The sequence below is a fragment of the Sciurus vulgaris genome, assembly GCF_902686455.1.
Source record: "Sciurus vulgaris genome assembly, chromosome: 9".
Taxonomy (NCBI): domain Eukaryota; kingdom Metazoa; phylum Chordata; class Mammalia; order Rodentia; family Sciuridae; genus Sciurus; species Sciurus vulgaris.
The window spans coordinates 80,298,588-80,586,945 of record NC_136469.1 but is presented as its reverse complement, the minus strand read 5'-3'; the positions used below and the strand labels follow the sequence as shown (position 1 = coordinate 80,586,945).

At 35.3% G+C, this 288,358-nt stretch overlaps 1 protein-coding gene and 1 long non-coding RNA gene across 3 annotated transcripts; one reads left to right on the top strand and one right to left on the bottom strand.

Moving 5' to 3' along the window:
* Positions 1 to 109,553: 109,553 nt before the first annotated feature.
* LOC306669112 lies at positions 109,554 to 115,533 on the top strand. Its single transcript, XR_013766030.1, has 2 exons — positions 109,554 to 110,104; positions 110,244 to 115,533. It is a non-coding gene; the product is annotated as an uncharacterized lncRNA (long non-coding RNA).
* On the bottom strand, positions 114,913 to 261,647 carry LOC306669106 (anthrax toxin receptor 2). Of its 2 annotated transcripts, XM_079152942.1 has the most exons (17): positions 261,548 to 261,647; positions 259,389 to 259,460; positions 243,984 to 244,065; positions 243,424 to 243,531; positions 243,196 to 243,264; positions 242,329 to 242,409; positions 223,261 to 223,321; positions 220,171 to 220,269; positions 218,491 to 218,560; positions 208,210 to 208,288; positions 195,388 to 195,483; positions 179,931 to 179,975; positions 178,984 to 179,076; positions 174,821 to 174,985; positions 174,465 to 174,545; positions 116,782 to 116,843; positions 114,913 to 115,540 (listed from the first exon to the last, which is right to left on the bottom strand). In XM_079152942.1, exons 2-16 carry the CDS (start codon positions 259,451 to 259,453, stop codon positions 116,805 to 116,807), a joined length of 1,233 nt encoding a protein of 410 aa, XP_079009068.1. In that variant the 5' UTR covers positions 259,454 to 259,460; positions 261,548 to 261,647; the 3' UTR covers positions 114,913 to 115,540; positions 116,782 to 116,804. The 2 variants fall into 2 exon arrangements, with proteins under 2 accessions (XP_079009068.1, XP_079009067.1); XM_079152941.1 differs by having other exon boundaries at positions 114,913 to 116,843.
* Between the last annotated feature and the right edge of the window lie 26,711 nt (positions 261,648 to 288,358).

Sequence of the window (288,358 nt, the reverse complement as noted above, 5' to 3'; positions counted from 1 at the left end):
AAATTTGATTTTACTGTAAACATGCCTCTGTAATTTTTCTTTTTTTAACTTAATATATCATGGACATATATTCTGGTCAATGTAATTGAATTTATTTTATATCATGGCTTTCCTCCGTGAGAATTTAATAATTGCTTGTCTTTATCTGCATTTGCCATTCAAGAAACTCACAATTTAGAAAACATTTTCACTATTGCATTTTTGCATTCTCCTTATATATTTAATCCATAGTTTATACATATAGACTTGATACTGCTTCTTTAAATAAATGGCAACCATTCACTTGAAAGTATTCATTTGTTTAGGGGTTGTTTATCTGTCAGTCAGGCCACAAGCTACTATTTATTAAGGATCCACAGAGTTTCTTTGTGCCCTTGAACATGAAGCTTGTAGATTATTTAATTTTGAAAAATGGCATTTATAAATCCTGTTTAACTACATCTATAATGAAAATATTGTTCACCCCAATTTGGTCAGCATAAATTCTAAGGTAGCTGAATCTTTTGACCTCTTCTTTGTTAATCCTGTGAACTTGGTATGATTCCCATGAGAGTGACCCAATTATGTGGTTACATTTTTGTTAGCACTCCTAGTTTTTCAGTCTTTAACAGGATCTTTACCCTGGCTGGAGCTACATTGTGAGCTCACAAATTGTTTGCTCTGGATGCACTCAAATCCTGGATATTAGAATGAGAACGAATTGTACCCTAGAAACTGCTTTGTTGGAGCTGATTTTACAGCTGTGAGACTGGAGCGATCATTTAGCCTCTCTAGACTTTGAAGTATCTGACAGAAGTGTTAATAGTAATCAATATGTTCATATTAACAGTGAACAGATATTTGTTGAATACTTGGTACATTTTCTTTACTAAGAGTTTTAGATTCCTTTTATTCTGTAATAAACTCCAATTGGAGCAGTACCATCATCTCTGTACTTCCTCCTTTTCATGCTCTCTACTTAAAGCATTTCAATGGCTTCTCATTGCCAGGATTAAGGTTAAAATCCTTTATACAGTGTTTCTATATCTCTAATGATTGATCACTCCTTTGCTCTTTGTACATCAGCCCACTTGCTTGTCTGTTTGGCTTGCTTGTTTTCTCTCTTTTATAAATTCCCTGAACATACCATGTTTGCTCTCTTACCACCAAATAAGTATTTGCAACATATAAAATAAAACGATCATGTAATTAGATAGAAGCCACTCTTTAAATCATATAGGAAGAGACTATCAGTAGAAAAAATCACCACGAAGAGGCAATTCATTAAATAAGAAAGCTAACCTAAGTAGAAATAAACACAAAAATAATCTATTTCACTGGTTTTTAAGGAAAAGTCAATTGAAATGATGGAATTTTTGCCTGTAGATCATTCCTAGAATTGTCAGGACAGAATTCTTCATCTTTCTTGGCTACTCCTATCCATATGCATTAAGATGTCAGCAATGTGTTTTGCAGCATTTTTTATGCATTATGAGAAGGATCTATACCATTAACTTAAACACAAGAAAGAATCTGTGAGTAACACAATGTCGAGATATTGTTGTAAAGAATACTTGACGTCACAACAACTATCAGGACAAATTCAATCTTGCACATTTTCATCGTACTGGTAAAATACATAAAACCATATTTACAATAAAGGTAGAAACAAGCAAGTGTCACAACAGTGTTTCAACCAAAACACTTGAGAAATTCTACCCCCAGTGAAAAATATCAGATTGAATGCCATGTGTTCATCATTCAAAAACAAGAGTACATGATGCTTTTGATGAGTTGATATGCCACCTGCAACTGTTCGTCAAAAGCCAAAGTATGTACAGCTTGTAAATAGCATCATTCAACTGCGTATTACCAAAAAAAAAAAAAAAAAAAAATGAAGAACACTTAAATGCAAATGCTGAGGAAAGAGATAACTACAATACAAGTCAAGTTTAACTTGGCTCAGTCAGTTTTATACTTTTACTTTCAAATAATTATAGATTCCCAAGAAGTTGCAAAAATAATACATAGTGCTATTGTGTATCATTCACCCAATTCGTCCCATGTACCATGGAATAATTATCAAAACCAGAAAACTTATATCGGTGCAATGTGTGTGTATAGTTCTATGCCATTTTATTTCACCTGCAACTTCAGGCAAAGACAAACACAGTCAAGATACACAACTATTCCATCACCACAAAAATGTCCTTCATCTTATAGTCACCTATGTTTCTTTATCACTTTCATCTCTAACTCCTAACAACCACTAATCTCTTACCATCTCCACAATTTTGTCATATTGGTTTGCACAATAACTTTAGTCTCTACCTTAGTTTTATATACATAAGGAAATATGGTTTTTTAAAACTAATGTTTTCATAAGTACTTCAGAAATAAACTTGCAGTTTTAAAAACTTTTAAGATGTTCTGTCAATGTTAAATGAATATAAATGTGGACTAAATAATCCGAAAATTCTAAACTGACAAACTTACTTAATATACCAGATAAAATGCTGATAGTAGCAACTACAATAGTAACTAGTTTATGTCCTCTTATTTAGTAAGCAAATCTTTTCTTCATCAATGCATACAGCTTTTATAATAGATGGAATCTATTATACTTCATCAACTAATTTATTTCCTCCAAAACTAATTTATGATTTGAATTTGAGTTATCCCCCAAAAGCTCCTGTTAATTCAGGAATATTCAGAGGTAAAATTATTAGATTATGAGAACTGTAACATAATCAGTCCCTCCTAGTTTGAATGGACTGACTGGGTGGTGCCTGTAGGCAGGTGGGGCATGGTTGGAGGAGGTAGGTCACTAGGAGTATGTCCTGCAAGGGTTGTTCTTACTATCTTCCTTCAGCCCCTATTTCTTTCTCTCTCTCTCTCTCCTTCCTGACCTAGCCATGAGCTGCTTCTTCACTGGCCCCAACCCACATCATGTGCTGTCTCCCCTTGGGCCCAGAGCAGTGGAATTGACCATCTGTGGATTGATAACTCTGAAACCATGAGCTGCAAATAAACTTTCCTTCTCTAAGTTGTTCTTGTCAGGTGTTTTGGTCACAGTGATGCAAAAGCTGAGTAAAACACCAACCATTTATGCAAACAAGTAAAATATGTATTTATTCAACCATTACTGCATACCCAGGATTATGTTAATATTACATGAAGAAACATGCAGCCTTGAAGAACTTAAATATTTGGTATTTAAAAATATTTTATTATTAGAAAATTGTATTATAAATTCTATTATAAAATTATAAATAATATCTATTATAAAAATTGTAAATATTTTTTCTAGATTCACTTATTGAACACAAAGGAACTACAGTATAATTGTTATTATATATAACTGTTAATTTTAAATATTGCAATACCATACTTTGAATTCCTAATAAAAAGGATACCATGAATGTCAGCTGAAGTCTCTATTTGCCTCTGTTCATTAACTAAAGCTTAGAATATTTTTGTCCTGTTTTGGACTGGAGTTCTATTCCAATTATCATTGGATTTGTAGTTCAATTAAACCTTGATAGGCTGATCCAAAGATGTATTCAATCATCCAGCACAGAATGCTAAAGTCATTTTTGCACATTCAGTACCAGATAATCCAGATTTTCTCCATGTTAATAGATATTTGGGCATGGAGAGAAAACTGCATCAATCTGTATTGGCTATATTAGTGTAAACTGAGCAGTGCCAGGGCTTCATTTGCTGCATAGTAGATTTGGTATATAAAGAAGTAAATAACTATGAAACAAATAGGCAACTCACAGAAGAGACAATATGTTGCTTTTATAAGCAGAAAATTATACAATAGGGACCATAACATGTATGTGTTTGTTTTATTCTATGGGTACATTTAGAAAATGAAATAACATTCATTGCTGTGATATTATTAGCAATAGACCACTTGGTAAAGAAAGCAGTATTATAATAGTATTGAACTACTTTATTGTTATTACTATTGATTTTTTTGTGTCTGTGTGTTTCTTTGACTCTTTTTGTTCCTTTTCTTCCAAAAATAATATCTATAACCTAATGCTTGGGAATATGTAATGTAGATAGGTAGACCTGCATTTAATATTCAGTTCCAAAACTTAGAATTGGTGTCACCTTGAACAAGTAACCCCATTTGTAAAATTTAGCCTTTTATCTGTTTCAGAATGAAACAGTAAATCAAATTACCCTAGTGAACAACACAATAGCTGACCCAGAGTAAGAACTCAGCTATTGCTTGTGACTAATTATTACACTGATATTACACTTAGAACAAACAAACATTTTGGGGAAAGATTATAGGCCTATCAACCTTCAATATCCACAGTTTTCTCTTCGGAACTCCCACAGTAGTAATAATAACCATAAATGATTTAGTTTATCTGGAATTGAAGATAAGGAAAAAGGAAAATTCAGAGGCAGGGACTTCCTGATTCAATGAAAGTAGGCAGCACAGGAAATCCCTATACTATGAATGAGAGCCACAAAAACAGTGGAATTGCTATCAAATTAGACAAGGTTTTTGAGAGGACCTCAACACCTAGCAGTAGAATTTCTTGGTAAAATGGTATCTGAATTTTAAATTTTAATAATTATTGAAAACAGCAAGTTTTCAAAAATAATCAATAAATTACAATTAGAAAACAGAAAGAATGTATAAATTAATGAGGAAAAATTAAAAAGTCAAAAACATTAAATAAAATGAAACCCTAATTATAGACAACAGAAAAGACAAATAGATGTTATTCAAAATGTGATATGCAGAATATAGCTGAACAAAAAATAGTATTATGCAACACAGAGCAAGTGATTGCAAATTATTGGGGTGTGAAACAGATAGGAAAGTCATATAAAAAAAGACCAAATATTTACAAATGATACTACCAAAGAATGGAGGAAATTGAATGGAACAGCAGAACAAGAAAATACAAATATGCAATTCCTGTTCAGAAAAAAAAATTACATAGAATAATCAACACCATTATGAAACTTGGTGTAATAAATGAAGTGAAGAATAATCTATACACCTATGTGGGAAAGAATAACATGTAAGAATTAAGAGTAAATTTATACCCTTATTTTTCCTAATAAAAAAAGTGTGTATTATATATGTATATACATACATATATAAATATATACATTATATGTATATATTTCAATATGGATGTAATGGTTTCCTCTAAATATTGTATATTAATATTGTATATTAATATTATAAATAAAGTATTGATGTACTTTAATTCATTTCTAATAAAAAATCTAAATGAATGTTAAATTGTTATATGGCAAGGCATATATTTTGTGATTAAAATTCAATGAAATAAGTCAATAATAAAAATACAAAATAAACAAAAATTTTAAAAAATTGGTATAGAAATATATTTTAAATTAATATTGGGTCAAAGCACAATTGAAACCTGAATGTAAAGGTTATATAAAATGATAAAACTGTAAAAACTATAATGGGCTTGATCAACTAATAGTGAAAAGACAGAAATTACAATGTTGGGAATGAAAGAGAACATAACTACAGATCCTTTTATTAATAATGGCATGGTGAAGCTACATTAACTACCTTTATCCCAAATTTCCTGAAAGATGAATTACCTAAACTAACCCAAAAAGAAATAAACAACCTGACTAGATTCATGTCTAGTAAAGAAATTGAATATGTACATAAATCGTTCCTACAAAAAAAGAAAAAAAATCAAACCTGAAATACTTTAGAGTTGAAGTCTAACAAATGCTTTAAAAGAAATAATATCAATTCAATACAAATCTTTTCAGAATACAGAAGCAAAGCAACTTCTCCTAAACTCATTATGAGGCCCACATGACCTTCCTGATAAATGACAAAGACATTACAAGGAATAAAACTAGATCAATGCTCGTTATGAACACAGATGCAAGAATCCTCATTAAAATTATGACATAAATGCATCAATAAATTAATGGGATAATATATTACCAAGTGGAGTTTATCAAATCATGCAAAATTAAAATAATAATTGAATACCAATATATAAATATAACATTAGTAGCCATAAAACAACTGTTTCATAATCTGGATTTAGTCTCAAAAAGTCTGAAAAAAGTTCTTAGTATTGGTGATGAAATAATTAGCAAATGAAGAATAGAAGGGGTCTTCCTGAACTAAAAAGGGACATCAACAAAGAAAATTAAATCTAATATATTAAAGGTAAAAGTTTGAACGTTTCCCACTAAGATTAGAAACATATATACCCATTCATAGTAAACATCTAGCTAGAACTCTCAGCCAGTGTGATAAGGCAATAAGAATCATGTAGCTCAAGGGAGGGAAAAAGAATCAACACGCTACTTGCAGACAATATGATTATCAACATAGAAATCCCCATAATCTTAATCAATGATCAAAAAATTGAGTAGAAACTAGAATCAAGTCATAATGCATTCTTAAGAATGCATATTTTCTAGCTATATGCAAAGAGAGGCTTAGAAGTAATGAACAATTCAGAAGCAATGGGCATTCTTAGATATACTATTAAGGTCTCTAAATATAATTTCTTATTTTAAAACAAGCCAAAACTCTTTGAAAGAATGGGTAATTCTGTTTCTGGATAAGAAATGTACAAAATGAGACTATAACATGTTATTCAAAAGCAAGGAAGTTATCAAAACCTATTAGAGTAGTGTTAAAAGGACTCAGAGTTTTTAAAGAAGCACTCCCAAATGGACAACTGTTCAAAGATGAACCTCAAATGGATTACTGAGCATAAAAGGGTATCCTCTCCACAATGATAAAATACATCAATATATAGTATTTGCACTCAAAAGTTTCTATAATAGTACTTAAATGAGAAATATATTCTAGTCTGGTCCCTGGTTCAGTCCTTCTATAAATATTTTAGCCATAGACTAAGACAGGGCTACTTCTCACTCTTGAGACAGCCTGCATTCTCCATTGAATATATATCTACCTTCCTAAATAAACCTCTGTCTATGCCTTAAAAGAAATGAGAACTATATAAAACACATCATGTCCTTTGAGATCATGATACAGAATCAGCCCATTTTTCTTAAAAAAAAAAATGGCAAATAAAATGGAAAAAAAAGAATTTATCTCAAGTTTCCTAGATAAACTGTACCTTGGGTTAATCATGTAGTTGATGAGGGCAATTTCAGTGTAGAAATATTCCAGGTAATAAATTAATGGAGAATGACAATCTTATATAGTATCACCTTGTCAAAATTCTGAACAAAATAAGTCATCTAAAAAACAGGTGAATGGTAATATGTACTCCTACAACATATAAATCAGTCTGACAACGACCAAACCCACTGATGAATCTTCACATCAAAAAAGAAGACGCTATCAGATATTTAGGGCCACTGAGGGGATGTAATAGAAGTACAAAACATCACCTATTAGGTGTTCTTGTCAAAAAATAATAGCTGACACTGATTAAGCTTCTCTAACTATAAATTCATAGAAAACATACAGAAAGAGGATTATGTCAATAACCCCATAGGGAGGCAAGCAAAAAAAAAAAAAATCAAGAATGTACACTATGTGTAGGATAAATACATGGTTTATTAAAGAGAAAGTAAGGGGAAAATATGAACAAAAACTTACAGTTTAAAAAGGTTTAGAAGACAGAAAGTAGATCAGTTGTTGCCTAGATTTTCTGGAAGGAGGGAATGAAACAATGAAAAATGACCACAATGGCTACAGAATTTCTTTGGGGGATGATGAAGATATTCTCAATTTAGAGAGTGATGGCAGTTGAACATTTTCTGAATATTCTAAAAAAGCTCTGAACTGTATATTTCAAGATGGTGAATTTTATTATACATAAAGTAAATCTCAAAATATCTCAAAATGGCTCTTTGAAAAAGAAACATAAAAGATAATATAAGACAAATAGAACATATAGTCTTTGTTTAAATAGTGTTTTGAACTGGGGATGGTGGCACACATCTGTAATCCTAGTGACTTGGAAGGCTGAGGCAGGAGAATTGCAAGTTCAAGGCCAACCTCAGCAACTTAACAAGGCCCTCAGCAATATAGCAAGACCCTTTCTCAAAGTAAAAATTTAAAAAAAGGGTTGAAAATGTAGATCAGTGGTAAACTGCTACTAGGTCCAATCCCCAGTACCAAAAAATAAAATAAAATAAATATTTAAAATGCTGTTTTGATGTTTTTCAAGATGGTGGAAGAGATGAGGTCACTTTACAGGTTTCCCCATGGCATGAAACCAAAAAAGCAGACAGGCAGCTTCTCAGCAAGGAGGGTGAGGCATTGGGGTGGGGTGAACTTTACAGGAATTTAAAATTGAACATTCAAAGCAGATTTGGGACCCAGGAGGTTGGATATAATAAAATAAGAAAGAAATCCCCAGTGGCGCAGTCACTGCCTCTGTGTTTGGACTGGAAGTATGAGCCAGGGCAATTCCTATGCAAGCAAGTAGAGGGATAAGGGAACTAAAGGAACATGCATTTTTAGGAGATCTGAGGCATGTCTGCGTACAGAATATTTAGAGATCAAGAACATTGCCTGACTAAACTGAAAGGCATGATACACCATATCCTTGTATGAGAAAGAAACCACCATCTCTCTAGGAGTCATGTGGAGAACAAAGGAAGGAACCATTTTGCATGGGGGCTGGCAGTCAAGGGAGCCAATTCCTAGCAAATCCAAGTTTGGCCAAAAATACAGGCCCAATAACATGTACTACATGACATAGAGTGTGCTTAAGTAACCAGGAGAAAATCAAATGTGGAGAGAGGTTTATACTGGGGACAACTCGTCATGGAAACTCACTTGGCTCTACCCCTCCCCCCTCCAATCAGGCTGCTTGCTGGACCAGCTTGGAGAGATGAATCTGACTGGGAATTCAGAAAGGGTGGGGTGGGAGGGATTAAATTTGGAGAGTGAATCCAAGACCAGAAAATGTGGGATCCACAGATAACATAGGAGAATAAGAATTGACTCTTTCACCACATAAGTGGAACCCCTGAGAGATCCCTAGGGAACAGTCTTCCTGAATGGACTGGCAATTACTGGACCATGGAGGTGTGCTATTTAAAATCTCCAGAAAAATTGACATTCAGGGAAGAGCCTGGAGCCCACCTAAGCCTAAACCCTCCCTCCAGGAATTCAGCTTATGGGAATTCCCTCTTTCACTCCAGCAATCCAGAGGGTGAAGCATCACATTCCAGATGACCTCCTCTAAAATGGATGAGAAGATAAGCTAGGACTCTTTTGAACCCCAATAGAAATATTTTTTTAACTATTCATTCAGATGTTTTTCTCATTTTATCTGTTTAATTATGACATTAATAATACAGGGACATTTGTACACACTCATATTTCTCTTATTTTTTCTCATTTCTAGCAGTTTTGAAGTCAGTTATTTTTCATGAATCAGTTTTTTTGTGGAATGGGATGTTTGATTTGTATTTTAGTTTTACTTTGTATTCATTTCTCTATTTCTTTTTTTATTTATTTAAATTTTTAATTTATATATATTTTTTTCTCTTATGTGTTTCTCTTCATTCTATTTCTCTCTTCTCTTCTGTTAACAGTCAATCTCTTTCTCTCTTTCACTCTTCCTTTAATTTTTCAGTTCTATCATCTCTTCTCCTCCCAAATAATCATCATAGCCTATATCACTTCTGTTCTCTTACTCTCCACCATTTGAAATCATAAAACTTTTTGCAAACTTGCTGTTTTTATTGTAGACAATAAATGATTATATCATTTCTCTGTATTGTGATGATATTGTAGACATCATAGTAGGAGCTATGTGGTTTAACGCTATATATAGTTTCCATTCAATGTTATTATTTGTCTCCTCCTAAACAGTATAGTACTGGAAAACTTCAGAGACATTATAAGTGCACAGGGTAGAAATGCTACTGCCTCAGATCCACACAGTTAGATGGGTAGACAAACAAAAACATGAAAAAGCAAGGGAAAAATTGTCCCAAACAAACCAAGATACTCCAGTAACAGAATCCATTGACACCATAAGGGAAGAAATGTCAGAGAAGGAGTTTAGAATGTACATAGTTAAAGTGATCTGTGAAGTAAAGGATGGTATAAGGAGTGAAATCAGAAAGAAAATACAGGAAGTGAAATATCACTTCAATAAAGAGATAGAGGGTCTGAAAAAAGAAGTAGAAATTCTTGAAATGAAGGAACCAATAAATCAAATTAAAAATTCAATTGAAATCATCACCAACAAACTAAATCACTTAGAAGACAGTTTCAGGCAAGGAAGAAAACAATATATAATCTTGAAAACAAAGTTGACCATGGAGAAAAGATGTTAAGAGACCATGAACAGAACTTTCAAGAAATATGTGATAACCTGAAAAGACCAAATTTAAGATTTATTGGAATAGATGAAGGCTCAGAGATACATATGAAAGGAATACACAAACTTGTCAATGAATCAGAAAATTTCCCAAACCTAAATAATGAAATGGAAAATCAAATACAGGAGGCTTACAGGATTCCAAATATATAAAATTACAACAGACCCACCTGAGGCACATTATAATGAAAATGCCTAATGTAAAGAATAAAGATAGAATTTAATGGCTGCTAGAGGAAAATGACACATAACATTTAGAGGGAAACCATTCTGGATTTCAGCTGATCTCTCAACCCAGATCCTCAAATCTAAGAGGTCTTGGAATAATATATAGCAAGCTCTGAAAGAAAACAAATGCCAGCCAAGAACAATAGACAGCAGAATTAAGCTTCAGAATTTATGATGAAATAAAAACTTTCCATGATAAATAAAAGTTAAAAGAATTCACAACTAGAAAGCCTACATTACAAAACATACTGAATAAGATATTTCATAAAGAAAAAATGAAAGATAAAAGTGAAAACCAGCAAAGGAAAAAACTACACTTAAATAACAGTAAACCAAAGAAGAAACTAATTCAAATTAAAACTCAGAAATTATTCAAGATGACTGAGAATAAAACTCACATCTCAATAATAACATTGAATGTAAATGGCTTAAATTCATCCAACAAAATACATAGACTGGTAGATTGGATTAACAAACAAGGCCCAACAATATGCTGTCTCTAAGAGATTCACCTCATAGGCAAAGATATCCACAGACTGAAGTAAAAGGCTGGAAAAAAACATATCATTCACATGGATCTCATTAAAAAGCAGGGATTTCTATCCTCATGTCAGATAAAGTGAACTTCAAACCAAAATTAATCAGAAGGGTAAAGAAGGATATTCATACTGCTTTAGGGACATAGCAACAACAAGACATAGCAATCATAAATTTGTATGTCCTAAAAAAATGAAATTTCTGTGTACATCAAACAAACACTTCTCAGTTTCAAGAATCAAATAGACAACAACACAATAACACTGGGTGACTTTAACAGAAATCTCTCACCACTGGATAGATCCTCCAAACAAAAACTGAACAAAGAAGCTATAAACTAAAAAATATAACTAAAACATATAATTAATAATTTAGACTTGGCCAGGCACAGTGGCACATGCCTGTAATCCCAGTGACTGAGGAGGCTGAAGCAGGAGGATTGAAAGTTCAAAGCCAGCCTTAGCAAAAGTGAGGTGCTAAGTAACTCAGTGAGACCCTGTCTCTAAATAAAATACAGCATAGGGTTGGGGATGTGGCTCGGTGGTTGAGTGGCCCTGAATACCAAAAAAAAAAAAAAGAAAAAGAAAAAATTAGACTTAAAAGACATATATAGAATATTTCATCCACCAATGACTGAACACACTTTCTCCTTGGGAAACAGAGATACTTCTCTAAAATAGACCATGTTCAGGCTACAAAGCAACTCTTGACAAATACAAAAAAAAAACAGAGATAATAAACTGCATCCTATCAGATCCTAGTGAAATGAAATTAGAAATCAACAATAGAATACAAAATAGAAGCTACTCTAACACCTGGAGACTAAATAATATACTATTGAATGAAGAATGAATGATAGAATAAATCAGGGATGAAATATGAAAATACTTAGAGGTAAATGAGAATAGTGACATAACGTATCTAAATCTCTGGGACACTATGAAGGCAGTGCTGAGAGGAAAGTTCATTGCATTGAGCTCATTCATTAAAAGAATAGAAAGACAACTAATAAATAACCTAACATTGCATCTCAAAGCCCTAGAAAAAGAACAAATCAACACCAAAAGAAGAAGACAGGAAATAATTAAAATCAGAGATGAAATCAATGAAATTGTAACAAAGGAAATAATCCTAAAAATCAACAAAACAAAAAATGGTCTCTTGAAAAAATCAATATAATTAATAAACCTTTAGCCAAGTTAACAAGGAGAAAGAGAGAGAATTCAAACTATTAAAATTTGTGGTGAAAAAGGAAATATCACAATGACACTACTGAGATGCAGATGGTAATCAGAACCTACTTTTAAAACTTATACACCAATAAAATAAAAAATCTTGAAGACATCAACAAATTTCTAGGGACATATGATCTACACAAATTGAATTGGAGGACATAGAAAATTTAAACAGATCAATCTCAAGCAATGAAATTGAAAATGCCATCAAAAGCTCACCAAAAAAGAAAAGCCCAGGACCAGATGAATTCTAGCTGGGTTCTACCAGACCTTCAAAGAAGAACTAACCCCAATACTCCTCACATTATTCCATGAAATAGAAAAGGAGGGAACCCTTCTAAATTCATTCTATGAAACTAGTATCACCCTGATACCAAAACCAGACAAAGACACATTGAGAAATGAAAACTTCAGACCAATATCCCTGATGAACATTGATGCAAAAATTCTTAATAAAATACTGGCAAATAACATACAAAAACATATTAAAAAGATAGTGCGACATGATCAAGTAGGGTTCATTCCAGAAACACAAGGTTGGTTTGACATATAGAAATCAATAAACATAATACATCACATCAATAGACTTACAGACGAGTCACATGATTATCTCAATAGATGCAGAAAAAGCATTTGATAAACGATAGCATCCATTCATATTCAAACCACTAGAAAAACTAGTGATAGTAGGAACATACTTCAACATTGTAAAAGCTATCTATGTTAAACCCAGGGTCAACCTCATTCTAAATGGAGAAAAACAGAATGCTTTCCCTCTAAAAACTGGAATAAGACAGGGATGCCATCTTTCACCACTTTTATTCAACATAGTTCTTGAAACTCTAGCCAGAGCAATTAGAAGAAAGGAAATAAGTGAATACGAATAGGAAAAGAAGAAGTCAAACTATTCTGATTTGCTGATGACATGATCCTATATTTAGAAGACCCAAAAAACTCCACCAGAAAACTTTTAGACCTCATAAATTAGTTCAGAAAATTAGCAGGATATAAAATTAACACCCGTAAATCAATTGCTTTCCTATACATCAGTGATGAATGATCCGAAAGAGAAATTAGGAAAACCATCCCATTCACAATAGCCTCAAAAATTATATGAAAAGAACTCAAAAAACTTAACACACACACATACAAACAAACAAACAAACAAACAAAAACAAACAAACAAAAAAAAACAAATAACAAATAACCCAATCAATAAAATGGCAAAAGAACTGAACAGGCATTTCACAGAAGAAGAAATGCAAATTAAAACTACACTGAGATTTCATCTCACTCAGGCAGAATGATAAATATAAAGAAAACAAGTAACAATAAATGTTGACAAGGAGGCGGGATGAAAGGTACACTCCATATTGCTGGTGGGATTGCAAATTGGTGCAACCACCTTGGAAAGCAGTATGGAAATTCCTCAGGAAACTTGGAATGAAACCACTACTCCTTGGCATATACCCAAAGGTCTTAAAATCAGCATATTATAGTGACCTGGCTACATCAATATTCACAGCAACTCAATTCACAATAGCTAAGCTACCAAATCAACCTAGGTGCCCTTCAACAGATGAATGGATAAAGAAAATGTGATACATATACACAATGGAAAATTACTCAGCCATAAAGAAGAATGACATTATCTGGTAAATGGATGGAACTGGAGACTATCATGCTAAGTGAAATAAGCCAAATCCCAAAAAACCAAAGGCCAAATGTTCTTTCTGATATGTAGATGCTGACTCACAACAGGCAAGTGGGGAGGGATGAGTAGAAGTTCACCGGATTGCACAGGGAGAATGGGGTGAAGAGAGGAGGAATGGGAATAGGAAATACAGTAGAATGAATTGAACTTAACTTTCCTATGTTCATATATGAATACATGACCAGGTAACTCTACATCATGTATGACCACAAGAATGAGAAGTTACATCTCATGTATTCCGATATGTCAAAATACATTCTATTGTCATGTATAACTGTAAAGAACAAAAACTAAATAAAATAAAATACTCTTTTGAACAAATCAACTAAATTACATTGTAAGATAATTAGGGAAAACTCAATAAAGAATAATTGATGATATTAAGGAAAAATTAATTTTAGGAATGGTAGTAAATTATTATGGTTTCAAAAGTCCTTATTCAGAACAGATGTGGTTATTTAATATTGAAATGCTATGATCTCTGCAATTTTATTCCAATTGTGAACTGAAGGACGGTGTATAGATGAAACAAACTTTGTCACAATTAATATTTGTTGAGCTGGAGCAAGCATACATGAAAATTCATTTTATTAATCACACTATTTTTGTCTATGTTTTAAACTTTTCATTGTAAAAAAAAAGGACAGGAAAAAATATTACTGAGGACCATAGAAGAAGAGTATGATAAAATAACATGACTTGTTATTGAGGTATCAATTCTCCCTAAATTAATCTAGAGGGTTGTTTATATCCTGATAAAAAACATGAACAGAATAACTTTGGCTTGATAAACTGATTTTAAATTTCCTAATAAAAAAATAGATATACTCATTGCCAAGAAAAATATGAAAAAGCAAAGAAACAAACTAAAAATACAAGGATTTGATATGAGAAAGACAAAAAAGAATAAAACTACCAGATCAATGTTATTATTTTGGGATTGGCTAAGGTATAGTTATATCAGTAAAACAGAAGAGACCATCAGAATTAGACTCAAATATGTAGGTCTTGGTATATAATAAGCATGGCATTTCAATTCAATAGAAAAAAAAATAGATCATTCCTTAGAGATATTAGGGAAACTAGGTAGCCATTTTTAAAAAGAGAAATAAAAAAAGAAATGATGATGGATTTCTACTTTATTCAACACATTCAAATCCCTATTTTATTCAATACCTAGATATGTTTTACAAAGCAATGATTTTAATACAAAAATAATTTATGAAAATACTTAAAAGAAGTTTTAGAAATAACCCCATGGTAGAAAAATATTTGATCAGGGATTTATTCAGAAATATAAACCGAAGTCTCTGGAAAGAAAAAAAATGATAAATTTAAAGATTAAATGGAGCTCAAATTGAATTGAAAGTGAAAGGACAATTGAAATGTTCTATATGTTAATTAAGATGTCAACTTCTAAAAATGTATGCATAAGAACTATGCATTTCAATGTTCAAAACATATGAAATTGAGATGTTTTTGCAACATATATAAAAAATGCTCATTTTTTCCATATTATAAAAGCCAAAAAGGCAGATTAAAATCCCCAATAATTCAATAAAAAAATACAAATGGTATAAACAAGGAGCTTATAGAAAAAATACAAGTATATGATCAATTTGTGAAGACATACTTAATTTTACTATAAATAAAGGCAATGTGAATCACAATAGGATTCTGATCTTTAGATTGCCACAGATTAAAAGTAAAATAATACATAGGATTTGTGGGAGGTATAATAAAATAAATTCTCTAATAACATAGGTGAAACTATGAATGATGCAGTTTCTTTGGAATTAAGTCTTGCAGAAATTAATGATTTCAGGGCTAGTTTAGAAAAACTAGAAGAAAATCTAAAATACTTTATAACTCCAGGAAAAAAGATAATTATTGAAAAAACAGTGAAGGCTTGTCATGTCAAAACATACAGATGCCAAATTGAAGAAATTCCCAGTAGCCAAATTTAGAATAATGAACAACAAAATTGTTGATATTATTTAATTATAGCTTATGTAATAAAATACATATCCATAGGTGTACATTGATATGAATAAAAAATTGAATATTATAAACAAATGGAGAAGTAACAGCTCTTTTTTACGGAAGAATTCTAATTACCATAGAAGGAATGGGGTGTGCTAGCTAGCTTTTCCTTGCTGGGCTGAATACTTGAAAAAAGCAACTTACAATGAAGAAAATGTTTTTTGGCTTCTGGTTCCAGAGGTTTCTGTCCAAGGTTGGTCAGCTGTTTTGCTTCGGGTCTGAAGTGAAAGGGAACATTATGGTGAAAGGGTGTAGTATGGCAGAAATGCTTCTGTCATGGTGCCCAGGAAAGAGAGAGAGGCACCAGGGACAAGGTATACACTTCCAGGGCATGCCACCAACAACCTACTTCCTCCAATAGACCCCTACCTTCTGAAGCATTGATTGCCTCCCAATTATGCATTCAGGTATGAATCTCAGTGAATTCACCCATTGATGTGGTCAGAGCCCTGGTGATCCAATCACTTCCCCCAGATTTTCACTTCTGAGTACTGCTGTTTTGAGAACCAAGCCTTCATTATATGAGTCTTTGGGGGACACTTTCTATTCAAATCTTAACAGGAAGATATACAAAATCATTATTAGGTGTCAAGAGCAGCTAATTAATTATGGGTCTTTGAAGTGCCCAAAGACAGAGGCTGACATCTCCTTTGGGAGTCTCTGGGTGCAAAGGTGCCAAGAAAATCGCCCATTTGTATGGTGAGGCCCTCTTCAAAGGAAAATTCCCTGGTTGCCATGGAGTTTATTAGTTCATGACCAAAGTTTCAGGTGCCAGCTGCCCTGAGGTGGAGAATTGTGGGTGCAAGCTGATAACTAATTGGGTTTTTCAAACTTTTGATCTCAGTTCTGTTTTAAAGTAACTTTCTCACAATGAATCCCTTTGATGTAAAAACCTATATAACAACCATACCAAGCTTGCTCATTGTCAGCCTCTCTCCTACCAGGAGGCAGGTTGAACCACAGGGTCCCACTTTTCTCTATTTTTGTGTTTGTCATCTTTTTCCAATCCCCTCATCAGCCCAGTTCAGGGAAACTGAGTAAATGTAGTACCAGTCATGACAATCAGGCAGCTACCACAGTAATAATCTCTGCAAGTAAGATCCACCGTGAATGTAAAATTCAGTCAGTGAAAGTTTGAGGCGAAATAGAATACAGAATATTTATAGGACTTCAAAATATTCCCCCAAGATACTTATCTATAACAAATAAAAAAATTAGTAACTTTCTATTACTGAAAGCTAGCAAATACCACCTTAATGGTGTGATTGAGATTTACATCACTAGAAATCTTTTCCCCTGGATATGACACAGTAAGAAGGGCACATTGACTCTGTAGTTTCCATGTCAAAATGCATAATCTCATTAAAATCATGAGAAAACATCAAATCTAAAGATGTTGTGTAAAACAAATGATCAGTACCCATGAAGTGTCAAGATTGTAAAAGATATGGAAGGACTGAGGAACTGCCACAGATTAGAAAAGAGGAACTGTGAATCAACTCTGGTTGTTAAGGAGACAGCAACTCAGTGCCATGAGGGGTCCTAACTGGACTGTCAAATTAAAAAGAAGATGTAAGGTAAAAACTAAAATTTGAAGTTTTTGTAGTTAACTACTAGTACAGTAATAATTTAATTTCCTGCTACTGATAATTATGTCATGATTATTTAAATTACTAACTTTGTGGGAATCTGGGTGAAGGGTATATATGAACTTTCTTTACTATATTTGCAACTTTTCTATGAAGGCTAAAACTTTTGAAACTAAAACCGTATTTAAAAAACTTTCATCAAAGAATTATAAAAGTGAATGCACTGCTAAAAGTTTATCTTTGGAATTCAGTAAAAGAGAATTATCAGATACTTCCTCTACAACTAATATCTCACAAATTTACTATGAAAATATGCTGTCATCTCCAATGATAACACACATACACACACACACACACAACTATTTATATATATATACTCATATACTCATTAGCTATGTTAAAAGCCACTAGCCAGAGATAACATCTTATTTTCCTAGAATTAGAAATTTAAATCTTAATCACAACATACTTAATTCATGCTTTTTCCTATCAATGATGTAACTTACCCTGAAATTTGGGGGGGAAAAAAGTAATGTGTTATTTTAAAAAGAAATAACTAATTTTTTAAAAGAACAAGGTTCTTGCTCAGCAATAAAGAAAACTTTATCAATTATTTTTGGAAATATTGATCCTACACATATTCTTACATATGCATAAATTTTTAACAACCTGGGTTTTCCAATGCAATACCATTGTCCCTGTGTACCTGTGGGGGATTGATTCCAGGAAACCTGTGGCTACCCAAATCTGTGAATTCTCAAGTATCATGTAAAATGGTTTGGTGCCTACACATATCCTTCAATATGGTTCATATTATCTCTAGATTATTTGTGATATCTGATATAATATACCTGCAATATAAGTAGTTATTGAGTTAGTGTTTGAGAACAACAAGAAAAAATGTCCACACATGCTCAGAGCAGCTGCAGCCACTACAGGCCTAATCATGTAGTATGTAAGATGCAAGGTAAGGAGGCCAGGAGAGCTGAAAAAAGACCCAGCGCCTGAGAAGCAGTGGGAGGCTACAGCAAGGGGTGCCTACTCATCACCTCAGTCCTGTGGATTCAGTGCAGTGCTCAGCATGCAGCAAATTCATGTCTCATTTTTTGGAACTTTCTGAATTTTCAAAAAATATTTTCATCTATAATTGATTAAATCAATAGATGTGGAACCTGCAGCTATATGGAAGACCAACCATATTCTAAAACTGATAAAAGTATAAGTAGGTCTATGTATTTTCATAGGAAAATATGAATCAGTTATAATTTTTAAGAGTTTGAATGGTGTATATTTTATGTTCCAACTTTAAGATCTATATGATTTACATCTATATTAGTAGGCATACTATATTTTAGGTGATAATTTTCTTAAAGAATTTCCAAGAAAATTTTGATAGTGAGAGTAGGGCTAAGGGCATAAAAAAGTGGGAGAGAGAAATTTTTCTTTTATAGCCTTATATATCATTTGAAATTTTTATCATGAGCCTGTGCTGATTTCATAATAGAATTATTTAAAGGAAAATTATTTGGGTTATTGAAAATAAAATTGTTCAGAAGTCTATAAATAGAACTACACATCAGAAAAATATTTAACTGTTTAAAGAAAGAGGATACTTTATTTTATAATCAAAATTGCCTGAAGATAGAATTGACATATATAGAATTCTTATCATTGTGTGAACTCTGCTCATGGAGGTGTTTGGTTTAGATTCACAACACATGATAATCACTAGGAAGAAATCTTGCACATAGAATCTAATTGCTGGAAGAGATGATTTTAAGATCCCTTACATCCTCAGATTTTAGTAGTTAGTGTCCTTTCTTAATGTACACAAAGTATTGCCATGCTTTATATGCCATATATATTTATATATTTATGATACTTTTCTATCTTCTAAAGATTTTTGTAAATATCTGAATAACATAAAAATTATTATTATTAATACCCGAACCAGCATAATCAGATGCTACAGATGTTTAATATCCCAGAAGTGAGAGCAAATTATAACAATTTGGAAGAGAACAGAGAGCCACATTTATTTAACCCAGTGATGCAAACATTCTTTTTCAAGCAAATGAGAAAAATTTCTGTGCATTCTTCAAATTCATATGCAGGAGTTATTGGAAGGATACTCAGGAGATTCAGTCTTTTGAAATAAGAGAAGCTAACCTCTTCTACCTAGAAAGCAGAGCACAGATAAGTTTGGTCACTATAATTTTGGATGTTGAACTTCAGATCCAAGCTTAAAACAAAAGATATTAAAATCACACTTCAATGAGGTTTAGAAGAAAGGATCAGTTTTCCATTGCTGTGACAAAATACCTTAGAAAATCAACTTAAAAGAGGAAAGATTTGTTTTGGCTCATGGTTTCAAAGGTTTCAGTTTATGTTGCTTGTTGAAGCAGAGCATCATAGCAGAAAATCTGGTGGAACCAAGGTGCTCACCTCATGACCAGGAGTCAAATAGAGAGAGTAGTAGTGAGAGAAAGTGACCAAGGACAAAGCATACCCTTCAAAGGCACATTGTTACTTACTTCCTCCAACAGACACTACTTCCTGAAGGTTGCACCACCTCATAATAGCACCATAGGATGGTAGCCCAACCTTTAGCACATGACCTTTAGGGAACATTTAAGATCTAAACCATAACATTATGCCCCTGGTCGGCAAAGGCTCAGACCCATATAATAATTGTAAAATGCATTTAGAGTCCCTGGTCTTAACAGTTGAAGCATTGTTCAAAAGTCCACATCCAAAGTCTCCTGTAAGAGTCTTAGCTGTGAGCCACCATAAAAATCATAAAAGAAGCTATATATTTCTAACATACAATGGCACAGGATAAACATTTCCATTACAGAAGAAAGGACTAGAGGGATACCCAAGAATGATCAGACCAAAGAAGACAAAAATCCAGGAGGGCAAACATTAAATCCTCTATCTCCATGTCCAATATCTTGTGCATTTTGTGACATAATGTGGGTCTGAAAGTGTTTGGGCAGCCCTGTCCAAGGCTACCCCTATAGCCTTGCCCAGCTGCAGCCCACATGGCCAGTCCCTTGGGCTGTGCCTGCTGGCTGCTTGCAGCTTTCCTCAGCAGATGTTCCATATTCCTGGAATTTCCAATTTCCGGGGGTTTTAACTGCAGCTTCATTTTCATATTTTCACACGTCATCTACTCAGGGGCTGTGGGCATGAACCCTCTGGCTTGCCACATGCTGACTGGCCTCCCAGACCTTACTTTGAAATCTGAGTAAAAGCCTCCATGAGTCTTCAATTCTTGCATTCTGCATGCCTGCAAAACCAGCATCATACAGATGATACCAAGGTCTGCCTCCAGCTCAAGCAAAGGCATGAGTATCTTTGTCCCTTTGGACCACAGTCACTGAGGCCTCCATGTACTTGGGTGGCTGCACATGGTGAAATGGAACCTGAGGAAACAACTTCCTAGGCAGCCCTATGAAAGGAAGGTACCCAGGCACTATCTTCTCTAACCAAAATCTTTCAAAAACTTTGCAATGGGTAAGATATGCCTGATTCCTGAGATGCCCTCAGTGCTTCTTTCCTACTGTCATAGTGCAAAGTATTTGTGGGTTTTTTTTTTTTCCCCAATAGTACTAATCTCTTCTGCAACCACACCTTCCTCAGTCCCAACTTTTCTGGTGCTTATTGTCTAGCCAAACCGCAAGTTTTAAAAATCTGGTTTGTTCTTTGCTCTTGATTCTCTTAGTAAATCTGGATAAAAGCAGCCAGAAATACCTATGCCACAACCTAAATGCTGTGTTTCCTTAAAATTTCCTCTACCAGATTAATTAATCCATCACTCAGCCTCACACAAATCCTCAGAGCATGGATTAAATGAAGATAAGTTCTTTTCCAAATGTAATATGAATGACTTCTACTTTAATTCCCAATAGGGTCCTAATTCTCAACTAAAAACCTCTTGAACACAAGTCTCTACTGTCCTTGTTCCTGTTACCATTCTGCTCTTCCAAGCTCACACCAGAATCATCAATTAAGCAACAACATTCTAGGGCTTCTTTAGTCTTAACTTCCAAACCTTTACAAACTTCTGCCAACCAGTTCCAAAGGTTTTTGAAACACATGGTCAGATAGTCACAACAATTATTCCATTTCTGGTACCAATTTTCTTTGTCAGTCAGCTTTCATTTGCTGTGACAAAATGCCTGAAACATCCACTTAAAGGAGAAAAGATTTACTTTTGCACATGGTATCAGAGACCTCAGTCCATAGAAACTAGACTCCATTGTTTCTAGGCCTGTGGTGAAGCAGAGCATCATGACAGAGAGGGCACAGCAGAAAAAAGCTGTTCATCTCATGGCTACTGGGAAACAAAGTGAGGAAGGAGCTGGAGAGGATTTGTACTCTTTCAGGGAATACCCCCCTCCTCTTTGGTGGCCTACGTACTCCAATAGGCCACACCTCCTGTAGTTTCTACCACCTCCCAATAGTCCATTCAATTATAAACCCATCAATGGTTAATCCACTGATAAGACTCAAACTCTCAAGATCCAACAATTCCCCCAAAGCCCCACCTCTGAACATTGCTGTACTGAGGAACAAGACTTCAATACATTGGAGACATTGCTGATCTAAACTATAACAGCAAATATTCGTCATTCATTGACTTATCTACTAAGCTATTACTTGAACACCTACTATATTTCTGATTATTTCTACATGGGGTAATAATAATAATAGTAATAATAATAATAATAAAATCGCAAATCCCTGCTATCAAGTAAATTACATTCTAGTGGAAGAAATATTTTGCAACACAAATAAAATAGTTCCCTATAGTGTTTATGGTCTCTTGAAAATAAAACAGGGTACCTAGTTAAAGAGTAAAAGTAAAGAAAGGAAGAAAGAAAAAAAAGACCTCTTGAGGAGCAAATTTTGAATTGAGAACTTAGTCATACAAAAACAGGGAGAATGAGCATTAAGAGAGGGATCAGTTAGTGAAAATCCTAAAAATTAATGAAAAGGACCTAACTTGGCATGTTTGAAGCACAGGAAGGCCACTTTGACTAGAAGGAAGTATAGGAAAGTGGAATGAGGAAGAGGGAAAATTTAAATCCTTGTGTCCAGGTCACTGTGTATCTTGATTTCAATCATATTTGAATAAAAATATTTTGTTGCTCTTTGAAAAATGTAGACCTTAGGTACTATGAATTTTAGTGAGGGACTAAGCAATTTAGTAAGACCCTGTCTCAAAATTAAAAATAAAAGCATCTGAGGATGTAGCCAGTGGAAAAGTGTCCCTGGATTTAATCCCTGATACCAAAAGAAAATAAAAGAAAAATGTGTTCTAGGATTTGAGAAATAGGACTGATGGAATACGGTGGGTTCTGCTTTGATTATACTTCTCAAAGGGATGTTTTCTTATAAACTGAAATATCATGTATCAACAAGGCTTTGGATGCATCCATCTAAAAACTACATGTTTGAAAGATAGTCTAGGAGTAAAATCAATGCAAGTATAGCATTTGCCAACTTAAATCTCACCATTGGACAAACAGATGGAGAGAAAAATTATTGAATGGTATAAATGTCACCTTCACTTTTTCAACACAAGCAAAGAAATGTGTGTCTGCTTGCTTAGAAGATTTTTGCTGGACAGATGTATGCTCAGATCCAGCCTATTTATTAGAGAACAGTCTCGGCTCTCATTTTCAATTTTAATCACTGTGTCAATTTTAAAAGGGCAGTTCTCATTACATAAACATTTGGAAGTTATAAAGCTGAAAGGTCAGGGTGTAGACAAGACAAAAGATAACATGCCACCAGCTGGCATAAACTTCCACTGGCAAAACTCTCCACCTTATGCCCGATCTTCAGACATCAAGGTCCTAGCACGTAGGAACCATTGTTACCATTTTTGTTTCTCCAGCTAAATAATTCTATTTTTGAGGGGAGAGTCACACTTATCTTTCCACTCAAGGATGTGGAAGGGTAGAATTCTGCAATAAAACTTTATGATAATGAAAATCACAATTGACTCAAATATCTCTACTTATATTAATAATCATTATTGATACTACTTAAAAAACAATAACTATATCCCAATTATTCTCCCTCTGTTATCTCGTTTAATCCTTATCAGGTAGGTATTTTTATCACCAACATACAGAATTGAAGATTAGGATTTAGGGAATTTAAAAATACTAAGACACCCAAGGAGTAGAGGTAGTATCACAAGTCTTTGGAATCGTTTTATCTCTATCACCATTATCTAGAAGGTACAATTTAAACTGTAACCTTTATAAAGTACTAGCTGTACTCTCCCAGTTAAATATAGTAGGAAAAAGTGGATTTTTCTTAATTCTTTTTCTTCGAAACTCATGGAAATTTATATATATGATTTAAAAGACAGAAATCTGGAAACTCAAAAGCCTACTTGCATAATACTGTAAAATCTGCACCAAAACTCAGATAACAGTTGAGATTTGACCTATTTTTTCTTAGTACTTTTCTTAAGATTAAGAAGCATTGTCTTAAATGGCCTATACAAATATCCCTGACTAAGAAATTCAAGGACTAAAGGTACATTCATGTCATGCAGGAGAATAGATAGGACTCTAGTGGAGACCTCTCTTGAGAACATAGAAAGAAAGAAACTGAAGGTACAACTCTGCTGCTCAGGTATGAACATAATGCAAGCCTGGGAAGCCACCAGAGGGTAAGACAGGCTCAAGGGGAGAGGGGAGTATAACGTGATTGATAATGCCAGAGAACTGTGGCTGAAAGTTGTCTTTAATAAGATATGCAAACACCACAAACAACAATAAAAATAACAAGAACTGAAAAGTTGTCTCTAAGGCAAAGAAAATAAATTTATTGAAGGCACTTGTTTCAGCAATTCCAAGCAGTTGCAATTCCAAGAAGACTAGTTCATTTCACTATTCCTGTTCTTCCCTACATGGTTCTTCAACAAATAGCTTCACTAAAAGTAATAATAGCAATGTAGTAAGCATGAAATTCTTAAGTGGTGCACAGGATAAACAAAGAATGATTAAGACACACAAATAATGTAGAAGAAAGATACACTAAAACAGTAGACATAGACATAGAATAAGATGGGGGAAGTCATAAAAAGAGATGTTCTTTCTGTAAAATCAAAACAAAAATTTCAAAGCTTTCAAAAATGGAATCACACAAAATTAAGAGATGAGGTTAGATCAGCAAATAACAAATACATTTTTCCCTTTATTTCTTTCTTTCCTTATTTCTTTCTTCCTTTTTTATCTTTCTCTTTCTGTCCTTTCCTTCCTCCTCTTCCTCTTCCTCCTCCTGTTCCTTCTTCTTTCTCTCTCTTTCTCTCTCTTTCTTTGAGATGAAGTTTTTCTTTGTTGACCAGGCTGGTCTCAAACTCCTGGGCTCATGAGCCATTCTCTGTCTCAGTCTCTCAAGTAGCCAGAACTACAGATGCACAGAACCACAACTGGCTAAAATCAGCAAACTTTTAAAACAATTGCAAGAGGAAAAAAAATTACATTAAGAGAAGGAATCTACGTTAAAAGGAGCAGTAATAACAAAATACAATATATGCGTTTTAACATATAGGAAATAATAGATAAGTAGAGAAAATAACATAAAATGACATTCGAAGAGATTTTATACAGGTGCCCTATTGGTAATGACAAAATAGCTTGCATTGAATAAACTCTTCTCATATAAGAGCTATAAAAAATATTTTAAAAAGAACAAACAACCCCTTGGGGTATGAGATAGTGGCTGGAAACATGCAAAAGCTAGAAGAAAATGGATCCTTAATAAAAAGGGGAGGTGGACTGAATGTATTTTTTCAGACTTTTCAACTCAGAGTGCTTTCTAGTTTTTAACAATATAAAGCAAATAAACCTCACACTCAAACAAAATGCTATGTTCTTGAAAAATCAGAAGACAGTACATGACAGAATAGGAAATCTAAAAATTAGTGTATGAATTTCAATCAAATCTTTGGCAACCCCAAGTTGCCAGAAACAGATTGATTCTAAAGAGATGAGCAGGTAAAACAACTGCTCAAAAGATGATTGAACTATGTAGTTTTAGTTGCTTCCATGAAGGAAAGACAAAACTCAAAATGTGAGTCAAGTTCGCTTCCTGCTAGTACACTCTTTAGAGGAATATATCAGAATCTAGTGTTTCCACAATGTATTACCTAAAAATTCCAGTACAGAATAAAATATCATGAAACATCAAAAAAATAAACTGTTTCTATGAGAAAGCAAAAAAAAAAAATCAACCAATTGAAATCCATTCTTAGATAACCTTAATATACATGAACTCAAATTAATTATTATTAATACCCTATAAATTAAGTAAAGTGAAACAAATCACAATAAGTTAGTTGAGACACCTCAACAGGAAAACTGAGGCAAATTTTTAGAGAGCAAATTAATATTTAAAAATCTGAACAAAGTTCAGATTCACTGGATAGGCTTAACATCTGCTTAGAGATAACATTATAAAATTTATGATAGATCAATAGAAAAGAGAAGAAAGTTTGAAAAAACAAAAAAAGTAAACCTCAATGACCTGTGAGACAGTATGAAGATATCTATTATAAATAATAATGTAGACTCAGAATATGGAAGAAAATGGATTAGGAAAAAAATTTAAAATTACTGGCAATATTTTTTCAGACGCTGATGATAAACAAATTTTAAGATGTAAAAGTTTCAATGAAACTAAGCAGATTGGTAAACACCAAAGATAGTAAGAAAGCATATTGGAGTCATCAGAGAAAAACAAAAAACAGCATGTATGGTAGTAATGATAATAGTCTTTCATCAGAAATAATGGAGGCCAGAAAACAATGAAGGAGCATTTTCACTAGCATTCGATATCTAATAAAGACTTTTGTTTTTCTCAAAAATGAAAGCAAATATAGACATTCTCAGAAAAATGAAAACTCGGAGAATTTTAGCAAGACAAGCTAAAAAAGTTCTTTTGGCTGAAGATATATGACACCAAATGAAAATCAGAATTAGGGAAGAGAATGAGGAACCTGGAATGATGAATATGTGTATTTTTCTTCAATCAATTTCTCTAAAAGATGTATGATAATTTAAAGCAAAAATTAAAACATCACTTTTTGGGATTTATGATGTATATAGATGTAAGATATTTGACAACAGTGACACAAAAGATGGGGTGGTAAGTGAAATTCCACTAAAGCAAATTTTACATGTTATGCTACATGATAAAATATTAACATTGTATGACTGATTCATAGTGAATCCCTGGGTCATCTACTAAAAATATATTGCAAAATGGATACTGAAAAGCCAATAGAGAAATAATTAAAATGCAAAGCTACCAATTTCTGCTTGTCTCAACAACAACAACAAAAGCAAAGGAGGAAAAGGAACAAAATGTGAAGAAACAATTAAAAAGAAAATAGCAAAATGGCAGACTTAAATCCAACTATAGGAATTGATTAAACTATATATAAAGTGATTAAACAATTTATTAAAAAATCAGAGACTGTACCCTAAGATTTCATCTCACCCTGATTAGAATATCTATTATCAAAAATACAAGCAACAATAGGTGTTGGTGAGCATGTGGGGGAAAAGGTACACTCATACATTAATGGTGGGGTTGCAAATTGGTGCAGCCACTCTGGAAAGCAATATGAAGAGTCCTTAGAAAACCTGGAATGGAACCACCATTTGACCCAGTTATCCCACGCCTTGGCCTATACCCCAAGGACTTAAAATCAGCATTCTATAGTGACATGGCTACATCAATGTTTATAGCAGTTCAATTCACAATAACTAGATTGTGTAACCAACCTAGATGTCCTTCAATAGATGAATGGACAAAGAAACTGTGGAATATATGCACGATGGAATATTATTCAGCCATAAAAAAGAATAAAATTATGGCATTTGCAGGCAAATGAATAGAATATGCTAAGTGAAATAAGCCAATCCCAAAAAACCAAAGGTTGAATGATTTCTCTCATAAGTGGATGATGATACATAATGGGGGATGAGGGAGTGGCAAGAATGGAGGAAGGATGGATAGTATAGAGGAAAATTAGGGGTGGGGAGTAGGTGAAGGAAAGAGAAAAATAATAGATTGAGACAAACATCATTACCCTATGTACATGTATGATTACACAACTGGTGTGACTCTACTTCATGTACAACCAGATAAATGAAATTTGTACCCCATTTGTGTACAATGAATTGAAATTAAAATAAAAATCAGAGACTATTAGATTTTAAAAAGTAAGATTCAACCATAAGTTTACTAAAAATGATAAAGAGATATTCAGATATTCTTAGATGCTCAGATTAAGTAAAATATAAAAACATACTATACCACAAAGATGGTGAGCATGAGAAAATCATATACTATCTCAGTGCCAAAAAACAGATTTTAAAGAATATTATCAGAGATGAAAAGAACATTTTATGGTAGAAGAATCAACTAATCAAGAGGTTGTAAAATCACAAATGAATGTGCACCTAATAACAGAACTTGAAAATGCACAGAGAAAAAACAACTAAAGGCAGAAGAAATATCACAAGCTCAATTTCATAATTAAAAGTTCTAACACCATTCTGTCAGCAATTAATAGAACAAAAATTCAAGCATCATGGGCAATATTTGAATACTACTATAAAACACCCTACTTTACTTGACATTAATTAACATTTAATCCAATAGGGGCAGTATATTTGTATTTTCTCAGAGCATAGTGTATCTTCACCAAGACAGAACATGTGCTGGACCAAGAAAAAAAGATTTCCATAAATATTTTTAAAAACTAAAATAGGGACTGAGAATGTAGCTCAGTGATAAGAGTGGGTGCTCAACATACCCAAGGCCCAGGTTCAATCCCCAACAACAAAAATAAACAAAAATAAAAATAAACCTGAAATCTTTCAGATTTTCACAATGGAATTAAATGAGAAAAATGCTTAGAATAATATTCCCAGAAAAACTGCAAATGCTTGTAAACAACATGTACCTAAATAAATAAAAGGTTAAAAAAATAAGAAAGAAAGCTAGAAAATATTTGAATTAGAAAATACTAGAAATTGTAGGCAGCACCTAAAGTCATGAAATGCTTTTTTTAGAGAAGAAGAAAGCTCTAAGTCAATGACCTCATATTTCACCTCCTTAGAAAAGAACAAGTCAAATTTTAAAAAGTAGAAGGAAGAAAAATTAAATTAGAAATGCAGAAATCATTGAAATAGAAAAAAATACTAAAGTAGGAAAAAATCAACAGTTATGAACCAGTTCTTAGAAAGGATTAAGATGATAAGATGCTGGCAAGAATGCCCAAATAGAAAGGGAAAAATATGAACTGCATAGCTAAGCAGGGTGGTGCATGCCTGAAATCCCTGCAGCTCTTGAGGTTGAGCCAGGAGGATCACAAGTTCTAGGTCAGCCTAGGTAACTTAACAAGTCTCAAATTAAAACTGAGAAAGAAGTGGGGATGGAGCTCAGTGGTTGAACACCTCTGAGCTGAACACTAGTATTATTACAAAACACACACACACAGCTAACAAACTGTAAAACAAATGCTAGATATAATAACAACTGAGGGGCTCTCATGCAACAACTGTACATTAACAAGTTTGATATTTCCACAAAGAAACCACCAGATCCAGATGACTTATCCAGTAAATTATCCTAATTTCTTTTAAAAAATAAATGTTCTAAACTTATTTTTACCTGGTACTTTAAAGTGATTCATATTTACAGGCTACCACAGGATAGTCAAATACAATGTACACATTTGGTAATGTTCAAATCGGGGTAAGCATACCTATCTCTTCAAACAATTATCCTTTATTGTGAAAACATTCAAATTCCTTTCTTCTGTTTCTTTTTTTTTTTTTTTTAAACATTCAGTGCACTGTCATTATCTATAGACAACCTACTGTGCCACAGAACACCAGAACTCCTTTCTCTTGCCTGACTAGAACTTATTATTCTTTTATCACCCTTCCTCTCTCCGGCACCTGGTGACCACTATCTATCTCTGCTGCAACATCAACCTTTCCATTTCCCACGTGTGAGATCATGTATTCCCTCCAAACTTTTAAGAAAAAAAATTACCAAACTTATTTCAAAAATTAGAAAAAAAGACTTTTATGAATTCAGAATAACTATACACCAAAACTGACAAGGATACTGAAGAAAAAAAAATCACAGACCATTCATTTTCATCATCATAGATGTAAAAATTCTAAACAAAACATTTCTACAAATAACTTTTTGAAGATCTTATAATTGTTCTTAATTTCATGATTTATATGAAATATAAGCTATGATGTGCCAAAAAGAATAAAGCAATAAAATCAATTTTTAAAAAACAAAATAAAATTCTAATCAAAGGCACAGCTTTTTAACTCAGAATTAGACACAAGCACACACACACACACACACACACACACACACAGAATTTAATGTGATATGCAGTTAATTTGCTATTTGCTGCTTTTCTTGGTCCTGAAGATCTATAAGAAACATACAAATATATCTTAAAATTATATCATGAAATATCATAATCTGATTTATATGAAAAATGACTCATCAAAGGTTGGACTTGGTGTGCTGCCTTCTCAGAAAAGAATAAAGAAAGAAAGAATCACAAAAACTCTGGAAGTTATCATGAACTACAAATGCATCTCTCATTTCAGAAAAAAATCTTTGTCTTTGAAAGGCAGACATGACACTATGTGATTCTTTCTTGCCACATACCCTTTGAGTTCACAGAGGATTTTTAAGTTCCTCCTTAAAACAACCACAAATACAAAATGTTTAATAAAACCACAAGGAAAAGAACTTCCTTGTGACTTTTTGTGACCTTCACTTACACGCGATTTATGCATGATTTAAGGGAAGTCTAGTCCTACTGTTCTCACTTCCTCTTCTAGATCTCTTTTCTTTAAAAGAAGAGGACACATTGGAAAAAATATCCATACACAGTCAAGATTTCATTGAAATCCTCTCCTCGTCCTTGAGAATGATAATTATTAATACTTAGCCTCATCTTCTCTTTTGTAAAATAAGAGTTCAAGAGGTTTGTGTTTGTTTTCTGTATGTGTTTGTTTTCTGTATTGGTCATGTATGACCAATACCACAAAATTATGGACTTAAGAAAAACATAAATTTAATACCTCTCAGTTTCTGTAAATCACAAATGGGGCACTGCATGACTGAATTCTCCACAAAGAGTCTCACAGAGTTGAAATCCAGGTGTTTGCTGGGTCTGTGGTTCTCATCTGTGGCTCTAAGCCTCTTCAAAGTACACTGGCTGCTGGGAGAACAGCCTTAATCTTATTATAGAACTGAGGCCCCTGTTTTCCTGCTGGCTGTTGACTTAGAGCTCTCTTATCACCCACACACTGCCCAATTTTCCTTTCTATGTGGTACCTCCATCTGCAAACCAGCGCCAGGGAGTCTGTCTCACCTCAAACCCCTCTCATACTTCAAATCTCTGATTTCTGTGTCTGACCTCCAGAGTCAGATCAGAGGAGGGCTCATAAGATGAAGTCAGCCTCCCTGGACAGTTTCCCTTTCTTAAGTTAATTGTGGCAAATAATGTGACCTAATTACACAACTAGTCTAGGAGATTCACTGTCCCAGGAATAACGTACCAAAAAAAAAAAAAAAAAAAAAAAAAAAAATGTGTGAGAGGGTAGATATCTAGGAGTCCATTTTAGAATTCTGTCTATGAGGAGGTTGTTTTAAGGATTTAATAAAATGACATGAAAAAAACTCAATTGAATACCTGGCCCTTAAGAAGGGCCTAATAAATTGTGATTTATTCTGAATATGATAGTTGAAGGTAGGAAGGACAAATTACCAAATCATCATCTGTTTAGTTGTACCATAAGACAATGCTATTCCTGTAGATCTACAATAGTAAAATATTGATAATTTTATATGGTTATATTCACTACATCTGTTCAATATCGTATTTTATAAAACACTGAAGAAACTCTTCTGTGTTGATTTTTAGTCAGTAATTCATTCATTCTCTTCATTCATTCATGCATTCACTGCTTCACAAGTCTGGACTAGTGTGTAACACCTGGTATGTGCTCATCCCTGGGTAGGGACATTGAGAGCATGCAGAAAGGAACAAGACGTCATCAAGACTTTAGGATCTAATGGAATCCGCATCTAGATTTAACAGTGCAGTTGATATTAAACAAAGCTGCTTCTAACAAAGCTAAAAGATGCAACGCATATAGCAATTTCATGTGTCTAACCTCACATTGTTTATAATTCCATGACAAAAACAAATGGAGAAGATAAATTTAGAAGGAACTGTACTACACAGGCTCTGTGACAAATGGAGTTTACAGTCTTGGCAAGCAATTGCCAAGGTTTTTCAGCGTTAGCTGGCATCTTACTTTGGAAATACCTTTCTTAGTTTCTCAGCAACAGTTCAGATATGAAAAACAATTCCAGTGTCTCCTTTTTTGGTCTCAAAAATTTAAGTATACTTGAACATCTATCTTCTTCTGGTGTTGAAAATCTTTCACATGAGTACCTAATTCACAATTCTGTGAACCTTACTAGTCTCCCAGGGAGAGTTTTCCCAAGCTTTCCTGGACACTTAAAAGCTTCTTTTGTAATATGACTCAGATTTGCACCCCTTTTCCAATTTGGTGTTTATTACTTCAAGGGTCAGAATGTGGATAATTTTTGTTGTAGAAACAGCCTCCATGAGCTCTGCATAGTTAATGGCAAACTTGGTTAAATTATACTGTGATACAAAGACAGCTTCTGTATCAGTGTGAACTTCATTGTGTTGATGTAATTGCAATAATACAACAAACCATAGAGGATATCTTAGGAACTATGTGGTCTAATCTCTTCATACTTTGAATTTTCATTGCAATACATCCTTAAGCAGTTGACAGTCTCTTCTTGAAAACTGAAGTTGAAAGGAAACTCAAGAGCAAAGAAGCATTTCTCCAACTTTTTACTCTTAATTTCCAAGTTGTAAAATATTACCCTGTGACATCAGCACCACTTTCATGTTGCTTGTGGATTGGCAAGAAGCGATTCCCCTACCTTCCTCAGATACACACAGACTAGACTGGACTCCTGAGTTCATTGGCCAAGGACACAAATAATTAAAAAAGCAAGTTAGACCATGTAAGTTAGAAACAGATGCAACTTCCCCTGATGAAACTGTTTCTAGGCCTCTAGTTCCCTAAAAAAAGGCAGAAAGTAACACTTTGCACAAAGTAGGATAGTCCCTGATGTGAGAAAACAGTCAGTCTAATTTTCGTTACCACAATCTTTTATTTTCAGGGTTCACCATCTGTTATAGGCAGAATTATGACCCCACCCCCACCATGTCCATCTCCTAATCCCTAGAACCTGTGACTGCTAAATTTCTAGGCAGAAGGGAGTTAAATTTGCAGATAAAATCGATGTTGCTAATCAGCTGACCTTAAGATGAGGAGAGCATCCTGTGTTATCCAGGTAGGCTCAATGTGGGCACAAGGGTCCTTCAAAGTAGAAGAGGGAGGCAGAAGAGAAAATGAATGATGTCCTGTGAAAAGAAGTCTACCAACTTTTGCTGGCTTTGCAGATGGAGAAAGGAGTCCTGAACTAAGGAAGAGAGGGGTCTGCAGAAACTGGAAAAGGAAAAGAAGCAAATTCTCCCTGGGAATGTAGCCCTGTGACACCTTGGTTTTTGTCTGGTGATTTAACAATGACTTGCTTTTAACTTATTTTGTGCCTCTGGCAACTGTAAGATAATAAATTTGTGTTATGTTAAGCCATTAAGTTTGGGGTTATTTTTAATAATCAACCAAATAGTAGGCTAAGACATCTTAGTTTGGTTTTAGACTCTGAAGTGAGGATTCTTGCAAAAGTATCTTATTAGGAAATGTTTCCACTTCTTAATACTTCTGTTATGACTTCAAATGAAAAATATTTAGATATACACAAACAAAAATCAGAAGTAAATGGAACTTCTCTTTGATTCCAGTACATGAACAGTCACAAATCCTCTGTGAAAAGAAGTGTAGAAATAATAGGAAATTCCAACAACATGCTCATAATTTTTGAACCAGTACTTTCACAAAAAAATGAATATTGCATAAATTGAGAACTAGCTATATTTTATACCACAAAATGTAGGCAAATTTATAACACTCAAGATTGAAAAAATGTATGTTTAGTTAATGGTATTATATAATTTTATAATTAGAAGAGACACTGAAACACTTGGTTGAGAGTTTTTATCCTTTTGAAAGAAATAATTCCCTTAGAATGAAGGGAAGGGAGAGAAATGGGAACAGGAAAGACGGTGGAATGAATCGGATGTAACCCTTTCCTATGTTCATATATGAATACATGACCAGTGAGACTACACGTCATGTACAACCACAAGAACGGGATCCTAATTAGAATAAGTTACACTCCATGTTTATATAATATGTCAAAATACATCTACTGTCATGTATATCTAAAAAGGCAAAAGAAAAATTTCATGCATAAGATGAAAAAAACACATATAAAAGCTATATCTCGAGAAAGCTCAGATGAAGAAAATTCAATTAGCAATACTTCAGAAAGTCTAATGTAAACAATTTTTCTATAGATTTTTATCTATCATAAATATTGTTCATGAATATTTAAAACTTTTTACTGTAATTAAATGTCAGAGACACAAGCAAAGAACAGTTCCTGGAAACAACTTATAATGCTGTGATCATTCTTAACACTTTACCCATTTCCAGAATTCTTCATTTGTTTTCATAGGTCTATATTTCAATCTGGTATCATGTTCACATTCTACGTGAAGAAGTTCCTTTAACATTACCTATAGTGCCAATCTGCTAGCAATGAAGTCTGAAAAAATCTGGAATATCTTTTTCACTTTCATTTTCATAGATTTTCAAGGGGTATGAGAACTCTGGGTTAATGATTTTTTTCTTTCAGTACTTTCCAGATGTTACTCCTTTGACTTATGGCTCTTATAGTTTCTATGAAGAAATAAAAGAATGGAGGTAGAAAGACCATGCTTACAATAAGGATGTAGGGGTTACATTGTCATGTTAATATCAAACAGAATGGACTTAAGAACAAGGATTCCCAGAGATTTGGAATACATGGCATGAAAAAGTTTCAATCATAAAGGTGACAGAATTCTAGAGATGTAGGCAACAAATAATAAAGTTTCAAATCAATGAATGAAAAACTGATAGAAGAGCAAAGGAAAAGAAACAAATTCAGTTATGCATATTTCAATATTCCTGACTCGATGCTTGACATAAAATAAAGAAAAAATTTTAAAGCTATGAAATACATATCTGTTATAGTAAATTGACTTGGCCTAATTAAATTTATTAAAATAGCACAAAAGGGCAGCAGAATACAACCCTTTTACAAGTACACATGGAATAGTTACCAAGACAGACCATATTAGGCCATGAAGTCATTCTCAATAAATTTTAAATGATTCAAAGCACACAAAATGTATTATCTGACCACAATGGAATGTAGTTAGAAGATTCCAAAAACATGGAAATTAAATAGTATAATTTTTAATAATCCATGGTCAAAGAATACATCAATGAGGAAATTAGGAAATATTTCTATCGAATGGGAATGAAAACACAACATGTCAAATTTTAAAAGAAGTAACTTAGAGCAGTACATATGGAAAAATATACATATAACTAAACAAATATATAATAGAAAAAAGAATGATCTCTGATGACCTGTTTCTACCTTAAAATATTTTTTAAGGACAGAAAAAAAACACAAAGTAATAATAATAATAATAATAATAGGAACTGAAATTAATTAAATGGAAAATAAGAGCAATATTGAAATTAATAAAACAAAAAATGTTTCTTTGAGAAGCTGAATCAAATTGACAAAACTCTAACAAGACAAACAAAACCAAAGAGTTTACATATTACTAATAACGGGAATATCTTTAGGTGATATCACTGAAGACACTACGTACAGGTAAAGAAATAACTTTTGAAATCAATTTGACAATTTAGCCAAAACAGACAATGCCTTGAAGAAATTACAAAAACTCATTCAAAAAGAGATACTCTCAATAGCCGTATATGTATTCAAGAAATTGAATTTATCATTTAAAACCTTCCCAGAAACAAAACTCAAAACCCAGCCAAAATACAGTTATCCCATACTAGACAAATGCGCCATAAACATACGTTGGAGAAAAGATAGCCTCTTCAACAAGTGGTGCTGGGAAAACTGGAAATTATAGGTAGCAAAATAAAATTAGACCCCTATCTCTCATTCTGCACAAAACTCAATTCAAAGTGGATCAAGAACCTAGCATTAGACCAGACACCCCACACCTACTAGGCCCAACTCTCCATCAGGTCAGCTTAGGAACTGACTTCCTCAACAAGACTCCTAAAGCACAAGATGTAAAATCAAGAGTCAATAAATGGGATGGTATCAAACTAAAAAGCTTCTTGATGGCAAAGAAAACAATCAAGACCATGGAGAGAGCCTACAGAATGGGAGAAAATCTTTCCCACCTTCCCCTAAAATAAAGCATTAATATCCAGATGTTTAAAGAACTCAAAAAACGTAACCACAAATAATCCAATCAATAAATGGGCAAAGGAACTGAATAGACACTTCCCAGAGGAAGAAATACCATCGGTCAACAAATAAACAAAAAATTGTTCAACATCTCTAGCAATTAGAGAAAGGCAAATTAAAACTACACTGAGATTTCATCTCACTCCAGTCAGAATGGCAATTATCAAGAATACAAGTTACAATAAATGTTGGCAAGGATGTGAGGAAAAAGGTAAATTCATTGCTAGTGAGACTGCAAATTGGTTTAACCACTATGTCCAACAGTATGGAGAATTCTCAGAAAACTTGGAATGGAACCACCATGTGACCCAGTTATCACACTCCTCAGTTTATACCCAAAGGATTTAACAACATGTATCCCATTTGTTTACAATAAAAAAAAAAAAAATCTGAAAAAAAAAGTAAATAAATAAAATATATTTTACCAATAAAAAAAAAAAATCAGCATACTACAGTGGCACAGCCACATCAATGTTTATAGCATCTTAATTTACAATAGCAAAGTTATGGAATGAACCTAGTGTCCTTCAATAGATGAATGGATAAAGGAAATGTGGTACATATACACAACGGAATATTTCTCAGTCATGAAGAAGAATGAAATATAGCATTTACTGATTAACGGATTGAACTGGAGTCTATCATGCTAAGTGAAATAAGTCAATCCCAAAAAACAAAAGGCAGAATGTTCTTTCCAATCTGCAGATGCTATAAGTGGGGGCAGAGGGGAGTGAAAAATAGCAGTTCACTGGATTAGACAAAGGGAAATGAAGGGATAGGAGAAGGGATGGAAATAGGAAAGACAGTAGAATGAATCTGGCATAACTTTCCTACGTTCATATATGAATACAGTACCACTGTAACTCCACATCAGGTACAACCACAAGAATGGGAAGTTATACTCAGTGTATATACGACATGTCAGTATACATTCTACTGTCACATAAAACCAAAAAGAACAAATAAAAATTAAAAACCAGTCAACATCACAGTCATCAAACATTTACAGAAGAATGAATGCCAATTCTACAAAACATCTTCCACAAAATATCAGAATATTCCAGAATCATTTCTCTAAGAGGGCAGAATTGTCCTAATAAGAAAAGTGTTAGAATGTTCAGAAAAAGTGAAAATTATACAACTCATAAAGATCTAACTCAAGAATATATGAGAATTCTCAAAACTCTGTAATAAGAAAATAAGAAACTAAATAAAAATGGGTAAAAAATTTAAGCAGATACTAGTATAAATTCTCCTTTAAATATTTTATCAAATCCAATAGTGAAAAAATTTGGGCCTAGACTTTTCTTTGTAGGTTGTTTTGCTTTGTTTGTTTGTTTGTTGTTGTTGTGTTGCCTTTTTGTTGTTGCTGTTTTGCTAATTCCATCTCTTGTAAATTCCATTCAGGTTGTATATTTTTTAGACATTTCAGTAGTTTGTGTCTTTCTGACATTTTATCAGTTTCTCTGTGGTGTTATAACAAAATACCTGAGGCTGGGCACTTTATAAAGCAGATGTTTGTCTCATGATTGTGATAGCTGAAAAGTCCAAATGGCATAGCATTGGCATCCTGGCAAAAGCTCTCTGACTGTACCATGAAGTAGTGAAACAGACACGAAATTCATCAGGTGCAGAAGGAGCACATTTATGAGCTAGGAAGCAAGAGACCAGAGAGAGGCCAAGTTTGTCTTTTATAAGAATTCACTCTTGTGAGAATCAATCCATTCCTACAAGGCTTGACCACTTCCATGAAACAGCATTAATCCATCCATGAGAATTGAGTTACCATAAGTTAACTACCTTCCAGTAGGTCCCACCTCTGTAAGGGTTCTTCCACCTCCACACCACCACACTGGATGCCAAATTTCTAACACATGAACCTTTGAGGGATAAACTATATCAAAACTGTAGCATAGCTAATTTGTATAATTTATTGACATGCAAATTTTCATAGTATTTCTTCATTATGCTCTTTGTTTTCATAGAGTTGATAGGAATGTCCCCTTTCTAAAAACTGATTCTAGTAATTTGAGCCTTCTCTGTCTCTCTTTTGCACTTTGTCAATTAAGATAAATATGTCTTTTTTTTTTTTTTTTTTTGATACTTCCAAACAACCAGTTTTTGGATTCATCATTCATTTTCTATTATCTTCCTATTCTGTTTCATTAATTTCTACTCTAATTATTATTATTTTCTTCCTTCTTGATTTAGTTTTAATTTGCTCTTCTTTTACCATTATCTTAAGTTTAAAACTCAGTTTATTAATTTGGGATCTTTCTGTTCTTTGAACATAACAGTTAAAGCTATAACTTTTCATCCAAGCAACTACCTCAGTGCATCCCATAAGTTTTGGTAGGTTGTAACTTCACTTACGTTCATCTCAAAGTATCATCTATTTCTCTTATGATTTCTTTTTTAGCTATTAAGGGATATATTTTTAAATATCTGCATACATAGGAGTTTGCCCAGTTTTTCTGTGGGTAGAGAAATACTTTGAATAATTTTGAAATGGAGAAGAATCAAAGTAACGCCATTTAGTTCTGACCTGACTCCACTGTATACTTGCTCATGTTTTCTTTTCAGCCTCCTGACAGATGATCTGCATTGACAGTGCAGTAGGACCTTCCTGTGTCCCCGACTATGGCCTTGATATACAACAAAAATGACTCTGAAATGTGTAATCAAAACAATTCTCTCATGTAATCAAAATATCTGTTTCAACAGGATCTTTTCTGACCTACACTGGCTAAATTTTCCTTGCAATTTTTGTGGTTTTCTATCTTTATAAACTCTGTACCCCCCAAATGTGAGTGCTGGGAGTTTTTGAGGCTCTAGCCTGCTCCCAGTTGCTAGCCTGGCTTGCCCATTAAAAAAACCCTTTTTCTCCCTTTAAATTTGACTCAACAAGCTTTGTGGTTTTTAATTTTATGCACACCGTAACAATTTCAACCTTTCTAAATTTCTTGAGTTTTGTTTTGTGGCCAAGCATATGGTCTACCTTTGAGAATGTTCTACATCTACTTCTAAAGAATGTGTTTTCTGTTGTTGAAAGGAGTACTCTATGTCTGAGTCTTCTTAGCCTATGTTACCACCTCACTATTTTATTTCCTTCTTCATATTCTGCTTTACTTTTCTTACCAATAATGAAAGTAGTGCAATGAAATCACTCTTATTATTCAATTGTGTATTTTTCCCTTTATTTCTGTCAGTTTTTGCTTTATATATTTTGATGCTTTGTTGTCTAGTGCATATGAGCTTATAATTACTATACTCTTGAGGAATTGACACTTTTCTTATAATGAAATCTCCCTCTTTATAACTAATAACTTTTTTTGTTTAAAAATCTATTTTATCTGATAATACTGTAGTCACTGTACCTTTATTAGAGTTGCTCTTTGTATGATAAGCTTTTCTACTCTTTCACTTTCAATATATCTATCTCTTTGAATCTAAATTGTACCTCTGTAGACACATACAGTTGGTTCTAATATTTCATCTATTCCAAAAATTTCTGCTTTTTGATAAGAATGTTTAATCCAGCAGGGTTCAGTGGCAAATGCCTGTAATCCTAGGGACTCGGGAGGCTGAGACAGCAGGATAGCTGAGCCAGCCTTGTTGGGACTAATGACATGTTAACTAACTCAGGCTGACTCCTTACTCCCTGGCGAGTGAGCAAGATCAAGGCCTCAAAGGTGGTTTCAATAATTAATGATGATGAATCGGACCACCGTCAGGGATTGGTTAACAATAGTTTCGGGAACGTGATCAGCTCGTGCTTGCCATATAGTCTTATGGGACTCTTGCCTGAGTGAACACCCCTGCCTTGCTGAACTTTAAGCTGATTGGTTCCCGCCTAGCCTTCACCCTACATAAAAGCTCTGTGATTTCCTCAATAAACGAGTTCCTGCTGTGATGGGTCTCCCTGACGTGTCTGATTGTCCTCCGCACGGATGGCTGGGAGCAGGCGGTCAGTCGGCCTTACCTATCCCGGTCTGACCGTGTTGGGGAGTGTCCCCTTCCCTTGTCTCTGGTCGAGAAGAACAAGGGGGCTTAAGACCCAGACACAGCCTCAGCAATGGCAAGGCGCTAAGCAACTCAGTGAGACCCTGTCTCTAAATAAAGTACAAAATAGGACTGGGGTTGTGGCTCAATCCCCAGTACAAAAAAAAAAAAAAAAAAAAAAAAAAAAAAAAAAAAAAAAAAGGTCTTATTTCATTTACAGTTATTGTTGGAATTTTATCTTTCATTTATTTATTTTCTGTTTCATGAATTTTCTGCTCCTCTGCACCTCCTTCACTGTGTTCTTTATATTAAGTGAATATTTTAACATAGCACATTATTTTTTTACTATATTTTGACTACTTTTAATATTTGTTCTAAAGTTTACCACAATTTATTAGAATCAATTTCAGATTTACACAAGCTTGATTTCAGTGAGAAGTTAAGCCCTATTCCCTTTTCCCACTTATTTTTAATATTGTTATACATATTACATTCTATTAATGCTAACACCCAACATTTTGTCATTATAATTGTTACTTCATATAATTTTACACATTTTAAAGAAGCCAAAAAATAAAGAAAAGCATATGTATATTTACAGTTCTTATTATATTAAATTTCTAAGCATTTCTAAATCTACTCATTCCTTTCTGTGGACTTGACTTACCACCTGGAATTATTTCCTTAGCCCAGTTGAACTATGTTCTCTTCCCACCTCCTTTACCATTATTGGCAAATATATCACATTCCTATATTCATTATCTATGCATTGTTTTACCTTAAACAATTGTTTTTTAAATTAGTTAAGAGAAGTATACATTTATAGTCCTATAGTTACATAATTATCCTTATAGGTGGGCTGTGTGTATTCAAAACAATAGGGTCACATGCATTTAGTTTAAAAACCTTATTTTACTATTTCTTGAAAGGTGAGTCTGTTAATATCAAATTATGTTACTCTTGACCTTTTAATGTCTTTTCCTGTTTTCAATTTTGAAAGACAGATTTCCTAGAATCTCTTTGCATTTACAAACTCCTTGGAGTTTTTTGAGCTTCCTAAATAGATAGGTTAATGTGTTCCAATAAATTTGAAAACTTTTCAGCTATTATTTCTTCATTTTTTAGTGCTTTTCTTTTCTTCAGATTGTGTAATCTTATATGATTTATCTTCAAGTTGAATCAACATGTGTTTTTTTGGGAAAAGCAGTTTCTAGTGTCTGTTTTCTGGGGACCATATGCTCCTATTATTTCCATGTCTCCTTAATTTTTGTTAGAAATCACATTGTAGATAGTATATTATAGCAAATCTGGATACTGACCCCACTCCCAGGGCTTGTTATTGCTATTCCTCTTTACTTTTTTAGTAACTGACTGGTTTATTTTAGTAAACCACACCCCTGCCCATTCCTTTAGGAAAGCTTAAATACGGTTCTTCAGGGGACACAGCCTTGGATAGCTCACAATCAAACTGAGATGACAGTAATTTTGCAAATTTCTCTTATCCTCTTTCCCAAGTCACACCCAGTTGTTAAACTAATAATTGCCAGATGATCGTTGCATTGTCTTCAATAATGTCTTAGGGTCTGAACTACTTAGCAGACTGATCCAATCAAATGTGGGCATCTTTGAAGGGAGAGCTCCTGAGGTCACTGAAATTTGTTCTTGCCCAAAAAGGGATCCATCCAGCTGTTTCTTTTCCTGGTACTGTCTTAAAATTAGCCAATCAATAGTTTATCCTATATTCCTGATGCACCTAGTAATCCATAATCTCTAGGGTAAAAGACTCCCAACTTCCTCTTCCCACAATGCTATACTTAAAATTCTACATATTCTGCTGCAAATAAGGTCAGTTCCTTTGGTGAGAAGTTCAGAGCTCTCTATTTCATAGCCTGACTCTCCCATTGAACAAAAATCTATGTGCCATGGCTCTGGAGCTCGGATAGGACAATGGTATATTTCTTTTCTAATGAACAAATCAACTGCTTTGGAAGCATCTCAGTTTGCCTCTCTCAGCCTAGAACCTCCACTTTATCAGCCCCAGTACTCTGTGATGCTACACCAAAGAAGGTAGAGACTTGGTCCTGTGAGTGGAGGCTAGATAGAAGGAAGGAGCTCCTACTTCTGAGCTCTACTTACCTACAACTTAAAACGTCAGAGAAAGTAGCTGGGAGCAAGATGAGAAATGCTAATGTTCTTCCCATCTTGGTAAAATCACCCTCTGACTTGGAGCTAGGATGGAATGGAGGCCTTTTGTTCTTGGCTGTGCAATTTTCATCTTGCTAAAATGTGAGAGCTGAAGAGGGATGGGTCTTGGTTCACACACCACAAACTGTCAATGATATCACAAAATTCCAGTAGATTTTCTTGAATAAATATTACTTTATTTGCTATATGCCATCAGGTTCATTTCCAAAGACTAAATAGCTGTTATAAAATATTTTTTACTAGTTTTGCTGGGAAGGAGGTCCACGGAGACTCTCACATTGTCGTAGTAGATATAGAACTTAATATTATCTTTGAAAATCTGTTAATGCTTTGACAAACTCTGTATTGTGTATTATCCTTATTTTATAATAAGTAATTTGTTGTTATTACACATCAAAAATAATTGATTAAAGAGTTTGAATAGAGTTCTTAAAAGGATGTTCAGAGATTTTTCTTTTAGTATATAATAATAGTAATTTAGTAAAAAAAAAGGGAATAAAAGAGAGAAATGATTACTTCAGAAAAATACTGAAATCATTTACTTGAGATTTTGAGGTCTATTACAGAAGGTATCATAGAGATAAAATAATGTGGCTATGAGTTAAGGACATTGTGACCATTTCTGTGAAGCAACCCATCCCTTCAGAAGATGCCGGTTGTTTCAGATATGGTCAGTCTGGCTCCCCATACCTACCTGGCCCCGCTAACCCACCAGGTGCAGCCTGAAATAGATAAGCGGGAGCTGGCTGCTTGCACTCCTTGGGAAAAAAAAGGAAAAAGGCCCCTATTGTAAGCCTGCCAGGATTTTTTTTTTATTGTAAACAAATGGGATACATGTTGTTTCTCTGTTTGTACATGGCATAAAGGCATACCATTTGTGTAATTATAAATTTACATAGGGTAATGTTGTTTGATTCATTCTGTTATTTTTTCCCTTCCCCCCACCCCTCCAACCCCTCTTTTCCCTCTATACAGTCCTTCCTTCCTCCATTCTTGCCCCCCTCCCTAACCCTAACACTAACCCCTCCATCCCCCCATTATGTGTCCTCATCCACTTATTAGCTATATCATCCGACCTTTGGTTTTTTGAGATTGGCTTATCTCACTTAGCATGATATTCTCCAATTTCATCCATTTGCCTGCAAATGCCATAATTTTATCATTCTTTATGGCAGAGTAATATTCCATTGTATATACGTACCACAGTTTCTTTATCCATTCATCAATTGAAGGGCATCTAGGTTGCTTCCACAATCTGGCTATTGTGAATTGAGCAGCTATGAACATTGATGTGGCTGTATCTCTGTAGTGTGCTGATTTTAAGTCCTTTGGGTATAGGCCAAGGAATGGGACAGCTGGGTCAAATGGTGGTTCCACTCCAGGTTTTCTAAGGAATCTCCACACTGCTTTCCAGAGTGCCTGCACTAATTTGCAGCCCCACCAGCAATGTATGAGTGTACCTTTCTCCCCACATCCTGGCCAACACCTGTTGTTGCTTGTATTCTTGATAATCGCCATTCTAATTGGGGTGAGATGGAATCTTAGGGTAGTTTTGATTTGCATTTCTCTTATTACTAGAGATGTTGAACATTTTTCCATATGTTTGTTGATTGCTTGTAGATCTTCTTCTGTGAAGTGTCTATTCATTTCCTTAGCCGATTAGTCGATTGGATTATTTGCATTCTTGGTGTAGAGTTTTTTGAGTTCTTTATAGATTCTGGAGATTAGTGCTCTATCTGAAGTATGATTGGCAAAGATTTTCTCCTACTTTGTAGGCTCTTTCGTTACATTGCTGATAGTTTCCTTTGCTGAGACAAAGCTTTTTAGTTTGAATCTATCCCAGTTATTGATTCTTGCTTTTATTTCTTGTGCTATGGGAGTCCTGTTGAGGAAGTCTGGTCCTAAGCCAACATGTTGAAGATCTGGTCCTACCTTTTCTTCTATAATCTGCAGGGTCTCTGGTCTGATTCCAAGGTCCTTAATCCATTTTGAGTTTAGTTTCGTGCATAGTGAGAGATATGGGTTTAGTTTCGTTCTGTTGCATCTGGATTTCCCATTCTCCCAGCACCATTTGTTGAAGAGGCTATCTTTTGTCCATTGCATATTTTTGGCCCCTCTTTCTAGTATGAGAAAATTGTATTTATTTGGGTTTGTGTCCTTGTCCTCTATTCTCTACCACTGATCTACCTTTCTATTTTGGTACCAGTACCATGCCGTCTTTGTTACTATTGCTTTGTAGTAGAGTTGAAAATCTGGTATTGCGATATCCCCTGCTTCACTCTTCCTGCTAAGGATTGCTTTAGCTATTCTGGGTTTCTTATTCTTCCAGATGAATTTCATAATTGCTTGCTCTATTTCTGTAAGGTACGTCATTGGGATTTTAATTGGAATTGCATTGAATCTGTATAGCACTTTAGGTAGTATGGCCATTTTGACAATATTAATTCTGCCTATCCAAGAACATGGGAGATCTTTCCATCTTCTAAGGTTTTCTTTAATTTCTTTCTTTAGTGTACTGTAGTTCTCATTGTAGAGGTCTTTCACCTCTTTTGTGAGATTGATTCCCAAGTATTTTATTTTTTTTTTTTTGAGGCTATTGTGAATGGGGTAGTTTTCCTGACTATTCTTTCCGAAGATTCATCACTTATGTATAAAAATGCATTAGATTTATTTATATCCCGCTACTTTACTGAATTCACTTATGAGTTCTAAAAGTTTTCTGGTGGAATTTCCTGGTTCCTCTAAGTATATAATCATATCATCAGCAAATAGGGATAGTTTGAGTTCTTCTTTTCCTATTCATATCCCTTTAATTTCTTTGATCTGTCTAATTGCTCTGGCTAGAGTTTCAAGGGCGATATTGAATAGAAGTGGTGAAAGAGGGCATCCCTGCCTTGTTCCAGTTTTTAGGGGGAATGCTTGCAGTTTTTCACCATTTAGAAGGATATTAGCCATGGGCTTAGCATAAATGGCCTTTACAATGTTAATGAATGTTCCCACTATCCCTATTTTTTCTAGTGTTTTGAGCATGAAGGGGTGCTGTATTTTATCAAATGCTTTTTCTGCATCTATTGAAATAATCATGTGATTCTTGACTTTAAGTCTATTGATATGGTGAATAACATTTATTGATTTTCTGATGTTGAACCAACCTTGCATCCCTGGGATGAAACCCACTTGATTTTGGTGCACTATCTTTTTAATATGTTTTTGTATGCGATTTGCTAAAATTTTGTTGAGAATTTTTGCATCGATGTTCATTAAGGATATTGGTCTGAAATTTTCTTTCCTCGATGTGTCTCTGTCTGGTTTAGGTATCAGTGTGATATTGGCTTCATAGAATGAGTTTGGGAGGGTTCCTTCCTCTTCTATTTTATGGAATACTTTGAGAAGTATTGGAATGAGCTCTTCTTTAAAGGTTTTGCAGAACTCAGCTGAGAACCCATCTGGTCCTGGACTTTTCTTTGTTGGTAGGCTTTTGATGACCTCTTGTATTTCATTACTTGAAATTGGTCTATTTAAATTGTGTATATCCTCCTCGTTCAGTTTAGACAATTCATATGTCTCTAGAAACCTGTTGATGTCTTCGAAATTTTCTATTTTGTTGGAGTATAGATTTTCAAAATAGCTTCTAATTATGTTTTGTATTTCAATCGTGTCTGTTGTGATACTTCCTTGTTCATTCTGAATTTTGGTGATTGGGTTTTCTCTCGTCTTCTCTTTGTTAGTGTGGCTAAGGGTTTATCAATTTTGTTTATTTTTTCAAAGAACCAACTATTTATTTTATCAACTTTTTGTATTGTTTCTTTTGTTTCAATTTCATTGATTTCAGCTCTGAGTTTAACTATTTCCTGTCTTCTACTACTTTTGGTGCTGGTCTGTTCTTCTTTTTCTAGGGCTTTGAGCTACTGTAGTGTTAGGTCGTTTATTTGTTTAGTTTTACTTCTTTTATTAAATGTGCTCCATGAAATAAATTTTCCTCTAAGTACTGCTTTCATAGTGTCCCAGAGATTTTGATATGATGTTTCTTTGTTCTCATTTACCTCTAAGAATTTTTTTAATGTCCTTCCTAATATCTTCTGTTATCCATTCATCATATAATAGCATATTGTTTAATCTCCAGGTGTTGGCATAGTTTCTGTTTTTTACTCTTTCATTTATTTCTAACTTCAATCCATTATGATCTGATAAAATACAAGGTAGTGTCTCTATCTTCTTGTATTTGCTAACAGTAGCTTTGTGGCATAATATATGGTCTATTTTAGAGCAGGATCCATGTGCTGCTGAGAAGAAAGTGTATTCGCTCTTGGTTGGATGGTATATTCTATAAATGTCCGTTAAGTCTAAATTATTGATTGTGTATTGAGATCTATGGTTTCTTTGTTCAATTTTTTTTTGGAAGATCTGTCCAGTGGTGAGAGAGGTGTGTTAAAATCACCTAGTATTATTGTGTTATGGTCTATTTGGTTTCTGAAATTGAGAAGGATTTGTTTGACATACATGGATGAGCCACTGTGTGGGGCATAGATGTTTATGATTGTTATATCTTGCTGATTTAAGCTTCCCTTAAGCAGTATGAAATGTCCTTCTTTATCCCTTCTGACTAACTTTGGCTTGAAGTCCACATTATCTGAAATGAGGATGGATACCCCAGCTTTTTTGCTGAGTCCATGTGCATGGTATGTTTCTCCCCATCCTTTCACCTTTAGTCTATGAGTATCTTTTTCTATGAGGTGAGTCTCTTGCAGGCAACATATTGTTGGATCTTTCTTTTTAATCCAATCTGCCAGTCTATGTCTTTTGATTGATGAATTCAGGCCATTAACACTCAGGGTTATTACTGAGATATGATTTGGTTTCCCAGTCATTTGGTTCATTTTTAAAATTTTATTTATTTATGTATTTATTTTTTTGACACGACGTGGTTCCTCCTTTATTTGACAATTCCTTTAGGATAATTCCTCCCTTTGCTGATTTGCTTCTTTGTTTTTCATCTCTTCCTCATGGAATATTTCGCTGAGAATGTTCTGTAATGCTGGCTTTCTTTTTGTAAATTCTTTTAGCTTTTGTTTATCATGGAAGGATTTTATTTCATCATCAAATTTGAAGGTAAGTTTTGCTGGGTATAAGATTCTTGGTTGTCATCCATTTTCTTTCAGAGCTTGAAAAATGTTGTTCCAGGCCCTTCTAGCTTTTAGGGTGTGGATATCTGCTGATATCTGTATTGGTTTCCCCTTGAATGTAATTTGGTTCTTTTCTCTCACAGACTTTAAAATTCTGTCTTTATTTTGTATGTTAGATATTTTCATTATAATGTGCCTTGGTGTGGGTCTGTTGTAATTTTGTGTATTTGGAGTCCTATAAGCCTCTTGAACTTGATTTTCCATTTCATTCTTCAGATTTGGGAAATTTTCTGATATTTTTTCATTGAATAGATTGTTCATTCCTTTGGTTTGTTTCTTTAAGCCTTCCTCAATCCCAATAATTCTTAAATTTGGTCTTTTCATGATATCAAATAGTTCTTGTAGATTCTGTTCATGATTTCTTACCATCTTCTCTGTTTGTTCAACTTTGTTTTCAAGGTTAAATATTTTGTCTTCAATGTCTGAGGTTCTGTCTTCCAGGTGTTCTATCTTATTGGATATACTTTCTATGGAGTTCTTAATTTGGTTTATTGGTTTCCTTCATTTCAAGGATTTCTGTTTGTTTGTTATTTTTCAATATCTCTAACTCTTTATTGAAATGATCTCTTGCTTCCCATATTTGCTCTTTTAACTGTCGATTGGTGCGATCATTCAATGCCTGCATTTGCTCTTTCATCTCATCATTCAGTGCCTGCATTTGCTCTTTCATCTCATCGTTTGCTTCCCTGATCATTTTAATTATGTACATTCTGAACTCCTTTTCTGTCATTTCTTCTGCCATGCTCCATTGGGTTTTATTGATATAACATCTAGATTCGTTTGGGGCATTTTCTTCCCTTGTTTTTCATATTGTTCAGGTATCAGTGGACCACTGAGATATTGCAGATTTTCTCTAGTGACTTATAATGTCCCTGAAGATTTCTAGTATATCCCCTCTTAGCCTTCAGTAGGCTGAAGTCTTGGAGGAAGTTGATAGCGCAGTGCTCCACAAGGAAGCTGCCTCTCTAGGGGTGGTGGCCTTCAGGTGGGGTATATTCCCTGCTAGTGGGCAGAGGTGCCTCCACTTGTTGACCAATGGTCATCCAAAGGGGAACTAGGCTGCAGGCCGAGGCAAGGCCTGTTTGGGCCTGTGTCTCTGGTTTTACCGTCCTTGTGGGAAAACCTCACCCGGCAGGGAAGACTCACCTGGTGGGGAGGTCTCTCTGGTCAGTTCCCCTCCTAGAGGTTCCCCTCAATCTACAGCTACCACTTGGGCTGGGCTGCCTTCCTCTGCAACGTTCCCAGGGGCCCAGACCTACCTCCTGGGCCTGGGAGCCTCACCCTTCACAGACGAGTCTCCTTAGGCTGCCTCTCCTCAGAGAATCTGCCCACAGTCCTGGAAACTTTGTTCCGCCCCTAAGCTTGTCTCTGTGCGGCTCTTCCACCAAGAAGCCTCCTAGATCCTGGGACCCTGCTCTGCACCTAATTGCCTGGCTATGCGCCCCCTCCTCTGAGCAGCCACCTGGAGCCCCGTACAATTGCTCCGAGTCCCAGCGACCCGCCGCACGTCTCTTCCTCCAGACAGCCGCCCGGTGTTCTGGTGGGGTCACTAGGAGTCCAAGCAACTCACTGCGTGCCTCCTCCTCCTGCCAACCGCCCATAGCCCTGGGCAGTCACTTCGAGTCCAAGTGACCCACCCTGTTCCTTCTCCAGGTAGCCCCCCAGATGTTCAGGAGCAGTCAATCTGAGTCACTCTGAGTCGCTCTGAGTCCACGTGACCCTCTGTACGCCTCCTCCGGGCAGCCACCCGGAGCTCTGGTGCGGCCACTCAAGACCAAGCGACCCACCGCGCTCCTCCTCCAGGCAGGTCCCCGGTGTTTAGGAGCGGTTGCTTTGAGTCCAAACCACTCATCAATCGCCTCCTCCTCTGAGCAGCCGCCTGGAGCTCCAACGCAGTCACTGAGAGTCCAAGCGACCAGCCACGCTCCTCCTTCTCCTCCTTCTCCTCCTCCTCCTCCTCCTCCGGGCAGGTCCCGGGTTCAGGAACGGTTGGAGTCCAAACAGCTTGCCACGTAGCTCCTCCTCTGGCAACCGCCTGTAGCTCTATTATAGTCACTCCGAATCCAAGCGGCCACGCTCCTCCTCCTCCTCCTCCTCCTCCTCCTCCTCCTCCTCCTCCTCCTCCTCCTCCTCTTCCGGGCAGGCCCCGGCGTTCAGGGGTGGTCGCTCTGAGTCCAAACAGCTCTCCTCGCAGCCCCTCTCTGGGCAGCTGCCTGGAGCCCCGGTGGTTGCTCTGAGTCCCAGAGCTGTGCTGAGCGGCCTCCTCTACAATGCTCCCAGTTGTCCGAGTTCACTGCTCCAGTGGGGGGAGGGGTGTCTCGCCAGGCAGCTCTACTTCAAAAAGTTCCCTGTATTCCGGGACTACCACCCCATCCGGGATGCCTCCCCAACGGAGAGACTCACCCGGCTGCTTTGAGTTGGTCCCAAGTCTCTCAATATCTCCTCTTTTGAATCCTGAGTCCTGGAGCAACATGAAATGCAGCCACCCTCTAGTCCGCCATCTTGAAAACCCCCCATCCTGCCAGGATTTTTTTATGGCTTTCACTTTAAAAATGAGCTTGCTGAAGTCACTCACTACTACTACTGCCCCGCTTGGAGTAGTGGTCCTGACATGTCAATCTGTTTTCTTTTTCTTTTTTTTCTCTTTCCCAAAATAAACTTTTTCCTACTTTAGTTTCTGGTGGTCTCATTATGTGTTGATAACTGAACCCCACAACAGTATACAGGCAAAGATAAATCAAGTCTATGAGCAATTAAGTCAATAGGCATTCATAGGTTTTGTTTTGGCCCTTGATATTTCAAGATAATGTGAACACAGAAATGATAAAACCACTATGGGAACACTATATAACTGCTTAAACCTTGGCTAATTTTAATATTTGTAAATTTTTATGCAACTTTTTATTAATCTGTTTTGAGAAGTTAAATTAAATATTATTTTATTTAATGTATATGTATAAATGTCTGTGTAATTATAGCATATGACATAGAATGTATTTTATATAACAAATATGTAATCATATGTAAGTATGATCAATATTATAAAATCAACATTTTGTGCTAAGGTTGTTTTATATATATAAATATATATACATATATGTATGTACATATATATACATATCTTTAACTCCTGCTAACATAGCACTCTAACCAGTAATTCCAAATACTTCTAATAATCATTTTTGTATGTACCATAGTGTTTAATTTATTTTGAATAATATATTTTGAAATATAGATTTTTTTTAACTTTTAAGAAATTACATACCTTTACAAGGATGGAGTGTATACATTTAGCAATTTAAAGTAAATAATATCCAATAATCTAGGAGTGACTCAAAAAGTTACTGGAATAACACCTAGGACAGTGTTCGCCCACGTGATGCTCAGCCCATATGCCAGAGAAGCTTGGAGAAAAAGGTCCTCTCCCTAACCTCCCTGGCAGCGTGCTCCAGTTTCTATTGTGAGTTCTCCAGAGAATTCTTACACACACTAGTATCTGAGAACCAGGGATCAAAAAATCAAATCCGAATAAAGTACCCTATGTATTCAACCCATTTAGTGGATACCAAATATGACAGAAGAATGAAGCAAATTACCTCTGGAGAAGATATGAGAGCAATCAGGGAGTGACAGGATAATCAGGGATGAAGTTTCTATGCCAGTACTTAGAGTTTATATGCAAAAAACTGTATAAATCAAGCAGAATAAAAAAATGGAAAATGTTTTTTTAGTTGGTATAAATAAGTTACAAAACACATACACAATCAGAACAAATAAAAATACTTTAATCATGTGTGAACAGACATAATCATAGTCCTCCATCAGCCTTGGCATATGATGCAGTAGTTTAAACTTGGTATTTCTATTTTGACAGTAGACCTAAAAGGGTATACAAAGACAAGAAATTGATTTCTCTTTTTTTATGTTAGGTTAAATGGATAATAGCCTATTAAAAACCAGAATTTCATCAAAGGTCATTTAAAGGAAAGCAACATAATTACTCACTTTTTACAGATACTAATTATGTTTTCACTCAAGCTTTTCAATGTTTCAAAATGAAACTGCTCTTCATTTTCATGCCAAAACATCTTTACAAAAGTTGTTACAGATTATTTCCAATACCTTTTGCTCAGCAATTTGGCATCAGCACTATTCAGGCAACAACATTCATATGGTAATAGTTAAATTTGTTTTCCACTAGGGCCCTCTCAGCCAAATTTTTCATCTCCAGGCTGCAAACTCTAGGAAGTGCTTTAACTATTTTATTTAATATGGGTATTTCTCTCTTTTTTTTTTTTTTTTTTTATTGAAGCAGTCTTCTACCATAACTTCTGAAGTTTTTGTATGAATACCCTAATTCTATCAATTTCAAAACCTATAACCCTTCTTCCTTTACCTATTTTACTACATAGAACTTGATTGTAAAGTATTCAACAACATAACAAATGTTTCATTTCTTCCTTTCTTGGTAGAAAGTCTCCTAAACTATAATATAATATGGTTTCTATTCTAAGTATAATCATAGTTATTGAAATAGATGAGATGCAAATCCTACATGAATCAGATTGTGTTTGTTCCATGAATTTGAAGCCTATTGCTGATTGACACTTTGAAAAGTCCTAGTATTACCCACTTTTAAAGATAGGGTATATTGAAAAAGAAGTTCTAGAAGAACCATTTGCAACTAGAAAATAGGGAAGTTGAGAATAATAGACCTATACAAAAAACACCTCTTGGCTAGTGAAGCTCCCCTGCCCTCTGCCAAGGAGAACATAATATGGTTATTTCTAAATCAATTGATATCATATGTGTTGGCCACATTTTTTTCTATTCCAAGAGTGGGTATTACTCTACAAATTGTTTCTTTTAATCTTATCTCTTTAGGTTCCAATTAGGCAGTCTTGGGTTTAAATTTCAACTCTTTCCTTCTCAGCTACGTCATACTGGGAGAGGGTTAACCTTTTTCAAACTCACTTTATTCACTTTTTTCAAAATGAAAATAACACTTTGCAGTGCTGTCAGGAGTAAAAGAGTTGACTGAAATAATGTGTGGAGCAGAGCACTTGGCACACAGTAATTGGTTCAAATTGTTACTGCTATCTAACAAATTAACCCCAAATTACCAGAGTAAACATTTTACTTTGATCCTCATTTATTAGGTTAGAAATTTGGAAGAGGCATGGCTGTACCATCCACTCTAAGGGTCTCTGATATGATTGCTCTCAGTGGAGCTATAGTCACCTGAAAGCACAGTGTCAAAGATGACTCACTCAAATGCTGGCATTTGAAGGGATATAAAGGCTCAGCCCTCTTTTCCCTACTCAGACATTGACCCTCTACTTGAAGGAACAATAAAAAATAATCAAAGGTATTGCAACTGGATGGAATAATGGAAATGGGTAAAAAAGTATGCAAATATTAATGTCTGATATTGGTAACCATGGAAAGGCATCCATCACAGAGGAAGTTCACCCAGTTGCTGTTATTCTCTGGGTGTTGGTATTCTTATTCACTCAGCACAATGCATTATGAACAAAGTAGTCATCATGTCAAGGATAGAAGCCATAAATGAATCAAAGAGCATGGGCTTTTTCTCACCAAGAATGAACTAAATTTAAATGTCAAAGTACTGGCAGTAGTGTGGCATCATCCCTGAGACTATCCAATCATTGATTTCAATTTCATTACATTGGATTTCTTCCACCTACTATCAACCTTGGTTTTCCATTCATATCTAATCTTTTCTGAAACTCTCAGTTATCTAATGCCTGAATCATAGAGGTGGTATTACACACAATGATTCCTCATTCTAACAGACCAATTTAACACCAAAGGAACAATGAGTATATACCCTCTGAATCCACTGGATTTATTATATCACTCATTACCCAGCAACAGTGAGCCTGATGAGAGAGTAGAACTGCCTGTTAGAAGGCTTTGCAAAGGCACCAGTTCTGGGATAGCATTCTGTATGGGTAAGACACAGTTCTCTAGAACATGGTTTATCATCTGAACAAATAGCTAATTTTTGTTCTCATCCCCAACGTATAGAACACCCAGTCTGGGAACAAAAGGTAGATGTAAGGTTTGTGCTTCTCACCAGCACTCATAGTGACCATCTTTCAGAATGTATGCTTGGAAAATCTATGACTATCACGTTTCCATGGGGGTACGCTGTAAGGATTCTACTATAGTTGGAGCTACCACTACTGTCTAGTCAAATTTCTCATCATACTAGAGGATCATCAAGCAAAGAGTTAACTACACTGGGGACAACAATTGACACTAATTAGCATAGGGAGCTGGAATTGCTGTTAGACTTTAGGGTCATACAAGAATATATTTGGTAAAAAGATATACTAAGGTGACCTTTAGTGTTTTCTCTGCTTATTGACAGCAGAATCAGCAACTGCAGCAACCACAGCCCAAGAATGGCAAAGCTATTAGGGGTTCAGACCCCTTAAGGATACATTTTTGGGGTCACCTCACCAACTGGACCAGCTATTAACCAAATATAAGAGAAATTCAAAATGGATAGTAGAAGACAGAAAATATTGATTATAGCTTTAGGACAAACTACAGTAGGACCGTTTTCATTCAACTGAGCCTCTTTTATGCAAGTTTGATCACCGCCTTGAAACGGATTCTGTAGTGGATTGGAGAGAATGAGAGAAACTCAAAGGTTAGAGGGATAAACTTCAGGCAAAAGGGATGGTATATCCCTTTTGGATTCTATCTCCAATGTTCTCCATAGCCTACTCTAGAACTGCTGTGGTGATCAGTTTTTTAAAAATCTTGACCAGTTTTCCAAAATTGCAACCTCACAGCACTTGACTCAGGCCTAAGCTAAGTATTTCTCAATTTCAGCCTGCCTTGGTTTTTTGTTTTTGTTTTGTTTTGATGCATGTGTGTGAGAGTCTATAAGAACCTATGCATCATATAGAAGTGCAATGAAGTAAATATTAGTAAGATTGTCCTTGACCAATGGGAAACAGAAGCTGAAGGATAGATGCTCACTCCCTTTGCCATGGGGTTGGCCAATTCTTAAACACATACATTAAGTCTCTTCAGAGGAAACCAACAAATTGGGCACTACTGGTATGGTCAATCCAGCAAAACCCCTAACATTGGCTTTTCCTATTTCCTGTTCAAACCTTCTTGCTTTCCAGTATCACTTCATGAATAAACTGTCTATACAGAGGACATTGGCTTAGAATTTGCCTTCAGAAGTTTAAAATGAATTACTATTAGGGAATCTAAGGTCACAGTGAGCCAGAATAGAAGAACTTCTAGAACATGAAAGTGTTAACTTATTTCAAGGCATTTTATTTCTACCCAGGGAACTGGAAGACTTTCCTTGTTTGTTAGATTAGAACTTGACCCAATTAAATGATACTTGAAGCTTTTAGAAAACTAATGGGGGCATTTAATTCTCATTTCTGCTGGTTCTAAGCCTGGAAACTATCATATTAGATCTAAAGAATCCAGAACATGATGCATCCAAGTCTGGAAAGCTTTCACCCTGACACTCCCATTGATGTCATTGGGATGTGCACATGAAAATCCAAAGACAATGGCTGGCTGGCCTTTAAACAAAGGGAAGTCTCCATGCTGTGACAGATAGACACTGCGCACATCTTCTTTTCTGATTTCAACACACTTTCCACTCAACTCTGAGTGTTTTTTCAATAAAGCTCGAGAATTTGGTGCCCTTAAACAGCAAACGAGATGAGCTTTAGGTTCACTAATATTGTTTCCAGATCCCTCTGCTTTGCACAGGTGTTCTTTGAATAAACAAATTATAAAAGTTCACAGGTTTTATGTTGGCATACAAGATTTAGAGATTAGATAAAATATATGCTGCAAATATGACTATCAACAAATTTAAATCATTGAGATTCTCAAATTTGTCACAATTCAAACATTGACATGACTGAAAATTAAACCTGGACATTTTGAGATAATTTTTTTAAACTTCTCATGTATATAAGAACCCCTTACCAAGCAAATTTGAAGAGCTGAAAATTTCTGTACATTTTCAAATGACACACTAGTGATAACTATGTAACTAGTCAGAATTTATATGCTATCTTTAAACATAAAACTTATTTTAAAATTGGTATATTCTTGAATCATTAGAAGAGACCTGAACTTAAATGAATAATGATAATGGGAACAAATATTATTATAACTAGCCCTGCTTCCTATATCACAAGCATCTTGCTAAGCACTTTACATATATTATTCTATTAATTGTCAAACAACTGTATCAGGTAGGTTCTGATATTACCTCCACTTTGTAACCATAATTACTCAGGAACAGAGAGATTAAAAACTTCCACTATGATATTCAGTTTGTAAATCTTAGACCAGTAATGAAATTTATTCAAAAAACCAAAATAGAGGGAAGAATTTCATCATATTTCTCTGAGAAATGTAGTAGTAGTACTGTGTCTTTCAATTTAGGGGAATAAGACTAAAAAATAACAACAAATATTCTTTTAAAATAATTTCAGTTCATAGTATGGATCTGTCAATAACTCTAAAGACTCATTTTAGAAACTGAGATTTTTTTAATAAAAAAATGAACCAGAATGTAAGCAGTGATCCTGGACAATTGAAAGGACCCTTAAACTGTGTATTTTGATTATTAGAATACAGTCAAGTATCATTTGTTTTCTGCTGGACTTTATATCTTATTTTTTTATGAAGGGAACTTGTTCTGGGCTTTAGTAAACATTCCTATCATCATCTTACTAAATGTTAAAAAACATACAAATCCTTTAGTCTTGCTACGATTGTCTTTGACCTTACAATATGGTCATGTCACTCAAACTTGAATTTTTTTCCCTCTCTCCTCACACTGCCATTGTGTTTGGTAAAAGTGCCTTCAGGTTCCTCAAGCTGAAAAAGGAGATTTCTAGAAGCTCTGTAGTCCTAAGGGATTCTTACCAATGTCCCTTCCCTGCTGTTCCCTTCCACCTGGCTGTGTTCCGAGGAGATGATGCAAGACTGTGCAATAGGACCATGCTTAGGATCCAGCTGAGGGGAAAGCAGGCCCAAGAGGTCACAGCAACCTCCCTGTAAACAGAGCTGTTACTGGCCTGGCTCTGGACTAGCAGGATGAGAGGTTGTCCTCCACAGAGGAGGACACACAGTAAACAGATCTTGACATGCTCTGTTCCAGATGTCCTTCCCATCACTTGTGGAACATTGGGAGTTGCCTTTGGCATATTTTCCCTTTCTTGTTAATGTGATTCCGTGAGCTTCACTGTAAATTATTTCACCCAGTGATGGATCTTGTGTTATGATCAGAGCAGGCCCTGAGTATAATTATGAACCAAGATAGATTCAGCTATGGAAGCCTCCCTTTTGATTTCTTCAGTGGGCATCGCCTTTTCTTTTCCAACCAGATAATGAATATCCTTAAATGGCACCCGCCTGATGCCGAAGTGTCACATTATGTACAGTGCCTCAGCCTGCTCTCCTTCATGACAGTGTTCTCAGTCTTACACCAACAAAATTTACACATGCATTGTCTCTTCTTTCTTGTTCTGTGAACACAGAATCTGTAGTTTTTAATTGACATATCATTCTCAATAGAATAGGAATGGATTGTTAATTAGGTTTGAATTTTGGAAAGACCTTTTCGAAGCAATCTATTATGCCAAAAAGCAAACTAAGAGAGAATGTCAAGGCACATGTGACACTGGAGAGGACTGAATTTGCAAATGCTTCTAGTTTCTGCCACTTCTCAGCCACCACTGCCTTCATTGTAGCTGTGTAATAATATATTTTTGTCTAAAGAAGTCTGAAAATAATTTTTTAAATTCTTAATGCACTACTCACCTTTGATGCACAGTCATTTTGTTTATGGCTTAGAATTGTGCTGTGGAAGAATTCCCAGCACTTTATAATACAGGCCTTAGCCTTTCTAACCCTTTCCCAGTCAGTCCAGTTTGCTCAGGTCAACCCAGCCTTCCTCCAATTTTCCCTTTACCAAAATAAACCCAAAGTAAGGATAGGTAAGTCTGAAGCACACACACACACACACACACACACACACACACACACACACACACACACAAAGTCTAATTTCCTCCAAAATTTACACCCTTTAAAAAAGTATAATTTTGCCAGGCATAGTGAAGCATGCTTGTTATCCCAGAGGCTAAAGAGACAGAGGCAGGAGGGTCACAAGTTCAAAACTAGCCTCAGCACCTTAGCAAGCTCCTAAGCAACTTAGCAAGAGCCTGTCTCAAAATAAAAAATAAAAAAGATGGGCTGGGGAAGTGGGTCAGTTTTAAAATACCCCTGTGTTCAATCTCCAATACCAATAAACAAATAAATAAGTAAATAAATAAATAGTATAATTTTAATTAATAATCAGACTTACTCTAAGGGGATATTCTACATTAGCAAGAAATAATCAGTTATTCTCAGAAAAGAAATATTTGGTTCAGTAACTTATGCCCAGGGGAAAATGTATAGGCTGTGGGGACAGAAAAAATGATGTTTAGGGGCAGGGGTTATGGATCAGTAGTAGAGCACTTGCCTAGCATGCGTGAAGCGCTGTGTTCGATCCTCAGTGCCACACAAAAATAAATAAAATAAAGGTATTGTGTTCATCCACAACTAAAATACATATGTATATACAAATATACATATATGATGTTTCGCTCTCGCTCTGCTACTTTCAGCTGTGTGGGCCTGATCAAATTAATTACTTCCTAAGTTTCAGTTTTCTGAATGACCAAAAAGGATTGCTACAAAATTAATTAAATTCTATGATATAAAAAGATCTTTATTCATAGATATCTTTTTATGTACAAAGATATTTGTTTAGTAGGATGTACTTAATCTTTTTTAAAAAGAAAGCAAAAATAAAAGCATTCAAGGAGTGAAAAAATAAGCAATAATCATGCAGAAGCAAAAACATGTCCTTAAGAGTTCTGCGGTGACTGCTATCCCTGCTGTGTGTCCCCTGTAGGACTGAATGATCCCTTCTGAAAAATGAATAGTCCACTCTAGCTGAACACACAGAAGCTCCTGAGATCAGTTTTGAATCTCTTTCCAGCCTCCCATCCTAGGTTTTTTCTTCCACGCTAATGTATCCTTCGTATCAAGCTGCCTTGCCTTCCTGAATTCCCCTGCAAAATCACTTCTCGTTACTTCTGAGGAAGCTATTCTTCTCACCTAGAAAATATTTTTTCACCTTAATCTCCTGAAGAAGCTAAGACACAACTTCCTTGTGATGTCTTACCTTTCTCCCCTACATATACATACAGGCATGCATGCACACACACATACACACTCAAGTACACACACACCAGCTCACTCTTTCACTTGTACCCATGGTATTCCACAAAGATTCTAAAACTAGGGTTAAGACCTGTATAGTCTATGAATAACATACTGGAATTCAAAAGTCTTTTAAAATTATATGTAATATTTCCTTTGCCGTTGAACAATTTTTTTTCTGAAAATAGTATTTTCAGGTTTGATTGTATTCTCTATAGGGTCTGTGATCCAAAAAAATAGAGAAGAATTGTTGCAGCTCCAGGACAGAAATCATTACTGTATGGCAACTTTGTTTGCAGAGATCAAATGTTCTACATTTACTAACTACTCTAAAGATATTTTATGGATGATCAATTGCATTTGCAAGAGAGCATTGTCAAGGTACTAGAAATTATGGTCACAACTCTATGTAAGGAAAAGTGACATCCATGAAATGGAAATGTCCCTCCTTGTCCAGCTGCCACTTCATAAAGTTTGGTTGGTACAGTTCACGACTTGCTAATAATTAGTGCTTTTTCCATATACAAAATTAATTATATCCTAATAAAATTCAATAGCATTTGTTCTTAATTCTCTTCTGATCTGCATTCTGCTATTTATTCTCATTTGTTCTGATAAGGTCCATCGTCTCTAATGTTGCTTCGTAAAGGATAAGAAATAAATCAATGGCATTTAGCTTTGCTAACCATCTGGTCTGGCAAACATCCCAAAATTAATGTTTAAATCTGGATGCAGTTCATGTATTTTGTCTTGTCTTAGGAAACATCTCTGGAGGTAGGAAACAAGGGGTAGGAATTGCCCTCTAATGTCACTGAACATTTGATCTTTTTATAGATAGCACTCTATGTTGTAGATTTTCATTACATATTATATGGTTCAGCTATACAACAAGGCCATAACATCCCACTTAGGACACCTTTAAAAGAATGTTTTAGAGCTGAAGTTAGCAAACTTTTCTCATAAAGGGCCAGAGAGTAGATATTTTAGACTTTGTAGGACATACAGATTCTATTGCAATTATTCTACACTGCCATGAGAAACTAGTCATAAATAATACATAAATGAGTATGGTGGTATTACCACAGATTTATTTACAAAAATGGGCAGGAGGCTGGAGTTTGCTGACCATCACAGGAAGGACTTTTCCAAAACCATTAATGGAGTCCTTGATAATTTTGCAGTCCCCGCTGTGTGATGTAAAGGGACCTGTATAATGTTTTTGAGGTTCAGTTTCCTCATTTGTAAATCAGTTGTACAAACACCTCCCTGAAGGATTATGTTGAACGTTGGGAACATGCTTCGGCCTGTGTAGAATCCTGCTCGTACTTAGAACTTAATTAATTATGGCGATAGCATTCCATCATAGTCCCTGTGATTGAACCTATTGACTTTGCTCATAAAAATAAATAAGTACAGCTCATGTATACTGATTGCTTACTACAAGAAGAACCATGCGCTTAATGAAGACTATCTTCACAATAGCTCTATGAGGTAGGCACTACTGTATGTCCATTTTCCATAGGAAAAAAAACTGAAGCATAGATACTCTGTAACTTTTCAAAAGCCCTACAGCCAGTAATTTGCTGAGCCATGTTTTAAAGATTTTAAACTCTAAGTATTTACTGGGCACAATTATTAATTAAAAGTCACTAAGGGGAAAAAACAGCGAGATGTACAGGCATAATAAGCTATTCCTGTTTTAATGTGGGAGGAGCATTTCTTTTAAAATGGACAAAAGTTCTCTGAAAAGTCCCAGGTTAGAATGGCCTATGTCTCCACCCTTGAATCTGGAAGGTTTGCAAGTGGCTCCACGGATAGAGTGTGGAAGTGAGACTGTGTGACTTCTGGGGCCGGGAAGCTAGAACACTAGGAATCTCCCCCTGCTTGTCACCTCAGGAGGTTTTTCTCTGGGGAAGCCTTCTGCCTTGGGAAACTCCAACTATCTGAGAGACACATACTACAGTCGGCAGCCCCAGTTCAGATCCCAGCCAGCAGCCAGCAGGGAACCATCTTTTATGTCCAGCCCAACATGTCTTCAGGGGATTGCAGCCCCAGCCCTCACCCGACTGCACCTGCATGAGAGATCCCACACCACTGCCAACTGAGCCCTTCCAAAATTCCTGACCATGGATTCATGAGCAGTGTCATAATAATGGTGAATATTTTCATCTGACCCCTTCCCTGATGCCCACATTCAACTGGTTATTAAGACTTTTATCTCTACAGTATCTTCAGAGACCCTTTCTCCATTGCCACTGGTACTACTCTATTTCCACCTAGTACTATCTTATTTTGGACAAATGCAGAGGCCTTCTATTTTATTTATAGTTCTGCTCTACTCCAATATAATTTAATTTAGATATAAATTCTTCTAAAGTATATGTGTGATGCTAAGATCCACTTTATTGAAAGATAATACAGCAATAGTTTCATGTATTATCAAGAACAAATGGATAAAGAAACTGTGGTATATATATACAATGGAATATTACACAGCCATAAAGAAGAATAATATTATGGCATTTGCAAATAAATGGATGGAATTGGAGAATATCATGCTAAGTGAAATCAGTCAATCCCAAAAAACCAAAGGCTAAATGTTTTCCCTGATAAGTGGAGAATGATATATAATGGGGATAGGGGTGTGGGAAGTGGAGAATGATATATAATGGGGATAGGGGTGTGGGGAGTGAGAGAAGAATGGAGGAATTTTGGATTGTGTAGAAGGAAATGGGGGGGTATGAAAGATAGTGGAATGAGACAGACATCACTGCCCTATGTACATGTATGATTGCACGAATGGTACGAATCTACATCGTATACAACCATGTAGACAAAATGATGTACCCCATTTGTGTTCAATGAATCAAAATGCAATCTGTAAAAAATTAGCAAATAAATAAGACAAAAAATTAGATAAGCAATTTACATCTAAAAACATAATATTATCCTTTAGTACCTTATACTCCGAGTCACATGATCTCTTACCTATTCAAGGCCGGGGGTCCAGCAATTCTTCCTCTTTTCTTACATCATCAATTTTCCCTTTCTACTGAATGGTTTCTTTCTTCTTTCTTTCCTTTTTTTTTTTTTTTTTCCTGTTGGTTGTATGCATTCTTTTTTCTTTATTTATTTTTATATTATTCTTTATTTATTTTTTACAGACTGCATTTTGATTCATTGTACACAAATAGGGTACATCATATTGTTTCTATGGTTGTGCATGATGTAGATTCATACCATTCATGTAAATCATACATGTACATAGGGTAATGATGTCTGTGTCCTTTCACAATTTTTCATACCCCTCCCTCTCATTTTCTTCTACATAATCTAAAGTTTCTCCATTCTTCTCTCACTCCTTACCGCCCCCCATCCCCATTGCATATCATCATCCACTTATCAGGGAAAACATTCGGCCTTTGATTCTTTTGGGATTGGCTTATTTAGCTTAGCCTGATATTCTCTAACTCCATCCATTTACCTGCAAATGCCATAATATTAATCTTTTTTATGGCTGAATAATATTCCATTGTGTATATATACCACAGTTTCTTTATCCATTCCTCTGTTGAAGGGCATCTAGATTGGTTCCACAATCTAGTTATTGTGAATTGCACTGCTATAAACATTGATGTAGTTGTGTTACTGTAGTATGCTGATTTTAAGTCCTTTGGGTATAAACTGAGGAGTGGAATAACTGGGTCAAAAGGTGGGTCCAGTTCCAAGTTTTCTGAGGATTCTCCACACTGCTTTCTAGAGTGGCTGCACCAATTTGCAACTCCACCAGCAATGTAAAACTGTGCCTTTTTCCCCACATCCATGCCCATATCTATTATTGTTTGTGTTCTTGATAATAGCCATTCTAATTGGAGTAAGATGAAATCTTAGAGTTGTTTTAATTTGCATTTCTCTAATTACTAGAGATGTTGAACACTTTTTCATATATTTATTAATTACCTGTGTGTCTTCTTCTGTAAAGTGTCTGTCCAGTTCCTTGGCCTATTTATTGATTGGGTTCTTTGTATTTTTGGTGTAAACTTTTGTTAGTTCTTTTTAAATTTTGGAGATAAGTTCTCTATCTAAGTGCGTGTGGAAAAGTTTTTTTCCACTCTGTAGGCTCTCTTTTCACATTATTGATTGTGTCCTTTGCTGAGTAAAAGCCTTTTAGTTTGAGTCCATCCCATTTATAGATTCTTGCTTTAATATCTTGTGCTTTGGGAGTCTTGTTAAGGAAGTCTGATCCTAAACCAACATCATGAAGATTCAGACCTATTCTGTCTTCTATTTTGGTACAGGGTCTCTGGGTCTAATTCCTAAGTCCTTGATCCATTTTGAGTTGAGTTTTGTGCAGGGTGAGAGATAGATGTTTAATTTCATTTTACTGCATATATATTTCCAGTTTTCCCAGCACCATTTGTTGAACAGGATATCTTTTCTCCTTTGTATATTTTTGACTCCTTTGTCTAGTATGAATTGACTGTATTTATGTGGGTTCATCTCTGTGTCTTCTATTCTGTACCATTGATCTACCTGTCTATTTTGGTGCCAATACCATGCTGTTTTTGTTATTATTGCTCTGTAGTATAGTTTAAGGTCTGGTATTGTGATACCTTCTGCTTCACTTTTCCTGCTCAGGATTGTTTTGGCTATTCGAGGTCTCTTATTCTTCCAGATTAAGTTCTTGATTGCTTTCTCTATTTGCTGATGACATGATTCTATATTTAGAGGATCCAAAAACTCCACTAGAAAACTTTTGGAACTAATAAATGAATTCAGGAAAGTAGCAGGATATAAAAATCAATATGCATAAATCTAATGCATTTCTATTCATAAGTGATGAATCCTCTGAAAGAGAAATTAGGAAAACCACTCCATTCACAATAGCATTGAAAAAAATAAAATACTTGGGAATCAATCTCACAAAAGAGGTGAAAGATCTCTACAATGAGAACTACAGAACACTAAAGAAAGAAATTAAAGAAAACCTTAGAAGATGGAAAGATCTCCCATGTTCTTGGATAGGCAGAATTAATATTGTCAAAACGGCCATTCCACCAAAGGCGCTATACAGATTCAATGCAATTCCAATTAAAATTCCCATAACATTCCTCATTGAATGTTTTCTAATAGCTTGCCTGCATACTATCATTTCTGCCATATTAACAGAAGAGTTCTTGATGTCACAGAACCTCTCCAGCTTCTTCTCCACTCTAATCTTCCCTTTACATGTTTTTTTATTCATTGTTTTAATTTTGTTTCCCTTGCCCTTGAACTCCTTCTGATTCTTCCTCCTGAAACTTTTCTTCTGAATCACTAATGACATCCACATTGCAAAATACGATGGCTAATTTCTCAAAGCTGACCTCACTTCCTCTGGATCAATGTCTGACACTGTTGAAGTTCTTTTACTTCTGGCTGCCAAGATCTCACAACCACCCAATTTTCCCCTCTTTCAGTGTTCCCTTCCACTCTGACTCCTTTTCAAGTTTCTCTTTCGCTCCTCAATACCCACACAATAGAATGACCCAAAGCGCAGACCTCAGACACTTATCTCCTTATACGCTATTTCTTTGAGTATCAATTTTGTGACTTTAAATATCATTTATACAGTGATGACTCCCAAACTTACAACTCATTCCAGAAAATTTCCTGAATTCCAGACGCATGCACTTAGGCTACTGCCCAATATGTATTTCTACTTTGGTGCCTCATAATCATCTCAAACTCAGTATATCTCCAAACCCATCAACTGTCCAAGTGTTCCCAGTCTCAGTTAATAGCAACAACTTCTTTCCTGTTCAATTAAAACTTTGAGTTTATCCTTCACTCCTCTCTGTTATTTCACTTCTTACCTATCGACAAATCCTATTGGTTCTGTCTTCCAAGTACATCTGGAGTCTTGGTTCATCTTCCTGCATCTATTGCTTCCACTTTTTATAAAGCCGCTTATCTCTAGACTGAATTATTTCAGGAGCTTCCTAACTGGTCCACACACCTTCCAGTCCCATCTCACTACATCAGCTACATCACGTCACTCTTTGCAAGACTTTCCATTGAGTTTCCTTCTCATTAGAGTCTAAGCCATGATCTTCAGAGAGGACTGCATCCTGGCACCATCGTCTCCCTCACCAGTTCCCCATTTTTGTCTCTGGCTAGCTCTCCTCCTGCAACACTGGCTTCCCTGGGGCCCCTGAGCATTTCTGCCATGCTTCTGCCTCAGAACTTCTGCACTGGAAGACCAGCCCCTCAGAGAAGCTCCCTCTCCCACTCCCTTTGTTGCAGCACTACACAGACATCCCCCAATTACCATGTTCAACTTATAATTTTTCAACTTTACAATGGTGCAAAAGTGATAGACATGCTGCAGAAACCACACTTTGATTTTGATCTCTCTGCAGGTTCGTGATATGTGGTTAAATACTCTGTCCTGATGCTGGGTGGTGGCAGTGAGAAGTAGCTTTAAGTCACATAATCACCACAATGAATACCCATATTCTACAGAGTACCATGTTTCCATGCTACCATGTGTAGGTTAGGTGTACTCTTAAATGCACCTTCCACTTATGACATTTTCACCTTAGAATAAGTTTATCTGGATATAATCCCATGGTATATTAAAGAGCATCTGTCTTCCCTGAGAGGTCATTGACAACTTTTTGAAAGACTGCAACTCCCCACTTCTCCATATTGGTGCTTTCCCCCTTTTTCTTTGTTTTCTTTCCCAACGCACTTAGCATCAGCATATATTTCGTCACGTCCACCGCTGCATGTAGGCAAGGTTATTACTGTGCACTGAACTAGAGTCTTCTCAGTGGTGTGCAACTGCATGCCTCTGGTTCCCACAATTGCTAGAGTGAGAAGGTGACCCAAGAAGATGTGACTTAGGGCATACCCAGCTCAGATGCCAATCAGCTTAATCATACCAAAAAGCTAGCTTGGTTTTCACAACCTATCTTTTTAATATACGGTCTCTTATGCACCTCTCAGAAGTGACTGTGTAGAAACAGATTTGAAACAGATTTTCATTTTTCTGTCTGCTTAACCCTTTTACTCAGCCCATTGATCTTTTATTCATCATTTCCTTTTTAAAACATTTATTATGCTTACTTTGCTGTACTTTCAGTACACAAGTAAAAAAAGTATTTGACATTATTGATGTTTCTGCATACCCCAATGCGCCAGTTTGTTATGCCTCTGGAAAGGTGACTTTTCCTGTGAAGGAACAAGGTCATAAATAATTTTGGTAGTATGTTTAATTATGCCTTTGTTGGGGTATCTTAGCAAATGATTTTTTAAACTCCTATTTCAACAACTTAGTACAACAAACTAAATACCAAAAAATTATTTCTCAATATGTGCATTTGCATATGTACATGTTTTCAAAAATAAAGAGAAAATACATAATATTTGGGAAAAAGATATGAAAATCATTTTCGCAAATTACAGATGTCCTGGTAAGTCAGAAATAGTGAAACTATATAAGGTCATCTCTAATGAGTGAAAACATTCTTCATTTCACACTTCCCACATCTTTTACTATGTTTATAAAAATTGCTTAAGATGTTTTAACATTTTAAAAAATTTTAAGTGGTCGTTTATTTAATTATCAAAACTGAATAAATATCTCTTTACACTGTTTGGCATTGCTAAACTTAGACTTGACAAAAAGGTCTTTGGAATATTTAATTTGGTATCTAAAATTCATTTCTGGTAATTCAGAGCATGCATCATAAATTCTGATATTTTGTTTTTTAGGTACTATAAACAAGTCTACCCTATATTCTTCCATATGATGGACATCTTTTGTGGGTTTAATGATGAGATAAATCTCTGAATAAAAAAATTATTTTCATGAAAGTACTCGCTTTTTTAGGAAGCATTTCAGGGATGGAGTTCAGCAGTAGAAACATTATTTCAAAAATATGTTTATCCAACTTGCAAAATTCCAAAAATCACTGGGAAAGTTTAAATCCAAAGTTCACAGCATTCACATTAATTATGTGCTTATTGAACCACGTCACCATGACCTCCATTATCAGTGTGCTTACCTTCTTCAAAGTTTTTCTCTAATACAAACATAAAGAAAGGACAGAACCCAGATTTGTTACACAATACTATTTAACAGTACCCATTTAATCCTCACAACAGCTTCATGGTACAGGTTTTACTAGTTCACTTTGTAGTTAAAGAATTAAGTTGCAGAAAGGTTAAGACACGTTACTCATTTTAGGTAAGAATCATATTGGATAGAAAAGACAAGGAAAAGCTAGATCCCTATTTCTTAAGAACTGCAGAAACAGGCAGAAAGCCAAAGCAGCCTTCGAGGCATCTAGATAGGGACAAAAAAGGAAAAAAGGGAACGAAGAAAAGGGATAAGAATTCAGTTTTGGGAATCTGGGTATGTATCTATTCAATTCTCATCATATGTATATGTGCCCCTTATACTTCTCCAATTTTTTCATGCAGATGCTTACAGGAATTATTTCATTCCTGTGGGTCACTGAATTGGGATGATATGAACTGAAAGTTGTTAGTAACTGTATCACTTGCCACATTGAGAAAGCCTATCTGGAGCAGCAGTGCATGAAACCAACAGACAAGGACCAAGAAGAGGAAATTTTGGTTACATTGCTTAAATCTTGTTGATCTTATCCTGGAGTCCTACTTATGCAAAAAGGAACAATAATCCTTTTGTTTCTATGCCAGTTGGAATCATGTTTGTGTCACTTTCAACTAAAAGAAGCTTGACTAAGAGACAATATAAGTCAAGGGTGATTAGGAAATACCTCTCCCCCACCAGGGATGTGAAAGGAATGGGTCCTTATTTTACAATACAATGTCAGGTCTTCCCAATGAGCCATACTTTATGTTCAACAACAAAGAGGATAAGGAGGATTCACAGGAGAACATAATCTCTTTCTGCCTACTGGGAAGATGCACTCTGTCATTAGTGACTGACATAACAACTGTCCTCTCTGTGTGATTAATTCTGGACACATATGGGTAGTAACTGCTTGTAATGTAGTAATAATGCTGCTTGGCCTTTAAGTGAGAACTTTGTTCCCTGTGTTTCAGGAGTGGGGTCCCTCAGGAAGGCAAATGTACTTATAAGGTCAACTATCGTGGCTGTCAAATTCCTGAGGGTAGGGAATTGTCTCTCAAACAAGTCATTTCATGGGTTGTCATGGGGAAAAAGAATTAAAGTTATTCTGCCTAGTCTTGAATAAAGTTACAGGGAGGAAGACTCAAATTCAATATAAGAGTGATTCTTTAGCATTTATCATCACTTCCAGTTTTAGTTAAAGTTAGGAAAATTTAGAAAGAATTCTTGATTTGGACAGAAGAACAACACAAAGATGATTTTAAATGCAGTTTCATGAACTTCTACAATGGTTCCAACTCTAGATCCACATGTGACTCTGCAAAATGCAAATTATTTAACAATAACATAAAATTCTGGATAATGAGCATTTTCTCCATTGCTTTATACTTGTATAAAGCATTCATAGTAGTATGAATAACTAGAATGCATTAAAGAAATATGTTTTATTGCTTTGTCTTCAAAGAAACCGTGCTGGACATTTAAAATAGTGGATGCCATCAAGAAATAGATCTTAAGACAAAAGAAAGAAATCTCAATGACAATCTCAGGTGGGAACGTTTTTACTTGCATTAGAAATGAAAAGTAGGCACATGGAAAAGTATCTTCCAGAAACGTATATTTTCCCAAAGATTATTTTGAATATTAATAAATTAACTCTCTGACTCTGATTTCATGTAAAGAATCATAGAGAACTCATTTTAATATAAACAAATCTTGTAGTCATTTAAAAACTGATAACAGAATAACACCCAAACCAGGCTGAGCGAGGAACAGGAGCCAAGTAAGGGAGAAAGAATCCTTGTGTCACTCACAATTTAAAAGTGTCCCCCCTTCCACCAGCACCATCCTGAAGCCAAAATGGGGGAAACATTTCCTACTTTAACACACAATTCTCTATTCCATCCCTTGTGTGAATTGTGTGTCTATGAAAGTTAGTTTCTTGTTTAAGTGTCTAAAGAAGAACTTATAGAGAGAGAAATATATTTTTGTGAGCACGGATATGATGTTCAGGTTTGGGGTTCTCATTGACCTCAATTAAGAGAACAGAGGTGCTGTGTGAACAAGGAGAGAGAGGGGAGCACATAACTGCCCTGCTGCCGTTGCTCTGTTCACAGTGAGGATTGAGCCATTCTAATCCCCTTGGATTTTTTATCTACCAAAACAGCTTGGGCCCATCAGCAAATTGCAGTGGCATATGGTCCAGGTTTACGAGTAATCTGGCACATGATTAAGGCAGGGGGGATGTCATCCTTCAGCAAATACTGAAAATATTGTAAAAGACTTTGGTGGGTTTTAGAAAGTCAACCTGATAAAAAATTGTAGTGATTAAATATTTCCCCAAATCAACAATTTGCATTGTTTTTCAAATTATAATTTTCTTTAGATATAGGAAGTTATCATGGAAAGATTTAAAAAAAAAAAAAAAATTGCCCATAGTGTTAACTAGTTCTGCTTCTCAGCTTTAGAATCAGCTTGCGTGCCCAACTTCCAGATCCCATGTGGCTGCACACTCAGCACGTGTTTCAGGAAGGATCAAGTTTTCACTTCCCTACAGTTAGGTTACCATTGTACACACAGATGTTTGCAGATCCCAGGGAAGCAATCTGAACCTTTCAAAGAAAGACATGATGTGAAGACAAGTGCACTGATAGTGTCTGGAATGACCTCATCCCTGTTTCTCAAACTGAAATGAGCACAGGAGTGGAGTTCATTCTGCAGGAGCACTAAAGTCATCTGGGGAGAGTATGAGAAGTACTGCTTCTAAGAATCTGCCTCCAGAGACTCGGATACAATTGCTCTTCAGTGAGACCCAGGACTTAACATCCTTTAAAAGTCGCCCTAGCATCCTACTGTTAAGCCAGTTGCAACCCACTGAATTAGGGCAACATACTAGTATGCCAGGTGGTACCCAAAATTATAGGATAAAAGCATACATCTTCGAGAAAATCCATCTAACTCAAAACTTGGGGAGTGGGGGCTAGGAATATAGCTCAGTTGGTAGAGTGCTTGCCTTGCAAGCACAAGGCCCTGGGTTCAATCCCTAGCACCACCAAAAACAAAACAAAACAACAGAACAACTTGGGGAAGAAAATCTTTCATTATTTTTCATTCCACTAAGACTAATATAAACATGTAGGAAAATGCAAAACTCATAAGAGATTTTCAGGTAATATTGTGTCTCAGATGCTTACTGGAATATGTTTATTCATTAGTCTTTTCCTTCATTTTTCAGATGTCTTTTAACAGCTAATGTCCATAAGATTCTGTGCTTTGAGACTACTTTAGTACTTCAAATTTCTCCCGTGTGTTTACTCATACACAGGAATCTACCTACCTAAATATTCATCTACTCATCAGTTTAAGAATATGTATATGTGTATGTATGTGTGTGAGTTTGTCCTATAACCAGTAGGGAAAAAATTTAAAGATCTTTAATGTCAGTCAGCATCCATGCCCAAACAACTATAGAAGTTAGAGACATAGTCATTAGGCCTGATTAAAACTCTAATTCTCTTACAGACGACTTAATTTTTATGACTGTGAGGCCCTTGAGTAACAAGTTAAGTAGCAGGAAGAAAACAGGTAAATTGTTATCTTACTCTGCTTAATGTCATAGTGATCTTCAGAGCCACAATATAGCACCAACAAGTTTTCAGGTTTTCTGGACATTGTATTCCTACTCTACCAAGCTGTTCTCATGGAATTAAAGCTGTTTACTATGAAAGAAATTTGTGACCACATAATTCAATGTATGTGTAAAGGGATTAAATTTCTCCAAATGGCTCAGTACCTGCCATTTAATAGACAGGCCAAGTTTAACGTCATTGTCCTCTACTCTTTGAACTTGCAAGCAACACTAGTTAGATTCCAGAAGATTGCAGCAACTTCCCCTATCAGGAACTTTTCTCCCATTTTCTCTTCAGAGTTAATCTCGAAGTACATATTAATGTATCCTTACTGTAGCTTTCAGGGGAGGAACAACAGGTGGGGAGGGAGTCTCATTTTATTTTATTCTCAACAAAGTAATTTTTATAAAGTCTCAGGTAATTTTTATAAAGTCTCAGGTAAATCAACCATTGACCAACTAACCATCTGCAGAACCACCATAGCAACATAATCCCCTCAACATGTCTAGACCCTTGTACCACCTGGGCTTTTAAGAGACCTACTATATCCAGTGGCACAAACTGACACAGAGGAGCAGATATGATAGGTTCATGGTCGTGTCTGTTAGAAAAAAATGTCTGAAACCTCAATTTAAAATATTAATGTTGAATATATTTGGGAAATCCCACAACTGAGAATCAATTGTAAGTTCTTTGCATTGGAGCAAATTCTCAAGAAAGCCTAAAAGTTCACTGATAGTTGGCAGGGGGTGGGGACTGTTGGGGGGATAAGAGAACTAGAAATATCAAGGTGGTTTAAAACAGTGCAAGGATTCAATTTACCTCCTCTGTTTGGCAGGATCAGAGCAGATTCTGATGAATTACATGGAAAGTTGTTTAGGTGGGCAAGAGCTTCTTTGCAGTCTGGATGTCTGAAGCAAGAAAGCAAAAAGATCTCAGCATAAGGAAACTTTAGGCTAGGCCAGAATCAGTGTGAAAAATCTAGGGAGTGATTTCTGGACTTCCCTGTGAGTCATGTACATGCTAAGGATATTAGAGTGCGGTTTAGAGAAGGTGTGAACTACTTATCTCCAACAAAGGTGTTTCCAGGGCTGAAATTTCAAAAAAGGAATTAAAAGTTCAAGCATTGATCTAAGAAAGCCAAAAGGCCATGAAGACGCAAGATCTCACAGCAAACCTGGAGAAGAAATAAAGTATCAGATTTAGGTAAGCTAAATGGGTTTGCTAATAGAGGTCAAACCCAGATTTCATACAACTCTGAAATCTTAAAATCCTGTGACCACTCTCTGAACATGGTTTTCCGTACTTCTAGCTTTCTCTTTTGTACCATTAATAACTTTGTTTCCTAACCTCAGTGTGACTTGAAATGTATCGACTCTTCCTTTCTTAACCCACCAGCCAGCCTCCTCTCATCCCCATTTCTCAAGTGAACAATAATCCAGCACGGAATTACTCCTTTGACTCTTTCTCAATTCTTTAGCCTCCTGCTGTTGCTTCTGCCTACCATAACCTCAATCTGGCCAATACCACAATCCCTGCCACCTAAAATGGATGGGGTGGGAATAAAACATAAAACTGTATAGATATGTGTCACATCACCAGTTAATGGTGTCCAGTTGGCCCTGAATATTTCCTGAAAATTCTGTTGTGTGTTCTTAATCAGCTTTTCTCCCACTCACCAGATTAACCATTCTTATTTTAACTGCTTTTCACAAGCTCCCTTTCCCATAATCTCATCCTTTACTCCCAGCAAAATGCCTCCTTTCATGTTTTTCAGGGAAAATAGATATGATCAGGTGAAAATGTGTCCAATGTCACATTTATCCACCCACACACTTGCTATATTTCCTTTGTACTTATTATTCTCCTGTTTCTCTGGAAAAACTGATCTGTCCTTTCTGAATTGAATCCTGTCACCCCCTGCCACTCCCATCTAGAAGTCATTCAGTCATTGATTCTCTTGTGGTAAATTCTCTCACCTCTCCCTCTCTGCTGACATTTCACTTTAACATACATGGTCTCTTCAGTCTCTGTCAAAGTGTTCTCCTTTAACTGTCCATCCCTAACTTCCACTCCAAAAACATAGTAATTCCAAAAATTGTCCATATGCAAGGACGTTCATTTCATATCATTAACTTCATACCCTAACTCTTGCTGTCTACAGCCCCACCATCCCTACCAGGTCACTGAAATAATTTTTTCAAATGTAGGATGACCATATTCCTCCCAGTTTGCCCGAAACACTTTGTATTTGTTCTATCTTGATTATTAAAAACAACCCTCTTCATTCTCAAATCTATTCTATTTTAAATGATAATCAACTCTTCCACTTTCCAATCCTTAATTTGCTTTACTGGGCTAAGCAATTGCCTCTGTAACCTTTGAATTCTCTTGACTCTAGGAGGCCACCCTCAGCCTTCACCAGTAATTCTCCTTAGCTTCTTTTTAATCTCTTTAGTTTCTCTGACTACTTCTAAGATATAGTCCAGCATTGCTACTCTGGCCAGTCCTCCTGAATTACATCCATGCTAGTGAAGTCCACCTACTAATATTAGGCAGTAATTCTGAACCATACATCTCTAGCCTGCATCTCCCTCCTGTTTTCTGGGTCTCTTTTGAAGCCAACTGTGGGAACTTCAACTTAAATGCCTTGAAGGACACTGTAAATGAATTCCATCTCAAACTGGACACATTAGTTTCTCTTCCCAGGCTACCCTATCCAGGGGAATGGTAGCATCCACAAACTTTGTTGAAATTAGAGAAATCGATATCATCTTTGATGCTTCACTTTTCCTTTCTCTCCATCCCATGTCAAATTTGTCATCAATTTCAATTGATTCTGTTTTTTAAATATTTCTTAAATCTTTTGACACTTGCCTATGTCAAGTCTGACTACCTTGCTTTAGGACCTTATTAAGTTCTACTTTATTTTCTGTAATAGCCTTTTAACTGGTCTTTCTACCTCCACTTCCAGTCCCCCTTAACCTATCTGCCACATTGCCACAAGTTTGATCTTTACATATCCTGCCATGGCTTCATGATGACTTCAGACATAGCCCTTCATAGTGCTGTTATCTAAGTCAGCCTGTCCAATCCTTGCATCCATATGAAAAATCACTGGTCTGAGCCAAGTCTCTCATGCTTTTTATGTGCTTCTTCCCCTCCCTAGAAGGACTCTTTTACCACATCCTCTTCCAAATTGTTTTACTTGACCTCAAGCCACTCACTCTAGAAGTCCTTCAGGCTGGATTAGGAGGATCTTCTTTTACAGCATCTTTTACTTCTTTTCATCACAGAACTCATCATCTTGTCCAGTGACTGTAAAGTTCCTCTCCATTCCCACTGCTAGACTGTGAACTGGGGCCACAGCCAAGCTTGGGGCCTGGCACAGAATAGACACTCAGTTAAAGTTAGTTAAGTAAATAACTTAGTGGATCATCATCATTCAATCAGAAATAATTTTTAATATAACAAGCAAATTCTACCTGAAAAAAATATTTTTTAAAAGGAATAATGGTTATTTTTCTTAGAAAGAACTGAGTTCAGTGCAGAGATTTAAAAATCTTACAGAAATGCTACAACTGCTTGGCTAAGAGTTGGTCCATGGTTCAGGGTTTCCAATTTATGCTTCACCATTTAATATCTGTAACTTTGTTTGTTTCTTTGTTATTTTATCATTTGATTGTTATATCTACCCTGCTGTCTGCAATGGACATATTAAGGATGTGTTTGTGCAGTAATTGAAGCCTTTCGAAGTGCATACCAACCACGAGGTTTCTTTTCTTGTATAACTGCCTTCCTGCTTGGAAGAAATATGCTTCCGTTTCTCTCCTAACACTTGTGTTTTTGAATACTTTTAAGTTAGATACTATAGACTCTAGGCATTATAATATACTGTTCTTTTACACTCAAAGAATGAGCAATATTATCTTTTTTTTCCATTTCATTTGTGAAATAAAATACTTTAAATTTTGTTTACAAGAAAAACATTAAAAGGGAAATTCAATAAGAATCTATGATTAAGTTGGGGAAAAGAAATCTCCCTGCTTTAGACATGTCACCTCAATTTCAAGTATGCAATGGCTGGTTACTTAGAAAAGCTTTAATTAAGCATCAATAAGGTGATTTGATACAACCCTGAATACATGAGTGCCCTGTGATTATTACCTTATGATAACAACAACAAAAGAACACATTGAAACATGACATATTCAAATTGAAAAGTGGGAGAAGCTCTCACTTATTGTTATAAACTGAATGCCTACGAACCCCCAAATTCATGTGTTGAAACTCTAATCCCCAAAAAAGGGTATTTGCATGTGGGATCTTTGGGAGGCAATTAGATGTAGATAAGGTTATCAAGGTGGATAATGAGATTAGCATTTTCAAGAAGAGAAGCTAGACCAGAGCATTTGTACTCTTGCTGGCTCTTTCTATGTCTTTCCCTCTCTCTCTCTTTCCCAACACAGTGAAAAAAACAGCCATCTTTAAGTTAGGAAGGGAAACCTCATCAGAGCAAACCATGCTGATGCCCTAATCTCAGATCTCCAGCCTCCAGAACTATGAGAAACACATTTCTATTTAAGGCTCCCAGTCTATCGTGCTTTGTTACAGTAGCCTGAACTAACAAATACACGTATGGAAAACTTCACTCAGTTACCCTTGGTAAATTTTAGATGGAAGGAAAGTAATAGAACCAAATTATATTGTTATATTGTGTGCATGTATGAATATATAACAAAAAATCCCATCATTATGTACAACTATGATGTACCCCAATACAATATGTGGGAAAAAGAAAAATATTTCTCATTTTATTCAATTTCTGTTGACAAGTAGCAGAAAGCTTTCTCTTACTCTCACATAATAAGGGTTTCCAAACTCTCTCCATCAAGAGTTCTGCTGATATTTGTCCTCTTCTATAACTTCTACCTTTACCATCTGCTTCTCATAGCCTTATATAATGATGCAATTTGGGGACAATATATTATAAACTACCAAGTCCAATTTAAGACTGTGTGAAATGAAATAAACCATATTTTAAAGTGTATCCAAGGTGCCTGGAATGTGACCATTTGTTTTCATGATATCTGGATATTTCAAAATGAATTACAATTATATAAGCAGATTTTAAGAAACTCAATAAAAGCAGAACAAAACCTTTTTCCCAAATGTGACCCCTAATGTAATTCCAACATAGGGTCTTATGCTTCAAATCCACTGTTACCCCTCTGTCTTTGCAGAGTAAAATCCTAAGCCATATAGCACATTCGTCTTTAATTACAAACATCAGCTGTTGGATTATGAAGGTGTGGTTTATGTCAGTCAACACAGCTGCCACAACAAGGTCAAGGTCACAATTTGTTTTCTGAAGTCTGGTACCATCTGGTGAATTCCCAGGAATTCAGGAGCATTCCATTTCCACTTCAAGAGACTAGACACAGCAACCATTCGTGGAGGTTCAAAAAAGAAAAAAAAAAAAAAAAAAAATCGAGGCCCAAACGAGGAAAACTGAAAAGCCTCTACCTTTCAAAGCAAGCTATTCTTTTGTCTGAGGAGAGAATTCAGACTCCTCTAGTCCAAAGATTCAAACAATGTTGAGTTTATGTAAGAGAGAATCATTACCCAATTAACTGTCCTGGGGGTTGCTTTCCTTGTCAGATAAGCCCCCAGTGTGCTGATATGAATGACATTGCAACTACACTGTGGATATAAAAACACATATGCATGCTCAGAGATGAGACTCCCAGTCAGAAGTGGGACAAGGGAGAGAGAAAGAAGGAAAAAGAAGAGCCTCTCAATTTGTTCTAAAGATTCATTGCAATTTTATTCAAGATCCTAGCAAGGTATTTTGTGGATATCAGGAAACTGATTCTAAAGTTTATACAGAGAGGCAAAAGATCCATGCAGTCAAGAAGAACAAAGTTGAAGCACTAGCACTACCCAACATCAAGATTTATGATAATGCTACAGTAATCATGACTGAGTAGACAAACAGAACAAAGCAAAAGAATAGGGAGGACAGAGATACACTCACATAAATATCGTCAACTGATCTTTGACAAAGAACAAAGGCCATACAACGGAGCAAAGAGGGTTTTCAACAAATGGTGCTGCAACAATTCTACATCCTTGTGCACAAAGGTGAATTTAAATAAAGACCTTTTGTTCTCACAGAAGTTAACTTAAACAAAATAATGGTCCTAAATGTACAACACAAAACTATAAAACTCCTAGAAAAATCATAGTAGAAAACCTAGATCACCTTAGGTATGGCAATGACTTTTTAAACAAAATACCAAAGGCAAAATCTAGGAAAGAAATAATTGATAATCTGGACTTCATTTAAGCTTAAAATTGCCCTGCAAATGACAATGTCAAGAGAATGAGAAGACAAACCACAGACTGGCAGAAAATACTTGCAAAAGACACATCTGAGGAGAAAATATGGTCCCAAATAGAACACTTAAAACTCAACAAGAAAATACACAACTTTATTAAAAGAAAATGTGCCAAAGACTTTAATAGGTACCTCACCAAACATGATGGTAAATAAGCATAGGTGAATTTAAAATATGAAAATTAAAAGAAATGCAAATTTTAAAACAATGAGATAACACTATACACCTAGTAGAACGGATAAAATCCAGAACACTGGTAACAAATGCTAGTAAGGATGTGGAAAAGCAGAGCTTTCATTTCTGGTGGGAATGCAAACTGATGTATTCCTTTTGGAAGACAGTTTGATGGTTTCTTACAAATTAAATATACCTTACCATATATACCAGATATGCCTCCAGCAACCATGCTCCTTGGTATTTACCCAAAGGAACTGAAAATTTATGTCTATGCAAAAACCTGGATACAGATGTCTATAGCAGCTTTATTCATAATTGCCAAAGCTTGGAAACAACCAAGATGTTCTTCAGTTGGTAAATGGATAAATGAAACTGTGGTACATCCAAACAATGAAATTCTGTTCAGTGCTTAAAAAAAAAAAAAAAAAAAAAAAAAAAAGTCACTATGCCATGAAAAAAAAAAAAAAAGAGAGAGAAAAAAAAAAACTTAAGTGCATGTTACTAAGTGAAATAAGGCAATCTGAAGGTTACATGTTATATAATTCCAACTACATGACAATGAGGAAAAGGCGAAACTATGGAAACTGTTTAAAAAAAAAAGTAGTTGTGGGGGGGATGAAAAGGCAGAGCATGGGGGATTTTCAAGGTCATGAAAAATATTCTAGACAATACTATAATGATGGACACATATCATTGCACACTTATGGAAACCCATAGGATGCACAACACCTGGAGTGAGCTCTTGGACTTTGGAGGATTATGATGTGTCATAAAAATTTCATCAGTTGTAACAAACCTACCACTCTTGCAGGGGATGTTCCCAGTGGGGGAGGCCATTTCTGTATTTGCACAGGAGGTATATGGAAAAATCTCTGTACTTTTCTTCTTAATTTTGCTGTGAAGCTTACATGCTCTAAAACATAAAATCTTAAGACTGCTTTTTACAAGAAATTCCAAATTGATGATGTTTTACAAAAAGATTTTCATATGAATCAGTGACCAGAAGAGAATTCTCAAACTGACTATTAACTTTCCATGATTCATGGTGAAAATAAAATTTGAAAAAAATTGGATCAGCCTGGAAACTAAAATCTTTCCCATATGATATCATGAAAAACATGACTGATCATTTAACTTTTAAGAATATTTTTGTATTGATTTATACGTCTTTGAGTTAAAGAATGGCAAGGTAAATTGCTCAAAAGAAAGGAATTACTTTCAAAAAATATTCCAAAGTTAATGCCACAGCAAAACACATTTTAATGTTCGATGCCCAATCATAGCAAAATTCTCAAACTGACTATTAACTTTCTGGAGAAGATTGGACCTAAGATAAAAGGAAACTGAGAGAAGACTAACATTCTAAAATCTTTATAAAATCTAAAATCTATAAGAGATTTCTCATTCTCATTTATAAATTCACTGGCACCTGTGACTAACAGTTTGCTATAAAGCAAAATTCAGCATAAGGCAAGTCCATCTTGAACCCTATCCAAAGGGGTTTAATTACTGAATCACCAAAAAAAAAAAAAAAAAAAAAAAATCTTGTTATAAAATGGATTTACCCAAAAGGCAGCCAGATGGCCTAGTTCCAATGTATTAGAGAGGAGAAAAAGAACAAGAAACATGTTGCTCCCCTCCCAAGATGTCTGTTGTATTGCTTAGAGGAGTCCAAACCCAGGTAGCAGGAAGAGGTTGGTGCCTGGAAGGGAGATGGAATTGGTTCCATGACACCTCTTAGCAACTGAGCAGAATCCCTGAGGTATCCTCAGGTATGAAGGGAAGCAAGTTGCTCTAGACCAAGTTCATTGTCTCTAAAAACTGTGGGTGCTACTTGCCTCCATAAGCAACTGTATCTTAGGAACCGCAATTTTAATTGACTGAAACCCACTGTGTGAAACTTAGAATGGAAATTGGGTTCTCCACCTCCGCAGCACCTTTATTTTGGGCTATAAAGCTCTGGAAGGACAGCAGGGAATATAAACTGGCTACTGGTTGTCTCCTGTATTATTCATTTATGTACCAAAAAAATAAAAATAAATCATCTTGGTTCTGAGGAAGTCATACAAAAGGTAAGGGGACTGCTGGAAAGGAGATGTAGGCCTGGAAACTTCAGAGGAAAAACAGGCCTTCAGTGTCTGCTGCAATGCAGGGAATGTGACCTGTCACCACTGCAAAGTGTGTCACCTGTGAGAATTTTATTAGCCTTCTTTATAGCTTTATTCAATTCCACATATTCATCCCATTGAGGGCAGGGACCATGTCTTATTTATCCCCCAAACCAAGGTAATGCCTGGAGCTTAGCAGGTTCTTAATAATTATTTGTGGTATATATAAAAAAAAAAAACAGAAACATGAATAAATAAGATAATGAGTCTGTCCTGGTTATACATCTATACATTTTAAAAACTCAAAATATGTAGCTATAGCATATTATAGTATAAGAAAGATAAGATGATTTTCAGGAAAAGATTTTAGAGGCAAATAGTTTCAATATTTTGATTTTAAAGATAAGGAAAGTGAGACCAAGATATTTTCAGTATTATATTGATTATAAGAGGACTAAGAAGGTCTCAAGATTTTGAAAAACATATACACAATAATTGTGAATTTCATACTCCTTTAATTACATCCACAACTGTCTGCTTCTCTTAACCTCCAACTCTCTTCTAAATTTCTTTTATGTATATTTGCCCAGAGAAAGCAAATTATTCTAAAATTGTCTTAAGTAAAACCTAGTTAGGTAAATTATAAACTGGAATGGATTCCAAAGATATATTGAAAATACCTTCCCCAAAGCAATTCTGAAGACTGTCCTTATTATAGTAAACACATTATTTCCTCCTCCTCTTCCTCCTCCTCCTCTTCTCCTCCTCCTTCTTCCTTTCCTCCTTCTCCTTCTTCCTCTTCTTCCTCTCCTCCTTCTCCTTCTTCTTTTTTGATTACCCAGGTCCAAATAAAGGAAGGAGCGAATTTAAAGAAATTCCAAATGTATTGAGTAGGAATGTTACAAATTGACCAGGGAATCAAATGTAAAATGCTAAGTTTAGATAGCGATCACTGTATATCAAGTAGGGAGTGTGGTTCGTGGGCAGTGTACATAGGAGAACGCCAAGGTAGCAGTAGCTCCACATCTCCATTGCTTAGACCCCATGAGCACAGCACAGGCCTTACAAGAAGGTACAGGTGGCCACTATGTTGCATCACTAGAGCAGGCTTCACCCTAAACTATTGTCTTCCCAAATAATTTCCTCAGACGGCTGACATTTCACAATTTGGGAACTACCAATTTGTGTTAACATAAATTGACCTGAAAGAAATACTATGTGAAATGAGAGACTCATAGCTGGGGAGATAGATAGATCAGGGTTGAGATTCAGGCATCATTACCAATTTCCATCTGCACAATCCTGGGAAAAATCAGCATCTTGAACCTGAATGTTTTGAGTGTTTTAATCTTTAAAATAAAGATTTTAAGTCTTACCTCTTGAAGTCACTATAAGAATTAAATTTGATACTGTACCTAAAGGCTTATTTGATGCTTGAGGAGAAGAAAAACAAAGAACAATAGGAAATGACCATTCATTTATCTTGATGATTAAGCATCCTATCTCTATTAGAACTTTTTTAGTTCAACTCTTGACACTCATGTTAATCAACTTTCTGTCACTATAACGAATATCCCAGAAAATCAACTTATAAACAGAAAGGGTTTATTTTGGCTCACAGTTTGGGAGGTTAATTCAGTAGGCTGAGCTGCTTCTGGGACTGTGGCGAGGCAGCGTATCACAGCCAGAGCCGAAGAGCACACACGCTCAATTCACAGTCAGACAGCACAAGAGGGAGAAAGGGGCAGGAGTTCCACAATCACCTTCAAGTGCATTTCTTGAATAACTCAAAGATCTCCTGGTAGGTTCAACTTCTTAAAGATCCCACCAATCAGGCTGGGGATATGGCTCAGTTGGTAGAGTGCTTGCCTCGCAAGGACAAGACCCTGGGTTCAATCCCCAGCACTGCAAAATAATAATAATAATAATAATAATAATAATAATAAAACAAAAATAAATAAAAAGATCCCACCAATCCCAATAATGATGAATTGTGGACCAAAACTTCAACACATGGAACTTCGGGGGACATTTCAGATCAAACTCTAGCAATACTCTTAAGAAGTTGCAGAGTTTAAAGCAAGCCATCTACCTCCTCTATGCCTTTGTTTCCTCATTTGTAAACAGAAAGAAATAATAGTAGCACAAACATTATAGTTTATTGTATAAATACAACAATTTCATAGAAGTGATGTGCTAGCATTTGGACTCAGTAAATTGAACCTTGATTGCAGAAAAGCAGCAGGTCTAAATCCTTCGGGAAATGGTAGAGTGAGAGAAAGCTTGTCAGGGAATCAGGGAGAGGTGGAAGGGCCTTAAAGGGGAATGTAAAGGGGTATCAAGAAGAAAATACCTACTCTAATATTTATCCAGGTCTGTACAGGGTTAATCTTTATTTTCCTATATCTCTCCAAGAAAAGTATTGAAAACCTTCATATCTGGTCTCTTGGACTTATTTTTATTTGATTTTGAAATTGGAGCTAGTATGTAACCACTGGCCTTCTGCATGTACTTAAAACTAACAAGTAAAAGCAAAAAAAATAATTGCATCCCCACCCTTCCCAGAGAGACTACAGCTGAGCCACCCTTCCCTTCATGATGAGGCTGAACAGATGAGGCCTGCCCTGTGGCCTAGAGGTTAGCACTTCCATGCTGCAACAGAAAAACAGCAGAAATGAGTTCCAAATGGAAGATTCTCCACCCTTCTAGCGGACATCAAACTTCAGTGGATGCATTTAACTTAGAGAAGTCCTGATGCCTCATCACAGAATTTAAGCTACATGGCTCTTAATGTCAGAATCTCCTGGTACTTGTTGGGCATCTGTTTGGACTACAAAGGTAGTCAGTAAAGGAGGAAGTATGCAGCTGTTGACCTAGTTGTATGCTCCTGGTAGAGTTCCGCCCTCTGTATCTTGCTCAATCGGGATTCCCACATGAGTCAGATTAAATCCCAGACCTCACTCCTGACCTCTTTATGTTCAGCCAGACTCTGACCCATCATTACTCCCCTTTTTGCATTTTCCTCTCTGGACTCATATTTTACTAGTAAATTTACTTTTTCATTGTGCATATTTTACATATAATAAATGTTCAGAGCTTCTGTGTAGAATTGGATGAACTGACACAATTACATAATAATTCACTCAGTCTAAACCAAGAGACAGATTTCCTTTACCCGTGGAAGATAGTTTCCTAGCCAATCAATCCTCCCAGTCCTCTTCACTTCCTGGAACTTTATTGTTTTTGTTTATTTGTTTCTTTTGGTTTGGTTTTGGGTTGGGTTTCAAACCCCAGGTCTTGCACATGCTAAGTATGTACTCTACCACTGAGATACATTTCTGTCCCCCTCCCTAGAATTTTTAGGTTTTGCTCTTCTGTGGATGTCTATAAATTCGATCACACTCAATATCTTCTCTACCTGTTTTCTTCTTCTCAGAATAGTATTTTCATAACATCATCCATAATATTGAATGTATCATTAGTTTTATTACAATTTTTTTGCTATCATATGAACGCAGCCCAACTTGGTAGCTCTTCTTCTGTGTTGAGAGACATGTAGTTGCTTCCACTTATTTAGACTACTAGGAATAACATTATTATGGGCAACCAGAACAAGTTTTTAGTGGACACATATTTACACATATCTTGGGTAAATATTAGGAGTGGAATTGCTAGGTTTTGGTATTTTTTATCTTTATTAGAATCTACTAAACTGTTTTTCAAAGCTTCTATGCCATTTACAATTTCACTAGAAATGTGAGGGTTAATTTTTTCCAAACCATTTGGTTTTTGACAGTTCTTTTTAAAATTATTATTGTATTTAGAATATTTATCTTGAGATTTACCCTATTAAGTTTCTAAGTGTGCAATATAGTATCATTGACTAAAGAAACAATTTATAGATATGTACAACTTATTATAGATATGTACAACTTTATTTTGCTTAACTGAAACTTTATACTCATTCATTAACCCCTCCCCATTTCTCACTCCCTCAACCCCTGATAATTGCCATTCCATTCTCTGATTCTATGAATTTAACTCTTTTAGATACTTTACATGAGCCAATTTTTTTTTTTTTTTTTTTACAATTCTAGTGAGAGCCTAGTGTTAGATCTAATGGTTTTAAAGTTGCATTTCCCTGCCATGCACAGTGGTGCACACCTGTAATACCAGTGGCTCTGGAGGCTGCAGCAGGAGGATTGCAAGTTTGAAGCCAGCCTCAGTAACTTAGCTAGGTCCTAAGCAACTGTGCGAGACTCTGTCTCAAAATTTAAAAAAAATAAATAAAAAGAAATAGGGATGTGGCTCAGTATTAATCATTTCTGGGCTTAATCCCTGGTACTCCAAAAATAAAAATTAAAAACTAATTAATGAATAAAATTGCATTTCCCTGTTAATTAATGATATTGAGTAACTTTTCATGTGTTTATTTACCACTCATATATCTTTTTTGTGAAGTGTCTATATGGTCTTTTTATGACTTGATTATCTTTTTATTTTTCAGTGATATTTTTCATACATGCAGGATACAAATCCTTTGTCAGACATTGTGAATATCTTCTCCCAGTTTATAGTTTACTTTTTCATTTTCTGATTTTGATTTTTTATTTTTAACTGTCTTTTATTTATTTATTTATTTATTTATTTATTTATTTATTTATTTATTTATACTGGGGATTGAACCCGGGGACACTCAACCACTGAGCCACATCCCCAGCCCTTTTTATATTTTATTTAGAGACAGTGTCTCTGAGTTGCTTAGGACCTCACTAAGTTGCTGAGGCTGGCTTCAAACTCACTATCCTCTTGCCTTAGCCTCCCTAGCCACTGGGATTAGAGGCATGCACCACCAATGCCCGGCTTAACTGTGTCTTTTTTTTTTAAAAAAAAGAAAAAGTTTTTATTATTTTTTATGATGGCTAATTTTCAACTATTGTATTACATTGTATGTATTATAATTGTGCTATGTAATATCATAATCTTAAGGCATATTGAATTATATTTACATTATATTTAATCATATTTAATTAAAAATTAATGTTGAAATTCCCATGCTTAATGGTCTATGAACTTTTTATTTACCCTCGGGTCATAAAGATATTCTCCTATGTTTACTTCTATAACTTTCATAATTTTACATTGAAGACTATGATTTATTTCCAGTTCACTTTTCATATATGCTCTGAGGTAAGAGTCAAAGTTATTCCCAAGCTTTTTGTTGAAATTATCAGCCTTTCCTATGAGCTTATTTGAATCAGTGTGCTACCTGAATTGAGAGCTCCTTAGTGGGCATTTTTATGATGGATTTTTCTTTGTGTTCTTAGGGCATAAGATTATACAAGAGCTTAATAAATGAACACTGAATGAATACAATCTAACTATGATAGAAGCTGAAAAAAAACCTGAGTTACTACTTAAGATTTCCCTATTTTTATATGTTCTTCCTCTTTACTTTAAATAAAACCAAAATGCTTTTCCAGTTTCTGCCTGGCAATAGCCCACTCTTCTTCCTAACCTTATTTTATAATATACCCTCTACTATGAATGGACTTATGCCCGTAATTCCTACATTGAAATTTCAGTCCATAAAGAGTCTATATTTAGAGATTGAACTTTTAGGAGAAAAGTAAGGTTCATGAGGTCATAAGGTGAATGGGACCCAGATCCAACAGAACTGGTGACCTTATCCATAGCACAAGAGAGGGAAATCTCTCTTTTATCTTTTCCTCTCTCTACACACACTCACCAAGGGAAAGGTCATGTGAGGACACAGACAGAAACTCTCAATCTGCAACCCAGAAGAGAACTGTCATCAGAACCTGACCATGCTGGCACCCAGTCTTGGAATTCCAGCCTCCAGAACTGTGAGAAAAGAAATTTCTGTTGTTGAAGCCACCCGGTCTGTGGTATGTTGTTCTGGCAGCCTGAGCAGACTTAGCTCCTTACCCTATTTCATATGCTGCACAGGCACACAGTCTCCCATCCGACCCTTGAGCTCCCCAAATCCCTCCCAGTCTTAGAATGTGCTGTTCCCTCTGCCCAGAATTCTGGAGTTCTTCTCATTCCTTCTGTCTTATCCTTGAGATCTCAATTCACACATCACATCTCTTGAGAATTCACCTAACAGGGACCTCTCAGTTACTCTCTACCTCGCCATTCGGCTTATATTCTTCTTCTTCTTTTTTCCAGTTTATATTCTTCATACCATCTTTCACCATCTGTCACCCTTTGCTTTTTTATTTATATATTTATTGATTTACTGTCTGTTAAACACATGCACACAGCTCTGAAGTCAGCAGTTGATTACCAGTGCCTCGCATGCCTGGCTCATTACTAGGACTCAACAAATATTTGCTGAATGAATTAATAAATGATCAGTTAATTAAGATTTTGTGACATAAGATTCTTAATTGAATAATATGGTTCACTGATTTATTGTGTCACTATAACATTAAAAAAGGATAATTCCATAAGAATTAGAATAACTAAAAAATGGGAGAGGCATGTACTAATCTGCCAATGGGTTCCATGTGACATTAAGTAAGTCATTTAGCATCCTAGTTATTATATTTTAAAAATGCATATGAGAATATTTACCCAGTCTACATCAAAGAGTGATTCCTGAAATGTGAGTAGAGTTCTGTATATCATAGCACTTATGAATTAATTATAAAAAAATTATAAAACATTGTTTCCTGTTAGATATCAGACATGTTATTCATGAGTAATAATTTAATATATACAGTCTCTGGCATTGAGAACTGCACTAATATAACAAGCTCTGAACACATATAGCAGTTTACATTTAAAGTAAAATTTTCATTCCTCAATCCCTCTAGCTGCTTTCCCAGTAATCAATAGCTACATATGTCTAGTGAGTACTCTAGCACAGATATAGAATATTTTCATCATAGCAGACAGTCCTATGAGACAGCACCTTTCTAAAACTTGTAAGTTGCTTTAGGAAACAAAATAAATATCTTGCAATTACCTGAAAACAACCCAAATGGCATGCTAGCATCTGCAAAGTAATATTCTAAAAAATAAATAAAATATTAAGAAAAAACAGGAAAAGAGGAGTGATGGAGGAATCAAAGTCCAAAAGGTGAATTTAAGAAGTCTTCCTGGAGAAGGAAATGTTGAAATGTCTCCTTAAGACGGTGAATCAGGGGAAGAACAGATGATTTCAGAGGGGAGAGAGCGAAGACATGCCAGGAAGAGAAGGAGTACTGTGCCTGGCTTGTGAATATCTAAAGCTGGAGATTCATGGGCATTAGAAACCTCAGATTCTCCCCAGCCTGAAGGCAGCTGGTACACAGACCTATGGAGCACTCACTGCCTCTGTACTATAAGGAAGAGAAGTGTTGAGCAACATGGCATTTCACAAAGCCCAGGAAAATGCCTCAAAATTGTAACAGAGACTCTGAGGAGTTCAGTACTTGGGAATCAGAAAGCATTTATAAGTGGGGCACCAAAGGAGCTGGGCTTTGAAGAACAAGCAGGTTTTAGGCAAATGTGGGTGATTTCAAGGGAAAGTAGTGGAGAAAGGAAGGATGGTGAGGGCAGGTATATGTAGCTATGGATGGTCTAGCTAAATGGAGACAAAGTGAAGAGATGAAAGAACTTGAGGACATCTGGAAAATATAGGCTTTGGTTTCAGTGGCTAAAAAGATACAATTTCAACCCTTACACCTGACAGGTATCCAGGAATCTCAATGTTGCATGGCAGGTCGGCTGACGATGAAAACAGACATTTGGAAGCATAAAGGAGGGAGTAGAGTCAAGACTTGGAGACCAATGAAGGCTACACTTAGGAGGTGATCCAAGCGATGATACTGAAAAGATGAGCAGGGATTTGCCAGGCAAAGGGTGAAAGAATAATATTCAAGCAAGGGTATTGAAGCAGAGCATTTCAGTTTAGTTTAGGGCTTTGAATTTAAGGCAGCCAACTTAGAGAGATGGTTCTAGAAAGAAAAACAAGAATTAGTTTATGAGAGCAATTGTAATTCACTTTCAAAACTGCTGAGTCAGAAAACATTTAAAGATGTTTATCAAGGATGAGTCTAACACAGATTGTGCTCAGTTCCTCCACCCCATCTTCCCTTACTGAAATGCGAATTGGGGAGAAAGAAGAAAAGCAGGAGTCCAGCTGGGAGGTATATTTGGATGAGAGGTGATGGTGGTCTGAATGCCAGTAGTCATTGTGGGAGAGAAAAGAGAGAAACCAAGTCAAGAGACATTCAAACAGTAAAGTGATGGGAGTTGGTTACTGATTAGATGGAGAGTTTGGAGAATTTTTCTAGTTTTCTGGCTTGGGTAAAATGTGCTAGATTCAGTTGTCAACATGCTTAGCACAAGGGGACTGTGAATCATGCAAACGGAGGTTCAGGGGCAGTTGGATGTTCAGGAACTCTAACCGGGAGTGGGAAGAGAGACCACACTGGAGGTAAAACTTTGAAACTCTTTAGCCTGTGGGTGGTATGGTAAGAAGGTTCAGGAGTAATGTGAGTCAAATAGTTTAAAAGTTTTATCTGTGCTTTCTAGTTGGATTAGCTTTTTAAAAATTGATTGGCTCAAGTTTTTGGTATTGTGGCAATTGCCATGCTATTGCTTGAAGTAGTTTCTTTCGTTTCTTGTCATCAACTCCTGCAGAGGAGTGGGTTAGCGAGGTCAAATGATGGCTCCATTCTTAGTGTTTTGAGGAATCTCCATATTGCTTTCCAGAGTGGTTGGACTAATTTGCAGTTCCATCAACAATGTTCCAATGTACCTTTTCTCTCCTATCCTTGCCAACATTTATTCTTTTTATTCTTGACAGGCAAGTCAATATTATCAACAGCAATTAAAACTTCCAGGAATGTGAGAGAAACCAACCTGATAAATTCTATATAATTAAACTCTTATTTAAAAAGTTTTCTAAAATTATCACAAATGATAGAAGGGGGAGCTGAAGAAATAGCTCGTTTTGGAAAGCGCTGTCCTAGCATGCACAAGGGCCACGGTTCAAATCCCCGGACCCTCAGACGGGGGTGGGGGGGTAGGAAAAAAAATGATAGAAAGGATGAAAACTTTTTTGAATCTATAACATGTATTTATCATCACTAAGAATAAAAAAGAAATTCTGAGAATTCTTCCCTTTGTCTCTCCCCAATAATATGCCATAATACTTGTCATTAATAAAGAATTAAAACTTAGTGTACCTTATTTTTTTTAAATAATACACCACATGCACATGATTACAGATTACTTTGCACAGAAGCCAAGGTTACTTTCTCACAAGAGTTACCTGCAACTGTAACTGAGCATAAAATGAAAAGTCAGAATGGAAAAGAACATTTATTTTTAGTAACTCTTTTTAAGAAATATTTAGCAATGTTTTGGTTTATGGTCTAAAAGAGTGGGAAGAAATGTGATTATAGTAGATGATATGTAAAACAATCTCATTTATTTTATCTTATGCTTACTCGCCTAATTTTTTGTTTTGTTTTGTTCTCTAATGTAATATAGTGTCAAATAACATAATTTCCTGTGTATTAGTCATAACCTCCTTTTTTCCAAATAAAATGTTGGTGGTCAGATGCATAACCTGCCTGACTTGTTAATATTTTTGCCTTGGAACATTTTAGAGACAGATGCATTGGCTGATTTCCAGTTAACTTTATTATTTCCTTAAGGAGAAAATTATTCACTTAAAAATGAGTTAGAAACAGTTCATTCACAGCACAAAAATAAAACTCATTTTAGTTCAAATACATCTCCAACTCCAAGTGAATCTAGACAGGGAACAATTAAATTTTTTCACATGCAAATGTATTTAATATATTTCATCTGAAGCTTTAGAAATTGTGGCTTACAGATATGCTGTTTTTCTTAGCATATAAAATTCTCTGTGTGTCTTTCGACTCATTTTGACATTGCCTGTTAAAGAGTAAAATATAGGTTGAATTTTGAAAAACTATAGTGAGGAATGAGTCTAAAAATCCTCTGAGGGAGAGTGTATCAGCCACTATGAAGACGTCCTTTGTCACACGAATGCCAGCTAGAACACTCTTGATCCACTACTTCCTCTTGAGCAAGTGATTAATGTTGTTAGTAGAAAGACATGATCACAACATATAGCTCAGCAACTCAGTCTGCTGTACCAGATTTATGAAGCCTAGGTCAATATAAATTGTTGTAGGAGACTCACAACCTTGTAATTCATGAGGGAACAATGATGGAAATGAAAACATGGCCTTGATGTTGTCTTTGCTCACTATTTCCATTGGCAGATGTATAATTGAATAAAAAACTATCTTGGCATTTAATGATCAGGTGAAGCATGAGAAATAGCCCTCCTGGAGGACTGTCTTCAATCTTCAGTGATGACTCCTGCATTAGAAACGAAGGTGAGTTTTAAAGTGACAGAGTTGACTTGTCATTCAATTAGAGACTCCTCAACAATATCTCTGGCTGAATTAAGGTGTTTATTTTGTGTTTTTACATTTTGAGTAAGATAATTCTTTTAACTTATTGGGTAAATGGTGTGCATATGAAAACTATGGCTTTCAAACATACATGTCCAACAATAGGACATGATTCAGAAAGTTCTCTGACTTTGAAGTTTATTTTAAAGTCAAATGGAAACAAGCATGTATGCTATTATCTGCATATAATATATATCCATCTAGACAATTTAAAGGACCTTCCACGCCATTAGGCTAAAACAGCAAAATAACTCATAAGCAAGTCATAAAGTCCTGATTATCACCCACTGTCATCCAAAGGGCTCATTCCTCCTATTACATCTATTTCTTATGTTATCTTCTTTTTAAAAAGCTTTCACGCTTTAGCAAAATTGTTCTCATCAATAAAAATGTTGTCAGAATTACATGGTCCTTTGAATGTTCTGTTCAGTCTTTTTAGTTATTCTGTGGAGCCCATTCAGAAAGGGCAGGCACTCATTAGATTTTTCTGAGCAGCACATACTGGATCCTAAATGAAATGAACAGTATTTAGTTTCAGCTGCAGTTATGGAAAAGAAAGAAGTAAATAAGTCATAAAGACTTCCATGTGAAAAGCAAAGTGGAAATTTAGCAGATGACTGTGGTCATATCAGCATAGATTGGCTCACAACATTTCACATTCTCTTTCAATGCACAGTTCTGTTTACCAAATGGACTTGTAAGAGTAGGTTTAATTTTCAAAGACTTTGTACAACTTAAAAGTAAAGTTAAAAAAAATGCAAAATCACCACTTTGCATTGTTTTATGTTAGATGGAAAAACTAGATATTTGAAAACATATGACTGAGAATTTATTTTTCACTTGCCATCTGAAATGAGAAACAAGAGTATGTAAATATGTTACAATTTGAGTAACATCAAAGAGATTCCTGTTTAACTGTGTTTCCAAGCATGTATGGAATCTGTACTAGGAAGGTATGGAAGATTCTTATTAAAGTAAGAGAGTAATTCATTGAGCTAGTGATACCTCATTACAAATTACTTATAGGATTATCTAAATAGTAATATGATAGTAATGATGTCAGCTAACATCAATGATGTTACTGTATGTCAGACATGGGCAGAAGAGCTATGTATATAAATTTAAATGATCTTTCCAACACCCCTCTATGTTAAGTACACAGATGATACCCATTATTGCTATCTCCATTTTGAGGAAAACAGAGAGAGAAAGAAAGAATGTGTGTTAAGCAATTTGTGTAAACTGATACTAGTAGGAAATAGTAGACCTGGGATTTTGAAATACCCAGGGGTTTGGATCCAGAATCTACACCTTTAACAAGGAATGAATATCATCATAATTGAGGATGTAGAGTAGAGCAGTTTTAGGACACAAATAGGTGCCACACAAAGTAGAAGAGATTCTTTGATTCTTTGATTCTTCACACACATCCATGATGGTGCATTAACATAAATGTAATGACTCACAGATTTGCCCAAGGTCAGCAATATATAGATCTAGAAGAAAAATATATGTATGCATATATGAATATATATATGCACACATATATAAGTATATATGTACACACAAGAATAATGAAAGTTTATACAAATATATATGACTATAACTAAGATATTGTTGGCAATATGAACTAAAAGAGCAAAGTCCTAAAATCTAAGGGGTGAAAAAGAAGTATCAAATTCATAAAGCTAAAGTTCTAAATATGTCTTCCACAAAAATTTATTTAATTAGGTACAAATATATCTCATTTTAACTTTTTTTCAAGTTTTGACACACTTTTTAATCCTTTCATTATCAATAATTATTATTCATTGAGTACATGGATGATTATTTACTAAAGGACTGAACTAATTATTGTTTATTGAGTGCTCACAACGTGCCAGAGACCTCCAGCAGAGCCCCAAATGACATAGTCCTTGTCCTTGAAGAATTCATGAGATAAAGAGAAGGCAAATGCATTTGGTCTTAGCTTTTAAAGGAGGTTATTGGTGTTTATGTTACTCCAAGTGTGACTGTGTATGCATGTATGTGTGTGTATGTGTGTGTGCCTGTGAGGGTGTGTTTTCTCAGCCCAATAGTCTGTGACTGACTTGACTATTTCACTTGGTCCCAGGTCATAGGACTTTGCTCTCAGCTGAAATTAAAGTAATATTTTTATATTGGAAATTATTATTATTGACTTCATGTAATTAGAAAAGTGTCTCTGATGGACTTTTTAAAAAAATCTTTAAGTGTAAATGTTTTCAAAACAAGAAAATAACAAACACCTGCATTTATACCAATAAGAATAAAACTATGTGAACATGTTTTATTATTAATCAACACCTATAGTGCTTACCATGTGTCAAGCTAGTTTGACAAATTTGCTTTGAAAATCTACTGTCCCTTTCTATTGCACACCCACCAGAGATAACCAAGTTCCTGGGTGTTATTTCTATGGATGCTTTTGAACTTTTTTTTTTTTCTCTCTCTCTACCTATAATGTAAAATATGCTATTTTTAATTTTTTTTCATCAATTTTATCCGATTGCAGATAACTTTTGGCAGGTCCTTCTTTCACTCAATGTTACATTCTTAGGATTCATCCAGATTGGTACATTTATTCTTAACTACATGTATGATTCACGATTTATTCATCCAGTGGCCTATAAGAAACAGTTAGATGATTTCCAGCCTTTCTTGGGTAATGATCCCCAATAGACATTAAGGTCCATCTTAACATCTGCTTCTGAGAAGTCAGCCTGTGACTTCCTCAGCCAGTGGGAAGAACTATATTTGTGGCAGTTCAGTTTCTAATTCCTGAAACAGACATACAACTTTTTATCACTCATGAAGCTTCTTACTCATTCTCATCCCTCTCTATCTCAGAAAATAACCTCTTTCTTCTTTTTTTTGTTTCTTTTTTATTAGATCTTTATGGTTATCCATAGCAGTTGGGGTTCATCCTGACAAACTCAGACATGCATGGGAATCAATTTCAGTGCATGATCCCCCTTTCCCCTTCTGTTCTCCCCTGCCCTTCTACTTCCCCTACTCTACTAGACTTCCAATGACCTCTTTCTCTAAGGAGATCTCTTCATTTTCCTGCTGCCACAGTGAGCGACTTTTTCATGCTTTTAGGTTTTCCCCCAACAGACACATGCACGTGCCATGCACACACATGGAAGACCCATCCCCCCCTACACACTCATGGAAGACCCATGTATTCTTCATATCAAGGCATCCGTCTGCTCTCTGAGTCTTGTCCTGCTTCTTTTTGGGGTCTCATTCTGGAATTGCATGACGTCCCCCTCTACTAGCTTCCGGCCTCCCAACTTAGATTATAAATAAATTTGTCACCTTGTTTTAAAATGAAGAAGTAACAAAAACATAACTCATCTTGATCCTACACAGTCCTATTTCTGACCTTTCCAGCTAGCCTTCCATTTAATTTCTTAGTTCATTGGAATTTGGCTTCTAACTGCCACTATTTCACTGAAATGGTTTCCATCAAGGTCCCTAGAGAACACATTATTATTAAATCCTGTGGACATTTTTCAGCCCTTATCCTACTTGGCCTTCTGCAGGATTTGGCAAAGCTGATCAGTTCTTTGGATTATGTTAATATTGTAAGTATTTCCATTGCATAAATATATAAGTATTTCAAGCATACAAATACATATAACAAATAAAATACTCAATACCTACCATGCAGATTAAACAAACAGAGACATTTTGCCATATTTGCTTGAACACTTAGTGAAAAGCAAATAAGACTTAAAAAGATACCTAAACAATTCCCAAACTTCCCCAGTAGCTTCCTCCCCATGAATAACTTACAGCTTGAGGTCAATACGTATATCATATCCCCTTCTTCCTTTTTGAAACATTCTGGTTCTTGGACTTATGTGCATTGCTTTCTCTTGGTTCTCTGCACACACTTTGACTCAAAGTTTTAGAATCATTTTGGATTTCATTCTATCTGTTTCTTCCTAATGCGTGTCTTCCTTCAGTTTCTGTCTTTGACCCTTTTTTGTCTCCAATCCCCAAATTTTCTTCATGTGATATCATCCAACCCTGTGGTTTTGGTCAACTTCTCTCCCGATACATAAAACCATATTACATAGCAATCAATGGAAAATTGCCATTAATGTACTGATGACAATGGTACCTTCTAGTGAATCCTTGCTTTTTTTTATTAATTTTTTTTTATTTTTACAGACTGCATTGTGATACATTGTACACAAGGGGGGTACAACTTTTCATTTCTATGGTTGTACACAATGTAGATTCACACCATTCATGTAATCATATATATATATATATATACACACATACACAAAGGGTAATACTATCTGTTTCATTCTACTATCTTTCCATCCCTCACCCCCACCCACCCCAGTTTCCTCTACACCATCCAAAGTAAACTCATCCAAAGGAACTTTGGACAGTGAATGTTTCTAAGTCATTGCCTACAGTTAATGCCAAAAGCTGTTCCATACCTTACCTTTATCTATCAAGAGACTTTTCTTCACAAATTGAACTTGTTTTTCCCAGTATTTACTTTATAAAGAGAGAACTACCCTCTAATTATGCTGAAATCTCATTACTTTATGCAAGTTTATATTTAGGATAAAAGAATTTTGTGAAGATCAGTTCTTTTAATTGATTTGTTTTTCTCATTTCAAAGTATTTTCCCCTATGGATTGGATTTAGCATTGAGGGAAAAATTCATAGTGATATTATACAGAGAAATGGATAGAAAGTTATCAAACATTTAAAATTTTAAATAGCCCATGAGGACACAAAAGATTTTTAAATTTCCTCCTAGAATGATATACTAGCTCTTACTTAGACAACACTTTTAAATGGCTTTTTAAATGCCACAACACATTCCTTTGAGACCTGTTATAATTTTTGCTGTAAATAGGCATTTGGGGACTGATAGAAATATATATTATATGTAATGAACTCCTTAGAGTTTATATTTTGTCTATAATGGAGTACAGATGTTTGCAGGATATTGAAGAAACTTCTAATCATTGATAGCTCATGGTCTCTAAAGTGCATTAAATATTATAGATGGTTCTGCCAATTCATTAACTAAAAACTGACAACTTTTCCCTTTTATATATTAATCACATATCACATACTAATCTTGTGCTTTTCTTATAAAACTGTACTTTTTATTTTTCACATTTTGTGTTATTTTATGTTGTTTGGTGAATTTTATTTTTATGCTATTTGCATCCCAAATTGCAAACCATTGATTTTTTGTGTGTGTGGAGAGTGAGTCTTTGTATGTATTTATCTTTTTTTCCAATTAAAGTGTAATAATACAACATGGAATAACTCACTTTCTAAATATTTCATTTTATTGATAATTTTTATACTTGTGTAAATATCACCCCAAACAAGGTACCGATGCTGAAGAATTAGCACATACAAAGATCTCTGAGAAAGTTTGTTAAAATACAGCCTTCAGAACCAAGACTTCAGAATTTCTATTTCTGTTAGAGTGATTCCCAAGAATCTGTGTGTTTCACAAGTTTGTAGATAATGCTTAGGCTGTGGTCTCAGTTCATTCTTCCTTCCAGATTATAGAGAAACCATTTTTGTCACTGCAAGTCTTTTTCTCTTTTCCAGTAAATTTAACTCCCTGCACAACCCCACATTCTCCAACCATTTCCTAATTTTTGTGATCATAGTTAGTTTTGCCTGTTCTTGAGTATAAGAGGAATCATAATTTTGTTCTCTTTCACTCAGTATAAGCCATTAAATTATCCTTTTTTAAAAATTTTATATTTAGGTATGGTTAACATATTTAATGTGTACATTCTGATGCGTTTGGACGTATGCATACACCTACGATAACATCACCCACAATCATGTACAGGGTACTAAACCCACCCAAAGCCACCCTAAATACTTTTTTTTTTTTTTTTTTTGGTACCAGGAATTGAACCCAGGACACTTAGTGACTAAGCCACATCCCCAGTTCATTTTATTTTTTATTTTGCGATGGTCTTGCTAAGTTGCTGAGTCTGGCATTGAACTTGTGATCCTCCTGCCTCAGCCTCTGGATTCACTGGGATTACAGGCGTGCACCACCACACCTAGTTTCTTGTGTTCTTTTGTATATGTTCTTATGTGATAAAAAATACTTAACATGAAATCTATTCTCTGTACATATTTTAAAGTGCATACTAGTACAGCACTGTGCCCTATAGCAGATCGCAAGAACTTATTATTCTCGCATAACAGAAACTTTACACATATTTTTTTAAATTCTATATCCCCTACCTCCAGCTCCTGGCAACCACCATTCTATTTGCTGTCTCTATGAGTCTATTTCAGATTGGATCACAAAGACTGATCTGCATGCTGCCTTCTCTGACTGGTTTATTTCACCTAAATTCATCTCTAAATTCATCTGATGTTGCAAATAGCAGAATTTTCCTCTTTTTTAAGGCTGAATAATATTCCATTGTATGTTTACACCACATTTTCTTTCTCCACCCATTCATCAGTGACTTAAGTTGAGAAAGCCAAATTTGTGAAAGATATGCAAGGTAAAAAAGATCTAACTTGCCTATGCGGACTTTGAAGACAAAAGAAAGGAGCCACAGACCAAAAAATGTAGTGGCCTTTAGTAACTGGGAATGGTCTTAGGTGATAGCAAGAAATCAGAGAAAACAGGACCCTCGGTCTATAACTTCAGGAAAGCAGATTCTCCCTGAGAACTTTCATAAGGAATACAGTCAGACTTCCAACCCACAAAACCATAAGATAATAATTAGCATTGTTTTAAGACAACAGCATTATCATTGCTTATTACGTAAGCAATGGAAAACTATTTAGAGAGAAATTCCATAAAGGCAGGGATCATGTTTCTGTCTTTTTCAATGCTATGAATAAATGGTCAATAAAGTGGCTGGTACAAACCCATTAATTGATAAATGTCAATTAATTTAATTAATTAACAAGCCAATTAGTTAATTAAGCCCATACATCATACTAACTTTACTCAGTTGGGGAAGTGGTCTCACTAGATACTAGTAGAGAAATAGAGTACACTGATTAAATTCTGACTTCTAACGAGCCAAAAATGCAAACAAAGCCCTAGGAAATAAGTAATTTCCTATGTGATTAGCTAAATATAACTTTGTATGAATGAGGAGGTTGGACCTTTCCAATGTAATGTTTAATCTCATTTTATCTGATTAGGCAAATTATGGAACAACAGCATGAAATGCATTACTGCTCCACCAATGTTGCCTCCAAAATGTGAATCTCATTATAGCTGTGGCCTTGAGGACTTTAAATGTGGAATCAAATGAACAAACTAAAATAGTTCAAAAGAAGGTTTAGCACACAACATTTGCTAATTATACTCTTTTGCAGAAGAAAGCTTAGCCCTTGTGCTATATCCAGAAAAAAAAAAAAAAAAAAGAAAGAAACAAGGAAAACCTAAGTGGGCCAATTTGTAAAAATTATAAAAAAAAGTCAAGCCACTTGAATGCTGCAGTGATTTCAAACATGTTTAGTTGAGTGATTTGGATTTAGATAGTAGGTGACCATGCTTGCAGAGTGCTAAGTTCTAGATCACAAAATATATATATATATATATATATCTTATGACTCAGTAAAAACTTTGTCACGCTTTTGGTTGTGAATGTCTGTACTCCACCCATGTTCAGGAATTGCACCTTGTCATAAATCTCAGGGGAAGGCCCAGACTACAGGTTTGGCTGCAACAGTGTCTGCACCAAATTGGTCTTCTTATAGAATGTTTAGTTGTAGATCTGGCTCCAATTCTTCCTTACATATATGCCTGCTTCCTCATCCTGGTACTTAACACCCAACACCATGATGTTTTCTTCATATCTGTACCCTCTTGTCCTTTCCTGTATCTTTGCTACAAACCTCAGCTCCCAAGTCAGAAAACCAGACTCATAGAGCCTTCTTCCAAATTCAGTCCATTCATTTCTATTCTTTCCTCTAAGAACTTGATTGACACACCTGTCATGCTAAACCTTTAGAACTTCTTAAACTATGGACAAACTGGAGCCATTGAAAGGCTAAAGTTCATAAATGAACAAAAATGTTGGAAATGTAAAGTGCTACCATTCCTTTGAAGTATGACAACCTGTTAAAAGTTAAACATACACCTATCTCTAACACATTCCTAATATTTACCCAAGCAAGATGCATATGTTCATACAAGATAAACTTCCAAAGACTTGAATACAGATATGTGTAGCAGCTCTTTTCATAATTGCTAAAAACCAAAAACAACCCAAATGCCCATCCATAAGGGAATAGATAAAATAAATTCTGGCATATTAATACAATGGATACTACTCAGTAATTTAAAAATGCGCTATTTATATATGCTACAACATAAATGAGTGGAAGAATTCATTCTCAAAACATTATATACTGTACGGTTCCATTATTTTATTCTCAAAAAAGAATACTGTGATGACAGGAAGCTAGTACATGCTTGTTGGGTTTGGGTGAAGTAGTGGATGGTATGATTACAAAGACATATTTTGAAGGAGTCTTTTCAGGGTGGTGGAACTGTTCTGTATATTTTTGGAGGGAGGACCAGGGTTTGAACTCAAGGGCACTCAACCATTGAGTCACATCCCCAGCCCTATTTTGTATTTTATTTAGAGACAGGTTGTCACTGAGTTGCTTAGCACCTTGCTTTTGTTGAGGCTGGCTTTGAATTTAAGATTCTCCTGTCTCAGCCTCCTGAGCCACTGGGATTACAGACATGTGCTACTGTGGCCAGGCTTCGGTATTTTGACTGTGACAGTGATTACACAAATTTGCATATGTATTGTAATTTGCAGAACTTTGCTCATGCACACACGTGTGCACTCCCACACTTGCCAAAAATGTCAAAACTACTGTGTAGTACATTTTAAAACCAAATTTTTAAAAGTGATAGAAAGGCATAAAATTGAAAATAAATGTCATCTTGATGACGTTTATCTTTCTTTCTTGTTGTTGTTTTGGTTCTGATTTTGATAATAGGGATTAAACCCAGGGGTACTTTGCAATTGATCTATATTCATGTCCTTTTTATTTTTTATCTTGAGATAGGTTCTGTCTAAATTGCCCAGACTGGCCTCAAACTTGTTATCTTCCTGCTTCAGCCTCCAGGGTAACTGAAACTATAGCTATGATTAGCTAAAATTTAATCTTTTTAAGTAATACACCCTTAAAACTTCATAAAATGATGTATATTTAATGTAAGAAAAACAATTTTAGTTTCTTTAAAGTTTATTTGATATAATTGAAGATTCATAAGTAGGAAATAATACAGAGAGATCCTATGAATCTTATACCAGTTTACGTAAAGCAACATCTTGCAAAGCCATATTGTTCTTTAGCGCAATATCATAATTAGAACATTGACATTGATACAGTCAAAATACTGAAATTTTCCATTGCCTCAGGGATAATTATTTTTGCCATTTTTCTAGCCACCCCCACCTTTTCCCCTTCACCTGTTCCCTGACTCTTGGACACTCCTTCATTTCCACAATTTTGTCATAGAGTATTACATTTTGGAACTGACCTATAATCAATATATTTCCCTGGTTATTCATCCAAGTTAATGTGAGCGTCCCATCATTTCATATTTCTGAGAAATATTTCAAGCAATGGATATACCACAGTCTGTTTAATCATTCATCAGATGAAAGCTATCTAGGTTGCTTTCAGATTTTGGTAGTCACAAATCAAGCTGCTAACATTCATTTTGATTTCTCTAAGATAAAAGCTCAATGATGCAATTTGGGGAACTTATGGTAATACATACTTCTTTTTATGAGACTGCAAAATGTTTTCCAGAGTAGACTTTAACTATGCTATGTTTATACCACACAATTTATGAGTAATTCAGTTTTTCTATATCTTTTTTATTATTATTTTTATTTGTTTCAATTAGTTATACATGACAGTAGAATGCATTATGCATTTTGATAAATCATACATACATGGAGTATAATTTCTCATTTTTCTTAGTGTACACATGGGATGATGTCAGTCATGCATTCATTTATGTACATGAGGTAATAATGTCTGTTTCACTTTATAATCCTTCCTATCCCTATCCTCCTCCTACCTTCACTCCCCTCTACCTAATATAAAGTAACTCTATTCTTCCCTAGTGCCCCCACGTATAGTGAATTAGCATCTGCACATCAGAGAAAACATGTGGCCTTTGGATTTTTAGGATTGTCTTATTTCATTTAGCATGATATTCTCCAACTTTATCCATTTACCAGCAAGTTCCATAATTTCATTCTTCTTTAAAGATAAGTAGTATTCCATCAGATATAGATACCCCATTATCCATTTATCTGTTGAAGGACACCTAGGTTGGTTCCATAGTTTACCTATTGTGAGTTGAGCTGCTATAAACATTGATGTGACTGTGTCACCATAGTATGCTGATTTTAAATCCTTTGGGTATAAACCAAGGAGTGGGATAGCTGAGTTGAATGGTGGTACCATTCCAAGTTTTCTGAGGAATCTCCATACTGTTTAACACAGTGGTTGCACCATTTTGCATTCCTACCAGGAATGTATGAGTGTACCTTTTCCCCAACATTTTCGCCAATACCTATTGTTGCTTGTATTCTTGATAACTGCCATTCTGACTGGAGTGAGATGAAATCTTAGAGTAGTTTTGATTTGCATTTCTAATTGCTAGAGATGCTGGACATTTTTTCATATATTTGTTGATCGGTGGTAGTTCTTTTTCTGTGAAGTGTTCAGTTCCTGGATTCTCTCATCATTTTTAAAAATTCATCATTTTGTTATTTTTTATTTTTACAGACTGCATTTTGATTCATTGTAAACAAATGGGGTTCAACTTCTCATTTCTATGGTTGTGCACGATGTAGATTCACACCATTCATGTACACAGGGTAATGATATCTGTCTCTTTCCACATCTTTCATACCCCTGCCCCCTTCCCTCTCCCATTTCCCTCTCATAATCCAAAGTTCCTCCTTTCTTCTCTTATCCACCACACATCTCAACCCCCATTACATATCATCATTTATCAGGGAAAAAATTTGGCCTTTGTTTTTTGGGGATTGGCTTATTTCACTTAGCATGATATTCTCCAATTCCATCCATTTACCTGCAAATGCTGTAATTTTATTTTTCTTTATGGCTGAATAATATTCCGTTGTGTATTTATAAAACAATTTCTTTATCCATTCATCTGTTGAAGGGCATCTAGGTTGGTTCCACAATCTAGCTATTGTGAATTGAGCTGCTGTAAACATTGATGTGACTGTGTTATTGTAGTATGCTGATTTTAAGTTCTTTGGGTCTAAAGTGAGGAGTGGGATAACTTGCTCAAATGGTGGGTCCATTCTAAGCTTTCTGAGGATTCTCCATACTGCTTTTCAGAATGGATGCACCAATTTGCAACTCCACCAGCAATGTACAAGTGTGCCTTTTCCCCCACATCCATGCCAACACCTATTATTGTTTGTGTTCTTAGTATTGGATTCTTTATTCATCTTTCTTTCTGCCAAAACCACTTCGTCTTGATTATTGCTGGTAGTAGGACTTCGTATGAAATAGGATGACAGCTCTCACTTTATTCTTCTTTTTCAGTATTGTTCCAGTTATTCTACAACCTGTGTCTTTGCATATACTTTTAGAAAAGGCTTTTCTATGTCTATAAAATGTCAGGATTGTGATTAAAATTGCATTAAACCTATAGGTAAGTTTGGGGAAAACTGACATCATCACTATGTCAATTAGTCTTCCAATCCAGTAACATGATGCATCTATTTACTTAAATCTTTGATTTCTTTCAAAGTATTATATCATTTTTAGTGTACAGAATATGTGCCTATTTGGTGTTGAGTTTTATACCTCAGTATATCATTTTAATTGAAATGATCATAAATAATGTAGTAATTTTAATTCCACTTTCCACATTTTTAATGTTAATATATACACATGCAATTTTTAATTCATCTTATATTTTGTGAACTTGTTAATTTCACTTATCAGTTGTAGTTTTATAGACTCCTTAAGCTTTTCTAACTAGTAATTTATCTTCTGTGGATTGAGAAACATTTATTCCTGCCTTTCTCATTTGTATGCCTTTGATTTCTTTTTCTTGCCTCATTGCTGATCTGAAATTTCCAGGACAAAGTAATGTTGAATAAGGCATATGAGATTAGATTCTCCGCCCTGTCTCTGATTTTAGGGAGACATCTGTTTTGTATCAAAAAGTACAATGTCAGCTATAGGTTTTGGGTGGTATTCCTTTAAAATGCCAGGGTTACCAGCCCCCTAGTAGAGCAGACACTTGCTTGGAGATGTGAACTGGCAGAGAAAATAAAAAGTCTGAAAATAATCAGTAGGGAATAAAAGACAATAGACAGAAATTAGATTTTAAAAGGGTGGTGCCCGGTGGGTCTTCCAGCCCTGATAGGAACAGGAACTGAACAAGGGAAAAAGACCCCAATCCTTTATTTAAGGGGAAATACATCAGAGGGTTTCAGTGTGGCAGGCTTCTTGAGGAACTCAGGATAAAGAGAGGAAAAACAGGTTGTTTGGGGCTTGGCAGGTTATGCCCGCCCACTCATCTCCTGGTGGCTGCATTCCAAACTAGGGCTGTGGGCTAAGGCAGGGCGCCAGCATGATCTGGGCTTTCTAGAATCAGGGAATTTCACCCAGGAGTTCCGAGAAAAGTAGCCTCCCTGTCTTATGTTGGCTTAAACAAACCCATAATTTATACATGGCTTCCAACACTTTATCAAGTGGGGAAAGTTCCCTTTATTCCTAAGTTGCTGAAGTTATTTTATCAGTAATAGATACTAGATTTTGCCAAGTGTCTCATTTGCATCAACTAACATGAGCATATTATTTTTCTTCTTTGTCTTATTGATAGGGTGGATTTCACATATTTTTAAAAATATTGAGCCACCCTTTCAATCTGAAATCAATACGACTTTGCATGATGGATAATTCTTTTTATACATTGCTGGGTATCATTGGACTTATTTTCTTGGGGATTTATATCTAAGTTTATGGGAGATTATAGTTTATCACTTATTTTAATATTTGTACTTTTTGTTTGTTTGGTTTGATAGCAGAGCAATCCTAGCCTCATAAAACGAATGAATTGAGAAGGGGGCTCCATCTTTTTATATGTTTCCCTGAGAGATATATTGAAATTAATTTTCTTTTTTAATGTTTGATAGAATTCTCCATTGAAATGACCATGGTCTGAATTTCTCTGAGTGGAAGCTTTTTAAATTGAAGCCAGTTTCTTTCTGTTTTGACTTAATCAAGTTTTGATAGTTTCTGGTTTTTGAATAATTGGTTCACTTCTTTTCATTTTATAGTAGGTAGAATAGTTCATTATGTTTCCTTATTGTCTTCTCAATGACTGCAAGATCTTTAGTGACATTCCCTGGATTTTTTTTTTTTTTCTGACATTGATTATTCACTTCTTTCTTTTTCTCTTTCTTTTCTTTTTCTTTCTTTCTTTCTTTTCTTTTCTTTCTTCTTCTTTTTTGTTTGTATGTCTTGCTAGAGATTTACCAGTTTCATTGATTTTTTTGAAAACTAGCTTTGGAAATTGATTTTATTTATTATTTTGTTTTCAAGTCCATTGATTTCTGTTATCTTCATTACTTTTTTGCTGCTTGGCTTTGACTTTATTTTACTCCTCATTTCCTAGTTTCTGAAGGTGAATTTAGATCACTAATTCAAGATGATTAATTTTCCTCTTAGCATTGCTTTAACTGTATCACCTCACCTATTTTAATATGTTCTATTTGCATTTTCATTTATTTCTATGAATTTTGGATTCTACTTGAGATTCTTATTTGACCCATCATTTACTTATAATGTGCACTTGCCAAGTGTTAAAAGAACATCCTGCCAGGCACTGTGGCGCACGCATGTAATCCTAGTGGCTTAGGAGGCTGAGGTAGGAGGACTGTGAGTTCAAACCCAGCCTTAGCAAGAGTGAAGAGCTAAGCAACTCAGTGAGACCCTGTCTCTAAATAAAATACAAAAGAGAGCTGGGGATGTGACTCAGTGGCCAAGTGCAAGTGCTCCTAAGTTCAATCCCTAGTATAAAAAAAAAATCCTGTTGTATTTTTAATAGTTATTTCTACCTGAGTTCAATCCCCAGTACAAAAAAGTAAAACAGAAACAAACAAAAAAGAATATTCTCTTGTATTTTTGTTAGCTATTTCTGATTTGATCAAAGGACATACTTTGTATGATTTCAATACTTATGAATTTGTTGAGGCTTATTTAATGGTCTAGGATATGATTTAGCCCATTGAATGTTCCATGGGAATGTGAAAAAAATGTACATTTTATTTTCGTTTGGTAGTTGTTGCTCCCTATGTGTCAGTTATATCCTCTTGGTTAATTGTGCTATTCAATTCTTCTATATCCTTTATGATTTTCTCTCTTGTGATTCTACCAATTGATGAAAAAGGGTTACTTGAGTTCCTGGCTATAATTGAGGATTCATTTCTGTTTTTCTTCTATCAGTTCTAAGCTTATGCTTCATATATTTTAAGGTCCTAAGGATTTGTTTGTTTTTGACGTGCGCATGTTTATGGCATTATGACTTTTTGGAAGATTGATACTTTTCTTGTTATATAATGTCTCCATTTGCATCTAAAACGTATTTTTGCTCTGAACACACTTTATCTGATATTAATGTACCCACTCTTTTAAAAACATTTATAATCACGTTGCATATCTTTTTCCATCCTTTGATCTATGTCATTCTATTTGAGGTTTCTAATGTTGTTGGGGAATCTTTTTTTTTTTTTTTAATTCTTCCACTCTGCCAATCTCTGTTTAATTAACGTCTCAAGGAGGATACTATGTGATAAAATCCACCTAGTTGTCTTTACATATCCAATAGGCTCTGTCTCAAGGAGGATATCAGGTATTAGCACAATAAGAAAACTCAAGAGGACTCACCTCCATGTTCTTCCTCAATCTGAGGACCTTAAGCAGTCTGCAACTTTTTCCACCTTTCAGACACTTCCTGTTTTTCATTTTTGTTTTGTTGTTTTGTTTTGTTTCTGCTATGTCCAGGGCTTTTACATGTAAGGAAGAAGTTGGTGGAATGGGACTATTCAGTCTTGTAGGAACTGGAAGTCTAAATAATTATTTTTAAATCACTAGCAAATTAACTTTGAGAGCCCATTATGTGCCAGGCATTCTGCTGATGTGCTGCGAAGTGGGTAGGGTTGAAGGAGGAAGAGAAAATGTAAGAGAGGAAGGAGGAAAACATTCACTAATTCTCTCAGTTTCAATCAACATTTCACTGTCTTCTCTAATGACTTAGAATAGGTTAGCCTCTTCCCATTACATACTCTTGTCACACTTTAAATGTCCCCTTTATAGGCTTGTAACACTTGCATCTTCTTGTTTACTGTCCTTACTTGCTCAGATTTCTGAAACCTGTTTGTCTCTTCCATTGCAGTATTCCATGGTCAGTGCACAGACTGGCACAAGATATGGGCATCTGCCCATATTCACTAATGGAGCTCACGAGTGCTCAGATTCAGGGCAGTCTCTTAGCTCTCTGGCTCTCTTCCAGTGTTGCCCAGTACATTTGCTGCATGGCTTTGACCTTCTTGAGCAGTTTTTGACTGTTCTCTCTTTTCAGTGGAACCAAATTCCCTGAACTTTCATCCTTTTTTCACTTGGAGGGGTCTTTTCACTTTGGGATAAAAAGCTCAACTGAATTCCCACCTTCCCAGGACTACCTCCATACATCATCCCTGCCAGCCTCTAGAGGCTGTTAAATAATCGGAGTGCTGTAGATGGCTGAAAGGTTGCAGTGCCTGGCTTTACTGAGACATCATTGTTCTTCAATTGTTCTGTGTGGGTCAGTTAGTAAAACTGAGGGAAATGATAATGTCAGAATAGAATAAATATCGGGAACAGGTTATTATTACAAGAGCAAAATATAAATCCAGTTGTTCAGTTTTCCACTATACATTCCATTTCCATTGTACCATTTAATCCTTGATAATTAAAACTAAAACTGAATTAAATGTCCTTTCTTTTTATTATTTATTTATTTTAATTAAAAATCATAGATTTACATAGGGCAATATTGTTTGATTCATTCTGTTATTTTTTCCCTTCCCCCCCACCCTTCCCACCCCTTTACCCTCTATACAGTCCTTCCTTCCTCCATTCTTGCCACCCTCCTTATCCCTAACCTAAACCTAACCCTAACCCTAACGCTAACCCCTCATACCCCCCCTTATATGTCCTCATCCGTTTATCAGCGAGATCTTTCGTCCTTTAGTTTTTTGAGATTGGCTTATCTCACTTAGCATGATATCCTCCAATTTCATCCATTTTTTTCATCCATTTGCCTGCAAATACCATACTTTTATCATTCTTCATGGCAGAGTAATATTCCATTGTATATATATGCCACAGTTTCTTTATCCATTCATCAATTGAAGGGCATCTAGGTTGGTTCCACAATCTGGCTATAGTGAATTGAGCAGCTGTGAACATTGATGTGGCTGTATCTCTGTAGTATGCTGATTTTAAGTACTTTGGGTATAGGCCAAGGAGTGGGATAGCTGGGTCAAATGGTGGTTCCATTCCAAGCTTTCTGAGGAATCTCCATACTGCTTTCCAGAGTGGCTGCACTAATTTGCAACCCCACCAGCAATGTATGAGTGTACCTTTTTCCCCACATCCTCGCCAACACCTATTGTTGCTTGTGTTCTTGATAATCGCCATTCTAGTTGGGGTGAGATGAAATCTTAGGGTAGTTTTGATTTGCATTTCTCTTATTACTAGAGATGTTGAACATTTTTTCATATATCTGTTGATTGCTTGTAGATCTTCTTCTGTGAAGTGTCTGTTCATTTCCTTAGCCCATTTGTTGATTGGATTATTTGTATTCTTGGTGTAGAGTTTTTTGAGTTCTTTATAGATTCTGGAAATTAGCGCTCTATCTGAAGTATGATTGGCAAAGATATTCTCCCACTCTGCAGGCTCTCTCTTCACATTACTGATAGTTTCCTTTGCTGAGAGAAAGCTTTTTAGTTTGAATCTATCCCAGTGGTTGATTCTAGCTTTTATTTCTTGTGCTATGGGAGTCCTGTTAAGGAAGTCTGATCCTAAGCCAACAAGTTGAAGGTTTGGACCCACTTTTTCTTCTATAAGATGCAGGGTCTCTGGTCTGATTCCGAGGTCCTTGATCCATTTTGAGTTGAGTTTTGTGCAGGGTGAGAGATACGGATTTAGTTTCATTCTGTTGCATATGGATTTCCGGTTTTCCCAGCACCATTTGTTGAAGAGGTTATCTTTTCTCCATTGCATATTTTTGGCACCTTTGTCTAGTATGAGAAAATTGTATTTATTTGGGTTTGTGTCCACGTCCTCTGTTCTGTACCATTGATCTACCTGTCTATTTTGGTACCAATACCATGCCGTTTTTGTTACGATTGCTTTGTAATAGAGTTGAAGATCTGGTATTGCGATACCCCCTGCTTTGCTCTTTCTACTGAGGATTGCTTTAGCTATTCTGGGTTTCTTATTCTTCCAGATGAATTTCATAATTGCTTGCTCTATTTCTGTAAGGTACATCATTGGCGGGGGGCGGGCAGGTCCGCCTGGGGAGGTCTCTGGCTGCCTTGCCCTGGTCCCAGAGGCTGCTTGTGGGCTGGAGGTCTCCGCTGGCTTGGGGACTTGTGGCTGGCTCTGTGTGGAAAGGCTCTCACTGGGGGGCCTGCTCCGAGAAGCTAGCCTGGAAAGGCGCTTCCCGCTGGAGGGGGCCGGGCTGCCGGCTGCTTGGGAAGTCCCTGGCTGCCCTGTCCTGGTCCCTAAGCAACCTGCGGGCAGGAACTCGCTGTCCTGGCTCAGGGACTTGAAGCTTGGTTCTGTGCTGAAAGGCTCTCGCTGGGGGGCCGGTGAATCGCTGCCGGGGTGGCAGGCCGGGATTCAGGTGGCTTATTAGAGTAGGGCAGGGCAGCTAGAGTCTCCCCCAGGCAGCTCTGAGCACTCCGGTGGTGGGCTCCTCCCACAGGGCCAGATTCTCCAGCTTCTCGGAGCAGGCCCCCCAGTGAGAGCCTTTCCACACAGAGCCAGCTCCAAGTCCTGGAACCAGTAGCGGGCTAGGGGCAGCTTTCCTTGGAAGCACTGCATTATCAAGTTACTTCAAGACTTCAGGCTACTGAAGGCAGGAAGGTGATACACTGGAAATCTACAGGGACACTATAAGCCAATAGAGGAAATCTGCAATATCACAAAGTCCCACTGACATCTGACCAATATGAGAAAACAGGGAAGAAAATGTCCTAAACAAACCTAGATACTATATCAATAAAACCCAATGACAGCACAGCAGAAGAAATGTCAGAAAGGGAGTTCAGAATGTACATAATTAAAACAATCAGGGAAGCAAATGAGGAGATGAAAGAGCAAATGCAGGCATTAAATGATTGCACCAATCAACAGTTAAAAGAGCAAATATTGGAAGCAAGAGATCATTTCAATAAAGAGGTAGAGATATTGAAAAAACAAACAAACAGAAATCCTTGAAATGAAGGAAACAATAAACCAAGTTAAAAACTCCATAGAAAGCATAACCAATAGGATAGATCACCTGGAAGACAGAACCTCAGTAAATGTCCTTTCAGTATTGGGTTTTCTCTCCTTTCTTGTTCAACATTTACTGCCTTGAAATTATGTTAAACTGATTCATCTTCCTAATGTCCTTTAGCTAGTCCTAAAAACACTCTCCCAGAGAAACTTTTCTTTTTCCCTGGAATCAGGTCAACTTTCTTAACCTCATCATTGTCATGGCATTTTGTTTTTTTGTTTTGTTTACCCTTAGAGGATATTAAATTTTTATGTGGCTTAACTTATCTGTGAGTTAGGCCAAAGTAATGTTTTGCAACAAATAGAATGATTTAAAAGCATTTCGATTCCTCAGGAAGACTGTTAATACACACTGAAAATTGTGTGGTAACAAAATGAGATCCTCTCGGTGGTGCAGAGTTATCTAGGGTTGCTCATATAAAACAGGCCTCACTTAGCATTAAATCTCATTTTATGTGATCAGGTTTTATTTTAAATGGGCCACTCAGGATTCAAGCTATAAGACTTTCTTACAGAATATCACCGGAAGCCCCTTCCACCTCCACTCATATCCTTAGAATGATTAACACTGAATTTACCTAGGTGTTGACCAAATTAGCACAGTATATGTAGTATGTGTGTAGTATATATTTAGTTGATAATAATGAATTATGTAGGACTTTGGGAAGTTGTAAAATAATATATAGATGTAATGCTATCATGTGATTTAACTGACTTTTTAAAAACATGTTAAGAACTTATTTAGAGAGGGAAAATAGATTCATATGAGTTATCAGGGACAGCATGAGGATCACAAAATATATAAAAGTTCATATGAGAATATGAAATTTAGCATTTTAACATATAAATGTACTTCTCAGAAGAGAGTGGATGCAGAAAGGCTATACAATATATGAATAATATGAGAGATGTAAAAACAAAACCTATTGTGGGTATTGGATTGAATAATCTATTGCTAGTAACTCAGTGTACATGGAACATATGTCTATAGTTCAGAAAAATTTACCTGATCCCTTTGACTTTTATCATTTTAGTGTTTGTCCATTTTGTTGATGTTTTGTTCATCGTCACTGCTTGAACAGTGTTTGATATAGATGTTAGTTTTATTAGAATTTAAAATCACTATTCTTTTAAAAACATTTTTAATTCTGGAAGAAAATAGTTAACAGGTGAAGACAAATTTTGTTTAAGATCCATGTCAATTGCTGATGCTCATCTTAGACTATTAACTTATTTTTGTCCTTAGTCTCTGATGATATTTTAATACCTTCCTAAAAGATTTTCAGAATGACAGCAGAAGGGGGACTAACTCTAGATTAACTTCTGGATTTATACAGACAAAGTAAATGCTACAAAGGGAACAAAACTACCTTTGCTTTTCAATTTTAGGTACAGTTTTTCATCTGCCAGAAATCTTCCAAGAATTTTTCCCCTGGCATTTTTCCTTTTGAGAAATCTCAAGTAAAATATAAAGCAGTGGAATGGAGACAAGTGGAATTGCTCCCAACCCCCCCGCCAAAAAAGAAAAGATATCAACACTGGAATGACAAGATGTACAGAATTTGGGCAGGTAAGGATCTTAAGCAGAAAGTTGAACTCATCTTTGGGGTGTCAGATATAAGGAAAATATTTCATTAAAGGAAAATTATTCCAAGCTTTGTGATGGATTGAATAATGGTCCTCTCAGATGCCCATGTTCTCATCCCCAGAACCTGTTGTCATTTTGTATGACAGAAGAGTCTCTGCAGATGTCATCATGTTAAGGATTTTGACAGAAAGAAGTAATCCTGGATTATATAGGTGGGTGCAATATAGTCACTATGGTGCTTATAAAAAAAGGAGGCAACAGATTGTAGAGATAACAAGTGATGTGATGACTGAAGAAGAAGTTGGGGTGATACAGTTTGAAGATAGATGAAGAAGCCACAAGCCAAGAAATACAGGTGAGAAAGAAGAAGAAATGAAATCTTTTCTCAGAGTTCTAGAAGGAATGAACCCAGCTACAGGCTTGTCTTTAGCTCATTGGAACTGATTTTGAACTTCTGGACCCAGAAATATAAGAGAATAAATCATGTTTTCCCCACTAAGTTTTTGGAACTTTGTTAACAGCAGCAATTGGAAACTAATACAATCGCTCCCTTCTCTATTTAAATGACATTGAAAATGTTTTTAAAAGTTAGAAGTTATAAAATATGCAGTAATAACCTTGGGTTGAGATTTATTGGACTGATTTTTGGAGAGTTGAGGTAAATACTTTTTAAAAGAAAGCAATACCCACCGCTTAATAATTTAAGGAATATACTATTCTTAATTCTACCAGCTTAACGCATAATTTTTGAATCACTTATGAATTGGCACTCATCTTCATTTTGAATTTAAAGTTTTAAAATCATTGATTTAACCTTATAAAATACATTATCTCAGTTCTTTTTGGGAAGTGAGAGGTATACAAATGAGGTATACATTATTGCTGTTATAATATTCTCTTTTTAGCATTGTGCTACAATATTTTAATCATATCAATATCCCTCAGAACAAGAATAATACACTGAATATTCCAGATCACAATTTAGTTATCACATTTCCTTTTTAAAAATTAATTAAATCCTTTCAAACTTTCTGAATAGCTCCGTATGAAGAATCCAAGATGTTAATTATGTCTTGAAATTTTCCCCCATTTTTAAAAACATTTAGAATTTGTTGAAGATTTTTACACTTGAACATATTGTTTAAAATATAATTTTTTCTTTCTATGTGACAGCCTCACACAAAGTATTTAAAGAAGATGAGGGTCTGTCATTGCTCTGTTTAATTAACAGAAACTTTTAGAATTAGAAGATGTTAAAAAAAGAACTCAAAAGAAAACTTTAGTGTGATCATGATAATAGTTTCATTTCACATCAAAATTTCAACTGGTAAAATTCTATTTACAGGTGTCATCTGCTAGAACTAGTCAATTTTGTTTTATATTATGAGTTTTTCTTTCCCCAATTACTTATACAAATCAGATGGTAGAGTACATAATCATGCCAAGAGGTTTAGATTTGCTTCTAATTTAGCATATGATGAAACAATTTTCTTACTCTATCATCTATGGCTTTGGAAGCACCTTGTTCCTTTGTTTTGCATCTAAACTGTTTAAAATCATGTTGCCTTTTAGTTCACAGAGGCAATGTATAGTTTTTTAAGAGTTCACACTCCAGAAACTATTTATTGTTCAATGTTTCTAGTCAAATCAAATCTACTTATACATTTTAATAACTTTCACAACTTCCTTTGACTTGCCATTAACATTTACAACCTTGCAAATGTAATTTATCTAAGATACAAATAACTTATAGTAATTAGTAATTAGGAGACAATGTTTGAGGTCCACTTTTTTTACATTTTGAATTCTTACTTTCACAGTATCCTTATACATTAAGGCCATGGTAGTTTTGTGAAAGGTTAGCAAGTCTAAAAGGCTACAGATTCTAAACTGTCAATTTACCCTTAAAATATTTTCCACTGAATACTTTCTATGGGTAACACAAGCATAGTTATTGTTTATTAAGTGGAATTTTTAAAAAGAAGTTATATTTCTACAGTGTACAAAGTATTCCAGTCATTTAAACTGGTGGCATAAATGTCTCATAAGAGTTTCTGTCTCTTTATGTATGCATTTGAGACCCTTGTGAGACTGAAACATCAGCATGAAATATATGGATGTATTTACCAATATTTTACTCATCTTTTGAGGGATTTTTAAATCAAATATAAGTTATATGGCTTGTCACCCCTTTAAAATTTTTGCTTATAAGAAATCAAAAGAAGTTATTATAACTAATCATCAAATGATATGGCTTAATATCTTTTGTGTAGTTAAATAGTAGTTTACAAAGTTAATTTATTACCATGCTTTACAAATAAAGCAGCCATTAAAATATGAGATGCATAAATACTAAAACCTCTGATACGACCATATTAATAGAAACGTTGTCAGAGTTGGAAGGAATTTTAAGTACTTTCAGTCCCTCCAGTCTGTGATGGAGAAGTTGACTGCTCAGTGTCAGCAAGATACAGAGGTCTATGGTCAAAGACCTCAGTCCCAAATAATGTAAGCATATTTTTACACAAATTGACATGTTATACTGTGTACTTTCTGATCAGTATTTTCTTTGGAAGAACACAACAAAATCATTTAAAAAATAGTATAAGGCCTGTAACCTTGTAGTTTTTCTTTTTTAAAATCTTTTTCATACCTGATTGAATAAAGTGTGTTCATAAATATGCCATAAAAATTCACTAAATTTACTAAGTATTACTCTAACTCCAAGACTACTGTATATGGTTTTACTGACTCTTCAATGTTATCTAGTCTCATCTGCCTGTTCTTTATATAATAGTTGTACTAGAGTTATCTTTCTCAATCATATGTCCTTTCATATTAAAACAGATATGTAACATATACTACACACACACACACACACACACACCAAAAATTTCAGTAGTACTAAAACTCTAATAAAACTCTAATAAACTCCCCCGAAGAATATGATGTGACCAAAATACAACATACACATGGAGGAGAAAGTTAAGACTATAGTTGTAGTATGTATATTTGCAACATGACTATACTATTCCTTCTTTCTTTCTTTATTGGTACTGGGGCTTGAAACCAAGGGCACTTAACTACTGAGCCACATCCCCACCCCTTCTTAATATTTTTATTTGGAGACAGAGTCTTGTTAAGTTGCTTAGTGCCTTGCTAAGTTGCTGAGGTTGGCTTTGAACTCCTGATCCTCTTGCCTCAGCCTCCCAAGCAGCTGGGATTACAGGTATGCGCCACCATCCTCGCTATACTATTCCTCTTAAACTTAAAAAATAATATAGGTAAGTTAACCAATCAGAAATGTTTTGAACAACCTTGTTAGCCATAATGTAGATTTTGTTTCAATCTTAAAGTAAGAAAACAAATCCACCTCTGAGCAGTAAACAATGATTAGTGATACTCAGATAACAAAATGAAGTTCATAGAGACTCCCAGATCTTATATCCAGTAAGAATTTATTATAGAAACCAATAGTGGGTCATTTATTATTTAAATGGTTAGAATAAAGTTCAAAGGAACTATAAGCAAATCAGCTCTTTTGTTAACAATCTGAAATATAGAGGGTTTAAATCTTATATATTTTTGTCAAAATAGTAATTAACCATAGATGACAGATGCTGCTCCCTAGTCAATGGAGAGTCTCAAATTTTACTCTGCATCTCATTGGGAAGGAAATACAAATTTTTAAAATAGAATTAACTTGGGGAAAGGCATCAGTGCTGCAACTCTTAGCACCAAATGTTTTTTCTTGGAGCACCAAATGCTTTAAGGAAAACATTCCAAGTATCAAAGTTTTCAGATAGATAAATATTTATGGATCAAATCCATAAAGAACAGACATTGTTATGAAATATATATAGATGCCTTCAAAACTTTCTTTCCAGGCAGAGTAGACACATAAGTTAGAAGTCATTTCCCACTTAATTGTTTTTGCAACCTTATGCAACACAAATGGATGATGGATAAGACTTATTCATTTGTACAAGAAAGGACATCTTGACTGACATCATGTCCAGAAAATTACACAGGAGCTATTTCTCTCTATATATGAAGTGTCATAAAACTTATAGAAGAGGTTTTATTCTAACCTATTGAGAAGTGCAGAGATTTCTGATGGAGTCCTTTGGTAAGAAAACTACTCTTGCAAAGAAATTCTTCTCATTTGCTGGTTAAAATAATCAGAGAAAAGCATAACAGATCTAGTTCATATTTTTAAAGGCGATGAAATTCCGTCTGTATTGGAACTTTATGAATGATATTTTTTTCAGTCTACATATACACCAGTGCCCCTCCCTCTCCATGGAGAGTTCTCCATGGTACTTGCCTTACAAATCTCCAGAAAGCTATTTTGCCATTTAAAGGCAGAGGTTTATTTTATATTGCTCCTGTGCAAAATACATGTATACTAGAGAAATTACTAGTGAAATTTAAAATAATTATTAGAAAATCTATAATCTTAGCTTCTACTTGATGCTCTTAAAATAGCATTAATGCCTTTGCACTGACCAGAAATGAAAGGCCTATTTAAGAAAGTAACAATAGGTCTTGCTCCAGATACGAACATACAGCAGGTGTGTACAAGAACTCATGCAGAAAGGATTTGAAGCCCTGTGTCAGGCTTCCATGCTGCACTGGCACTCATGGACTCTGCCAAGAGTATCATCTCTAAACATATTGGACATTTTGGAACTGAAAACAATTCCACTCCTGAAACTAACTAGGACAATTTTATATTCAACCAAAGAAGGCATGAGCTTTATTGGGTTTAAAGAAATCAATAACAAAAGCACAGGTAAAAATTTTATTTATGAATATGTGGACACATGACTTTGGATCCAGCCAGCCAGTGACATAAATAAACTTGAGCAAAAGATTCAAGCTAAAGAATACATGTGTGTGTGTGTTAGTGTGTGTGTGTACATATACATATATTGGTGTGTGTGCATAAGGTTTCTTGGAGCTGTGCCAAAAACCTGGACACCAACCAAGAGAATCATTCCCCGTCCTTTGAAATCTCCATTAAAAGCACAATGGGGGTAATTATACCAGGATGCTCCAAATCGTTCTTTCCATCTTGTGCACTCATATGCCCGCCAAACATGAAATGCTCGCCTTCTCCCTTCCAATGTGATGGTTGTTGAACTTATTTTTAGTGTCATTTGATAAGCCTTTGTGCTCGCAGAGAGACATCCCACTGACCCGGCCACTGGTCATTGTCTATACCAGTTCACATCAAAGCCGGCGCGCTTTGTCAGGTTTCGAGTCGAATATCCATTTCGCATCTGAAGTACAGTATCGAAAGTGACTAGATCATTTGAGCTGTTTTCTTCAGCTGCTGCCTTCTTCCTCCCCCACAGTGTTTCTGCTCACGCTAACATAATCTGGCATCGTCGACGTGACACGATGGTGGTTTTTCTAAAAAATTATAATACATACATTGTCAATGTTTTTTGATGGCAATCCTCCTGAAAATTTAATTTATAAACTAAAGAAAGGAGGTCTTTTTCCTCTACTGAATCATAACCAAGGTAGAGTGCTCCTCAAAATCCAAGTAATGCGCATACAGTAATAGGTCATTCAATGTCAAAAGGCATAAAAAAGATGAGCAAAATCTTCACAGGCTGCTGCTTGCTGTTGCCTTTAATTATATTAATTAAACTTTGAAATTTTCATGCAAAGAGAGTTGCTGGCTTGTGACGCTGAAGAGCCCTTGGAGACTTGAAGGAAGAAAAAACCCTGAGCAGAAGCTTTGTGGTTACTGCTTCCTTTAAATTAAAAGCAAAACAAACTCCTAGGTATGTTTACAGACATTAATGCTTTATGCACTACTAAATCCTAAACACAGGAAAAGAGGGAAATCTACCAGTCTCAGGGACAAAGTCTCAAATCATGAGTCCTTTAAACTCCACTCCAGATCTTTGGTTAGAGGCTGTCTTCCGGTGGAATAACGCTCTATTAATTTTCTTGTCCCAAGTGCATAATGAAAGAAAGGTGTCTTCAAAAACTAAAGGGCAAAATCTTGCTTGCTACCAATACCTTGAGGCATCTTGTCTATCTTTTGTCATGCGTGTGCACTTTTCAGTGTTAAAATGACAAGATTTTCTAGTCAGAAACTTCCCGTAAGGCACACTGTGATAGAGGACTTGGAAGGATTTTGTGATCTGACAGAGCTATAAGGCAATGAACTCCAATATTTGCTTAGCCTGGTTGGAAATTTCATACTCTGCCAATAGCTAAAGATTTTGTCATATAAAAAAACACAAGTGCCATGTTTGTATGTTAAAAAGTCCTATCTTCATGGAAGACCCATCATGGCTACTTGTTTTGTGGTCTGTTTTGATATCATCGGTACATTGTTGCTATTTTTGCTTTTGCCTCTTCTATACATTCAAATAAGCTTTCCTTTATAAACCACAGTGTGCAGATTAACATTCTTCTTTATTTCAATGTCATGAATCATGAGTTACTACTGAGTTTCATCACCTTCCTTGTAGACAAACAAGTGTTTGAAAACATTTGGTGCAAAAAAAAAAAAAAAAAGCAGAAGGCAGAGAAAGCATCTCCTGACAGAGAAAATAAGCTGCTCTTCCAAGGGTTTCTGAAATGCACTTGACTTTTTTCATCTGGATGAATGTGAAAATGTGCCATCTTTGTACCTTCTTGGTTGTCTTGCTTTCCTTTACTGAAATGGAACTCGGGAGAAGTTTATGCACCGGCCCTGAAGAAAGAAAGAAATCCTTATTGAAATACTGATGCAACTATTAAGAAGTATAAGAATACCTAGGTCTTCATACCATGATAAAATAAATGATTACCCAAGGAAAGAACAATGTTCACATGAGACACAAAGTCATACATTCTTTTCTTTGGGTCAAAGCATGATGGTTCATTAATCTTTTTCCACAGTAACTTCACCAACCTGATGATATGATAAAATTTGTATGGAAAAACATTACAGAACTGTAACTTTGTTATAGATATCTGAAGTACAACACCACTAGTGTAGTGATCATAATATCAAAGCTACCACCCTATGTTTCTATAATGATTTAAAATAAAAAGGCTCTCATGTAACTTGATGCTCCTAAAATGTATACACGAGGAGCATATTTTAATACATGAGACAGAGATTAAAGAATCATGAGAACAGGAGGAGATACCATCTTTGTGATTCTACTTAATGAAGTCCTTTGCAATGGACTTGTTTTTGATCGAGACCATGGTTGTTGCCCATTCTCACAGTTGCATACCACCATTATGTGTTCTTTACAAACAGTGACTGTTTATCTGGACTATGCTTTTCCAAAGAGAATTTGCCAGTCCAATTTCTTAACATTTCAGTGAAGGTTGTGGAGACATATTGTTCCATACATAGCAATAAATAATCCAAGAATTCTCTGAAAGCAAATTTCCAAACAGTGATGAAGGATCCCCTTCCTTTGCTCTCCTGGGTATGACACTGCTGATCCATGGCACTCCATGAACCATGTTCAGCTTCCTATAAATGACTAAAAGCCAGAGCATTTTCCAGGTTAGAACCAAATCTCTTCCTACTAAGATTTGTCTATTTCTTATAACATTTGTTCTCAAACCAGTTCAGATTTTAGAGCTTTTATGTCTTCTCCTTTAAATATGTTTGTTTTAAGTATCCAAAGCATGGCAAAATTAAAAAAAAAAAATACTGTTGAAGAAGAAAGCTTGAAACATAAAACCCTAATTTTTTGTCCATTTTGCTTTCAAACATGACTGCTCCATAAATTTTGAAATTCCAGAAATTTAGGAAGACACAGAAAAGCATAAAGGCAAAATGAAGCTAGGAGTTTCTAATAGCTTTTGCTAAAAGGCAAACATCCATGAAATTATCTGTCTTCTAAATAACTTTGGAGGCAACATTATTATTATAATTGCCAATTTTATTACTTATTTTCCCCTAATGTCTCTGAATTGAGGTGACATAAGTGTTTAGGGAATAATATAACATATAGCATATTATAAATCCTAACTATAATTCTCTATATTATTAATATGAAAAATAACATCAATTTAATTTTCAAAGAATAAATTCAATGAGCAAAAACGAATTCTTTTTCAAACATTTATATTTTTTAAAAAGTCAGTCCAAGACCTATTGACTGTTCACCCTTAGGATTGTCACCAACTGTAAACTACATCAAAACTTTTCAGCACTCAGTGTCCCTGGGGTGGACCCATTTATCTGTCTCTGGGTTGAACTTAACAGTTAATATCCTGGTGAACCCATCTGAATGCAGTTCTCTCAAGAGTGCATGCATATGCCAACAGCAGATTTATTAATAAAAATAACCCACACAGCATTTCTACATAAATATATAATCTATAGTTGGCATTAAAAATTCTGTAATATATAATTGACATTTCAATTTTTGTGGTACAAAATTTTAGGAGTTTCAACAAAATGGCTGTTCAAACATCTGGCAGGGTCAACATTGCCTTTCCGATTTTTAAAACTATGTGTATATGTGTGTAAGGACAGGTCAGCACACATGCATGCCTTGTGCCTACTGGAGTTCATTACTTTTAAATATGGATATAAGGAAAGCCCTTCAATTTTCATACCACAGCAAACTTTCTAACCAAATATCTAGTATCTAGGGCAAATATTTCTCCATTCAATTAATGACATAGAATATTCATACTTTAGGGACTTATTAATGATGATTTTAGAATTATTTCTCTCCAGATCATTACTACTAATGAGCTCATATGCTTCCTTTTTGTTATATAAAGGCAACTATATAGCTCAATCCTTTTCATTTTGTGTTTTGGCTTTCATAAAACTCACCTTTACAAGATATTTTTAATATCATTTGCTATCCTTATAGAACATTTTCTGGTATGGCTATACTGACTTTAACCCATGATTGCTATCTGTTTTTATTTTTATGAGGTTTTATTGTATTTTTTTCCTCTCAGTACTTTTTGAGAAGTAGACTAGTTATAGGAAAATATAAACTAATATGAATTTCTCTCTTAATTCTCAAATTTCTCAACCATAAAAATAATCCAAAATAATCTTAACATCTACAGCCTCTAACAAAAATACTGCCTCAAATTTTGCTGTATTAAAAAAAAAAAAAAAGACCCTATCTACTTCTTTTCTATGTTGCCTTTTCTTACTTTGGTAGGACACTATTATGGTTTTGTGAGGTGTTCCCCAGAAAGCTCACATGTGAGGCAATGCAAGAAGGTTCACAGGAGAAATGATTCAGTTGTAAGAGTCTTACCACAATCGGTGAATTAATTCCTAATGGGATCAATTGAAGTGTTAGGGTGTGGCTGGAGGAGGTGGGAATTGGGGCATGGCTAATGGGTATATATTTTGTATCTGGAGAGTGGAGTCTCTCTCTGCTTCCTAATGAAGTGAGGTGCTTCCTTTTGCCAAGCTCTTCTGCCATGATGTTGTGCCTCATCTTGAGCCCTGAAGAATGGAGCTGGTTCATGAGCCCTCAAATAAGCCTTTCCTTCTTTACAGTTGTTCTGGTTGGGTCCTTTTAGTCACAGCAGTGAAAAAGCTGACTAAGACAGACACAAACAGGTACTCTGCAGATGTTGAACATTGATTCATGATTCGTTTGAACTTAATCTGAATTAAGCTAACATAGATAATATGAACTTAAAGTTGAAAATATGTGTTGAAACTATACTATTCTTCATGTAATCCCCATAGTTCTTCTAAAGCATAAATCCTCTGAGTCTAAATACATAAAATGTAACTTCATTTTGCTTACTTTCTAGGAAAAAGTAAGTACAGTATGATTCTTTACAAACTGGAAATGTATTTACATTCACAATTCATCTCATAGAGCAGAGGTATGTGTGGAAGTTTTACTCTATTACAAACTTTCCCTCCTCATGAGAAGAAACAGAATGTACGAGGCACAGAGCACACATAAAATACTGATCATAATATGGTAAAACTCACAATCAGAATCTGTCAGCTTTAACTTCACTTAAATGATTTTTCAGGCAATAACTAATACCTTACTAGTTATATGTTATTACTCTGCAGTTAATTAAACCAAGAGATTGAAGCAAGACAACAGTAGAAACATATCTTTGCTGTTGGTTAAGTATACAAACCTGGACTATGCTGTAGTATTTAAAAACTGATTTCATTGCCTCATTTTTACTGTGGTCAGTAAGAACAGCACTAACCAGAGCAAATGCCATGTTTCCCATCTCTTGGAGCATTAAAATTCCACTGGCATTAATGCCTGTGAGCTCCTTTACTAGCTATCTGCACAGGATGTATTTCACTGCTATAACCGTTATAGGATTATGCTCACCTCGTAAATATCCATTGACAAGCTGAAGCAAACAACTGCACTTTAGTTTAGACTTTTCAAACACAGATAGCTGATTTATTTATATCTCTACTTCTAAGAAGAGGTTACTAAACCTTCATACTCTGTGCAACAGTAAACAGTGTTTCAGATTTTAAATTGTACACAAAGCAAGGATACATATAGACCTAGCCACAGAGATCCTGAAGAAATCACTATTATAAAGAGAGACTTGAGAACACAATAGAATTTTCGAGTGGAGATTTGCTGAACCAACCTATATTCATAGCTTACAAGACGACACATACTATCCCTTCTCTTCCTTTTTATTTATTTATAAAGTCTGTGATAGCCTTTGCTTTAAGCCAAATGATAAGATTTTGAGTTAAAATATAAATTCATAAATTATTTCCAATGTAAGATCAACCCATAACTATCCCATTTCACAGAACAGATCATGTACCTGAGGTATATTCAGTAAATGTCATGAAGGGAACTGCTGAGTTTGCCTAAAAATTTTGCCTATTTATTTATTGTCTCTTCATTTTGTCATGGCACTTGCAAACTTTTAGTGACACTACCCATATTGTTAATAATTATTTTGCAAATATCTATGACTCCAATATTAATTGAAATTTAAGCATATAGTTGGTAATGAATTAAATATCAAAGCCATAGCTCATAATAATATTTGAAATTAATCCTTCTAAGTTATTAACTGCAGGCAAGATGTCTATTTTTAGATGCAGATAAAGATATAATTTTGACAGTTCTCTGGAAATCACTGTTGGCAAGACCTTTTTTTGAGTTTCATCTTAAGTCAAACTGAGAAGTTGATACCCAAAGGATAGATGGGATACAGATAAATGAAATAAAATCAAAATAATTCTTATTGGTTACTTCACATTTATTTCATTAAGCAAATCCTAGGTACTATAGAAATGATATACCTCTTTCCAATCTAATTAGAATTCAAATATCTCTTAGGTCTTAAAACAATAGTAAAAAAATTACTTAGAAATACAACTTCAAACCAATAGAAAAGCAAAATAATTTACATACATCATAGCATTATTAGTATTAACAAGTTTAGAAGGAACAGAAATGTCCATCAGTAAGGGAAAAAAATGAATAAATTAAGATCCAGATAGATAAGAGAACATTATAACTAATATGAGACTATTAGAAAGAATGAGAAAGATCTCCATACACCTTTGTAGAGGGATGATCAATATTTACGAGGGGAAAATCATATAATTTATCAAGGTGCACATAGTATATACATTATACTATCTCTCATATAACAAAAAATACACTGGGTTAATATTGATTATATATATATATATATATATTTAGTTTTCATTTTTTTGTAGTACTGGAGATCAAACCTAAGAGCCTCGTGCATGCTCGGCAAGCACTCTACCGCTGAGCTATATCCTTGGCCCAATATTGCTTATATTTTTAAAAATTAAAAAAAAAAAAAACATAATAATAACCTTGAAAACAAAACTGGTTACCAACAAGTGGAGAGAGGGCAAAAAACAGAATGAAAAAAGCTATAAGTGAGGTAACCTCAATATGTCTTGTTATATGCTACCAAATGCAAACATGTAAATATTTTACTTTTGTGTGTGGAGGAAGCTACCAATAAAACTGAATGCCCACAACTATTCACTAAGCACAAGGTAGAAGCCTACAAAAAGCAGGATTTAGCAGGAAAGCTGATGAGAGAGATCCCACCATGGTATAAGGCTTTCCTTGAGAGAAAAGGAGTACTCAGCAGAAAGCTAGGAGCTGAGATACAATTTCATGTAATTTTGAGGCTGGAGGAGAGAAAATTGTTTCCCTCTCTAAAGCAGATGGGAATCTACTTAAATGGACAAGAAGCAGTCCACTGAAGGTTTTGGACATAGAAAGAGGACTGAGAAAAAAGAATCCTGTGGGAACCAAGTGCTGCCACAAGTACCAGAAGAACTGAGAAGGAACTCTCTGAAGCTCACGTGATCTTCCCAGAGTTCAAGACATTGGCCAGTCTGTTGTGGGCAGGTGATTAATATGGAAACAAGATCTCCAAGTTACTGTAAATTTATTTGTGGGGGTAGGATGACTGTGGTAGTTATAGAGCAAAGAGACCTCCCCTAAATTAAAAAAATCTTACAAATGAGTTGAAAAGCAATGAGAAAAAAATGTGTGCCAACAACAACAATTTTTGATCCTGCCCTCAATATTATTGAAGCCAGTAGTCCATTAAAACTAAGAACTCAACAAAACCCAGATCCAGTTCAACTACAGATTATCAACATGACAAAGAAAGTGGAATATGCTTTTCTGGAACTAAATATAATATGGGTTAGTCTCTCTATTTTATTTTTAAATTCACAATGTCCAGCCTAAAATCATAAATTAAGGTACACACAAATAAGAAAATATTTATCATAATCAACAGAAAAGATAATCAATAAAGATGGCCTAGTTGTTGTAGTTAATAGACAAAGATTTTAAAATAGCTATGATAAAAATATTTAAAACCCGAGTGAGAAAGATGGGTAAAACGCATAAAGACATTGGAAATTTCAGTGAAAATATGGAAACCAAATAAGAAAATAAGTAAAAATGAAAAGGAAAAGCCACAAAGAAAATAATTCAAAACCAGAAATGTAGAATGAACTGGGTATAAAAGTAAAATGGGCATAGTAGAATAAAGACTTACTGAACTTGCAGTTTCAGAAATTTTTCAAATTAAAAATAAAAAATTTTAAAAAACCTGAGACTTGGGGGACAATATCTAATAGCTTGTGTTATGAATAATGAGTGTTTCATAAGGAAAGGAAAGGAAAGAATAAATACTTGAAAAATAATGGTCATGAACTTAGCAGAAGAGTTGGAAGACATAAATTTACAGATCAAAGAATCTCACTGAACTGAACCCCAAGTATGGTAAATCCATAGAAAACAAGGAAATAGATGATAAAACTTCTGAAAACCAAAAGATATTATAAAAGCATACATTTCTGCCTATTCCTCATCCCCACAACCCTCCAAATACAGAGAACAACAATAAGATAACAGCTGACTTTTTATCAGAAACAATGGAGGAACCAGACAATGGAACTTTGTAAAATGTTAAATGAAAAACAAAAAAAAAAACAAAGTTAACTAAGATTTACAAATCCAGAAAAGATATATTAAAAACGTGGAGACAAAATGCAGACATTGTCAGATAAACAAAAGCTGAGATGACTAATTTTCAATAAAACTTCAACAACATGTGCTAAAAGTCATAGAGACTGAACAAACTGACACTAATTGGAAGCCCCAGATTATGGCAATTAATAAAAAGAAAACAGGACAGTAAATATGTGACTAAAATAAACATTACATATAAATATATAAAAGAAATAAAATGTGGAGGGTTTCAAGATGGCAGCCTAGAGGGTGGCTGCATTTCATGTTGCTCCAGGACTCAGGATTCAAAAGAGGAGATATTGAGACACTTGGGACCAACTCAAAGCAGCCGGGTGACTCTCACCCATTGGGAAGGCATCCCGGATGGGACGGTGGTCCCGGAACGCAGGGAACTTTGTGAAGTAGAGCTGCCGGCCAGACGCCCCTCCCCCCACTGGAGCAGTGAACTCGGACAACTGGGAGTGCCGTAAAGGAGGCCTCTCGGCACAGCGCTGGGACTCGGAGCAACCACTGGGGCTCCGGCGGCTGCCCAGGGGAGGAGTGACGAGGAGAGCTGTGTGGACTCAGAACACCAGGGCCTGACCCGAGGAGGAGGAGGAGGAACGTGGCCACTTGGATTCGGAGTGACTGCACCAGAACTACAGGCGATTGCCAGAGGAGAAGCTGCGCGGCGAGCTGTTTGGACTCAGAACGACTGCTTCTGAACACCGGGGCCTGCCCTGAGGACGAGGAGGAGGAAGAGGGGCGCGGCCACTTGGATTCGGGGTGACTACACCAGAGCTACAGGCGGTTGCCAGAGAAGGGGCTGCGTGGCAAGCTGTTTGAACTCAGACCACTTCTGAACCCCGGGGCCTGCCCGGAGGAGTAGGAGGAGGAGGAGGAGGAGCGCGGCGGGTCGTTTGGACTCGCAGTGACTGCATTAGCGCTTCAGGCGGCTGCTCAGAGGAGAAGGCGAGTGGTGAGTTGTTTGGACTTAAAGTGACAGCTCCTGAACACAGGGGGGCTGCCTGGAGGAGAAGCGTGGTGGGTCGCTTGGTCTTGAGTGGACGCACCAGAGCTCCGGGCGGTTGCCCAGAGGACCCGTGCAGTGGGTCACGTGGATTCAGAGCCACTCAGAGCGACCGCTCCTGAACACTCGGGGGGTTATCTGGAGAAGGAGGAGGAACGGGGAAGGTCACTTCGACTCGGAGTGATTGATTGCCCAGGGCCTCGGGTGGTTGGTGGGAGGAGGAGGCACGAAGTGAGTTTCTTGGACTCCTAGTGACCGCACCGGCATACTGGGCGGCTGTCTGGAGGAAGAGGCCTGTGGCGGGTCTCTGGGACTCAGAGCGATTGTTTGGGGCCCCAGGTGGCTGCTCAGAGGAGGGGCCGCATAGCCAGGCGATTAGGTGCAGAGCAGGGTCCCAGGATCTAGTAGGCTTCTGGGTGGAAGAGCCGCACAGAGACAGGCTTAGGGCGGAGCGAAGGTTCCAGGCCTGCGGGCAGATTCTCTGAGGAGGGGCAGCCTAAGGAGATTCATCTGCAAAGGGTGAGGCTCCCAGGCCCAGGAGGTAGGGCCGGGCCCCTGGGAACGTTGCAGAGGAAGGCAGCCCAGCCCAGGCGGTAGCTGTAAATTGAGGGGAACCTCTAGGAGGGAACTGACCAGCGAGACCTCCCCACCGAGTGAGTCTTCCCTGCTGGGTGAGGTTTCCCCACAAGGACGGTAAAACCAGAGACTCAGGCCCAAAAAGGCCTTGCCTCAGCCCACAGCCTAGTTACCCTTCGGATGACCATTGGTCAACAAGTGGAGGCACCTCTGCCCACTAGCAGGGATTATACCCCACCTGAAGGACACCACTCCTAGAGAGGCAGCTTCCTTGTGGAGCACCGCATTATCAACTTCCTCCAAGACTTCAGCCTACTGAAGGCTAAGGGGGGATATATATAGAAATCTTCAGGGACATTGTAAGTCAATAGAGGAAATCTGCAATATCTCAGTGGTCCACTGATACCTGAACAATATGAGAAAACAAGGAAAGAAAATGCTGCAAATAAATCTAGATGTTACATGAATAAAACCCAGTGACAGCATGGCAGAAGAAATGACAGAAAAGGAGTTCAGAATGTACATAATTAAAATGATCAGAGAAGCAAACGATGAGATGAAAGAGCAAATGCAAGCATTGAATGATCGCACCAATCGACAGTTAAAAGAGCAAATACAGGAAGCAAAAGAGCATTTCAATAAAGAGTTAGAGATATTGAAAAAAAACCAAACAGAAATCCTTGACATGAAGGAAACAATAAACCAAATTAAGAACTCCATAGAAAGCATATCCAATAGGATAGAACACCTGGAAGACAGAACCTCAGACATTGAAGACAAAATATTTAACCTTGAAAACAAAGTTGAACAAACAGAGAAGATGGTAAGAAATCATGAACAGAATCTACAAGAACTATGGGATATCATGAAAAGGCCAAATTTAAGAATTATTGGGATTGAGGAAGGCCTAGAGAAACAAGCCAATGGAATGAACAATTTATTCAATGAAATAATATCAGAAAATTTCCCAAATCTGAAGAATGAAATGGAAAATCAAGTTCAAGAGGCTTATAGGACTCCAAATACACAAAATTACAACAGACCCACACCAAGGCACAATATAATGAAAATACCTAACATACAAAATAAAGACAGAATTTTAAAGGCTGTGAGAGAAAAGAACCAAATTACATTCAGGGGGAAACCAATACGCATATCAGCAGATTTTTCAGTCCAGACCCTAAAAGCTAGAAGGGCCTGGAACAACATTTTTCAAGCCCTGAAAGAAAATGGATGCCAACCAAGAATCTTATACCCAGCAAAACTTACCTTCAAATTTGACGATGAAATAAAATCCTTCCATGATAAACAAAAGCTAAAAGGATTTACAAAAAGAAAGCCAGCACTACAAAACATTCTCAGCAAAACATTCCATGAGGAAGAGATGAAAAACAAAGAAGCAAATCAGCAAAGGGAGGAATTATCCTAAAGGAATTGTCAAATAAAGGAGGAAACAAGTTGTGTCAAACAAATAAATAAACAAAATTTTAAAAATGAACCAAATGACCGGGAAACCAAATCATTTCTCTATAATAACCCTGAATGTTAATGGCCTGAATTCATCAATCAAAAGACATAGACTGGCAGACTGGATTAAAAAGAAAGATCCAACAGTATGTTGCCTGCAAGAGACTCACCTCATAGAAAAAGATACCCATAGACTAAAGGTGAAAGGATGGGGAAAAACATACCATGCACATGGACTCAGCAAAAAAGCTGGCATATCCATCCTCATTTCAGATAATGTGGACTTCAAGCCAAAGTTAGTCAGAAGGGATAAAGAAGGACATTTCATACTGCTTAAGGGAAGCATAAATCAGCAAGATATAACAATCATAAACATCTATGCCCCAAACAGTGGCTCATCCATGTATGTCAAACAAATCCTTCTCAATTTCAGAAACCAAATAGACCATAACACAATAATACTAGGTGATTTTAACACGCCTCTCTCACCACTGGACAGATCTTCCAAACAAAAATTGAACAAAGAAACCATAGATCTCAATAACACAATCAATAATTTAGACTTAACGGACATTTATAGAATATACCATCCAACCAAGAGCGAATACACTTTCTTCTCAGCAGCACATGGATCCTTCTCTAAAATAGACCATATATTATGCCACAAAGCTAATGTTAGCAAATACAAGAAGATAGAGACACTAGCATGTATTCTATCAGATCATAATGGATTGAAGTTAGAAATAAATGAAAGAGTAAAACACAGAAACTATTCCAACATCTGGAAATTAAACAACATGCTATTATATGATGAATGGATAACAGAAGATATTAGGAAGGAAATTAAAAAATTCTTAGAGGTAAATGAGAACAAAGAAACATCATATCAAAATCTCTGGGACACTATGAAAGCAGTACTTCGAGGGAAATTTATTTCATGGAGCGCATTTAATAAAAGAAGTAAAACTCAACAAATAAACGACCTAACACTACAGCTCAAAGCCCTAGAAAAAGAAGAACAGAACAGCACCAAAAGTAGTAGAAGACAGGAAATAGTTAAACTCAGAGCTGAAATCAATGAAATTGAAACAAAAGAAACAATACAAAAAATTGACAAAATAAATAGTTGGTTATTAGAAAAAATAAACAAAATTGATAAACCTTTAGCCACACTAACAAAGAGAAGACGAGAGAAAACCCAAATCACTAAAATTCGGAATGAACAAGGAAATATCACAACAGACAGGATTGAAATACAAAACATAATTAGAAGCTATTTTGAAAATCTATACTCCAACAAAATAGAAAATTTCGAAGACATCAACAGGTTTCTAGAGACATATGAATTGCCTAAACTGAACGAGGAGGACATAAACAATTTAAATAGACCAATTTCAAGTACTGAAATAGAAGAAGTCATCAAATGCCTACCAACAAAGAAAAGTCCGGGACCAGATGGGTTCTCAGCCGAGTTCTACAAAACCTTTAAAGAAGAGCTCATTCCAATACTTCTCAAAGTATTCCATAAAATAGAAGACGAGGGAACCCTCCCAAACTCATTCTATGAAGCCAATATCACACTGATACCTAAACCAGACAGAGACTCATCAAGGAAAGAAAATTTCAGACCAATATCCTTAATGAACATCGACGCAAAAATTCTCAACAAAATTTTAGCAAATCGCATACAAAAACATATTAAAAATATAGTGCACCATGATCAAGTGGGTTTCATCCCAGGGATGCAAAGTTGGTTCAACATCAGGAAATCAATAACGTAATTCACCATATTAATAGACTTAAAGTCAAGAATCACATGATTATTTCAATAGATGCAGAAAAAGCATTTGATAAAATACAGCACCCCTTCATGCTCAAAACACTAGAAAAAATAGGGATAGTGGGAACATTCCTTAACATTGTAAAGGCCATTTATGCTAAGCCCATGGCTAATATCATTCTAAACGGTGAAAAACTGAAAGCATTCCCCCTAAAAACTGGAACAAGGCAGGGATGCCCTCTTTCACCACTTCTATTCAACATTGTTCTTGAGACTCTGGCCAGAGCAATTAGACAAACCAAAGAAATTAAAGGGATACGAATTGGAAAAGAAGAACTCAAACTATTTCTGTTCACTGATGACATGATTATATATTTAGAGGAAACTGGAAATTCCACCAGAAAACTCTTAGAACTCATAAGTGAATTCAGTAAAGTAGCAGGTTACAAGATCAATGCCCATAAATCCAACGCATTTTTATACATAAGTGATGAATCTTCAGAAAGAGAAATTAGGAAAACTACCCCATTCACAATAGCCTCGAAAAAATAAAATACTTGGGAATCAATCTCTCAAAAGAGGTGAAAGACCTCTACAATGAGAACTATACAACACTAAAGAAAGAAATTAAAGAACACCTTAGAAGATGGAAAGATCTTCCATGTTCTTGGATAGGAAGAATTAATATTGTCAAAATGGCCATACTACCTAAAGTGCTATACAAATTCAATGCAATTCCAATTAAAATCCCAATTGTGTACCTTACAGAAATAGAGCAAGCAATTATGAAATTCATCTGGAAGAATAAGAAACCCAGAATAGCTAAAGCAATCCTTAGCAGGAAGAGTGAAACAGGGGGTATTGCAATACCAGATCTTCAACTCTACTACAAAGCAATAGTAACAAAAACGGCATGGTATTGGTATCAAAATAGAAAGGTAGATCAATGGTACAGAATAGAGGACACGGACACAAACCCAAATAAATACAATTTTCTCATACTAGACAAAGGGGCCAAAAATATGCAATGGAGAAAAGATAGCCTCTTCAACAAATGGTGCTGGGAGAATTGGAAATCCATATGCAACAGAATGAAACTAAACCCATATCTCTCACCATGCACAAAACTAAACTCAAAATGGATTAAGGACCTCGGAATCAGACCAGAGACCCTGCAGATTATAGAAGAAAAAGTAGGTCCAAATCTTCACCTTGTTGGTCTAGGATCAGATTTCCTTAACAGGACTCCCATAGCACAAGAAATAAAAGCTAGAATCAACCACTGGGATAGATTCAAACTAAAAAGCTTTCTCTCAGCAAAGGAAACTATCAGCAATGCGAAGAAAGAGCCTACAGAGTGGGAGAATATCTTTGCCAATCATACTTCAGATAGAGCACTAATCTCCAGAATCTATAAAGAACTCAAAAAACTCTACTCCAAGAATTCAAATAATCCAGTCAACAAATGGGCTAAGGAAATGAATAGACACTTCACAGAAGAAGATCTACAAGCAATCAACAAACATATGGAAAAATGTTCAACATCTCTAGTAATAAGAGAAATGCAAATCAAAACCACCCTAAGATTCCATCTCACCCCAATTAGAATGGCGATTATCAAGAATACGAGCAACAACAGGTGTTGGCGAGGATGTGGGGAGAAAGGTACTCTCATACATTGCTGGTGGGGCTGCAAATTAGTGCAGGCACTCTGGAAAGCAGTGTGGAGATTCCTTAGAAAACTTGGAATGGACCCTCCATTTGACCCAGCTATCCCACTCCTTGGCCTATAGCCAAAGGACTTAAAATCAGCATACTACAGAGATACAGCCACATCAATGTTCATAGCTGCTCAATTCACAATAGACAGACTGTGGAACCAACCTAGATGCCCTTCAATTGATGAGTGGATAAAGAAACTGTGGTATATATATATACAATGGAATATTACTCAGCCATAAAGAATGATAAAATTATGGCATTTGCAGGCAAATGGATGAAATTGGAGAATATCATGCTAAGTGAGATAAGCCAATCTCAAAAAGCCAAAGGACGAATGATATCGCTAATAAGTGGAGGATGATACACAATGGGGGGGAGGGAAGGGTTAGTGTTAGGGTTAGAGTTAGGGTTAGGGAGGGGGGCAAGTATGGAGGAAGGAAGTACTGTATAGAGGGTAAAGAGGGGTGGGAGGGGTGGGGGGAAGGGAAAAAATAACAGAATGAATCAAACAACATTACTCTATGTAAATTTATGATTACACAAATGGTATGCCTTTACGCCATGTACAAACAGAGAAACAACATGTATCCAATTTGTTTACAATAAAAAAAAAAGGATGACACTTGAAAGTAACAAAAAAAAAAGAAAATGTCTTTATCATACCTTCATTTCAAACAAAAAAATTACTAAATTCATAATATGTAGAAATAAAATATATGACAAGAACACAAAGCAGGAAGAGAAAAAATGGAAATTATACCATGATGTTTACATATTGTTCTTGAACTACTATAATATTATTTGGTAGTAGATTGTGAAAAGTTGAAACATTGTCATCTCTAGAGCCACCACTAAAAAGCAGCATAGGGATACTGCTTAAAAAGGTAACAGAGGCAACAAAATGGGTAACAAAAAATACTGTACTTGAGAGTACAGAAAAGAAAGAACAAAAAAATGGATTAGGCAAATAGAAATCAATTCCAGTAGATTTAAAAACTAGAAACAAACTTAATTACTTGGGTTAAAAAACATACTTAGAAAAGAACATTTCAAGTGACTTAACATAGTATTTTATCTATCTAGAAACAATAAAATGCGATTCAAAGATAAATAGAGCAGTAAAGAAATGTGTCATTTCATTCATCAGTGTTAATATAACTAATGTTTTATTATTAATTTAAAGTTACATATATAAGTTAGAGAAAATAAGTCATTAATATTAAGACTCAAATTTTTTGTGATAAATAAAAGAGATACAAGTATAAATTCAAAGATATTCACTAAAATTTTTTAACTTCAAGTGGAATTGAAAAGATACCATGAATGTTATTATTTTCCAAATGTGTATTTCCTAGTTCTGCCTGATGAAAAGGCTTAAAAGCAATGACAACCCAGTAACAATTAGCACATCTAGGATCCCCAATGTATTGTCCAAACACATTTATCTACTAATGTTATCTAGGGATCCTTGGAGTGGAATGATTGATTCCAGTTTTGAAGCAGAAAATGTAAAAGATGAATCTGGGGCACACTATACCAAAATGAAAGAAATTTACCAAAGAATAATGAGGTCATGTCAAAAATATGTAGCAATCAATATGACGGATCAGGCTTTTATCATCTGCCTCATCTGATCTATATTGGCATCATCAATATTGAACAACTTATGTGATGCATTGTGAGGTACATGCTACCAAAATAAAAACTGAATGAATAACCCACACCAAAATAAAAATTGAATTTGAATCAGAGAAAGGGTAAAAATCAGTGTACATAATTGCCTATAGGGGATCCACCCAAGAGGAATTATAATTTTATAACTATAGAGTTGACATTGGAGCTGAAATTCAAAAACTGTCAATGAAATTGACTATCTTTGGAAGTAGGAAAGCTGGCAAGTGCAAAGGCCCTGGGGTGAAAACATCTTTGCCCTATCTGTAGGAAAAGAGTACAGACAGTAAGCTGGGAACAGAATGAGTGATGAAGGAGTTGGAAGATGAGGTCAGAGAGGAGAGACACTATCATACAAAGAAGCAGGGACCTTTCATACAGAGTCTTGTGGCGGTAACTACCATAAATCTTCTTTTTGAAAAGCACAGTCATTAATTATACAAAATAAACACCTGTATCCCTTTTCTTTTACAGTGTATTGAGCTAAGATGTTAAGTAGCTTACATTTCAAATTTTTAAAATTCACATGCACAAAAAATAAACAAAAACATTCAATGGTCTATTTTAGACTGAACAACCCAAACTCTGACCATTATGTCAAATAATGGCTGATTGAAAACTCAACCAATATTTAAATTATGCATTTAAGTGTTAGAAAAAATCCAAATGAATGAAACATTACATCACCACTGTTTAAAATACAATAAATTAATACAATACATTAATAGGCTCAGTATGGAAGAATGCTGGCATGAAAATAATTTTGCTAGTGAATTTTTGACTTAAAATTTTAACCTCAGTTGTTAATATCACAAAGCAAAAATTTTACATGCAATACATATTTTTTTTCCCTAGAAAATTAGGTACTGAGCGAATTCATTTGATTTACCAAACTGCCTTGGACACATTGAAAGAGAAACCCTGAATGCTTACACATCATTAACACTGACACTTAGTTGCTGAGAAATTTTTCTAATATATAGGGCCTGAACAAAGCAATGATTTAGCCCTAAGTTATATATCTAATAATGGAATCCTCACTTTTGGGTCCCTTAAACAATGCATGTTGTCCCAGTAAAAAAGTTAAGTTAAATACGTTGATAGATTCAGTCTGTACTTAATGTAACACAGATTTTCATCAATTGTTTCTACTTAAAAGTAGACTTAGCTTTTTGAATCAGTTGTCAAACAGCTGAATTCCCTCCTAATGAGACAATTAATGATTATTTATCAGTATCTTCCCTAAAAAAGGCAAATATTAAAAATTTGTGTTAGTTTTTAAATTGATACTTTATGGATAAAATCAACTAGAATATTTTGTAGAAATGTAAAGTCTTTCAAGTTTCACTGTGAAGGACAATTATAGATTAATTTCTGAAATACTAGAAATAAAAATTTTTATGAAAAACATTCCTACCTTTAAATTGGCAAATTAATTTCTGTGAGTCTGTTTTCTTTCATCACAGCAAGTTTTTAGCCCGCACTTCCAGGCATAAGTCTTATTAGAAAGAAGGTGTAAGTATACATTCAATTTTGGGACAACAAATTTAGGCTTTAGTTATTTTTTCACACTTGGGAAAACCATTTTTAAATAATTACTGAAGTAATTTTTCATATTTAATTAAACACATTCAAATTCCCAAAGTTAGGATTTAATTTTCAATACTTATTGCAGACTTATAGTTACCTGTATGATATAAATGACTTTTTTTGTGACATAAGTGATATGAAATAAGACTCTTCATATTTTACTCCTATATTCTACACTGCCAGAGCAACAGCCAAATAACTACACTTGTTGCTAAATTTATGTCCTGAAGAGCAAAACTTCAAGTAATGCCTCACATCACTTAGGTATACTAAATTTAGGCCTATCACAGCATGAAGACCATCCTGCTGTGATGCATAGGTGTGAGTCTGAACACATCTTCATACATGACTACTGGTGTTTATATTGCAAGGATAGATGCCACTGTGACCCAGATGTCATTTTGCTGACTGATGACTACTCAATGGCATTTAATGAGGATTCCTTGTCTCACAACTTGAGACAAGTTAATCCTGTCCTTCAGTCAATGCAGGCATTCCTAGTCTACATAACTTACATCAACTTACAAGAGTGAGTTTTAAAATAGTTATGGAAATATTAAACCATTTCTAGAGATATGATCAATTCCAACAACATGAAAAGGTAAACTTCAAATTAAAAACATTTTTACACATACAAGCACACAGATATTTTTTGTATAAGTAGAGATTTAGTGGTGATACTCCTTCAAATTACTAATTGATTATCTAACCTGTATTAAGTCATCTTTATGTACAAAGAACAGTATGGTGGTTGATTCATAGAACTTGAAAGTGCTGCAGACAGACACATTTCAGAGCCAAATAATAAAAAGTGATGGCTTTGATTTCGTAACCCCTTATTGTTCATGTTATTATGTTTCTATGTAATTATTCAACACAAATTGTACAATCAGAGAAAGGAATTTAGATTTATGTACAAATCCAACTATTGGGTCTAGTGAAAAACAGATGATAGATAGGAGGTAGGTAGATAGATATATAGTCTTGCAGGCATACAGTTATATAGATATGGATATAAACAGCTTAGAGAAATTCTGATATACTACATAAAAATGATTTTCTAAAGCAAAACTAATATGATTATCTTACTATTTTATCCAAATACAAATGATATAATTTGACATTCTGTGATAGCAAAGTTAGTTCAGCATCATGACTCTTCTAATTTTTTTTTTAATAAGCAAGTCTGATTATTTGTTTAAAGCCCTTCTACTTCCTGGGCTGTAAAACTCAATGGTGGCTCTCCTTGATTACCATTTTACAAATGCCTGAGTCAGTGTTCACCTTGCAATATAAGTGCTAACATCCTTGTGGAATGAATGATGATTGAAATATCAAATTTGAACTGTGCAGCAGATATGTATTTGGAATATATATCAGATATTATGATTTGTATGAACACTGGAAGTTTCTATCTAATAACAATAGTGAGCAAGCTGTGAAATAAATTGCAATGGTTGGCTTATCCAAAATTATCAGCACAAAACTTTGAAACTACACTCAGGTATTTGCTAACTGACTTGTAATTAAGGAATAGTGGCCACCATTCCATAGGCAAATGTCTTCCTGGTTTACTTTGTCACATGAATATTCAAGCAGGCCTGTGGGTCCTGCTTCCTGTCTGTGGCCCAAGGCCTGGCAGAGTAGGGAAGTAGCAGAGCTGCAAGATGGACGTGTTCTAAACTGGGAAACAAGTGGGCATCAGAGAGAAGCTGAACTTGATGTCAATCCTAAACAGACAGCAGATGGTAGAAAGTGGGGTCTGTTTTATGCTGGAAGTCACCAACAAACAGAGCAGGCAGAAATGAAAGTAGATATTCTAGGTCCATTGTGATTCTTAAATCTAAATACAGCACATGTTTTGACAAGCAGGAAGTGGTTTTATGAGCAGCCCAACCACATGGGCACATATAATGAAGTAGTGAAAATGTTAAATTGATGCCCAGTTAACTGATTTTGCAGGCATTTATCTCCCTCTATGCCTCTGTTACTTCCTGTCAAAGAAATCAATATTTGAAAAAACGTGATTTTTCTTCACATAAGTAGCCCAGTATTCCCTATCTCTCCATACATATGTTGAAATTCCAGAGACCAAGTAATGCATCAAGAAGGAGTCATTCTATATTTATTGATTGTTAGCATCCTTAAATATGAAAGTGTAAACATAACACACAGTTCATGCAGATTTCCCAAAAGAAATAATTTTTACATGCTCTCAAAATGGATGGCATTAACTAACAAATGTGAAATTTTTTTCAAGGGCTGGACTCTTCCTCAAAAGGTAAAGTTTTGGGATCTCTAAAAAGAATGAAACTTTCTTTAAAATAATGAAACCTACTTGATTCTATTTCTATATCTTATTTAAAATTAATTGAAAAAAGTGCTTAATCTACAATGTGTCAACAGAATTATTCTTCCTTTGGTGAGAAACTATCAGAAAAATTAGTTATTCTCCAGCAGGAATAGAAGGCAGACATTCTTTAAGGTTAGGACAATGAAAGAATAGAAAACTGCAACTGAAAAAAAATCTATTCATAAAGTCTGCTTTCTTTGAATTCAACCTCTGGTACACTTTTTAAGTGAAACAATGGAAATTCAATTTTAAAAATTGACACTTGAAAATATCTTGTTGGTGACTGAAACAATCAAACAAAAAGTCCAGTAGTCATGCATCAGTGCAGTGCCATGATAAAAGCTGTGCTGAATTGTCACACTTAACCTAACACCCTAGCATCACAGATAGAATGGCTATGTGAGATGACAACGTAACGTTTTGTTTCGATGGTATCCCCGAGAAAAATCCAACTGCAACAGCACATTTTTTTTTTTTAAGATTTAAATGTGAAAGATCAGTCATTCTAAATTATATCATTGTATTTTTCCATCAAAGTCAACATCAATCTTTGGAACTTGGAGAAGCCTGAATGAATAAAACATTCTTATGTTGGCAAACCCCAAACATGGACAATTGTATCAGCATTTTTATTTAGTCTCTTCTGACAACATCAATGTACCTTGCAAAAAGAGAGCCAGCTGTTCATTCTATTTGGTGCTATTAAAAGTCTGTTTTACAGACTTAACTTACATTCACTCTACTCTCCCCGCCCCACTCCCACCCAATGACGATGGCACTGAAGACTTTGATAATGAAGAAAACATATTTTATGTGGGTTTTTTTGGTATGTCTAGTTTTAAATATACAACTTAACATATGTTTAAAACAGAGCATATGGAAATAAGAAAAAGCAAATCTGAATTCCAGGCACAAATATTGGTTAAAAAGATAACACCCTATAAATGCATTACTTTATAGTAATTTCAAATTATGCAGGTTGACAAGACTAAAAACTAATGGGAACATAATCTTTTCACTATAATCATACCAACTTATAAGACTTAAAATTTCTACAGTTGATATTTCATTTTTCAAGTACTCCAAAATCCATTCCCAGACTTAAAGGATTATATTGAATCCTTCATTATGTGTGACTGGAGTCACTTCTGATTGAGTGATATTAAGACACCTTTAGAAATGAATCAGTGAATAAATTCATTAGCATAACACAAAGTACTACCAGTGTAACCACTTTCCTCTATGCACATAAATGATCAGAGAGGTGGTGTCCATGAGTAAGAAAACTTTGAGACTCTCACAAAATTTAACATAATTCAGCTGTTCTCCAAAGAATTTTTAAAGCATTTTTTTTCTTTTTTGATTTTCACTTTTATGAGAAAAATTTTACCTTTAGAAATGGACTAGGCAGAGGGGACTGAAGGGAAAGGAGGGGGTATGAGTGTAGGAAGAACAATAGAATGAATTGGACATTATTACCCTATGTGCATATAGGACTACATGACCAATGTGATTCTACATCATGTACAACCAGAAGAATGAGAAGTTATACTCCATTTATGTATGATGTGTCAAAATGCATTCTCCTGTCATGTATAAATAATTAGAACAAATAAAAATGAAAAAAAAAACAGACTTGGGAAATACTATCAATCAGCATGTCCTTAAACAATTATTTCAATGTCCTATGCTCTTTGCCTTGGGAGAATTATATATTAAAATTGATACTAAAAATAAAAACTATGGCTAATTCTCAATATTACTAAGGTTCTGCTGAATTAATAGTGATTAATCTGTGCTCAATAAATCAAATAATATTTTTTAATGAGAATCTGTATCCAATATCTTCAAGAATCAATAATCCATATATGGTTCATATGTTCTTGTATATGTTTTTGAGGAAATTTAGTTAATGAAGATTTTCAATTTACCTAAATACAAAATCCCAACCATTTCTATTTTTATAAATTTATTATACCGTGTTACCAATGGAATAGAAAATGTGCCTAACTCAATGTCAGAAGGTTCAAGTTCTAACTACCAATTTACAAACCCAATGGCAACCTCCAATGTAGAAGGTTATGTTAGTTTACATGGTAGGGAGAAGAGGGGAGATTGCCATATTGAGGCAAGTGAAGAGATTTGATTTTAAGCCTAGAAAGGAAAATGAAAATTTATAAAGATCTGTAAAGACTTGCATGTTAAAGTATCTATTTTATTGTAAAAATAAATCAATTTCATCAAATGTGGAGACAGCTGAACATAACAAGTCTGTAGATATTTTTAAATGAACTAAGAAGTCCAACTACGTTTCTTATATAGGAAATCTGTTGTGAGGTTACCATATCTTATCACAGAAGTCTTTTCTTTTTATGTCAAGCAGAATGCCTGAGCAGGAAAGCACTCCCATGTACATTGCAGCAATATTTGCAATATCCAAGACAAGGAAACAACCTAAGCGTCTATCAATGGATGAATGAAAGGAGAAAATATGGTATACGTAGGAAGGAATACTATTCAGCCTTTCACAAGGAGATTCTGCCATTTACAACAACATGGTTGAATGTGGAAGATGATATACTAAGTGAAATAAGGCAAAAGTTAAATAATACTGTAGATCTCACCTAGATGCAGAATCTTTTTAAAAGTCAAATAAATAGGGCTGGGGAGATAGCTCGGTCGGTAGAGTGCTTGCCTTGAAAGCCCAAGGCCCTGGGTTCGATCCCCGGCACCGCAAAAAAAAAAAAAAAAAAAAATGTCGAATAAATAGAAACAGAGTAGTGGGTGGTTGCCAGGGTCAGGGAAGAGAAGGAAATATGGAGAAGTAAATTGAAAAGGTATAAATTTTTTGGAACAGTAAGTCTCAAGATGTAATGGGCAGCATGAGGGCTACAGTTAATAATATTTATTGTATAGGGAAAATTAGCTAAGAGAATACATTTAGCTGCTGTCATCACACACACACACACACACACACACACACACACACACACACACACACTGAAAGATACCTGTGGGGGATGATGAATATGTTTATTTGACTATAGCAATTATTTCACTGTGCATATGAAGACAAGGTATCATCCTGTATGTCTTAAATTTATGATAAAAATAAATTTATAAAGAAGTGCATATTACCTGTTTAAAATGGGGAAGTACAGTAAGTAGAAAAGTAGAAGTTTAAAAAAATTGTTCTTCCATTTCACATTCATCAGGATGGCTATTATTTCAAGAAAATAAAGAAAAACAAAAGAACAAGTGTTGTGGGGTATGCAGATAAACTGAAACCTTTGTGTATTGCTGGTGGAAATGTAATATGAAGTGGTGGGTCCTCAAAAAATTAAATACAGAATTACCAACAATTCACCCAAAAGAAGGGAAAACAAGGATTCCAACTGACATTTGTACCACTGTGCTCACCACAATATTGCTTACAATAGCCAAAGGCAGAAACAATCCAAATACCTATCTGTGGATACATGGCTAAACAAAAAGGGATACATGAACACAATGGACAATTATTCAACCTTTAAAAAGGAATGAAATTCTGGTACACATGACAACATGGAAATACTCTGAAAACATCATGTGAGGTGTAATAATCAGGCACAAAAGGGCAAATATTATACAATTCCACCTACATGTGGAACCTAAAATAGTCACATTCTTAGAAAACAAAATAATGGTTACCAGGCGTTGGGGGAGGAAAAGTGAGGGAGTATTATTTAATGGGCATGGAGTCTCCATTTGAGATGATGATAAAGGTCTGGAGATGGATAGTGAGTGATAATAGTTGTCCAACAATGTGAATGCACTCAATGCATGGGATTGTGCACTTAAAAATGGTTAAAATGGCAAATTTTATGTTTTATATATACATATATATTTAATATTTATATAAATATATATATATTTACCCCATTAAAAGTGTTGTCATTATTTATAAGATTTTAAAAGAAACTGAAAAACTGAAATATTATAATTTACAGAATTCAATGATGAGGAAAATTTAAGATACACAAATACAAAATAATCCCCATATACCAGTAATAATTAACTAAGGTCAGGAATATTATGAAAGATTTGTGTTGAAATAAATATTTAATTAATTTTAAAAGACATGATAACCTTTTATTACCAATTACTAACCCATGTTTATAAATATATTTATCATGACTATTTTATTCATCATGCAGCAATTCATTTTAATAACAAAACTAATGATCACATGTAAAATATATTGCTTAATATATATTTCTGCAAAGCTTTTAACTAAGAAAACATGTCATATCAAAAGTTAACTGAAAATTATATTTTCAAAATATTACTATCCTAATCCCCACAGAATGCGTAACAAAGTTAAGCAAAATCCTAACTGCACATCATAGCTGGAAAATACGTATACCAGAATTTATCCTAATAGTTGAGAGTTGGAGGCAAAGGAGGTGCTGGATTTTTACTGGCTCTGTTCCCTCAGTCATTTAAGTTGGCCTTCATGGGGGTCTTCTTCCCTACTGCCTACCATCTGGTGAATATAGATGACCACTACTGGGCTCACAGACTTGGCCACCAGAGACAAAAAATGTGAAGATTCCAAATGTTGTTAGTGAAAGAACAAAGATGTAGTTAGCTGTTCATAATGTTGCTACAACCACTAATTTCTCCATCAGAGAAAGGCCCCAGGGCCTAGAGAGCAATATTACCGCATTTCTCTATGCTAACAGAACAATACCTCTGTGCTACTGAAGACCTTTTCAAACTAATGCACATCTAACTACATATAAAATAGCAAAGCAGAAAAAGCCAGTCGCAATCGTTTTTTAAAAATACAACTTGAACTATAGCCAACTATATTACACATTAATATTATCCATAGTTTTCCAACACCACTAATAATAATAATAATAATAATAATAATGACTAACCATCATATAATTTATTGCTTATAATATATCAAATGTTTTTCTAAGGGCTTTGTAAGTGCTGGGATTACTTAGTTTTCACAATGGTCTTATGGCATGTATTATTATATCAATTTATAGATGAAGAAATGGATGCTCAGAGAGGGTAAGTTGTTAACCTAAATTTCCACAGCAAATAAATGGCATGTCCGGGATTGGGACCATAGGAATAAACCTTCATGACCTAGTATTATAACCAATAGCACCAATAAAATTCAATACCATGGATGTTTGTATATATATTATAAAGCTATACACAGATAATGAAATATAACTCGATGAGAACACAGAACAAAATGCCTGTATTTATGAAATTTAAACTCCAGTAGAAATAGAGGAACTAAATACATTATAAATTAAATATGAGGATTATTAAGAACATGAATATAAATATATTAGGGGAACTTATGTGATGGTGACCTTACCTATTTGAGACTACAGAAAGTGAACTCTGATCTCCAGAATCAGTTCAACACAAGGTAGCATACAAGGATAGCTAGGGATTAACTACACTAAAACCTAAAACATTATGTATTTTCCATGTTGCAGAAAACTCTTCAAGAACGTGTTCACATTTCCATCTTCCGAAAATGAGTTGCCTGCATATGTTCTCATATTGAAGACAAAGCTTTGTAATTATGAATATTGATTATTATACCAGGATGCAGTCCAGCAGTGTCCTCGGGGCATATTGGGGAGTATGAAGCTGTTTCTCCTTGCACTAAATAACTCCATATTGTGATGCCTGTCTGAGTCATATGTCTATTTTCTCATTTTCTCCTTCTTTTCCTCACTATTATGTTGTATCCATCTTTAGGAGCCCCTCTGCCCCAATTTTATTTCATTACTTCTAATTTACTAATAGTATGGAAACCAGATAATCAAGCACACTAAGAATAGGTATCAGATTAAAAATATATATATAGTATAAATGGACTGAAACTTTTCAACAACTATTTTCATTGATCAAAGAATTGAAGTTGAAGTTTGGGGAGTTGCTGATCTATTTAGCAATACCATATGGTTTAAATAATATAATCTCAGAAAGAGTCTTCAAAATAATTCAGTATCCTGAATCTATGTTGAATTTAGAGCCATACTTTTCCTAAATAAAATTGTAAGATTAAGTTTACATTTCAACACACTGATCAAAATAGACCTCCCTTCAAGTGATCTACCAAATCTAACCAACTAAACCACACATTATGTATATCCACTGTCATATGAGAAGTACACACATATTCAAATTGTACATAATTTTCCTCAACTTGAAAGTCTTGCAAATGTGCTTTGTTGTATTTCCTTATTTAAATGCTTGGTTTTAACTTCGTTTGCATTTTCACAGGCTAAAAATAAATAGCTATTATATTTTATTTGTAAGAGAGAACAAATGAATAGAGATAGCTTTATAAGGGTTGAAGTCAGGGACACCAGCTGCAAATCTTTTATGCTTACCAGTGTGTCTCCTTTCCTAAATTCCACTTGTGCCAACAGTGAGTGAAATGCTCTAGGATCTCTCTCTCTCTCTCTCTCTCTCTCTCTCTCTCTCTCTCTCTCTCTCTCTCTCTCTTTCTCTCTCTCTCTCTTTCTCTCTCTCTCTCTCTCTTCCCCCATTCCATTCCAGATAAATGCCAGTCATTTGGCCAGGGCTAACTCACAGAAGGTGCAGCAGGCACAGATGGCACTAATGCATAAATGTAATCTAGCAAAAGAATGCCAATGCCAACCCAGAAAAGGTTCCAAATAACTGCAGTGCACTTACAGGAAGTCTGTGATTGGCAAGGTTAAAGCTGCAACTGAAAGAGCTCACTGTTTGCTCCCAGATCAACAATAGAAATTCTCAAGTAAATGAGCATATTTAATTTATTTCCCACAAATACATTAATTTAGATGGTATTTAGGTAAATGACATCTCCTTCGAAATAGTATTTCTTGAGGATAATGTAATTTGTGAAACTGAGTACTTGCAAGTATTCTTGTATATCTGAATATCTGTAAACTCTTGCCAGCCATTCTCTACTTCTTTACCTTTTTTTTCTTTATATCATCCATCAATCCAACAAAATATCCCTGCTCCAGTTCTTCTCATTCATATCTTTCTTCCTACGACTTCACATTCCATAGTTATTTTGAATATTTGCTTACTGTTTGTCTCCTGAGCTAGAGATAAACTCCACAAAACAGAGACTTGATCTCTGTCTTATTCACTAATTTCTCTCAGTGGTCTGGAAATAAATTGTCAAGTGAAAGAATATTAAAGAAAACTAAGGCACTCATGTATAGCCTATGCTCACTTAACACTATTCTGATACACATTTGAATTTACTGTAAACTACAGATAAATGCTACTTAAGAATAATATTTTCTCTTTTTTACCAAATCATATCACTATAGTATAAATATGGAATGCCCACCAAACATCCATCATACAGAGTAAAGCAACTAAGTCTTTTAACATTTATATTTTGTTAAATGTTAAATATTAGGAAAAAAAAGAATAAAACTAAATTTGTTTAGTAGTTTTTCCTATGCCTATCCTACAGTCAAGTTTGTTTCCTGAAGAGTAACACCACAAAGAGAGAAGCATTATAAATCTATCACATGCTATAGTCTTAAGAGAGCCAGAAGCTTAGTGAAGGAGATGTTCCAGGAGGGTAACAGCAGCAGTGCAGAAAGGACTCCCTTGCAGTTATTTAAACAGTTCTCAACAACTCTCAATGATTTAAGGAATGATGCATTTTCTCCAGAAATCATGATAATTCTTTATCATAAACCTATTTATTTTCTCCTCAAAAATATCCAACTTGGAATATGTACAGTAGTCCTTCCTCCTCTGCAGGGAAAATGTTCCAAGACCCCCAGTGGATGCCTAAGACTGAGTAGTACCAAACCTTTTTACACTGTGTTTTTTCCTAATCATCTGTGCACAAATTTAATGCATTTTCCATCTGATCTAAGCACTAGTTACAGATCATGGCTATAAATTTTGCAGCTAGAAGTGCAAAAGCAAAACTAGAATGAACACTTTTTCTTTCTTCACAAATTCAGGGACAAAAAGAATCATCTTCTTGATCCTAGAAACCCCAGCATATAATTTTTTTTTTTCTTTCCTTAACATAAAAGCTTCTTCTTCTTCTTTTTTTTTTTTTTTTTCCACTTAAAGGAAGCACTCTATGGCATCTTTTTGGTATATCTGGATTTCCAGCATCACTACTCTTGTGCTTTAGGACCATTATGAAATAAAATAGGGATTACTTGAACACAAGCAAAGGGGCAGTTGATTTGATACCTGAGAAACCCACCACGTAACTTACAGGCAGGTAGCATATACAGCGTGGATATGCTGAAGAGGATTCGTGTCCAGAACAGCACCGAGCAGGGCAATGCTTAATTTCATCATGCTACTCAGACACACATAAAATTTGACACTTATCAATTGTTAATTGCTGAAGTTCTTCATTTAATATTTTTGGACTGTGGGTGGCCACAGGTAACTGAAAAATGGAAATGAAACCTCAGATATAGAGGAAATACTGTACGCATTGCTGCATTCAGTATTAGGTGTCGAGGGTGGAAGACCATTAAATATCCAAACAAAGGATCGTTAAATCCAAACTACTTTAAACCTACTTGGTAAAATGTCACTTGAGTGTTTAAAAAATGTAATAATATATAAAAACAGATAACTAAAAAGCAGGACATAAATTAGTAAAAATGTGTAGTTTCAACTGTATTTTCAAAACTGAATCAAAGAAAAATTGGGGAGATAACACTTCTTTAATAATATTTGTTTGTGTGATGTTAGAAGATACATTTTTCTTCTTTGACCTTCTGAAGCTTTTGTAATTTTTCTTTAATAAGTACATGTTTGTTTCATAATAAGAAAAAGTTAGAAAAATACTTACCTTTAGTTATTTATGTATTTTATCCTACTTCATTCCACACACACACACACACACAAATTAAAGTTACTTTTTTCAATTGTAATCTTACCATTGAATCAAATCATTGGAAGTAATTACCCATTAACAACTTTGAGTTTTTTTTCTCAGATTTGAACTGCAGTATATTAAAAAAAGGTGCATGGAAAAAGCAACAGAATAGAGTTTCTGTGAAGAGAGTGTCAGTGAGAGATTTTCAATGCTTAAGTAAGATGACAACATTGGTCAAGAATGTAGGTTCTTTCTCTATAAAAACCAAATTTCTCATTAAAGAGGCATTTGACTAGAAGGAATGTATCATTTTTCACTTTAATTTTCCTCATTTTAAATCTGTAATATTACAGCACCTGCCTCACAGGGTGACTGCTTGAATTTTGCAAATGCACTTAAAACTCAATGCCTGGCCCATGATAAACAATAAATAAATGCCATGTGTCATGACTACTATTTCCTTCCAATGTAACTGATCTAACAAACAATTCAACCTATAGAATTGTTTTAAGTAAAATGTTAAAAATAGATATTAGAATAAAAGACAAATTCCCCAAAACTCAATTTGTCAAATTTTAAACCAAAGAAACATGTCTACCTAGCATTTCTTTTATGAAGGATACACATTAGTCTATGTAGACAAATCTTATCTACTTTTAGAGAGGTGACCTTGGGCATTCTTTAAGAACATTACTGAAGAGAGCCGGCTACTGCTAAGAAATTTTAGATGGGTTTGTAACATTCCCCTAAAGCTAAAGTACATACCCTCTACTTACTAATATACACAATTTGAAAATTTGTGTATTTTATATGCTCCCTTTACAAAAATAAAAAATAAATAGATATAAATAAAAATACCATTCTGGCAATTAGAAAAACATATCCTTTCCTCTAGGTTGCCCCAGCCTGACCAGAAAAGGCAGCTGGATTTCAGTAGCTCCCCACACAGTCAGCCCCACTCCCCACATTACTCCCTCTGCTTCCACATTTATGCAGGACATAATGTGCTCAACCATAGAAATTATACATAGCCTGTAGTGGGATATCATGAATCACAAATATGAAAATGAAGTAGTGTCAAAGAGTAGGGGCTGACTAGGGAGAAGTTCTGAACCTAAAAAAAAACTTAAAGGCCACCTGGACTGGAAAAAAGGAACCTAAAACTGGGTAAAAGGAGAAGGAGAAGTAGCTAGGGTGAAGGCTTGGTCAGAACATTAATATGAGGAAGGAAAGTAAAAACCAAAGTATAAGTACATTGATATTTTAATCACATGGATAAGGTATGCGAGATAAAGTGGGAAGGAAGTTTTATTTATTTGGGCTACAAACACTATAAAGCGAAGAAATTTTAAAACATTTTTATACTACATCAAAGGATTTGGGAATCTAAAATGTGACTTAGTGATGATTAGGCTGTGCCCATTCATGCGTAAGTTGGTCACTTATTTTCAGAAGGAACATTTGATTTTTCATACTTACTCCAATAAAATGTAGTGCAAGTCAGTTGCAGTGCAGATGTTGCATAGCCAAGGTAAGGAGTAACCCCTCAACTAATGTGCTCTCAGGAAAAGACTTAGTTCCCACTAGAATCTTTCTTAACCTGTGAATGCCTGTTCCCAAATAAAAGCACCAAAACTATGATCCTGGTTGGAAGTTTCAAGAAAATAGAGTTAATTAGGATTTGACAAGTTATAGCCTGATTAAAGGCCACATAATCTAAGTCTGAGATATTATTCATAGTTCTAAATGCAAAGAGTAAATACACATCATTACAATGCTGCTTTTTAAGGGAGTTCAAATGTGTCAACCATCAGTGTTCGATAAGTACCACAAAAGATACCATTATTTGGACTCATGGCATTTTTTTCTGTTGATTTTCAATCAATCTCTATTCAGATAAATTTTTAATGACACAATGATATTTAACTATCTTATTTTCAGACCTGCTTTCAGAATTTGGCTACTCTTTAAAAACTCTGACCATTCTCTGGCTTAACTCAGCACTAAAATTAGTTGCACTACTTTAGAACTCAGCTTAGATACTTCCCATACAAGTTTTCTCTTTGCTTTCACATCTAATCATAAAAGTTCCATTTTTGTAATTGTAGAAAAATTCCTTTTCCTTTGAGGCTAATTTATTTTCTAATTAAAGTCCAGATATCATTGTTGATAAGGGAATTAGCGAAAAATTTCAACAGAATTCAGGAAAAGAACTTAAACTGTAAAGATAAGGAAGAAGAAAAAACTAATGTAACATAATCAGAAAGCAATTAATTTTAAACTCTGGTATGATGTTAAACTAATTCACTTTAAGCAATGGTTATTTAGTATACTATGACTTATAAAGACCTTTTTGCACTTGAACTCATTCCTACCGACTAGTATGCATACGTAAGAACTATACTCATATTTTTATATTTTCTTTTTTCTTTCTCTTTTGCATGCCAGGCACAAAGTCAATTATCCATTTGTTCCATTGTTTGAATACATTTTTCATTTTAATCTTTGTTACAAAGAAGGAAAATGTATTAATAATTTTCTACCTAACTTTTTTTTTTTTTTTTTGCGGTGCTGGGGATTGAACCCAGGGCCTTGTGCTTGCAAGGCAAGCACTCTACCAACTGAGCTATCTCCCCAGCCCCTCTACTTTACTCTTAATTAATAAATGAATCAATCCTAGTTTTTTAAAAGTTTTTAAGAAAGATAAACTTAATTAAGCATTTAATTCAGTTATGAAGGCTAGAACTCAATCACCACAGCCTCAACAGTGGCGTTAAGAAAACAAGGTGCCCATTTCACGTTCTTAATGAAGCAATTACTAGTAAGAGGAAACCTCCAAAGATTCAGATTTGGCTCAAGTAAGATCCTTAAAAAAACAATCCCATATAATGATCTAAAACAGCACAAAACTGGGCAGAAGAATTTCTCTGGAAGACTGTTTGCAATACCCATAAACATTGAAGCTAGTGTGGCTGGTTTCTAATTAACTGCATGTGGGCATATCTTCATTTAAAGTCTCACTATAGTATATCCACAGAAAACTATCTCTAGGCAACTTCTTCTGCCACTCACTTGGGCCATTTTTTTCCAGCTCTAATTTGCAACTTGTATGGACCCTGATAGAAATACTGCCTTGATTATGCCATTCTCACACAACCAAATTGTTTCATTATCCAAACTAAAAGCAAATCACAAAATGCTCTGTTATTAAGTGATAACTTGAGTGATTAAGTGCATATTAAGCATCAATTAAGTACTCAGCACTGTGCTAGTACATTTTAAATCCTTTAATAGTACTAAATATATTGATTTAAAGTAAAAATAAGAAATACTTTGCTATTTGCTTACTATTTTATCTAGTTTTTAATAATAAATGATTACCCATTACTCATTTCCAGGAATTTGATATTTCATCTCTTTGTAAAAGTCCTTATGAGGTATATTATAAGCACTATTATCCACTATGGAGAGAGAGTTGGTCAAAAGGAGAGGAGAACACGGAAATAAACAAGTCACTTCTTTTGCTAACTCTGCAGGCAAAGTGTCATTCATTTCTTAGTTTGAATCAGGCTAATTAGAACCTACCAGAGGCTTTGGAAACCTAAAATCCCTGGTAGGGCTGCTTATAGAAATTACAAAATATTATCCTCTAGATGATACCTTTGTGAACCACGGAATAGTGGCAATCTAGCAGGAAGGGGACAGGGATCTAGTATTCAAGCCCAGTAAATGTATTCAAAATGCTTCTGCATTTTCATGCCAACCTCTCTATAACCAATTCAGTCCCTATAGAAAAATTTAAATAATGCTGAAAAAGTAGCATTAGCTTGAGTATTGCTACTTTGTTATCCATGGTGGCTAATATATTGCATTATATATAGGAATAATTACTACTGTTATACTCATTAAAAACCATTAAATCACAAGACCATTTTAAACTGCTGCAGTAGGAGAAAAATGTTCGGAATTTTACAGTATTATACTCTGGCACCCTACCAAAAGAATGATGTACTGCACTGCTTGTGGGTGGGGAGAGGATGTGAACATGAGTTCCTGGACTTAAGTACCTCTTTCTAGTTTTGTGACAAATAAAAGATTGTTTTTCAGTCTTGACAATTTAAAACATGGCCCACACTATGACTACCATACAGAAGTCAGTCATTGACCTAGGCCACTGCCAATATGGTTGATATACATACATTTGTGGTTTTGGTATCACATGCTTTATGGTGGTGATTTTAATTTCAAAAGTCTGTTAATCTTTTCAATACTTTAAGCATGTCCATCACAGCTGGCAGGCTCTAGAAGAGAGACCCCACAACTATTGGAAGAAAAAGTAGGCCCAACTCTTCACCATGTCGTCCTAGGATCTGACTTCCTTAACAAGACCCTTAAAGTGCAAGAAGTTAAATCAAGAATCAATAAATGGAATGGATTCAAACTAAAAAACTTCTTCTCAGCAAAAGAAACAATCATTAATGTGAAGAGAGAGCCTACAGTTTGGGAGAAAATCTTTACCACATGCACCTCAGATAAAGCATTAATCTCTAAAATACATAAAGAATTCAAAAAACTTAATACCAAAGAAAAAACCAAACCCAATCAATAAATGGTCTAAGGAAGACACTTCACAGAAGATTTACAATCGATCAACAAATATATAAAAAAATGTTCAACATCTCTAGCAATTAGAGAAATGCAAATTAAAATTACTCTGAGATTTCATCTCACTCCAATCAGAATGGCAATTATCAAGAATACACGCAACAATAAATGTTGGCGAGGATGTAGGGAAAAAGGTATACTCATACATTGCTGGTAGGAATGCAAAATGATGCAACCACTGTGTTAAACAGTACAGAGGAGATTCCTCAGAAAACTTAGAATGGAACCACCATTTGATCCAGCTATTTCACTCCTTGGTTTATACCCAAAGGACTTAAAATCAGTATACTACAGTGATGCAGCCACATTGATGTTTATAGCAGCTCAACTCACAATAGCTAAACTATGGAACAGACCTAGGTATCCTTCAACAGATGAATGGATAAAGAAAATCGGATATCTATATTTGATGGAATACTACTCAGCTTTAAGGAAGAATGAAATTATGGCATTTGCTGGTAAATGGATGGAGTTGGTGAATATCATGCTAAGTGAAAAAAACCAAACTCCCAAAACCAAAGGCCAAATGTTTTCTCTGATATGGGGATGCTAATTCACCATGGGGGTGGGGCACAAAGGAAGAATAGAGCTGCTTTAGATTAGGTGAAGGAGAGTGAAGGGAGAGGAAGGGGTTTGGAGTAGGAAGGATAGTAGAGTGAAACAGACATGATTAAGGGACATAATATAGAATTCCTCATTTTAAATATTTTAAAAAGCAAAAATAAATTTTGGATTAAGAATTTGCCTCTGGACACTGAGTAAACAGTAAAATCAGGAATGGAACCCAGATAGTAAGGTAGGTTACTAAGTTAGGTCATGTACCTCTGCAAGCAGACTTTAAGACAAAGATTTGTGTGTGAGAAGTTTGTTGGGAAGAGCTTCACCTCCAATTCTGTGAAGGAAGTAGGACAAGCAGAGGGAGAATCTGTACTGTGTTGCAAGTCTTAACTGAGGTCTTAGCCAATCCCATGGGAGAGCTGAAGCTGGAATGGCCTTTCAAGTTGTTCATAATTCATCAGGGGGCTGTCTTTGCAACTAGTCATTGAATGTGGGCAGCCCCAGGTGAAGGGTATGATCTCACACTGGGGGAATTTCTCATAGAGGGAACTGCAAATTGTTAGTGGCCAACCCTTTTGGCAGTGGAGATAAATGAGTATCCACATCTTGAAGGGGAACCTGGTAGTATATCATAGGAGTCACTAGAGTTATATCGTGTTGATATGGGAATACCAAAACTTGATCTCTTGGAGCTGGAGAATATCATGCTAAGAGAAATAAACCAGTCCCAAAACACCAAAGGTTGAATGTTTTCTCTGATAAGCAGATGCTGAACCATAATGGTGGTGGGAGGTTGCCTAGGGAAGAATGAATGAACTTTGGATTGGGCAGAGGGAAGTAGGCGGAGGGGAGGGGCATGGGAGTGGGAAGAATGGTGGAATGAGTTGGACATTATTACCCAATATACATGTATGATTGCACAGTGTGACTCTGCACCATGCACAGTCAGAGGAATAAGAAGTTGTGTTCCATTTGGGCACAGTGTGTCAAAATGCATTCTGTTGTCATGTCCTTAATATCTTAATAGAACATCAAACCTATCATGGGAAATTATTATTGATCTCAAATCTATCTATTCTCTTCCTGTTAAACCATCAGATGAAATTCCATTTTCCTCTCCACACTACCAAAAAAAAAAGTAGTAAATTACAAATCCCTCTCTGTTCTGTTCTTGATTTATTAATTGAAGACATTTAGTTATTTAGGATAGTTATTGCTAGGAAAAGATAGAGAAAGAACTATATCACACAGTTTATATTCCATAGGCTAACAGTATAATCTTAAAAATTTAGGATCAGATTCCTTACAAAATAAAAGGGACATGATGTGTAATCTCTTACTAAAACTTAATATACCCATGTAGATAATATTCCAAATTCTTCCTCCCTCCTTCAAATTCAAGCTAAATGAATTATCTCCATTATCCTCTTTTAAACTAACTCATGAAAACAAAGAAAAAAGTTTTTACAAACGAAGTTAAGAACTGGAGGACAAAAGTCATTATACTGCTCTTATGTTACTACCTCCTCTTATAACTGAATCTGCTCTTGCATATTAGTGCAATTAGGTTAATGTGATGATTTGGAAGCAAGGTCCTATTTACTACAAGGATTGTTCAGCATGGCCATCATTCATGTTTTAAGTGCCATAAAGACTAAACAGCAAGACAACTCAATATGAACCACAAAATGAGAATGTGTATTATTTTGCTCCAGCAGAATATTTTCTAACCTATAGCTTCCAGTCAACCTTTACTGCGATGATGTCAAAAACACTTACTGCATAAGGAGAGATCTGTGTTTCCTTTGCCACAGACAATAAATCTTTAGTGTCTTCTCTTGATACGCATCACTCCACTTGCTCTCAAGAGGCACTATATGTCTCTCTCTTGCCTTCCCCCTCACCTAACAAGGTCATTCTTGAGTGACGATACAATTTATGGAAAAAGTGTAGGGCATGCACAATAATTAGTATCTGCTTTTAAGTACCTTGTCAGTAAATATTACAAAACTCTACAAACAGATTTCTTTCCAAACATGATGTATTCATAATCTTAATTTCACAAATACAGATTTGAATAAATCCAGTGGTAACATATTTCTGTCCTCTCTATCCATTATTGTTATAAAAGTTTACTTTATTCAGAAGGTACATATCTGAGAAATTAATTCTAGCTCACTTTTGCATTGAAGAAAAATCTGGGGACTAAAGATAAAAAAATTACTAGTTGACTATACTCATCTCTTTCTTGAAAAACAAATCATTTTCTCAATCGATGACAGAAATAGTGGCAAAAAGATATAAGGTGAGACATTTGTTTTATCTCCATTAGCCTTCCTTAATCAGAGTTCCATGAACACATTAAGACCTAATGTTCAAAGATGTCTATTACATATGATAATGTTTTAGCCAACTGTTATGCTAGTTAAGTGTAATCCTTGGGAAAATTAAGAAAACAATTTCTCAAATTTATTTTTTCTGTTTTGTGGTTCAGATAAAAAGCCTCAATTGAAAAAATTCTGCTGAAATCAAAAAAGGCTCAGAGAGGATATATAACTTTGCTCAAGACAAATCAACTAATAAATTTTTAAAAAAAATATATTTAAACCTGGACTTTTGACAATAAAACTGGAGAATGTCACATAATACATACAAAGCATGTGTTATGCCAAATTTCAGGCATGACTTATTTTGTTTTCTTAAAGTGTCAAATTAAGATACACAGAAATTCAGAAGCACATTTTAGATTAACTCCCCTAAGTAAAATAAACCATAACAGATGCCTATGAATAGGGTCTTAAGCAAAACAAAGATTATACAAGTCTAAAAAAAAGTTTAAATCTTCAATCTCTGGGACAAAAGAATTTCTAAACCCATTCAATAAATATACATTATGATGAATTTAATTCATGACTGAAAGCAGAAAGGTTTCTTCCATTTCCGTTTCAGTAATTTAGTGAATCTTCCACTCTTCGTTCAAAGTAAATGAAAAAAAGAGAGAAAAAGAAAGAAAGCAAAGAGAGGAAAGGAGAAAAGAAAAAGTCTCTGAAATTAACCCAGATCTTTGAATTAAAACAGTTTTTAATGGATAATGTTGTAATACTCTGTGGTACATGATTTCTACCCTTTGGACTTTATCCGTTCCTGGAGTCAGTATTATCATTACTTTCTCTGATTTCTCCTTTAACGCTCCAGTATTTTTCTTTGCAGGATGAAAACAAACTCTAAATTCACTGGCCGTGCTTTATATCCAGAAAATAGTACCCCTTAATAAACAGTTATTATTTAAAAAATAAGAAGAATCCTTTCAATATTAATAACAGAATGAAAATTCATCAATTTCGCTAAAAAAAAAAAAAATGAACTTGAACATTCTGAGAAAAACAGGAAGACAAAGGATACAAGTATCTACAAACAAGAGAAGCCAGGAGGTAATGTGGGTTTGGTTCATATTAAACATAATGCTTATGTGTCTAGAAAGACAAAGAGCTGTCTATTAAATAGTGTGATAGGCAGTATTCTAATGCCATATATATACTTTATAAGGATGACCAGGATAAAGAGTGTAACTCAAGTCATCAGTGATGACAAGAGCTGGATTCAGCTGCAGCCTCTGTTCCCACTTCGGGTGGGGTCCAGCTGTTCATAGTCCTTACAGAGGTCTGAGAAAGAAGACCAACACAGCATGCTGAAAGAGTATAAATGATACCATGTGCAGAAAAGTATAAATGGTATCATGTACAGAAACATGCACACAAAATTTCACTGTCTTTGACACTCCCAGAATTTGTTTCTTGGTAGAGTTTACCTTTATAAATTACTAACTCCATTGTAAATGAAAAATTTGATGTCAAGAAATATAGAGTTTAAACTTTAGTACTTTAACACTTGTAAACCTTCCATGTGCATAATAGAGAAGCTTCCTTTTATTAGAATTAAGAAAAGGAATGTAACATAGCTGGCACATAGATGATATGTAGTAAGTTTAAATTCTCTTCTAAGCCAAGTTCTCTCCTGAACAAAGTGGTCAAAACTAGATTAAAATTGCTTTCTCTTATGTGTCACTCCTACTCATATGTGTCACTCCTACAAAGTTTTGCTAAAATTATAGTCATTTATAAATTATCATCAAATATTTTTAAAAATAAAATGCACAGTGATTATACACAAAATTTTATAATTAAGAAGGGATAAAAACAACTATCATGTCAGTGCTATCCTCTTTGAATATTCATGTTTCACTTAAGTCTATAAAACTTCCATTCTTAAAATTTCTATTTCATTACTTTGTTCAATATCCATTCACTTTCTTTTTTAACTGTCATCCTAAGACTGTGAGTTTTCAATCCTGGAAACAGTTACAGAAATATAGCTCAAAATTCCTTTATTATATCTCTGTTTATTCTTTTCCCAGTATATTTATGATTTCAATAGTTATACTTGCACTATTTCTCTAAAAACTTCAAATATCACTTTTTAACACATATTTTTCAGATGCAATTGCTCATAAGATGCTGTAGATCCTCTTCTGTCAGCAACGAACTCATCAAATTATAAAAACCCCTACAGTTTTAGAAGGAAAAGGAGGCCACGTTTCTACTAGCTGTATATCTATGTCTCTTCAAAGACTAAAGCTGCTGAAAATAGTTATAGCAAGTTAATAGTTTTAAAATTTTCCATACTAAAGCTATTCCTTCTTTACCCTCCCTTCTATTTTTCTTTCCCCACTTCCACTGTGAGTTACTGAATAGTTTTTTTTAATGTTTCATGTTATCAAATATGGCAAAGAATTGAGAAATAAGAACATTATGCCAAGAAAAGTTTGAGAAGCTATTTCTACATATAAAAAATGTTAAGACAGATGCTGCTTTTGACCTACAAGAGAGAAAATATCTGATATTAAAGAAAAGCAGAGAGACTGGGGCTGCAGCTCCATGGTATAGCTCTTGTCTAGCACAGGTGAGGCAGTGGGTTCAATCCTCAGCACCACATAAGTAAATAAATAAAGGTTAAAATCTTTTTTAAAAAAAGCAGAAATAATCTTTAATCCCTAAAACAATTCCACAGTTTCAATGATCTAAGGAGCCTCTTTTATCTGCATTTGAGGCCTGACTTTTCTGCTATCTCCAATGTTCCTAACTTCCTACCAAGCACTTCCAAATTTTTCTTTCAAGCTCAACTGCAACCTCAATTAAGTTGTGCTTCCTCTGCTTTGGATTATATGTGAACTTCGCCTGCTCTGTTATAGATTATATATGAATTTTCTGTGCTGCTGTGGAACAGAAGTGAACTTTTTTGAGGCTTAACCCTCTCACAACTGCGTGGTGCCTGCACCAGCCCAGATTTCTTCTACTGTTTCCTTTGGTCTTTCCAAAGACATACCACCTGCCACCAAGTTAATACTTAAAGGCAAAGCAGAACTAAACCAAGCAAAAAACCTGTTTCCATGAAGTCTTAATACAAAATTAGAAGAACAACAAAAAAAATTTTAATAACATTTTTTTGCCTGGAGTTTTATTTCAAATTTAAGCTTGAGAATCACTGCAGTAAATATTTGTTCAACATTCATTGATTAGTGTAACATACTAGTACATTAGTCTCTCCAGAACTTAAATAGTACTTAAATTTATCCCCTTTTTTCTTTACCACACATAGCTCAGAAGTTGCTTAAGTAACTGAATCACTTCCTGGAACAGAAGTGAACTTTCTTGTCTTCTCTATCTGTGCAAATCATTCAAGATTAACTCAATTCTCTTCCCCTGAAAACTCTCACCTCATCTCTTGGTCTGGGTACTCTTCCTTAATAACTCAAATGGCAACTAATGTCTAGATCATTCATTTGGAAATTAATTAGGCAACTCTTTCCTGAAATCTCTGCTGTTACTGCCTTGAACTGATATTTTAATAGTTCATCATTTTATCTTCTTTGTGTGAAATCCTTTGAGTACATTATAAATTTGTTAATGATTGTGTGCTAAATAGTTGGGGATCACAAAGATTGCCCAACAGTGGGTGCTCAAGAAGAAAATGGTTAATTTTATTTTTATGCTTCTCATGTTCTAATTCCAGCACATTTTTTAAAACCACCAATTATCTGATATGGAATTATCTTTCAAGTATATATGTATACTGACACATAAGTATTTTATACCATACTTCACCATATAGTATATATTATTATTACCTATAATCTATTCTGTATGTATTACTAAGAAGTAATATAAAGCAAAAATATTTTATTTCCTCAAAATACAGTGCTTATCATTACTACACATTTCCAGACTATAAAGTAGTGAAGAAATGAATTAGAAATTAGAATCCATCTTGAATGTGTAATTGACTCTATTTTTTGTTTTTATTTACTAATTCAGTTTTGCATGCTCTTCTTTGAATTATAATTTTTGTAGCTTTACTTTATCCCAAAACCAAATAACCTACCAAGTAAGGTTATCCAGTTATCATTAAATTTTTTAAAAAATTCTCTTAAGTAAGAGTCAATTGGCAACTTATAGTTCATTCGTCTAACTTTACTGAAAAATATTTTTACCAAAAATTTACAAATGACAACTCAGAAATGTGTTTGAATGCTTATGCCATCCAAGATGCAAAGAGAAAAATTCTAGCATTCATAGTTTCGAAATCCTAATAGTAGCCTGTAATCTTATAGATCATATAAGACCTTATGCTGCAGGTCCATTAATACTATTAACCCAAAGTTTTGTTTATTTCTAAAAAGACTGCAGACACAAAGCAGCATTTACAAATGATTAGAAAACATTATCTATTATAAATAACCTAAGTTTTAAAATATAGTTTATATGAATATTTTTCTTATGTCTTCAATTATTCAAATTGTTTATTATTATTCTTAATAACACCAATATTATGTTCTCATACAAGAGGAAACATACAGAATAATACCCTGGAAATAGGGAGGTCCACTATTTCTTATAATTTGGTAAAGAGGTATTTTCTTAGTAAAATAGTAACAATGGCAACAATGATGTTAGTATGCTCTGACATGAAAGTCTTTCAAAATAACCATTTCTAAGACTCTCGTATCATGAGGAACCACTGGCCTCCCCATGTGAAATGTGAGGAATGCAAGGACTGAGGTCTGTACCACAGGACACAGGGTTGATAGCAGCAGACTGAAGAGGGGGCCAACCTTTAGTTCCCACAATGTACATTCCAGGCATCTGTCTTAGAAAGATGGCTGGCAGCCTGTTTGCCTCAATTTTTCACTAACATAGCTGAAGAAATACTTTAAAAAACATTGCAGGGTTGTATTTTTGTAGGATGATGTTGGGCACGTTATTTTCAGATAGATCAAGGGATAAATTTGACAAGTGGAATCAGTTGCTCCATAGATCAAAATGAGACCTCACGCTCTCAGAGAGAATGATCTGGGAAATAAACAGTAAATTCAATATAAATTTAACTGAAGCCTAAAATGATGATGAAATATTCTGAAAACTAGATTTTAAGGGGGAATTATAGGCAATAAATTATATGACTGTGCCAACAGTATCCTAAATTTAAAATTATGGCTTTTCTATAGTGAATCTGAGAGTTTTGATATTTGGAAAATGTAATTTGAGATTGTGTTATAAACTTAGCCTTTAGATGGGACTCTTCCTTTTGGTTTGGTTTGGTTTTCTAGATTAGGACCAACACCAATTTGAATAGTTTAATTTTAAGAGTAAACTATTTATTTGTTTTTTACCATTAAGTATATTAAATCCCTCTCCTTGAGAAAAGTATATAAGCTTTGCAACTGTTCCTAAGCCTTGGGTCCTAAACAATGCTGTAGGTGTCCCCCAAAAATCTACAAATAATTTTCTGACCTGAGGAACAGCAATGATGTGATTGATTAAAATAGTTAATATTTACATTTCAGATATTTTGTATTTATATAGTCACTAGAGAATGTTGTTATTTAAATAGTTATATAGTCATAGGCATTGCTACGTTATTTAAATGGTTCACTAGTATTTCCCACTTTTATGTTGGCCTTTTCCATTTAGGTTCAGTGCCATAATTTTCTCAATTCAATGCATGAGCCTACATAAATTGCAACTAAAACACTGAATTTTGAACAGCTGTGATTTTCTGTATTAATCAAATAATGAATTTTGAAATATAAGTTGAAGCAGAATTTACATGGTAAACTCCATTTTTCAATAGCCAAGGCCCCTTACTATCTACTTCTCTGCATGACTACTTACACGACCCTCCTAAGTCTGTTTCCTTATCTGTACAATGGGGATAAAAATACTTTGTAGGGAGTTGTTTTGAGAATTAGAGAACATTCATAAGGTCCCCAGAGCAGAGCCCAACACAGAGCTGCTGTGCTATACATTATGCTTAGTTTTTTCCACTGATGATGAAATTAATAATGATAGTAATATATGCTGACTTCCTTAGAACTATATGCTTAAACAACCTGTTTGATAAGAAACCTTCAAGCTTTGCCTTCAGTTCTTAGTCTTCACAGTTTAGGATACTGGCACCACCTCAACATCCATATGATTATCTAAGGTACATTTAAGTTACATTTAAATCTTTTTTGATATTAAAAAAATGTTTTTCCTGCTTTCAAAATACAGCTAAAGTCTTCTGAGTTTCTGTCTTACTAAATCCTTCTATGTTCTCCAAAAAAATTTTTTACTATTAATCACATTCTAAAGAAGTATTTCTGACATGTTTGAAATGTTAAAGACCTAAGAATTTGAGGGTTAAAATTACATTAATTTGGAATTTTTTTCTATTTATAAACAATATCCTAAATATATTTTCATTTAATTGATCAAGAGTAAGGGAAGTCTAATATAAGTACAAAACTATGATCAAACCATACTCCTCAGAGGTTTGTTAAAAGCATTCAGAGGCTGGAGGTCAGAAGCTAGACAAATGTTATTTGCCATCTAGTTAGCTGTAGGAGAAAAGACCACTTAATAAGAGGAGTGTATTTAGCTGATTTAAATCAAAATGATTGATTTTCATTTAACATTTGTCCACTATTGTTAGCCCAAGTTAGAAAATCAATTTCAGTGTGACCCAATGGGAGAATAGGTCCATGTATCTCTATATATTTAATGACAGGAACACATTAGTACTCCTCTGCTTATAATGGTATTCAGTAAAAGGAAAGCTTGTGTTTAAATGATTTTGCAGTTATGGCACAAGGCAGCATAATCTAAAATATCAAAGTGGCAATGAAGATAATCTGATATTACATGTTAATATCTTATTTTTGAAAGAAGAAAATCATCAAAAAATAGAGGTTTATAAAAAAAGAACTCTACCACAAAATTTAAATATTCTGATTTCTTAAATTTGAACCCTTTATACTCTTTCATTTTATCTTAAAGCATAATAGTAGCAAAATGTCCATTATGGATCTAACAACAATGTATTGTTATAATCATTGAAACATGCTCCAGAATACTGTGAGGAATATATGCCATTTTTTCATATAGTAACTTGTAAAATGCACATATATATCATAGATATATATGTATATATAATGGAAGGCCTTAAGAAATCTCTAATTACTAAATGTATGACTTAATTTAAATATACTTAGAAATAATAAACTAGATTTTTTTTTAACAGTATGCTTTCCTTTACTCATCAAAAACTATGAACACTGCTCCCTGAGAGGTGATACACAGGTTGAGGGACACCCTTCTGAGTGTTGGGCAGGGTTCCATCTTTATAGAGATGTCTTCATTGGAATTTGATATAAAAGAAGAAGAAGAAGTAAGAAGAAGAAAGAAGAAGGAGGAGGAGGAGGAGGAGGAGTCTGCCAGCATTCAAAGGCACCTTTGTGATCATTTATGTTTCTATACACAAGTGAGAAAACTCAGGACCAGAGGGACTAGGAAATTTGTGCTAGGTTGAAGCTAATCAATGACAGTATAGAGATCCCAAATCTCCCAATCCAGCATCCTTTCCAATATGACACCAAGGGCTCTAGAAATTGCTTTAATTCTGCCATCTTTCTATAATCTACCTCCCAATTCACAACCTCTTGCCTCAGCCTAGAAAACAACCTTCAATTCCTGGAATATAGAAGCAATTTCATCTCTCTTGTGTCTCTGAGTATTCTTTCCTTCAGGGGGACAGAATTGCAATGGTGGGTCGAAGTTGCAGTAGGAAGGGGTTGAATTACACAACTTCTAAGATCTGTTTTGGTACAAAAATTCCTTAATCTTTGCAGTCTAAGAACATTCTGTGGAGTTTACTACCACTTCTAAATATCAAATTTTATGTGCACATGCATGCAAAATTAAATATGCATATTATGGAATAATATGCATGGATTTTGAATACCTAACAAATTAATCAAGCTGTACGTTCAAAAGGGAAAGCTTAAAAGCACTTCCTCCACCAGTATAACTGCCTTAATTCCATCAATTATACACAAGAATAAAGCTTGCTGTGAAATGACACTTGGAATAGGACAACACTCACTGCACTACAAATCTAAAAACCTGAGTTCAAATCAAGGCTCTGCCACTTTTCAGCATGCCAACTTGAGGAATTCACTAAGCATCTCTGGGGCTCATAGTCTTCATCTGTAAAAGGGGAACGATATGACACATAACTCTTAGGCTGTTAAGACAAAAATGAGACACTGTCATTGAACAAATTCACCATACAGCTGGTATTCAATGACTATCAGCTGAACTTGAGTTCTGAATCTTCCCCATGAAAAAACTCTCCCTTTCCTAACATTATGAATTCCCTCAACAACTACAGTGTCCTGCCACCTTCCACTACACAAAAAGGTTCCTACACAAACACACACACACACACCATTCATATATACAAGCATCAGAAATATTGGAATTTTGAGCCTCCATGATCTTCTTAAATATTCCTTAGAGCAAGAAACAAGACCCTTGACAAATCAAGAAAGATACCTGAAGCCATGAATCCCTGACTTTGCTGCAGTTAATGAACCTAAATTATTCTTAAAAGAATAGAAACTTTGATATAGGCTTAAACTATCTTAAACATCATCATCACTCCTGTTACAAATTTATTTGACAACTTTCCAAGAGCCTAATTCTATTTCTTTTGGAAAAAAATTTACTGGCTCTCCACAGCTCATAAATTAAAATCTCAACTCATGACAACTGCAGACTTTTGCATCTTCAATAAATAGTTACCATGTGCAAAAATGAATAGGTGGACAAATAAAATAAATACTATATTGTTTTTATGTTTTTCTCTTTACCCTTAAAACAAATCATAAAATGAAGAACACACTGCTGCAACAAAGAAGCATGTATCTCAAAGCCAAATTTGTGATTTTTAATTTGCAGACAATTATATCCAAGCCATTGCCTGTACCTTGCTGCTGAGATTTAGTTCTCTATCATGAGAGGTTAGACACATGTATAAAAACTAAAATAATTTAGTGTTTTGTATATTTTCATTGCACAATTCTTGTGCGGTTATTTTGTTCAAATATATGGAGGACATGAAATATAATTCCAAAAACATAGTTCTGAAGTTTTGAGCCTTACCTGTTTTTTTAAAGATTTCCCCTTGAAGAATTACAAGCCATTTTTGTTAGTCAAAGTACTCATATTTAAAATAATTAGTGACAATTTCACACTAAAAAGTATCAGAATACTACCATGGACTTACTAGAAGACTATTAATGATAAACATGAGTGGAACAGCTGCAGGCAGTGGGTGGGAAGATTTTAAGAAAAGACTCCTTAATTTGTTTACTTCCAAGTGATCAGCAGTGCAATAGTGCATATGCAACCTGAAGAACACATAAAAATTTGTAGATTATTATTTAAGCACTCGGTTTTCCTATTGCCTACAAATTTTTCAGAGAAATAATATTCTTCCCACTATTCATCTCTCTCTATCCCTTTTTACTTCTTTTTTCCTTTTTCTTCCAACTGATTCTTCTCCTTTTATTTCACCCCTAATGTCCAATCTGACATTTCCTCTTCAGTGAAGTATTTTGTATGCTGGTAAACATGAAAGTACTATTATTCAGATTTACTGCTGTTGGTCTACCTAGGGATTTTATTTGGATTTATTGTTACTTGTCTATCACTCCTAACTGCCCTACAGTAACTGTCAAAAGGCGAAGGCCTGAATATTAACTCAGGGAAAGGTTTGAAAGATGTAAATGAAAATATTTATATAAGAGAAACACACACACACAAACACACACACACACACACACACACTCTCTCTCTTTCTCTCTCTCTCTCTTCTCTCGCTCTTAAAAATTCTTATCTCCTAAAAGGCCATACAAAGCCAAAGCATGAAAATAGTATTAAGGGCTTAACTTTAGTACTGATAATAACTCAAATTTTAAAACTCTTGGCAATTAATTAAGATTAATGACAGAAATCACCCCTTTTCCCCAATATAACACCTGCTCACATCTCTTCAATCTCCCATTCTGTTGACCCTTTCATGCTCATTTCAGGTTGTGAAAACTGCAGGCTTAAAACTTTGATACTGTAATCGGCTGCTTTTTGCATCTGAGATTAATAACAGACAAAGACCTTAGCAAATTTTACATGCAACAGCTCAGACAGCTGCCCTACTGTAAGCAGTCATTGTAAAAGGAACAAATCTAGTTAAGAGTATAGGACTAGTTCATAAATATAAACCAAGGGGACAGTTAAAGCCATCACGCCTCTTCTGGAGAGTAGACTCTGAATTAAACTATCAGCCTTCTTACTGTGGAGAAGAGCCAGCATTTCTGTAAACCAGAGGAGTGAGTGAGGCACTCAGAACTAACATAAGCCACAACCTGGCCAGCATAGGACATGACTGATCAAGAGACTGACTGACATTAAAGGAGGGTGAAGGGAATAGGAAAGACAGTAGAATTCATCTGTCATAACTTTCCTAGCCTTGTATTTGAAAACACAACCAGGGTAACTCCACATCATGTACAACCATAAGAGGGGGATCCTAAATAGAATAAGTTATACTCTATGTATGTATAATCTGCCAAAATACATTCTACTGTCATATATAACTAAAAAGAATACATATATATGTATTCATATATACACATATATGATTTACATATATATATGATTTTATATGATTTACCTGGGACAAATAGTTCTCACAATAATTCTAGTCATTGAAAACTTACTTTCCTTGGATCAAATATGAAACAAAGATCAAACCTGTTTTAGAAAAAAATGCAACTTCAAGCCAAAATAATAATGAACATATCTTAACAAAGAGAATTAATAAAAATTATGTCTTATCTATTCAGAATTAACCTAAAGGAAAATGATTGTCATGCTTTTTTTATAACTCAGAAGAATGCTTAATAGATTTAATTATAACTTAAAAATTAATCGCCATCCAAAAATGGCATATTTTAGCTCCATATAGATAACATTTTTATGTATCAGCATTCTCTACCCTATCTTAATAGGAAATAATTCAAACTCGTCAAATTTTAGAATTGCTCTGCCTTAGTTTTCTCAGTAGCTTAGTTTCAGGAAAGAGTCATGAAGGTAAAGTACTAAGTAATAAGAGAAACTTTTAAATTCTACAAATCAAAAGATATATCTCTTACAAATCACCATAATATAATGCATATAATCAACAATAGCTCATTTTTATTCTTAATTATAATAAAACTGAAAGGGACATTAATAAACATAATTCTATTGCTTGAATCAATGTTCACTGCATATTAGATGGTGATGATATTATTTGGTGGTATAGGGCACTGTACCCAGGATTAGAAAGAATTAAAATCTTTTTTATTTTTTATTTTTTTGGTGCTGGGGATCCAACCCACCGCCTTGTGCTTGCAAGGCAAGCACTCTACTGACTGAGTTATCTCCCCAGCCAAGAATTAAAATCTTGACCCTGCTCTCAGAGTTGGAGGAACCACAATGGTGTGCTTCTGTCCAATGGTGGCCTCGGCTTAGATTCATCAGGCAAAGGACAGAATAAATGACTGAGAGAAATGTTCCATAACTAGTTTGAAAGCTATCCATGAGGAATATGGTTAGGTCCAGTTAAATACAGATAATGTAGTGACTACAGGGCATCCAAGTGGAAAACTCATATAAACTCTCAGAGACATGCAAGTGGAAATCAGGAAGGAGGATCAGGCTGTCTAATGAATGATGGGCCTAATGATGATAACAAGGCAGGGAAAGTCTCTGTGCTTGCCAGAGAAAAGTTAGACATGGGAGACACAGATCAAGGGTTAACCTTAGGAATTGATCAATATTAGGAGATAGGAGAAGGGGAAAAAAAAAATGAAAGAGAAAGATTCCTGGAGAGCAGTCTCTCTTTATTCTACAAATTTTATCTGCATCTACATACATAAATATGGTATCAAACTCTTTTACTAAAATACGTTCCACAGACTTACTAACTCTGTTAATCAACTAGATTGAGGGGTATGTGTTTGTGTGTCTAATCTTCACTAGGGTAGGCCTTAGAATTTTGTGATTAAAAGACATTGAATACCTAATTAGTTGTTAAATCAATAGTCCCACCAAATTACTCTAGTAGAAAATTTTCTTAAGAAGGAAATAGTGCTTGATTCAAAAATTGTTTGAATTTTTCTAATTTTGACTCAAAACAAAATATCTTAGTACTGGACCAGATTATGAAATATGTATTTCATTATGAAATATGTATGTTTCATATACCTACATATATGAGAAAAACATATGTGAGTGTGTATGTGTGGGGGGGGAGTAAGTATATATACACAAATATATGTAAATATACACACGATTTTTAGTACACTAGCCAGCTTACTAAGAAACATCATGGGAATCTAAAAAATTCCGAGAACCATCTTTCACAAATTTTCAAGCAAAAAGAGTTCTTTGAGGAGACATGAGGTATATCAGAGAATAAAATTATTTTGAAATGAGAAAAAGTTTGCAAAAACTATCTAAATTTTATTATGTTAAAAATCATAAAGAGAAAAAAAACCAGGAAATTTCTTATAATCCTTTGAAATTTAAAAAATGTTAATTTTTTAACCCAAAATCAGAAAAAAATAAAATGTTAAACAAATGAAGTTCCACTGGTGTGTTTGTGACTGTGTATCTGCGTATGTATACATAAATTTTGTTTGCTATTTGCAAAGTTTGAATACATTATTTTTATTTTATACCTCAAAATTATATCAGTTTCAAAACTGTCAAATATTAGAGATTGCAATTTGATTCAAAATCTAAATAGTGGAACTATAAATAACAATATGTAAAGCAACTTTAAAGGAAATTACTTATGGACTTTAAGTATGTATAAAAATCCTGATGTTTTATTTATAAATACAAATATGAAAAATATTTCGCAGAATAAAAAATGCACTTTTCCTTAAATGTATATTTTTATAATGTGTTAATATAAACATATTTTTAAGAATAAGAGGATAATAAAAACTTTTCACTCAAGCCAATATACCTGAGTTATGAAATTTTTCTTACACTAAACTTATAAAAGGGTGTCTGGCAAACAAAAGCACCATTATAATACGTTCTGTTTAATAAACTGTTCACCCCAAAAAAAAATTCTTATTTTTTCTTCTTGGGCTGGGTCCACTGAGCTCCAAATTAAAAACTGTATATTTAACATATTTACAGAGTAATTTTTTTAATTATTAGAAATTATAAAGTGATTGATTTAAATCTGTTTTATTCTTTCTAATAAAAATGTTAAGACAATATATAAAGTACACAAAAACAGGAAAAAATGTTAAAAATTGTACTTTCTGCTCCTGGTGGCATTTCAATTGGATCTTTAAGATGCTTTACATCAAAGCTGTACATTGAGCCTAAGCAAACAATGTGTTCAGTGCCAGACAACTAATGCTTCTTCTTGGAATTTTTAAAGTATTCTTTCAGTGTGCCAAAGCACACTGGTGTTTAAAAAACTGTTACATTTCAAAACTCACTCCCTTAATTTAGAAAGAGGTACTTACCCTAATAGAATATTTGTCTCTTGATTATTAAAATGTTGCTGATCAATTTTAACCAGGATATATTTCTACTAAACTTGTAAGTTAATATGTAAAATACTATGTGATGCTACTAAATAGTAAATAATGTCTGGACGGGGGAAAGCCGGTTGTCTCCAAGTTCTATTTATAGATTCTTAGATGATATTAATCTGGCCTAGCATGATAGCACACACCTGTAATACCAGGAGGCTGAGACAGGAGGATCACAAGTTCTAGGCCAGTCTGGTAATGTAGCAAGACACTGTCTTAAGATAAAATAAATAAATAAACAAATAGGATTGTGGATGTAGCTGAGGGTAGTGTCCCTGGGTTTAATCCCCAGTAGCATTCATGTGTGTGTGTGTGTGTGTGTGTGTGTGTGTGTGTGTGTATGTGTGTGTGTGTGTATATATATATATATATATATATAGTATGTAACTATAATATAGTATTAAATATATAGTATGTAAATATATAAACCTGTATTTGTTCATTTAAAGAATTAAATTTTGCATAGTCTTCATTTCATTTCAGGGAACCAGACTGAATTTACACTTTTTCCAGCTCATACATAATTAACAAATTATTTAAGCTAAAAAATGGTATCAAAAGTGCACTCTATTTCATGATTTTCCCATTTTTCTCTGAAACAGGCATTAGCTGATGACATGTGCATTAAGTAAATATGTTCTATAAGAAAATATGTTCTGTTACTTATATTTATATTAAATATTACACACACACACACACACACACACACATACACACACATACATGTTTACATATACACACACGCCTAAATCAGTCAGTGGGATTGTAGTAAAAATGATATGTTCATGACAGGGGTTATTCCAGTATAAATTTTATATTTCAAATATGTATAAACCAAAGTTAATTACTTGTATTAATTTAAACAGGATATAATGATATTTTAAGAATTGTAAACACAAAAGATAATAAAAATAAAAGATACTAGTGGTAATATAAGGGGTAGAAAAGTCTAGCTTTATTATTTGCTAGTACAGTCACATCAAAATTGGCCTCAAGGATCATAATAAATTTCAGATTTCACAGAAATAGAAGATAAATAATCAGCTTTAGAAGATCATATTTTGCTCTACTCTTTCATTTCAGTATAAAAAGAGGCAGGGTATGAAAGTACCAAGTGCATTTTGTGTATAACTGAACTGACTCAGGCTAATATAATGGGTTTTCTTAGAGTCTCTAAAATCAGTTAGAAAATTCAGCTATATGACACAAAAATATAGATTGAATCTAAAGGTTAAGTGTAAGAATGTAGTCATTTAAAAAATTTACTTTGGGAATAATGCTATTGAATACCCAGACTATCAATAAAAAATATTTCAAAAAATATTTTTAAAAAGAATGCAATCATTAATGGGACAATTTCAGGCATTAAAAACATTTCTAACACCAAATCACTTGAATGAAGATTTTAATTTGCTCAGAAATACCCACAAGTGGTTAACACTTTGCAAATGCTGTGTGGAAATGAAAGCATGATAAAAAAAATCTCTGCTACCAAGTGGTTTACTCAATTTGACAATGAAACAGTTGAGCAGTGCTGAGCAATGGGTGATTTGTAAGCATAAAGGAGTTCCAAGTGATCCCTGGGAAGACTGGAATCACTTAAAAAGCTGACATTAATACAGGTGAAGCCAGAGTGTTTTGAGCATGAGAATTCAGAAACAGAATTGACTGACAGAGGCATGAACATAAATCTGGGGATATAAACCAGAGATAGAGTCTAAATCATTTGCCTTTCAGGTTTCAGGCTTCTCTTGTGCCTTTTAAATGAACAGGTGTTACTTATGGTCTCAGATTTGTTTTGGTTTGCTGTACAGTTTTAAAAATTGGAAGACTAAGATTGGGTTGTCAGAATGGACATTTTTTAAAAAGTGGATGCCATCAGTCTTTTTTTCTTTGTTTCTTTCTTTTCTTTCTTTTTTTTTTTTTTTTTTTTTTTTGCACTGGGGATTAAATCTAGGGTCTCTACCACATCCCTGGCCCCTTTAAAAACAAAATGATTTTATTTTGAGACAGTCTCACTAAATTGTTTATGGCCTCAATAAGTTGCTGACACTGACCTCCAACTTTCCATCCTCCTGTCTCAGTCTCCCAAATCTCTAAGATTACAGGACTGCGACTGGCCTGGCTTATCAATCATTTTAAAGAATGAAAAACTCATCTGCATAATTAACAATAGTACTCACAACATAATACAGGTAGCATAATTGAAAACTCACTGTGTACTTATGTTGCTTATTTCACCACTGACTGATGAGAACTTTGCTTCACACTAGCATCTATCCCCAGGCCATTGCTCCCTGGCTACTCTCCTGCTCTAATGGATACCTTTGAGTCAGCAGCTCTCCTTTATCTCACAGTGGTCATGCAGCTATTTCATCGGATGAGGGAGCCTAAATTTTATGAATGATAATAATTTACGTTACTACAGAATCTTTATTATCTTATCCTACTCTGCAGATTTTACTTGCTTCGCTAGTATTTTAACCAACTGTATTGTCATACATATGTATGCAAATTGAGTTTTTGCAACATTCTCAATGAAAATTAGGGTTTTTTTTTTCTGGCTTAATAGGGCAGGGGGTACAGCTGGAACCCCCCAAAAGAAAAATGCTTGCTTACTGGGACTTATAATTTTATTTTTTATATCAACTGAAGATAGGAAGTCTTTATAAATAGAAAATAAAGTGAATATAATTTTCTAGATTTTTGTTTTACTAAAAAAAAAAAAAATCCATCCTCCTGGAAAAACATCTAATATTCACCTCCATCTCCACTGAAATAAGAAACCCTATAATCCTGTTAAAAACAAATAGTAGATTATTTCATCGGGAGTACTGGTTCTTCTTCTGCAGTGTACATATTTATGTAGACTTCCTGGTGAATGAGGAACTGACTTCTGAAGGTTAACTGTAACCTCCATTACAGCCAAGAAGTTCCTTGGAGATTTAATTGGTTTGTGGAACAACTCCAAAACTAGTGCTGTGCTTTCTTCTTTCTTTGCCTTTCTGCTTCTCTAACATTCTCTTTTCAAATAAAAAAAAAAAAAAGGAGAATGCATGGTAATGCATCATTTATAAATTACCTTGTTATAGAAAACACACACACACACACACACACACACACACACACACACACACAAAACACTGCTTTGAAAACCAAACAAACTCCTGCTGTGGACTCCAGCATGTTTGATGGAGGCCCTTCAAAAGAGTCCATGGCTTAATGGAGGTTGTTTATGTGGAGACTTCGATCTGTACCTGCTGTCCCCTGTCACTCCCTGGAAACTTGGCGGCAGATGTTGCAGCGTTAAGTTGTCTCTGAAGTGGCTTTCTGTCCTGTCTCCCCACCGCAACGGAGTCAAACTGCATTAGATCTCTCATTTGTGCCTAAGGCAAGTTTGGGAGCGCAGCTGTGTCCACCCCCACTCCTACCTTTGGTGTTTCAGGCCTCCAGGCAGCGAGTGTGAGACCAAAACGGTCCTGCCGCTCTCAACTACCTCCGCTGACAATCCGGCCGCTCGCTGCGGGCTGGGGAGGCCGCTGCCGCTGCTGCAAACAGATGTCGGCGACAACCTGCTAGCTTACACCTGGACGCGTGGCCCTAACCTCGCGCGCCATGCGCTGAAACATTCATGACTCCGAGGAGTTGCCGCCACAATCAAAGCCTGCGCCTGCTCCGAGTGAGCCCGCGGACCCCGCACCTCGGCGGGAGCTGGCGCACAGAAAGGTAGCGGGAGCAGGCACTAGGCGAGAGATTTCTCGCGCCGCTTTGATACTTTATGCCTGAACTTCAATTACTTGATCAAGGACTTCAATTCAGCAGTGAATTCTTCCGCAAAAGAGCCCGGTGCGGCCTCTGAGTCATAAAAGGAGAACATTTGGCTTGAAATTTACCGTGACGGGACTTGCCTCGAAAATGTGCATGACTCCAGGTTTAATTCTCTATATACACTGATTTGTTTATTAAACGAAACTCTCAAAAGGCAGAATCTGCAGTAAACAATTTATAAATAAGGGACAAGAATGTTTTCCAAAGTAGTAAACATACTATTGACTAAGTAGAGGTTGTATTATTTGGGACCATTAGCCACAACCTGAAAACAATTCTGTTTTGTCTCTCAAGCAGCATAAAGTTTGTCTTTCCTTGTTTTTGTTTTTTAAAAAAAAGGATGTGATTATTCCTTTAACATTAAGAGGTGAGAGGGTATTATCATTTATTTCTCGACAATGTAAAACAAGCTGCATCCATTTCTAACTAGAAAGTTTCCGAAAGTTTTTTTTTTATTTTTACTGTGTACAAATTGCTTTATAATCAGCCACCTGCACAACTCCTCAACCTACACAAATACCTCATAGGAAGCATAATCCAAGGTAAATATTATACATATATATACACTAAATCCTTTATGAGCACAAGAAGCAGAAAACAAAATTTTTTGCAAAATATATTCACCAATTTATGTTGATAAAAAAGTTTCTTTTAAAAAGAACTGGCCTTAATAGCTAATCACATTTGTTACAATGAATTACTTGATGCAAAGACAAACCTTTTTGAAGGAAATCAATGTATGTAATCTAAGATGACACAATATTATTTACAAATTTTCTAATAATTAATAGGATAATTTACTGGGAAATCTGTTGATACAAAGTTAAGAAAAGGACAAGAAACATCTTATATATAAGAAGTCTTTCATCAATAAGCCTGAGTTCAACATCTAACTTGATGTCATCAAGTATTGAAAGGTAAGTCAGTTTGCAAATAGCAGAATTATATTATGGAACCATTCACAGATAAGTATAGATATCTAAAGCTAACAAAAGAACTCCAAGCCTAATTTTTCTCATTTAGTGATTATGCCTTGGCATACTTAAACATACACACACGCACACACACACACACACACACAATTTTGAGCTCAATTTTCCCTTTCTTCAAGCAAATATAAAGATAGATGGATATATGGTTAAAGAACAGTCAAAGAAGTAAGGATACTAATAGTTGGACATCTTAGTACCCTAATTTTACTTTACTCCATGTAATCCTATGAAATAAATCAAGTCTATATAAACTAAATTAGTAAAATCTATAAGGTTTTATAAAGGCCTTTTGGGGGGTTTAAGCAGAATAATTAGAAGGCAACAGTGAGTCATTATTTTCTTTTCATGTAGAGATAAAGCATTATTAAAGTGAATTATCACATTTTAGTGTCATGCATCAAAATTAGCTGTGCCAAATATATTCTAAATCCCTAGTACTCTTCCTAGCTCTGAGGTATCATTTTCTTCCTAAGTAAATTAAGTTCCCCAAATGAAAGCATCTCTAAAGTTAAAATAAGAACTGGAATTTAAGCAATATTATGGGTTTTTAATATAAAATAAAAATAAAAATTGGACTGGAGTGTAGATCAGTAGTAGAGCACTTGGTTACCATGTTCAAGGCCCTGGTTCAATTCCTAGGACCATAGGGAGAAAAAAAAAAAAAGGAAATAAAAAAAAAATGGAGTGGCATGTTAAAGTCTCAGGTAGAGATTATATCACTGCACCATACAAATATGATTTTATTTTAACAAATAATTAAATATAACTTTCTGGGATAAAAATAAAATATTGCAGTTCAGTTTCTATAGAGACTTTTAAATGAAATCCACTGAAATATTTACCATGATTAAGTGTCCTGACAGGTGCAGATTCTCTTTGAAACAAGTATTGCAAGTCACTTGGTGGGCTTTGTCAATAAAGGTATTTGCTGTGCTCATCACCATAAGAATAAGACAATTAAAGGCTTCATTCATTCAAAGAAGTCAAGTGAAAATTAGTGTAATGTTTAAGAATATTATGAACTGGTAGAATAAATTAGCAAAGGTGAAAATGAAAAGATTGTGGATATGAACATATTTACAAAGAAACTGTGTTATTCTATATTTTAATCTTTGGAAAAAATATAGATTATAGTATGTGGGGGGGATGGGTGATTTGGAATTACCTATCAAATAAAGACCAGGTTGATGATGTGGAGTTGACGTAAATTCAGATTGTCTTACTAATTTTTGTGAAAAATAGAAAATGGGAATATGGAAAATTTTAAAAAGGAGAGGGCAAAGATTTCCAAAGTTGTCTAAAAGGGAAAGATTATGTGCTCATACCTATACATTTGATATAAAACCTCAGACTAAAAAAAAATAAATATTATAAAGGAGCACTAGCAAGAAACATAGGAGCAAAAGAACAAATGATGCCAAGCTCATCAGATGTTCTTGAACAAAAAATGTTGTGTTGTCAATTTGGTTATATGAGGGAATAGATAAATATACCTTAAAGTCAGCAATGAATTTAAAGATACATACTTATTGAGGTGGTACTGTTGGATGGGTTCTTAGCTTTACCATAATGTCAATAAACTGGTGTGCCCCATCTGGGGGGAAAGAGTTTTATTAGAGTGCCACACTGCAGTTTTAACACTTTTGTCACAAAAGTGATAAAAATTTGCAGGTGACAAAATGCTGAACCCAGTAAAGCTAAAAAGAGGAAGTATAATGATAAAATGTTAAGTCGAACTGCACCAGCACACTTAGAATCATAATACATATTTGATGAAGAAAATGAGTTCATTAATTGAACCAACAATTAATGTTTACTAAGGTTATTATCCCACATTTAAGTAAAAAATAACCAAAAATCATAAATAGCATTCAGGTAGTAAAATTTTATTTCATCTCACATAATTGAGATCTTCTATTTTTTAATTAAAATTCTGAAGTTCAAAATCTTTGAAAACTTAGAGTTTTGTCCTTTCTCACCAAAATACATTTGAAAGCCAAATCTGAGAAAAACTTTAGTCTTTATTTTTCCACTTGTAATAATTAATATAATTAATGTATTACAGCAAATGCCTGAATAATGTGATTATGAAATATTGTTCTATATATGATATACAGACTATATCAGATTCCTAAAATCTGAAATTTTTGAATTTTGAAATAATTTGACCTCAAGACTTAGAATAAAAGGTTTTGAAATCATCATAGACAAAAGCATAAACAAAATGCTAAAAAAAAAATAAGAAATCTTAAAAATAAAGGAAATGGAAAAAGAAATAGCAATCTGCTGTGGCAACATGTGGAATATTCTCTAAGAAAAATATTAAATTTGTCTTGTGTCTAACAAAGTAACTGGTACATGTTAGGTACTAGGTAAATACTTGTTGAATGAATGAATGATTATAATGCATGATTTGAAAAAAAAAATATGCCAATTTATTCAAATTCAAAACCTTCTTCTATTCCCAACCAATCTTTCTGATTTAAACCTCCAACCCTCAAACTATCTAGTAAGTCACCACTCCCTATGTACTTAGCTGCCTCAGTGACCAATCTCTACCTGTTTAAAACTACCTATTTTCTAAGACAGAAGACCTGTATTTCTAAAGAAGTTTTATCTGATCTTTCCAGGGACAGTTAATCTCTTCTACTATACATTTATGTATACCCACTATACTTAAATACAAATATTATAAACATTAAATATAATGTTATTTGTCTCAAATTGAATTTCCTAATCCGTTGAACTCAGGTATTTTTGAAATTATCCCCATTTATTAGAAGTAAAATTTTAAGATCTGGAGACATTTTCTATTTGAAACACTATGCTGAAAACATGTAACACTAAATATAACTTATCTTGGCATTGTAAGATAAATACTAAATTCCTCAATTATTTCATTATTCCAAAGGAAAGCATATCAGACTGAATGAAGCTCAAGTCCTCTGAAGTTTGTCAAACATAATAAAGATGATGCTGACAAACAATGCAACCATGCTCAAATTATGAAGAGTATTATGTTTCCCAACCTAACACACCCATTGTTACATATGTAAAGGTTTGGGAGAATTTTTCTTACATTCATGCAATAGGGAATAGTATAAATTGTTAAAGAAATTCTAAAACTAGAGTAATTCTAGCCAAATTTCTAAAATAAAAAAAGAAAAAGCCTTAAATAGGCTTCCTTGATATGGAAAAAATACACACATGTACATACCTGTGTATCTTTCTATCTATATATCACAGGTACAGATTTCTTCAATGCTTTAGGGACATTTTCACTTACAAGGAACATACTGATACCTAAAGCAACTGTGGTTAAGATATTTTCTGTAGGTCTCATTGCTACTACATGCTAAAGACAGTCTTTGACTATTCATTTCCAGTCTGTTGTTCCCACTAGGTAAAAATTCAGAACATGAAGTCTTCAAGGCAAAAGTATGTGTACAAATGACCATAATTTTTGTGAATTACTTGAAAAGGGACTGGTGTGAAACTGTAACTTGAAGATGGATTCTAACCATAATCTGGTAAGCAACCTATGTAATGGAGATCTGTTCTAGGCAATGCTAATACCTTCCTTATGTGGAAGAGGGGCTTAAACATTATTTCTGGTGAATATTCCACTACTTTTTTATACTGAAGCAGTAGTCAACTGTTTCCCAGCACATTCCCCTATACAAACCTCATCTCCTTCCTGAGGTCGCATCAAGGAAACCCGGTCATACTGCCGCCGCAACAAAGCCCAGAGTGCATCAAGAGGGCCCTAAAGGAAATGGGATTTGTTACTAAATCTCTAAATACTGACTGAGTGAAAAAGTAAAATGAAGGAGGTAGAGTTTTATTCTCAACTATCATTTTTTTTTCACAAATTAAACAAAATCTTGGAGGTTCTTATGTTGAGAAATGTTCAGTTGTTAGAGCGCAAAATGAATAGGTGCTATTTGATCCACTCAGTCCTTCTAAAAAGGTTAGGGGACTGTAAAAGCTACATTTTCTCCAGGAGATTTAAGTGAAATTACACAAAATTAGGTCACGTACCTTAATTGGTGCGTACCACTTTGTCTGCGGAGGCTGGTAAGTAGGTTTGGGCCCAGGTGGCCTAGGCCTGATGGGTTCCTCTTCTTCAGGAATCTTCACCACAGCATTTTTGGCTTTCTCTAACCTTGCACCTTCCTCGGTAGATCCTTTATCACCCCAGCGCACCTTTAAAACAAAGGGGACACTGCTATCAGAGAGAAAGTGTCCTACAGGAACAAGCTCTTCTGTAGCATATGGTCCTCTGGTTCGCCATCTCAGAGTAAAAAGACGAGTAGGTACATCAACTCCTAGTGGCTCCTCTTCCTAAACTTAATAGATTTTTTGACACTCCCTGTTATATTTACTATTAAGGTCCTAGACAAAAAGAATCTCTTGAAAGTCTAAAGTCAATTAAATTTAAAATAACCTTTCTCCATAGTTTCAAATAAGGACTCAATCTGTGGTTTACATGAAATGCACGACAGTGTGTATTTCTGTTTTATAATTAGGTATGTTAAACTGATAACAATGATAGCATTTACTGAGTTACTGCTATCCATCTGCATTTGATTAACACAAAAATGCAATGAGACGGATACTATTTCCTTACAGATGAGGTTGAGATGTGCCCCAAACCATACAGTTAGTAAATGGCAGAGCAGGGATTTAAACATAGGCAATCTGAAGTGGTTTAAGTTTCAAATCAGTCTGAATTTTATGAATGTATTTTTATATACGGAGATGTTTCTTCAAATTTTTCATCATTTAATGAAGGCAAAAAATTTGATTTAAAAATTTAGCTTTTCAAAGTAATGCATGAGATGACTTCTGTAAACTTTTACTTGGTAAAATAGCTTTCAGTTTTTAGATGAGCATAAGCTCATCTCAGTATGGTTATGTGACAAGCATATTTTTCATTGAGGAAGACGAATTGAAAAACGCTGCTTTGAAGAGAATATTTCAAGGACACCAGGGAATTTCAAGGACACAAATTATAGGGAATGTCCTTATCTGAAATCTCTTGACTTTGAAAAACCACCAGATCAAATTACTGTTTACTTTATTTTTCACTGAACAGAAATTTAGAGATGAACCTGAATCAAATTAGGCATATGAATAAGATATGGCCCCTGCAGAAGGACTTTGTCCAAAAGGGAGTGGGGGAAGATCTGCAAAAACCAAGGACACTGCCAAAGACAATGAAAATAAATCAAGTCAAGCTCTAAAAAGAAATACCAAGACCTATCCAGAGCACAGTATGATATACCATAGCTGAGTGATTCCTATAAAGGAAAAAAAAAAAATTAAGGTCTTTTAAAGCATTTTAATGACCTAAATTAGGGGGTAGGGATACAGATGATTACTGTTCATAGAAAGAACTATTCACAGCTTTTTTGGTAAGGCTTACTTAGATGTTTTTACCTGTTTTTTAACTACACTTTTAGAATGGGCTTTCAATTTCAAGTGGACCCTGTTCAGTCATTAAAATGTATCTGTATTTTTCAGTGTGATCAATGGTACTAGAATGTTCTTTATGAGGTTGTTAAAATTGTTTTAAACTCCATTAAACTTTGAGAGTTGAATAGTTGGCTTTCTTTCCAGAGAAATGACCTTCTCTTTCAAATCACAGTGTCTTCACCTAGATAAACTAACACTTATAAAATCTTTAGACATGGATACATTCAATTAAAAACTCTAAAACCAGGATACATTCCTCATAGTTATAAAGTCTCAATTTTGAAGAATAAACAAAAGAAAAGTAAAAACTCAAAGGAGATGTACAGTTAAGCAACGTAAGAATGTATAACTTGGGGAAGTAATTCAGAGTAGAAATGTAAATAGATAAAATACAGAGTCACTGAGAAATAATAGATTTTAACATATACATTTCTAGCCTACCCTTCATAGTTGATAATTATAAAGGCTTCATAGTTGATAATGACCTTGATAAAAGTCAAGTGTTAGTGGAACTGTTCTCAGACACAAATCTGAAGCTAGTTGAACTAGCATTCAGAACTAATATGGCATTTCTAGGGTATCACTATCAAAGGACTAACTTATCACATATACTTGATGAGGTCTAAGGAGATAAATAAATTCATCAGCTTTAGTTCACAAAGGAACTGCTGCTTCACCCTCACCATCACCAGGAACACCACCACAAATAAATCTCACTCAGTGTCAAAGTCTAAAACTAGGAAATACTTTGTAGAGGTTTCCTACAACTCCTAATTAAGAATCTATATACATATGTGTTTGTGTAAGTATTGATGTTTTAGTTTGATCACATTGAGATAGTTTAAAAATACGAAAGAATAATAGCAGAATTAAGATATCTAAGATATTTAATATGAAAAAAATAGATTGATAGCAAAATTCATTTCTTGAGCATAAATTAATTGCTCTAGTTTGGATGCGAAATGTCCCCCGAAGCTCTATGTGTTAATGGATTCATTCTCAATTTGGTGCTGTTGGAAGGCTGAGGAAACCTTTGAGTTGGTGGGGTCTGGTGGGAGGCCTTAGATCAGCAGGGGTGTGCCCTCCAAGGGTGGGACATTCATCTCTTCTTCTCTCTTTTTACTACTTGGAAACTTTCTCTACTGTACACTCCCTGCCCTGATGTTCTGCTTCAACAGTGACTCAAAAGTAACAGGACTGACAGACCACCGACTGAAACTGTGAGCCAAAATAAACCTTTCCTCTTTTTAAGTTAATTTATCTTGGCTATTTGTTATATTAATAAAAAGATGACTAACAGAATATATTGTTCCTTTTCACTAAGGTTCCATTCAGGGACTTACGCATATTCTTTTCCGTTCTTGTCTTTAAGAAGGATCTCATTGTTTGGAACACTGGAATATTGGATTAATAAAAATCTAATATTTCTAATATCCTCAATAAGACCACTACTTAATTAAGGCCTACTTAATAATATATTGCTGATTCTGATGTAGTATGCTACGTATTTAGATTTCATATGGATTAAATTTATTATTGGCAACCAGGTACCTGTCTCAAAGGATATTTCAGCAATGAGTGGGAAGTTCCTAGGGAAATCATCATTGTTTTAAGACCTAATGTGGCTGAGAAATTGAGAATCACTGTCAGTTGACTTGAATAAACACTTTGATAATTCTGAAAAGGGAACATTTCCTTTGGGAATCTGAATTTTATTGAAATGTATGTAAAGAGATAATTGCAGCACTTGAGGGTTTCTGAATTAGCTTACAATTTTTGTGGTAGTAATGGGATAAAGCAGATATGATAATAGGAGACATGAACAATAGAAGCAAAACACATAAAAACACCTTCTCATCACGTAAAATTGGAGTATGATTAATAAGCAGGAAATATAAGGATCAGTGTTTAATATTAAAGTCAATGTGTCTATAAGAAGATTCCTCAAATGTTCCTTGGGATGGGATGCTAACTTGTCTACACTTGTTATGACTCAGCACTGGCAATGATTGCTTCTTATTAACTAATCTATCATTGTTAAAAATATTTCATGGGCTGGGGATATAGCTCAGTTGGTAGAGTACTGGCCCTGGGTTCAATCCCCAGCACTGCAAAAAAAAAAAAAAAAAAAAAAAAAATCTCATGATCATAAGAAAACCTCATTTTATTTTTAAGATGCAATATTGAAGTTCAACTTTAATCCACACTTTGAGCCATTCTGAAAATTCAATGCATCTTCTAAGTGGTATGTAATATAAATTAGGATAGTTCCTAAGCAATAGTTAAATGCTACTGTAAGTTTTCTATATTCGTGATAAAGTCATATTCATGCAAGTGAATATTTTAACATTTTCTCCACAAATAGTATGCAACTACTGGACCTTTTCAAAGAAGAGCACTGTTGCAACTTTAAGTTACTTTATTCTTCAAAGTTGATGTTCCATGCAGCAATTTTTTCCAAAACAGTGAGGAAAACCCTAGAATTTTTTGCCCTTTAGAATTCTGAGATCTTATCAATGCAAGCCTTTGACTAGTGAAACTAGTTCTTGAACGGATTTGAAATTGCTAGGGTGATTTCATAGGGGAAAAATATATCCAGAAAAGACCCAGTGTTAACTAAAAATGGATGATATTCTGAATTGTGAAAAAGCACAATTTCCATGGCTTAATAGTTTTAGAAAAACATATTTCAGATTATCAACTTCTCTTTTTAAAAATATACTAACCTCCATTCTTTTAATTCCTCCAACCCCTCGACCACCATAATAGGAAGCATCCACAGTTGGCCATTTCTTGGTGGGCAGAGGTTCTTCTTCTTCCTATGGAGATACATTTTTAAAAATAAGATTAATTTCATAAAATATTGTTTAGTCAGAAGTGGCTCACATTTAAACATTTTTAAAATAATGCCAAAATTATGTAAAAATATCTAAAAATTATATACAAAACATGTGAGCATATTTACATTTACAGACATAAAATTCAAGTAGAGTTCTATAGGGTTCTATAGGGTTTGAAGACTCCCATCCTTCCTCAAATTTTAGGTACCTCCCCACATCATTCTTAGGTTATCAGAAGTTGTTCTTTAACTCTGAGCATCAGTCGTTTATTGCAAATCTATTCTTCAATTCATACTTAAAAAGATAAAACATTAAAATTAGGACAGAATTTCAATAATCACTTCAAGCACCAATGTACATGTATGTTTGAGCTCTGTAAAATTTGTAGTGGAAAGATAGTAGAGAAACTTTGCAAATGCAACCAGCACATTCCTTTAATTTGTGTCACTAAAATGATTTTGGCTAACAAAGTACTATGAAAGCAATAATCACTTTGAAGATAGATCCTTAAACTGCCATCTTGAATCTTGCAACTTTTTATAAATAAAATAAGTGACATCAGGACTATTAATATATTGCTCTAAAAAGTATATTAAATCTCTATATACTACTGATCCTGATGGCCAGTCTAAGTCTACAATGTATGAGGACCCCATTCCTCCAGCACATAAAGGAAATCATGAGGTGAAGAATAACAATTGATGTTCATAAAGCAAAAAGTCAATACATAGATATCAGATTTTTTTTAACAATAAATGGAATTGATCAAATTTGGGGATGGTATTTATATGAAAAAAAGACCACACATATCCGTTTCCTTGGCATTCATTTACCTCTTTTGGTGCAGGTGGTGGTGGTGGAGGAGGATCCTTGATAACCTGTCCAAAAAATAAAATAAAATGTAAAAGTGTTATGACACAGGCATGAAAAAGTAAGAATGTTTAAAAATAATTAGATTCATAAAATACTGTAACTCCAAAGATGTCTCCAAAGAACCATGCCTCCTAATATTTATGTCCCTCTCTTTGAATCTGGGCTTGCCTGTAACTAGATTTTGACCAACAGAATGAGATGGAAGTGGTCACATGATGACTGAGGCTATGTCAAAAGATTTTCAACCATTCCTCACTAGAAAACCCACTTGGGGAACTCTGCTGTCAGAAGGCTACCCTGAGACCATCCAGCTATAAAGAAGAACACCAAAATGTTAAAGAAAGGTCAGTTGGTGACAAAGAGACACTGGATGACCCCCAGCTGTTTTGGCCACCCCAAATAATGAGCCAGATATATGAGAGAGGAGTTGATCTTGGACACAGTCACACTGAGCTTTCAGATGGCACTAGCTTAACTGACACCTGACTGCAATTGCATGAGATTCTGAGTAATCATCTCCTTACTGAGTGTAATGGTTAATTTGAATTAGCAACTTGATTGGATTAGAGATGCTGATGATTAAGAGGCTTCTGGGTGTGTCCATGAGGACATGTCTAGGAATGATTGGAATGTGGAATAGTGAACTGGATACCTTCCCTAAACGTGGGCAGCACCACCCAATAGGATGATGGCTTGGATGGAATAAAAGTTGGCAGAACAAGGAAGTAGATGCAGATGTGAGCTCGACTCTTCTTGAACAGGTTCTTGATTGCTGCTTTGATCATCTGAGGATATCAGACTCTTGCTTCTTCACTCTTCCAAAGTGAACTCTACCTGGTTCTCCAGGTAGTTTCCAGAAGCCTTGACCTCAGAGTAGCACTGTTGATCCTTCTTGCTCTGGGGTTTCTGCGTCTTGGACTATGAAGCTACTGGTTCTTCCAGCTCTCCAGCCTGCAGATGGTCATTGTGGAATATCCAGCTTCTGGTAGTGTAAGCCAATCTAATAAATCCCCTTCTTATAATCATATTTCCTGTGGATTCTGTTCCTCTTGGAGAACCCTGACTACTACACTGAGTCAGTTTTATCCACAAAATTGTGACACTATTAAGTTGTTGCTAGAAGCTGTTTTTTACAAGTTGACAATTTAGTCAAGGCTAAAATTTCTACAAATCATTACTCATCGAATCTTATTTGAATTAGGTTAATTCTTCATGTGAGAGGAATGGATCCTTGACCTAATTTACAATAAACTTCACTGGTCCTGGTATATCTGGACTTTCACCTAATTGTGATGGAAAATCTTAATCAGGTGCCAGTGGCTTCTGATAATTCAGAACAATATCACAGTCTCTAAGAAGAAAAACTAAAACTGTAAGTTTTTATCTTCATCTAATGTCAAATATTTCAACTACATCATTAAGGACTTAAAACTACTGTGACTTTGAAAATGAGGTATTACTTAACATATTACTATTTATCATGACTATTTTTTTTTAAATACAGCTTATCTTTTAAAGGTATACATAAATATTTCCAGAGAAATTGTATGATTCTATTTTTTAAATAGTTTGGGATGGGGAAGTGGATGGGGGTGTGGATGCAATAAAATTGATAATAATCTTGAGGCTGAGTGAAGGGACAGGGGATTCATTGTATTAATCTATCTCACTGTAAATGCTTGAAATTTTCCATAATGAAAGGGTTTTAAAACTTTTATTTTATTGATAATATTTAGAGAATTGGTCCATAATTTTCAGCATATATAATTTTTCAATATTCAAATTTTAGATTAAATCTAAACCTCAGGAGAAATACCCAGAGAGTAACAACCACATAAATATAACAGGACAGTAATTTAATTTGACCAAGTTTATTTTTGAATCCTTCAAGAAATTCCATTATTAAATCCTTTCATTTAATTGTTTTGTTCTATCAATAAGCATGAAATTCTAGTTCTTTTTAATAATATTGAAAGATAAAAATCTGTGATTTTTTTTTTTTTTTAGTTATCCCAGAACTAAATGCCTGTAGAGGATTAAGATTTAAAATAATACTGTAGTCAAAATAAATTTAAGGTCATCAAGTTATAGATATTTTTCCTTTGTTAAAAGAGTAAGTACCTCCATATCATTACAAACTTGCATTTCCAAAGTATGCAATGAAAACCAGATCTGTCAGCATTTCACAGTCAGCAAAATCCAAACCAACTCACTCAACTTCATTTAAAAGTCAAACCTCCTTCCCCACCTTCCTTTGTCTTTCATTCTTTCTAGTCACAGTCGCAATATGTTGGCATAATCTCTTTCTCATTTTTGAAGGACTCCACCAAGTCAATTCTATGTCCAAGAGATTCCGTGAAATTCCCTTTCTCTCTTCCCCTCTCCTCTCCACCCACGAATTCCTTATCTTCCCAATGTAAATATTTCCTTGATATGCACAAATAACTCTTTTCTCTTCCCCAACATTTATCAGCATTCATGTTATTTAGCTTCAAAAAACTCTGAGTTACATAAGAACTGTAAGAACCCAGAAACCACTCCTGACGTGGGAACTCACTTAAGAGAGTTTATTAAGCAAACAAGCAGAGTGTCTTCCTGCAGGGTAAGAGAGAAAATGAGAGGAAAAGAGAGAGAGAAAGAGTGCACACACAAGAGAGAGAGTGAAATGGAAGAGAGAGGATGAAAGCGAGGAAGAGAGAAAGAGAGAATGGCTGGGAAGCTATCCTTAAGCAGTTGAATTCCCAGGCTAAGGGACCAATAATGGAGAAGGACACTTGCTTGCAAGCTGACTGATGAACCAATAGCTAGCTAGGATGTTCACAGACTGACAAGCTAGGTTCTAAGTTGGGAGGTGGGAAAATGACTACAGCGTAATGGGCTCGTGAGCAGCTTTATATCATAAGAACCAGTTATATTTCTGCCTTGTTTCTCACTGCATTCCCAATAATTCAGTAGAATGCCTGGCACAAATTAGACCTTTAAGAAAGTAAGAAAGAAGGGGGGGAAAAAAGAAAAACTAGGAAGAGAAAAATGAGGGAGGTAGAAAGGGAGAAAAAAGGAGGAGAAATAAAAGAGAAAAAGAAAGGAAAGAGATGGACTGCAGAGAGCCGAAGGACAAGGAAAGAAAAAAGGATTCTTTTTATTCCTTTCCCACTGTCACTACCAAAAATCATGACCTCAAGATTTTCTGGACCTGAAAAGTATTGAGTACAGTTTTCAACTACTCCAATACACACACAACCAAAACTTCAGTATTCTAAAAAATTCCCACCAATCATAGTCCAAATATGTTTGGATTACTGCAATGAAGAGAAATTCACTACCTCAAAAAGCAATTCATTCCATTGGCAAGAACTCATCATTTGAAAGTTTTTCCCCCAAATGAAGCCAAAGCTTCTCTCTGCATTTTCCACTCTTAAGCCCTGGATCTAGAGTCTGGAAACACGGACACACACAAACACATACAAAACACACGTGCACGCACACACACACACACACACACAATTTTTCTTCCAGAGAAGACAAATTCATATTTTTGAAGACTAGGATAACTACCTAATTCTATTGAGTTTGTCCATTTTGGAAGCTAAATACATCAACAATTTCTCATGAAATGGTTTAGAGTTATTAGGTCATCTTTTTCAGTTCCTTCAATTTACATTAATTTAGTTAATATCTTAACTGTGGTTTCCAGAATTGATAATAGCATTCTTTAAATATGGGCAAGTCATGATAAATAAATAAATGGTGCTCAAACAAAACAGATGTACCTCATCATTCCTCGCCTCCCTCTTCTAAGCATCTTAATTGACAATTGATTAAATTGATTGATAGTTTATAATCACCAGAGGCTTCTGAGAGCATCAATGACTACGTGCTGTACATAGAGTTAAATTAAACATCTAGCTTGTTCTTTTACCACTAACCCAACCCTCATTTTAACCTATGTAGCCAGGTCAATATTCTTCTAACAGATGTCTAATCAATCATTTCTCTCATCAAAATGGATTAATAGTTCTTACCCCCACAATTCAAATAAATGAATTGCTGAATTTGTATAGAAAAAAACTTCCAGATCATGCTTTCCCTTAGTTTTGCAAATCATCATAAAGTGCTCTCCGGATTTATCTCACTAGAGAAAGATGAACGTACATTCTTCCATTCCACTAAGACCAAGAATAATATATCCAAACTCATTCTTATTTCATTGTGAGGATTTCAAATATACTATGCTTATTACCTATACATCTTGCACAGATATATAAATTTCTGGGGATACAAATGGTATCCCCAACCCTGATCTACATTATATCCTCCAAATAATTACTAAAAATCCCTCCATAACTTTTCCTCTTTTTTTTTTTTTTCATTATCCTATATAGCATCTAGTTTAGTACTGATATGGGAAAATTAAGTTTCAATTTAAAATCTTCATATGACCCCTTTGCTTCTGTCAAACTTACAACAGGATCATGTGAGGCATCTTTGCAGCCTTTCACTTTACTGGAAATTCCTTATTTAATAAACAAAACTCAAAGTCCCTTTTTCTATAGATGTACATGATCCAGCATTTCTGTTTCCATTGTTCTAATGTCTCAGCATGTACCATTTGCTCCAGTTCAGCCCTAACATCCCGTCTACAAGCATTTCTCTACATACACCTTTACTCTAACCATGATCCATCTCTCTGCTCCCCTCAAATATAATGACTATTTCTTAACATGGAGACTTAATATGGTCTCATTCAGCCTTCACAGACCAGTCCAACAACTTTCTATTACTTTATCTAGAATACTTATCCTTCTCAACATATATATTAATGCACAATTGAGCCATTCATATTTTATCAGTTTGGATTTTAAAGCTTATTATGCGATTTTTACATTATTTCTAGCACAGATTTCTTCCTTTCCTCCCCCCTCTCCCTAGCCCCAAGGACCCATGCATGCTAGGTAAGAGCTCTTCCACTGAGCTACATCCCCATCTTCTAAACTGTAGATTTCTTAAGGGCAATACTCATTTCTTCTCCTTTATAAATACCTGGAGTGCCTAAAGTGCTTTTTGGAAAGCAGATACTAAAAATATGATTCAAAATGAAGCCAAAATAACTAAGAAAGCTCACAAAGAATCATAGTCAATCTCCAAATTTATATGTAAAATATTGAAGGAATATGTATATAAATAATAGATAGATTTCCCTGAAACTAAAATATTGCTAGTTCTAACGCAAATGAAGCATCAAGGTTGGAGTAGTAGCTCAGTGGCAGAGCACTTGCCTAGCACATGTGAGGAACTGGGTTCAATCCTTATCCCTGCATACAAATGAAACAAATAAAATAAAGGTATTCTGTCCATATACAACTACAAAAAAAGTAAAGAAAATGAAGCATCAATTTTTTTCTCTCAAACAGGGAAATCAGAGAATTCATGAACTCAATGCACCTGGGAACACATAAGATCATCCCAAGTTTATTCACCTAGGAAATAAACAAGATTAATTATAGGTCCTTTTCAAGAAAATTCTAATAAAATAAAAATACATATCACAATGTTTCCATCAGGTCTCTTGAGTCTATGCCTTTCCATAACTAAGTATGGCCATATGTTCATGTGCATTGTACTCATCTTATTCCAGAAAAGAAACTTAGGGTTGTGTTTTCCAATAACATGTGATTAATGTGATATATGACTGAATGCATGAAATTATAAATTTAAAGTGATTTTGAAGTTGAGGAAAGTATATTTTCTACATTATTAATAATGGAACTAAAGCCCATTCAATCCTCTACCTAAATGAAATTTCAATCTAATAAATTAAAAGATACAACCACAATCACAATAAATAAAAGAACCTGCAGGAACTGAACCAGTGCTAAGGCTCAACTGTGTACTATTCTGACTATTAAAGATAATCATTCTTTGTTGTGATTACCATATGGCACACACTCTATATTTCTCCTATTTTTGTAATAATCCTGTGCTTATCCCCATTTTAAATATAAAGACAGGAAGGCTCTAATTTCAATAATAATTTTCTGCAAGTACGTATGAGAAGAAAACAGAGAATTAGGACTCCAATCCAGGATCCAGGTCCATCTACCTTCAAACTCAGTTCAACTTCTGCCATGTGACATCCTTTTAAAATAAGATTTGGACTGCAAATTCAAAGTATGCAGAAGAAAAGGCCTAAGGTATTTGGAGCAGTTTTACTTATTAGGACGGAAGAATAGATGACACACAGATGATAGTGTATCAGAATCATATTTAATATATTTAATTATATTTAATGTTTATGATAATTGCATAAATTTATCACCATTTTACAAAAATATATTATGTTAACTAACATTCACAATATCATTCACCTATAAATGTTGGAATAGAAAATAAAATGGTTTTCCCGTGATGTTCTCTTTCCACTCTACCACACAGCCTCATAAGTAACAAAGAGGGTGAAAACGATCTGAAGTCATTTGGCCCAAAAGCCAAAAATGGCAAAAATCTATGCCCAACTGACACTCTACATTTCAGTAAAACTCCTTTGGGAGGAAAGGAAAACTAACTGTTGTCCAAATACATTTAAAATAACAGTCATGAGAATCCCTTTCTTATATTAAATAGTGCAAGAACACATTCATTTCAGAAAAGGATGTATTCATATGCACCATATTTTATGAGAATTTGCAGATTTTAAAAGGCATAATATTGCCTAGTTGCCAGGATTTTTTCCACTTAGCATCCTTCAGCTCTGTATTGAAAATTCTGGAAAACACTTTCACCACTTTATGAACCATATGCAGAGTTTGATTCTTCTCCAATTTTTTTTCATTTGTTATTATCATCATCAGGGAGGATTACATCTCATCTACTTAGCTGCTAGAATGAAGATTTCAGTTTGGAGGAAAGCCGATTTCTTAAAAAGAAAAAAAAAGTTAGCTGCTTCAGGCAACAGTCCTTTTGATCTGCTCATTAACACTTTTCAAATGTTCGAGTGATGTGGGCATTCTCTGCACTAGAAAATGTCAGCCCTGGAGCCTGCAGCCAGCTTGATGCAATCATATGTTCCAATATTCAGAAAAGAGTGAAAAGAACTGTCAACATTAAACTGCTTTAAATAAAAAAAAAAAAGAAAGAAAGCAGATACTGTACAATGACTGTAGACCAAGTAGTATTTCAGAACTAATTCATGCCAGTGACAAAAAGAAATGCCCAATTCAAAAAAAAAAAAAAAAAAAAAAAAAAAAAAGAAATGCCCAATTCAGCGGCAATGTCGTTTAAGTGCCCCAAAACCCACAGACAATAAAGTCTTAGTGTTTACAGGAATTCATTTAAAATAAATGTGAATCTTCCTCTCACACTCCCTTTTCTTGTGGATAAGATCGGAGGGCAAGCCTTTCTTCTGAAGTCCATAAAAAAAAAAAGTTCTCTTTTATTAGTATTTGGGAAGTCCTTTTATAATTCCACAAAGTTAGATGTTTTCAATATCCAGACCAAAATAACGGTCCAGGTTATCTCATCCTCCTTGGCAAATGATCAATCTTCAAAGAATCTTACTTTGAAGAAGCAAATAAGTGGCCAGAAATCTAGGCAATAAATACAATCTAAAATGCCAAATGAGACCTGGGAAGAACAGTATGAGAGTATATTCTGCCAGGAGTTAAGTAAAGGTGTTGCTGTCAAAGCAAATAAACTAAGACCCAGAAGAATTTGATACCCTGTTTCATAAATGATGCTCTGTTGGAAAACATTACCATGGAAGCAATACATCCTAACGTCACACTGTATTTCAAGGAGGCAACCAAACATAAATCATTTTAATTAATGGTGCAAGGAAGGCATATTAAAATTTAAATTACTTCTGTTTTATTGTGCATTCCAAAAAAAAAAAAAAAATCAGGCTCCTCTGAAAGTAACTCAATAAAGGCACTATGAGCCCTCCTCAACAATAAAAAACAAGTGCAATGTAGAAGCATTATTACTATTTAGAAAGAACAGCACAGCTGTTGCTGGCTAAAAAATGATTCTATAGAGCTCTAGTCAGATATATCCTCATCATGAAAGCTCAACTTACATATAAGCAAATTAAGCTTTAAAAAGATAACTTTTTAAGTTGTTTTCTAAATTTAAGATTCATGAGATCTTTCCGTTATGTTCTAAATGCACTATGGAAAAAAAATAAGTTTGCAGTTTTCCCTGGAGTGTGGATAACTTTGGCCAAGGTTACTAGAGCTAAGTAAACATTTATCATTTCCAGCATATTCAAGTATTTATTTGCAGTTGTATAATACACTCATTGACAACATTCCAGAAAGCCTTTGTTTGCCACCTCATTAGCCTTACATCTGTAATTCTGGTTTTCCCAAGTGATGCAACTATACAACTGTCATTTCTGTTATACTGATTAGTAAAACAAATCTGCCATGAACTTAACATATCCTCAAAAAGAAAAAAAGAGAAAACATCTCTATATTCTGATATCTCACTTATAATTCAGTACAAGGTAAGTTTTGTTCTGACCCACCTCCCTGTCCCCTTTTTTAATCTAAGGAAAAAAGAAGGATGCCGCCAATGTCTTTGGTTAGGAAAAGCAACCACAGAGGATGGGTGTGAGCATACTTGATGAGCAAGAGGTAGGCTCTTCAATAGGCAGTGAGAGAGAACATCATGCAAAAATGAGAAGATTCCTGCTCATGGAACAGTTTATAAATTTAACACAATCTATAATTCACTAATGGTAATGGTTGAAAATTCAAGTGTTCATAAGGGTTCTATCATTAAAATATTACTAGATGAAGTTTTCCAAAGATCATTGGTTTCAATTTCTATTTTTGCATAAAAAACAAGCACAGAGGGGACATTATCCACAACATCTTAAATAATTCTCTCTGTCTCATCATGAAAAATACTCATAGAAATGAATTAAAGGATATAAAATATTTTTTTAAAAGTCTCATATTAAAAGCATTTGGGTGACCAGGTATTGTACAACAAAGAGCTTTTCCTTTACCTCTTTGGCAGTCATTATTATGGACTCCTTTGCATAATAATTAAATTACATCAAATCTACAGGATTTAAAGGACTCCAATTATGGAGTAAAAACTGTTCTATAGAAATATATATGCCTACTTATTAATTAAATAATGAGGGTGTCACAATCCTAATTTTGAAGTAGTGATGCACGTAAAACATTTCACAAATATCTGAACTATAAATGTGATACAGGATATATATCTGTGATTACTATGGCCAACACAGTCCTCAGAATTGATAATACTTTTGTGGGCAGGGGACAACATTTGTGAATGAAGGAAATGATAAGATTCGGTTAGAAGTAAAAATAAAGATGTATTTTTTTCCATACAAGTTCATAATCCTCAGGTTAGAAATTCCTATGGGGGATTGGTAACAGCAACTAAACAAAAGTTAAATTGTTTCTACTTCAGAGTTTTATAATTAAGAAATTCTTATGCAGATGTATCTTAGTCTTTACTATATAGGATTACAAGGACCTTGTTTCCTACTGTATGTATAAGTAACAAATTTAAACAAAATTAGTGAAGATAATACAAAGAATAATTTTGTATCATAAATTCCTTTAAGCACAATATTTCTCTATAATGAACAGAATTTTCATTATAATGAGCAACAAGGTACCCTATTATGAACCTGACTTTCAGGTAAAGAGATATTAACTTTCTCAATTTTAAGAATTGATACAGTTCAAGATGTGTTCAATGAGAAGTATTTACTATGCAACATGTAACATAAACACAGGCTTACAATGATGATTAAAACATACAATCCTCTGCCTTCATGGAATTATTAATCTAAAGAGGATATAGTTTTATGCAAATATAATGTTATTATTTAATTATACTTAAGTAGCACCAAAAATGTACTATCTTACACTAGGCAATTTTGCTAGAATTTTGTTATAAATATTCTAGAAAGGAATGTTTCTGACTTTCAATTGTTTCTTGTTTTTAGGTCTCAAAGTCTTCAACTAACCAGGTACATGTTGTGACTCAATAGATACAGTATTTAATTAAATGTTAGAGTGCTTCATTTTTCTCTGCAGGGTAAAAATGCCTATCTCTAGCTTTCAAAGATTCAATGGTTCAATACCTAAATTTGAATGAAATTGTACTGGCTCATTCTTACAAGTAATATCACCCTGAGAAATCTGTCCACAGATCTCAGTTGTCAAAAGTCTTTATGCCAAATGTCACATATGCCTCGGACACTCTGAAAATCGTAAAGATGTTTCGTTCAAAAATTCCTTGTCACTTTGAAATGTGAGTAAATTCTTCTCAGTACACAAAGCATTATGCATACTTATTTGACAGTTATCCCCTCAAAATCAAAAAGGGTTAATCTAATTTTAATTTCCAAAACTTATAACCCTAAGTAATGATTTCCCAACACTAGAGAATAGTAGAAACATTCAAAAGATTAACTTCTTATTGCTGCTATAACAAATTATCACAAACCTGTGGCTTTAAACAACAGAAATTTATTTTCTTCCAGTTCTGGAAGTCAGGAATCTCAACTGAGTCTTACAGGACTGAAATCAGGTATTGGCAGAGCTGGTCCTTCTACAGACTCCCAGGATGAATTACCTGCCTCTGTCTCTTCCAGCTTCTGCTCACACTGGCATTCCCTGGCTGGTGACTGTGTCACTCCCAAGGCTGCCTCCCTGGACACACTGCCTTCTCCCCTCTATTGCCTCCTTCCGCTCTCTATCCCTCCTACACTTGTGATTGTATTTTGGGCCCCGTAGTCATCCTGGATAATCTCTACATCTCAAAACAATTTAGTTACCCTTTGGCCATATCAGGTGACATTCACAAGTTTCAGGGATTAAGATTTGGGTTTCTTCATTCATCTTACCTCAGGGACCTTTTCCAAACTGCAATAATCTCTGGAGATGTCTCACTCTACACACCCCTTCCTCTCAGGGAGAACCACCATTACTGGAAAACTGCCCACCACTGCTCAAAAGCCTCTTAGTTATTGAGGCAGAAAGAAAACCAAATAAGTCAAAACCCTGAGAATCACTGTCTAAAAGACAATAACATTGTCACCACTAAGCCATTGATTAAAACCTGTGAAACTTTTAAAAATATTTTTTAGATGTTAACAGACCTTTATTTTATTCATTTATTTATATGCAGTGCTGAGAATCAAACCCAGTGCCTCACACATACCAGTCAAGTGCTCTACCACTAAGCCACAACCCCAACCCCAAAACCGGTGAAATTTTAATCTGTAAACAATGAAAGATTCAACCATTTTATAAAATATGACTTAAACTTTCATATCTCAGTATTTGATAAAATATAAAATAATGGAATGAAGAACATGTGACAGACACGAGGCCTCTGTTCAGGATTTCTTCAGGCTCTCCATCTTGATAAGAATTCCTGGGCACATGATGCCCACAGAGGTGGGGAGCTGATAATTTCCAAATGTGCCCAAGAACAAACTCTTTGAGTTGGTTAGTCACATTTCAGTTGAATTCCCTCAGTTGAAAAATTAGATTCACATATTTGCTGCTAATACTTAAATATATTCAAATAAAAAGAAATCTGTATAACAACAAACTGAAGTAAATGCATTTCATTTTCCATTAAAAAGTTATTTTTCCGGGACTGGGGTTGTGGCTCAGTGGTAGAGCGCTTGCCTAGCATGTGTGAAGTACTGAATTCGATCCTCAGTACCACACAAAAAAATAAACAAATAAAATAAAGATATTGTGTCCATCTATTATTAAAAATATTAAAAAATGTTATTTTTCTGATAATGATAGACAAAGTCAAATTGATCCATAAAAATTTAATACTGCTGAGGATTATTTAAATGGCCATATTCTGATTTCAGCATTGCACAAATATATTCTCTAAAAGGAACAAAATAAATACCCCGCAATTGTACTACACCTTTTGAAATACTCAAGATCCTTTTTCACAAAACTATGATCCCACTTCCCCCTTCTTTTCTCAAATCCTCTTCATTCTTCTCCAGTCCACTTCCCTTCCAGCTTAAGATTCCAACTATCTGCACTTTGTTAGAGATACTTTACTTTGGACTGGGGATGTGGCTTAATGGTAGAGTGCTTGGCTAGTATGAGCAAATGCCTGGGTTAGATCCCCAGCAGAAGGTAACAAGCGGGGACGGGAGGAAAAAGGGGAAGGGAAGGAGGGAGGGAGGCAGAAAGGAAAAGAGAAAGGAAGAAAGCAGCCTTTGGCCATATCTAAGGTGCACCATTTGTCTCTGGTTTTCCACTTCTGTTTTTGAGAGAATTCAGTTGTGCACAGTCTTAATCTCCACCAGGACCAGAGCTCAGCACTGCTGTGGGCAGAGATCCTTTCAGATGATTGATGGTTTCTCATCATCCCTGGGATGAGTTCATACTTCCTACAAGACACAGGAAGCCCTCCCTCACTGGGTTCTCCTCAAAACCAAAACTACTTTTCACACAAGATCTCAGCCCAGCACGTTGTGAAGTATGCCAGAATAACTCATAACTTCACACGTGCTTCATAAAAATGTCCCTCATCAACTTCCACTGTCTTATTCAGCACTCAAAACTCAATTTGGGGTCATTTGCTCTGACCTGTTTTTCTAAAACACTTCTTTTGTGTTCTTACTGCTCTTTACACATCTTGCTATTGGGCACTTGTGACCCTCCCTTAAACTTACTTGCCCACATTTCTGTGTTTCTATGTGAAATGTGAATTTCCATATCATATCACAAACATTTGTGTGTGTATGTGTGGTACTTGGGATGGAACCCAAGAGAATTCTGACTCTGAGCTACAGCCCCAGCCTTTTTATTTTTTATTTTGAGATAGGTTCTCCCTAAGTTGTCCAGGTTGGTCTCAAACTTTCTATTTTCTTGCCTCTGTCTTTCAAATGGCTGGGATTACAGGCAGTGTCATTGCACTTGACTCACATACATTTTTGTATCCCCAATTCCTAGCACAGTAACTGGCACTAACAGATGATTAATACATATTTGGCAAGGGCTGAATGTAGAACTTTGCCTGTACTTTCTCCTTGCTTTTAAACCTACTTTAGACAACATTTGCTATGATTCATTTGCACCTAGGTATAAATATAAGTTCATACTCAGGACTGGCTACTTTTTTAATCTACATTCCTAAGTACAAAATAAAGATTGTTCTCTCAAATAAGTTCCAAAATTAATAAGCATTCATTCATGATGTTTCTGATAATAGGAAGCCTTGCTGACATCTTATTACACAATTAAAGGGACCTTTCTATGCATTGCATAAAGACAACTCCAAGATTTATAATCTGTAAGACCTCAGGGTTAGAAGGAATATAATCTTTCCATGATCTGATGATTGAATGCTCTCCATAATATCCAAAATGATGGCCAAAATCTGTATTCGAGAACATCTAAGTTCCTCCCAAGAAAGGGCATTTCAGTTTTTGCATGTACTTAAAAAAAAAAAAAAAAAAAAAAAAGTGTCATACTTCTGAGCCCTCTGGTCAACAGTAAATGAAATTGCAAAGTAATGAAGGGAGGAAACCACCACCGTAAAGTTTAAATTAAAAAACCAAGGAGCACAAATCACATTAGGGCACCTTTTTGCTTTTTAATTTGAGATTCAAGAATGCTAGCCCCCCTAAAATAGCCATATCTAGGATAATCAAGATTATAACAGGAAACTGTCTATGCATAAATTGCCATGGCAGGAAACTGATTAGTTCAGCAAAGAGACAGGATGCTTCTTGTCTCTAGTGTTGTCTGAGTTAATTCTATGCCTCCTCCATGGGCCCACTGCTCTGAGATAAAGAATTATAAAGTTGCCTCATGAAAGCAGACTGAAGTACAATTAATAATAAATGCAGGGGAGACACAAAGCACTGTCTGAAATTGCAAGGGAGCTGAAATCAGTCAGCAAAGGTGGGCGGGGTAGGGAGGGCAGATTAGAAATATCATGTAAAACACTACCATGATCTACAGACGATCAAGTTCTATATCATGTGCTTATATTAGAAGGAACACTCTCTAAATAAGTAGTAAGCATGCTTTGAAAGTAGGCTTCCTTGGCATGATCTTTTCTTTGGAACCTGAATAGTCTAAATTGAATTGCTTGAAGTGTGCTGAAATGTATGACTTAACATACTACCCTGTGATAGGCAGTATAATGCTTCCACAGAGATTTCAAAACTGAATTCCATGGTACTGTGAATAAATTACCTTACATGGTAAAAGGGATTTTGCAAGTGTGATTAAGAAGATTTGGGGAAACACAAATATTTTACTAGTTCATTCAATATTTACATTCATTGTACATGGGTAGTGTCTGATAGAGCACTCAAAAGCCTTAAGAATGTATTACTCATTTTGACCTTATGTTCAAGTAATGTGAAAAAATATAAATTAAAAGAAAAAAAAAAAGAATAATGAGATGGGAAATGATCCTGGATTATCCAAGTGTGTCCAACCTAATCACCTGTTTCCTTAAACATGGAGGGTCTTTGCCAGCTGGTTTAGAGTCAGAGGGAAATGTAAGTACAGAAGAATCATCAAGGAGCTAAATAGTGTTGGTTTTGAAGATGGAGAAAATAGTCCAGGAGGCAAGAAATGTGGATGGCCTCTTGAAGTTGGAAAACAGACTATAAATAGGCTCTACCCTAGAGGTACAGAAAGAAACGCAGCCCTGCTGACACCTTTCAGCCCAGTTAGGCCTAGTGAGACCCACGCCAAAGCTGTGATTACACACTGTTGGATAACGAATCTGAGTAGTTTTAAGTCACCAAGCATGTAGCAATTTGTTACATCAGCAATGGAGAGTGAAGACAAACCTATATTTCTTCCTAGCGTTTATGTAAACATGAAAAATGACACAAATTGAAACCACCTGTCGTTACTCCAAAAGTGACTGTTTAACAGATACTTCAACATCTGCACTTGACTTATTTCTAATATGTTTTTCTGTGGGAAAACAAAAAATCCTGAAATAGTAGATTCTTCAAAACGGAAACAAAAGATTCATAAGCACTTAAAAAAAAAAAACATTATCAACTGCTCGCCATGAATTCAACAGAAAACACATCATTCCATTAACTTAAATTTTTCTTGTACTTGAGTGGAAACACCTTTTATCCCAACTATTTTCCTACATTTCTCAAAGCTTTTTTCTATGAACCTGATTTTGAGACACTTTTTAGATGATGTTTTATAATAGATGTTGTTGTGCATGCTTTCCCGAATCTGTTATAGCAGTAAAATGATTAAAATTCAAGTAACTAATTGAAACTGCTGTTGTTGGACAATGAGGCATTCATTCATATTTCAAGCCTATTTTATTTATGACTTTACATCTTGCTGAATAAAAAATAAACAAAAAAGAGTAGAATTGCAAATCCTTCTTACTCACCACTTTGCAGCAAAGGGGCCAAAACCACCACATCAAACCGATGCCCAAGAGTAACAGTAACACCAAAATAGCAATGATGGCTGCAATCCCATTAGACTAAAGTAGATGAAAGACAAAAACAAAGCTTAGGTCAGCAAAGACAAAGTCAGCAAAGCTTAGGGTCAAATCCCACATGCATATTTTTTTAAGGAAATACTAGAAAATAATACAGGAAACATAATAATGTCAAACCAGATTTCAGTTATATCCCTTTAAATTCTAGAAGTTCCTTTATTTTTTATTTAAAACAGGTTATCTTGGGATAGGATATAATAAAAAATATAATAAATATTATATTATAATAAATTTATAAATAATAAATAATAAATTTAATAATAAATAAATAATTTTATTTATAAATAAATATTATATTATATTATAATAAAATATAATAAAAATATAATATAAAATCTTCCAAACTGCTTCAGACTGTTTTAAAATGTCTTAAAGGAATGTAGGAAAAATCACTATTTGGGGTTAGACAAATGGTCCCTATCTTTCGTGTCAAGGTAAGGATGATTTTGATTCAAGCATGATTACTCTTAAGTAGAATTTCCCAGACTGTATAATGGTGTAACATCATTTACTTTGCATATTTAAAATGATAAGACAACATGCATATTTAAAAATCACCAACTAGATTTCAAGTGAACAGCAGCAGCTCTTGCGGGCAAATGGCTGATACATAGCAACGCAGATCAGATAATCTCTGATCACGGTTCAAGTACTGTCTGCATAAGAACCACACTAGTATTCTTTCACTTCCTGACTGCCAAGCTCCTCTGACCTCAAGGCACCTGCTTTAGACTCTGCATCCAATTCTTTCATGCTAACAACCACCTATTCATCCTACAGTGTCCAGGTAATGTTACTTCTTTGGGAGGTCTTCCTTCAACCCTCTGGCTAGAAAGTACCCCTTCTAATTGTACAGCTCATATTTATCAATATTTTAATCTTCAGCACTTTTTTATGATATAATTATTAAGATTTATGACTATTTTTTCATTTCTTTTTTCTGCCAAGATTCATTGTATGCTAGAAAATCACAGGCTATGTCTAATCAACTTGCCTTTTTATACTCCAGGCCTGGCATTTAATGACTATTAACTGAGAGAAGGAACCCCAAAGAAATAAGATTCCAAACTGCACAGATGCCAAAAAGAGTGTAAATGCTTTTACTTTATGAGTGCAACTTTCAAGATAGAGACAGTTTACAAAGGAAGAACAGTGTCTCTTTACTACTCTGTGGAATTGCCAGTAATACTGTTTTGCTTTAGTATGGTTTTGGCTTTCAGGGTTTTTTGTTGGTTTTGTTGTTTTGTTTTGTTTTAGGAAAAAGGATCTGGGGATGAACAAAAAGAAAAGGAGAGAAAAAGAGAAATATTTTTATAAAAATTTCAGGGAAATATCTAAGTGTTCTGGTCTTAAGACCAAAGAAAACAATCCAGAATATATATCTGGTTACTTAGGAAAATATCCACAGTGCATTCTTCAACAGAAATCTAAATATTCATGAACAAATCAAGTGATTCTCCATAGGCTTAATTGTATTAAAATTTAAAATCTAGGCAAACAGGAATGTAACAGGAAACGAATGCCATAGAAACAAAGGGAAAACTGTGATGTGCTACAGGAGAAATTTGTAAATTCTAGACCTCATCTTCAAATACCAGGTCTTATGAAGATGACTTCAGTCCCTGATTGTTCATGTGCAGAAGGAACGAAGCATTCCCCACGAGCCCTTTCCTGCCTTGACGACCCAGGCACAGTACTCATAGAAACAGCTATTTGGCTGTGCTGCATGACTTTCAAAAAAGTTGTGAACATTTGGTTTCCCCTTTCTTAGAATTTGCACTTTTGTTTTCATAAATAAGGACACACAACTAGAGGCAATGAATCTGCTAAAATTTAGTGATTAGCTCGTTTTTTCTATACAGGTGTCATGAACGAGATAGAAAATTGTGCCACTAGTTGAAATATTATGTAGCTGGGATGACCCTGAGAGATACTTAAAATTCTTGATTTTCCCTCAAAATAAAATGCCTGTATTAGTAGGATTGACAAAACACTATGTGCCTCCAGATGCACATACATATTATGACAATATTATCACCTTTGCTGATACTATAGCCTTATCTCAAAAAAATTTAAAATTAAAATATGCACATTCGAGACCTACAGAACTGATCTTTATTATATTTAAGTTGAGAATGATGGAAAATAAAGCAAGAGGAAGCCCATAATTTAATGATATCTAACCTTGTTATATATGTCTGAGATATGCCTCCTGATTGCACCCATCCCAGACATTAGCTCAGTTAACTGGATACAATTTGGGCTTTCCCATTTCCTTTGTTTTGATTACCAGAGGCATTATCAGAGCAAAGAATATGTTAGACATAAAAGGGAAATAATTTCATTGTTCACAAAACTTCATAAACAAATTAAGGAAAGGCCAAGCACGTCAACTTTAGGCCTGTGTACAGCTACCATACTACAAACTGTAGACTAAGAAGCCAGATGAAGCCAGACTAAGGAGCTAGATAAAATTACATCCAGATCTGTGTCATGGGAAGAAACTAGAAACTTCTCACTTTTACATAGGCATGTGTCTCTTTTGATAGAACGCAGGTCAAAAAATAAATCCTAATAAACATTTAGAGCAAGAATGTCATTTTTCTTAAACTAAATGGAACAAATATATGTGACAGGAAGTTAAAAATATTTTTCATTCATTCAAAAAATATTTGATGACTTTCACTACATACCAGCAAGCTAAACAGGTACCAGGGAAAATACTCATGAAGCCCACTGAAGAGAAAGAAACTTTGAACAAAAGTGTGAGCAGTGTGAGAACCTGTAAAAATGGAAACTAACCTAGCGTAAGACTCTGAGAGGATCTCTTGAGGACGCGTGAAGGGACAGGGAGGAATGCAGGCAGAATTAATGGCTCTTGTAAGATTAGAGGAAGACCACTCTGTCTGGAGCATGGAGTTAGAGTGAGCTGGGTGACACCAGAGGCGGTTGAAGAAAAGAAGTCAAACATAAACCGCTGAAAAGCTGTGGTTATTACAGAGAGAACTGGCCATTGTTGAATTAAAAGTCATTTATTAGATGAACCTCCAATGGATCATTTGTTGCGTTAATTCTTCCAAAAAGGAATTCTGAACAAGTAGCATTTTCAGATATCTATGAAGACTTGGGTACGAAAGTTAGCTGCAGAATGCAGCCTGAGACTCAGCACCTAGATGCCAGTCAAAATCCTCTAAGTATTCTACAGGGACAAAGCAGAACCTCAAGCTTGATGTTAGGACAGAAGAAACCAATTTTCTAGTTACCCAAACACATTGTTTTTTAACTTTATCTGCATCTGATTTCCTTTTTTATTTTTTTTCATTAATATACAATCAAAAACTGAAATCCTCCTAAGAGAATTATAGAAGTATAAAAACAAATTGGGGCCACTACTGTATTTGCAAAGTAATGACAGAAATGAGGACTCACTAGAAGTTTCAAAATTGCATAAGTAACGAGTGATCAATCTAGAAAATAATTTAGTCATAGTAACCCCATTAGAATAAAACAGGCACAGAAGAGGGGAAATTGGTGTCTACAATTTTGTTACTAGGAACTTAGAGTTAGGGGAAGAACAACGAGTTATGGAACGGGTGATAAAGTTATTTACTGGATTCTTTGGAATATTCTATGTCAGGTGTTAGTACACTATAGCTCAAGGGCTAAATCAAGTTCATCTATTTCATAAGACCTCTTCCAGCTAAGAATTTTTTTGGCATTATTACATAGCTGAAAAAAATCAAAAGAAGTATATGCCACATGAAATTCAAATTTTGTTGTACACAGCTTTATTGAACATATCCATAGCTGTTTCTTTGCAAAATGTCTACGACTGCTTTTGTACTCTAATGGTAGAGTTGAGTTGGTTATGACAGAGAGCAGACACCCTGCAAAACCTGCAGTATTTACTATCTGACTTTTTACAGGAAAAGTTTGCTGACCCTGTGCTAGATAAATCAATTTTGAAGCTGATAAAAAAAAAAAAAAAAAAAAAAAAAAAAAAATGGCAGATTGTGCAAGTGTTTGTTCAAGGGGGAAAAATAGATTTGGGTTCGATTTTCAGTTCTAGCATTTACTAGATTGTGAAACTGGGCAAAAAAATATGACCTTTCAGAACTTCCAAGCTCCAAGCAAACTTTCTCCCAGGAACAGTAACAGTAAGAGCTAAAATCAGCAGAAGCTATGGTTTTGAAGCCATGCGCCCCTCGGAGGGGTTGGTCCACCTAATGGGAGTACCTGCTAGTGTGTTTGTAAATGTGCACTAAGGATTGGAGTGGCTCTCTGCTCTCTGTTCCTCGTTTTCCTCATCTGTAAAATTAGCTTACTAGTAACAACCTCCTCTTGGATTGTGAGTATTAAATGAAGCCAGAAAGTGCTTAGCACATGTACACTAGTGCTTAGCACACTGTCCAGTACCCAATCTGTGCCCAGAGAACAGGCTCTTGATATTATTAGTCCAAAAGGGTCATAAAAGAGCAATAGATCCAAGAGGGAAAAAAGACATTTTCACTGTATTTTTTAAGACAGAGATACATTTAAAAGACTGAGAAGAGCCAGGCAAGGTGACATGCCTGTAATCACAGTGTCTTGGGAGACTAAGGATCACAAGTTCAAGCCAGCCTCAGCAACTTAACAAGACCTTGTCTCAAAAATAAAATATAAAAAGGGTTGAGGATGTGGCTTAGTGGTTAAGCACCCCTGGGTTCAAACCCTGGTACCAAATAAAAAAAAAAAAAAGAGGCAGACTGAGAAGAGATGACAGGAAAGGATTGTTTAGAAACAAACCCTCCTCAGACTCCCATCTTCAATCTCTTAAACATAAAGCTTAGTTTCCCTACTTTTAAACTACATATACAGCAAATTTCATTCATTCATTTAGCAAATAATTTTGAGGCACGTGCCCTGTGTAAGAATCACGTGTAAGAAGATGCTAAGACAAGGAGCAGTTGATGAGCAAGGTTGGGAGGAAAAAAAATGGAGATCAGAGCCCTGCTTGCCCTTTAACAGGACTGCACCACAGATGCTCTGGAGCAGATAACGGGTCTTTTTGTTTGTGGGATTTTCACAAGAACTAATCAATCACTAGACTAAGGGTGTTTTATTTTGTTTGGTTTTTGAATACCTGCGAAAATCAAAAGCATCATCCTCGTGAGAAGCAATATTGCTAACTGCATTTCACCCAATCACCGTATCTGAATATGCCTCAAAATCTGAACTTTGCCCAATATTTATCATAAGATTACCCACTATCTCTTCTATTGTGACTAGAGATTTAATGCAAACATCAGCAGGTTCACTGCATCATCTCAGGTCTCACTTTCCATCTATAAAATGGTAATATTACTGACACATACCACAGGTATTTGAGGTGAATATAAAATATGGTTAAATCTAATGAAAAAAAGTTTCTATAACTAACGTCAATATGATAAAGTGAATTACAATATCTTATTATCCTTAAATCATCACTGTAATAATAAAAATCACACAGAAGGCAGGCTTTAGACCCTCAAGTGAGGCTGAGGGAGGGAGGTCGCTGGTGACTCCTCAAACCTTTTCTCAGTCCTGGTCTCAGTTACCTCACCCAGAAACCTACTTCTGCCTTCTCTTTAAGTTGAGATTCTGTCTTCCTTGTCTTTTCTATTTGGTACATGTTCTGGTTTTTCCATGTCTTGAGTTGTTCCTTCTCTCTCATTTCCTCATTTATTCTACCAGCCAAGATAAACTTACCTGTCCCCTCAGCCTGATTGATTTTTAAACTTCAATCTGATCAGATTTATTCCTGACTGTGGACTTGGGATCTTCCTTTTCCAAAAGAACCTTACTTTAGAAAACTTGTATTTGCAAGTTTGAAATGCTTATGAATCTCCTAAAAAGCCTCTGAAAGGCAGGGACAGTGGTGCACGCCTGTAATGCCAGTGACTCAGGAGACTGAGACAGGAGAATTTCAAGTTCAAGGTCAGATTCAGCAACTTAGAGCAGCCCTCAGCAACTTAGTGAGACCCTGTTTCAAAATTAAAAAGTAAAAAAGGCTGCAGGATGGAGCTCAGTGGTAAAGTGCCCCTGGGATAAATTCCCAGTACCAAAAAAAAAAAAAAAAAAAAAAAAAAAAAAAAAGGCATCTTGCCAGTTTTAGATGGTGTAGGGATGTTTTTCTTAGGACCTGGGAGCCACTCCTTTGAAAAGTCATCAAGGAAGATGGAGCCCACCTCAGTGGAGGCAGAAGGGTAGGAGTCTGTAACACCAGTAGGCACCTTGCTCTACATTTCAGCACTATCTCCTGTCAGGAAGGTAGCAGAAAACTTACTTGTTCTTTAAGTAAAACTAATTAGCCCAGAGGTTGCCTACAATTTCCCCCACCAGAGCTATTAAAAATTCTTCAGTCCTTGGCTTCAGCAAAGTTCCATTTAATCTCTCTTCCCTCTTCTGGAATAATATCTCCCTTGACTGCTTCCTTTTGCCCAGTACAATTTATCTTTGACACTACATATCCCTCCTATTTCAAAATTTCATTAATTCTAATTTCTCCCATTTATCTTCCTTTTCCTTTCCCCCAAAACACTAAAACATACATGTTGATCTCCAGTCCTGATGCCTCTCCGAGAATTGAGTTGTATCTACAGTTACCCATTGGATATTGCCAACCTTACTAATCCAGCATGTACACAATAAAAATTCTCTTCATCTCAAGATCACTTTTTTTTAGATGTTTCCAAAGGTAGATCATTCTTACATACCATGAGATTCAATATTTTAGAATCAGGCATTCCTTTCCAAGCCAGTAAGACATTTTATAATATATATTTCTTCATTAATACAACTTCCACTATTATTTCTAGTACTCTTTCTACCACCATAACTCAGAACCCGGAGTTTTATGCCTAAATTCCAGCATTTGTCTCCTAAAAGCATTTTTTTTTTTTCCTGTGCCTTGTTTACTTTCCATTCTAATTTTCTTACAGGCCGCTACTAATGGAATTTTCTCAAAATGGAATGTTGCCATCACATTCATGTCTGAAATCTTTTTAAAAGACACTATTATCTACTACAGTCAGACTTTATGACTTCTCAAGCCAGTAAAACCTTTAATTTTTTTTTTTTAAATGGAGGTTCTTAAAGAGGCTTACTAGTTAAGAATTCTGCCAAATACACAAGGAGAGAGAGGAAGAGGAATGTGGGGGAAAGGAGAAGAGGATAGAATGAAGAAAGAGAGGAAAGGAGGTAGAAAAAAATAAGGGAAGGAAAGAAGAAAGGAAGGTTGAGATTGATAAATTACTATGGTTATAAAATCTGAATCAATTGTTGAAGAGGCTATCTTTTCTCCATTGCATATTTTTGGCACCTTTGTCTAGTATGAGAAAATTTTATTTATTTGGGTTTGTGTCCATGTCCTCTATTCTGTACCATTGATCTACCTGTCTATTTTGGTACCAATACCATGCCATTTTTGTTACTATTGCTTTGTAGTATAGTTGAAATTCTGATATTGCAATACCCCCTGCTTTACTCTTCCTGCTAAGGATTGCTTTAGCTATTCTGGGTTTCTTAGTCTTCCAGATGTATTTCATGATTGCTTGCTCTATTTCTGTAAGGTACATCATTGGGATTTTAATTGGAATTGCATTGAATCTGGATAGCACTTTAGGTAGTATGGCCATTTTGACAATATTAATTCTGCCTATCCAAGAACATGGAAGATCTTTCCATCTTCTAAGGTTTTCTTTAATTTCTTTCTTAGTGTTCTGTAGTTCTCATTGTAGAGGTCTTTCACCTCTTTTGTTAGATTGATTCCCAAGTATTTTTTTTTTTTTGGAGGCTATTGTGAATGGGGTAGTTTTCCTAATTTCTCTTTCCAAATATTCATCACTTATGTATAAAAATCCATTAGATTTATGAGCATTGATCTTATATCCTGCTACTTTACTGAATTCACTTATGAGTTCTAAAAGTTTTCTGGTGGAATTTCCTGGTTCCTTTAAGTATATAATCATGTCATCAGCGAACAGGGATAGTTTGAGTTCTTCTGTTCCAATTTATATCCCTTTAATTTCTTTGGTTTCTCTAATTGCTCTGGCTGAAGTCTCAAGAAGGATGTTGAATAGAAGTGGTGAAAGGGGGCATCCCTGCCTTGTTCCAGTTTTTAGGGGGAATGCTTTCAGTTTTTCACCATTTAGAATGATATTGGCCATGGGCTTAGCATAGATGGCCTTTACAATGTTAAGGAATATTCCCACTACCCTGATTTTTTCTAGTATTTTGAGCATGAAGGGGTGCTGTATTTTATCAAATGCTTTTTCTGCATCTATTGAAATAATCATGTGAAAATTGGAAATCCATATGCAGCAGAATGAAACTAAACCCCTATTCTTCACCGTGCACAAAACTCAACTCAAAATGGATGAAGGACTTTGGAATCAGACCAGAGACCCTGCATATGAAGAAGGAAAAAGTAGGTCCAAATCTTCAACATGTTGGCTTAGGATCAGACTTCCTCAACAGGACTCCCATAGCACAAGAAATAAAAGCAAGAATCAATAACTGGGATAGATTCAAACTAAAAAGCTTTCTCTCAGCAAAGGAAACTATCAGCAATGTGAAGAAAGAGCCTACAGAGTGAGAGAAAATCTTTGCCAATCATACTTCAGATAGAGCACTAATCTCCAGAATCTATAAAGAACTCAAAAAACTCTACACCAAGAATACAAATAACCCAATCAACAAATGGGCTAAGGAAATAAACAGACGCTTCTCAGAAGAAGATCTACAAGCAATCAACAGACATGAAAAAATGTTCAACATCTCTAGTAATAAGAGAAATGCAAATCAAAACCACCCTAAGATTCCATCTCATCCCAATTAGAATGGCGATTATCAAGAATACAAGCAACAGGTGTTGGCGAGGATGTGGGGAAAAAGGCACACTCATACATTGCTGGTGGGGCTGCAAATTAGTACAGCCACTCTGGAAAGCAGTGTGGAGATTCCTTAGAAAACTTGGAATGGAACCACCATTTGACCCAGCTATCCCACTCCTTGGCCTATACCCAAAGGACTTAAAATCAGCATACTGCAGAGATGCAGCCACAACAATGTTCATAGCTGCTCAATTCACAATAGCCAGATTGTGGAACCAACCTAGATGTCCTTCAAATGATGAATGGATAAAGAAACTGTGGTATATATATATATATATATATATATATATATATATATATATATATACAATGGAATATTACTCAGTCATAAAGAATAATAAAATTATGGTATTTGCAGGCAAATGGATGAAATTGGAGAATATCATGCTAAGTGAGATAAGCCAATCTCAAAAATCCAAAGGACAAATGATCTCCCTGATCAGTGGATGATGACACAAAGTGGGGGATGGGAAGGAGGTAAGAATGAAGGAAAGAGGAACTGTATAGAGGGAAAAGAGGGGTGGGGGGGAATAACAGAATGAATCAAACACTATTATCCTATGTAAAAGTATGACTACACAAATGGTATGCCTTTACTTCATGTACGAACAGAGAAACAGTATGTATCCCATTTGTGTACAATAAAAATAAATTTAAAAAAATAAAAATAAAACTTGAATCAAAGGATATTTTAAAATTGGATGAAGAAAAATTTTAGAATAAAGAATTCTTTCACATTGAGTAAATCCAGCTTTAAGGAATTTTTTTTTTTTTTATTTAATTTCAGCATTGACATTTCTGAAGAGTCAAGTTTGGGTACTACAGGCTTGTAGAATGCTGTCCAAACTCTGTGTGGTATTTTAGATTACTGATAATCTGGTCTAAATTTCCTATTTGCAATTTTTCCCTCCACTTATTTCCACTCGGACCAAATATATCTGTTCTCAATTCTTCAAAACACACCTCATTTGTTCTTTCTCTGTAACGTGCTTCCTGCCCTCTCTCCTTACCTATATCCTGTCCCTTTAAGATCCAGTTTGTCTTGCTTCCTCCATAAAACTAAAATTTTTCCCTGGTACTCTTCCTTTTTCTGCTTTAACCTCCTAAAAGTCACTTGCTTCCCCCAATAAACATCATGTGGTATGTTGTTGCCTATTTTATTCCGTCCACTGTCAATAACTCCCAAGATTGTACCTCCAATCTGGACCCCCCTCTAGAGCATCGTTGTACATTCAGGGACCTCTCTCCCATTTCCACCTAGCTGTCTTATACATATCTGTCACTCAACAGTACCAAAATGAAACCCCCTCATCTTCCAGAAACTGCCTCTATCTGATGGCAATTCATCCTTCTGGCTGCAAGCAAAAAAAAAAAAAAAAAAAGCTTAGTATTATTCTATCTCTCCTCCCAGTTCTTGGATTACTAAAGAGGCCACAGAATTGAGCTCAATGTTTCCATTTTGCCCCCACCAGTAAAGGCCAGAGTGATCCTTTTAAAGTGTTAATTCAAATCCTTTTAAATCATACTTCCCTGTTTCCCTGGAGAAAGTTCAACTCCTTATAATGACTCATTTCCCCACATGTTCTGCACCCTCCCAGCGTCTCTCCTCCTCATCATGAGTGTCCTACTCTCTTCCTACCATCTCCACTCCAGCACACTTATCACCTCGCTCGTCTTTAAACTTGCCAGACACTGTCCCACATCAGACTTGGTTCTAGATGCTCTGTCTGTCTGTGTGGAACATTCTTCCATCAGATGGTCTTTGAGGCTTACTCCCTGACCCTCCTCAAGTCCTGGCTCACATCTCACCTTCTCAGTGAAAATCACCTTGACCCCTTATTTAATATTACAACTTGCCCCTTCACTCTCTCCCCTTCTCTGACACAACCAAGTTTCCTTTTTTCTGAACTAACCTTACTTTTAAACCACTCAAGTCACAATACCCTCCTGAGATCTAACAAAACCTGGATAAAACTTTCTTATTATCAACCAATAAATTCCAAATGAGTCATTGGGCCTCAGTATCCCTGCACATGGAACTAGTAAGGGTTACAAAGCAGAAGCATAGACCTTTTTTCCTGCCTGCAGAGAAGAAAAGTGAAAATAGACAGAGGTACAGAATAAGAAGGATTTAAAAAAAAAAACAGGATAAAGAATGTCATTTTTCTAAGCTAAGCACTGAAACTACACAGAACAAATATTTGTAACCTCAACCAACCACATCCTGAGAAGTCAGAAAACCTACAAATTGCAACATCCACAAAATCTACAAATTGCAAGACATTACAGATGAAGAAAAAAACAACTTTCAAAAAATCTGTTATTTTCAAAACAGAAGTGTCAATAAAGTCATCCAAGGAGTTCCAAAGTGGCCTGAGTTTCCAACTACATGCTCTCTCTTCCAGAGACACTGTCTTACAATGAGAAACACAACCACCTCTACACAGATAGCACTCAATTGTTTTACTGTGTTCCTAGGGAAATGGTATCTCCTGGATTACTATATAAAAATATAAGGCCACAAAACCTCATGAGATGTAAGAAATTTTTAAATTTGGGATTCTGGTCATTCTGAGGGCAGAAATTTTTCATTTTTTTCTTTGATTTATATATATTTTGTTGTTAGATGTACTCGACTTTAGGTGTATTCTGACATACTATATACACATGGAGTACAACCCATTCCGATTAGGATCCCATTTTTATGGTTGTACATAATGTAGAGCTGCACTGGTCATGTATTCGTATATGAGCGAAGGAAAGTTCTGTCCAATTCATTCTTCTATCTTTCCTATTCCCACACCCCCTCCCTTTCCTTCATTCCCCTTTGTCTGACCCAATGAACTTCTATTCTACCCCTTCCCACTCTCCTTTGCTGTGGGTTAGCATCCATACATCAGAGAGAACATTTGACCTTTGGTTTGATTTATATTTTTTACACAGAAAAAAATACTCTTAAAAATAATAGCCAGTGAGTCAGTCCAATTAAGTGTTTCCTATTTTCATATTCAACAATATAATATCAAATTTTTCTATAAATGCACAAATTTAACTACTATGTTTGCATTTTAAAATACTGCATTTTAGGCAATATGAATCCATAATCTCAATGATAGTTTCAAACTAAGATATTATCAAGCTATAATATTAGAACCACCAACATTTAAGATGGATATAAAAATGAAGTCACCCAGTAAGTGCACTAAGGATTTTAAAATATGACAAACATCTTAGCTACTGAAGTCTAATCTTCAAACAGAAAAACTGTCAATTCCATTTTTAATTTTCTAAGAAAAAAATGCTCCATTTTTTATTCTCTTACCTTATCTTGATTTAAATGACTTTTGAACTTTATAAATATCAAAACTAAGTGTAGAGGGGGAGGGGATAAGGGAAGAATGGAGGAAGGATGGATTGTGTGGAGGGAATAAGGGGTGGGGAGGGGGTGGGGTAAGGAAACAGAATGAGACAAACATCATTACCCTATGTACATGTATGGTTACACAAACGGTGTGACTCTGCTTTGTGTACAACCAGAGAAATGAAAGTTGTACCCATTTGTGTACAGTGAATCAAAAAACAATTTTAAAAAACCAAGTGTTTGCTCTCTTAAAATTCCTTTAAAAGGGAGTCAAACAGAAAGTCAAAACAACTACAGTAAATTTTTTGTAAATGCCATGGTCTCAAAAGTAGTTGTCTGTGCCTTCTTTATGGTAAGGTGAGACAATGCTGAGGTTCCATAAATTATTTCTGGATAGGATTATTTTTAAAAAACAACTAGCTGTTCACTTACACATTCTGTGGCTGTGACTATGAGTGTGCTTGAGATGATAGATTTTCCTCCATTAAAGCTCACTGAAACATCGAGAGTCCTAAAAGAAAAATGAAACAATAGTTAAAAATAAATTAGAAACTGGAGAATTGCTGAAAATTTTTATTTCCTTATGTAATTTAAAACTGGCCAGAGTATACTTAAAAAGTAAGGATCACAGCTTTTGATCGATTATTCTGTTTTCACTTCCTTAATTCTAGTCCTTAAACACATTAAACACATTAAACAGAGGCAAATTCCATAAGTGATATAATTGTTCCTTTAAAGCTATTAATATAAATAGCAACATTTAGAAACTGTGTAATTCAAAGAAATGCTGAAATTATTTCAAGTTCACAAAAAAACTTTAAAGGGAAAAATTATTAGATCCTTTCTATTTTTCTGTCTCTATAGATACTACCATCTTCACAAGATCACTATTTAAAAATATAAAATCAGAAGTAATATCCCATTTAAGGATGAAAACAGAACAAGTGAAAATAAAAGGAAAAAAGTGAAGAAAAAATAGAGAAAAAGACATGTTTCTAGACATTTGTTGTAGATGGTCCCAGGGTACTAAAATATCCTGACAAGGAAGAAAAAAGAGAATAATTTGGGTCCCTGGCTAAAAAAAATCAGAGCTAAAATACAACTTTCATTTTGAAACTATGATTTCAAATTATAAAACAAATAAAAATTAAAATTTCTTTAACTCATATTCTAGTAATTCATTAGTTGGGATGAGTTAGCTGGGAATTAAGGTCTTTTTAAAATAGCTATGGAGAGGTACTGAAGGAAAAAACAACATTTTTTTTATATGTAAGAAAACAGCTCTTTTCCAAAATAATTTGTGAGGTATATCATCATTCAATAATCATTTTTCAATAAATCAAAGCTATCCATTCATTAAAGCAGAGAGTAGTAGTACATGACATCTTAGTATAGTTTCTATGTACTACTATACTTTTTAATACTTCAAATTCTAATTCTCATAAAACATTCTAAATTCTAAGAATTAACAGCCAAAAAAATTTTTTTGCCTTAATTACTCTGATTTAGTAGAATTTTGTTGTGGTAACATAGAATTTTGCTATTGTAATATATAGTAGAGATTTAGATTTCTTTTCTATGCTTTTCAATGCCAAGTACTACTTATAGACAGGATAAAACAGAAGCAACCTCAAGTTGCTGGCAGGAGTTTCAATAAAATTACTGGAGAAAAGAGATGAGAAGAGTCATTTAGCCCTTGCTGGCATTTGATGGGGATTATCTCATTTAACCCTTACAATAAATAGCCTTTGAAGTAAGTGGTACTTGCACACCTTCACAGATGGGGTACGGGAGGCCCAGAAATTCTAATTACCTTGCTGCAAGTAATAAAGTCACAGTTCTAACTGTGGGTTCTCTCTTTCATACCACTGCGGCTTGATGTAATGATGAAAGTCCTTAATGTGTTTCTTCTCCCAGTGTGATATTTAGTTTGAATTCATACAATAAGACAGCCACAGGGAAAGATATTGCTGGCGAAGTTGAAGCTAATTTCTTTTTCAAGATTCAGAAATACTCCTATTACAAAATATTTCTTGTAACATATTCACTTAAGAACATTTTGTTTAAAAAGGAGTTTAGCTAAATTCAGAAAAGAATGAGAATTTTGAGTGCTGACATCAAATTAACTGAGTTTTTGAACTACTCCAACATAGAATGCCAAGAGGCCTATTAAACAAAGAAAACTGCTTCTTCTGCAAAACCGAATGCTTTGTTTTGTTTTGTTTTAATGACTAAGTCTAACTGAATCCAAAAATAATCTTCCCTATTTCCTAATTCCCTTACTTAAAATGTACCAGGAATCTTATGACATGGTAAACATGGTTTTATTTGGGGGAAAGATTATTTGATTCATAATAGTCTATGCTTGTTGCAGGTAATCTTATGGATTCCATTTTAAGGGATCAGTAGATATTGACTGAAGTTGTTGACACTTAGAATTTAACAGAAACAAATCAATTCTATAAGGAGGGAAGCATTTATAAATTTCTATGCTTACCAAATGGAATAAGAACACATGATATAATTTTGAAGTAAATGTGTTTATTCTTATAGTGGAAATGCATACTGATGAAACCTTATAGTCAACCAAAATAACTGTTGTCCCCAAATCTCAGTTAGGGCTAAAGTGGCTGGTATCAAATAAAATGGAGTTAAAATTCCACAGATATGGAAATCTACTTGATGACTGTTCCAGACATGCAGACTTCTTTGAAAACATATAATCTTCATGTTTCTGGAAGTAGTAGTTGCATGATGAAAACATTACCATGAACACCACCACTACCAATTTCAGGCTCTGATTGATTTCTTACTAAGAGCTAGACATGAATTCATTTTCTCCTTTAATTCTCACAGTAGCCCACTGGGGTAGACACCGGCATTCATTCCATCTTCTAGACAAAGAATCTGAAGCTTAAAAAGGTAACTTGTCCAGATTTTGAGTCTCACTGACTCTGTAGTCACTTCCGCATTATTCTACCTCAATCTTTCCCATGTATTTTAGGATCTCATATTTAAATTCCTCTCATCAACATCAGCTTAGTATAACTCCTCTGGTTTTTTACCGTATTCCGAAATCTTTCATGGTTAACAGCATATTACAGCATATTACAAATATCTTGCTAAAACAAGATATTTATTTGTGAATATATATTTAAGAAAACATATGTATTTTTTCCTGGAAAGAAAATTTCAGAAGTGTGGCAAATATATGAAACATATACTTACTTCTGCTCTTTTGAATTTGGTTGTTTTTTTAGAAAAACAGTTTTTAAATTATTGGTATGATATTGGCACTATCATGAATCTGGTACCTTTGAGAGCTGTGTTACTCCTTTGCTGGCAAAGGAGTAACACTTCACCCTCTAACTTAAAACCAGTATCCTTGCGTTCTTTGTCCCAAGCCTGTGACATACACATGAAATGTTTTCTTTCATGTTTTATGTAATTTTGAGCAGTACTGTTAGGATTGTTCATTCCTATCCCTCTATAACTTCCACTTCTGCTTAGTATACTTCTGACAGTGGAATCCATTCTCTCAGCTATACAGACTTTATTATGGGCACAATATACTAACACAATGTTGTGTTTACTTAAGTGCAGACATATGTGGGAGGCAAGGGGAGAGTTCATCTTTATTTATCCCAAGTATCAAAAAAAAAAAAAAATTGAAAAGGGAATAGATTAAGCCCGCATGGGGAAATTGAAGCACTGAGTTTGAACACACATCACTCTGCTTCCTCAATCTATAAAATGGGAAGAATTTTATCAATTTCAGATTTTCTTGGTAGGGGAATTTAATACAATTATATGCACTAAAAGTTCAAGACAGTGTCTGGAACACAGCAGGCAGTCTATAAATCACTGTAACACCTGACTACTTATCTAATGTAGTGCTCGGAATATCAAGGTATTTAAACAAAAAAAAAAAACCTTTAAGATCCAAACTAAAAATAAATAAATAAATAAATAACATAAAAGAATATACAATGGCAATTAAGTATACATCAACACTTTTTTAGTTGAAGAATTTCTATTCTAGCTATTGACATATAAAAATAAAGAAGAATAGACGGCTCTAAATTGTTAAAAAAAAATGCCTACTAAATAATGTCATGTAGGTTCATGTAAAAAAAATTTCAATGCTGTTTCCTTCCTGTTCTAAAACATTATCTTGATTAAACATAACATTATAGCTATGTTAAGCTGTATGCTTAAACCTCAAACCTAAAACCACACTTCAAATTGGTCTGTGAATGTTTGCCAATAAATTCATTCAATCACGCATTCTATTATTGTTTAATTAAACAAATATTTCTTAATTGCCTAGAATAGAAGTAATAACTTGTAAAAAATCACATGAACTAGTCTATGCTTGGTAATGGGCTGCAATAAATAAAACAAATTACAATGTAACTGAAGAGAAGCAACATAAACAAACTATCACAATAGAATGATATTAAATAAAACAGAAATAAGCACAGGTGGATTAGGGGACCATGTAGGAGCCACAATCAACTCAGCCTTGGAATAAGGACACAAAGGTTTTCTGTGCTAGTTCACATATAAAGACAAGCCCTAAAGTATGATTAGAATTAGGAACTGAGATTAAAAAGGAACCCAAGCTGATGAAGTTCCCGACAGGGTGAAAGGAGAGAGGCATAAAATAGTCAAGGAATTAAAGGCACTCAGTATGCCAGTTGCACAGAATATCCGAGTAAGAAAACAATGCCTTTAGGCTAGAAAGGAGAGGAGAGGGAGAACCAGTCAGCATCCAGGATGACATCTCTACACATTTGGAACAAGTCTTAAGAAGTTTAAAGCTTGGTAGAGATATAGCCAGAACTGGTTATATCAATGTCACTCTTGTTGATATTTGAAGTATAAAGCATGAGTCCGAAGGAAAAAATGCTAGATTAGAAAAACGAGTGTTTTTCAAGTAAGAACCAAAGTAGAATGGAACTAAAATAGTGGCAATGAGTGTAATGTGAAAACAAAATCTGAGAGACATTAAGAGTTGGAATAAAGAGAACAAGGACATTTATTGGGTATAGGAAGCAAGGAAGAAGGAATAAAGATGACTTCAAAGTTAATGTTTTAGAAGTCAATAAGAAGTCTTGCATAGAGAAGGCAGGAGAAGGAGCAAGTCTGAACAGGACATGGGTTTATTTTATACTTTCAAGTTCAAGATCCCTATGGGAGGTCTTAAGTGACTTAGTCAGTATTGGGATAGTAGACCACTGGACAGGACTTGAAGGTAAAGAAAAGATCTTGCCTGGACAGTTGGAGCTCATGCAGAAGAAAAAGAAGTTCTTGAGAAGATGAGATTATGGGTCAGGAATCCAACTGGGATGAAAATAGACAGTTAAGACTCTAAGAAAAAGAGGAATTAGAAGTGACATCTGAGAGAAAAACAACCAGGCGGAGAATATGAAGTTGTGAAGGAAGGGAACACTTTCCCAGACAAGAGGAGCAGCACATGATGTAGGTGATACGGGAAGGAAGGTCAGGCTGCCATTGACAGCTCTTTCCACTTCTCTTTCTATAAACTGGTTCTACATTGTTTAATATTTCTTACAAATATCTTAATCTATTCTTTGCTCCATCTTTAGATTTTCTTTTTCAAAGCAGATGGATAAATCTTAACAACTTACCATAACAAAATGACTGAAGAGCATTTTCATATTAACTGGTACTCAATTAACAGTGATAAAGCTAAATTCAAGTGTACTAAACTTGCCTATGTACTAAATTCATCTACAAGAGAATTATTAAATAGTCTTGTAATATATAATTGAGTAAATAAAATTCAATACATTCTAATGGTCACAATATTTTTATTTAATACATAGAAATGCATAACTACTCCAAAACAAAATGGCTCGGTGCCATATGTCAGAGCTACTTTGATCTGAGGAATTTCACCCTCCATGAAATATGGTTGACATTTCAATTCACCGTAACCTATTTGCAAAGTATTCATTTGCTTCTGACTTTATGCACATCCAGTAAAAGATTTCCATTTTATGATCCATTAAAAAGGATGAAAAAATTAAATAAAATTGTGAAAGACATTTGCTGGAAGTAATAAATAATTTGACTCCAATTTGCACATACTGAAAATTAAACTGGCAACTACTCAAAAAGTTATTAAAATTATGGTGACTTAAGATATTTTGAAATCAAGTACTACTATTTAATACTCTGCAGAGCTCTTAAAAAGTTAGCCTTATGAATAAATATTTTTAACTTGAAAAAGGAGGTTTCATATTTGCAAATAGTTTGAAGATTCCACTTCTAGTTATAAATACATATGTAAATTAATGTTTTGTCCAAGTATACTTTAAAGTGGTTAAAGGATTCTTGAATTAAATAATTTATTTTCAGATATCTCAATATGTGAATATAACTTGAACAAAAATTGCAGTCAGGATGACTGATAGATTTCAGAAGAAAAAAATGTTTATTCCAAGATGTCCTGAAAAATCATACTTAAAGTTGGATTATATTTTCACTATTACACTGAAAATAATGCCTTTTTAATTCTTTTGCAAATTTTACTAAAATAAAAAAAGACATTGGGAAATAATCACCTAACTTTTAATGATTTTCATTGATAAATGTCAAAAAGTTTTAGTAGTAATAAAAACTATGGGTGGTCTCTCTGTCTGGAGATGGCCTGCCTTCTTCCCTGAATGTGTATTCCTTGCTTTACTCCAAAAGTACACTCTTGAGATGGCTGGCATTCTCTTTTTCATTTTTTTTTTTTTTTTTTTTTCAGTGCAAAATTGAAGGTAAGTAAAAAGCAAAAACAATTTTATATTATTTTTAATAATATAAAATTTAGAAGCAGATATGTGAGAGGATTTCAGTAAATCTCTAAGGAATCTCGTCTTCGTCATCATACAGTTGTTCCTCTTTAAACACTTTTAGTTACCAAAACACTTGCTAAATAGTTTCCATTTTACACTGAGCTGAAACGTGCTTCCCTTCGCCTATTACTCTCTTCCTCCATTCTTCGTAGCAATAAAGAATAAATCAAATCTTTCACATGACACATCTTCAAATGCTTCAGGAGAGCTCATGTGCCACATCTCCATCAGATCTTTGTCCAGTGCTGTAAGCTGTATTTTATTTAACACTCCCATATTTGGCAATATCTTCTTGGCCACCCCTACATATACTAGAATTAATGGTTGTTCCTCTGTTGTCAAGAACTGTATATAATCTTAGGATGGAGATATAATGCAGATTAGGTGAACTAATCACATTGACAGGTTTCATTAAAAAGCAATATACTATGAGATCCATAAGATAAATGTTTCATCATGGGAGTAGAGGTCTTCAGCTTTAATCTATTTCACCAAGTTTCTAACGTGTATATTCAAAATAAAGACATAACTAATGTCCTAGTATACATGATTTTTTAAAAAATCAAGTCTCATTCCTCACAAGAAATGGAAGAAAGAATAAAGTTATGGTTGTATCACCTGCTGCTAACACAAAGGAATTAGGGACTGCAGAGATAAATATACACACGCATATAACAAGTATATTTAAAAAAAAATAAAAAAAAGAAAAGACACTGTGGTAAAGACAGATTTAGCCAACTAAGAAAGATAAATAGAATTCATCAATTTGATTTCAACCAAGTAGTTTATATTTGTATTGAAAAAAATTAACAATGTAGAAGAAAATGAAAAGATTCTATTACCATGTCAGGCTCTAACCCCAAGTCTGCCACACATTCATCTCAGTGATCCTTTGGTATCAGACGCTTGGAATTTTCCACATGCACTGATGTTCCACCACTTCTTACTTAAAACACTGTCAAGTGTCTTCCCACACTGCCTTTTAAGAGAACTAATACTATCACTTTCATCTGATTTAGATATTTATTTCATATTTGCCAGAAGATTCTGGCCAATGTTTTTGAAAGCACATTTAACTATACCATATGCCTCCTTAAATCATCTTTATCAAACAAGCTGTAGGATAAGGCTCTGGTTCATTCTGTTCTGTTTTTCTTTCTTCACAATGTGTTTATGTATATTTACCCAATTTGTTCTGTTCGTCTTGCCAAATTGCAGGTTTGAGATCTCAACTATTACAGAGCAGCTGTGCTATTGTTAATGTCTCACACACAAAAAAGGGGGGATCAGGGAATAAGCCCACATTGCAAGTAAGCGTGACACCTGTGCATTAAATGGGAGACTTCGGCTCTGACATGGGGAAGAGTCAAAGAACTTTAAAGAGGTCATCCTATTCAAACCTAAAGAAGGCGGTTTGGTACAAATGCACCACTGGCAGAAATAAACTCCTAAATAATCTACAGGCCATCCTTGGTAAGACTATTTACTTAATCACATGGCAGAGTGTGTCCTATGAAAGAATTAGAAAATAACAACCTCTCTACTACCACCTTTACCTTCTTCCTGTTTAAATACTAAGAATCTGTTCATCTTAGCCTAAACATCTCTACCAAATAAAGAAATCCAGCAAGCATAAATCTCTTAAAAAAAGTTCTTAAAAACTCTATTCCAGTTATGCTTAGCAATGATATTCCTGGATAGCAGATTCCCAGATATCTTTCACTTTTGTTTACTGTACAAAATCCATTTCTGAATGCAGGCCTTGGTATGTCTTTGCTACTGTGATACAGTCATAGTCCTCATCTCCAAGTGAACAACTTCATGTTAACCCTCTTTGTAACCAAATCCACAAGCTCTAAGTTTTTAAAAGAATAATTCTCAAAAAAGAAAAATAAAAGCCATTCAGGATGTAACATAAACATGAGAAAGCAACTGATAGAGCAGGCTAATGAGATGAGGCACATGTCCACGAAGCCAGCTCTGAGACCATGCATCTGGCTTTGAGGCTTTCTGTCTAGGGTTACTTCACCAGTGTGCTGTTAATTATTTAAGTGACAGAACAGGGGGAACCATCACCACATCTGTCACCCTCACACAGGAAAAACCTTCATTCATTGTTGGGCCAGATGTGTTTATTTGAAACATAGACTAACTAGCTATTTAATGGGTTTGAATCCTTAGCCAAAAGCTAATTAGGCAAACATATTAAGTACCAGTCACCTTACAAGGCTAAACTGTTTCAGTTGTGTTGATTTTAATCCAATCTCAAATGAGCCCATCACCTGCAAAAGTGTCTGAAGAAAATTCAAGACAAAGGAAAAGGTCCAAATAACTTGCGATATACTAAATAGGACAAGAAATGATGTCCTCAAATACCCAATACATGGACAAATAAAATCTGAAGATTTGCCCCTGTGGTATCCTGCACTTGATACCCCTCCCCCCAAAAAAGACAAAAGTAATTCTTTTACATGGATTCCATCCCAAAACATTCTCAGGTGAAATATTATATCAAAAGCTAAACAAATGATGAATTCTCATATCTGATATTTATTGTGCTGTGTGTGATTTTTAAAGATTACCTCTCCCATGTATTCAGTATCTCTACAAATCATTAAGGAATATCAGCAGCCTCTATGGTACTCTATTCAAAATGAGACTGTGCCCCAAGGCAAATTCTAGAGAAAAAGAATTCAGTGCCTGGGATGGAACAAGCATATTGCCTATATAACTATTTGGGAGAAGAAATTAAGCTGCCTTTCTTGAATATTCATCATTATTAAAATGAGAGTTTTCTGTTATTTTAAATGGTATGTCCTCCCTTCAAAACTAGGATTCTTACCATTTTTCTCCTACTTGATATAGGCTCCTCCCCCAGCAATCAAATGACCTCTTTCAGATCTTTATATTTATTGTAAACCAAAATATTTGAGAAAAGAATCATTCATCTTTCATCCAACTAAGGCTTGGTAACTCTACTCTGTGTCAGGTAATAAATAGGAAAGGTGCTAGGGATACAACAAGATCATTCTCTGAACATTAATCCAGACTTTAGGTTGTGGCCATATATAATTATTCTCTGCTCTTAGTAAAAGATCAATATAAATTAATCCTAGAAAATTGTATTCTATTCATTATCCTAAATAATTATATCCACTGTTGTTGAACTAGAAGATATCTGAAGTATATGCACTCACAAACAGAAATACTAAGTCACTACTTAAACTTTTTGTATATAGATGATTCAAATAAAAGCCCTTCTTTCCAAACTAAATAGTCCTTAAAACCAGCTATCATTTTTCGTTCAAGTGGTACTTGAAAAGACATGCATATAGACCTTAACAGAAATGAGACACAAATTAAAACACAAATTAATAAAAATGTGCAAATATTACTTAGTCCTGGGTGTGCCATAATGATCATGGTCCAATTGCTCTTTAACTGTAATATTTATTAAATAGTATAATAAGCACTCAAAATCTCACTTTGGACATCTGTAATGGTGGATGTGTGTCCATGTGTTAAATTCAATATCTTCAAATTCAAAATAATTGCATTCGTTCTGATTATCTACAGACTCTAACAATAGTTTTCAAGTCCATTCAGATAAATATTTATAGAGTCTTTTAGTCAATATTAGAAACAAGATAAAATAAGCATTAGCATTTTCAACCTATTAAGAAGTATAGTTGCAGTACTAAGGAGTAGTTAGCTTTGGATTACTGTGTAATGCTCATTCTGTGCATTAAAAAGATACAATAAAACTACCAATGCATACTTGTCATTATTTTATAATAATTAGTTGCTAAATTTTTTTAAAAAAATTTAATGAAGCACTTACTCTCCAGCTTTATTCAAGATAGGTGCAGGACAAAGCATAGAATTAAGTTGCACACTGACTGGTTTTACACCTAAAAAATAAAACATCATTGAATTAATAGAGTTTTCTGCATCTCACACAGTTTCATTAATAATATGAAGAGAATTTCAGAATTAGAGTTTAGTCGTGGAATATGAAATATAGTAGCATAAAAAACTAATGAAAGAAGGAAAAGGTATTGAAAACTGGAAAAAGATTATATGTCTCATTGATATAGAGTTTTGATAAATCATAAATTAGAATTATTTTTACTTAGACTAAAAAATAATACAATTGCAATTCACACACAATTGCAGATACTGTAAAAAAATCATCTTTTTTCCTGAAATCTTCACATATCAGGTTTTTAAGAACACATTTTTTGAAAGCAGAGTTCAGAAAGATGGGGAAAGAAAAACAAATGTGCAATGAAAAATGAACATATTTCACTTTAACAAAGTAGCTGCATTTACAGTAAGTAAATATATTTTACTAAGCTATGTACATAAATTGCTCTTTTAATTTTAATATATGAGAAAATGATCTGCACTAGAAATATTCAGAGAAGCTACATATTCAAATGGATCTTCTACAATGTGAATGATGAAAATACAATTTCAACTCCACCTTGTCTGATTGAGAATTTAATAAACTAAATCTTATGTAGCTAAGCAGAAAATAAGTTTATAATATAATCATCTCAAATGTACAGTCAGAAGGTAGAGCTATCACTCATATACAAATGACTACTCAATTTATTGGAATCTATTAGAATCTATTATGAAGAGTTTGTTATGAGCATTGTTGTGCCTTACCAGGATCATGATATTAATAGGAAAGAGAGGAATTAATTATGGCATTTACCATACTAAGATCCTCACCACTTTAATTCAATAAACACTACTGAACAGTCAGTGTGTGTGTGGCCAAAACCGTACTAATTAGAGTTTAACACCATCAGCTTAACAGTAAAATTGTGGATGAGTTGTTCAAAAATCACTCTACCAGAGTTTAGAGTTATAGAGTCTACCTTCCAACATAAATTTTTGGAAGACAATATAATCATCAATGAGGAAAAATGTTTTCCTAGAGGCCCAAAATGTTCAGAAAACTGAGATCCAATTAATATGATATTTATTGACAAATGATGCTGGGTGAGCATTGGAGATATAAAAGATCTATAAGATAAAACATCTATCTTCAAGAAATCAAGAAATTTATGAAAAATTAGATAAAGAAAAGAAATAACCAAAAAAAAAATTTTTAAAGGCACAGAGTAGTAGTCAGTTAACAAGATAATTACATTTTTAGGCAAAGAGTGTCCAAAATTATGTCTAGGAAAAGAAGAAATTTGATCAGATAGTTGATGTGGTCAACTATCTGTGATGAAAACTGGTTTCAGATATCATCTCTTGCTCATTACTGGCTATTTCATTATAGGTAAGTTATTTTAATCATCATCTGAATAAGGTTACTTAGGACAGGGCTCAGCATTTATTAAGTAAAGAATGTATTACCTACAGTGTCATAGAGATTTCATTTCTTTCCTCTCTGATTAAAACCTATAGCATAGCTAACTTTAGTTTGAAGAAAAGAGGGAAACACTCAAAGTGCACATTCTGTGCAGAAGTTAAAGTCACGCTGAGACTTCTGGAGACCTACTCATGGTATATGTCTCATTCACAGTGTAGGTACAGAGGACACTGCCATTCCGACGGCCCAACATGAAGCCTCTTCCATTCAGAACAATCTGAAATTCCTCTAGAAGTAAAAGAAAAAATAAAAACACATTTTAATCCTTGCTTTACCAAAACAAGAAAAATAAAAGATTTTACTTTAAATAAATGGTAGTATCAAGGTGCATGGATGAATTTCTTCATACCCTTCAGATAACTAATACAATGAAGACATAACCTTATCCTTATAACTGAGCTTTCTTTCTTTGACCCTCTAGGTAAATCTAGTGAAGATGTTGCTTGCTGCCACTTAGGAACACATTGTTGTATTTTCGAACAAAGTATTTTCCAATAGTGACCAAAGTATTAAAATTAAGTTGTAATATTCATTTCCTGATACCAGACAAAATTTCCCCAATTATATCCTTACAAAAATATCATCAAGAAAGAAGACTCCTTATTTGTCTCCACTTTTAGGTATTCAGGTTTGAATTGGTAGAGAAAACTAATTAATTATTCATATTCTTTGGTTCTTAGAAAAGTCATGTGTACTATTTTCTTTAAAATCTGCCTCACTCTCATACAGAGCTCTTCTTTAACAGCTTCTTCATCTCACTAATCCTGGTTTCATTTTCTGTTCCTTACAAATTTATAGTTCCTCAAAGGTTATGTATTTTAGGTTACTAATAATCTAGGTCAAGGACTAGGAGTTGATTTAACTTCTTGCACTCTTTCTATATAGTAGGAACAAAAAATAAATGTTAGAGAGTGAAAGACTATGCTAAAAGAAAAACTGACAGACCAAATATCTTGACAGGCACTAAATGTTTGCTGCTGGACTATTTTAACTATGATTAACTCTAATTAAAAAGGCAGCTCAGTTCACAATAGCTAGATTGTGGAACCAACCTAGATGCCCTTCAAGAGACGAATGGATAAAGAAACTCTGGTATATATACACAATGGAATACTATTCAGCCATAAAGAAGAATAATATTATGGCATTTGCAAATAAATGGATGGAATTGGAGAATATCATGCTAAGTAAAATAAGCCAAGCCCAAAAAAACCAAAGGCTGAATGTTTTCCCTGATAAGTGGAAGATGAGATATAATGGGGGTGGGGGTGGGGAATGAGAGAATAATGGGGGAACTTTAGAATATGTAGAAGAAAATGAGGGGGGGTGATATGAAAAATGGTGGAACAGACAGACATCATTGCCCTATGTACGTGTATGATTACATGAATGGTATGAATCTGTACAATCATAGAAACGAAATTATGTACCCCATTTGTATACAATGAATCAAAATGCAGTCTATAAAAAATTAAAAGCTAAATAAAAATAATAATAAAGGCAAACAAGGCACAATAAGTTGTTAAAGAGTTTATCTGAGCAAACTACAATTAATAAACTGTGCAATTCCAAGTCAGAAGTGGTTTGAGAGCTTCACTAAAAGAACACAAAGGGGAGGTTTATATAGGATGGACACAGAAATAAAACAAAGAAAACATCTGGTTGGTTGCAGTTATACAGTGCCTTATTTGGTCTATCCCACTGGAAAATCCCTACTTACATAATTATAAATTTGTGGGTCACTTTTAATTGGTTGAGCCTAGCTTCCATTTTTCATTAGTACATGCATTTACAAGAAATAGCTCAAGTTTTGCTTATGTTTGCAAATCAAGCTAAGGTCACTTATGAGTCCTAACTGTCTTTGTCTCAGGGATTCTTCAGGCCTCATTTCCACTTTAATTCACTTTAACACTGGCAATCCTCTCAAACTTTTTCTATCATAATCCAACATATATAATAGTAATTAAATATGGAACCAAAATCTTTCAGACCATTCTTCATTCGGTGTGTTATCAAAGTTAGTTTACTGATAAGTTACAATGAAATACAGGTACTTGGGTACATCAGCTAGTACATAGACTCTCAGTTACTTGGGAGGTCAAGGCAAGAGGATTGCAAGTTTGAGGCCAGCCTGGGCAACATAGAGAGACCCTGCCTCAAAAAATTAATAGATAAAATACAGATAAAACTTGAAATGTGACTCAGCAACAGTATGGGCATTGTGGTCAAATAAGGATCTAGTAGAATAAGTACTGAACCTGGCTCTGCCTCAGTTTCTTCATTGCAAGTCATGGATTATGAAACTGTCAAATTGTTATGAGAATTAGGTAAAATTACACAACCAAAGGATACTGTATCTAGCAAAAAGTAGGAGTTGAATAAAGAACAGTTATTATTTCAATATTACTTTTTCATTTATTTTTCTATGTTATCTTTAGGAATTTATTAATCTATACCTTTAGGAAAGATATAACTGCTTTGGGGCATTTGGATGCACTATTTATATCAAATGTCTCAATGATCATTCATTAGGGATTATAGAAATGCAGAGTTTAATTATGACCAGGCCCAGTGAACTAGGTGGCAAATTACATGATGTATTCCTCAATCCCAGCACCAGTCTCAATAGTTTGCCTTTTCTAAATAAAGTCAGATTAAAATGAACTCTAGGTTAGATTTGAAGAAGAAAGAAAATAAGCCATAGAGAATCAGACCTTCTTTGGGCAAAAAAGGCTGGGACGTGCAAAACCTGAGCGTGGTGTTCAGAGCACTAGCTGAATAAAGCCACCTGTTTCCTTCCTGCCATGCCCCACAAGTCACTTCCTTATGTGCCCTGAGTTGGAAGACACTGTACATTGGCCAGGTCATCAAGGCAGAGAGCTAAAGTCTTCAGAGAGTGTTTGTATAATCAGATAAAAGAAAAGATTCATATTTTATTTTATTTGCCATAGAAAAGGTCTTAACGTGAACTAAATATACAGAAGATTCTAAAAGCCTGTCACACAATATGCTCATTATTTAAAATAACACTCCAATCTTAAAAATTTGAATTTAAAATAGAAATATTTCAAGGAATTATTTAAAAATTCTTACACAAAAAAGATGCCAAAAAAGTTAATTTTGCTATTCTCTTCCAACATGAGTTTTGAAATCATATATTTTAGCTAGGGAAAAAAATACAATTTCTTAACATGGTATTTTTAAATTCCAAACACTTACCCCCCACACAGACACTTGAAGGTCTCAATTCCAGGATTTCGGTACATGACTGAGCTAGTATCTAAAGAGGAAGAAAAGAAAACCAAACTGTAGAACTAAATAATAACATGCAGAGTGAATTAAAAGCTTACTAAGGACGTTGAGGTCCTCTCTTTACTTCAATAGAGAAAATCAATTAACTATTACATACACAGCTGCCAAAGCTCCTAAGAAACTTCTGCATTGTTCCTCAGGGTATATTCTATAATTGTATATTGTACGATCCTTATTTGATTAAAATAAAACCAGAAGAGCACAAGCAAAGTGGGTACTGACAAAAATTTCCTGATACCATAAAATCAATACTGACCCTTCCCCCAACTGAGAAAAAACAAATGGCAAATCACACCTCCTGCTGAAAATGCTGACATATTTTCTATTTAGAAGTTCGATATAACGTGAATAAATAAGTACTTCTTTGTTTGACAGTAGAATTTCTAGTCCATTTCTCTGGCTCAGTTCCAACGGGTGCTAATTTTCTCATGTGCATCAAACATTACACTTGCAGAACACAGACTCCTTGTATGAGCTGGATATTGTTCTCAAAAACACAGGCTCTGTAAGGCTCTGTATTAAAGCATTCCCAAACCACAGAACAGAATGGCTTTCTCAACTTGGAGAAATAGAAACCACCATACAAGGCACACTGCTACAACTGAAAAACAATGATGAAATAAGCTGCTTCTAATGGTCACAACAATCCCATCTTTATTTTTAGAACTGCTCTGCACTTCATTATCAAAGTCAGATGAATTCCAGATGATCTTTGAGTGGCATTCCTTTCTTGATGCAAGTTGAAGGCAAATGATGTGCAGTGGGTTTCAGCATCGCCTGCTCATAACTAGAACAGGAAGGAAGGACTGCAGCAGGAAATGGAAATGCTTTCCGTGCTTTCTTTAATAAACAGAGAAATACACATTCTCACCACCTAACATCAACTATTGAAGCATGAAATTCTCATTGCTGAAGGTGCATCTCTGAGAAGTGGGCAACGTTTGAATGTTTTATGATTATTTCCCAGTGAATACAACTTTTCACTTTGTGATTGAGGACTTAGTGATAAGGAAACACACACCTAATAAGATCTTGTATGTGAAAAATACAACCAACACTCCTGTGGATTCAAGAAAGAGGACCATTAAAGGTTAATATGCCCTCTTGGGTAACAGTACTTCATCACTAACAACTTTAAATATTTTGACATAATTCAGATAACAAGAATGAATAAATCAGGGTAGAAAAGTTTTTGCAAGGAAATATTGAGCTAAAAAACTGTTCCAACTAATAAAAATAGGCATTATTGTTGTAGCTTTGGCCAATCCAAGATAAAAGTGAGAACAGTGAGCCATGAAGGTGAAAGGTCAAAGGAAAATGCAAAATTCCCACATATACTGTGTCTGCTACCAGTTCTGAAGGAATTTAATTTAATGAATCCTACTAAAGACACTGATTGTAGCACTCAGTTTATAATCTCTATTAATATCACTGAAAAATACTTTTAAGGACCAAGAAAAAATTATGAGACAGGTTTAAAGACTGCATTTATGGGAAATAGAAATTGTTTTTTAAATCCTTAGAATAAAGTAAATTTTAAAATTACAAAGGGATTTTTTTTTTACAGACCATAACAGGGAATATACATTCTAAAAGGACCTGTATAAATTTGTTTATGCTTGTTTCTCTGTCCTACCAATAATGACAATAACTTAATCAAACCTCACAATACTTAGGACAACATGCATATGTTGACATCCTCCTTAAATGTGATATAATCCATGAAAACATTTATAAATAATAGCATCTCAAAAGCATGATCAAATAAACAATTCTCTTATGAAGATCTCCTAAAATCTGGAAAACAAACATCTACAAGGATCATTAATGGTCCACATCTCTGAAGACAGACTGTCCCCTGTACAGTATTTTCATTTTAAAGAAAGGTTCAGAGTTATTTAACAATATATGTTTTCCTAGATTCAGACATTAAAGAAATCAAGTTGCATTAAGCAAAGATTAAGAACAGCTAACACTGGTTGTATCCTGTAATAAACTATAAAATATATATTTATATATAAGCATACACTTATATACTGACATTATTTTAATATTTATACTTAGTTATTTTAATGTAATAAGTTCTTATATAAATGATACAATTGAATAGAAAAATATCTCAGGTAATGCAAGCAGTTCAGACATTGAGTTATAAAACTGATCACAACTTCTAAGGTAATCCAACTGAATTTCCTCAACGTACTTGTTGGTCTCTAAAGTTCATATTTCTTTAAATCTCTGTGGACTTTATATTATTTGAGTGTACAGCTTACCTCATCTATTAGACAGGGATGAACAAGGGATAATTAATGATGGACTGCCTTTTCAGTGCTAGACATATTGTTTTGTATATGCAGCACAACCAATAAACATTTAGAGAATAACAGTCAAATGCATAACTTAATGAGAATAGTAAAAGGTGTTTATCTAATTAGCAACCAACAGTCATTTTGGGATTCAATTAAGTCAAGATAAAGTTAATTTTTGAGGAAAAAAACACATCAACCCTTTCAATCAATTATGAAAAGAGAATCACATAATTTTACACAAAGTTCACCAAAATGATTTCCAAATGAACAGCAGTAAAAGAGAAAGGGGATGGGAGAGGAAAGTAAGAGGAGAATTTATGCATTTTTTGAAAACTCATTCAAAATAAACCTTTCTGAAAACTCATTCAAAATAAACCTTTCCTGTTTTTAAGTTGATTAATCTCAGGTATTTATTATAGTAATGGATAGCTAACTAACACAAAATGTGTATTTATTTTCCTGCCCCCTAAGCCCTGGATGTGGAGCTGACATTGGAAAACTTTTTGATATACAATAAGTTCATCTTCTGTCCTCTCCCCTTCACTGTCTCACCTAGGTTGATAGACATACATAGTCACTCCTAAATATAATCACAATCTTGTTTTGTCCCACCTCCCAAAATATTCCATTTCCATATGCCTCTTCTCATTTCATGAACTCGTTCATAATAATATGTGAATGTGAATATGTGACCCTTCTGACAACTTAGATAGGGTTATAATCCCAAAACGATGTCTGTTAAGCCACAAAAATCTAAGTACAAGGAAATTCAGGCAATATAACAATTCTAAAGCAAGAAAAGCAAGGATCATGAGGGAAGAATAAGCAGGTCTGTCTGTGCATCTTCCTAAGGTCTATTCCTCTATTTCTTTTTCTTCGTTTTTTTCTTCTTTTTGTGAATCACATCTCCCAAGATCTTTTTAACCTACAATTGCTATCAGAGGACACAGGCTAGGTAGAAGACAAAAGTATGAATGTCCAGAAGGGAGGGCTTTAGGTAGAATAGCTCTTGGTACACACAGTTCCAATTTTAACACTTGAATTTATGAGCTAGTGAAGATCTGTAATAGAGAAGAGGCTAACATAGAATTCTAAATTCTGGTATTTTTTATTAAAATTTCTGCATTCCAGCATATTCCAACTGTGAATTAAATGCCCATAATAATAATCACTATTCTTTCTCATTATTTAAATTTTCTCTTGTAGTTAAGAGGTATTTGTAATGCCTCCTTTAAAATGTATGGTAAAAATGAAATAGAAGAAACAGAGATAAACCCACATATGATAGCCATCTGATACTTGACAAAGGTGCAAAAAATATATGTTGGAGAAAAGACAGTCTTTTAAACAGAAGGTGCTGGGAAAACTGACTATCCATATGTATAAGAATGAAACTTGACCCCTCTCTCTCACCCTACACAAAAGTCATCAAAGTGCATCAAAGAGCTAAGAATTAGACCATGTAACTTGCAACTCCTAGAAGAAAACAGGGTCAACACTCCACCATTTAAGTGCAGATACCAACTTCCTCAACTTCTTGAGCCTGAAACCTCAAGAAATAAAATCAAGAATCAATAAATGGGATACCATCAAATTAAAAAACTTCTGCCTAGCAAAGGAAATGATTAAGAGCATGAAGAGAAATCCTACAGAATGGGAGAAAATCTTTGCCAGCTACTCCTCTAATAGGTGGTTAATATCCAGAATATATAAAGAACTCAAAGAGCTTAACACCAAGAAAACAAGTAACCCAATCAATACATGGGAAAAATAAATAAGCAAAAATTTCTCAAAAGAAGAAAAATAAATGGTCAACAAATATATGAAAAAATATTCAACATCTCTAGCAATCAGGAAAATGCAGATCAAAACTACACTGATTTCATCTTATTCCAGTCAGAATGGCAATTATCAAGAATTCAAGTAATAATAACTGCTAGTAAATATGGGCAGGGGGTAGACTGATACATTTTTGGTAGAACTGCAAATTAGTATGACCACTCTGGAAAGCATATGGAGACTCCTCAAAAATACTAAGAATGGAACCACCATTATGACCCAGCTATCCCATTCCTTGGTATTTATTCGAAAGAATTAAAATCAGCATACTATAGCAATACAGCCACTTCAATGTCTGTAGCAGCACAATTCACAATAGCCAAATTATAGAATCAGTCCAGATGTTCATGATAGATGAATGGATCAAGAAAATGTGGTACATATACACAATGGAGTTTTACTCAGCCATAAAAAAGTATGAAATCATGGCATTTGCCAGTAAATGGATGGAAATGGAGAACATCATGCTAAGTGAAATAAGACAGACTCAGAAAATCAAGGTCAAATGTTTTCTTTCTATGTGAAAGCTCGAGAAAAATAAGGGAAAGGTGGTGGTGGGGAAGGGGATTATCAGATATCAAAAAATATAGGGAAGATCAATAGAGAAGAGGAATAGAAGATCAATACAGAGAGGGAGGGAGGAGGAAGGGCAGGAAAGGGAAGGAAATATAGAATGAATTTAACAAAATTATGTTACATGAATATATGAATATATCACAGGGATTTCACCTTTATGTATATATAGAAAGTACCAAAAATTTAAAAAATAAATAAATAAATGAGCAAAAGGAGTATCAGTGGATTAGAGGAAGGAAAATAAGGGGAGGAAAGAGGGAAGAGAAAGTGGGGGGAACAGGGATTGAAAAAGAATTCCATACATGTATGATTTTGTCAAAATGAACTCAACTTCTAGGTATAACTATAATGCTCTAATAAAAAATAAATAAAATGTGTGGTAAAAAGCCAGTCATGTATTAAAATAAGAAACTTAAAATCCACATATTTTCTCTTTCCTGAGTTACTGAGGATAAAATGGATGATGGAATAATTATGTTTACCCCTCAAATAGCTGATGTTTTCTGTTGTTTCTAATGTGTTGCATAAAATCTCAATGCATTATTTGTGCAATTCAATAATCAGAATATTCTCAATAGTTCAGTGAACATTATAAACACTAATTTTATGGAATTTCTCCATTTGGCAAGAGAGAAGGATAGAATAAAATAAGCCTGTTTATGTCTCCCCTCCGGGTTAGTTTTTGGTTAGCAGCAAGGCCGGATGCAGTGTTAGGAGCCAGCTGTGATGGCTCTGACTTGCTGGCCTATGAGACTACAGATGTTTGGCAGGAGATCAAAGGAGATCCCATTGCTGTCCCTTCTCTGAAACCCAACTCAAGTGAAGTATCAGAATGGTGTTTCATCCTGGATAATCCAGGCATGTTCCAAATTAATTTGGATTGACTGTGCCACTACTGTAATGTGGTCAGGTTGCAGGAGTTCACCATAAACCAAACTTCTATATTAGACAAGTGGCAGACGTGCCCTCTGAAACAAGAACTGGAAAGGTCTGTGGGGGATTGGAGAACCATGCCTCAGTCAGAGGTCCAACAGTTCCAAGAATTCCAGTAATTACAAAGAGTTTTCTTACCTTACTTGTCTACTAGATCACAATCAAGCCTTTATAATTACTGATTAATAAACAGAGAAAATGATGTTACTGTCAAGGAACTATCCATTGCATTAAAAAAAAAAAAAAATCCAGCAACATGAGAAGGTCCGAGTTTTGTGAGAAGGTTGACTTGATTTTTTTCTTTCTCAAGGATTTTAAGATATATATGGAGCCATATTTGATAAAGGTCTTCTAAGTTCCTGAACAAGTTTACATAATGAACACATGCTATAATAACAAATATGGGCATTCAAGAAGCAAAAGTTATACTATTATGGCCTAAAAGTGCATACAGTGGGTATAGCTATGGCTCTTTTCCTCTGGCATTTAGTATAACATGGTTTTATTTTATAAACACTTATAGTTGGGATATATTTGAGACAAGAATTTAACAAGGAATAAATAAAGATATGGTAATGGAATCAAAATATTATTAAGGACCTATGGTATCTTTAAAGTTTATGCTGACTTTGGGAGAAATATTTAGAAGCCAGACCTCATGACCTGAAGATCAAGTATGCAGTTTAGAAAAACAAAATGAAACAAAAAACAACTCTCTACAACCAACATAAGCCAAGACAGATTTAAATTTTCCTATTTTTTTTCCTGGTTTTTAAATAGCAATGGGAAGGATCCTATATTAAAACATTCCAGGAAAAATAAATAAATACTTTCTTAATGAATCGTGTTAGCACATATTCAAAACTCAGTCTGATATAAAAGGTAGAGAGAACAATATGTTATCAATACCAACTGCTCAGTTAACCTTTATTGAATTTGATTGAAGAGTAAACGTGGAACTGGGAATAGAGTTCAGGGGTACAGTGCTTGCCTTACATTCTCAATCAAGATCCTTTGTTTCATCCAGCACTGGGAAGGAAGGAATGAAGGAAGGAAGGGGAGAGGAGAAAGATGTAAAGCTGTCTCAATAAAAAGTGTGAATACTTTGACTATAAGAAAAATAAAATGAGGTGTTTAACACTGAACAGGGAAGCATGTAAAGAAAAATGCAGTGTTTAATGAAGGACTCCTTGAATTCATCAAACCACTTTTTCAGTTACACATAATGAAAGGAAAACTTATTCCAATGATTTCAAAATTTGTTAATCAGTAGTACCCACAGGCATCGGATCAGATACAAAATAGAAAACAGAAACAGAAAAAGAAATAATATAAACGACATGAAAAGAAATATAAATTTAGTTGTTTATCGTGTAAAAAAAAAGGAGGAGGGGGCTTGTATTAAATAAGATTATAAGAAGGGACAAAGGCAAATCTACCTCCACTTTTCAGCAACTGGGCTCTAGGACCCAGATTGGGAAACAACCTGTGACCACAGCTAGGCAGAAGACGGTTCCCAGCATCTTTCCGACATGACTATGAACCCACATTACTGGGTTAAAAACAAATCTGTCATTAGCCAACACACTGTTTGGGAGAGCCATTTACTCATTTGATTTCACAGTGACCCCCAAAATTTTTATTTCTGACACAGAAATCTCTCTCCTGAGCTAGCAACTCTCTATTCAGCCACCCCTTTCAATATTGAGCAGGATGTCACTCACTCAGTTATTTATGGCATGTTCATGTGCCCAGCACCAGGTTTGGTGCATGGCTGCAATAGCAAAGGGCATAGGTCTATATCTGGTTCAACCCTCCACCCACGGACACCACCACCCCTGCTTTGAACCCAGGGCCCTGTACATGCTAGGCAAGCACTTTACACTGAGTTCATCCCTAGCATGCACAGTGTCTTTAGGGCACATACACTATAGCAGGAAGAAAAACTATAATCAAATAAACATGCTTATCATTCTATTAAATGTGGACTCTCAAACTGAAAGATTTTGAAGTGATAATATACTTAAATAAGAAAAGGGGGATCTGGGAATTACAGCTCAGAGGTACAGCACATGCCTACCATGTGCAAGGCCCTGGGTTCAATCCCCAGCACTACAAACCAACCTCACTGGACTTGCTGGGCTCCAAAGCCTAAGTAGAGTGAACTGGGTGGATATGAGAGGAGAATCCCTGTGAGAGCAAAAGGTGCAAACAAGCTGAAGCACCAAGGAAAGAAAGTGGAAGATGGGGAGCACAGAGCTTGCTAAGAGATGAGGCTAGGGAGATGTGCAGGAGCTAAGCCATGCCTTGTAAGCCAGGTGAGCATTTTAGTGTCTAGAAGCACTACTGCTTGAATTGAGGCTATGGAGGGGGAGGGGTGGAATAGCTCAGTGGTAGAGCACTTGCCTAGTGTGTGTGAAGCCCTGGATTCAATCCCAACACCACAAACAAAAAACAAAAATTTTAAAACTTAAAAAAAAAAAAAAAAGGTGGGGGGAGAATAGTATTATATCGCATTGAATGGTTTCCTCTGTGTTATTTTTCTTAAGATCAATTCTAAATAATAAGGATTTTCCCCCCAAAGCAGATGATTTCCTTATATTTAAATACACATATGCCACACAAATTTCTTCAACATTTTTACATCTCTATTAAGATTCTAAATAGTCACCTAACACTGACATTGGGTATGTAACAGTCACCAAAGGATCATTACAGAAAACATGCCATCATCCTAAGTATGTCCTTAATAGATAGAAACTGCTTATTTCTATGACACAGAGTGTATCAGAAAATATCAGCAAGGAGAATAATAAAGTCTAAAAGAGTAAACATTTCATTCTTCTGACTCATCGAGCAGCTTTAAGCACCACAAGAGTGCATCCCAAGTTTGAAGGCTTCCAAGTTTATTTCATAAGGAAAAATCACTGAGCAGCATTGGGTTTTAAAGGACCCAATAAAATGAAACTTTAGCAATTGGCCATTCATGTGCATAAAATAAGCAGCTAATACAATTGAAAAAGATGTTTCTCATATTTTTTCTTATCTTTCTTTTACCTCTTGCTATTCAGACATGTGATTTATATTTTCTCTATGGCTGCCAAACTTCCCATCCAAATATATTTTTTCTCTAAGAGGTAATAATTCAACTAAAAGCAACTGCTAGCTGTAAGCATGTGTTTTAGTTGAGTTCATCCTTTAAAAATACTTGAAGCTTCAAAATATGGGTTGCTCAACACAGCATGCAACTCAGGCCCATTTCTAAATAAGGATTCTCTCTTCCTTTGCAAGTAAGCAAGTATTAAAGGCATAGGCGACAAACTTCTAAACAAACTTTGCTCCAGGAAATCTGGAGAAGAACTCTAAGACATAAGCAATTGTGTTTTACTCTTCTGAACTCAAAACAAAACACATGAATAGTTCTAATTATATTGTTGGTGAATATATGCCCATATTAAACAAACAAACAAAGTCAAATGACATTTAAGCTCCTCTGCATGTCACAATTGCTGTTCTTATAACAAATCCCTTTTTCACTACAGCACAGACAATGCTAAAACTTTACACCAAAAATATGAAGAACCCAATCAGTAAATGGGCTAAGGGACTGGGTAGACACTTCACAGAAAAAGATATATAGGTGATCAACAAATATATGAAAAAGTGCTCATCATCTCTAGTAATTAAAGAAATGCAAATTAAAACCAACCTAAGATTTCATCTAACTCCAGCTAGAATGGTTATTATCAAGAACACAAGCACTAATAAGTGTTGGCATGGATGTGGGGAACAAGGCACACTCATACATTGCTGGTGGAGTTGCAAACTGGTGCAGTCACTCTGAAAAGCTGTATGGAGATTCCTAAGAAAACTTAGAATGGACCCACTATTTGGCCCAGCTATCCCACTCCTCAGTTTATACCCAAAGGACTTAAAATCAGCATACTACAGTAATGTAGCCACATCAATGTCCATAGCTGCTCAATTCACAATAGCTAGATTGTGGAACCAACCTAGATGCCCTTCAATCCTTCAATTGATGAATGGATAAAGAAACTGTGATACACACACACACACACACAATGGATTAGTCATAAAGAAGAATAAAATTATGGCATTTGCTGTTAAGTGGATGGAATTGGAGAATATCATGCTAAGTGAAATAAGCCAAGCCCAAAAAACCAAAGGCCTAATGTTTTCTCTGATAAGTGAATGATGTGACATAATGGCAGGGAGGGGGGTGGTAGGGGTGCAAGAGAAGAATGGAGGAACTTTGGATGGTGTAGAGGAAAATGGGTGTGGAGGGGGTGGGGGGAAGGAAAGATAGTATACTGAGACAGACAGTATTACCCTATGTGTATGTATGATTACATGAATGGTGTGAATCTACATTGTGTACAATCATAGAAATGAAAAGCTGTACCCCATGTGTACAATGAATCAAAATACATCTATAAAAATAAAATTATTTAAAAAATGAAATGGTGTATCTGTCGATACTTTTTTCATTTGGTTAATACATCAGAATGATTATTTAATGGTACCTTAATGAATCAGTAGGCTTTCTATAAAAAGTGTTTTGCAATTATGAGATAAAGAATAAATGAACTTGTTGTTTCAGATCCTAAAGTAATTGAGTGCCAGCATTTTTTCCTGCAATGTATGCATTATTTCATATTACTCATAGTTGCCCACGCTCTTGTTTTGTTAACTAAACCATGAAATGGTCTGCCAAACATTCTGTCTACATTTGTTTCATCTGACTTTTCAGATATGGAAATAAAATGGCAAATAAAATATTTTGACAAATAAAAGTTTTATCAGTTCTTCTATCAATTCTATAAGCAAATATGCCTAAAACTTATAAGGTCAGAAAACTCTGGGGACCATGTGCATCTTTGTAACTCAGCGTTCAGAAAAGTGTCTTGAACCTAGTCAGTGCTCAACAAATACCTCTGGAAAAAATTAGAAATCATTGTATTTGGGAAAAAAATGAGATTAAGTGAGAAATCATACATTTTTCCAGTATGATTTATACTTGATGGTACATTTAGTCATAAATTTTAACCTTTGTCTCTCCTTTCCATTTTTTCTTTGTCCTTCTATTCAACTGACTCTGCTTTCAAGATCTGCTGAGCTTCTACAAGGTTGTTGCCTTGTGGCACAACAGTTTATTGTTCACAAATAAAACTTTGGCCATTTAATTAGGTCTACATAACTCAATGACATCAGTTTAGTTTTTCTCACAATATCACAAAGTTATAACAATTCATTCAAAGTGGATTTGATTTCTTTAAACTATAATTTCAACCAAATAAAGAAAAGAATAATGTTATTAAATAACATTTTCAGGAAAATGCAAAAAGAGTATTAGACAATGAATGTTAAGACAAGATTATAAAAGATAAGTCAATAAAATGAACAATTTAAAGAAAATTGACCATTTTTATTTTTTAGATAAATGGAATCTACCAGGAATGGGGTGCTTTGGAATATAGTGGAAAATATTTAAACTGTGTAGACTAAAATAGGTACTGATTTTTCTTCCTACCCAGAACAATTCCATCCTTAGTCTTCCATGTACACTGCCCCCTTCTGTTGGAGAAGGTGTTCCCCACTCCATGAGGGGCTATCAATCATGACGCTTTCCTCTCCTTTTCTATCTTGCTTCCTACCCCTTTGTCATAGGATGGGCATATTACTCAAACTGGTCCAAGTAAAGTTGACATGGTTGGTACAAGAATGAGTACATGACACAACTGAGTTAGAGTTCTTATCTGGGACTTTAGATACTAATGCAATGAGTCAACAGCACTCACTTTTCAAAGGACTTGCTGACTGGGGACCATGCAAGTCTGAAGCCTTTTGCAGTTTCCATCCTCTAGTACACCTCTAAATAGGAGAGAATCAACCAAATAGAATTATAGTCAAAATTTACAAAGAGAGAAGATCCTATGAACATGGTTGATTCCCTGGATCCAGCTATCCCTCAGGCAATTTCCCTCCCTGGACTACCCAGTTGCAGGGGTCAGTACCTTTCTTTCTTTACTTTTATTTTTTCTTAAGCCAGTAGTAACTGTGCTTCTATCACTTGTAATAAAAAAAATATATAATACAGTAGAATGTTAATAACAGGATGAAATCAAATTTATATAGGATCAGAAGTTATTTTTAATGCTCAAATATGCCATAACTTTATTATAAAAATATTTTTTAAAATGTGTGTGGTTTTCATTTATTCATTCACTGGTAAATATGAATTAAGCAATGGCTCCTTACCTAATCTTAGGAATTAGGGGAAACAAAAAGAAAAAACAGGGATCGAGTGAATACAGTCCCAACCCTCAGACTATTAATGTGGAAATTGTTATGAAGATGTATCTCCTCACATTTAGAATTAAAGATCCTTAGATAAAGAGAAGTCAGAATAATCTAATTTGGAGTGATCTTCACATTTTAGATTGTTTTTAACAAGAGTCCTGGAAATTGATTTCCAATTTTAATTAAGTATTATCAATTTTGGTTTCTTTTCTTCCTATGAATATACTTTTTTTTTTTTTTTTTCTGGAAAAAGTTTTATTTTCATTTGGTCCAAGGCTTGGGAGGGTGCCAGGGAAGTTGAAAAGTTGCCCAGGGCTGGAATAAGTGGCTGAGGCCAAATCCCTGAAGTCAGGAGATGAAGAGGAGCACCTCAAGGGTCGCTGGGCCCCAGGTTCCTAAATCTGTTGAGGATGTACCTTCCAAAGATATACTCCTGCCTGGCTGCGGGGTCTGCCGCACAGTGGAAGTTATTAAGGTGGTCGCCCATCTTCTAGCTTCACCTCCTCATCCAGGAAGTGGTTCTCCAGGATGTCACAGCGATGAGATCTGTGTGGTCACGACTCGAGGCACAAAGACCCAAACAGGCGTGGTTCAGGTTCTTCCCCAGCCGCACCCCGGCTTCCAAGATGTGTAGGTTTCATCTACTCATCCTGAGAAGGCTTCTCACTCCTGGAAGGGAGCCCATCTTCAGGAGACCCTGGTGCCCAGACGCTCCTCCTGGGCTAACCCGCGGAAGCAGCGGCCCACGCCCTCCAGAGCCAGAATGTCCGTGAGATAGTTGTCCAGAGACATAGGGGAGGGGGACCGCAGGCGCTAACTGACCATGCGGGTGACCACGACCTCCATCTCGGTGGAATAAGTGGAATAATCCTGACAAATCTGGGAAGTCGTGGTTGTTCCAAAATCAGGAACTAACCACATTAAAAAAACAAACAGGAAATTGGCTGGTCCTGAAAGCAAGACGTGGGCAAGAAGACGGTCCCAGAGGTTGTGAATGGAGAGGAGATTGGAAGGTAATTGGAACCTGGAAGAGAGGGAGTCAGGTTCCTTCCAGGACGGTTCCTTCCACACACTGTTGTAGGAAGAGACAGATCCACCAGGCCCCCAAGAACGCTGCTGTGAATGTATCTTTACAGTTGTTCAGGCTTTAGGTTTTTCATGAAACTATGGTTTTTACAATGGAGGTTTCCCTAGCTAAGCAGTCAACGTTCTTAGCAGAGCCTGTTAAAATCACTTAAGCTAAGGTCTTAGCAGAATATTTATTAGGTACCTTCTTGTATGAAAATGATTCACCTGTAGAGAAAATGAGTTTGCAGTGTCTTCTCATTCTATTATAACATCATTTTAGACACCTTTCCTAGATGCTTTTCAAACAAAACCACAATAACAATGGACTTCACTAAGAAAAACAATTTAGCTCCAAATGTCAAAGGGAGTATATATTTCTAACACTGTGAATGAAGTTGCCTTTTGAAATATACATTGCACATTTTCCCCTTAGAAAACATCTAATACAATGCTATTTAAATGTCCTACATGTGATCATTCTGTTCATGCCGTTATACTTTCCCATTATGAACTTAGAAACTCTGGCATTAACTGCCATCACTTAGAATCTAGTATTCTAAATGCTTTTGGACCAGGGTTATTTAGAAAGCCAGATTCACAATAGATTTATCTCTCTCTTTTTAAAAAATATTTTCTGAGGTACTCCAATAAAAAAAAAAAAAAAAAAAAAAAAAATTACGAAAATAATTCCAAGTAGTGAAACATCCATGGTCCTGCTTTTAGAGAGGGAGTTTCCTCAGAGCATTTTGATTTTTACTCTTTCCATATTATTCACCCATCTGTGGGTTTTGTTTTATTTTTAATGTTTTCTTCCATACCACTGCAGTGCAAAACATTGAACCAAAGCCCATGGGGTATCCACATGTTCATCCAACCTTTTCTAGTTCAACTAAAACTTCACTCTATTTTTATATTTTTATATTTTAAATGTAAGTCCTGTAATTACCTTCCCAAGAAATCAAAAGGACTTTTTTAAAAAAAACATTCCAAGATTTTAAAGATAATCTGAAGAGAAAAACAGAAAAAATTGTGCATTTGTGGGCAATGGAAGGAGAGAAGGGACAAGAGAAGGCACAATGACCTCTAACCTCGGCATTTCACGGGATCTCCCATTACCTAGGGATCATCCCCCACTCAGATTTTTTCTCAAGCTCAATTTGACTTCCTTCTCTGCCCACTGACCTCTTCCATTTTGCCCAGTGACATCTCTGCCCCCTCTGTAAAAACAGCTTTCATTCTAGTTATTCACAAGCACACAATGCCCATCACATTTGATTCCCCTCTGTGTCCCATTAATCCTATAATCCAGTGCTCTCTCAGGTTTTAATTTTTAATGCTTCCCAAATTTACTGTTTTATTTCCAGTGTCAGTGTCATTGCAATAATCATAACAAAAACTAATAAGTGCCAGCTTATATTTACCATATGCCTCAGAGCCAGGTTCAGCATGAGACAAAGATTTTTATACCTGCAGGTTCAGCCCCACCCTGTTCCTGACATATTTTTGATATGGGCAAAGAGTTTATTAAGTATGTCCCTAATTAGCTCCTTGACCTAGTTTCCATTTTGAAAGACCTGAAATCCTAGTGCCTAAAAAAAAAAACCCTCAGGAACTATAATTCACAGGGAATACTGTTTCTCCTTTAATCACAGGGTTTCCACACTGAATTCTGATTAGCACACACCCCCTCCCCCAGGAACTGTGGCTCTTTTCTGAATGTGGGGTCCTAAAATTCTACATAACTTTGTAATGGGAATACTGAATCTTGTTCCTCTGATTGACTGGGTTCTGATCCCATAGCCTAAGAACACTGGGTAGCTACTCCATCTAGAAAACATTGTTATGACCCAGTCTCTGAAACTGGGCCTCTTGGGTTCCACTGTCATGCCCTTTTATACATACCATGACTTTGATCATACAGATTGCTGGCCATCTCTCCCAGCGAACTGTCCTACAGAAGAACCGAAAGCCCCAGCTTACATGATCTTGGCTTCTTGCCATTCTTAACTTCCCACCAAATATTTTAAAGTCCAGCCCTTTTGATTTGGGTTATTCTTAATCATTATTTCATTTAAGTCAAATAATCAGTGAAATAGAACTCATTATTCCCATTTGACTGCTGAGAATTTTGGGGAACTCAAGAAGATTACATTGTAGGACCTATTCTGTGTCACATGGCTGTGCAGTGGCAGAGGATTCATACCCAGATTGTCCTATTCCCAACCTCATATTATCTGTACTACATAGGTTATTATCTTTTTCCATGCTTTATAAGTACAATTGCAAGAGATTTATAACTTTAGGATGCAAACCATCCCATACATTCCTGTAAGAGTATTCTTCCTAAACCCTCATCGATATCATATAAATCCCAGGCTCTAGTTTTCCATAGTTCCGTGATTATTCATGAAATGAATGCTAATTTCCCATTCAAGGATGCGAAGGCCTCAGTGATCTGAGTCCAGACTACCTGTCAACATGAATCCCTTATACCCTTCAGCACAGACTGTTCTTGAGGTTCCATGTTCCTTGTTTCTAATTATATCTATCCCAATTATCACAGTCCAGTTCAAATTCCATGAAAAGTTTCCCATAACTTTATGTAACCAAACCTATCTCCACTTTATGTCAATTTATATGCCATATTGACATTTAACACAATTCCATTCTAAGATTGTTCTTTAGTCCATGGGGTGAGTCACTAAAATTTCCCTCCTCTAAATCCCCATAATACCTAGTAAATTTTGCAGGGGATATTCCAAACATCTCATCATCATTATTTTAAACCCCGTTAAAGCAGACAGTTTGACTTATTTAAGTGTGTGTCCCTTTTTCCAAGCCTAACACAATGCCTTAAGAAGGGTGAGGGTTTATTAAATGAATTCAGTGAAAAATAAGTTGAGGAAAGAAGGAAGAAATAAAAGAAATATTCTCAACAGTATCTATTTTAAATGGTAATGAATTATAAACCTTCATATGAGCTAGTTAAGATTAAAAATTATACCAGTATCCCAAAGGATGTCACATATCATACTTGCCTGAAGAGAAATCTAAAAATGTTAAAACAGTACATTTTCTAAAATATTTAAATAGAATGCTTAAATGAGTTTCTGAATCAAATGAATTTTAGAAAAGGTATTAAATTGTTAATATGAAGAATATCATAACAAAGGCACTTTTCAGACTCTTGATTTTTAAGTTATGAAAGACAGAACTACTATAGTGTTTATTCTTTTCAACTGCATTGAAGAAAGTCTTCAAAACTGAAACTTCTATCTTTGCTGATTAAAAATTGATTCTTGACACACAACATCTTAACAATATATGACATCTTATTCTTTAAGGGGACAAGTCCAGCCAAGTCACTGGATTTGGGGGGATCAGAACAAAAAACAAAGAAAACTTTTATGAATTTTTCTCAAAGATTAATTTCAAGTAAGTTAACATTCTGAAAGACTAGGAGGCCAGATGTAATTAAATAACATCTAGCAGGAAAAAGAATTTGTCCATGAATTTAGCTAATATTTCATAGTGACATCTGAAACACCTAAGTTTTATGATTTCTTCCATTTTATGTAAATACATTTTACAGTACAATGTCATCTATTCTTGGTAAGTCATAAAGAATAAAGGGATATTTTCTTCTCTTTGTTTTTAATCCTGTGATAGATATACTATATTTGTTCTAAAGATCAAATAAATATTTTTAAATAAGATAATATTATGTAACTATAAAATATAATTCAAATTTAGGCAGAATTCTACTTTTGTATATTATTAGGGGTGAAGCAAACTTTTCCCTTGAAAAGAGATGAAGTCTTTGAATTGCTCCAAATTTCTGGAGTGTACAAAAATCCCAAGCTTTCATCACACTGATAAAAACATAAACCATTACTGAGATCTAGGTTGGTTATAAAAGTTATAATCGTTCCTTTTTCCACCTGCCACCTTTGCCAAATACTACCAGCATTTCCCCAGGGACAGGCAATCCTGCAGATAATTTATTCCTCCTTTTGGGACAAAATAGCTAATGTTTAACTATGTTAACATGGAACTTGGTTGGCAATGTGCCTAAAATAATACAAATCTTTCTAATTTCCTGCTAATTCTTTCAGCACAACTTATTCAAGCTAATGTCCATCAAGAACTTTAATCCAGGATTGTATTATACTTAAAAATTACATTCTAAAGTTTCCTCAATACAAATAGAAAAATGCAACTTAACAAATAAGCATATTTATTTTTATTATTTATTTATTTGTTTTTTGGTACTGGGATTGAACCCGGGGGTGCTTAACCACTGAGCAACATCCCCAGCCCTCTTTATTTTTATTTTGAGACAGGGTCTTGCTAAGTTGCTTAGGGCCTTGCTAAATTGCTGAGGATGACTTTGAACTCAAGAATCTTCCTGTCTCAGACTCAGGAGCTGCTGGAATTACAGGCTTGCACCACTATGCCCAGCACAAATAGACATTTAAAAAAATAATAAACCAACAACTTTATTTCCTTTGGTAGTCAACTATTAATTTCTTATAGGGAAAAGTCTGAAGTTATAACCCATAAAAGTAGGGTTTAGAAAAGCTAGTCAGTCATCTGGAGAATTCTGAATTAAACCTTTTAGGTACAGAAAAAAAGATTTCGAAGAGAATAACCCAGAGAAATCTTTTCTCCTTCCCAGTATAATTATAAAAATAATTGCAAATCCCCAAGTACAATAAAATTCTATTAAAAATATAACCCACTGACCTGTTTGTTGAAGGGGTCAAATTTTCTTCCCTTTTTGCACTATTCCTTTTCCTATATTTATATTGCTTATGTTAATATGAACCCTGAATCCAGCTATGAAATTATTTATTAATTTTTTCCTACAAACTAAATATAATATATATGAATAAACTCCTAAAATAATTAAATCTCTGTTCCATTCTGCATTTATATTTGGTTTGTCCACTGACATGAGATTGAAACAAATTGTTTCCTCTGAAAAGCTCCATATATTAAAAAAAAAATAAAAAACAAACAAACCTACATGTTACTAAAAACAAAAAACAATAAATCTCTGTGTTTCTAAAAAACATGATCTTTGAGGACAAATTTTAAATGCCAGAACCAAATGTTAGACTTTTTTTTTCCCTTTTACAAATGCCTAAAGATTCAAGGAAAAGCTTTCGCTTAGAGAATATATATTATTCACTTCCATTTTAGGATGGTGTTTACCAAAATATCATAAATACTTAATAGCAACTGTTCCTAGTGCTTCTAGCGAAAGGCAGTAAAACGAAACATAAACCTCAGCTGTGAAAGCCCAGGAGCTTCGCCACGCATTTCATCACTCCCTTCCCATACCCTGTCGAGGAGAGCCGGGATCCTAACCTCCACCAGAGCAGCTCAACTGAATCCCAAACAGAAATATTATGTGCTCCAGAGAGAGATTCATCATTTAAATGGAAAGAACAACAACTGCAGTCAAATACTCAGTCGCTGGTTCAAGATGCTTGATAGATAGCTAAGAAATGCCATAGTTGGAAGAGAGAGTAATCACACATTCCAATCCAAAATTTTCATTTTACATTTCTCCTATAAAGTCTATAAAAAAAAAAAAAAAAAAAAACTCAAGATATCAAGACAGTTAACTCCTTGCTCAAATGGTAGAAGTGTCTAAGACAGTTTATGAAAATCCTAAAGTTGAGATCACAAGCCAGGGGCCTCAGAGACCAATATGCAAGAATTAGTATCAAATCTCAGTTCCAAACAAATCCAGATTTTTAGAATTACACTGTATAAGAGCGGAAAAGCAAGCAAACCTCTTTCTCAGGCTCTTTCTTCTTAATAATGGCCACCCACACTAGACACTAAGATTATTTCTTATAATTTAAAATGTATGCAAAATTTGTCTTTCGTGCCCATCTCCCTCCAGAGATATACTCACAGAATTGATGATTCCTTTAAGAGCCTGAAATCCACCTTTGACAGGGAAAACTTGTTCTTTGGAATCGGCAATTTTTTCAAGCTTTAGAAAGAAAGAGAAGAGCTTAATTAAGAGAAGGTTGAGACAGACAATTCTCTATAAACTTATGTTAAACTTACATATAAAATTAAGTTTTAGTTACGTTCATCTGAAAAATTACTCTGTGGAATTCATTCACCAGTGTGGCCTGGGCTTAAGGTCAGGAAGTGAAGGTGATGAGATCTGTATTCCTTTAAATGTATCACCATGAAATAACTGAAGTAAGTCTCACCATTTGACATGGCCTCAAGTGGCAATTTTACAACAGCCCCGAGTTCTAACAGCTCCTAATGGCAGGAGACTCAGGAATGTAAGCTATACTCAAGCAAAAATTTAAATATAAAATGATTGTGTGAGGAGAAGAAATTTTTTAGTACCTAAACCCTCAAAACACTCCACGAAAAAAATTAGTTTCTAAGAAAAATCATTAAAGATTTCCAAATGGACTCCCCGAATTCCTGAATCACTAAGAGTCAAAATTTAAACCAAAATAATAATTGTAACTAAGACTAATAATCTTATCCGTTTAATGGAAGGAATATTCATATCATTTTAGTAGAAATATTGATCTTATAAATAATTCCCCCAACCAAATAAATATTCAAAAATTTATTTAGAGTTTTGTTTTCAGTAACAAAACCTATCAAAATCTGACATTATGAAGGAAGCACTCAGGACATAAACCATATTTATAGAAAACAAAGGTAAGAAGTCATTAGTGAAAAGAATTTGTTCCCCTATACTTAAGGCATTATGGGATTTAAATTTTGCAGATCTGTTTCAACTCACCTGAGCTTGTTCGAAATCAAGGACACCAACACAATAAACATTAGCCCCGAGTGACCTGGATATCTTTGCCTATGGATTAAAAAAAAAGAGAAATAGAGAGGAAGGGAGAGAGGGGAAAAGGGAGAGACACAGAGACAGAGACAGTTACTCAATATCAAGCTACACATGCAGAGACACACAGCCAGGCACAGCAGTGGGTGTAAAGAACAGTTTCAGTTCAATACTCACCTCTTTCTCCGCATATGATGGCACCAGACCGTCCAACTTACCATCTGTCAGAGCAATTATGATACTGGAGGTTTTTGAGCCTCCTGCTTTCTGAATTTGTTCATTCGCCTGAAAATGAAGAATAATTATCCAACTCACAATTTAATTTTAACTTTTAACTAGCATGTTCCATCAAGCTACATTTGTCTGACAAAGTAAAAATATTACTGACTAGCTTTTAAAGGAGGGTATTTTAACTATTTAATTTGAATGATGTACATATTCACATTATAGAGTAGTCAGTCTTGGGTTTAAATGACATAGATTTTTAGTTATAGTTGACTACTCTGAATTATAACAGAAGAAAATGGAAAATTCCTTAACAGACAAAATGCAAACTTCTCTTATCACCACAGTAAATAATGCTTTCTACCAGACTCATGTCTAGAATAACTAAAAGCATTTTAAATTTTTTTTAAAGATAAGTATGTAATGGCTTTTTGAGCTTTGCTAGAGAATTGTGTTTCGTTACAGAATAAGAGAGCAGTCTCTTCCATACTTACAAATGTAAAGTGACTTACTAGCTTTAGTCCTTCATGGATGTATGTCTCTCCTACCGGACTAACACGTTTTAAATCTTCCAAACCTTTATTGATTTTTCCTCTGGGAAGAAAATGTATTATAATATTAAACTAAGGAAAAATGAGCAAAAACCACAACAAACACTTCTTGAATAACAGAAATATTGCAACTAAGCTTTCTGCAAAAAGAAGTAGAGGAATGGACATGGTTTTTGAGAACAGATAGCACCTCATGCTTTCTGTCATTTTAGTACAACAATTTTCATTTTCCAACCATGAAAAGTTGAAAGTACTAAAAATATCCCCAAAATATCTAAGTATCTTAGGCATTTTGAGCTAAGAACAGATATCCTCAATAATATTCGTTTTATTAAATAATTACTTTCACCCACAAAAATACAAGGATTAAGTAGTTTGGCACCAGTGAAAAATATTTTTCTAAAACACTCACCCCACCTCCCTGAAAATGGAAAAAATCTTTATTATCTGAAAATTCCTAAAGCACATTACTTAGCTCTTATATGTGGAAATTAACATTTTTTTTCTACTGTAGCCTCACAGTCAAAAGTCTCAGATTTATTTGCTTTTCTGGAACCTTCTTGCACATTCAGATACTAGCACATTCTCTTGAATATAGTAGATCCTTAATACATATTTGATGAATGAATGAATGAATGAATGAGAGGGTAATGGATTCTTGGAAGACACAATATGAATGAAAAGGAAGAAAAAACAAAGAACAACCTTTTTATCATGACTAATTCACTGTTCCAAAGGAGTATGTCTAAATGAGGTACAATTACAATATTATTAAGAACTATTTCATGTAGATGAGTAAAGGATGACCCAATTTTCAGGTTTTTCAAATATAGATTTCAAACCCCTTTAAAAATAAATAAAAACCACAAGAATCTTAAGAGATAAATAAATTATGGGATAAACACTATCCAAATTAAATTTAAAACATCTTTTCCAAGTTTAAATTTAAAAGATCAGAAGAGATCTTAAGATACCATTCTAAGAATTTTAGTTTTCCAACAGAAGCAAAAAAAGAAAAAAAAATTCCTTTTGAAATGTAAAATTATTGAATTGCTAAATCCAATTTTAATCTCTTAAATATAATATGAATAGTGTTCACTTTACTGAGGATGATACATAAGGAGATTAATAGAAAACAAAATTCTCTTATCATCAAAGAATAGCTGAAGTCAAGGAATGGAACCACAATATGACCCAGCTTTATCACTCCTTAGTATTTATCCTAAAGAGTTAAGTCATCATACTATAGCAATTCATGTATATCCATGTTTATAGCAGCATAATTCACAATAGCCAAATTATGGAACCAGTTTAGGTGTCCATCAATAGATGAATAGATAAAGAAAATGTGGTATATGTACTCAATGGAGTTCTATCTGGTCATAAAGAAAACTGAAATTATGTCATTTGTAGGAAAATGAATGAAACTTGAGACCGTATGTTAAGCAAAATAAGTCAAACTCAAGAGGTCAAGGGTCACGTGTTTTTTCTCATATGGAAGTTAGGAAAAAGAAAAAGAAGTTGGGGGTGTCTCATCAAAATCAAAGGGAGATCCTTTGAGTAAAGGAACCAAGGGGAGGGAGGAAAGAAGGGATAGGGGAAATACTGAGGAATGATACTGGCCAACTTATGTTGTTACATTATGTGCATGTATGAATATGTAACAACAAATCCCACCATTATGTGCAGTTATAATGTATCAATAAAAAATGTGGAAAAAAAAGAATGGAGTCAGACACATTTTATATGTATATGTGTATGTGTACTTCTACATCTACATTACACTATTATAACAAAAATAGTAAATACTGTACATATCTTTTTTTCAATGCTATAATTTTGTGTTTCAAATACTGGAAATAAATGAGCCTTTCACCAGAGTCCTCAAACATGTTTTAAAAGTAATTTATTGATTATATTTTAAAATAATAAATTATATATTATTTATATAATATAAATTATATTTATTATAATGATATATTTTAAAATTATATTTTAATTAGGATATAAAATGTTCTCCATCTCAAGAAATTTACAGAAAACACAAGACAACTTACAAGGTATGAGCCTAACCTTCCTTCTTCCTGATACAATTTCTACTACCATGTGGACTGTATCTTTTAATACTTGGTTTAAAACTCTGCCTATTCTAAACCTTTCTCTAGCTTCATTTCACTCTTTTCTAAAGCGTCCCAAGTTTTTTACTCATACCTATATTCAACTTCTACAATGAAAAAACTATTGTCTCTTAAAAGCATTGCACTTTGGGACTGGGGGTTGTGGCTCGTGGTAGAGCACTTGTCTAGCGTGTGTGAAGCACTGGATTTGATTCTTAATACCACATACAATAAATAAATAAAGGTTTATCAACAACTAATAAAATTTTTTTTAAAAAACATTGCACTTTAAAATAATTTACATAATTTCATTAATTAAAATTAATGTTTTCACTTCTTAACTAGAATAAAAGTTTACAATGTTCTATCCCTAGGTCATTTATTTACGATGTATTCTTCTACTCTCCATACATTACTTATTATAATGTCTTTTGCAAAGTCCACACTCAATAAATATTTCAATCTACCATAGAAAAAAATTCATAATTCCACAGATAATACAGTAAATTACGTAATTTATGAGCTTGTTTTACCTAAATATTTATGTTTGATATATATGGAAACACTCGAAACTGATTTTGTCTAAATGCAGATAAATACCAAATATTTGGTGCTTCCCAGAAATGAGTGGCAGCGTGTCCTCAAGCATTAATATTTGCTGCCAAAAGGGAAATGAAAAAGACAACTGAAATACAAGTTTACACAAACAGAATGTGCATGGTGAAAATAGCCTTCTCCATTCAGTTCAGATCAGCTCATGATTCAAAGGACCAGATAACATCAGCATAAGACTCTGGAGGGAGAAACTTGCCAAATGTGGTATTTAGAGACTTTTGGAAAGTGGACTAGGACTGTAGTGGTCTAGGACTCTTAATCTAGTTAACTAGAGAAAAGCAAATTGATATAGTAGGTTAAAAATAAAACTCATCCATCCACATTGTGATGTTCAACAAAACTCTAAAGAGTAAAGAGAGAAATAAAGGAGAAGGAGGGAGGAAGGAGAATGGGGGAAAGGAAGGAAGGGGGAGGAGGAAGGGAGAGGAAGAAGTGGTTATGTTATAAAGATAAGCTCAAATCCAACATCATCTTAGAAGATCAGCTTTACTGAGTTTGGCTTTAATGTCAGATCTTCAACCACAAGGAATAGTAATATCGAAACTACTTCAGTATTTGTTGTGAAACCGTTGTCAAGGATGCTGCTATCATGATGTGCAACCGTCCCCTATGAGGTCTCACAGCAGAAGTTTCTTTGTCACCCCTCAGAAATTGCTACACACTTCCTCCTTTCTGCTGTTTACAACTATGTAAACGTTTTTCTTACCCTGATTACCGGAAAGCCTACAGTGAATTTCTTATTCACAAATTTTCTAAGTTCTTATAGTTATCGCATTGCTTCAGCTTCTTTTCCAAAATCTTTTCTTTTAATATTTTATTAATTTTCTGTATATTACTATGTTCTATGCAGCCTCAAATGCTTTTTGTAAAGAGGTAGAATTTAAACAAATAAAATGGCTTAACTCTGTTTTTAAGTTGAGAATCCAAGGAACCAAACTCTAAAGGAGGAGGGAGCTGGGGAGCCAGAGAGGGAGGGTTCTGTTAGTATGTTTCAAATTTCTCTGCTGAGGAGAAAAGGGAAGGGGAGGGGAGGGGAGGAGAGGGCAGGAGGGGTAGAGGGCAGCAGGGGGAGGGCTCTCAGAGTATTCTAATGCATAGCCAGAATTAAGAACCTCTGATCTGCTGGGTGTGGTGCCACATGCTGTAATCCCAGCAACTTGGAAGGCTGAGGCAGGAGGATCTCAAGTTGGAGACCAGCCTCTGTAATTTAGACAGACCCTGCCTCAAAATAAAAATAATAATAATAAAAATAAAGGACTGGAGATGTCTGGGAATATGGCTCACTAGTTAAGTGCTGCTGTATTTAATTACTGGTCCCCAACTCTCCCCGACCCCTCAAAAAAACCCTCTGATCTAACCTAATTCCAAAACCTTCCTGTGTTGTTGGGATATTTGTTCCCTTCCCTATTTTGACAATCTGCTCTTTCAAGGGATTTGGGGTAAACAGGATGATCTCTTAAACTATAAACACCCTTTCTGGTATGATATAACTCAAGAGGATCACACTTTGATAGAATGTGTTTAAGACCAACCTTGTTTCTTCATCTATAAAATAGGGATTAAAAATACCTTCCCCATGGGGCCACTGTGAAAATCAAAAGCAGTAAACTGAGGGTCAAAGTTTTCTCATGTAGAAATCAAAAAAGGCCAGGCCTGGTGGCCCACACCTGTAATCCCAGCTGCTCAGGAGGCTGAGGCAGGAGAATGGCAAGTTCATAGCCAGCCCCAGCAACAGCGAGGTGCTAAGCAACTCAGTGAAACCCTGTCTCTAAATAAAATGCAATAAAGGGCTAGGGATGTGGCTCAGTGATTTAATGCCCCTGAGTTCAATCCCAGCACAAAAAAAAAAAAAAAAAAAAAGAAAGAAAAAAAGAAAAGGAAGAAGAGAGAAAGGGAAAAGCTTTAGTGAGAGGAAGGTCTTGAAAAGGAATTCCAGTCAGCCCTCCATAACCACAGGTATCAGCAGATTCAATCAACTGCAGACCAAAACATTTTTTAAATTCATCCTTGCTAAACATGTATAGACCTTTTTTTTCTCATTATTCGCCAAACACTATATTGTAACAACTACATAGTGCATATAATGTCTCAGATTGTATAAGCAATCTAGAGGTGACCGAAGGCATATGGAAGGATACACATAAGTTATATGTAAATACTACACTGTTAATAAGAGATTTGAGCATCCATGGATTTTTTTGGTATCTGTGGGTAGTCCTATAGCCAAGCCTTCGCAGATACTAAGGGATAACTGTATATGAGAGGATCACACTTTGATAGAACATGTTTAAGACCAACCTTGTTTCTTCATCTATAAATCAGGGATTAAAAATACCTTCCCCATGGGGCCACTGTGAAAATTAATCATTAACTGTATATAATGAGATAGGAACACTCAGGAACTGAAGTAAAGAGATGAATTTAAAATCCTGATTCTATAAGTAATGGACTGTGTAACCAAAAGCAGTTATTTAATTCCTCTGAACTCAGTTTGTCTCTATGAAATGTAAATAACAATGCCTGTCCCAATTTTGTTTCATTAATTCTATAGATATTTATTACATGTTCACTATGATGTTTATAATATAATGTTATCTGGTGTCTTTGAACATTCAGAGGGTTGTGTGTGCCTAGACAAGGGGTATTAGGAAAAAGGGAAGAGGAGAAAAGAGTGAGTCGTGACAAGAACGCACCCTCGTCATCTGCATTTCTCCTTTAGATTATCATGCTGCTGTTCCAGAAAACCTATAAATGGTGGCAGGCTGGATTTGAGGTGACAGGTCAGTACAATGGATAGGATCTCAGGGCCCAGAATCAGACTGCTTGGTTTCAAAATCCATCTCCTCCACTTACAAGGCATGTGAGCCTGGGCAGGTTATTCAAACTTTGTTCTTCAGTTACCTCATTTATAAATAAGAGCAATGCCGTACTTACTCTATGGAGCTATTGTGAAAACCAAATAAATTTACACATGTAAGGTGTCTGGAACAGATATTAGTTTTCATTCTCTTGTCATATGGTGTGTCAGAGACAGAGTAAAGCATCTCCCTCAATGCTTCCTTAGGCTACTCTGCATTAAACAACAAACACATCACACAGGTCAAGCCTGGGAGCTTGGCCTCAGTTCTGGCACTTAAGTTCCTCATCCTGTGACTTTGGGAAACTTGTGTAGTCTTTCTGGCCCCCCTTTTCCCCCTAGTTAAAAAAAAATGGAGATAATAATATTACTTGCATAATGGAGTCATTACAAAAAATTAACAGAGCTATTACATCCAAACATTTGGTGTACTTCATGGCACCTAAGGGATTAATAATCCATAGGAATAGTTTGCATCTATTCACTATAGCCCTGGTCTTTATCCATAGAAGATAATTTGAGTATAAACTGTCAGCCTAGTTAGTCACAGTTTGCACACCTCATCTGAGGACTATTCCTTTATTAGTCCTTCATGAAACACCTAGAATTTTAAAATTTTTAATTCATACAAACTACAAATCATATGCATAATAAATATTGAGTATTGCTCTTGAATAGTTAAATATAAACAATCTCAAAACGTACATTTTAGACTACAAATGTGAAATATTCTAAATTAGGAAATAAACATTTTCATATTGTACTAGCTAAGTATTTCTATGTATCGTTAATTCTTAAGTCCTTGAAAGTTTGAATTTAACAATACTAGTCAAAATTATGAAGGGAACAATCTATTCTAACCTTGCTCAAGAAATGATGGCAATCTTCAAATAATGGAAGTAAAGGAGAATGTGCTACTATTATTAAGAAACAAATATTACTTTATACAAAAGTAAAGGAGAGGTGAGAAGAAGTTAATAACAAATAATAAAAGTAAAAGACTTGTCATTTAAAATTTTCTGAGATAGTTTATTTGGTTACAACAGAATCCAAAGACTAGTGCCAAAATTACCACTCTAATTTGTTATTTGGATTTATTTTTACCCTAAACTGACATTTAGCTCATGAAGAGATTCATCTTGCAAATTTTATTGTTTCTTTTCATATAAACTATGGTACATAATTTCTAAATACAACTTCTATCAATTCTTTCCAATCTACATGTGCCTATTCTCTGACCAGGAGATAATGTTTCTCTCCCCTCCCCTTGAATCTGACTACCCCTATTACAACATGTCACTAAAATAAGGTAGAAGGTATGTTCCTGACCATCTGGACTCCAAACTTTGAGAACAATGAAAATTGTACTTCCTTCATCTTGGAATACTTGCTTTTGGAATATTCTTCCTGGGAACCCAGGCACCAAGCTGTGAGAAAACCTAAGCCACCTGTAAAAGACACATGGAGGAGACCCCCAGTTGCTCCACTAAACAGCCCTAGCCGAAGTCCTGAACCAAAAGCCAATTCTGTGACTGCAGCACCAAGTAAAATTACACTGGGCAGAGAAAACTCCCAGTGAGCCCGGTCAACCCTTGAACAGTGACAGAGAATATAATTATTATTGTCTAAGTCACTTATTTGGGAATGCTTTTTCATGAGTCATTGAATAACCAAAAAAAGAAACTAGTAACAGTACCAGAAGTGTCAGCTATGTCATCACTACCCAAGTTCCCATTCTTTAAGTACAGCTCAGTCCTATCTCTTGGGAATCCTACTATGTATCTATATATGTTTTTCATATATGCTCCTGGATCCACTTTCTGGGCTTTGACTGCACTTTCTGAGTCATCCTTCCTTTATTGTTGTTGCTGTTGTTGTTTGTTTTTGAGACAGGGTCTCCACTAAGTTGCTGAGAGTCTCCCCATATTGTTAGTGCTGGCCTTGAACTTGCAATCCTCCTATCCCAGTCTCCCCAGTTATGCACCACCATAGCTACCCAGCTCATTCCTCCTTTTTCATAAGAAAAAGATTCCATTTTAACTCCTTCCTGTCCATAGAAGTTTGAGGGACCAGAAGACTCTCATTTTCAAGTCTGTCTCTTTTAATCCATTGATATAAGTTCTTCAGAAATTTTGTGATACCTATGTATGGAATTATGATCCACTCTACTAGACAAAATCCATAAGCACAAAATTTCTTCAAAAGAGGCTCCTTTTAACTTTAGATTATAAGTCAGGTGAGACACATACCCAAAAGATTCTTAGAAACCTTAATGTTTGCCTGAGAACATCTATAAAGTAGACTTTTCAGATTCTTATAAGCCCTTTTGTGTAGATGAGATGAGCTATAAGTCCCCATCTTAAATCTTTTTGAACTCTTAACAAAGTACCTTTCAGCTGCACCCTCCACCTGATTTTTCCTGATTCTACAGTTTCTAAGCAGCAATCTGAGTCTGATTATTGATCTAAGTAAGGCCATTTCCTAAATTTGGGGAACCTTTTGATGAGGGAGACAGGATGCAAAAGAGTTTTATTCTTAAATCCATGAAGTTTTTACTCTTTATACTTTCTCTAAATCCTGCTTGAAAACAGAAGTTCCTTCTTCTGCCCATTTTTCTCCTCTCATGTTATCACAGGTAGCTGAAAGAAGCTACCTGGCACCTTCAACAGTCCTCCTAGGGGGCTCCTGAGCTACATCCATCAGCTGATTGCATACATTTTTAACTTTCCTTATTCTCACCAGACTTTCTACCACTACACACAAAGGCCACCTCTGCTTCTGCCTCCAATAATAAATTATGCACTGTTCTTTAAGTGTTCACATCAGTCTGCTCAAGGTCTTTCAGCTGCTGCGAAGTCACAATTTCTATGTTGGTTTCATAATGCTGCATAATAAATTAGCCAAAAAATAGATTGTTTCTCAGGATACCATACATAGAATGGGTAGTCCTGATGCTTCACATGCTGCCTGTTGGGAAGTTGGAATGAGTAGAAGGGTTGAAATGGCCTCACTCACATGCTGAGTTACTTGGAGCTAGTGCTGGTGCTGGCTGTTACCTAAGAACTCAGCTAGGACTTTTGACCAGAACCATGATTCTCTTCTATGTGGCCAGGTTGGGCTTCACCTACCATGTGGTCTCAGGGTAGTCTAAGCTTTATATGGCACCTGGTTTCTAAGAGTGCAACACAAGAAAACTCCCAGGACTTACTAAGTCTTAGGCCCTCGAACTAGTATTGGTACAATTTCACTTTCATGTATGTTCATTTTTTTAAAGTCAGTCACTAAAAGGCCCAGCTTCAACTTTTAAAAGTGGTGTGTATGTCTGAATGTGTGTGTTTTCTATACATTCTATCATCTTACAATTAATAGGCCTTTAACTACCTCTTACTGTCATTTATTACAAACTTGCTCATTTTTATTTTTATTAGTCACTCTAAGGCCAACATTTGCCAAGGTCTCTGTGGGTCTAGAATACAGACCAATAAGTCTAAGGTGGTGGTCCTGGATCCAAAAATAATCTGCTCACGAAGTACCCTGAGTTTTGCGAAAAGTTTTTCCCAATTTGCTGTGCATCTATTCACTCTTGGCTCACATCTGAAGTTCATGACTACTGCATTTCACATATTTTTACTCCATTTCCTCACTCACTACCTTAATGAACCATTAGAATCAACCCCTGCATCTTACCACTTCTGTGTGCCAGGTTTGTCCTCCAGCATGAGTAACAGTGTACTTAATTTTCTAGAACAAACTCATAAAGCAGATGTGGGGCTTCACTGAAAGTGTCTACTAACACATCCACACTAGGATCTGCACTGCTGCATAAGCAGACCCCTCTGGGTTAGCACAATGTGTGGCCAAAGTTGACATTTCTAAACAGGAGAAAATACACACACACACACACACATTTATTTATATATATATATATATTTTTTTTTTTTTTTTTTGGTTGTTAACTAACCTAACCGTGGTTACTTTCTCTCCCCACCTAACTGGCTTGCTAATACAGAGTAAATGTAAAGGATGACCATGTCTTTGAATTATGACAAATTCTGATTAATGTGAAAACTGCAGAAGGGAAGCACAGGGGACCTGAGCTCTCACAGTGCAGGACTCACACTCAGCATCAGACCCAGTTGTGAATCCTGGTTCTAATTACGGAGCTGTGCCCATGTGAGCTTGCAAGGTCCTTCAACTCCTTCAACCTTCTTTTGGCATCCTAGCACACAAAAGTGATGATGATGGTGTCCACAGATTACCTCCAACTCCACTTCAGTCTTAGTTCCCTTCCTACCTAATCTCAACATAGAATGAAAACAGAAAAGTGAACTAGACAAATAATAAATGATAAGTATCAAAAGGCAGGTAATTGCAGACACTTGAGAGAAGCAAAGAAAGAAAAGTGAATGGAATTACAAACATCTGTGATGTTCCTTGCAGGTGTCACACCCTTCGTGAAGCTTTCCCATGCACTATAAAGAGTTTAACTTGTTCAAGGTCACAGAGCTACTAGGTAGCTCCTATGTCACTTGACCCAAGGTCCAATACTGTTTTGTTTTGTTTTGTTTCAGTCTGATAGGAAGACTTCAGGACCCTCCAGGTAACGGTTGAATGACCTGTTCCCTGAATTCCATTCTGATTCCAAGTTAGCAATATGTTGCTATAGAAGGAGTTGGTCAAGTTTCTTTTCTTTCTTTTTCTTTGCAGTACTGGGGATGAAACCCAGAGTCTCACACATGCAAGGCAAACACTCTGCCACTGAGCTACACCCCTGGCCCACATTCCTCTTTTAAGTATTTGCTTCATTTTTTTACAAATACATTCCTATTGAAATAAAATTAAACAAGATGGATATATAAACATTGAAACTATGAAGGTTTTCCTCACATTCAATTCCATGCCTAAGATAGTATTATTTTCAATAATAACAATATTATTATTGTTTATCCTCTAGCATTTTTTCCATGCATTTTTATTACACACACACACACACACACACACACACACACACACACCATATAAATATTTAAGGATTTTATTTTGTTCTTATTTTACAAAACTAAAAGCATACTGACATTGTCCTGAACCTTGGTTTTCTCACTTGCTACATCTTGTATATACTTTCAATATATATGGATTTCCCAATTTTTTTAATGAATGCAGTCTATACATCTTATTTTATGTATAAACTGTAATCTTATTATATTATCATCAATTGATGAACATTTAGAAGAATATGAGTTTTCACTATTATGAACATTATTCCAGTTTCTAATTTTGTGCATATACCTGTCCTGGTAAAGCAGTGCTAGTACTTCAGTAGGTCTTAGTCCTAAAAAAGCAGAATTACTACATACAAACCCTCTAGACTTATAGATTTTGACAAATTTAGCTCCAAATTGGATGTTCCAATTTTAAGTTATCAACTGTGTATAAAGGACTACTTTCCCATGAATTTTTAATTCAGTTTTTAAGGAAACAGAAGAAACTCTTGTAAATAATAGAAATGTGTATATTGTCTGAATTTAATTGACTGTTCTATAATTTCCTACTAGTTTGCCTAAGGACTGTTTTTTCCCTAAGTAGTTGATTATTGTCCTCAGGTCAAACAATTATGACTCAGTTTGGATGCAAGTACATATATTGAAAAGGAAGTTTAAAATATTTACCACTGAAATATGTAAATAGGCATAAGGAAAGTAGGAAATCCAAGTCACCATCAATTATATAGTACAACTATAAAGAGAGAAAATATATGAGAGCAATTAATAACTCAGGTTCTAGAGTCAGAAGAACTTAAACATTCATTCAACACATAAATTGATTTTCTACCATGTGCCATGCCCTGTTTTAGGAGGTGGGCGATATGCATGCACAAAACAAATAAGGTCCCCCCTCCCCCTACTTTCATATTTATAATATGGTCATAGAAATAAACTAAAATGATTAAGAGAAAAGTTTCAAAAGTAATAACCAACAGTGTTGTTAAGAGGTAACTCTGAAAGAGGGTTGGGGTTCCTTTAGACTTGGTGACCACACAAGGCTTCTTAGAAGAGGTGACATAGGAGACAAGTTATGACAAGAACAAGCTACCCAGGGGAAGATCTGGGGCAGAGAAGGAGTGAGATCCTAATGTGCAAACAAACTTGGCCGTGCAGGGTCTGGAAAGGACAATGGCTGGGCTAGGCTGCAGGATGCAGGGTTTAGCAGAGACCAGGTAGGGCTCTAAGGCCATCAGAAGGCACTTACTTTCTATTGTAAGCCATTACACTGATTTAAGTATGAGAGTGGTATGATCTGTTTTAAACTTTAAAAGATCATTCTGTCTAATATACTACTTGCTGCTTGTTAACTGTGTGTCCTTAGACAAGCTACATTACTTTTCTTGGCTTCGGTTTCCTCATTTATAAAATTGAGATAATAACATTATCTATTAGATGGAATTGACAGGATTAACTGAGGCCATGCATAGAAAGCACTTTGCACACTGCCTGGCACACAAAAATTGCCTTAACAAATGTTTTAAACTAAATCACTATTAAAGCATTAAGATAAATATTGAACAGAACTGAGCATAATTCACTATCCCTATTTATGCATATAATAATGAAACCTTTAAAATCCATCCTGATTCCATATTCTATAATATGGAAAAGTTGGATATTTCCATATTGAATCAACACTTGGCACTTTCCTCTTACCTGACCCTAAAGTGCAACCCCAGACTATGTATGTATATGGTCATGTTCCTACTGACCACGCAGATCATTCATTTTTATGTTATCCGTACGTCCTGTATTTAAAGTAGACAGGCAAATAGGTAGGTAGGTAAATGGATGAACTAACAGACACATGAAGGATAAAAATCAGGGCGGTGAGAGAAAAGAAGGGAGTGATTCAAACTAAAGTATTTAAAAGAATTGTTTAAAATAATGAGCATATAAATATATAGCTCAAATTTCTTGCAATGTTAATTATTTCATTTGTACACTGATTTATTGAACACCATCCTGAAGTCATACAGAAGACACAGCTCTACATAAGTCCTTCCTGCCCTCCAAACTTGCCTTGTCTCTCCTGAAAAACTTTAGCAATACTCTGAGAAACACAAAAGAGCTACTTCTCATATTTACTGAGGTACTGAAGAATTACAGGTAACGGAACCAAAATTATGAAATCACTGTACCTTGCTTAATCTTTGCTTTTCGAATCATGTACTTAGACACCTATCTGTGAGCATGCTTCAAGAAGTTGGGAAAGTTTATGTGGAGGATTCCAAATTCTAGGTTTTCAAACAAAGATCCATAAGAGTAGTGGAAACATTTCCTCAACCATAAAACATGTAAATTGTACATACTTAAAATTGTTTAATGGAAAAAAAGTGACCCCATACCCAAACATAGAGCATCATAGAAATTTGAAAAATTGCTGATTCAACTAATAAAAATTAATAAAAGAACAATTTAGAAGAAAAAAATATCCTTTATTAGAAATTGTTCTATGATATAAAAAGTACCTTTCTATGTATCATCTTATTTTGATCTACACAACTCTCTAAGAAAATATGGCAGATTTATGTCTATATTTTATAGACAGAAAACTGACACCAAGTTGATGATTGCCCCAGTCTCCAAATCATTAAGTGGCAAAGCTAGAGTAGTTACCCAGGGTTTCTCAGTATACTTTCTGTCACCCCAAACTATTTCAATATGCCATAAATAGTGAAATTCATTAAAACCCAAAGCATTTCTATTTAGAAAAAGAGGAGCCAGCTACATATAAAACAGATTACAAGTAGTATTATTAAAATTACTCATGGTATATTATCAATCCTTTCAAGTAGGACAATATTCTCTTTATATAATTCTTCCCTGGTCATTAAAATACTGCATATTCCCTAGCTCTAGATAATAATAATAATAATAATAAAGTTTATATCTCTTGAATACTTATGTTCTAGACTCTGTCCTACAATCTCCATACTATCAATTCAAATCTTGCAAAAAATTTTCTGAGGTTGACATTATTATCACCATTATTGTCATTATCACTATGTAGATGGGGAAATTGAGGCAAAAAGAGGTTAAGTAACTTATTCTTGACCATATGGCTCCAAATTGGAAAACTGATGTAAACTGTAACATTAAAGTACAACAATATGCTGCCTCTTGAAAGAGAAGCCTCTTCTCCCACCCATTTCAGTCTCTCCTCTACAGGATTCAACCACCCATAAAGAAAGAATCTCTAAAAGATTTCAACCCCTTCCATGCATGTCTAAGGAATACCAATCTGGGCAACCAGTGACTACACTTCATCTCCAAAGTGCTGGAGGACCCATATGCAAAGTGCCTAGAGAACCTGGCACAATGCATGTAGCTGTCAATTACTGAGTCTTCTATGTGTCTGGCATTATGCTAAGTGCTTTTCTATATATATGCATGCCATAAATGTTAAAACTGTTCTTTTTTTTTTCCCTTGATATGCTAGATCCAAACCTGTTTCTTTGGAAATTAAACTGGGCAATGGAGAAAATTTCTTTTTATAAAGTCAAGAACTGTTGTATCACTGGGCATAGAAAACTGCTGTACAGAGGTTGTAAGGAACTACTGTTGCTCTGATCCCTAATGAGAACTGCATGTACACAAGAAAGTAAGGAAGCAAAATATTAATTGGAAGACTGAAGTCCGAGGCTGAACTCACCACCTAGATTTCCTCTCCAGAAAAAGGAAACTTAATGAACAAAGTTAGAAGCTTACATATAAATCTTTCTAAATCAATTCAGTGAATTATAAATAAATTCCTCTCCCTTGTGCCTTTTTAAATGTTATGCTTTCTTGACCTGTTCAAAGAAATAGGTGGTCAAGAAACAAGTGACAATCAATCATTGAAATTGATTTAAAAAAAATAATAATAATAATAACTATATCATTTCAGAAATCCACATGAAAGTGCATCAGTTTCCCTTGCTAAAACTACACATTGGAGAAATTTGATCTCAAAATAATGCTAATTCATTTGTTCATTAATAAGAATTAACCGAGCAAGATCTTACATACTTTGGGTTAAACAAAGTAAAAATAAAAATGAAGAAAATCTTCCTTCTAGCCATGGAACTTACAGACTACTAAGCAAAACTGATCTCCTTGAAAGCAGCCTTTCTTTAAATATGTCAATAGTCATACTTTCAGTCTGCCATGATAAGATCAAGTGAAAGAAATGCATGACATTAGATTGGGAAAAGCCACACCTCTTAAAAAGCACTGAGATCATGTGTGTGGTGTGTGTGGTTGCTTCAAAAAGCTGAATTATTCAACGTCAGTGGACCTCAAAAGAGAAGTCCTGTGGACCTTAAAGGAGAGAAAATCTGGGGTTTCTACTGAATCTAATAAATTATCCAAATAGATTCATATCTTTCTCCTTTCTTACCATCCTTCAAACCCTGGCTGACTAATACATTACATCCAAACAAGAAAAATGAAGAGCAACTCACAGTAATAGTGAGGGGGAAAGGTAGAAAATTATGAATACACAACTAAGGCAGGGATCTGGGCTTCCTTGTACATTCCACAGCCAACATAAATAATATTGATTTTCAGATTATCTGCTCTTTTCTATTGCTCATTCCTCCTTTCCCTTCTATTAGTATAGAGAACTTGAATTGTCTGTGCCATTTGCTTGATTCCACTGAGAGGCCTGAATTACTACTTGGAAATATCAATCATGCCTTTAAGATTCATCTCTACTAAAAAGCCTGCTGTGAGACGATAATGCACTAACCTGTCTCCAGTTAATGGCAAAATGATGGTTGCTTGAGAAGAAAACACAATGAAAGATAATCTCATTTCAGGGCTGCAAAATAAGAAAAGAGCCATTTAAAACATTTTTAAAAGAAATATTGATATAATACAGATGTATAACTAAGGAATCTCATTTGAAATTGGTCTCACTGATGGTCCAGGCTTTTTTTAAATCGAACTTCCTAAGTAGCTACACTGAGTCTGCTTAACATTACTGCATAAGTCAATTTGGATTTAGTCAATGCTGTTGGTGCTCAAATGCTCCTCCATGACTCATAGGAGTTTGCATTTAGAAAGAGTCTAACTAAAGATAAATTCTGGGCTGATGTAAAATCTTTCAGAGAAAACACTTCTTCCCTTAGTGTTAGATTCATCCCCTTGAAGGAGGCTAGACCCTTTGGGGTGATTATCATTAATCATATTTAGGGCTCTTGAGCAGCCAGTTTGACTTAATGACCACATCTATGATAAGGTTCATATACAATTCTTCCTGAAGTGAGAATATTTAAAGAGTTTCATGGAAATTGTAATAAAACAAAAAACTAACACATCACTTTTTAATGAGGTATTTTCAGTTTTGTAATCTCAAATATTATATTCCAATCAGCAGTAATTGTCCCAGTCAGCTACATCTTTTAGGTTTAGGCAGCTAGCTCAAATGGCTCTTGTTTCTAGTACATTCTATGCAACTATTATTAAGATCTGAAACTGAAGATATGAAACTAAGGTCTACAACTGAAGATCAGAATTATCTCAGACTCATACATACTTTAAACATCACTCTCTTCAGTAGTCATCTGGTATTCAATTCCTACATATATACTTAATAACTGAGCAAATAAGCTTGTATGTTATAGAGAGAATTGTATGCTATAGAAATCCACCTTGCAAACCAGACCAAATGTATATAAGACTCACTTTCGCAACTGTTGCATTGAAATAATTTTATTGCTTTTGATTAAAACTATGTGACACTCTGAACACCATAGGATTAAATCAGAAAATTTATAAACAACTGTCTGTTCTATTTTGACAAATAAGGACATAGGGTCTTGGTTCTTTTTCTTTCCTAGGCAGATTTACCTCAGACCTTGTCCAGAAATGAGAGTGCTGTACTTGGCTTCTTAAGCAGGGAGACTGATGATTGAACATGGACAGGCATACATTTTTATAGGGATAACTTTACTGCTGCCAATAACTGAAAGCAAGGATTGCCTAGGCCTCTACAGATTGTTTTGAAGTTACTTACAACATGACTTTCAAAATGTTTTGATCATCCAAGCCTGTTTTACAGAAAACATTTGGGCTAACAAGACTGAAGAAGCAATATTTAATGATACAGTTCCTATTCATGTCCTTTCCATTATCTTGATAACTTGCATTTGCTCATTGCATTTTTTTTCTTTAAAAAAAAAAAAAAAGAGAGAGAGAGAGAGATAGGGGGAAAAAAAGTCTCAAAAGCCTACTATTCCAGGGTTATTTTAAATAGGAGATGCCACTAATTCCTGGTTACCTCTAAATAAAAGAGTAAGCTGGATTTCATAGCAGTAATGCTTTTTTTTAGGAAAGGAAACCAGTCTTTCTAGTGAAGCTTATTGCATATATAGAACAGTTAAATTTTAAACCAGCCACACCACCCACACATTGTGTAAAACACAAGTCATTTCTTTAACACACACACAAGTGCTTTTTCTGGTAGTGGGTTATTAACACATGTTCATTTGAAGTTTTCCAACATTTTTTTCTTAAATAAGGACCTCTACAATGCTAAAAATTGTGTGAAATGGAAAATATATTATGGATACTATTAGCATAAAATTTATTTTTTAATGTGATAAATTATGAGAAAGCATAACTAAAATTCAAAACAGATGAAATTCAAAAAGGAAAAGACATTTGGAAGAGTATTTGAAGATGCTTCCACAGAGTCTAAGCCAAGTTTGGGGGGATCCAGATAAAATAACCCTCGAGGCCTGAACAGCTGTCCTAATAACATGCGTGCAATAACCTCCTTGAGGCACTTAAAAATCAACATTTCAGAAAAAAGGCTTTTTCCTGCGAAAGGTTTCGGAAAGGGGAACTTCTACATTTTGATCTATTTCCTCTCCATTGCCAAGAAAAGTAAAGTGGGAAAAATACCTCACAAATCTCTCAGTAAGTTGCTGGACAAAATTGTAAATTTCAATCCAGTTGTGTGCCAACACTCCCAGACCTGAAAAAGGAAATTAAACTGATCAGACAACAAAACTAAAATGCAAAACTTTCTTCAGTACCGAGAGAACGGGGAACCCTGGCTGCTCTCCTCTTCAGGCAACCTGGAGGATACCCTAAGCAGTAACTTTGGTGCTAGCCAAAGCCAAGAACATCCTCCCATTTGGGGGCTCTCTCCCTGCTAATTATTTGGAGCAGGACTTCAGTTTTCACAATAACACACAGAAGCCTTTTTTTTCGTAGAAAAATGGCAAACCATATCGAGCACGTTAAGGCTCTTCCTTGCTCCAATGAAAGCGCCCGTGATCAGGATGAAAATCAGGGAAACTTTAGACAGCGTGTGTGTGTGCTTAGTGGGTTGGGACCAAGCGGGGAGAGTCCTTGGGATAAGAATGCTACGCAGGTGGTCGCACTCCCATATCCCCAAGCGGCCCCCAACTGACAAGCAGTGAATATACACCACCTCCCCAAGAAAGCCCAGTAGCCTTGGAGTTCCCATCAACCACCACTCCATCCCCTCTCCAGCCTACACAGATCCAAAAGCGCTTGCCTTCGAAAGGGGGATAGCACAGGGCACCCATCGGCGGGTTTCCAACACCCCTCCCCAGGGCACACACGTTCATCTCAGCCTCCCTAACTGCAGGCTGATCTGGTGCCGCCCCTCACCAGGAGACCCTGGCCTCCCTCCGGCACTCACTTGGTCCAAGACGAAGTAAAGATCAAAGGCTCTTCTGCAGGACGGCTCCTCCTGCGCGTGCAGTCAACCCCCCAGGACCGCTGAGCACCAGCAACCACAGCCCGGGGAACAGCCAGCTCCCGAGAGCAGCGGGCCGAAGGACCCCCCGGTCACCATCCTGTGGGCCAGGGGCCTGCGACTCCCTCCTGCTTGCAGACCCCTCTGCTCGGCTGGGTAGATACGAAGGAGCCGGGAGTCACCAGGGACTGGCCCTGGGATGGGGGGTGCTGCGGAGCGGCTGGAGCGACGGCGCCGGGTCAAGCTGGACCCACCAACTGATAGAGGGAGGTAGAGAGGGAGAGAGGGAGGTCCTGAGAGGACAAAGGGAGTGCTCCGCTGCCGCCACAGCTGCTGCCGGAACTCTTGACGAATCCCAGTGGAAGCGCGATCCAGTCCTCCCCCTCCCGATTCCGGAGAGTTCCTGCAGACAATGAAGGCCCGCAGCGACAGCTCTCAAGACAAGTTCCTCCTCGGCTCGCGACCAAGCCTCTAGCGCCGGTCTCGGACCCCGACAGATAGTCCCATTCCGCCCGGAGGACTGAAGTCTGGCCGCTGTGGTGAGCTGCGGGAGCACGCGCCCCAGGATCGCGGCGAACCGCCACACAAAACTTGGGAGTGGAGACCCTCCTCTTTTGGTTTTCTTCCTCCGGCGGCCCAACTCTCGTCCGCACCAGCCGACAACTTTCTTCCCTGTGCTCGGATCGGACACGCGGCGCAAGCTGGGCCAGGCCGTCCCCTGAAGCTGAGGAGGCGGAGCGCGCCCTGGGGCCCGCGGTTTTGACAGAAGCCCGGCCAAGACCAAGAGTGCGCCGGGCCAGCTCCGGGCTAAGTGGTCAGTGTGCGCCCGAGGGCGGGCGGGGCCGGATCTGAGGCCCGCACAGCTACACACTCACACTTGTGGGTTCATGACGAGCTGAACATGACTAACGCTTGCCAGATTTTGGAAGGGGGAGAGGAGTTGAGAAAAACAAATGTCCTCTAGAAATTAAACATACCCACAGATCCTGCAGGCCTGGCCTATTTCCCCCAGCTTGTGCTGGAACAGCCCTGTGCCAGGTTTGAAGACCAAAGGTCAGCAATTCCCTGGGAGGTGGTGGCCTCCTCAGACCTCATTCAGCCCCACCACCACCACCACACACACGCACTTTTACATGAGGCGCCTGTATTTAAAAAGGGGACTTCTTTTCCTTTTTTCTTTCTTTTCTTCTTTTCTTTTCTTTTTTTTTTTTTTTTTTTTTAGAACTGCATCTCACACCAGCCAAGAAAGGGTGGGAAGGGAAGAGGAAGGGAGGGACTTCTTCAGGAATGAAAAGTTGTACCTCAAAATATTTTGACCTGTTGTTCACCCCAAGCTCCAGAATGGAGAATTTCATCTTGGAAATGATAATTGTTTAAGGAGATGGACATGTGTAAACTGATTTAAACATTACACAATGCACAAATATATGAAACATTGACATTATTATGAACAATTTTGTTTTTATAGATCACGTAAAGTAACTTAATTAATTAGAAATAATTTGATCTTAGTGCAAGCTAGGTACCCTACCCAAACTCCTGCAGAAATCTGAAAGTCTGTGTGACGTTCCTCTTATTCATCTTGCACTCTCTCCCTCCCTGTCCTTTTTGCCACCTCCACCTATAACTTCCACCTCTCTTGGTCAAGACTGGCTTTTCAGAACTTACAATTCCACTAGCATATCAATGACAGACAGTAGTATGAGGTGCCACCCTCATACTTTCATTTTAAGAGTCAATGCTTTATTATAAAAATTCACATCCTATTTTACACGCTGCCTTTTAGTAATTCTTCTGTTTGTTGCTATGTGTATTTAACTTTTCGTTTACATTGTCATTCATATGCAACCAGGTCTGTCAATTCTGTGAGGATAGAAACCAGTCAGTGCACAGGGCAAGAGGACAAGACCCTTCATTCATGAAGCTTACAGAGTGGTCTCCATTTTCGATTGCAATAGCAATCTAAACAGAATCCAAGATATTATATACCTTTACCAATTCATGCCATATCAATATATGACTGAATAAAATCTGTGAAAAAATGTCTGCCAAAAATTGTGACAGCAGGTTTCAGTTAACAGTGAAGAAATATGAGCTGTGAGGCTAACCATGTACTCTATCCTCAGAATGAAGTATTTTAAACACATATTTATTGGCTTCCTTTCCTCCTGGCTTCTTGACTCATTGCCACCTCATCGTCTGGACTCCACAAATTGGTCTAAGAATCTATCTTTGAGGCCCAAACTAAAGGATACCTTGATTTTAAACTTTTTTTTTTCCCCCCTCAAACCTCTCAGACTTTCTTAGAATTTTCAGTTCTTGGTCCACTGAGTTCTTTTCCTGATGACAAGTCCAGCTGAGTATGGTGGCTACTAAAGCACATTACCTTTTTTTTTTTTTTTTTTTTTTTTTTTTTCTTTTTTTTTGCCTGGGTAAATGAATTCAGTCCAGTTATAGAGCTTTTTTCATTTCACTCACTTGTTCATGTAAAATCTGTAGCAAAGCAGGATATGTCTTCTTCACCTAGTACAGACCAGTAATTAACCCAAATCACTTTCATCTAATAAATGTTCATGGGAAAGTCCTATTTTATGAGGGCAACCAGCTCTCCAGATTTGTTTCAGACTGTGGAGTGTCTAAGGACAGGGGACTTTTTAGTACTAAAACTAGGACAATCTCTGGAATAGTCCCTGGCAAATAGGACTGATGGTCATTCTATTTCACAAGCAATAGTGAGTAGGCGCAGGCGTTTCCCAAGCCATGAAGGAGTGACAGCAGCAGCAGCAGCAGGACTTCCACTTCTCACCCATCAGTGAGGAGAGGAAAGGCACTGGGCCTCATGTCAGCCAGAGACTAGCCTAACGAGGTTTCAAATGACTTTTGTACCATGATAGCCATCTTGGGACCCTGTTTAACTCTGTTTTAAGTCAAAAATGAGAAAAGAAACACAAATTTTTAAGGGTGGGGCAGAGAGAGAGAGAATGGAACTTTAGACTTAATTATTTAGATAAATAAAACAGAAACATTTTTTGCAATCAAATTATCTGGATGTCTGCTAAAGCATTTTTGCTTCACAATCAATCCATGCCCTCCATCTTTGAAAATCATTCGTTGTCAAATCACACTTCTAAGTCAATGTTAGAATAGATCACTTTATTACCACACACACACACAAAAAAAAAATCCTAACAAACCCCAAGACATTGTGTGTGTGTGTGTGTGTGTGTGTGTGTGTGTGTGTGTGTGTAATGCTGGGGATTGAACCTAGGGCTTTCTGCATGCAAGGGAAGCACTCCACCAACTGAGCTATTATCCTCAGTCCCCCAAAACATTTTAAACTCAGACAAATGCAGCAAGAATAGCAAGAGATTGACACCTGATGATTACCGTTTTAAACCCTATCATTGTTAATTTCTTCTACTTGCAGAGTTAATAATTATTTGGTAACTGATTTTTATTTAACAGATGTTTATTGATACCTACTACGTATCAGGTAATGTTCTAAGCCCAAATGTTAGACTCTCAAGAAATACAACCTATCATCAATTTATTTTTATTGTTCCCCCCATCATAAACAACAAAAAATGAAAATACAACAATAAAAAAAATTTAAATGTATCCTTGAGGTGTAAAAAAATCATATAATATATATTATTTAAGGTAGATATCTTTGTATGGCCTCCATGATGATAGACATGAGTCTCCTGGAAGTCAAGAACTGCACTGGGAGTGATTCATCGTCACATCACATGGGAAGTGATTCAGTACATGATAGCTACAGTGATTCAGAGGAAGTAAATAAATCTTTAAAACCTATAGGTGACAAAGCTTATTTCAATTTTTATCAGGTATAGTTATTAAACGAAACTAAATTTTCCCTATGTCTGAACTAGTTTCTGAGAGTGAATAAACGCTTTTGGAAGGTGCAATCTTTCTAAATTAACAACTCTATACATGACCAACAAGGGATGTTAACCAAGGTCAGAGAGAATAATTACCAACACCTGTCTTTAGAACCAATTTATTTTAAATCCAGTTTATCAGAACCAAACTTGAGACTGAAAGGAGGTATATTGGGTCATACTGTCAAAAGCAATACCTATGAAGGATCAGGAGAGAACAGGAATGGTCCAGGGGGAAGGTAGAACTATGATATAATTGCAAAGTAGGGTCTCAACCAACCCTCAAGGTGAGGACATCTGAAGCTGGGATGTTCTCTCATAGTTTTCCTAAATCAAGGAGGCAAGGGGAACAGGGTTTTGTATCCCCTCATTGAGAAGTCATCAAATGTGGGCTGCAAACTTTATGAAGAGCACAGGCAGTTTCCTTTGACTTAAGGGAATTCTGAAGAGGGACTTAGATGTGAGCTGTCAGTGGGGAAGTTCTGGGGAATGGGGAAATTAGTGTCCCCAATCCTGAAAGGAAGAATCTAGGTGATGCAACTATAGCATCTACAACCACAACATCCAGAGCACCCCACAAAATCCAAGGTACCTGAAAGTTAGCTTGATGAAAGTCCTCTCTAGGTATAAGGTCAGGCCTCAAAGACAGCTCAAGCTTGGCTTGGCATCCTGAAATGAATAAAGTCATGCATTGGCATCCTTCTCTCCTGCCTTCTATTGTAGGCTGATTCAGGTAATTTTCTCAATTCTCAAGCAATTAGTTTAATAGTGTTCTGTTTCCCTTACCTACTACACACTTCAATGTGAATTTTCTGAAGTGCAAACTGATCACTATTTACCCAAGTATTTATTGGCAATGCAATATCATTTCCTAACCAATTTAAGGACTTCAATAACACGGCCTCATTACTCTATATCCTTTAAAAATCTAGTCCTCCCAAGTACTCTATGATCCAGAAACCATGATAATCACTGTTCCCCTCAAATGCACAATTTATACCTTTGAGTCTTACCTCATTTTGTACCCCAATTTCCCTTACACCATGTTCCAGGTGTCAGCTGCTATCTCCTCTTTTTCTTCCTTTCTATTCCCTTACTGAACAATTCAGGTCAAAAGCCACTTAGCAGGGTCAACCAAATGGCTGTCAGGGTAGAGAGGAGCTATGGTAGTCCAGAGCATGGTATCAGAGGCTGAGCCCAGTGAGGAAAATGTCCCCATGGTGCAGGGAGAGGTAGCCTGGCAAGAGATATTAGAACCAGAGAAGGGTGAGGAAGACGTCCACATGGCAAGGTGGTGAGCCAACATGAAGAGTCAAAACAGCTGAGAGGGTTACCTTGCAGTGGGATAGTAAAGAGACACTGAGGTTTCTGATCCTGAACAAGATGAAGAGTGCTTCTGTCTGGGAAAGCTCATTCTGGAGTGCTTGGAGCCCAAGCGTGGACTCATGCAAACTTGAGGACAGCAAGTTACCTCCATGTCAGAGCATGAGGGATATGAGCAGAGACAGCACAGCAGAATGCAGTGTGTAACAGCCTAGGCATCTGAAGAGGAATTTTGCACAAGGGACACAGCCCAGAGTAGGGTATCTGAACTAAAGCAGAGAAAGGAAAGCTTCAGACCAATGTCATGGAAGTGAGGGACCCCAGCATAGGAGGTCAAGATTCTTTATGAAACCTTTCCTAACTCGTCTCTCCTTTACATCTCAACATAGCTTACAGTTATTCTTCTCATAGGTCCTCAATGCAGCCTGACATGACTTGATTCATAACTCACTTTTCAAATTCTAGTCATTTTACTGTTTATCAGTGAGGAGAATGTGGGTACTAGAAAAAAAGAAAACAGAAACTGTTGACTGCAATGGTGGACACAGGAATGAGCTCATTCACTACTTACACATACCCATTCTAACTGTCTCTCTGCCCATCAGAGAAAGATGGAAAAAATTAGACATTTAGACATTTCTTAGACTCCTGTACAGGCAAGTTTTCTCATGGTTCAGAGTCCACCCATATACATTCATACTAAACTTTGATTCAGAAAACTGGATTACATGATGTTTTAGTCAGTTTTTTTTTTTTTTTTTTTTTTTTTTTTTTTTTATCATTGTGACCAAAAGATCTGATAAGAACAACCTTAGAGAAGGAAAAGTTCATTTAGGGCTCACAGCTTCCGAGGTCTCAGTCCATAGATAGCTAAATTTGTGCTCTGGCTCTTAGGTGAGGCAGAACAACATGGTAGGAGGGTGTGGGGAAGAAAAGTAGCTCAGGACATGTCACCAAGAAACAGAGAAAGCTGTGCTCACCAGGGAAAAAAATATAAACCCCAAAGGTATGCCCCCAGTGCCCCACCTCCTCCAGCCACACCCTACTGGTCTACAGTTTCCACCCTGTCAATTCAAGTGAACTAATGCACTATATAAGCAAAATTGTTTCACCACTGAACGATCTTGCTTTGTTTCATATTGAGCTTTTGGAGGACACCACATATCCAAACCATAACACATGAGGAAAGAGGCAGGACATGGAGTAGGGTTCTTGCTGGTTTAGGTCATAACACAGGTGGTGCTCAGCACAGCCTGCAGCTCCCTCACAACCTAGTGCAGGAGTATAGTTTGGGGAGCTTTTCTTCAGCAAACCACAGAGACTGTGAGTTATTTATCCCCCTTAATATATTCTTTTCATTGAATGTAATGAGAGTAGATTCTGTTTTCAAAGACATTGACAAATTCTAACCTATAGTCTCTATGAAACTTAAGTTAGTAGTTTTGTCCGTCATTTATAATTATGATGAAAATACAATAAGTAAAAAAGATAACAAATTGTGAATTTTTCTCTTATTCATTGCATTTATATAATACTATTCCAAGGAAGAAAAAGCAAAGTTAGATTCAAGGAGGAGGAAAAGGTAGAGGAGATGAACTAACATACTGCTTAGAGAATTTTGCAAGACAAGTAAGTCTTTTTAACTACCTACACACAAAAAAACAAAAGCAGGAATTTTACTTAAAAAAATTCAAAGAATGAGATTGATAGATACAGATAGAAGCAGCTCAAAAGGAAGATAAAGCAAGTAAGGAATACTTAAAATGATCAAGGACAAAAATAATCTTTCAATATGCTACTCCTTGATTAAACAAATTGCATATTTATATCTGCTTCTAGAGGTTACAATATAGAATAACTTAGAAGATTTTAAATTATAATAGTAATATTTATTTTATGTGATGATAACATATTGCACTTGGAAGATAATAATAGAAACAAATTTGATAACCATTTTTAGTTTTTAAAGTGCTTCTATATACATTGTCTTTTTCATAAACACATTTCTAGTTTCAAACCAGCTGACTTTTGAGACATTAAAAAATAACAGTGTTAGGCCAGGAACAGTGGTATGCCCCTGTAATCCCAGCAATTCAGGAAGCTGAGGCAGGAGGATCACAAGTTCAAGATCAGTCTCAGCAATTTAGTGAGGCCCTGTCTCAAAAATTAAAAAGGAACAAGGTATGTACCTCAGTAGTATAGCACTCCTGGATTCAATCCCTAGTACTAAAAAAAAAAAAAAAAAATTAACAGCGTTTAATCTTTTTTCCTTATCCAATACCAAGAAGAAACAAACAAAAAACCTGTATTGTCCTGGGACTGGTACTTCAATGAAGATGCTCTCTACCCAATGCACTCAGCTAAGGGAATTCAGGGTTGACTCTCCTGTTCCCTTGCCTGCAACCTACTATGGTTGAAGGACACCCTATAACTTAGACCCCACCATTTGCACAGAGAAAAAAAAAAAACTCTCTTTCAGGATAAGCACTAATTTAAAGACTTTATAGGCAATATGAAAGAGAGAAAACTTTTTTTACTTGTTTATATAACATTTTTAACAGTCACAGTGTTTCTGCTCCAAGATATTTCAGCTTTGGATATTTAACTCCTTTTTTAAGATTAAAAAAAAAAAATTGAAATGTAATTTTGCTCTTTGGAGTGACTACCATAAGTACTACAATTAAAAAGATTTTTTCATATTTTGGAGGCCTTGTGTTTCTCATGGAAACCACTTGATTAGTGCACATCCAACTTTATCTTAACAGCACATATGGTACATAGATTATCTATCCCAGTTTTCTTGGGAAGTTCTTTGTAAGGAGTGGTAGGAAAGTTGTCAATCCCCAAATGGCCAATGGGTTGCATATGTAGCAAACTATACTAGCAAAAATATCAATGTAAATTCAATAATACTGGACCACAAGTGACTGATGATATTTTTTAAAGATTAATACTTCAGAAGTTTGCTTTTAACACTGATCTTCATACAGAGTTCACATTTATTCATCAAATAAAGGAGAATTTGAAGAACTCCATTTATATAAAGTTTTAAATATATTAATCAAATAATTATTTAATGCCTACTTTCTGCAAAGCAGAGATCTGTGCTTTTTGGAATTCATAAAGTCTATTAAAAGAGATACACTAGTTGGATATTCTAATTATTGAGCTAAAATACATATTTAAACAGGGCTTCACTATGTTGCCCAGGTTGACCTTGAACTCCTGGCCTCAAGCGATCCTCTTGCCTCAGCTTCCTGACTACTTGGAACTTTCAGCATGCACCACCACTCTAAGCTAAAATTGTTTCAAGCATTCATCTTATGCTTAACAAGTCATATGACAATAAATTACAATAAAGTTGAAATAAAGGTAGCTTTTATAAAAATTTGCTTGAAAAGAAAAAAAGTCACCCTATACCCTAAGCCAACCCTCATTCAAAGGAGTGGAAGCATAGAGAAGTGAATGTAGAGTACCTATGCGAACAGAGAGAGAGAAAGGGGAAAAAAATCAATTTTAGTGGAGATGAAATAGAAAGTAAAATTACAAATTTGGGCCAGGATAGATCTCACAGGAGGCTTTTGGTCAACTCTGCCTACCACCTGTTTTTGTCAATAAAGTTTATGGACACTGCCGCACCCATTTGCTTATGTATTATGACTACATTTTTTGCTGAAATAGCAGTGTTGAATAGTTGAGGTAGAGACTATGTGGCTCACATGCCTAAAATATGTACTATTTGACCTTCAATAATAATTGAAAAGTTTAACAAATTTTGCTTTTATAAAAACCTTTAATCATATGAACATTTTTGTAGACAAAATAGAGGCAATCACAAATTTTCAGAAAAGCTAGACCTTTCAGAAAGGTTCGACTAGAACCATTTTTTTATAGGGACAGTCAGGTTGATATCACAAGACAAATTAGAGAAGAAAGACAAGGAGGAGCTGAGAACTTTTAAAACTATTTTTAAAACAGATAAAATTTGGTAGTTTATTTTTATTTGTGCTCAATGAAATATGAAAGCCCACATTGTCTCGAAACTAAAAATTTCAAAGTAAAATCAGAAGAACTTTAAGCGTGGTAAGGCAAGGTTATTTCTATGCCTCCAAAAGAGATGTGTAATCTGGGATAAGCTCTGTCTGAAAAAAAGCCTGAGATGGGGCAGTTTTGTATGAACTGTGCATGGGAAGGCTGAGAGGAAACAGCACATGGGAAATCTCACTGTTAACCATGTCTCCTAAGGTCTTGGCAGTAAATAGTGAGCCAACCTTTTCAACTAGATCCATAAGGTTTACCCCCAAAGAAAAATTAAATTTGGTTTCAGTAATAGATGACAATGTGAACACATAAAAGGCACAAGGAAACATACTAGTAAGCCATGAAGTGTCTCATGGAAACTAAGGAGGAAAACATCAAAGCACTAACGGATGTGTCTAGACTCTAATTTTCAAAACTCAGGTCTCAAATGAAAATTTTCAGGGAAGTAGATTTTACAGTATTGATCTAGTGTGGATCAGATGCGCATTCTTGATGGCAGTAGACTTATGATCATATGCTATCATCACAATATGGCCGGCAGCGTTCCAGGAAGTAAGAGGATGTTTCCTAAAGATGATGAGCTAGAAAGAGACCTCAAAAGGTGTCTTTCGTAAGAAGTACAGCCCCCTTTTCATAAAGAGAGACATTGGGGAGCTAAATTTATTTTACAAACATTCTAATTACAACCAAGTTCTCTGGGACACCTTGGTTCCATAGAATAATGTATCTGTATTGTTTATACTGATTTATTCACATCTCCTCTCTGTCCGAAAGATTTTTCTCTCACATTAAGCTCAATTAGACATAGACTGAAAAATGACTTTTATAATTCATAAAAAATTACAGTCAACATTTTGATTGATAATCCAACAAACTGTTAAAGAGAAATAAAATGCAGTGCAAGTTCAATCAACAAGCTTCTGTTTTTGAAATTCTGACCTTGACAATTTGCATTTTAAAGTCATTCATTAATGATTTCCTGTCTGTGGCACAAATACTGAATACAAACCAAGTGAGCATAAGCATCAATATGTAAAGGATATTGCAGATAAATCCAGTACACCTTGAGGTGATTAGTTTAAAACTCACTGAATTTCTGGTCTTTGAATTCATGCCTTTTTTGTTCAATCATGATATAGTACAAGAAGAATCATGTGGACGTCAAAAAAATAATAATAAGCTAACAAAGCTGATATCTTCACCATTCGTTCATCATTTCCTTGACACTTCTATCAAGTGGGTTTTCCACCCTAGATTGACAATCAAAACAGTCAAGAATTCACATAGAATTTTAAACTGCAGTTGAGTTAAATGGTATCATGACACAATACTAAACTCCTGAGATCAAACACATAATTTCTCTTTCCCTGATACAGACTTAAGATATGTACCATCCCTTTTAACTAGTAATTTTTCTTACAAGAGAACTTTTAGTAGATAAAGTGCATTGACATTCTTCATATATGTATATGCTGAAATTTAAACTGAAAGCTAGCTCCATAGGGAAATAAGAAAAAAAAAAAAGCAGTATTTTAAATCTCCTTGTTGTGACTCAAGAAATTTAACAGTTAAAACTAAAACTGTATGTGTGAGTCTGAAATAAATTTATGAAGGAAATTACAAAATATTTGTATTCATCCCTTTACTAAAAGTTATGAGCTATTCTGTTCATAGTATATGAAGTAGATGGCTCCCATGATCGTGTCTGCATTTAATGTCCTGTATCCTAAAGATTTGGGAAAAAGTTTTGGGTATTTTGGGAGGGGATGGTTCCTCTCCTTCTCTGTCCTCTATTCCTCACCTTGCTGGTTTATTGATGCCAGATGTACACATGCATGTCTCTAAAACATCTGTGAGCACTATAGGCAAATTAATCACCTCCTGGGAATCAGCCCTGGGACTTGCCTCAAGAAAACAAGATCTTTCTTTCCCTTTACTTGTGCCTTGAATTTTTGTAGCATTTTCATATTAAACATTTCTTCAGATTTTTCTTTCTTGGGGGTTTGTGTTTTGGGCTTTTATATAAATGATGTCATTCTCAAAATTACCTTTTGAAAAAAAAATGTGTTCTCAGTCTATCTTGGGATCCTTCTTCAGGTTCCCTAACCTCTGCTCAGGTCCAGGTGGCTGTGCTGCAGCATCTGTCATCCTTTGACCTGCAGTTGCTGGGAGATCCATAGGGGATATCAGACATCCTAAAAGCCAGGAAATGCTTTCTTAAATGTGAACTATGTGGCATGCATTGAGGAACTATTAACCCCAAGATAAGAGTGACAAGCAGATCATTATTGGAGACCTTCCGAGCCCCTGTCTGTGATCAGGGAGCACTAAAATCACAGAGTTCTTTCTCTGCCTTGTTAGTGACTGGTGCCCATGGGCAGTGCTGGGAGAGGGGTGGCAGGAACCTTGTCCATAACTTCCTTTGGATCTGGCAGCCTTGTGAAACAGCATGTGACTGCCCACCTCCCATGTCTGAGTGACAGGTCTCTGGATGGATCCCCTTGTTCTCAAGGGCAGTGCACTGCACCCTGTTCCTCTCTGTACCACACCACCTGTTCCCAATAGTGCAGTGCTCTCCAAGGATTTGTGCTGGAGTCACTCTACTGAGCCAAGTTTGCTTCATGAGGCAGCTACTTGCTGAGTTGGTGGAGTGGAATGTCTATGGGGTCCCAGAGATAGGAATATGCAGAGATTTCTGACTCCTGGAGCAGTTCATATTCAGACAATAGGTCCCTTTTAAAGATGGCTCCTGGTTACAGTGCCCTGGGGATTTTCTGGGAGATAAGGTGAATTCCTTTTCCAAAGTCAGGCCTCTGTGCAGTTAGACTGGAAGTCTAGGAGGATTGTGAAGCTTTCCAATAGCTAGGATTACCAGCTTCCATGATAGTAGTTTGCTGGGCGAGACTCTTCTTTACCTTTACTCCTACAGAGGGAAGACTGATTCTCCCCTAGGTGTTAAGGTGGGGGAGGGGCAGGGGTTGGGATATTTTGTTTCTCTTGCTGTGCTACTATCCAAGGTCTCTGAATTTAAAGGATTCTGGGGTGGGGGTGGGGGTGTTGTTTTTGTTTTTGTTTTCCTGTTGAGCTTGTCACTTATTTCGGTATGCAGCTATACAACTTTTCCTGGGAAGGTACACCCCCAGTGACAGCAGAGAAGAAAAATACAATACTGCTGCCACTGTGCAAGTCTCCAATGTCAGTCATCCCTGCGCCTTTTCTGATCACATTGCTGACAAGACTGGGTGTGAGTGTCACAGTGCTGTGGTTCCTGACCTCACCTCTGCCTGTGAAGCACCTACTCCCACACCAGTGTCTAGTCAGAGACAAGTACTTCAGGCCCTGTTATGGTTTAGATGTGGTGCCTCCCAAAATCTCACATGTGAGACAATGCAAGAAGGTTGAGAGGAGTCATGATTGGGTTGTGAGAGTCTTAACCCAATCAGTGAATGAACCCTCTGATAAGGGTTAACTGAGTGGTAACTGAAGTGGTAGGGTATGGCTGGAGGAGATGGGAATTGTGTGGCTTTGGGATATATTTGAATCTGGCAAGTGGAAGCTCTCGCTCTGCTTCCTGATCACCATGTGAGCTGCTTCCCTCTGCCACACTTCTGCCATGATGGAACTGGCTGTATGTGGACTGAGACCTCTGAAACTGTGAGCCCTCAAACAAACTTTTCCTCCTCTATAATTCTTTTGGTCAGATCTTTTAGTCCCAGCAGGGAAAAAGCTGACTAAAATGGTCCCCTACCACTACTGGTACAGACAGTACCAGAGACCTTTTCAAGTAACAGTGCCTGAAAAAAATCCATCACCAGACAGAGTCATCACTCCCATTATAGGAGTAACTACACAGGCTGCACCACACACACTCTGCTGCTACACACCTGCCTGAACTGATAGAGGGGACTTACTCTTATATGACCCACATAGTGGGTCTCTTATTCCCATGTAGGATGCTCTGCACCTAAACACTAATCACAGGCAAACAAGGTACAGGGAGGTTATATGGAAGTAAACTCATATTGCATAATAAACCAATACTCCATGACACATCTCTGAGAGAAAGGCATTAAGAAAGCCCTCCCATAACAATGGTAGAGATATCCATTCCACCACAGGCATAAATTTTGACATAGGAACACAAGAAATATGGGGGGGGGAAACCAGCTAATATGACACTCCTAAAATTCGGAACTCTCTAGTACCAGATTCCAAAGTTATCAAAGTGGTTGAAATGTCTGATAAAGTATTCAAAAGAATGATTTTTTAATCTCAATGAAGTCTGAGAAAATACAAATTTAAATGAAATTAGAAAGACAATGAAGGATATGAACCAAAAATTCGGCAGAGAAACGTTGAAAAACAATCAGAAATATTGCAAATGAAGAGTTCTATAAATCAAATTTTAAAAATCAGTTGAGCCAGGAATAGTGGTACACACTTGTAACCCAGTCTCTCAGGCTGAGGCAGGAGGATCACAAATTCAAAGTCAGACTCAGCAACTTAGCAAGATCCTAAGCAACTTAGAGAGACCCTGTCTTAAAATAAAATGTAAAAGGGCTGAAGATGTGGCTCAGTGGTTGAGTGCCCCTGGATTCAATCCACACCCAAAAAAAAAAAAAAAAACAGTTGGAAGTCTCAACAACAAAACTAGATCAAGCAGAATAAAAGAATGAAGAACATCAGAACATGAAGACCTATCTTTTGGAATATCATGTTCAGACCAAAAAATTTTTTTGAATAAGAAAAAATGAAGAACACTTTAAAGATCTTTGGGACATTACTAAAAGATAAAATACCCCCATCATGGGCATACGTAAAGAGGAAGAAATAAAAGTTAAGTGCATAGAAAATCTATTCAATAAAAAAATTGCAGAAAACTTCCCTACTCCTAGGAAAGACATGGACACTCAGGTACAGGAGACATGGATATTCAGGTATAGTAGAACCCCAAATAGATATGACCAGAAAAGATCTGGACCACATTTGATAATCGATGTGCTAAAAATATGAAACAAAGAATTTTTAAATCTGCAAGTTCTAAGCCATGTTTAAGGGTAACCTGATTAAACTAATGGTAGATGTCTCAGCAGAAATCCTACAGGTCAGTGTAAGAAATGACACATTTAAAATCCTGAAAGAAAACACATGCCAACCAAGATTACCATAATCAGCAGCAAGGTTACCCTTCAAAGTAAAGAAAAAATAAAGACCATCTAAGATAAGGAAGATCTGAGAAAATTTGACCACCAAACCAGCCTTACAAAAGATACTTTGAGTCCTATATCCAGAAGTGGAAGAATGATAATTGCCATCATGCTAGCATGTGAAAATAAAATTGCACTAGACAAGAAGATGCACAAAACAATTAGAAAATAATCGAACTTAGCATTTCTATACCCCAATAATGAATTTGCTGAGAAAGAAATCAGAAAACAACCTCATTCATGATAGGCACACAACAAACACACACCACACACACACCTAGGAATAAACAAAATCAAGGAAGTTTTATTTTATTCAACAATAAAAATTATAGAACACTGAAGAAGAAAACTGGAGAAGACACTAAAAAGTGGCTAGACCTCCCATGTTCATGGATAGAAAGAATTAGCATTGTTAAAACTCAGAGTAATATACAGATTCAATTCAATCCCCACCAAAATACCAAAGACATTCTTCACAAAACTAGGGGAAAAAATCCTAAAATTCATATGGAGACACAAAAAATCCAAATAGCCAAAGCAATCCTAAATAAAAGAGCAAAGCTAAAGGGATCACAATATTAGATTTCAACACACACTACAGAGTCATAGTAACAAATACAGCATGGTATCTGGCAAGTGGTATTGGAATAAAAACAGACAAATGCAACAGTGGAACAGAACAGAAAACCCAGAAAGAAACCCAAGATCTAAACCCAACTGATTCTCCACAAAGGTGCCAAAACATACATTGGAAAAAGGACAGTCTCTTCAAAAAATGGTGCTTGGAATACTGGATATCCACAAGTAGAAAATTGAAACTTGTTCTCTCTCTATCACTCTGTGCAAGAAATCAACTCAACATGGATTGAAGACCTTAATCCTGAAACTCTGAAAGTATCAGAGGAAAATGTAGGTCAATCATTTCAAGATATTGGTACAGTCAATACTTTTCAGGATAGGAATCCAAAAGCACAGGAAACAAAAGCAAAAAATAAGAAATGGGATTACATAAAAAAAAAACTTTTGTACAGCAAAAGAAACAATCAACAGAGTAAAAAGACAACCTGCAGGATGGGAGAAAATATTTTTCAATTACTCATCTGATAGAGTGTTAATATTTAGAACATATAAAGAACCCAGAAGATTTAACTACGGAAAACCGCAGCTTCTAGCCTGGGTTTGCTTCAAGCGACTAGGGCCGCTCTTTCGGCCTAACCAGCAGGACAAAAGACACGTACTCTTTAGAAGCTCATGAAGCAGCTTCCCCTTTATTCAAATAACACCCTCAATATAGCAGTCTCATGCATAAGCAATTGTAACCAGATATGTCCATCCAATCCTGTTAAAGGTCAAGCGATCACTTGCTCAAGCATACATGTAAAGTATATCTGTCCTCGCGCTAGGCGGCAGAACTGATTATCATACAGCCAATTGTAAACACTTCCTGCCTCTCTCCAGGCATAATCAGGACACCATTTGCTCTCTGCCAGTCGCCATCTTTAGATGCACGTGGCGTAACCCTGGGCCCCAGGTCTCACCTGCCACATTTAGCAAAAAAATCTAATTGAAAGATTGGAAAATGATGTGAATAGACTTTTCCCAAAAGAATAAAAACAAATGACTAATAAATACATGAAAAAATGATCAAATCATTAGCAAACAGGGAAGTGCAAATCAAACTTACAATGAGATACCAAATCACTCCAGTTAGAATGGCTATCTTATATATATATTTTAAACTAAAACTAACAAATGCTGGAAAGGATGTGGATAAAAATAAGCCCTTATACACTGTTGGCGGGAATGTAAATTAGTGCAGCCACTATGGAAAACAGTGAGGCAGTTGCTCAGAAAACTAAAAATAGAACTACCACAAGATCCAGCTATCCCACTCCTGGGTCCATATCCAGAAGAAATGAAGTCAGCATACAAAAGAAATACACACATGTCCATATTTATTGTGGCACTGTTCACAATAGTTAAGATATTTTATGACTGAGGTCTGAAATGTCCCCCCAAAAAACTCATGTGTTGAAAGCAATTGTAGCAAGGTTCAGAGGTGAGGGTGAGGTTTTTAGGCAATGATTGGATCATGAAGGGTCTGACATCATTAGTGAATGAATCCAATTAATTAATCATGTGAGCTAGTTCATTGATAGTTGAATGGACTACTAGGAGGTGGGAATCAGTTGGAAAAACTGGGTCAAGTTTTCCTCATAAAGAGAAAACGATCTGATAAAAAAAAAATGCATTCACACCAGGTGTAGTAGTGCACGCCTGGAATCCCAGTGAAGCAGAAGGCTGAGGCAGGAGGATTCCAAGTTTGAAGCCAACCTCAGCAATTGAGTGAGACTCTCAGAAACTTAGTGAGACCCCATCTCAAAATTTAAAAGGGGGTAGGAGGGCTGGAGGATGTAGCTCAGTGGTAAAGAACCCCTAGATTCAACCCCAATATATAAAAATATTATTAATATAGGCATGATGTGCTTAATATATTACCTTCCTTTCTAACCCTTCCCTAAACTGATCAACAGTATTTGTGTTTGCCTTAATCCCAAAGAATATCTAATGGCAAAATGCCAGTCATCTGTCCCATGTGGTTTAGGGTCAGATGTTTTTGACCATGGGGGATCAAAGGTTTGTAGTTAAGGAGAGGAATTGTTGGCTATAGCTAAAATTCAAAGCTATTTCTTTGGCATCTAAATCATTCTTCCCTACTTTGAATTCAGTGGGTGATAAAAGCACCTAATAGATATATAGTGATAGGTGATATATCAATATAAAGTAGAAAATGAATGTGTTTTTTTTTAATTTGTTCTTTTTAGTTATACATGACAGTAGAATGTACTTTGACATATTATATACATGGAGTATAACATTCCATTCTTCTGGTTGTACAGGATGTGGAATTACATTATTCATATATCATATATGAACATAGGAAATTAATTTCCAATTCATTCTAGTATCTTTCCTATTCCCATTCCCCTTCCTTCATTCCCCTTTGTATGATCAAAAGTACTTCTATTCTTCCCTACCCATCAACTTATTGTGAATTAACATCTGTATATCAGAGAGGACATTCAGCCTTTGCTTTTGGGGGATTGGTTTATTTCAATTAGCATGATAGTTTCCAATTACATCCACACTGGCAAATGCCAAAATTTTGTTTCTCTTTATGGCTGAATAATATTCCATTGTGTATATATACTGCATTTTCTTTATCCTTTCATCTGTTGAAGAGCATCTATGCTGATTCCATAGTTTAGCTATTGTGCATTCAGCTGCTATAAACATTGATGTGGCCACATCACCACAGTATGCTGATTTAAAGTCTTTTGGGTAAATACAGAAGAGTGGGAGAACTGGGTCAAATGGTAATTCCATTCCAAGTTTTCTGAGGAATCTCCATACTGCTTTGCATATGGTTGCATCAATTCAAAGTCTCACCAGCAATGTGTGAATGTGCCCTTTCCCCCCACATCTTCACAAACATTTATTGTTGCTTCTATTCTTTGATTCTTGCATTCTGACTGGAGTGAGATGAAATCTCAATGTAGCTTTAATTTGTATTTCTCTAGCTGCTAGAGATGTTGAACACTTTTCATATATTTGTTGACCAATCATATTTCTTCTGCGAAGGGCATATTCAGTTCCTTTGCCCATTTATTGATTGAGCCATTGGTTTTTTAAAGATAGTACACCACACTTAAGTGGGGTTTATCCCAGGGATGCAAGGTTGTTTCAACATACAGAAATCAATAAATGTAATTCACATCAATAGACTTAAAAACGAGAATCACATTATTATCTCAATAGATGCAGTAAAAGCACTTGACAAAATACAGCATGCATTCATGTTCAAAACACTAGAAAAACTGTGGGTAGCAGGAACATACCTCAACATTGTGAAAGCTATATATGCTAAACCCAAAGCCAACATCATTCTGAATGGAGAAAAACTGGAAGCATTTCCTCTAAAAACTGGAACTTGACAAGGATGCCCTCTTTCACCTCTTCCATTCAACATTGTCTGTAATGGTTTGGATGTGAAGTGTCCCCCAAAAGTTCATGTGTGATACGATGCAAGAAGGTTCAGAGAAGAAATGATTGAAAGAGTCTTAACTAATCTGTTAATTAATCCCCTGATAGGGATTAATTGAGGTGGTAGGGTGTGTCTGAGGAGGTGGGAATGGGGGCGTGGCTTTGGGGTACATATTTGTATCTGGCAAGTGGAGACCTCTCTCTTTGCTTCCTGATCACCAGTGAGCTGCTTACTTCTGCCATACTCTTCCACCAAAATGGAGCTGGCCGTATATGGACTGAGACCTCTGAAACAATGAGCCCTTAAATAAACCTTTTCTCTTCTACAATTGTGCTGGTTGGTTCCTTTTAGTCACAGCAGCAAAAAAAAAAAAAAAAAAAAAAAAAAGCTGACTACAATAGAAATTGGTACCAAGAAGTGGGGCTGTTTCTGTGACTAAACCATGTGGTTCATAAACTTTTTGATCTTTTAGGAATTGGTGGGAGAAATTTTGAGATACTTAGCAGTGCAAGCTGGAAATGCTTTAGAATGTTGTAAGCTAAGATTAATGGCCAATCCTGGCGGGAGCTCAGAAGACCAGAATGGCAATTTGGACTGTGGACAGTGAAGACAGGGTTCAAGAAGGTTTAGAAAATGAGGACTATATTGGCATTTGTAGTACAGGTCATTCTTGTAATGTTCAGGCCTGAGAAGGTGTCTGCATTTGGCAGGTGTCCTGAGATTTTCTGTGAGACCGATTTTAAAAGCAATGCACTTCTTAATCTGGGGGAAGAAATTTCTAGGCAGCATAGCATTCAGGTGGTGGCATGAATATTGCTGGTGACTTTTAGCCAAATTTATTGTGATAATCAGGAGCAGAAAGAAGAGCAGAAAGATTTGAAAACCATGGACTTGAAAGGCTGGAGTAAAACTAGTGCTAAAGAAGTTGCAGTTGTTAAAGACATTACCATCACTAAAGAAATGCTAAAGACTGCCCAGAGACAATAAGAAAGATGGCTTGAGGCCATCTCAGGAGTTGGCAAGACCACACCCAGCTAAAGTTCAAGGGAGTAAAGGTGAAAATTCTCTTTAGAAGAGACAAGTGGGTCACCCTTCTTGCATAAGGGACCCTAGGAAGTTTTTTCAACATGTTCAGCCACCCAGACACTCTGAGGTTGCTATCACCAGGGTCCCTAGAGGCTTGGTTACTGCTCAAGATGCAGACCTTGTCATCAACCGTGTGGTGCTGGTTCTGCAGGAATGTAGGATGCTGGAGTTAGAGGTTCATTGAGGAACCAAGATTTCAAAGGAAGTCCTTGGAGGCTAGGCAAACTGCAGCAGGGTCTGAGTCCCTGTGGGCACCCCCTGACAAGTCAAAGCGTGGAGATGTAATGGAGACTCCCAAGATTAAGAAATGGGACATCATTCTAGGAAAGCTGCAGGAACTGAGCAGAGATAAGCCAAAAGAAAGGGCACTTGGGCTGCAATCAACAAAGCCATAGGGGCCGAGCTATATTAGCCCTTTGGAGAGAACATCACAATGCTATGTGTCCCAGATGCCAGATATGGAGCTACAGGGCCTGTTTGCACCGCTTCATTTTGGTCTTGCTTTGATCCTATCCCTTCTTTCCATATGGCTTTTCATGCCATACAGATGTTTACTCAGTACCATTATATACCTAATCTGTGAATTCTTGTGACTTGCTTTTAATTTTACAGGAGCTCACAATGTGAGATTGCCTTGAGCCTCAGAGAAGACTTTGAACTTACACTTTAAGCAATCTTGGAACCATGGAAATCCATGGGGACTCTTGGGAATGGACTAAATGTATTTTGCATTGTCAGATGAGTGTGAGCTTTGGGTGAATAGGGGTGGAATGTTATGGTTTGGATGTGAAGTCTTCCCAAAAAGCTCATGTGTGATACAATGCAAGAAGGTTTGGAGGAGAAATGATTGGGTTATAGCCTTAACCTAATCCATGGATTAATCCCCTGATAGGAATTACCTGAGTGATAACTGAAGTGGAAGGGTATGGCTGGAGGAGGTGGGAATGAGTGTGTGGCTTTGGGGTATATATTTGTATCTTGCAAGCAGAATCTGTCTCTCTGCTTTCTGATCATCATGTGAGCTGCTTCCCTCTGCCACACTCTTCCACCATAATGTTCTGCCTCACCTTAAGTCCTGAGGAATGGAATTGGCCTCCTATGGACTGAGACCTCTGAAACGGTAAGCCCTAAAATAAACCTTTCCTCCTCTACAATTGTTCTGGTTGGGTCTTCCAGGTGCAGCAGTGCAAAAGCTGACTAAAACATCATCCTTGAAATTCTAGCCAGAGCAATTAGACAGAAGAAAGAAATTAAAAGGATGCAAATAGGAAAAGAAGAACTCAAGAACTATCCCTATTTGCTGACAACATGATTCTATATTTTGAAGATCCAAAACTTCACCTGAAAACTTTTAGACCTCATAAATGAATGCAGCGAAGTAGCAGGATATAAAATTATTGTCCATAATTAATTGAGTTCCTATACATCAGTGATAAATCAACTAAAGAGAAATTAGGAAAACTACCCAATTCACAATAGCCTAAAAATTTGCAAATAAATCTAACAAAAGAGGTAAAGACCTCTACAATGAAAACTACAAAATACTAAAAAGAAATTGAAGAAGACCCTTAAAATGTTTGAAAGATCTCCCATGATTTTGGATAGACAGAATTAATATTGTGAAAATGACTGTACTACCAAAAGCACTGTACAGATTTAATGCAATTCCTATAAACTTTCAATAATGTTCTTCATAGAAAGAAAAGGCAGTCACAAAATTCATTTGGAAAAATAAGAGACCCGAATAGACAAAGCAATCCTTAGCAAAAAGAAAAGCAGGAGGCATCACAATACCAGATGTTAAATTATACCACAAAGCTGTAGAAACAAAATGGCATGGTATTGGCACCAAGACAGACATGTAGACCAATGCTACAGAATAGAAGACACAGAGACAAACCCACATAAATACAGTTTTCAAAAAACTTAACATGCACACACAAAAAGAAAGTGTTTTAGATGGAATGTTTTAGAAAAAAAGAACATCCTATACAGAATGCTTTTTGTATGATCTCCAACCCTGAGCTCATGGGAAGTTTGCTTAATAAAAAGTTCACTAAGATAATGTGGTCATATTTTTCAAACATGTTCTCTATTACTCCATGTAACTATTCATTCTTTTCTTATTTAATATGCATGAAGTCCTATTTCAGCTAAATAAAATTAGAATTTAAAATATAACAATATAAAATTTCCTATGGACTTTTCTTCAGTAGACACATTAGTGGATTGAAGACTGGATTGTCTGTACATTATCAAATAATAACCGGGGAAATACTGAGGAATGATACTGGCCAACTTATGTTGTTACATTATGTGCATGTATGAATATGTAACAACAAATCCCACCATTATGTGCAGTTATAATGTATCAATAAAAATGTGGAAAAAAAGAATGGAGTCAGACACATTTTATGTATATGTGTATGTGTACTTCTACATCTACATTACACTATTATAACAAAATAGTAAATACTGTACATATCTTTTTTTCAATGCTATAATTTTGTGTTTCAAATACTGGAAATAAATGAGCCTTTCACCAGAGTCCTCAAACATGTTTTAAAAGTAATTTATTGATTATATTTTAAAATAATAAATTATTATTATTTATATAATATAAATTATATTTATTATAATGATATATTTTAAAATTATATTTTAATTAGGATATAAAATGTTCTCCATCTCAAGAAATTTACAGAAAACACAAGACAACTTACAAGGTATGAGCCTAACCTTCCTTCTTCCTGATACAATTTCTACTACCATGTGGACTGTATCTTTTAATACTTGGTTTAAAACTCTGCCTATTCTAAACCTTTCTCTAGCTTCATTTCACTCTTTTCTAAAGCGTCCCAAGTTTTTTACTCATACCTATATTCAACTTCTACAATGAAAAAACTATTGTCTCTTAAAAGCATTGCACTTTGGGACTGGGGTTGTGGCTCGTGGTAGAGCACTTGTCTAGCGTGTGTGAAGCACTGGATTTGATTCTTAATACCACATACAAATAAATAAATAAAGGTTTATCAACAACTAATAAAATTTTTTTTAAAAAACATTGCACTTTAAAATAATTTACATAATTTCATTAATTAAAATTAATGTTTTCACTTCTTAACTAGAATAAAAGTTTACAATGTTCTATCCCTAGGTCATTTATTTACGATGTATTCTTCTACTCTCCATACATTACTTATTATAATGTCTTTTGCAAAGTCCACACTCAATAAATATTTCAATCTACCATAGAAAAAAATTCATAATTCCACAGATAATACAGTAAATTACGTAATTTATGAGCTTGTTTTACCTAAATATTTATGTTTGATATATATGGAAACACTCGAAACTGATTTTGTCTAAATGCAGATAAATACCAAATATTTGGTGCTTCCCAGAAATGAGTGGCAGCGTGTCCTCAAGCATTAATATTTGCTGCCAAAAGGGAAATGAAAAAGACAACTGAAATACAAGTTTACACAAACAAATGTGCATGGTGAAAATAGCCTTCTCCATTCAGTTCAGATCAGCTCATGATTCAAAGGACCAGATAACATCAGCATAAGACTCTGGAGGGAGAAACTTGCCAAATGTGGTATTTAGAGACTTTTGGAAAGTGGACTAGGACTGTAGTGGTCTAGGACTCTTAATCTAGTTAACTAGAGAAAAGCAAATTGATATAGTAGGTTAAAAATAAAACTCATCCATCCACATTGTGATGTTCAACAAAACTCTAAAGAGTAAAGAGAGAAATAAAGGAGAAGGAGGGAGGAAGGAGAATGGGGGAAAGGAAGGAAGGGGGAGGAGGAAGGGAGAGGAAGAAGTGGTTATGTTATAAAGATAAGCTCAAATCCAACATCATCTTAGAAGATCAGCTTTACTGAGTTTGGCTTTAATGTCAGATCTTCAACCACAAGGAATAGTAATATCGAAACTACTTCAGTATTTGTTGTGAAACCGTTGTCAAGGATGCTGCTATCATGATGTGCAACCGTCCCCTATGAGGTCTCACAGCAGAAGTTTCTTTGTCACCCCTCAGAAATTGCTACACACTTCCTCCTTTCTGCTGTTTACAACTATGTAAACGTTTTTCTTACCCTGATTACCGGAAAGCCTACAGTGAATTTCTTATTCACAAATTTTCTAAGTTCTTATAGTTATCGCATTGCTTCAGCTTCTTTTCCAAAATCTTTTCTTTTAATATTTTATTAATTTTCTGTATATTACTATGTTCTATGCAGCCTCAAATGCTTTTTGTAAAGAGGTAGAATTTAAACAAATAAAATGGTTAACTCTGTTTTTAAGTTGAGAATCCAAGGAACCAAACTCTAAAGGAGGAGGGAGCTGGGGAGCCAGAGAGGGAGGGTTCTGTTAGTATGTTTCAAATTTCTCTGCTGAGGAGAAAAGGGAAGGGGAGGGGAGGGGAGGAGAGGGCAGGAGGGGTAGAGGGCAGCAGGGGGAGGGCTCTCAGAGTATTCTAATGCATAGCCAGAATTAAGAACCTCTGATCTGCTGGGTGTGGTGCCACATGCTGTAATCCCAGCAACTTGGAAGGCTGAGGCAGGAGGATCTCAAGTTGGAGACCAGCCTCTGTAATTTAGACAGACCCTGCCTCAAAATAAAAATAATAATAATAAAAATAAAGGACTGGAGATGTCTGGGAATATGGCTCACTAGTTAAGTGCTGCTGTATTTAATTACTGGTCCCCAACTCTCCCCGACCCCTCAAAAAAACCCTCTGATCTAACCTAATTCCAAAACCTTCCTGTGTTGTTGGGATATTTGTTCCCTTCCCTATTTTGACAATCTGCTCTTTCAAGGGATTTGGGGTAAACAGGATGATCTCTTAAACTATAAACACCCTTTCTGGTATGATATAACTCAAGAGGATCACACTTTGATAGAATGTGTTTAAGACCAACCTTGTTTCTTCATCTATAAAATAGGGATTAAAAATACCTTCCCCATGGGGCCACTGTGAAAATCAAAAGCAGTAAACTGAGGGTCAAAGTTTTCTCATGTAGAAATCAAAAAAGGCCAGGCCTGGTGGCCCACACCTGTAATCCCAGCTGCTCAGGAGGCTGAGGCAGGAGAATGGCAAGTTCATAGCCAGCCCCAGCAACAGCGAGGTGCTAAGCAACTCAGTGAAACCCTGTCTCTAAATAAAATGCAATAAAGGGCTAGGGATGTGGCTCAGTGATTTAATGCCCCTGAGTTCAATCCCCAGCACAAAAAAAAAAAAAAAAAAAAAAAAAAAAAAGAAAAGGAAGAAGAGAGAAAGGGAAAAGCTTTAGTGAGAGGAAGGTCTTGAAAAGGAATTCCAGTCAGCCCTCCATAACCACAGGTATCAGCAGATTCAATCAACTGCAGACCAAAACATTTTTTAAATTCATCCTTGCTAAACATGTATAGACCTTTTTTTCTCATTATTCGCCAAACACTATATTGTAACAACTACATAGTGCATATAATGTCTCAGATTGTATAAGCAATCTAGAGGTGACCGAAGGCATATGGAAGGATACACATAAGTTATATGTAAATACTACACTGTTAATAAGAGATTTGAGCATCCATGGATTTTTTTGGTATCTGTGGGTAGTCCTATAGCCAAGCCTTCGCAGATACTAAGGGATAACTGTATATGAGAGGATCACACTTTGATAGAACATGTTTAAGACCAACCTTGTTTCTTCATCTATAAATCAGGGATTAAAAATACCTTCCCCATGGGGCCACTGTGAAAATTAATCATTAACTGTATATAATGAGATAGAACACTCAGGAACTGAAGTAAAGAGATGAATTTAAAATCCTGATTCTATAAGTAATGGACTGTGTAACCAAAAGCAGTTATTTAAATTCCTCTGAACTCAGTTTGGTCTCTATGAAATGTAAATAACAATGCCTGTCCCAATTTTGTTTCATTAATTCTATAGAATTTATTACATGTTCACTATGATGTTTATAATATAATGTTATCTGGTGTCTTTGAACATTCAGAGGGTTGTGGTGTGCCTAGACAAGGGGTATTAGGAAAAAGGGAAGAGGAGAAAAGAGTGAGTCGTGACAAGACGCACCCTCGTCATCTGCATTTCTCCTTTAGATTATCATGCTGCTGTTCCAGAAACCTATAAATGGTGGCAGCTGGATTTGAGGTGACAGGTCAGTACAATGGATAGGATCTCAGGGCCCAGAATCAGACTGCTTGGTTTCAAAATCCATCTCCTCCACTTACAAGGCATGTGAGCCTGGGCAGGTTATTCAAACTTTGTTCTTCAGTTACCTCATTTATAATAAGAGCAATGCCGTACTTACTCTATGGAGCTATTGTGAAAACCAAATAAATTTACACATGTAAGGTGTCTGGAACAG

What these genes read in the sequence shown, in the direction of transcription:
- LOC306669106 (XM_079152941.1), bottom strand. Translation starts at nt 259,453, where the DNA reads ATGAGATTATCTTTCATTGTGTTTTCTTCTCAAGCAACCATCATTTTG. An exon ending in TTAAAGGAATCATCAATTCT is followed by an intron (nt 223,322 to 242,328) that starts GTGAGTATATCT and finishes CTTCCTCTTTAG; the next exon opens with ATACTAGCTCAGTCATGTAC. An exon ending in AGTGGTACGCACCAATTAAG is followed by an intron (nt 174,546 to 174,820) that starts GTACGTGACCTA and finishes CATTTCCTTTAG; the next exon opens with GGCCCTCTTGATGCACTCTG.